General features: G+C 40.9%; 4 protein-coding genes, 1 long non-coding RNA gene and 1 pseudogene across 9 annotated transcripts; 3 read left to right on the forward strand and 3 right to left on the reverse strand.

The window, feature by feature from the left end:
* Positions 1-17,841: 17,841 nt before the first annotated feature.
* PIBF1 (progesterone immunomodulatory binding factor 1) lies at positions 17,842-175,015 on the reverse strand. Of its 2 annotated transcripts, none has more exons than XM_084767879.1 (18): positions 174,866-175,015; positions 173,632-173,905; positions 170,760-170,860; positions 168,173-168,371; positions 162,523-162,642; positions 140,624-140,757; positions 137,199-137,307; positions 136,545-136,726; positions 132,653-132,778; positions 120,439-120,537; positions 88,014-88,179; positions 84,646-84,796; positions 81,964-82,054; positions 72,570-72,672; positions 55,667-55,797; positions 50,349-50,433; positions 27,339-27,512; positions 17,842-18,178 (listed from the first exon to the last, which is right to left on the reverse strand). In XM_084767879.1, the coding sequence occupies exons 2-18, from the start codon at positions 173,881-173,883 to the stop codon at positions 18,128-18,130; spliced, it is 2,274 nt and encodes a 757-aa protein (XP_084624005.1). In that variant the 5' UTR covers positions 173,884-173,905; positions 174,866-175,015; the 3' UTR covers positions 17,842-18,127. The 2 variants fall into 2 exon arrangements, with proteins under 2 accessions (XP_084624005.1, XP_084624004.1); XM_084767878.1 differs by having other exon boundaries at positions 174,818-175,003.
* On the forward strand, positions 18,188-21,801 carry LOC311589446. Its single transcript, XR_014776556.1, has 2 exons — positions 18,188-18,955; positions 19,709-21,801. It is a non-coding gene; the product is annotated as an uncharacterized lncRNA (long non-coding RNA).
* Positions 175,016-175,199: 184 nt separating the features above from the next.
* Positions 175,200-197,501, forward strand: DIS3 (DIS3 homolog, exosome endoribonuclease and 3'-5' exoribonuclease). 3 transcript variants are annotated; one of them, XM_084767875.1, is made up of 21 exons: positions 175,200-175,561; positions 176,147-176,304; positions 178,454-178,647; positions 179,374-179,447; positions 181,062-181,229; positions 182,785-182,949; positions 184,147-184,260; positions 184,457-184,594; positions 185,321-185,467; positions 186,362-186,478; positions 186,873-186,974; positions 188,220-188,284; positions 188,369-188,453; positions 190,233-190,360; positions 191,769-191,855; positions 192,899-193,055; positions 194,817-195,031; positions 195,135-195,303; positions 195,424-195,582; positions 196,459-196,581; positions 197,300-197,501. In XM_084767875.1, exons 1-21 carry the CDS (start codon positions 175,334-175,336, stop codon positions 197,381-197,383), a joined length of 2,877 nt encoding a protein of 958 aa, XP_084624001.1. In that variant the 5' UTR covers positions 175,200-175,333; the 3' UTR covers positions 197,384-197,501. The 3 variants fall into 3 exon arrangements, with proteins under 3 accessions (XP_084624001.1, XP_084624002.1, XP_084624003.1); XM_084767877.1 differs by lacking the exon at positions 175,200-175,561 and adding an exon at positions 175,804-175,871; XM_084767876.1 differs by lacking the exon at positions 195,424-195,582.
* A 4,169-nt stretch (positions 197,502-201,670) lies between these two features.
* On the reverse strand, positions 201,671-227,360 carry BORA (BORA aurora kinase A activator). The gene is made up of 12 exons (XM_084767919.1): positions 227,004-227,360; positions 226,213-226,380; positions 223,484-223,590; positions 219,538-219,583; positions 216,647-216,728; positions 213,109-213,174; positions 212,104-212,160; positions 211,463-211,626; positions 210,694-210,826; positions 207,376-207,956; positions 202,209-202,412; positions 201,671-201,947 (listed from the first exon to the last, which is right to left on the reverse strand). The coding sequence occupies exons 1-12, from the start codon at positions 227,070-227,072 to the stop codon at positions 201,882-201,884; spliced, it is 1,743 nt and encodes a 580-aa protein (XP_084624045.1). The 5' UTR covers positions 227,073-227,360; the 3' UTR covers positions 201,671-201,881.
* A 112-nt stretch (positions 227,361-227,472) lies between these two features.
* On the forward strand, positions 227,473-238,131 carry MZT1 (mitotic spindle organizing protein 1). The gene is made up of 3 exons (XM_084767920.1): positions 227,473-227,671; positions 234,337-234,482; positions 237,245-238,131. The coding sequence occupies exons 1-3, from the start codon at positions 227,602-227,604 to the stop codon at positions 237,263-237,265; spliced, it is 237 nt and encodes a 78-aa protein (XP_084624046.1). The 5' UTR covers positions 227,473-227,601; the 3' UTR covers positions 237,266-238,131.
* Positions 238,132-270,955: 32,824 nt separating this feature from the next.
* On the reverse strand, positions 270,956-271,606 carry LOC311589584 (large ribosomal subunit protein uL22-like; annotated as a pseudogene). Its single transcript has one exon. The product of its transcript is annotated as a large ribosomal subunit protein uL22-like (transcript).
* Between the last annotated feature and the right edge of the window lie 16,752 nt (positions 271,607-288,358).

The following is a 288,358-nucleotide window of genomic DNA, read 5'->3' on the forward strand; positions in this document are numbered from 1 at the left end:
TGTAGACCAGGCCGACCTCTGCCTCTTGAGTGCTGGGATTATAGGTGTGAGCCTCCAAACCTGGCTCATAGTGATTTTCTTTTTCTTTTAAAAAATATTTATTTATTATGTATTCAGTGTTCTGCTGAGTGTATGCCTGAATGCAAGAAGAGGGCACCGGATCTCATTATAGATGGTTGTGAGCCACCATGTGGTTGCTGGGAATTGAACTCAGGACCTTTGAAAGAACTGACAGTGCTCTTAACCTCTGAGTCAACTCTACCGACCCATAGTGGTTTTCTTAACGAAGTACTACTACATAGATCTAGGAAATAAAGCATGCTATGAACCTTCAAATTTTATGAGCTAGATTTGTAACTTTAGCTTCTCAGTAAATATTTTGAATGTTGTATAATGGTTCAAGAGGGTGAACGTAATTAGAAGAAGAAAAATCTATCATAAACAAATATCTGATATAAGAGAAACAGAAATGGAGGCCCAATCTTTTGATTAAAATAAGCATTTACTAAGCTGGGTGGTAGTGGCACACACCTTTAATCCCAGTACTTGGGAAGCAAAGGCAGGAGGGGATCTCTGTGAGTTCAAGGTCAGTCTGGTCTACAAAGTGAGTCCAAGACAGCCAGGGCTGTTACTCAGAGTAACCCTGCCTCGAAAAGCAAATAAACAAACAAACAAGTAATTCTGTTCTAAAATTAATTTACTTTTCTCGTTTTCTTTTTTGAGACAGGGTCTTGCTATGTAGTTCTGTCTGACCTGAAATTCACTATCTAGACCAGGCTGGCCTCAAACTTGTAGTGGTCCTCCTGCCTAGCCTCCTGAGGGCTGGAATTGCGGGTGTGAGCCACCACATTGGCCTTGTAAGACCTAGAGACACCGTGTACACAGTGATGGTTAAAGTGGTGTTTGTACTGCAGATGTACTAATTTACCTTTGTTGCTGTGGATGTAGCTTATTGAAAGTTTTGCCTTGCACACAGGAGAGTCCTGGTTCCCATTCCCACAATGCCTATTACAAATCCCATAAAAACTCAAAAGTAAATCTAAAGGTAAACTAGTATTCATTTGCCATGTGAGACAAAACCAGGGTTTGTTTTGTTTTGCTTTGTATTTGGACAAACATTCTACTAATTTGTATATATTTAAATGACTTAGGTAATACTTATTGTTGTTGTCGTCATCATCATCATCATCATTATTAATTTGGGTTTGGTTTCACTCTACAGTTCATGTTGACCTTGAATATGATCATCATCATCATCATTATTAATTTGGGTTTGGTTTCACTCTACAGTTCATGTTGACCTTGAATATGATCATCATCATCATCATTATTAATTTGGGTTTGGTTTCACTCTACAGTTCATGTTGACCTTGAACTCACTCTATAGCCCAAGCTGGTTTCAAACTCATGACCTTACTGATTCAGCATCTCTGGTACTAGGATTGTGGCCTCTGCCTTGCTTAGCAATATATAATACATTCTTCTCTCTTCTCCTTGCTCTTTTGTTTTTCGTCTTCCTTCCTTCCTTCCTTTTACTTTTTGCTTTTTGAGACAGGGTTTCTCTGTGTGATAGCACTTACTCTCCCAGAACTCTTTTTGTAGACCAGGCTGGCCTTGAACTCACAGAGATCCACCTGCCTCTGCCTCTGTTGGGATTAAAGGTGTGTGCACCACCACCTGGCTTGCAATATATTCTTCTTAGAGAGGGACTCAAGAAGCTGAAAGTCAGGTGAGTTGGAAGTCAGCCTCTGCTAACAGAGTTAAGGTCTGGGTTCGCCTGGGCTAGAACGGACAACTGCAAAATCAAACCAAGAAAGGCATCTGACGAGTGGGCATTAGATCAGCACCTCAGGGGTTGAAGGCAAGAGGGATCTGTTCAAGGTCATCCTTGGCTACAAAGTGAATAAGAGGGCAGCCTGTGACTCATGGGACCCTAGTTCGAAACACAAAGCAAAGCAAACAAAACAAGAACAACAAAAGAATCAGAGAAAGAGTATGCGTAAATGTAAATCATTTACTGGAAGTGGCGTGCACCTGGAACTGCCAGCTTTATACTTGCTGTGACTGACATGGAAAACAAAGCCCCAGGGCATGTGTTTGAGGAAGGTTTTGAACTGGTTTTCTTGTGTTGAGAAGACACGCTAAATGTGGTTAAGCCCTTGGCTGCATAAAAAACAGAAAATGAAGTGAAAGCCAACATTCATATACCCCCGCTTCCTGACTGCGTGTGCAACGTGTCCAGCTGTCCCCTACTCCTGCGTCTGCCTTTGCCGCATGTTTTGTCACACTAATAAAGAAAGTAACTAGTATGTTGTATTAGAGTAGAGACGTGTTAAGTCACCTAAGATCTAAAGGTGACTGGGAGAAAGGAACAAGTAAGATAATGTGGCAGTGATGGGCAGAGCCAAGGCTGAACCTTGTAAAACAAAAAGTGGCATCGGCAAAGTACTTTGTAAAGCTAGATTTTAGGCATCACGTTACATTATATGTCCATCCTATTTTCCCATTGTGTGTGTGTGCTGTGGCAGCCTGAGCACCAAATGGCAGCAAACCGGGCGGAAGTCAGGCTACAGAATTGACAGAAGAGAGAGTGAGGACCTTAAGGAGCAAACAGCGCTGAATGGCTGACCTGAAAGGAGTTTGGGGTTGAAAAGCAGGTTGTCTCCTGGAGTCCAGAAGCTGCGAGCTAGGACAGAGAGGACTGTGCCCAGTAACGCCTGCCCGGCTCCACCTGGATGGCTGGGCGCTGGTCAGTGCAAAAGCTTTCATCTGTCTCTCGACAAAATCCCGGGCTCCCCATATTACGAAAGTAGCAAGGGTCTCTTGAAAGGTGACGGTTGAGCATTCCCAAACACATGCTTTTAGCTTTGATAAGCTTTTTCTGTTAGGTTTAGAAACTGCCTCTACGAACTAAGTGCCCCTCTTCCCTCCAGCTTTCTTTTTCTTTTTGGTTTTTTGAAACAGAGTTTCTCTCTCTGTGTAGCCTTGGCTGTCCTGGACTCACTTTGTAGACCAGGCTGGCCGCGAACTCAACAGCGATCCTCCTACCTCTGCCTCCCAAGTGCTGGGATTAAAGGCATGCACACCATGCCTGGCTCCCTCCAGCTTTCTAAGTGGCCCCCACTTAATATTAGTTTTTTTTGTGTGTGTGGGTTTTCATTAAAATTACTAACCATTGCTTCAAATAGAAACAAGTTTGAGTAAAGTGTCTACTGTCTTAAAATTTTTGTTAATTAGACTCTTGGCCAAACAAACAATGATAGTTAACAACAACAACAAAAAACAAACAAAAAAAGGAGCTGACTAACAACAAAAGGTAAATTTGTGCAGCATTTACTTTACACTGTTGACTTAGAATGGCCCCAAGGCTCTTCCCTTTCTCATTGTTTTGTGGACACATGACCCAATTCTTTCTCCTCAGGAGACTCTCAGGTCTCATCTGGGATTCATCTACCAAAAAAAAAAAAAAAAAAAAAAAAGAGCCGGGCATGATGGTGACCGACTTTAATCCCAGCACTTGGGAGGCAGAGGCAGGCAGATCACTGTGAGTTCAAGGCCAGCCTGGTCTACAAAGTGAGTCCAGGACAGCCAAGGCTACATAGACAAACCCTGTCTGGAAAACCAAACCCAAACAAAAAACAAAACAAACAAACAAACAAAAGGGGGCACCTTCCGCGATAGATCCCCAAACGAAGCAGGTAGACACCAGATGTCACATTAAGGCACAACTTCAAAAGGAGGTTCCAAGAAGCAGCGTTGGCCACAAGCATTGTATATAAGAGAGCACTCACACAAAGGTGACACCACAGTCATTGTTTCCCAACCACTTTGGGCCGAAAATGTTCCTGTTGGAGAGTTAGGCCATTTTATTGAGAATGTAGTTTTTTAAATTTCCCCTATACTCAGCCCTAGTATGTTTGTTTACCAATAAATGTCGGAAAACTTGTTTAAAAAAATTTAATAGAGCCAGACATGATGGCACACACCTTTAATCCCAGCACTCGGGAGGCAGAGGCAGGCGGATCGTTGTGAGTTCGAGGCCAGCCTGGTCTACAAAGTGAGTCCAGGACACAGCTAAGGCTAACACAGAGAGACTCTGTCTCGAAAAACCAAAAAAAAAAAAAAAAAAAAAAAAAAAAAAGAAACATGTATGTGAAAAAGGTCTTATGGATATGAATTTTTTTTTTTGGAGCTTGTCACTGTCCCATCTCTAGCTTCAGCTAGAATGAAACGGTGTGAACCGAAAAGTGTTTGGCTGTATTTAGATAAAATTGCAAGGCTTGGGGCACAGGTCCCCCTACGTACTAGGCGAGTGCTCTGCTACAGATAACAGCCAAGCCCATATCCAGGGTTTGTGATCAAATTTCTTTTCTTTCTTTCTTTTCTTTTTTTTTTTTTTTTTTTTGGTTTTTCGAGATAGGGTCTCTCTGTGTTAGCCTGGAGTCAGTGTCAGTCTCAAGTATAGGCCTGCATGTATAGAATTCTTTTGGTGAGTGTGATGGCCCAGTACCTACTAATTCTGCGCTCAGAAAACAGGAAGTGAGGTCAGAAGTTGGAGGCCAGCCTGGCCTGAATGTAAGACTCTGTTCCCTGCAAAGTACTTTTGCCATGTGTGCTCTTGATCTGTTTATTCCATGTGACAGAGCATGTTTTTTTTTTTTAAGAGTCGGAGCAGAAGCCGAGCTGGTGGCACACGCCTTTAATCCCAGCACTTCGGAGGCAAAGGCAGGCAGGCAGATCTCTGTGAGTTCGAGGCCAGCATGGTCTACAAAGTGGGTCCAGGACAACCAAGGCTACACAGAGAAACCCTATCTCAAAAACAGAATCCAAAGCCGGGCGTGGTGGCTCACGCCTTTAATCCCAGCACTCGGGAGGCAGAGGCAGGCGGATCACTGTGAGTTCGAGGCCAGCCTGGTCTACAAAGTGAGTCTAGGACAGCCAAGGCTACACAGAGAAACCCTGTCTCGAAAAACCAAAAAACCAAAAAACCAAAAAACAAAAAAACAAAAAACAAAAAAAACCAAAATCCAGCACTGGGTAGGCAGAGGCAGGCAAATCTCTTTAAGTTCAAGGGCAGCCTGGTGTACAGAGCAAGGTTTTTCCTTCCTTTCATTCTTTGTTTGTTTGTTTGTTTGTTTGTCTGTTTGCTTGTTGGCTTGTTTTGGAACAGGGTTTCTCTGTGTAGCCTTGGCTGTCCTGAACTCACTTTGTAGACCAGGTTGGCTGAACTCACAAAGATCCACCTGCCTCTGCCTCCCAGAGTGCTACTTTTATACTTTTTTGTTTTTCTGTTTTTTGTTTTTTTGTTTTGGTTTTTTGAGACAGGTTTTCTCGGCGTAGCCCTGGCTGTCCTGGACTCACTGTGTAGACCAGGCTGGCCTCGAACTCACAGTGATCCGCCTGCCTCTGCCTCCCAAGTGCTGGGATTAAAGGCATGCGCCACCACGCCCAGCTTACTTTTATACTTTTAATATATATAGATTATGCTTGAAAAATCTTGGTATTAGTGGATTCCTCACCACCCCCATTTGTTTTTTTTTTTATTGAGATAGACTCTCACTATGTAGCCCAGGCTAGTCCAGAATACAAAATCCATTATCCTCTGATCTCAGTTTCCCAAGTGCTGGAATTATAAGCATGTGCTCCACTATGGCCAAAGCTCCCATTTATATTAGTTTTTGTTTTTGTTTTTCAAGACAGGGTTTCTCTGTGTAGTCATGGCTGTCCTGGACTCCCTTTGTAGACAAGGCTGGCCTCCAACTCACAGAGATCCACCTGCTTCTGCCTCCCAGGTGCTGGGATTAAAGGCGTGCGCCACTACACTTGGCTATATATTAGTTTCTAAAAATGATTTTTTAATTACTTGATGGACTGATTGTGTGTGTGTGTATGTGAGAGAGAGAGAGAGAGAGAGAGAGAGAGAGAGAGAACACACATGAGAGAGAGAGAGAGAGAGAGAGAGAGAGAGAGAGAGAGAGAGAGAGAGAGAGAGAGAACACACACGACTTAGTCCATGAGTGCAGGTTGGAAGGCAACTATTTTAGCTTGCTCTCTATTGCCATAATATACACCATGGGTTGATGAGCAGAGGGTGTATTCAGCTTACATGACCATATCACTGCTCATCACAGAGGGAAGCTAAGAGAGGAACTCAGGCAGGGCAGGTACCTGGAGGCAGGAACTGGAGGAATGCTGCTTACTGGCTTGCTCTCTCCATGACTTGCTCAGCCTGCTTTGTTACAGCACCCACAATCATTTGCCCGCAGGGGGTGGGCCCGCCCTCCTACACTAATCAGTAAGTAAGACAATGCTATTTACAGGCCAATCTGATGGAGAGATTTTCTTTCTTTTTCTTTTTTGGTTTTTAGAGATAGGATTTCTCTGTGTAGCCCTGGGTCTCCTAGAACTCGCTCTGTAGACCAGGCTGGCCTTGAACTCACAGAGATCAGCTGCCTCTGACTCCTGAGTACTGGGATTAAAAGCCTGTGCCACTGCCACCTGGCTGGCATTTCTGTTTCTTTTTTTGTTTGTTGGTTTGTTTTTGTTTTGTTTTGTGTTTTTGAGACAGGGTCTCTCTGTGTAGCCTTGGCTGTCCTGGACTCACTTTGTAGATCAGGCTGGCCTGGAACTTACAGCAATCCACCTGCCTCTGCCTCCCGAGTGCTGGGATTAAAAGTGTGTCACCACGCCCGGCCTGGTACTTCTGTTTCTTGTTCTGCCTGAAGATTGTAAATTACATCTGACTTGAAGATGTGACTTGGTCAGGGGTTTTAAGTTTTATTTTGCAATGGTTCTTTTTTTTTTTTTTTTTTTTTAAGGATTCTTATAGGTGTTGTTTTTGAGTTTACATCCTGTACCTTTAAAAAGCATGCCATTTCTGCCTGTGTGCTTTTTAGTGGTGGTAAGGCTGACTAGAAGTCAGGTGACACAAACTCTCTGCTATCGTTTATCTAATTGCTTTACGGTTCCTACGGTGATAGTCACTGAAATCTCTTACTCGTCAGGTGTTCGTAGATAGTGATTGCCTCAAGTACTTTCTCCTGTTGTAGAAAAGTGTCATTGAGTAAAATAGTTACCTGCACATTTAAAAAATGTGTAATTTAGGCCAGGGTGCCACATGCCTGTAATTCCAAGAACTGGGAGGGAAGGCAGAAGTTCAAGGCCAGCCTCAGCAAAGCCAGCTTGTGTTGCATGAGACTCTGTTGGGGGGTAAAAAAGTTATAATTTAGGGGCTGGGGAGAGACCCAGGGGTGCAGGGGCTGCCTACTTGTGAAAAACCTTGTTCATCCCAAGACCATGACCTCAAACATGTGCCATGTAATGATTTTTTTTCATGTAATGATTTAATACCCACAAAACCATCATCACCAAAAGTAAAATAGTGACCCTGCTTGTCCAAGATGTCCCTTTACTCTTTTGTTTATTTTTTTTGGTTTTTCGAGACAGGCTCTCTCCGCGTAGCCTTGGCTGTCCTGGACTCACTTTGTAGACAGGTTAGCCTTGAATTCACAGCGATCCACCTGCCTCTGCCTCTGCCTCCCGGGTACTGGGATTAAAGGCGTGTGCCACCGCGCCCGGCCTCCTTTACTCTTTTATGTATTTGGAAATGTCCATTCATTGTTTAAAGCAAACAAACAAACACACTGGGATGGGGCTGAGGTGGTTATGAACACTTATGGGTCTTGCAGAGGACCTAGGTTTGGTTTCCAGTATCCACATGGCTGCTCCCAATTTTTGTAATTCCAGTTTCAGGGGACACTACACTTTCTTATGACTCTAATGTAACAGCCATGCATGTGGGACATGTACCTGCATCCAGACACTAATATATACAAATAAATAAATCTTTGAAAAAAAATTTTGTAAGATTAACCCATGGGGTTAATGGGACTTGTGTCCTGAGAGCTGGGGTTAATTAAGGAACTATGGGAAGGGTCAGGAATGACTGCTAGGTTGTGGCTTCATCACAGCTAGAGGTACGTTGTATTGTGTATTGAAAAGGGGAACACAATGGGCTGAAGAGATGGCTCTGAGGTTAAGAGCATGCGTTGCTCTTCTGAGGGTCTGAGCTCAATTTCCAGCAACCACGTGGTGCCTTACAACCATTTACGATGTGATCTGCTGCCCTCTTCTGGCCTGCAGGTGTCCATGCAGGCCACAGGAGCAGGGGCCCCAAGAAGCAGTGTGGATCAGAGACAACTACCTATGCCTACGTGGCACGTGGTCAGTGGGCCACAGGGCAGAAACTATCTATATATTAATTACAGAACAGAAAGAGAAAAGGCTTCTGGAGAGAAAAGTGCTCAAAAGCTCTGCTAGTTTGTGGTCCGGTAGAAGAGGACAGGGAAGCCATGCATGGTAGTGCACACCTGGAATCCAGCGCTCGGGAGGCAGGGGGAAAAGGCCAGCAAACTCTTGTCAATCCTTATCTGTGAAGTGGATTCCCAGGTTAGGCAGGGCCACACAGCTAAAGCCTGTCTGAAAACAAAGAAACAACTGAAGACGCCCCGCACGCACAAAGAGCTTTACATTTCTGGGGTTAAAGCTGAAGACTGTCCAGTGGACTCAAACAAAATCAAAGCCGCCCACCCCCTGAGGACTCCTGGTGGCTTCTTGCCTGGTGGGGTCCAGTGACTTTTAAGCCTCAGGATTCCTTCTCTGAAGCTCGAGTTAGTCATTAAATTAAAACAAAGCACTATTAAAGCCATTTGCTTTTGTACACATTGCTATCCCATCCACTATCGGTAGGAAGTTATAACTCCACTTTTGAGACATAGTCTGGCCTGTCTCAGCAGTCTAAGCTGGACAATAGCACACAGTATTGTCACAATGAAAAGTACCCTGGACATTTCAGACGCAAGGAGCTCTTCATTGTTTTGGTTGTTTTCCTTTGGACACAGGGGCTCCTTGTGCAGCCTGGAGGCCTAGGAATCACCAGCTAAGTCAGGGTGCTAATATGCATTGTTCTTAGACTATAGGCATTCGTCACGACACTTAGCCTCTTGAAAATAAAATTTACAAATTTTAAATGTTTTTGCAAGTCCAGGACCGCCAAGGCTACACAGAGAGATCCTGTCTTGAAAAACCAAAAACCAAAAACCAAACAAAACAAAAATTTAAAATATTTTCAATAAAGCTGGGTGTGGTGGCACACCCTTTAATCCCAGTACTCCAGAGCATAGGAAGGAGGATTGCTGTGAGTTCTGGGCCAGCCTGGTCTACATAAACCAGTCTAGGATATTCAAGACTGTTACACAGAGATATCCCATATTGAGGAGCAAAAACAATACAAAAAAAAAGAAAACAAGAAAACTTTTTTTTCAATAGACAAGGCTCAAGCAACCATCCTGCCTCAGTCTCTCCACACCCCTTCCCCCTCGTATGAGGCAGGGTTTCTTTGTGTAGCCTTGGCTGTTTTGGAATTTGGTCTGTAGACCAGCTCAAGGCTGGCCTAGAACTCAGAAACTCACCAGGCCAGCCTGGTCTAAAAACGTCTAGGACAGCAAAGGCTGCTACACAGAGAAACCCAATCTCGAAATACATAATCTCTAACAATAACTTTTTCTTTCTTTCTTTTTTTTTTTTTTTTTGAGAAAGGATTTCTCTGTATAGCCTTGGCTATGGCTTTGTAGACCAGCCTGGCCTCGAACTTATAGAGATCCCCTTGCCTCTGCCTTCCCGAGTGCTGGGATTACAGGTATGGGGCACTGCGCCCGACAATAACTTTATTTTCTAACAGATAATTTTTATACTACTTCAGTATTTTTCTCTCAGCCAACACAAGTTTTAGAACTGGGTTATTTGGCCTTTTTCTTGTCTCCTCCCAGTTCAAATGCTTGCACCTCTTTTTTTTATTTTATTTTATTTCTTTTGGTTTTTATTTATTTTATTTCATTTTATTTTTGTTTCTTTTCTTTTTTTTTTTTTTTTGAGACAGGGTTTCTCTATGTGTAACCCTTTGCACTCAGGAGGCAGAGGCAGGTAGATATCTGTGAGTTTGAGGCCAGCCTGCTCTACAAAGTGAGTTCAGAACAGCCAAGGCTACACAGAGAAACCCTGTGTCAAAAAAACAAAACAAAACAAAAAAATAAATAATTCTTCACTTTTTTACATCCTGATCGCAGCCCCCTTCTCTCCTCCCAGTCTCTTCTTTCCACACCATTCTCTCCTTCTCCTCAGAAGAAGGTGAAGGCCTCTAATGGGTACCAACCCGGCCAGGCACATTAAGTCACTACAGAACTAGGCGCATCCTCTCCCACTGAGGTCAGACAAGGCAGCTCAGCTACCAGAACGGGATCCAAGGCAGGCTACCGTCAGAGAGGGCCCTGGCCCAGTTGTTGGGGATGCACATGAAGACCAAGCTGCTCATCTGCTACACATATGCTTGCACCTCTTAATGGGCAGCGTCTGCTTGGACCTGCAGTTAGGCTCAACACACTCAAGCCTGACTACAATCTTCTTGTGGTTTGGCCTTCTTGGGGAAAATTGATTTTATCTGCCCACCGTAGCCACTCTGCTTCCGCTTCTAGTGCCGCTTTTCTCCAGTGTATACAGGGAATCCTTGCCCCTCTTATAAGGGGGTCACTGTGTAAGGCAACGCTTGCTCCATCCCCCCTCATCACTTTACAGACTAATCCCAGTCCCTCCTTTCCTCCCAGTCCCAGCCCCCTCATGAGCCTTTTTACCCATCCCTCCTTCTCCTTCTCATAGATGGGGAGGCCCCCAAGGGGTATCAGTCTCAAGTTGTAGCAGGACTAAGCATATCTCACGCACTGAGGCCTGACAAGGCAGTCCAGCTAGGGGAACAGGACCCAAAGCAGGTCACAGAGTCAAAGAGGGCCTCTGCTCCTGCTGCACACGTGCCACATATGTGTAGGGGGTCTAAGTCCAGCTCACGCATGCTCTTTGGTTGTTGGGTCTGTGGTCTCTGTGATCCCCCATGGGCCCAGGCTGGTTGGTTTACTCTGTAGGTCTTCGTGTGGTGTCCTTGACCTCTCTGGCTCCTCCATCTGCCCTCCCACTCTTCCACAAAACTCGCCAAGCTCGGCCTATTGTTTGGCTGTGAGTCTCTGCATCTGTTTCCATCAGCTGCTGGGTGGAGCCTCTCAGAGGACTGCTATGCTGGGCGCCCATCCGCAAGCATAGCTGAGTACCGTTAATAGTGACAGGGGTTGGCTCTCTCCCATGGGGTGGGTCTCAAGTTGAGCCAGTCATTGGTTGGCCCTTCCCTCGATCTCTGCTCCATCTTCATCCCTACACTTCTTGTAGGCAGGACAAATTTTAGGTTGAAGGCTTTATGGGTGGGTTGGTGTTCCACTCCTTCCATTGGAAGTCCCACCTGGCTACAGGAGGTGAACCCTTCTGGGTCCTTAACCCATAGCTGCTAGGCATCTCAGCTAGAGTCACCCCACAGATTCTCAGGAGCTTCCTCTGTCCCAGAGATGCCCCCACCCCCATTTCTGTTCTCCCTGTGGGTTTCCCCCTCCACCCCTGATCCCCACCCCATTACCCTCCCACCCCCTCCCACCCAGTTCGCTCCTTCCATCTACTTTAGATGTCTATTTCATTTCTTCTTCTGGGTAGTCTTTGGGGTTTTAGGTACCTTGACTTTCTTTGCGGTAGAGGTGTTTATGTGATGGAAAGGAGAGACCTGGCATCACCAACAGTGGGTTTTTGTTTTTTGTTTTTGTTTTTTTAAATAAAAGTGAAATGGTTTTCCTAAGCAGTGATTTTTACTTCACTGAGCCACAGTGACAAGGCTTTCACATGAAAGGAAACTGGTTCATGATGGTGTGGTGAGGTGGGAGTGCAGGTCAGTGGCAGAGGGTGTGCTTAGCATCCTTCAGACCATGGCTTCATTGCCAACACGGCAAAAGTCAATAAAATGTCATGGGACTGGGGAGGTGTCCCCAGTGAGTGCTTGCTGTGTAAGCGCACAGCCCTCAGTTCCCTCCTCATGACCCAGGTAAAAGCCATGTGTAAGCAGTACACTCACTTTGTAGACCAGTCTGGCCTCGAACTCACAGCGATCCACCTGCCTCTGCCTCCCGAGTGCTGGGATTAAAGGCGTGTGCCACCATACCCGGCTCTTATTTTTTTGTTTTTTTTTCCCCTGAGACAGAGTTTTGCTGTGTAGCCTTGACTGCCCTGGACTCACTTTGTAGACTAAGCTGTCCTCGAACTCATAGCGATCTGCTTGCCTCTGCCTCCTGAGTGCTGGGATTATTAATAATTATTATTATTTTTGGTTTTTTGAGACAAGATTTCTTTGTGTAGTCTTGGCTGTCCTGGACTCACGTTATAGAGAAGTCTGGCTTCAAATTCACAGAGATCCCCATGTGCAAGCATTCATCCAGATACACATACACAGACACACAGACACACAGACATACACACACCCTCCCTCTCCTGCTGCTCTTGCAAACAGTACCTATATGACACACAACACACACATATACACCTAGTTTACTTTCTGTAGCTGTGTTAAGAACCATAAGGAAAAGTAACTTGGGGAGGAAAGGGTTTATTTCATCTTACAATATTCCAGATCTTGATTTATCACTGAGGGAAGCGAGAGTGGGAACTCCAGGTAGCAGCTTGAAGCAGAAACCCCAGAGGTACCCTGCTTACCGGTTTACTCTTTGGCTTGTTCAGCTTGCTGAGCCACCTAAGCTTTGGGTCTCCCGCATGGGCCAGGCCCTCCCACATCTATCACCAACCCAGACACACACGCCCACAGTCCAGTCCCATGGGAGTGACTCTTCCGCTGAGCTTCCCTCTTCCCAGATGACTTTACTTTATGTCAAGGTGACAATAAATATTAACTGGGGGCCAGAGAGATGGCTCAGTGATCAAGAGCACGGCTGCTCTTCCAGAGGATCAAGGTTTGATTCCTAGCACCCACGTGGCAGCTTAGAACTGTCTGTAACTCTATTTCCAGGGATCTGAACGTCCTAGTTTGGCCTTCCTGGGCACCAAGCATATATGTGGTATACAGACATACAGAAAAAATACCATGTATATAAAATAAATAATTAACAAAACCTTAACTAGCACTGGGTGTGGTGGTGCATGCCTTTAATCCCAGCACTTGGGAGGCAGAGGCAGGTGAATTGCTGTGAATTTGAGGCCAGCCTGGTCTACAAATCAAGTACAAGATGGCCAAGATAATATAGAGAAACCTGTCTTAAACAAAACAAAACACCAAAAAACCAACCAAATAAAAAACCAAACCAAAACAACAACCAAAATACACTTAACTTTGGACATTATTTTTTGGTCACTACATGTTAGTTCTTCTTTTAAGAAACTACCATTTGGGAGGCTGGGTGTGGTGTTGCATACCTTTATTCCCAGTAGTTGGGAGGCAGAGGCAGGTGGATCCCTCTGAGTTTGAGGCCAGCCTGGTCTACAAAGTGAGTCTAGGACAGCTAAGGCTACACAGAGAAACCATGTCTTGAGAACAACAACAACAACAACAACCAAAAAAAAAAAAAAAAAAAAAGGAAAGAAAGAAAGAAAGAAGGAAAGAAAAGAATTACCATTTTGATGCCATTCGGTGATAGCACAGGTCTTTAACTTCAGCACTTGGGAGGCAGAGGCCGGCGGATCGCTGTGAGTTCGAGGCCAGCATAGTCTATAAAGGAAGTCCAAGACAGCAAAGGCTACACAGTGAAACCTTGTCTCAAAAAACAAACAAACAAACAAACCAAACCAAAAAAAAGAAAAAAAAAAAAAAAAAAAAGGACCAAGCTACCAACAACCAAAAAAACAAAAAAAGCTTAGCATTCTGAGAGTGACTAAGAATGAACTCCTTCCAGGCTTTGAGATGCACCTGTTTGCTTTTTGAGATGGGCATCTTGCTATGTTGGCTAGGCACATCCTGAACTAACTAGGTCAAAAACTATCCTTTCTCAGCCTCCTCAGTACCTGAGATTAAAGGCATGTACACCAGTTTGGGGAGTAAGTTTTTCGTGTTTTGAGAAAAGAATAAAGCTAGTTCATATTTGAATAAGCCTTACACAGTTTGTCCTATGAGATGATTGGTGTCTAAGAGTCGGCTCCATCCTCTTAACCTAGATGTGCCCTCGGAAGAGTTATGGCTTCTTTAGTACAGATCCGTTATCACTGTAGTAGTCAATTTTTTTTTTCCTCACATAGGCCAGGCTGGCCTCAGACTCTTAATGTAGCCCAGGGTGGCCTGGACTTCCCTAATGGAGGCCAGGGTGAGTCTGATTGGATCCTCTTGCCTCACCTCCCAGGTAAGTGGCTTACAGACCTGCAGCACACATGGTTTATGCAGTATTGGAAATAGAAGCCAGCCAATCTACATCCCCAGCCCAGCGTTCAAATCTGTGGAACACAATCTGCTGGCTGTCTGTGAATCTGCAGGGAACAAATACACTACTGTGCATGCTTTCACATGTACTCCTCTTTTCCTTCCTTCCTTCCTTCCTGGTTTCTCGAGGCAGGGTTTTTCTGTGTAAAAGCCTTGGCTGTCCTGGCCTTACTTTGTAGACCAGCTGGCCTCGAACCCACAGAGATCTGCCTGCCTCTGCTTCCCAAGTGCTGGGATTAATGGTGTGCGCCACCATGCCCGGCTTGAAGCCTGTCTTTAAAAACAAATAAAAAAGAGTCAAAGCACAAGAAGACCTCCTTCCTATTTTTGTCAGCCCATTGGGAGTGGGAGGCCGAAAAGGAACAAAGTATGGGGAGCAGTGTGCAGCACAGGAGCAGCACAGGTGCAGACTCCCACTCAGCTCAATCCTGATCTAGTTCTTCGTCTTCTGTGGTTTTCCATGTATTAACTTACTTATGTGTTTATTTGTGTGCATACGTGTGAAGGGCAGAGGACAACCCCTAAGGAGTAGGTTCTCTCCTTCTACCATGTGGGTTCCAGGGACGAAACCTAGGCATCAAGACCTGGCAGCAAGCCCCTTACCCACTGACCCATCTCACTGAACCTCAACTACACCTATTGATCTTGGGCCATTAAGTGATTGAATTTTTTTTTCTTTTTAATTGAAAAAACCGAGGTTAGGTATGCCTGGACACAGCCATGTTCTGTGTCATTCTTTCATCATCATAACCATCATCAAGATCATCATCACCATCATTTTTTGTTTGTTTGTTTGTTTTGTTTTTTTGAGACAGGGCATGCACCACCACTGCCTGGTGATTTTTTTTTTTTTTTTTTTTTTTTTTTTTTTTTGGTTTTTTCGAGACAGGGTTTCTCTCTATGTAGCCTTGGCTGTCCTGGACTCGCTTTGTAGACCAGGCTGGCCTCGAACTCACAGCAATCTGCCGGCCTCTGTCTCCTGAGTGCTGGGATTCACTTGCTTATTTTTCATCACCTTGGGTTTTGCTTACCTTTCTTTGCACCACATTTGTGACAGGTGTCCGAGGAAGCATTGGATCCTCGGAACTGGTGTTCTGGATAGTCGTGGCCTGCCATGAGGATGGTGGGAGTCAAACCTGAGTCCCCTGCAAGAACCAGCGCTCTTACCTGCCAGGCCGTCTCTCTAGGCCCTTGCTGCTCTCTTAACCTTCAGGATTAATTCTACACAAAAAAATTCATATTAAGCTCCTTCAAACAAATCAATCCAACATAAAACAAACAAACAAATAAAAAATGAGGCTAGGCTGGGGCTGTAGCTCACCTCTAGCATTCATGGAGTCTTGGGTTCCAGCCTTCCCACCAGGTAAACAGCATTTGGTAGTGAAACCTGTTAGTCCCAGGACTAGGGAGGCAGAGGCAGGAGAATCAGAAGTTCAAGGTCATTTCCAGTCCTCATTCCATGGCATTTAAGATATATGAAATGTTGTTTCAAAGAGGCAAAACCTAAAACCAACCAACCAAGCAACCAAGAGTCTCAACAACAAACCCTTAGTCCAGTGGTTATCAATCTGTGGGTCTTGACTCTTTTGGGGGTGGTCAAAGGACACTTTCACAGGGGTCGCATTTCAGATATCCTGAATTCCAGATATTTACTTTATGATTTATTATAGTTATGAAGTAGCAATAAAAATAATACTATGGTTGGAGGTCACCACAACATGAGGAACTGTATTAAAGGGTCTGCATTAGAAAGGTTGAGAACCACTGCTGTAATTAAACAGGTAGTGTGAGGACTAAGTGATAACACACTAAGGAGCAGACATTACAGATGACAGTTCCTAGCTCGTGGGATGACCTTCAGAATGGTTGGGGCCATTCTCACATTTAGGTAATATGTTGTAGATATTCACCAGGAGGGGAGGAGTTGGGGTCTAGGAGTCACAGATCATGACACTATTCAAGAGGTAGGAAGACATTTTATTTTATTCATTTATTTTTTGGTTTTTCAAGACAGGGTTTCTCTGTGTAGCCTTGGCTGCCCTGGACTCCCTTTGTAGACCAGGCTGGCCTCAAACTCACAGCGATCCACCTGCCTCTGCCTCCCGAGTGCTGGGATTAAAGGTGTGTGCCACCACCACCCGGCTAGGAAGACATTTTAGATCAAGGTTCTTTACTTAAGAAAAAAAAGGAAAGAAAGACAGAAAGAAACAAAGAAAGAAAGAAAGAAAGAAAGAGCGGGGCGTGGTGGCGCACATCTTTAATCCCAGCACTCAGGAGGCAGAGGCAGGCGGATCACTGTGAGTTCGAGGCCAGCCTGGTCTACAAAGTGAGTCCAGGATGGCTAAGGCTGCACAGAGAAACTCTGTCTCGAAAAACAAAACAAAACAAAACAAAACAAAACAAAACAAAACAAAGACAGACAGACAGTAAGAAAGAAAGAAAGAAAGAAAGAAAGAAAGAGAGAGAGAGAAAAAAGGGTGCATAGTTTGGAGTGTGGCTCAGCTGTAGAATGCTTGCCCAGTGTGAATGAAGCTGCGTTTGTTCCTCAACATAAATGGGGTGTGATGGGCACATCTGGAACCCCAAGCAATAAGGAGGAGACAGGAAGGAGGGTCAGAAGCTTCAGGACAGCCTAGGTTTGAGGCCAACCTGGGCTACATGTCTGTGTGTCTGACACATAGGATATTCAAACGGTGCTACCACATGCTAGTTTAGTGTTTATCATTACTAATGTTCTAGGTATCTGATGTGAAATTATATTGTTATCTGACCTTCTAGGACATTAGAAGAATACAAGCATCTTCCAAAGAGAAGCTCTCTTTCCTTTAATCCTTACAAAGTAAAAAAGGAGACTGGATATTAATCACCTGACTATTGTGGTGCTGGACAGACATGCAGAGCTCCATGCAGTATCATCAAGATATACTTCTAATCCCCAAATTAACTTGGTAATAAAGACCAGTCTGTCTTATTTACTTATTTATCATTTGCTTGTTTGTTTGTCTTTAGACAAGGTCTTTGAAGGCCAGGATGGAGTCCTTCCACCTCTACTGAGATTTCAGGAGTGTGTCATCATTCTCAGGTAGATTTTAATTTCTGCTTCCTTCAGTCTTTCTGTCTATAGAACAATCTTTTCTACTCTGTTAACTGGAACACTGACCCTACTTGATAGAATAAAGTGGTCCATTTCTACAGTAAAAAGTAAATTAAGGTCTATACTCTAAAGCCAGAGGGGTAATTCAGTGGAATCCCCAACAGATGAGTGGGGGGGGGGGCACAACTGGGCAGTGGTGCCCCATGCCTTTAATCCCAGCACTCAATGAGGCAGAGGCAGGTGGATTGCTGTGAGTTCGAGGCCAGCCTGGTCTACAAAGGTAGTCCAGGACAGCTAAGGCTACACAGAGAAATCCTGTCTCAAAAACCAACCAACCAACCAACCAACCAACCAACCAGCCAACCAACCACCTCTGTATTTACATATTTATGAAAACTCTACAATCTGGTCAGGATATAGAAGATATTTATTTTACAACAAAATACATAAAACCCGAATATAAAGTATACTACCTTATGCTAATTATACCAAAATTTGTTAATTTAACATTAGTTAAAATAAAAATTAAGTTATATTTGAAAATGTCAAGTACATGATTAAAATACACCTTTCCTCCCCAACAGACACAGCACTTCAGGAGTACATGATGGCCCAGGCCACTTCCATGAAGCACAGCGTGGAGGGATGGGGCTGGCTGGGTGAGGCTCTGGCATTCTCCACTCCAGCACCAAACACTAGGCCTTCATCTTTTGATTCCTGGGCCATTCTTGTGCTTCTTTTTTAGTCTGAAAGAAAAAAAGTGAGTAAATGGGAAAAAAAAATAGTGCTTACAGGAGCAGGTGACGCAGAGAACTACACAGCTCCACCGGGGCATCCTGCACAGGCGAGAGGAACCCCCTCTCCCTCCTTCTCCCCCCCCCTCCTCTCTCTGTTGTTGTTTTAGTTTTTCAAGACAGAGTTTCTTTGTGTTACCGAGTCTGTCCTGGATTCGCTTTGTAGACCAGGCTGACCTGGTACCCACAGCATCCGCTTGCCTCTGCCTCCCCAGGGCTGGGATTAGAAGCATGCACAACCACACTCAGCAACCCACTTCTCTTTAATTCAGGCAACTATGGAGGATCTGTCACAGCGCTGTAGGTTAGGTTTGCATAGTGCTTTGTCAGAGGTGAGCTCGTACTTGCCTGATGTGGGATCCTTTCCTGCTTTTACCCTGGAGTGGTAGGGCACCAGTTGGTTGGTGGCACACGCCATTAATCCCAGCACTCGGGAGGCAGAGGCAGGCGGATTGCTGTGAGTTCAAGGCCAGCCTGGTCTACAAAGCGAGTCCAAGACAGCCAAGACTACACAGAACAAGCTTGTCTCTAAAACAACAACAACAACAAAAACCCCAAAACAAAACCAAGCACACAGACAAACAAACAAGCAAACATGAGACTGGTGAAAAAAAAAGTTTAAAAAATTGTTCAAAGCTGGGCGTGTTAGCACACGCCTTTAATCCCAGCACTTGGGAGGCAGAGGCAGGAAAATGAGGAGCTCAAATGTGGACACAGAATGAGTTCAAGGCCAGCCTGTGCCACACTAGACCACTCCTTCCTCCTGCAGGAAGGGGAACAAGAGCCAGCTATGTAGCTGAGGATGGTTTTGAGAGGCTGTTCATGCCTCCGTCCTAAGGACTAGCATTCCAGCCCAGCCACCAGGCCTGGCTTCCTCCATCCTAGGCAAGGGCTCTAGCTGAGCTCCACCCCCAGCCCCAAGCCTCTACACTAAGTTATTACAGTTGTTTACTTGAATCATCTACTTAATAGGCTGTGCATTCTCTGTGGGAAGGCAGAAAATGATGTTCAATAAAGGGTGCTTTAATGAACAAACATATCTCTACTGCTAACTTTTAATCTAAATGTGATCTATATTAATGAGAGTATTTGGCAGCTGGCCCCTATATTAGCCCAAGTTTTGACATTGGATAAAATTAGATATTGAATTTTTGGATATCCAATTAATATTTCTTAAAATACTTTAGTGTTTAAAGGTGAAAGAGATTATCTTGGAACTTTTTCTGATTAGGATTCAAATCAAGCTCTAAAGATTATATTTTAAAATAATTTCTTGTGTATTGTTGACATTTAATCAGTATTAGGAAGAACTTTAGTTGTGTGTGCCACCACGAGCTTGGCTTTAAATTTATTTCTATGCAATTATTGTCTCCATATCTTGTTTTTATTTGTTTGTTTTTGTTTTTCAAGACGGGGTTAGTGATGCATGCCTTAATTTGGGCAATTGGGCGGTGGAGACAGATGGATCTTGGGGAGTTCCAGACTTTCATGGTCTATATGGAGGTCCAGGCCAGCCAAATCTACAAAGAGAGACCCTTCTTTCTTTCTTTCTTTTTTTTTAAAAAAGATTTACTTATTTATTGTTATGTATACAATACTCTGCCTGCTTATACACCTGTAGGCCAGTTGCTGGGAATTGAACTCAGGACCTCCCGAGGAGGAACAGTCAGTGCGCGTAACCTCTGAGCCACCTCTCCAGACCAACCCTGTCTTTCTTAAAAGGAAACAGCAGCAGCAGCAGCAGCAGCAGCAGCAGCAGCAGCAGCAGCAGCAGCAAGAACAACAATAAAACATCAAGCAAACAGTGACCTTCCAGCTTCCTACATGGCCTTTTAATTCTCCTTTGAATTGGTTGGAATGTCTTATCCTACCTTTCCCAGTCTTTTCCCAAGGGGGCTCGGTCTGGCATCTCCTCAATCTGTTCCTATAGCTGTCAGTTCTCCTCCTCAGTATACTGTGAGTTTCTACTTGAACTAATATAAGATTCTGTATCTCTTCCCTTCCAGTCCAGTGATTCATCTTGCACTGCTATGGGCAAGCTCTGAGAGAAGGAAGGTGACCTTCACGGTGGTCTGTGTTTGCTCTCTGTCTAGTGTATCATGCTAAGGTACAGACACAGTTTCTCATTATTAGACTGTGAGCAGGAACCCTGGGCATAGAATAAGTAAGCCATGAGCATGAACAGATACCTCAAAAGAAAGTGTACAATTCTAAGTGACAGTTTGAATATGAAATGACACCCACAGGCTCACGTGTTGAATATTCCGTTCCCTAGTGGTGGTATTACATGAGGGGTGGTGGAAACTTTGGAAGGTGGGCCTCTCTCGAGGAAGTTTCTGGAGCCTGCTTTTGAATGTTGTATTTGGTCCCCGGCCCCTGCCTTGTGTTCTGGCTCCTAATTGCCATTAGAAGTCCTAGCCATGAGCCACCACTGCCGCAGTGCTCTGTCTTACGGTATGCTGGGAAAGAACAGAACTGGTCACTGAGGAGTTAAGAGTCTCACATCTTCCCTCTGGTCAGGCATCTGTCAGGCCACAGCAACGATAAAAGTGACTACTGTAACAACTCTAAGATGGAGCAAACTTTGTTTTTGAAAGGCGGGGTCTCACTGTGCAGTCCTCATTGGCTTGGAACTCAATGTGTAGAGCAGGTTGCTGAGATTACAAACATGAACCATGCCCAGTTGAAACTGATTTAAAAACATTTTTTTTTTAGAGATATAACATACATGAATCTTGAGGACCAGAAAGATAAGACTGAGTTAGAGAAATCTGTTTGAGCAGAAGCAGGATGACGGTGACAATGGCTGGAGGAGGAAGGAAAGGGGAGGGCATTATTTAATGGGTCTAGAGCTTCAGTTCTACAGGATGGAAAAATAGGATTGCACATAGTCAATGCTACTAAGCTATGCATGTAAAACGGTTAAGATGGCAGAACTTATATATTTTGTATTACAGAAGAAATAAAGGGAAAATGGGTGTTTTTAAACAAAATACCTTGGAAGATGTGGCATGTATGAGCCTGCTATCTCCACACTGGGACAGCACAGACACCAAGGCTGTCTTATACCAAGTTTTAGGCCATCCTCTTCCGGGAGAGGTGGGATTAATACTGGAAAATGTACTGTTTCCTGCTAATTACGTGGACTGCTGTTAAATCAGTCACAAAAAATGTGCTATATATGTTTCTTTCTATTGTATTCTGTACTTAAAAGCAAAGTTGGTTTTCATCAGAATCTATTTTTACTTGGAATACTGCATTTAAAAATTCTCTAAGGAGCCAGGTGTGGTGGCGCACACCTTTAATCCCAGCACTTGGGAGGCAGAGGCAGAGGCAGGCAGATTGCTATGAGTTTGAGGACAGCCTGGTCTACAAAGTGAGTCCAGGATCGTCAAAGGCTACACAGAGAGACCTTGTCTTGAAAATCAATCCAAACAAACAAACTCCCTCTCAGGGCTGGTTGATGGTGGCACATACCTTTAAGGCCAGGGGTCAGTATGCAGAGGCAAGTGGATCTCTGAGTATGAGGCCACCCTAGTCCTACAGAGTAGGATAGCCAATGCTACACAGAGAGATCCTGTCTCAAAAAGAGAAAGAGAAAAAAAGAATCCCTGCCAGTGGTGAGTATGGTGGCTCATGCTTATAATCCCGGCACTAAGAGTGACTCCCAGAGGCCGAGGCAGGAGTTTTGCTAAGAGTTTGAGGCCAGCCTGATCTCCACAGTGAGTTTAAGACTACCCTGACTATAAAATGATACCCTATCTTAAAAGCCCAAACACCACACCACACCACACCAAACCAAGCCAACCAACCAATCAAAAGCCTTCCTCAGCACCGTACAAGTGGAAAGGACAGCGGAAGTCCAGCTCCCAAAGACCCCAGGACTCTTCCTCTCAGGCTCCAATATCAGGAGGTTAGGCCTTCTTAACGCGTGCTCTCCTTCCTGTTTGGTTTTTCTCCACAGACTGTATCATGCTTGTACATTGTATACAGTTTACTACGTGTGCTGCAGGACGGATCTTAATATGTAGCCTAGACTTACTTGCCTTCAACTGGCAACCCCCCTACCTCTGCCTTCTGAGTGGGGGGATTACAGCACATCAGGCCTAGCTCTTTCCCGCAGCTCTGAACTGTAGGCGGACCCAGGGTCTGGTGCATGCTGGGTTAATGCTCTACCACTGAGCTACATCCCTGCCCCTATTAGACACATAAAAACTACATAAATATAATGGGTTAGTGTGCCATGTCTCAATATGTAATTGCATAATGTTCAAATCAGAGTAAATTTCAAATATTTATGGCAAAAATAAGAAACTTCAATCTACTTCTGTGTGTTGATATATAGTTTATCTCCATCTGAAATGTCAGGAGGAGCAGGAGTTTACTAGCCTCCTGACTATAATGTTACTCAGCACAAAGTGAATGAATGGCTGTGGTTTGCATCTGCCATGACATAGACTGCCCAGTTCTATGGACATCTGGGCATGCGCTGATGTGCACGTGTTTCTCCTAGGCAATATGAAAGAACGCACAGAGCAGTAGGGCAAGATCACGGCTGTAACTAAGCCATGTAGCATCATTCTTTACCAGAAAGAACCATGGGCAGCATTTACAGTTCTAAGCAACAGCCCAAGGAGCAAGGCACACAATGACCACACTCATTCTTATCTTAGACCCTAAGTAGCCCTGGTTGGCCTGGAACTTGTGGCAATCCTGCTTCTGCCTTTCAATTGTTGGCATTACAGACACGTGGCATTACACCCTGTTCACACTCAGTTATCACCCACGGACATGTGTGCTGGGCCCTTCTGTGGGTGAGCTCTTTTCTTCTGACAGGCTGTGCTGTGTGACCCAAGCCGGCCTTGAATTTGTCATCAGGCATTCCTGCTGCATTTACTTGTGTAATTGCATTTCTGCCTTTGCTCATATATTAATTATAATTCATGCTACTTTGAGCTACGTTAGGACTGAATATATGATTTCTCACCTACCTCAGTATCTAAGCCTCATTTGTCACTACTGAAATGTGAACAAACGCAAGTGAATAACAGTGGTTTTGGAAGGTCGATTTCTGATTCTCATGAACTGAGTAATTCTTCTTTTTCAGATATTTTAGCTAGTGATGTGCTCTTACTAGTATGCTAGCAAAGCTTTAACTCCTAGATGTTAGATTAGAATGGATCTGAAGCCTTTAATTCATTACCAACTCTTTCTTGATTAGTATGGGGTAATTGGTATAACATGGACAAATGTACAACAGCTTTGCTCACGGTCTGTTTGAATATGGGTCAGAAACTGAATTAGAGACTTTGAAGCTAAGCATGGGACACTTTAAAATAAATATAACAACAAATAAACAAAATGTAATAATGGATATGGCTAAATAGACCATGGATAAAATGGGTACAACAATTCAGATACAATTAGCTATTCTTTATTTTGGTAACTCTACCCTTATATATTTGAACAATAGTATCCCTTTTATCTACTTTCCTAATAGTTATTGACCCTTTAACTCAGACAACGGTGCTGTAACTACAATATACGTTCTTCAGTTATTAACACAATTAATCTTTAAACTAAGGTGACCTCCCCACCCCTGGGTCTCTCTGTGTAGCCCTGAATGTCCTGCAACTCTCTCTTTAGACCAGGCTGGCCTTGAACTCACTGAGATCCACCTGCCTCTGCCTCCCGAGTGCTGGGATTAAAGGCATGTGCCACCACACCCAGCTGAGAGTCCTTATTTTAAATTCGCATCTCACACAAGTTCTCTCAGATGAAGCCAATTTTCATTTATTTATGTATGTAACGATACTGATACATACTTAATGATTACCTTTTATTACTCTGAACACTGCTGTAATTATTATGTGCCCACTTAAGCTAATTATATTTATAATTTTATAGAGAAACAGTACAAATTAATAAAAACTTTAATTGGTAATACAGTATTAAAAGGTCCCAAAGTGAACTACTCCAGATTTTGTAAGGAACTCAGCAAACTGCTGTAGAAACAAACTACCAGACTGTCTGGGAACCTACCAGAAGTAATTCATTAGTTGCAGAGGATTTTGGAAATGATCAACCGATAAGACAAAAACCTTTGTGTCACCCAGAAGAAGCCAGTTAAAACATTAATCTATAACTTGGGATTATAACACACTGAGAAACTTTGTTGAAATGCGAAAGAACAGTGACTGATAACAGCAGACAAAATAAGCCTGCTGGATTACTCCAGGAATCTAGAAAAAGAGCTGGAGATTAAGACTATTAGTGTTCAACCAGCCCAGCTTCTAAGGATGAGAAACGCTGTGTTTAGTGGGCATAATTACTGTTTTCCAAAATGCTAGAGGCTAGGACACAAACACAGATTTCTATGTCTTAACAGGTAGGGCCTAACTTCAATGAGTTGGCAGTTGGTCTGTTGTTTTTTTTCTTCTTCTTCTCTGTTTCTCTGTGTAGCCTTGGCTGTCCTGGACTCCCTTTGTAGACCAGGCTGGCCTTGAACTCACAGAGATCCACCTGCCTCTGCCTCCCAAGTGCTAGGATTAAAGGCGAGCGCCACCACCGGCCCACCAAAACTGTTTGGGATCATTTGCGCCTTACTCCCTCATCCTATGCTCACTCAGACACTTCTTATTTTAAAGGGCTTACTACTAAACTGTATATGGGAGAGGCTACAGGAGTATTTTTGACTTTAGAAATATATATAGTCTTTGTTTTGTTTTTTGAGACAGGGCTTCGCTGTATAATGTAGTCCTTGGCTGGCCTTGAACTCACAGAAATCCACCTGTGCTGGGATTTAAGAGATGTGTCACTACCGCCCAGCAAGAAATAAACATTTAGCTGGGCGGTGGTGGCACATGCCTTTAATCCTAGCACTATGGAGGCAGAGGCAGGTAGATTGCTTTGAGTTTGAGGCCAGCCTGGTCTACAAAGTGAGTCCAGGACAACCAAGGCTGCACAGAGAAACCCTGACTCAGAAAACAAAACAAAACAACAAACAAACAAAAGAATTGTAAACATTTAATCTTTCTTTCTTTCTTTGTTTTTTTTTTGAGATTAAACTCTGTTGTCTAGGCAGGCCTTAAACTCAAGGCTCGCCTCCTGCCTCAACCTCCCAAATGCCGAGATCACAGGCACAGACATCAAGCCTAGCTGAGCTGGGGGTTCCTGGGTGCTGCTCACTCTTCCGATGCTCACTCACTCACTTGCAGAGGGTTTAGTTCCCCACCTGAGTACGTCAAGTAGCTTTAAGAGCTAAGAAGACAACAAAGTAGGAGAGATAAAGAACTGATTTCTTCCCTCTCAGCAAGTGTGTGCTGAAACAGTGGATGTGGAAAGAATGTACAGAAAGGTGTCTTGAGACAAAGGGCCTTGAGTTAGGTCAGAGGGAGGAAGGAACCTATGAGTAAGCACAACTTGGGGAGAAGCAGACGGGCAAGCTCAGCGCCACGGCTGCTCAGACGAGGCTTGCGGCTCTCCTTACTGCAAGGCGTAGGTTTCCTTTGGGTGACACAGACTGTCACTTTAAAATGGGAAGCTGGGAGCTGGAGAGATGGCTCAGCAGTTAAGGGGACCGTCTGCTCTTCCAGAGAACCCCAGGTCAATTCCCTGCACCTCAAAATGGTCTGTAGCTCCAGGTTCAGAGGATCCGACACTCTCACACAGACACACACTCAGGCAAAACCCCAATGCGCATGAAGCAAAAGTAAATTATTAAAAGGAGTAGCTGAAAAGCTTGGGGGTGGCCCGGGCTGCAGTCCCAGCACTCTGCAGGCAGAGGCAGCAATGCGAGTTTGAGGCCAACCTGGGAAAGCCTGTCTGTGAGATCTTTCTAAACATGCAGTGCTGGCATCGTGGCTCAGTAGAATCCTTGCCACGGACAAGCACGAGGGGAAGGTTCAGTCCTTAGCACAGAGGGGAAAAGGAGGTTAGATTACATAATCATAAATGGCTTCTATATCACCGATCTGTGTGTAAAGAGAAGGCTGGTCTCGCAATTTATGTGCTCAAGCTTTTTTTCTTTTTTCTTTCTTTCTTTCTTTTTTTTTTTCCGAGACAGGGTTTTTCTGTGTACCCTTAGCTGTTCTAGACTCACTTATAGACCAGACTGGCCTGGAACTCACAGTGATCCACCTGCCTCTGTCTCCCGAGTGCTGGGAATAAAGGGGTGCGCCACCATGCTCGGCCCTTATTATTTAGTTTTTATGTGTTTTGACTGCATGTGTGTCTCTGTGAGGGTGTTGGATCCCCTAAAAGTGGAGTTACAGACAGTTGTGAGCTGCCACATGGGTGCTGGAAATTGAAGCTGGGTCCTCTGGAAGAGCAGCAAGTGCTTTTGGCAACCAAGCCACCTCTCTAGCCCCGGGTGTTGGTTTTTTTTGTTTTGTTTTGTTTTGTTTTTTTGGTTTTTTGAGACAGGGTTTCTCTGTGTTAGCCTTGGCCGTCCTGGACTCACTTTGTAGACCAGGCTGGCCTCGAACTCACAGTGATCCGCCCGCCTCTGCCTCCCGAGTGCTGGGATTAAAGGTGTGTGCCACCACACCCGGCTGCCCCGGGTGTTTTACATGAGAAACTCAGAATACAACATTTTATAAATAAGGGGGAGCAAATGTTACTTTCCACACTTTTATCCCCTTATAAATTAAAACATTACGGTCTGGGGAGACGGCTCAGTGGGTGAAGTGCTTGCCACACACAGCACAAGGATCTGAGTTTGGATTCCTGGAATCCACTAAAGCTGGACCCAAGTCTAGACTCTCAGCATCCGATGCATGAGACGGGAAGTGGAGACGGATTGATCCCGTGAAGTTGCCGGGCCACGGTGGTGGCACACGGCTTTCATCCCAGCAGAGGCCGGCGGATCTCTGTGAGGTGAGCCAGCCTGGGGCACAGAGTGACTCCAGGACAGCCAGGGCTACACAGAGAAACCCTGTCTTGAAAAACAAAAAAAACAAACAAGCAAAAAAACCAAAATAGAAAATGGATTAATATAGATAAGAATGCTGCCTAATACTATGTAAATTAATTTAAAACAAATATGAATGAGAAGGAATATATTTAGTGAGGACCAGAAACTAAACTTCTAAGTAATTTTAACTGTACTTACAAACAGTGTTGGCTTGGGTATAAATACATTATCTTCATGTTCTCTTGGCATGTTCAATGTCTTTGATGCTTGATTTTCTGTCATGCTTTTTGAATCCGTTTTTGTAAGAAGTAAGTTGTTCTCAGAATGTTGACTGCACATATTAATGATAATCTGTTTCATGGCTGCAAATTCCTGTTGATATATGAAAACAAAAAAATAGCAAATGTAATTTTGTCCAACAGACTAATAATGATTGACACTAAAGCATTTCTTTTCTTTATGTAGGTAAAATATTTGAATAATTATACTACACATATAAGAAAGTTGTGAAAATAAAATATTAACGTACAATGATTATGCACATGACTCTTTGTTGTTGTTTTTGTTTTTGAAGACCGGGTTTCTCTGTGTAGCCCTGGCTGTCTGGGACTTGCTTTGTAGACCAGGCTGGCCTCGAACTCACAGTGATCCGCCTGCCTCTACCTCCCGAGTGCTGGGATTAAAGGCATGCGCCACCATCGCCCGGCTACAACAGACTTTTTATATGCTAGTGGTTGCTAGTTTTTCTGCCTATTGGAGTCACACATGGAGCTTCAAAAAAATACCCCATGAAGCCGGCAGTGGAGGGCACACCTTTAATCCCAGCACTCAGGAGGCAGAAAACAGAGCATAGGATGCTTGTCTGTGACTACTACTCATGGTTTTTATTTTTATTTTTTGGGGGGGGGTGTTTTTTGAGACAGGGTTTCTCTGTGTAACCTTGGCTATCCTGGACTCACAGTGATCCACCTGCCTCTCCCTCCGGAGTGCTAGGATTAAAGGTGTGCACCAGCATGCCTGGCTAGTTAGAGTTTATTTAAACAGTATGTTTAATATAACTTCAGCATGCCTTTGGCTGTAGTATTTCTGTAGCCTTTTACAAATGATAAAAGGAGCTGCCTTGAGTTGCCATTTCTAATTTTTATAGTCCTGGGAATTGAGTCTAGGGACTTGTGCATGCCAGCCCCAAGTACTTCACTACTGAGCTACACCCCATCCTGTCCAGTTGCCTTTCCAAAGCATTTATTTCCTTCTTTATTTAATTTGACACAGTGCTATGCTATGAAGTCATTACTTTGTAGCCCAGGATGGCCTCACACTGAAGACAGTCCCATTGCCTTGGCCTTCATGGTGTTGGGATTTCAAGCATGTGTCACTTGGATTATAGTTTGCCTTTTGAATGAAGAATTAACTATGCTGAACTCTTTCTTTGAAGCATTTACATCCACACTCTCTCCAGCCTATCCTTTTGCTCGGACAACCTTTTGGCTCTTCAGGAGTGGATGCTTGTGACTGTTTACTGAATCCAAATAGCAAGCACAAGTACCCAGAGAGATGGCGTGCTACCTTACTTATCTGTAGAATGGCGCTGGGCACCGCACCAGGTAATTCTTTCCTTCATGCCAACACACAAAACTTAGGGCAACAGAAGGATGCTCTGCTCCTGCTACTGATCTGTTTATAGACATCAGCTCCGTGTCAGAGCAAGTCCCTACAGGCCTCTCTTTTCTGGCTGTCATTAGTTCTATTTAGAACCACCTAGCTGCAGTAGATATTTTAAAACACACTGTGGAGTTTGAGCCATGCTGCCTTCCTAGCCTCCAGGGTGAGGGCAGGAACTGCAGCCCATAGTCCTAGACTCCTTTCTCTTTTGTGCAATGTGATCAATGTCTTGTCCAAAGCACACAAGACTATGCATGGACACATGATTTGGGACTTTGTGAGATTTTGTTTTCAAGATTGTATTATTTAATTTGTGGTAAAATATGTAGCTACTTATTTAATGTTAAGCTTGTTCAGTTGTAACAGATTTCATTTTATTAATTTTTTTTCTTTAACAATGTCTCTGGTAGCCCAGGCTGGCCTCTAATTTTCTTTGTAGCTAAGGATGACTTTGGACTTTTAATCCTCCTGAATCCCTGAATTATAGGCTTGTACCACCGGCTTATGTGGTGAAGGGGACGGAACTCAGGGCTTTGTGTAGCCAGGCAAGGATTTTACCAAATGAGCCACATTCTCAGCCTCATGATAAATTGAGCTCTTATACTTGTGAAAGGGGAAAATTATGTTTTCCTAGCCTATCAAAACCAAACCAAGCCAAACCAAACCAAACCATTTTTTTTGTCTGAAAAATATTCACCAGCCATAAATATTTTAAGATGACAATAAAATAAAATATACATCCAAAATAACCTACCAGATTCTACAAATATATAAATGGTTTCTTGAGCTAGGCGCGGTGGTGCATGCCTGTAATCCCAGCACTTGGGAGGCAGAGGCAGGTGGGACTATTTGAGTTCCTGGTATCTTGAGGGCTTTAGGCCTCAAAATCTTGGAGTCAAGCTTCTTAAACCTTTTCCCACTTGTAACAACTTTTGCCAAGATTTTTTTTTGTTTTTTTGGTTTTTGTAGGCAGGGTTTCTCTGTGTAGCCTTGGCTGTCCTGGACTCCCTTTGTAGACCAAACTTGCCTAGAACTCACAGAGATCCATCTGCCTCTGCCTCCCGAGCGCTGGGATTAAAGGGATGCACCACCATGCCTGGCCCCAAGAAATTTTTTATGTGATCCCTGGGCACATGGTTATAAAAGGTATGTAAGCAAATCAAATATTTGCTAACAATAAGCCAAAGATTTATCAACAAACATTCTTTAGTATACACATCCAACCTTAGCATTTATCAAGGACAAAGGTGACTGCACACCAATGAACCAGATGTGCTTACTCACTTTTACATGGAGTTAAACCAAAAAGAAACACATTAGACCTCAGATGGGGGCAGGGGGGATGTAGCATCTTCAGTGTTTTAGGATGTAGTCTGTATTTCGATGCTAGTAATTACTAGAAATGCTTTTCTAATCTTAAGCTAAAATTCATTGAATATTTTTAAACAATGGCTCTCAAGTCAGAAACTCAAACAGCAATTTAAAAATTCAAACATTTTAACACAATACAATAGAGAGATGCATTGACTGTGCACATGGTGAGGAGTGATGGTAGGAAAATATTCTAAGTCATTTTCCATGTTTATACTCTTCTGTTTTTATAAGGACAGGGGGCTTTGTTTGTTTGTTTTTTGTTTTAGTTTTTTGAGACAGAGTTTCTCTGTGTAACAAGCCCTGGCTGTCCTGGTCTTTGTAGACCAGGCTGGCCTCCAACTCACAGAGATCTGCCTACCTCTGCCTCCTAGGGCTGCCACCAGGCCTGGCTGGACAGAGGGCTTTGTATATGTAGTAAAAACACAGCAGTTCATACCACACAGCAGTCTTGACTCTAGGTCAAGGTGTTTTAGGCAGTTAGCACCATGTGATATAAGAGCATGTGCAGTGCAGTACTGTGTTCTGAGAGCCTGCAATGAAGCTCTAAGAGGCGACATGGGTGAACTCTGACAGTAAAAACCAGGATTCACTGAGTTTGATTTTTGAATTAATTTTCAGATGAATTTTGCCCCATTACCTAATTTTTCATGACCCTGTGATTCAGTTTCATGATATGGCAGTGGTTTTCAACCCACTGGTCAAGTCTCCTTTGTGGGGAACAGTAGCAAAATTACAATTATGAAGTAGCAGCAAAAATAATTTTATGGTTGAGAACCACTGCCATATGGGGTCATGACTCAGTTTAAGCTGGACCCTAAAGGCAGCTGATTTTGTTCCCTTCTGCTTCTGCTGGCGCATACAGAAACAGGTTCAAACAACAGCTCTTCCTTGATGCTGATCAGGAGATTGAAGGGAGATGAATGTCTTTGTTTTATGTAGACTATGATTACCACAATTTGGGAAGCTAAGATCACAGTGCCACTTTCATCTGAGTATAAACAACATTAGCATGGTCTCTGAAATCCAGAAAGAACACTTTAAAAGTGGCGAGATTTGGGAAAATTCCTATTAGGGCCACAGTGCTACTGGGTACACCAGAAACAGATTTCTCAGCTCTTTGATGCTTGATTTATATACTGATTCCTTAATATGTTAATATAAAGATATTAACACACAGCAACACAAATGTGTGTATTACTTACAAACATACATATGTATATTTCAAATAGCAGCTACTGTATAGCCCTGGCTGTCCTGGCACTTGCTATGTAGAATAGGCTGGTCTTGAACTCACAGATACTCATCTGCCAGTGAGCACGCTGATGCCTGTGTAGTGCAGTCAGGATGACAGTCAGGAGTTAGCGCTCTCTACTATGTACAACTCCGGGATCAAAGGCAGGTCTCCAGAGCTTGGCAGCAGGAGTCTTAGCACACTGACTCACTCCACCAGTCCAGTTTGATGATTTCTTGCAAGCATTACTTTTCTATTACCTGTCAGTAAACACTTTATTACCCCTTCACCTTCTTTCTAACCTTTTCAAGTCCTGTTCTATTATTTAGCCAAGGATGGATGGAGTCTCTCTATGTAGGCCAGGCTGGTATGGAACGCTTGAGCCTCCTCTCTCCTCCTCCTCTTCTTCCTCTTCTTCTTCTTCTTCTTCTTCTTCTTTTTTTTTTTTTCCCGAGACAGGGTTTCTCTGTGTAGCCTTGGCTGTCCTGGACTCACTTTGTAGACCAGGCTGGCCTCAAACTCACAGCAATCTGCCTGCCACCACACCCGGCTCTTTTTTTTTTTTTTTTCTGAGACAGGGTTTCTCTGTGTAGCCTTCCCTGCCCTGAACTTGCTTTGTGGACTAAGCTGGCCTCAAACTCACAGAAATCCACCTGCCTCTGTCTCCTTGAGAGCTGGGATTACAGGTATGCACCACTGTGCCCATCTTTCTTTTCTTTCTTTCTTTCTTTCTTTCTTTCTTTTTGTTTTTTTGGGACAGGGTTTCTCTGTGTAGCCTGGGCTGTCCTGGACTCACTTTGTAGACCAGGCTGCCCTCGAATTCACAGTGATCCGCCTGCCTTTGCCTCCCGAGTGCTGGGATTAAAGGTATACACCACCACATGCGGCCCAGTTTACAATTTTGATTTCTAATTAGTGAACAAAGCACAGCTTACATGGTTTCTATCTGATGTTAGGGGATATTTGCCAGGATGACCAGGCTCATCTGAAAATCAGTTTTATCCATATAAAAATACATATATACATATACACCTTAGGGCTATCATGAAGAATGCAGAATTCTACCCAAAGGACAAGTGTCCCTTCAGTCTCCCTAATTCTAGCTCATTCTTCACTGATGATTAATTTACAAAGTCATTTCCAAAAATTAAAAAAAAACCTGTCTTTCTGACATGTAAAGTACATAAAATAATTCTAGTTATAAGAATGAATGAAGGACTAACTATTTGATTATATGAATAGAACTAAGGCTTAACCAAAGACAGCATTGCAAGCTGGGTATGAGAGCAATCCCAACACTCAAGAAGCTGAGGAAGGAGGAGTGAGAAGTCAGGTCCAGCCTGAGCTCCCTTTGGTCTCTGTTGCTGTCTCTGTCCCTGTTGATGACATTTCTAATGATGGTGACTGTTATTGGCCAGTCTCTATGAGAAACTGCTCTCTTGGCTCCCAAAGCACACATCTTGGTCATTACTGTCAAGGATCCGCACAGAGTGGTGGCATGTTAGCACAGCTCAGCTGCAGAGCAGCTGCTTAATAGTATTGCATAGCTGATGCCAATAAATTGCTCAAAGTTGTAAACTCTGCAAAGATGTTGGCAAGGGGACACATAGATAGCATTTCTCGATGAAAATAGCTCTGACAAGTATAATGCAAACTATGTGCTCCACTGGAGTACAAGGAAGTGTTTTTATATATGAGGCAACAACATGTCAGGACCAACAGGCCAGACAATTCTGTATATCTTTGGCCTTAGGTTATACAAGGTAGAAAGCAGCCTGGCTTTAAGTCAAGAACGTGCTTTGTGTACGTTTCATTTAAAGGAATATTTTAAATTATAAATTTTTATTTACTTGGTTTTTTTGTTTTTGTTTTTTTCTCCTCTGGGTAGCCTTGGCTGTCCTGGATTCACATTGTAGACCAGGCTAGCATGGAACTCACAGAGATCCACCTGCCTCTGCACATCTTTAATCCCAGCACTTAGGAAGCAGAGGCAGGTAGATATCTGTGAGTTCAAGACTAGCCTGGTTTACAAAGCGAGCCCAGGACAGCCAGGGCTGTTACACAGAGAAACCATGTCTTGAAAAATTAAAAAGAAGAAGGGAGACCAGCTGGCCATAGTGGTGCATGCTTTTAATTCCGGCACTTGGGAGACAGAAACAAGTGGATCTTTGTGAGTTCAAGGCTGGCCTGGTCTACATTGTGAGTTCCAGGACAGCCAGAGTTACATAGTGAGACCCTGTCTCAAAACCAAACCAAATCATAACCATACTACCAAAGACCAACCAAAGAACCATCCAACCAACAAGGAAACAACAAAATGAAAAGAGAGAGAGAGAGAAAAAAAGGAGCCATAAGACAGCTCAGTGAGAAAAGCCACTTGCTGCTAAGCCTAAGGACCTGGTTTTGATTTCCACGAACCACATGGTAGAAGGAGATAAGCAAGTCCCCAGACTTGCTGTTCTCTGACCTCCAGGTACTGTGTTATGCAGCCACGTCCTCACACAAAGTAAACGCAAAATTAAAAAAAAAAAAGTTAAGAGGGGGCTGGAGCAATGGCTCAAAGGTTAAGATTTTCAGCTGCTCTTCCTTAGGACCCAGGTTCAATTCCCAGCACACACATGGTGGCTCATAACAATCTGTAACTCTAGTCGCAGGGGGCTCCTCTGTGTAGCACGGGCTGTCCTGGACTCGCTTTGTAGACCAGGCTGGCCTGGAACTTGAACTCATAGAGATCCTCCTGCCTCTGCCTCCCAGAGTGCTGGGATCATAGGTATGGACCACTGAGCATAGCTCGGAAGTTTTTAGTACATAGAAGTTTCTTAGCTTACCATGGCTGGACTTAAGAGTTTTCCAACTTAAACAATGGTGTTAAGACTTAGGGTACATTATGTTCTGAGTCCGATGACATGACATAACCTCCTCTTTCTTCTCCCCACTACCTCTCCTTAGCCCGGAATTAGCTGTGGAGGCCACACTGGCAGACTTCACAATTCTCCTCCCACTGCTGCATCCTGAGTGTTGGGGTTCTAGGTAAGCAGCACCATGCCTGGTGACAGGCACCACAGTCTTCAATGACAGTGGGCACTGCCTGTGAGCCCCAACTCTCAGCCATCCACGTAGTAGGGCTATGTGATCTATATTCCTCAGGCCTAATGTGTTTTCACTGATGTGTGTCCATGGTGAGGACTCGCAGTTATTCTGTTTTGCACTTTCAGTACAATATTAAACTAATTACACGAGGGCCAGTGAGATGGCTCAGTGAGCAAAGGTGCTTGTCATGGAACTTTACAGGCTGAGCTCAGTCCTGGGACCCATATGATGGAAGGAAAGAACTAAGGTCCACAAATTGTCCTCTGGCGTCCACATGCATGCCCTGGCGAGTGTGCACTCGAGTGTGCACATGCACGTGCATGCACACACACAGAGCTGACATGAGGTAACAATACTTTAGTACAGAACAGGCTTTATGTTTGATAATTGCACAAGTGTTCTTAGCACTTTTAAGGTGGTTAGGCTGTTATGTTTGGTACATTGTTTCAAATGCATTTTCATTTAGTATACTTTTAAATTATAGTGAACTTACTGGAATCTAACCCCACTGTAAATCTATATTTACAGGTACCAGCATGGTCAATTAAGAAAAAAAAATCTGTCACATTAAAAGAAATTTTATTTTATTTTTTTTAAAGAAAGGTATCTAATTGATGGCTGGGCATGGGGACATACTCCTTAGTCACAGTACATAGGAAATGGGGACAGGAAGATGAGTGGTACAAGGTTATTCCTGGCTCCAGAGCTCAGTGCTGTCTGCCTAGCATGTGCAGGGCCCTGGAGTTCCCACCTTGCCCATGTAGTGCCCCCTCTGCCCCTAGACAGGGCTTCTCTGTGTAGCCCTGGCTGTCCTGGAATTCTCTTTGTAGACCAGGCTGGCCTTGAACTCAGAGATCCGTCTGCCTCTGTCTCCCAAGTGCTGGGATCAGAGGTGTGAGCCACCACACCCCGCTGATTGTGTAGGCTTAATTAAATGCTATTTATTCCAGCTGAGTGGTGGTGGCTCTTGCCTTTAATTCCAGCACTCAAGAGGCAGGTGGATCTTTGTGAGTATGACGCCAACCTGGTCTACACACACACACACACACACACACACACACACACACACACACACACACAGAGAGAGAGAGAGAGAGAGAGAGAGAGAGAGAGAGAGAGAGAGAGAGAGAGATCCAGAACAGCTAGCACTTCACTGAGAAACCCTGTCTTAAAAAACAAACATACACAAACAAGTTATATTCCAGGCTTGGTGTGGTGGCAAACACCTTTAATACCAGCACTCAAGAGGCAGAGGCAGGTGGATCTCTGAATTTAAGATCAGTCTGGTCTACGGATAGCTGGGGCTACAAACAGAGAGACCCCCATGTCAGTAAAGTTATTTCTTTCACATTCTAAGAGCTCAGTAAGAATTTTACATCACAAAAGAGAACAATAGGCAAAATAGCTTTTATATAGCAAAGTGTCAGAAAGTAGTATGCTGCTCCACTGCATCTCAAACTGTGCTTTAACACTCTTCAGCCTTCCAAGTACTGGGTCTCACTTATAGGCCAATCTCAGCACTGGCTGCATGGCACAGTGTAGTGCGTGGAGGTGGAGGGAGGGATTAGCTTTCACTGAGGATTTACAACATGCCAGGCTTCCTGTTGTCTATTATACAAAATTTAATTTCATCTATTATATAAAAGTAAGTGGGCACTAATTGAATGTTTTGTTTTTTTGTTTTTTTGGGACAGGGTCTTTCTGTGTAGCCTTGGCTGTCCTGGAAGTCACTCTGTACACCAGACTGGCCTTGAACCCACAGATATTAGCCTTCCAAGTGCTGGGATTAAAGGCATGCGCCACTATGCCCGGCTGTCTCAGATTTTAAGTTGAGGAGAAGTCTAGTCAAATTCATCTGGTTACTAGGAAGAGAAGACAGCATCCAAATGCAGGTCTTCCTGGGTTCAAAGTGGTGATTATGTATACAATCAAGGCCTTAGATACACAATGTCAGGCTTGCAAGGTAGCTTCATGTTATTTAAACCAGACTCATAGAAAATTAAACTATGTCCTCTATACACCCTGTGTACATGTACTGAGCTATCACACTATATTTCACAAATATGTACAATTATTATGAGTCAGTAAAAAATAAAAAGGATATCACCTCTGACCACATAGCTCAGGCTTGAAAAATAAAGACAAATTAACCATCAATTTAACTGAGCTACAAAAATAAACCCAAATCAAGCACTTCCTCCTTCCTGCCGCCCTTGTCGAATCTCCTAACAAAAGCAAAACAAAGTCAAGCGCAGAAGGCATCTCCAGCCCGGGATGAGCGGCTTCCTTTGAACTGCTTCTTCCCCTTTATGCCCCATCTGTTCTAAACACCGAGCTCAGCCAACTCTCGGAGGGGAGAACAGGCGTGTTTACGCATCTTGTTTTCTTTAGATCATCTAGTAATATGTTTCTGCCTCTGGCTGATCATGTTCTAGCTCCTCCGTATGCTAATGTTTTAAGATGACACAATCATGTATGGTGCTATACTCCGGACACGGCAGAGGCTCAGTGAGAATTCCAGTGTTCAGCTGAGTGACAGCAAACGAGAGGTGACCGGGTTGCTTTTGTCAGGGACGGTGGCAGAGAATGCTAGAATGAGCAAACTGAAGAAGTGTGAACACTGTGAGGTCTGAAGATCATGAAATATAGGCACATTGAAGTATGGAAATACTCAAGTGTCAACACACCAAACTATATAGTAAGAACACATATGGAAGTATGTATACACTAAAGTATGCGCACACCAAAGTATAAATACACTGAACTATGAAGAGCTGGTGTGAACACACCAAAATATGGCCATGCTGTAGAGGTACAGACCCATCAAAGAAGCCTGGGCATGCTGAAGTATGAAAACCCCAGAGTCTGAGCACATGGGAGTGTGACTAGACTGAAGAAGAGACACACCGTTTGTCAGAAGCATGGGCACGCTGCTGCCACAGCTCCTCATGAGATCTGCTGTCATTGCTGACTTTGCTTGGTGTGCCCTCCTTTTGTTGTAGCCTTGGCTGTCCTGCACTCCCTTTGTAGACCAGGCTGGCCTCGAACTCACAGAGATCACTTGCCTCTGCCTCCATGAGTGCTGGGATTAAAGGCGTGCGCCACCATTGAGCGCAGCTGGTCTGTCCTGCTAAACATTATACATTAGTTGCTCTCTACTTTAGCTGTTCTCTAGTGCTTTGGCATAATCTAGCAAGTCTTTGATTTTTTTTTTTTCTCTTTATGGTTCAGCATCACCTTTAGGTTTTAAACCTGATACTCCATTGTGAGCACTGTATTTGGACTCTAGTTTACCTCAGGGTATGTAATCTCTCTGAGATATATTCCAAACATTGCACTCTTGTCTTAATTTTAGCTTCTTGATATGTGAATAATACGATCAATGACCTTATTAAGCTTATATCAAAATATCACCAACATAGTTAATTCTTACCATAACCTAATATCACTGCTAGTATTTTCTCTGGGCCAATGCCTATTGCACGAGACTTGGAGCTTTTTAGGTGTGTTATGTGTGTGTGTGTATATGTATGTGCATGTGTTTGTAAGATACTATTATTCTAAGGGAGTCATAAAAACAGAGCGTTAAAAATAATAGCAAGAGGTCATTTTTTTCCTTTTTTTTTTTTTCGAGACAGGGTTTCTCTGTGTAGCACTGGCTGTCCTGGACTCACTTTGTAGACCAGGCTGGCTTTGAACTCACAGTGATCCACTTGCCTCTGTCTCTCAAGTGCTGGGATTAAAGGTGTACGCCACCATGCCCGGCTGCAATCACTTCTTTTTTTTTTTCTTCTTTTTTAAGATTTATTTTATTATTATGTATACAGTGTTGTCTGCTTGTTTACCTGCAGGCCAGAAGAGGGCACCAGGTTACATTATAGATGGTTGTGAGCCACCATGTGGTTGCTGGGAATTGAACTCAGGACCTTTGGAAGAGCAGGCAGTGCTCTTAACCACTGAGCCATCTCTCCAGCCCCTGCAATCACTTCTTATTAACAAAGATCAGGGCTGGCAAAATGGTCAGTGTGTACAAGTGTTTGCTCTGCAAGCCAAACAACTTTAGTGTAATCTGCATAAGCCATGTGGAAAAGCCTGATGCGTAGTGCGTGTCTGTAAACCCAGCACCCCTATGTCAGGACAGGAGACATAGCCAGAACCACTAGGCAACTAGAGGGCCAGCTGGCCTGCAGTCCACAGCCCAGCAGAAATAAGAGACTTCATCAAGGTGGAAGGCAAAAGTGACTCCCACAAGTCATCGTCTTTTGACTTCCATATATGTCACACACATCCCCTAACCTCCACACAAACCTTAAAAAGGGAAAAGAAAATCCAGATAAGTGTACACATTATTAAAAAAAAATGTTCACTAAACTCTTAAAATACAATAAAGAAAGCACATATTTCCTTTGAAAACAAAAGACACTGAGAAGCTGACAAGTCTCTACAACACATAACAGATATCAAAGTGTGACAGAAAAAGCTAAAAGGGTGTTTACACAGATAAGCATTTTTATGGTGAGTTGTTTTCTTGCTTCATACAAGATAGAGCTTTATGGGCAGGAAACAATGAAGAAATTTAAGACTTTAAAGGTGTTGAAAAGACTCAAGGCAGCGAGACCAGAGCAGAGCTCTATGGTCCTACTTCTAAGGTCCCAAAGAAAGTCAAATGTCTGAACATGCTCCTGCATGTCTGTAACCCAGCACTTTTGAGACTGAGGCAGGAGGATGCTAAGTCTGGAATATAGAGTGACGTCCTGTCTCAAAGAAATTCAAGGAGAGTTAACATTCCACAGAATGGAAAGCAGATTACGTGTTGCTCCTGTGAGGTGGGGATAAGCCACTCACACAGCTCTTCCGAGGCCTAAGTGCAGTGGGTGAGGGCAAAGGGACTACATGGTACCACGGTCAGGCCAGGCTGGATGGCTGGCCAGCAGCCCCAGAGACTGGCCTGTTTGCAGGTGCCCACACTAGGATTACAAGCACGTGCTGCTACAACTGGTTTTCTATTGGGGTGCTAGGGATTGAGCTCTGGGCCTGATGCTGGAGGGGCAGACACTTTATGATGAAGCTACTCCCTAGCCCTTAAATATTAAGTACTGTTTAGAGAACATGCCTATTTTGAAGAAGTAATTTTCCTCAGTCAGGTGTTTATCATGATTTTGTGGTGGTGCCAGGTATTGAACCCAGGCTCTCATGCATGCTAGGCAAGCACTTTGAATTGTGGTAGGAGCTTTAACTAAGTTGCTTAGACTGGCCTGGACCTCACTCTGCAATCCATGCAGTCCTTAGCTTGCGATCCTCTTGGCAATAGTGTTGAGTAGCTGGGGTTACAGAAAGGTTCATCTTTGTTTGAGTCTTAGGAGCAATAAGCAGACAGCATGGAGGGGGTAATTTAAAGCTTGTCTTTTAGCTGTTTCCTTACTCCAGATGTACTTGGTGAGAAGCAATCTGTAACTGTTCCCTATTAGGGTACCTAGTATAATATCTTTGGCTTTAAAACAGTTTAAAAGAGGACTTTATAACAGCTCAGTATATATTTATCCCTTGACTATCCTCATCAATGAATTCACAAACCTTTACACTGAAAATTTTTTTTTATTTTTTATTTTTTGAGAGGGTTTCTTTGTGTAGCCTTGGCTGTCCTGGACTGGCTTTGTAAATCAGGCCAGCCTTGCACTCACAGAGATCTGCTTGCCTCTGCCTCCCAAGTGTTGGGAATAAAGGTGTGTGCCACCATGGCCAGGAAAAAAAAATTAATCTAGGTCTGGGTCTGAGGATGCAACCCAGTAAGGTCTGGGCAGGTAATGCAGTGGCAGTACACGCTGAAGCACTGTTCGGTCTCCCACCCAGACCTAAAAGAGAGAAAAAGAAAGAAAGAAACAAAACAGAATGTATAATAAAACAAGACAAAAAAAAAAAAGCCAAAGTAACCTTATGGGCAAAACATTTTACTGTTTTGTATATGCTTTACCCCTGACTTAATGTTTTTGACCTTGTAAAGAGCACCACCACTGCTGATTAGAAACGTACAAGCCTGAAAGGTAATTATGTTTTCATATAAGGAAATATTAGCTTACCTACTTAGTGGTTTTTTTCCCAGTTATGTTGAGTGTAAAAAGAAACTGAATAGGTATATAAGAAAAAAAATGTAAAAAGGTATTCTCAAGAAACTTTCCAAATAGTTAAGTAAGAACTAAAAAGGGTGACACACATATAGAAATATGCAATTTGTTGGAACCCTTTATGAAGTGGATTGCCTAAGGGGCACTTGGGATGTGAAATGCCCCTGAAATCTTCCGAGAAATCACAAAGAACATATGAGTTAGGCTCCGGGAACATAAACATACCGTCAAGAATGATAATTATACCGTGACTTCACTTTGAAGAAAGCTGCCTAACTGCAGGGTTTGCTTCCTTCTTCGAGGTGACATGCTCTGCCATAAGACGTGGGTTCTCTAGGACAGTGGAAGTCAGCCCAACTCTCAACTGAGGGTGGCTTTGTACATTCTAGGACTCCAGTAAGGAGTGACTGGTTAATTTGGGTTAAATACTAACAGAAGTGACCATGGGCCCCAGAAATGCTACTGTAGGGACTGTAGACGCGTTAGGTCTTAGATGCTGTACAAACGCTTATATTCCGTGGAGGTTTGATAAGCAGAGGCTGCTGCAGCTGCAGTTATCATGTTTTGGGTTTCAGGAGTAGCTGTATGCTAGACAAACTTCCCAACATGACTTTCTATTGGCTATTTTCAGACAATTCTTTGAAACTGTTCTGGGTTATATCAGTTTCTGTACTTTTCTAGTTAAAACGATATCACTAATCAGAAAGAAACAGTTTTGGAAAGGGAGGAAAAACATTTAAAATACCAGTTTCTAAAGCTATTTGATAGCTAGTAGTACGACTACTAATAAAAGATTTAAAAGTGCACAAGAAATTCTAAGATGAAGTCCTAGAAACAAATGCTGATTATTATTATTATTATTATTATTATTATTATTATTATTATTATTATTATTATTTGGTTTTTCGAGACAAGGTCTCTCTGTGTTAGCCTTGGCTGTCCTGGACTCACTTTGTAGACCAGGCTGGCCTCGAACTCACAGCGATCCACCTGCCTCTGCCTCCCGAGTGCTGGGATTACAGGCATGCCAAATGCTGATATTCGTAATTCTAGTGCTTGGGATACCCTGTCAGGAGGACCTGGGCTACCAAATAAAACAGTCTTAAAATATCTAAAATAAGCCAATCAACAGAACCAGTGCTCTAAAGAACTGCCTTGCCCCACTTACAAATGCTACCAGCCCTGTTTCCGTCTAAGTGGTTATCTTTGGGAACTGGGAACTGAGGCATTCAGTCAGGACAGTGCAAATGGGAGAAGCTTAGGTTGTGGGGAAAAAGAAGGGAAAGAGAGGAGCTGAGAAAGGGAAGGGTAAACCTTGGGGCTGTGGCTTCCTGTGGCTGGAGGGTACCCAGCCTGGATGGCAGTGCCCTATGCTTTATACCTGGAGCCCCACTATGGCTCGTTCACAGGCTCTCCTGGTTGGTCTTACATTCTGACTATGTTTCAAATCACATTCTTTCCCCCTGAGAGGTTAAGAGGTATGCAGTGCTTGCTGCTTATCTTTGTATTGGTCCCGAGGCTTTTTAGAGTCCTCCACACTTAGTCTCAGTGCTATGGTCTGCTGAGGTGGGCTGCTCTCAACTGCTGGTGCACTGACAAACCTCTACGTGGCTGTTGCTTCCTCTCGCCCAGCTGCTTACAAAAGTGAGACTCTTCCTTTTTGGTGTTTTGTTGTTGTTGTTTGTTTTTTGTTTTTCAATACAGGGTTTCTCTGTGTAGCCTTGGCTGTCCTAGAACTCCCTTTGTAGACCAGGTTGGCCTCGAAATCACAGCGATCTGCCTGCCTCTGCCTCCCAAGTGCTGGGATTAAAGGAGTGCACCACCACCACTCTTAGTTTTGATTTTTGTTTGTCTGAGATAGGGTCTCAATGTGTAGAAACTGCTATGTAGACTAGGTTGGATCGAATTCATAGTCATCTTCTTCACCACATTATATATGTATATTTCTACTATAATATGAGGTATTATACCCACCCAACTCAATTATAATACAGGGTTTACTTCCAATACCTTGAAAGTGGTACTGCAGCCTATTTAGGATAATCAAGTAATACAAGCTAATTGTTAGTAGATTGTGTGTGTGCCACCACACTCGGCTTAAAGATGTTTTTATTATACTGATGTTCTTTTAAAAAACTTATTTATGGGCAGGGCATGGTGGCGCACGCCTTTAATCCCAGCACTCGGGAGGCAGAGGCGGGCGGATCGTTGTGAGTTTGAGGCCAGCCTGGTCTACAAAGTGAGTCCAGGACAGCCAACGCTAACATGGAGAGCTCCTGTCTCAAAAAACCAAAAAACCAAAAAAACCCTTATTTATTTATTATGTATACAATGTTCTGCCTGCATGTACACCTGTGTACCAGAAGAGGGCACCAGGTCTCAATATAGATGGTTGTGAGCCCCCATGTGGTTGCTGGGAATTGAACCCATGTTCTTTGGAAGAGCAGCCAGTGAGTGCTCTTAACCGCCGAGCCATCTCTGCAGCCGCTGATGCTCTCACTTCCTGCTGTTGGGGACTCCTTCACGGTGCTGTTTCCTGGGACTCTGCCATGCACCTCTTTTGTTCTCATTCTATACCCTCTCATGACTTAATCTACTTCCATGTTAAATAAATTATTCTATGACTTAAATCTTCCCTTTTTATTTTTCTTTTTTAAAGATTTATTTATTTGTTATGTACACAGTGTTTTGTCTGATATGTACACCAGAAGAGGGGGCGAGATCTCATTATAAGGTGGTTGTGAACCATCATGTGGTTGCTGGGAATTGAACTCAGGACCTTTGGAAGAGCAAGCAGTGCTCTTAACCTCTGAGCCATCTCTCCAGCCCTCAGATCTTTCTTTATAAATGAGATCTTTCTTGGGCTTAAGAACTCCTGCTTTAACTTAGATGTGGATATATCCACTTAGGTATTTACCTTTTTTCCTCAAGTTTTTCTTCCTTCTACCACCACAGACCTAGGAACCAGCCAGAAGCTGGGCCATCAGTCTCCTCTCTCCCTCCTCATCAGTTCCTGAATCCAATTGCCAAGCACTGTGATTCTGCTTTTAAGTCAGCCTATTTTTGACTCATGTCACCATCAGCAATCTAGTTCCAGTGAAATACTGGAATAGCTTCTTTTTTGTTGTTGTTGTTTTTGTGTGTGTGTGTTTTTGAGACAGGATTTCTCTGTAGCCCTGGCTGCCCTGGACTTTGTATACCAGGCTGGCCTTGAACTCACAGCGATCCACCTGCCTCTGCCTCCCCAGTGCAGGGATTAACCATGCCTGGCCTTGGAATAGTGGTGTTTTTACCACTGTCCTTACTATAGTTCTAAAGGCTGTGGGAAAGTGGCTTTTAAACCAGTGTCTGAAGCTTGAGATAGTTACAAAATAGACTCTCTCTCTCTCTCTCTCTCTCTCTCTCTCTCTCTCTCTCTCACACACACACACACACACACACACACACACACAGAGAGAGAGAGAGAGAGAGAGAGAGAGAGAGAGAGAGAGAGAGAGAGAGAGAGAGAGAGAGAATTAGAAGCGTGGAGGTGTAGCTTAGCTCAGTGGCAGAGCACTTCCCTAACAAGTGAGCTTAACCCCCACACCACAGCAAACAAACACACAAACACACCTCTAATAGCAAAGAAAGCAGAAATTGGATGTTCAGATGTGATTGTAAATCTGCTTCAGTTAAGGCAGTATGAATGGAAGGAAGTGGGTGAACAGTTAGGTGGCCCCTGATGACACCCAGAGGACAAGCTGCTCCAAGGCCACGATTTCTTTACTCCTTGCTTCCAACCTCCAGGGTCCGAGCCCTGTACTGCTAAGAGTAACAGCATAGAGTCAGTTTGTGTCCTTTTACCTGTTTTTGTTTTGTTTTAGCCTGTTTACGGTTTTCTTTTTTATCTGTTCCATCAGGTATCACTCTTAGGGCAAATGAAGACATTTAAGAGTAAAATAGGTTACAACCTTCTGGAAAGGACACGGCAAAGGTTACTAAGGCGCCAAAGTAACAGCTGGGGGTGGGGGAGAAAGAGAATAACTGGATAAGATAATCAGCTTTATGCTTTTTGACAACAGAGACAAAAGCGAAGCACAGTGAATTAAAGCTTTCATTTTCAGACAGAAAGAAAGAAGGCTACAGCTTCATCTACAGAGGCAAAGCTTTCCTGGAACTAACGCAAGGAATGATTCACATGGAGGGGTTTTGTTTGTTTGTTTTTTGTCTAAACTTGACTTTTTTTTCCCTTAAGGAAAACATGGATTTCCTCTTACTTTTAAGAGCATATAAGCCGCAAGCATGGTAGATTTGCTTCAGTCTCAGCACCGCCAGTTTCATCAGTACCACCAGCACTGGTGGCGGTTACTATTGGACTGCAGGGACGATGGCAGCACAGATTCTACACCGCGGAGTTAGCAGACCCCTTACGTGACCTGTTTTACAACACCGAGAGAGCACATTGGACTTTGTGCTGACCTCATCATAAAAGCTGAGATCTTGACAGTAAATTTTGCTTTGATGGAAGGACTTTTCTGAGCTCCCTTGTCTTTTATTGCATTTTAGTCTCACTGAACACAGGAACAAAACTTCAGAAACACAGAATGAAGAAGAACGGACTGACATCTGATCCCTGTTCACATACATATTTTCCCTAAAGAAGTTGAGACTAAAAATCACCTACCACACTACTCCTAATCTCAGTACATACAAGCTATTGATGAATGTATATATTAGACATTTCTATCACACTTTTGGTATTTGCTGTGCAGGTTCAAACCTAACATATTTAACCCAGGTGAGCTTCACAGTCAGAAAAGACAAGCCATAGCTTTTTATTCCCTCCTTATCTAGATATCTCTTCATGTTTTTCTTATGTCAAAATCAGACTAATCTAGGGGTGGAGTAGTGGTAAAGCATACTTGAGGCACAGTTTGTGATCCACAGTGTGTTGGTGTGTGTGTGTGTTGGTGTGTGTGTGTGTGTTGGTGTGTGTGTGCTCACATACTTTCTATAATGAAGTTGAGACTGAAAAACATCTACCATACCACTTCAATATACATACCAATTTATGAACTGTTTATGAATGCATATTCTAAAGTTTTATTATCATAAGAGAGCAACATACAATTTCACAAGTTGGTTTTTTGTTTGTTTGTTTGTTTGTTGAGACAGGGTTTCTCTGTGTAGCCTTGGCTCCTGCATGCTAGGGCAGCACCGTATCAACCGAGCCACACCCCAGTGCAATAGCCGTACTTCAAAGCAGGTTTGTTTTTGAGGTAACACTAACCTAGAAAATAAAACTTTGTATAGCCAGACTCTGAATGTTTTAGAAATGACAATCTAGAACTTCCCTACTTGGTGCCTTTCTCATTTACTAGCACTTGTCAGCATGTGACTTGGATCTGACTCATGTTACATGAACACTAAGAGCCACAGAGAACTCAGTGGACTGCCACAGAGGTGGGGCTGGGCCCTAACCCAGGCAGTATCTGAGGAACTGGAAAGTGGTTACTTGTCACTTGTTTTCTATATGAACCACTAATTTAAATGTTTGCAATTTAGCTGATTAAAGCCATGATGTACATTAAATGATTTCCTCGGGCCTTGACTAGTATGAAGTAAGCCAATACCTTGGGTGCCCTCAATCAGGCTTTTGTCATGTGACCAAGTGCCTGAGAAAGCAATGGAAGTGAAGATGGAGTATATTGGTTCACAGCTTTTTAGCTCTTACTTGAACACATGAATAGAATAAGGTGGCTTCACGACTGATGTATAAAATGTAGAAATAAAATGGCTTCTACAGTTTTCAAAGTCTAGAATAATCCTTTAGAATTAAATGAGGCCATTCTGAAAAGAAAGTCATGGCTAGCTTTGAGATGGAAGAGAAACCTCTGGTTACGCTCACTTACATATTCAAATTTAAGAACACACACTGAATAACTCAGGCTTCCACACTGAAGAAACAATATTCAAAGGCAGAATTCTAGGATATAAGTCATGGCTGTGTGGATGGAGAAGGCCTAGAACGTCCAAAGCCAGAAGGAAGAATAAGCATCTGCAAAGAAGCGTTGCCTAGCTCTGCCACCTGTTACTGATGGCCTCTTCTACCTCAGGGTTATCTCTAATTGGAGTCCAGAGGCTCAAGATGGAGCTTAGCTGAAAGCTTGCCCAGTTCATGTGGAGTCCCGAGTTTGGTCCCAACAGGATAACAACTGGGCATGGTAGCACATATCCTGGAATCTTAACACTTGGTATGTAGAGGCAGGAGGATCAGGAGTTCAAAGTCTGGCTACACAGTGAGCTTGAGGCTAACTTGGGGTACAGGAGCCTGTATCAAAAAGCAGGAAAAGGAAAGAAAAAATCAGTTCCAGACAACCTTCTTGCTGTTTTTTTGTTTGTTTTTGTTTTTTTTGAGAGTTTCACTACTTAGCCAAGTGTACCTAAAACTTGCCATCTTCCTATCTTAGCACCCAGAGTGCTGCAGCACAGGTCGGGGTTGCCATGGTCACCTCTTCTTTACTCTTTTGTCCATCATCTAGGAGAACTTATTCTGAAAGCCCTTTCTTTTTTCTTTCTTTCTTTGGTTTTTCAAGAAAGGGTTTCTCTGTGTAGCTTTGGCTGTTTTAGACTCGCTTTGTAGATCAGGCTAGCCTCGAACTCACAGCAATATGCCTGCCTCTGCCTCCTGAGTGCTGGGATTAAAGGCATGCACCATCATGCCTGGCCATTTCTTTTTTTCAAATTAGATTTTAATTAATGTGTATGTGTGTGCTCCTGCATGACTGCATAGGCCATAGACATGAAGTTGCCCACAGGGGCCAGAAGATGTCAAAGGTCCCAGAACTGGAATTTTATGCAGTTGAGAGCTGCCCCATGTGGCCAGGAACCAAGCCCACAGGTCCACGCAGCAAGTGCTCTTAAGTGAGCCATCTGTCCAGCCTGTCCCGTCTCTAGTGGAGACAAGCCTCCACCTCCCCAACACTGCTTCAGCATATGCACCTCTGAACCATTTCCAGCCACAGTCCCTAGTTAATCTCTCAACAATATTCTTCCAGTGTGATTTCTTTCCAAACAGTTGACACACTTTTTACATACCAGAAAACAACTTTAGTAATCTCATAAATCAGTGGTTTCTTTTGAAACTTTCCATTTTAGAAAAATAAAATGATAGAAACATTGTAGAAAAGAAGTTATGATTAAGATAGCTCACTGAGCTGGGCATGGTGGCGCATGCCTATGATCCCAGCACTAGGGAGATAGAGGCAGGAGGATCACTGTGAGTTTGAGGCCAGCCTGGTCTACAAAGTGAGTCTAGGACAGCCAAGGCTACACAGAGAAACCCTATCTCAAAAAATAAAAACAAAACAAAACAAAACAAAAACCCAAAAAACAAAACCTCTCTGGCCAGGCATGGTAGCACACACCTGTGATCCCAGCACTCAGGGAAGCAGAGGTAGAGGCAGGAGGATCGCTGTGAGTTTGAGGCCAGCCTGGTCTACAGAGCAAGTCCAGGAGAGCCAAGGCTACACAGAGAAACTCTGTCTCAACCCCCACCCCCAAAAGCACCCCCACTCTAGAAAGGCATGGCAGCAGATGCTTACCCTGAAACCTAGCATTTGTATTCTAGCATGTACCTGAGAGAAAGAGAGGCCCATGTTTTGCACAAATGCATGCAAACAGCTGCTTAGAGTGGTTTTATCTGTAGATGTGATGATATAGTTTAAAATGAAACATGCAAATAAACAACAGATAGTGGGAGAGGATGTGCTTAGTCCTGCTGTGACTTGAGGTACCAGGGTGGGTTGGTACCCTTTGGGGGCCTCCCCTTCTCTGCGAAGGAGAGGGAGGCATGGCGGAGGGGGGCGTGAGTGTGGTACTGAGAAGAAAGGAGAGAGGGGCTGGGATCAGGCTGTAAAGTGGTGAAATAAATTAAAAAAATCACAAAGTAGATACAAAATTAAAAATAACATATTACATTGTAATATTAATATAAGAATAAATTAAAAATTTAAATGTACTATAACATGATCCAAACACTGGGCTGTAGCCACATAATATGGCATTAAAACTCAGTTAAGTAAAAAACGGCCAGGTGCAAAAGGCTACATGTTGTTAATGTAATTTATATGACACTCTATAAATGGTGGAAAACTACAGGTAGAGAAAATAGGTCAGTTGACATTAAGGCACAGAACAAGGGAAAAGAAAGGAAGCCACCTCAAGGGGGTCTAAGAGAGTTTTGGGGGTGGTAAGATTATTTACATACTGACACTGGTAGATGTATTTGCCAATAAAACAGAGAAACTAATGCCCCCAAAGTTGTCATTCTGTAAGTAAGTCATACTGTAAGTATGAATGTGATTCTCCCTTCCTTCCTTCCTTTCTTTTCTTTTCTTTTCTTTTCTTTTCTTTTCTTTTCTTTTTTCTTTTAAGGTCTCATGGACCTCAGGCCAACCTCAAACTTCCTATGTGGCTAAGGATGGCCTTGAATCTCTCACCATCCTGCTCCTCTTGCTTTAGTGCTGGTATTATGGGTGTGCATTTATTTAGTGCTAGGGATGAAACCCAGGCCCTGTGCATGCCTGGTAAGCTAGGCTACCAACTAAGCTATATACCTGGCCCTGTTTGTATTTTCTTTTTTTGGTTTTTCAAGACAGGGTTTCTCTGTGTAATAGCCCTGGCTGTCCTGGACTCGCTTTATAGGCAGAGGTGGCCTTGAACTCACAGAGATCCATTCGCCTCTGGCTCCCAAGTGCTGGGATTACAGGCGTGCACCAGCTCGTTCAGCTCTTGTTTATATTTCTAATAAATCTGATGTAAAACAAAATAACTGACCAGCACAAACTGCACTAGATGGGTTTAAAAAGGAAGGAAAGGTGGAAGGGAGGGAGGGAGGGGGGGAGGAAGGGAGGGAGGGAGGGAGGAAGGGAGGAAGAGAACATGACATTAGGTGAGTAGGGAGGTGGGGAGAGCTCAGAGAAGGATATGAACAGGACCAAAAGACACTGCATGACATATTTTATAATAAAGTTTATAAATTAAAAAATCACTTCTCTCAATTTTGGAGTTTTTCTTTTTAAAAAAATTTATTTCTTTCTTTTCTGGTTTTTTGAGACAGGGTTTCTCTGTGCAATAGCCCTGGGTGTCTTGGACCTCTCTTTGTAGATCAGGCTGGCCTCAAACTCACAGAGATCAGCTTGTCTCTACCTCCTGAGTGTTGAGATTAAAGGTGTGTGCCACTATGCCTGGCTGAAATTTAATGTCTTATGGCAGAAAGAAATAAAGCAGGAAGTGATTAAATAATGTGGAAATCAGAGATTGAGATATAAACAAATAATACTGGTCAACAAGAAAGGCATTACAGTGGGGAATGGTGGTGCATACCTTTAATCCCAGCACTTGGGAGGCAGAGGCAGATGGATCGCTGTGAGTTCGAGGCCAGCTTGGTCCACAAAGCAAGTCTAGGACAACCAAGGCTACACAGAGAAACAGGGAGAGAAACCCTGTCTCAATAAACCAAAATAAGAAAGAAAGAAAGACAAAATAAAGAAAGGCATTCCAGAAAAGAGCTAGCTCTAAAAATGAAGTACATCACAAGTCAAATGTTATCAAAATGAATAGATCACAGTGAGCTACAAACAGAAATCATTGGTGAACACAGGACACCAGGATTCAATCATCTTAACGTAAACATGGATTTGGAAAATGCTCAAAAGGTGACAAACTATTACAAGGTGGGAAAAGTACCTCACGATGACTTAGAAGCTGTTCCAAATCCGATGCCATCTGGTTCTTCGTCTGCAGCAGGGCTGACTTTTCTTTATTTAAGTTGCTGTTAAAAACCCAAGTGTTGAAAAGTGATCATGTTGTGTGAGTTTAGTTAAGATAAAGTAAATACAAAAAAAAAAAATGTAAGCGTGGTGGTTTGAACTGAAGATAAATCAATTTGTAGTCAGTGAAGACAGCAAAGCAGACACTGTACCACTTAGTTGAACGAGTATCAGAGTCTTGGTGCCACAGGAGCTGTGGCCCTGGACTGTCCTGCCTGCTGTGGGCACGCAGTGCTTTAGCCAATGCTTACTCCTGAAGTGTTAAAACAAAGTGTATATACACGGACAAGTACTGAAACACAAGATATTAGAAGTCAAACTGAAATATTTACCTCTAGAACGGTAGTATTTTATAATTTTTTACATAGTAAATTGTGAAGTATACAAATTAAATGGATCAGTCTACTGTAAACTCTGAAAAATTATTTCATCTCCAAATTCCTTCCCCCTCCTTGATACAGGGTTTTTCTGTGTAGCCTGTTCTGTAGAGCAGGCTGGCCTCTAACTCAGAGAGATCTGCCTGCCTCTGCCTCCTGAGCACTGAGTTTAAAGGGGTGCACCACTATGCCTGGCTCCAAATCCTTAGTTTCCTCTTCAATTTCTATGTTTCCACTGTGATCTTTCTCACTGTTAAGATCTGATTTATGACAGAGTCCATATAAGGTTATATTAATATTCTAAGAAATGACTGTGGACTGCTTTCTGCGATTTTACTATTTGATATACAGGAATTAACGGGAAGAATCAAATGAAATATTCTATAAAATGTCATTAGTAAAAAGAAATCTATGTGACCAGTTCTATAAGAATTGAGAAAAGTGGGGCTGGAGAGATGGCTCAGGGGTTAAGAACACTGCCTGTTCTTCCAGAGGACCCGGGTTTAATTCCCAGCCCCACATGGCAGCTCACAACTGTCTGTTAACTCCAAAATCTGACATGCCCCCCCTCCCCAACAGACATACTTGCAGGCAAAACACCAATGAACATAAAAATAAATAAATACATTTAAAAAAAGAATTGAGAAAAACAATAATAAACCAAAGTAGCACAGTTCCTTAAATGTTGAGACAAAATCTGTTAGGGTGAGACTAATAAATGTTTTGTTAACAATTGACATGTAATATGAATAAATTAATAAAAAAGAAATGTTTTATTGAAAGACATCTTTAAGTTATACTTACTGAAAAGTTTTCAATTATCAAAATATTAGAAGACTCCTTTGACCTTAAAGAAATGTAGTGAGCATTTTGGAAGAATTGGTAAGTTCAAGGATTGAAAAAGAAAACCCACTCCTCCCAAGTAAGTCAGCCCCTCAGGAAGCACCGTGGTCTCTGGAAGAGGCCATGCAGCTCTGACTTGCTTGCTGCTGTGCTGCTCGCTCAGCTGTGCTGTGCAAATGCAGTGCTCCGCTGACACTGTAAAAGTGTAAACTACTCATGTATGTCAAAGGGATATGTGAATTACCTAGTGAATGATTACATAAAGCGCTCAACACATAAAACTGTACATTAATGCTATATACTATTACTAACTTAGATGAAAAACAGGCATCAGAGGAAAACAGTAATTAAATGCCAATAAAGGCAAGCAGCTCAGCAGAAAAACAAACTGACATGCAGAGGTAGGCGCCAGAGATCCTACTAAGCCGAGCAGTTGAAAAAAACAAAATGGTGTACAGCACAGAGTGTCATGTTCTGTCAGGCTCGAAGGCCTGGTACACATCAGATGTTTCTGAAATGCTCAAATTCAAAGCTATTATATTTTATCTGAAGATACACACTCCTCAAAATGAATGTAAATTCAGCAAACATAACTAGGTCTTTTAAAGGAGTGTTTACAATTGTATGTAAGTACACACACATACACAATACACACACACACACACACACACACACACACACACACACACACACACACACGACACATGCACGCATACATGCACTTTCCCTTTCTGTCCTAAATAGTATCAAGCCCATTAAATAAAATATAAAGTGCAATGGGAATGGATTATTGAGGTAATTAAAGGATTCTGATTGGATATTTTCTAGAAAGGCTTTGTATATAGTATTTAAGTTTTCAAGACTAAAGCGAGTGTTCCAGAATTAAACAGCAAAACAGCCACACACTATGGAATCCAAGGTGGGAGACAATAGAGTAACTGTGGTGCATCTGAAAGATAGTTTATCACAAGCACTTCAGACCACATTTCTGTGACTGGAAGGTCTGGGGATACACTTGCTATAACATATTTACGTCACAAAGGACACTATCTTAAACGTGGGCATTTCTAAAACTTCACGTGATGATTATTAAATTCACTGTCCTGATATTATGTACTAGAAGTATGGAGAAATGAGAGAGTTTAATACAATAGAAACTCACTTTGAAAAATATAAAGCGTCCACCCTGTGTCAAAAAACCAATGCATACATATATATATATCTTCCATGTGTGACTCATAAAGCTACAAAACAAACCTCCTTATGAGCACATCTATCTTGAATGGTATATTACAGCCATAATTGTTCAATTCACTGTTAATTATTACTTAGAAATTCATGTTTATGGCTCTGTTTCACCTGCTATATGAAAACATATTCTTGATATATTGTACCTTAACTTCCTGGATCAATATACTCTGGCTCAGCCCTGTAAGAGAAGTTGACAATGTAGTCTTTTCTTCTCTAACTACTAGTTAAGAATAAACTGAGGGTTGGGCGTGGTGGCACACACCTTTAATCCCAGCACTCGGGAGGCAGAGACAGGCAATGTAAGTTCAAGGCCAGCCTGGTCTACAAAGTGAGTTCAGGACAGCAAAGGCTACACAAAGAAACCTTGTCTCTAAAAACAAACAAACAACCCAAAATCCCCCAAAAAACCAAAACAAAAGAATAAACTGAAGACTGACAGCTTGCCTCAGATCCAAAGCACAGCTCACATTGTATTTCCAGACTGACTGTCTCTTGTGGGTGGTGGAGAGTTAACATGATCCTTTTAGAAGAGATTACTACTTTAATGACAGGGGAATTCAAAGCAGTTACTACATCATCTTAACATGAGCTTTCCACCATGCTTCTGATGACCTGACTTCAGGACATGCTCACTCTAGCCTTTCTGGGTACTAAGCACACTGTATAAGAAAGAGGTCTGGCAGTGTGGCACAGTGGCAGAACACTTGCCTGAATAAATTGTATAAATATTTAAACTTGTAAGGGTTAAGGATAGTACAATAGTATTGTTTACTTTTCAAAGAAAAGAATGGGTTTGCTCAGTTCTTTTGAGGTTAAGACAAGCTCCCATGTATCCCAGGTTAGCTGCAAACTCCTACACAGCTGAGGATGACCATAAACTCAAACTTCTTATTAATCTGTTGTATGTGTGTGGGTGTGGGTGTGTTATATGGGCCATTGTACTCGCCAATGTGGAAGCCTCAGGAAGACATTGGATTTTTCTCCTCTCTCATTCTGCACGATTCCCTTGAATGGACTCCTACTGATCCGGGAACCAGCATGGCCCAGCGATCCTTTCTGCATCCCAACAGCACGAGTGATTACAGGTGCACGTGGCCACACCTTGCTCTTTTAGTTGTGGTTAAGATAGGTACTGGGATATGAAGCCTTCACATCTGCACAGCAAGTTTCCTTCTCCTCTGAGCCATCTCTCTAGCTCTGTAACTGGCTTCTTAATGTTATCACCACACCTCATCATTCAAACATGTATGGAGGCAGAACTTAGGACGCCACAATTACACTACTTTTATATTTCACAACAGTTTGCAGTTATTTCACCTGGAAGCAAGATATCATATCCCATCCAATATTAGTTCAGAATCTGTTAAAATATATTATGAATTTATGAAGCACAATTTTGGTAATCTGAACGCAGTGGTGCACACCTTCAATCTCAGCATCAGGAAGCAAAGGCAGGTGGTTCTGTGAGCTCAAGAGCAACCTGGTTTAAGTAATGGGTTCTAGGACAGCCAGGGCTGTTACACAGAGAAACCTTGTCTCAAAAAACCTAAAAAAAAAAAAAAAAAAAGCCAGCACTTGGGAGGCAGAGGCAGGTGGATCACTGTGAGTTCAAGGCCAGGCTGGTCTACAAAGTGAGTCCAGGATAGTCAAGGCTACACAGAGAAACCCTGTCTCAAAAAACCACAAACAAGCAAACAAACAAACAGCCTAAAAATGGGTGCCAGCAAGAGGGCTTTGCAAAGCTGGGCAGAGTGGAGCAAACTTGTGATCCCAGCACTTGGGAGGCAGAGGGAGGCAGCAGCTCTCTTTATTTCGAGGCCATCCTAATCTACAGAGCTGTTCCAGGATAGTCAGGGCTACACAGAGAAAGCGCCATGAAAAACCAAAAAATGATAGAAAGAAAGAAAAAAAAATTTAGAGTGGCTAGTAAATGTGGCAAATCTTTTGCATAAAGTATATTTTCCCCCAACATAGAATCAGTTTTAAACAAAGGTGTCAAAAGGAATTTATTTACTGACACTGAAGTAATTCTTGGGTTACTTCATGTAAAGGGTTAGAGGCAGATAAGCCCAGAATGTTCCTAGCAAAGTCAACATAAATCTAAGTAAATGTGTAAACTTGACCTGTTTAAAAAGCCATTTTGACTCTACAAATGGTATCTGTGTACAGTCCTCCCCTCCTGGCTGCCCCACCTCTCAGTGAAGAATCTAGAAGACAAGAACAAGCCGGCTTTTATGGGCAGTGTTTTGCTAGTGAGTACAGAATTATTTCCACACTAAGACTTCTGATCATAAGGTGAAATATGAATACATATTATGACGGTAACATGTGAGTACAGGTGTGTACACGCCACACAGCGTATAAAGGATGGATGTCAAGAGGTGGTCATTGCTTTCCACCTGATTTAAGACAGTTTTTTTCCCCCCTGTTGCTTCGCCTTGATAGCTGGTCTGTTGGTTTCTGGGGTCCTCCTGTCTCCATCCCTGTCTGGCTTTGGAAGCCCTGAGACTACACACATGCACTGCTGAGTCTGGCTTCCTGTGGGTTCTGGCAATCTGCACTCGGGCCCTCATCTGAGCACATAGAGCAGACACTTCTACAAGTGAGCCATCTCCACAGTGCTTTTTTTTCTAAATTTGAATCCCTGTATCATTTAAGATTGTGATCAGAATTAAATTATTTAGAATGTACAATCCAGGCCAATCTACAGCAGCATATTAACAATGTCTTCATTATTCAAACACAAGAGGCGTAGATGGCTTACCTGACATCTTTCTCAAGCTGAGCTGTGCACTTCATCAGTGAGTCGATCTTGGAATCCCTCTGCTGCACAGACTCTATGAGGTATCTGTAGGGTTGCTGAGTCTGATTTAACAGTGAATTGGCTCTGTCAAGCTAAAGAAACACACATTTCACTAAACTGCACAAACCTGACAACGAATGGAAGCCATCTGCAATGCTCTAGCACTATAGCACATTAACTCTTGACACGGCTTTGCTGGCACCTGGACTGCATGAGCCCAGGACTCAGGCCTGTGCACACCACAGCCCAGCGTGCACTGCGCTCTTCTGCACATCAACTATTCTGAAAGGCTAAATAAATCTGCATACATTTGGAGGTTTAAAAATGACCAAGCACCAGGTGGTGGTGGTGGTGGTAGCAGCGGCAGCAGCAGCACACCTTTAATCCCAGCATTCTGGTGGCAGATCCCTGAGTTTCAGGCCAGCCTTGTCTACAGAGTGAGTTCCAGGACAGCCAAAACTATATAGAGAAACCATCTCAAAAAAACCAAAAATAAATACGTAAATATCATAATTCTTACTTTTCATATTCCCTTTAGTTTTTAAAATATTTATTATATCTGAATAATTTTATATAATATTAAATAAATATTAAAAAAAATCATGGTTAAAATACCAAAAAGGCCCTTGAAAGTTTTGTGTGTGTGTGTGTGTGTGTGTGTGTGTGTGTGTGTGTGTGTGTGTGTGCAAGCCCGTGTATGTGCTGGGACTAATGGTGTGTGCCTCTATGCTCAACTTAATTAAACCATTTTTAATTGAAAAAATTCAGTGGCACGAACATTTTCACAATGTTTTACAACCGTTATACTTTTTAATTTCAGTGCTGGGATTGAAGCCAGGCTGACATGCATGTCAGCCGGAAACTCTAACCACTATGTTCTAAACTTGAACTAGCTGGACTACTTGTTTTTCAAGACAAAGGAAAGGTTCTTCTGTGGCCACGGAGTGGGGACTGCAGGCGTCTACCACCACAGCTGCTTATGCTTCCTTTCTAAAGTCCTTTTAAAATCCTTTTAAAATCTACACACTTTAATCCCAGCACTAGGGAGGCAGAGGCAGGCGGCTGTGAGTTCGAGGCCAGCCTGGTCTACAAAGTGAGTCCAGGATGGCCAAGGCTACACAGAGAAACCCTGTCTCGAAAAACAAACAAAAAAAATCTACATACTTCTAAAATTTAAGCTCTATATACAATTTACTTTAGCATTTCAATTTTGTTTGGGGGGGATTCCATTTATTTTACAAAAACAGTAGGAGAAGCTGGGAGTAATGTTCTAAGATTTTAATCCCAATACTCAGGAAGCAGAGGTAGGTGAATCTCTGTGAGTTCAAGGCTAGCTTGCTCTGACATAGAGGGTTCCAGCACAGCCACAGCTACAGAGCCATCTAGTGAGACTCTATCTTGGAAAAACCAACCAACCAACCAACCACATCAAGTGGGCCAGTGAGATGGCTCGGCCAGTGAAGACCGTAGTGAAGACCCTAGGAGAGAAAGGCTTGTGACCTGGGTGCAGTGTCCTGACTCCATGTAAAGGTAGGAAAAGAAACAGTTCTAAACCTGTTCTCTGACCTCCCCATTTGTGTTATAGTATGTTTACCGATGTGTGTACACACACACACACACACACACACACCCCATTAAAAACATTTAAAGCCCAAGAAAACAGCGAATGACTAGCCACTGAGGGGAGAGCGAGCAGTGAGGTGGTGATGGGGCTTTAACTTTGGAAGGTGGAAATACTGAGTAAATCAAGGCAGTAAAATCATGCATAGCGTAAAGAAAAGGCATGAATTTTTGAAAAGAGAAATTCTTGGAAGGGTAACTTTTTCACCCCATCTAGCTGGGATCTTGCTGGGCCTGTCTTTTGTTCTGATATTCATTCTTTAAAATCCACTGTGACGTCACTGGAATCTTCCTCTATTTAGTTACTTTAGAAACATTCAAATATGCAGCCCAACTGAGTTCTGCTAACCTGTATAACCAGTTTCTTTAGTCAATTATATCAAACAATTGCCTTGACTTTGTTTTCATAGAACTGACCCTGGCTGAAAAACCTCAACTGACAAGTCACTTAGTGTTTCAAAGTGCAGCTTTCTCCTGTGCCTGAGAGGCGGACAGGGCAGAGGAGGAGGGAAGGGCCCGCTCGGACAAACTGTGGTAAACTCTGCTCTAGAACGAGCAGTCTAAACCTTATCAATCTAATTTTAATCACATAATGAATACAACGGCTGCTATCCTACACATTTTAGTTATTCTTTCCCACAAGGGCAACTACTTTTATTTGATTTTACAACAGTGAAATGAGCCAAAAGTCTCCCTTGTAAGATAGCACATACACACGCCAGGATTTCCTCACAGTCGTGAAAACAACAGCATTACTGTTTTGAGGACAGATTTCTTTAAAACTGTGTGTAGGATTTTAAATCTCCCAAGTGTTTTTTTGTTTTGTTTTTTTTTAAATCACTCCACCTCACTTCTCTAGGTCTTTGTAGGTGCCACCTGGTGACAGTAGGCAGGCATAACCCACAGCATAACCCAGCCTCTTCTTCCCTACTTGTTTTCATTCTCCAGGGGGAAAGGATGTAACTGGTAATAAAAAGTGGTGATTACTTTGTACTTTTGAGAAAGTTAACTGATTAAAAATTTCCCCATATGGCTTTAAAAGCCTTTTTCTAGTTACAGTAATAAATATTCAAAATGTTTCCTAATCACTTGCTGCCTATTGTTAGTAATCTTTTCCTCATAGGAAGGCCTTAGTAACGGATGACTAAGGCACTATACAGTACATGACTCAGAATTAAACTCATGACACAATAGTTTATAGAATTGCTATTCCTCCTTTGTTTCAAATAATTATACATATGATTCAGAGAAAAATAATACCTGACTAAAATATATTTTGCATTCAAATACTAATTCAGATTATAGTTGGATGACATTCCAAAATTATGTTTTTCTCTGAGGATTTACAAAATATATCTTGTCTTTTCCTTCCTTTCTTCCTTCCTTAATTCTCAGACAGGGTCTCTCTACACAGACCGGCCTGGCCCGGAACTCACTGTGTAGACCAGGCTGGCCTCAAACTCACAAAGAGCTGCCTGCCTCTGCCTCTCACGTGCTGGGATCAAAGGCATGAACCACCACTGGTCCATGTGATTTTTCTTACATATAAATTTTTTTCTGTTGTAGTAAGTGGATTTACATACATGGGATGTATGTAGAGGTGGATTACACTGAACCACTTGTACATCCTTGCTTACTTTCTCTTTTTAAAAAGATTCATTTATTTATTATATAATGTTCGGCCTGTATGCACGCCTGACCCCCAGAAGAGGGCACCAGATCTCATTACAGACGGTTGTGAGCCACCATGTGGGTGCTGGGAATTGAACTCAGGACCTCTGGAAGGGCAATCAGTGCTCTTAACCTCTGAGCCATCTCTTTGGCCCCATTGCTGATTCTTTCAGATCATGCTAGGAATATGAAAAGTCTACCTGGTGTTCAACATTAGGACTCTCAGTCCCTTGGGGAAATGTTACAGAAAAGAGGGATCCTCGTCTTGACCAGACTGAATTAAAATTCGACAAGGCTCTGATTCTGACAAGACACTAGACCTGGAGATTGAACAGCTGCCAGAGTCATGCACTTGCTTCGGCTGCTTCAACCAACTATTTTTGTGGGCAAACCATCTTACACACTGAACTCCCCATTAAAGCCAGAACAGCATCTCCAAGAAGTTTAAGAGTTAGTTGTGAATATGTGTTGCTGGGCGGTCAGCAGGCCTGGAGGGTCTCAGGGACAGGACAGTGTGGTGCTGAGACAACAATTAGGCTGAGCACAGCAGCTGCTCCCCATTTTTTCCCTGACAGTTTCCTGTACTTTAAGAATCAAAAGCAAGCATGCGCTAATTGATCATCAGACATGCTTCTGGTATTGAGTTGTTTTGTTTTGTTTTGTTTGGTTTGGTATTGAGATTTTAAAACTGAGACAGCATCTATGTGTAGCCCAGGTTAACCTTGAACTTTCCATGTTCCTGGCCTACTTCCCAAGTATTGGTCTATAGGCTGGCACTACAAGGCCTGGTCTAGCTCCAAGTCTCACAATGTTGGTATGAAGGAGAAAGTCCGAAGAGGAAGATGGTACAGAATTTGAATACCCAGCATGGAAGAGATTTGCCGGAGTATATAAGACTGCAAAGCACACTCTGTTCAGAGTGTGGCCCTGTATCCTTTTTTCTTCTTTCTTTTTTCTTCCTTCCTTTCTCTCTTTCATTCCTTCCTTCCTTCCTTCTTGTTTCCTGCATCCTTTTCATAAGGACTTTTTTTCCTTAAGATTTATTTATTTATTATGTATACAGTGTTCTGCCTGCATGTACACCTTCAGGTCAGAAGAGAGCACCAGATCTCCTTATAGATGGTTGTGAGCCACCATGTGGTTGCTGGGAATTGAACTTAGGACCTTTGGAAGAGCAAACAGTGCTCTGAGTCATCTCTATTGCCTTATAAGGACTTTTTAAAAATGAAGATTCTTAGGCTTCATTCTGTACCCTTCTGTTCACAATCTCTGAGGGTTGGAATGTGTATATTAAATAAGAACCTTGGATGATTCTTAGGCTCATTAATGTCTGTTTATTTCAGAAAGGGCCTCACGCCATAGCGTGGGCTGGCCTGGAACTCATAACTTAGCCATGCTGGTCTTGAGCTCATAGTGATCTACCTGCCTTAGTTTCCCAAATCCTGAGATTACAAGTTGGGAACACACCTTATTGATATTTTAGAATCACTGTTGAGGTATGAAAATAGAGCAAAGGGCAAACACGCGAGGGCTAACAGCATTTAAGAAGGAGAAGGAGAAGGTGGAGAAGACTCAGTACAGAGAAAGGGTAAAGGTGCTTGAGTCTGCTCCCCAGAGCCCACACAACAGAGGAAAGAACACACGCCTCATAGTCGTCCTTTGAGCACCACACACGTCAGCACACACACCTGCATGCAAATCATACACACACACACACACATACACACACACACACACACACACACACACACACACACACACACACACACGTTTGGTAGAAGATGGACACCAGCTAAGCAGACTAAATAGGCATCTGAGTTACAGAGTCTGAGCTATAATGGCCTTTTTGTAATAACCTCTGAAATATCTATAATGTCATGGCTGTCTCAGGTGAATCAAACTGATTAGAAAGTTATTAGTGATGTTGAGGAAAGGGTATAACTTATGAAGGAAGAAAATATACTACCAATGTAGTTAATGTATTTGAAGGGAGAGTAAAGAGATACCAAAAACCCTCTGGTAAAGTGGTTCAGCAAGGGCTGGAGAGATGGCTCAGAGGTTAAGAGCACTGGCTGCTCTTCCAAAGGTCTTGAGTTCAATTCCCAGCAACCACATGGTGGCTCACAGCCATCTATAAAGATATTGAGTGCTCTCTTCTGGCCTGCAAGTGTACATGTAATAATGTAGGCAAAACACTGTATATCTAAATTAATAAATCTTAAAAAAAAAAAAAGTAGTTCACTGAAAATTATCCCAGATGACGCAGATATAGGAAAGTAAGGGCACATGTGACATAATTGGTTTTTGGAAGCTGATGTTATCTCCAATGTGGACAGTGGGATAGATATGGAAAGTAAAAACAACAGGTAGTAGTCAACAGCAGGAGTTTGCCAGGTTTCCAACCTGCCATAAAAAGAACCAATCTCCTTAAGAGAATTTTAGTACGGTTTCATAAGGCCAAAACACTTCTCTCTCTCTCTTTTCTTCTGTTAAGTCTTTATAGAATACTTCCCAGACTGTAAACTACTACACAAGCTGAAAACACCTGGAGGATGTGTCTGGCAGCAAGACAATAGAGAGTGAGCGCTAGTGAGCATCAGCACTCAGGTGCTTGACAGGGGTCAAGGCTCCGCACAGAAAAACCAGGAGGGGAAAATACAGAGTATTCATGATACTGTGCCTTGTAGAGTCCAGACAAAGCTGCAATGGGAAGGAAAGGCCTGGGGGGGGGGGAGGATTTCGAGACAAAGTCTGTCTGTCTGTCTGTCTGTCTGTCTGTCTGTCTGTCTACCTACCTACCTATCTATCTTGTTTTTTTTTTGAGACAGGGTTTATCTGTCTTTGCTCTCCTGGAACTCACTCTGTAGACCAGGCTGACTATCTCTGCCTCCCAAGTTCTGAGATTAAAGGTGTGCTCCATCACCACCTGGCTAAGAAATTCAGTTTTAAAAAAAGATTTATTTATTCATGTATATTAGTGTTCTAGCTTCCTGTACATCTGTATAACCGAAGAGGGCATCAGCTCCTATTACAGATCATTCTGAGCCACCATATGGTTGCTAGGAATTAAACTTAGGGCCTCTGGAAGAACAACCAGTGTTCTTAACCACTGAGCCATCTCTCCAGCCCCCAAGAAATTCATTTTTTAAATAAGTTTTTTCAAGATAGGGTTTCTCTGTGTAATAGCTTTGGCTGTCCTAGACTCACTTTGTAAACTAGGCTGGCCTCAAACTCACAGAGATCCACCTGCCTTTGCCTTCTGAGAGCTGGGATTAAAGGTGTGCGCCATCATGCCTGGCAGAAATTTATTTTTAAATGGCTCATTTGTATAGCCATTTCAGATTTGGGTGCGAGTATGAGGATAATTTTCATAGTATTTTTCAAATGGCTACTATGGATTTAGGATACCTGGTATTTTTCAAGAATGAACCATAATCAAGATTTCTTTTTTGGCATTGCTGTTGTCTTTGTTTACTTATTTAAAGACAACTGTCTTGCTACATATGTCAGGCAGTCTTTGAACACATGGTTTTCCTGCCTCGGTCTTGAGGGCTATAGGATTGTAGGCATGCACCCCCACACTAGCTTGAAGGCTTCTTGGTTTGAACATTTCACAAGGTTTGAAATAGACTTGCTACTACAGTAATGTGGATGTTTTGTCTTTTATAGCACATTAATCATTCACATGAAAGATAAGTCCATGTGCTGATGTTTATTTTAACTAATTATTACTTTAGGGTAGGGTAAACTAGGCTGGCTTCAAACACATGATATAGCTGAGGATACCCTTGAACTCATCATCCTTTGGCAACGCCCACAAGCACTGGGGTTACAGGTAGATGCCACCGTGTCTAGTCTAAGGGGTATGGGGGATGAAAACTAGGCACTGGTGCATGTGAAGCAAGTACGTTACCCGCTGAGGCCCATGCTCAGGTCTGTTTATCATTATTAAATTAAATGCTACTTTTTATAAAGTTCCACAGCAAAACAGCCTCAAAACACGAGAGACAGAGTGACTGTGGCCAGTGAGGCTGGGTCTGTTGCTGTGTCACAGTTCCTGTGAATTTTGTTTGTCCCAACATCCTCCTTATTTCACAAATTCTTCTTCAAAACGTGCCATGAATCACCAATTTAATAAAGCACGCGTATCTAGTTACACGACATGGCGAATGCCAACTCCACGAGGACGAAGAGCCACATGCAAGACATTCAGACAGAAAAGTAGCTCCCAAGTCCCTTCCTAAGAGGAAAGCGGAAGTTCTGTTCATCTTGTTAAGATGGTCAGTTAGATTTTCTCTCTGGAAAAGTTACTTTCCAGATATACTGGGAGAAAGTAGCAGCCAGGGTTGTCAAAGTCACAGACGACAGAAATTGGCTATGATTGTCTTCCCAGAAAGTGAGTCACCACATCCTGCCCCATCCTCCTCTTTATTTCCTCTCTTCTTCCCTTGTCTCTTGCTTTCCTTCTCTCCCTGCTTCTACCCACTTCATTTTCTTATTTTCTTCGACAGTCTTACCCAGACTGCTTTGCATTTGTGTTTTTCTTGCCTCTACCTTCCTGTTGGCAGCCCTAACCTTTTTTTTTCTACCTGTCTTCTTTAAATTCCATTTATCATCTCTCCCTAAACCCTTTTCTCAATACATTTTACACTATTTATGTTTTTTGTTTTGTTTTGTTTTGTTTTTTTTGAGACAGGGTTTCTCTGTGTTAGCCTTGGCTACCCTGGACTCACTTTGTAGACCAGGCTGACCTCGAACTCACAGCGATCTGCCTGCCTCTGCCTCCCGAGTGCTGGGATTAAAGGCGTGCGCCACCACTGCCTGGCTATGTGCCAGGATTAGAGAGACACAAGCCACATTCCGGGCTCTATCTACTTATAAAAGACAGGACTTTGCGATGTTGCTGTAGGTAGCCTCAGTGAGTCCCTTGCTTCAATGTCATGAGTAGGTGGGACTTCATGTTCACCACTTCAATAAGCTTGACTGTGCTTTTTAGAACAGTTTTTGGTTTTGTTTTGTTTTACATTGACTGCAAAACTGAATACAAAGTAGTTCTCTCTACATTGGTATCGCAATATAGAACTTAGGCTTCATTCTTGTTGTAATACGTGGACTTAGCCAAATGTATTACAATACATATCCACAACTAGTCTTAACACAGAGACCTTGTTCTGGCCTCAAAATTTCACCAAGCATCAGGCTTATGACAGATTCAAATACATTATATGTTATAAATCCTAATTAACACAGGTTATTTTCCCCCTACACAGGGTTTCTTTGTATCGCCTTGGCTGTCCTAGACTCATTTTGTAGACCAGGCTAGCCTCCAACTCACAGCAATCGCCTGCCTCTGCCTCCCAAGTGCTGGGATTAAAGGTGTGTGCCACCACACCTGGATCTAGAACCTCCTTTTTGATTATAATGTAGACTTAAGACCAGAAGCACTGTAGGACTCCGCTAGGATTCCCACAAGATTGGGATTGCTAAAACATCTAGTCTCATGGACTAAACAAATATTAGATCTTTTGGCCTTTTCATCAGAAGATATACACTTTGAAACTACTCAGAACACATCCTATAAACCATGCTAATACACACACACACACACACACACACACACACACAGAAACAGAAAACCTTGACATGCTGGTATAGTGTAAGATGATTGCAATGTCAATAAATCTTGAAGGCATTATAGCAAGTGAAAGACATGAGATACAAATGTGGAAGGTTATATAATTCCATTTATATGGAATGAATATATATGGGAAATCTATGGAGAAAAATAGTACATTAAGTGCACACCAGAGGTTGCAAGAGGTGAGAATGGGGAGTGACTGCTCAGAAAGTATAGGTTTCTTCTAGGGTGATGAAACTGGTCTATAATTAGGTGGTGGCGATGAATATACAACACTGTAAATATGCCAAGGCTCGTCGTCACTGAATTTTAAAGCATTTTAAATGATGAACTTATGCTACCTGAATTTTCCACAAAAACAATAATATTAATAATAGACTGCACTCAGTACTTGGGAGTTGGAGGTGACAGTTCCAGTTTATGAGCTGGAGGTAGGAAATTCAAGTCACCCTTGGCCACAGGAAGTTGAACCTGGGAAGAAATCTATCTCAAAAAGATGTATGTATATGTGGAAAGGATGGAGAGTTGGCTCAGCAGTTTAGAGCACTTGTTTCTCTTATGGAGGACCTGGATTTAATTCCGAGAGTCCACACGGTGGCTCATACCACCTGCAACTCCAATTTCAGGGTATCCAGTTCCATGGTTCACTTACATCCATGTAGACAGATCATTCATTCACAAGAATAAAATAATTAACTCAACATGACATTAAAAGAAAGTACATAAACATAAGGATAGGACCCTAGACTGAACACTAAAGATAACTATTTGAGTAAATATAGTGTTTTTCCTTATACTAATACTTCTTTTCATAGGGTTTTTAACTACTTAACAATAACAGCAATGGGCTGTGTGGTTTACATACATACAAACAAAATATATGACAACACAAGCAACAAGATTAGGAGTGGATATATAATATTACTTAAACCATCTATAATTATTACAAAATTATAAGCAATAATAAAATGAAATGATAAAATATTAACTCAAATGAAACTAAGGAGGAAAGAGGACAAGAGCACACAGAGCAAACAGTATAGACAAAAATAGCAAGATGGCATAACTATATCAATAAATATATTAAATTATAACTACTTATAGTAAGCATACACTTTATTGTGCTGGTTAAAATCAGAAGATTAGAATACATACATTGCTGACACTAATCAAAAGTTAAAATGCTAAAAATGACCTAATAATCAAGAGCATATATATTGTGTTCATGCGTCAGAGCACTTGGTAGTTGAAGACTGTCAGGTACTTAGTCCTCTTCCCTTCTGACCATTCTTTACTCTTTAAACCATGTTGTAGACTGAACCTAGGGATTTGGACATGTTAGGTAATCTGAGCCGCATCACTAGTCTATTTTTCTCATATATATCCAATGCAATCTCAAAATTACAGCAACTGTTTTTTTCCAGGAATTAATAAATCAATTATAAAATTCTCATGGAAGTATAAAGAATAAAGAGTAGCCAAAAAGCCTTGAAAATGAGTAGAGTTGGAGAATCTATGGTGTCTGATTTCAAGATGCTATATAAAGCACAGTAATGACGCCCATGGTGCCCACACAGAGACAAACAGGTATCTAGAGGGGAACAGAGTCTAGACATGGACTCATTTATAAATGATTAACTCATCCTCAACAAGAGCTAGAACATTTGAGTTCTATCAAATCTACTGAAGGCAAAAGAACACTCGGTCAAATGTTCACCAGTTCTTATTTTACACTGTCTCTGTGTGAGCCCACAGATATGCACTGGACCTAAATGGTGCTACTCTCAAGACAGTGTTCTTTGTAATGGTTGTTGGTGATAATGGCGGCTTATGGTCAGTCTTAAGCCGCAGATAAAACTAAGCACAAACAACAGAGCTCTTCAATGAAAATGAAGGCACAACATACTCAAATTATGGGACACAATGAAAGCAACGCTAAGAGGAAAGTTGACTAAGTGTTTTCATAAAATAAATTGGAGAGCTTTCTTTTCTTTAAAAAATTTATTATGTATACAATGTTGTGCCTGTATGTATACCTACATGACAGAGGAGGGTACCAGATCTCATTATAGATGGCTGTGAGCCACCAAGTGGTTGCTGGGAATTGAACTTAGGATCTCTGAAAAAGCAGCCAGTGTTCTTAACCTCTTCCCAGCTCCGAGAGTTTTCATACTCGCAAGTTTATAGCACACCTGAAAACTCTAAAACAAAAAGAAGCAGACACACACAAGAGGAGTAGACAGCAGGAAATAATCAAACTTAGGGCTGAAATCAATAAAGTAGAAACAAAGATTCAATAAAAATAAGAGCTGGTTCTTTGAGAAAATCAACAAGATAGATGAACCTTTAGCCAAACTAACTAAAAGGCAGGAGAGAATGTCCAAATTAACAAAATCAGAAATGAAAAGAGGGACATAACAATAGATACTGAGAAACTCCAAAGAAACAATTAGGCTTTACTTGAAAAACTTGAAAAGAAAAGAAAAGAAAGAAAGAAAAGAAACACCTGTACTCCACAAAATTGATAAATCTAATGAAATGAATGATTTTCTTGATAGATTCCACTTACCAAAGCTAAATCAAGAGCAGGTAAATAATTTAAATAACCTATAACCTGTAAGGGAATAAAGCAACCATTAAAAGTCTCCCAATGCCTGGACAGTGGCGGCGGCGCACACCTTTAATCCCAGCACTCGGGAGGCAGAGGCAGGCGGATCGCTGTGAATTCAAGGTCAGCCTGGTCTACAAAGTGAGTCCAGGACAGCCAAGGCTACACAGAGAAATTCTGTCTCGAAAAACAATTAAAACAAAACAAAACAAAACAGTCTCCCAATGAAAAAAAGCCCTGGGCCAGACAGTTTTAGGGCAGAATTCTACCAAACTTGCAAAGAAGAGCAAATACCAAAACTCCCCAAACTATCCCACAAAAGAGAAACAGAAGGAACATTGCCAAACTCATTCTAGGAGGCCACAATTACCCTGATACCTAAACCACACAAAATCTCAACAAAGAAAGAGAGTTTCAGATCAATTTCCCATATGAACATTGATGCAAAAATACTGAATAAAATATCCATCAACACATCAAAAACATTATCCACCATTATCAAGTAGGCTTCATCTCAGAGGTTGCTCAACATATAAAAACTCATTAATGTAATCCACCATATAAACAAACTGAAAGAAAAAACTACATGATCATCTCATTAAATGCTGAAGAAGGCTTTGACAAAATCCAACACCACTTCATGTTGAGTCTTGGAGAGATCAGGGATACAAGGCGCATACCTAACATAATAAAGGACAATATACAGCAATCCTACAGCCAACACCAATTTAAATGGAGAGATATTTAGTAATTCCACTGAAATCATGGACAAGACAAGACTGCCAACTATTTCTATATCTACTCAATATAGTACTTGAAGTTCTAGATAGAGCAATAAAAAGACTAAAAGAGATCAAGGGGATACAAATTGGGAAAGGAAGACGTCAAATTATTCATAGATGATATGACAGTATATATATATACGATACCCAAAATTCCACCAGAGATCTCCTACAGCTGTTGAACACCTTCAGCAAAGTGGCTGGTTACAAAACTAACTAAAAAAAAAAAAAAAAAAAAAATCACCCTCCTGTCTTCAAATGATAAACTGGCTAAGAAAGAAATTAGGGAAATAACATCTTTCAGAATAGCTAAAAATCATATAAAATATATGTGTGTAACTCTAACCAGGCAAGTGAACAACCTGCATGAGAAGAACTTCAAGTCTTGAAAGAAAGAACTGAAGAAGACATCAGGGAAATGGAAAGATCTTCCATGCTCACCAGGTGTGGTGGTGCACGCCTTTAATCCCAGCACTCAGGAGGCAGTGGCAGGTGGATCACTGTGAGTTTGAAGTTAGCCTGGTCTATAAAGAGTCTAGGTCAGCCAAGGCTACACAGAGAAACCCTGTCTCAAAAAAGAAAAAACAAATAAAAAAGATCTCCGATGCTCATGAATCAGTAGGATTAACATAGTAAAAATGGCCATCTTACCAAAAACAACCTACAGATTCAATGTAATTCCCATCAAAATTCTTTCACAACTCTACAGACCTTGAAAGAACAATGCTCAACTTCATATGAAACAACAAAAAACCAAAACACAGGGTAGCTAAAGCAATCCTGTATAATGTCAGAGGAGGTATCATTATCCCTGATTTTAAGCTGACCTATCAAGCAATTCTAAAAAACAAACAAACAAAAACCAAAAAACTACATGGTGCTGGCATAGAAACAGACAGGTTGATCAATAAAATAGAATTAAAGGCCCAGACATAAACCTACACACCTACAGACACTTTATTTTTGACAAAGAAGCCAAAACTATACAATGGAAAAAAGATAGCATCTTCAACAAATGGTGCTGGTCTAATTGGATGACTGCTTTTAGAAAAATGCAAATACATCCATGTCTATCACCATGCACAAAACTCAAGTCCAAGTGGATCAAAGACATCAACATAAAACCAGATACAGTAAATCTAATAGAAGAGAAAGTGGGGAACAGCCTTGAACGCATTTGTACAGGAAACAATCAACAATTGATAAAGTTGATCTTATGAAACTGAAAAGCTTCTGTAAGGCAAAGGACACTGTCAATAGGACAAAATGGCAGCCTACAGATTGGGAAAGATCTTCCCCATCCCTATATCCAACGGAGGGCTAGTATCCAAAATATATAAAGAACTCATGAAATTAGACACCAACAAACCAAATAGTCAAATTGAAAAATGGGGTACAGAGCTAAATAGAGAAATCTCAAGAGAGGAGTATCAAATGGCTAAGAAGCATTTAAAGAAAGGTTCAACTCCATTAGTTATCAGAATATGCAAATCAAAACAATTCTGAGATTCTTGCACCCCTCAGGATGGCTAAGATAAAAAACTCAAGTGACAGTACATGTTGGTGAGGATGTGAAGAAAGGGGAAGATGCCTCCATTGCTGGTGGGAGTGCCAAATTGCACAACCACTGTGGAAACCAATTTGGTTGTTTCTCAGAAAACTGGGGATAGTTCTATTTCATGACAGAGCTATACCACTCCTAGGCATATGCCCAAAGATGCTCTACTGTACCACAAGGACATTTGCTCAAGTATGTTCATAGCAGCTTTATTTGTAATAGCCAGAAACTGGAAGCAACCTAGGTGTCTCTCAATTGAAGAATGGATAGAGCAACTGTGGTACATTTAAAAAATGGAATACTATTAAGCTATTAAAAACAAGGACATCATGAAATTTGCAGGCAAATGGCTAGAACTAGAAAATATCATCCTGAGGGAGATAACTCCGATCCATAAAGGCAAACATGGTATGTATTCACTTATAAGTGGATATTAGCCATAAAGTACAGAATAACCATGATACAATCTACAGACCCAAAGAAGCTAAGTAGGACCCAATGAAGGATGGTCAAATCTCACTCAGACGGGGAAATAAAATAGACATTGGAGGTGTATGGATGGAGAGAACTGGGTGGAAGAGGGGGCGGGGAGAGGAACAGAAGGGATCAAGTACGGTGAGGACTGAGGGAGAGAGAATTGGGAGACAGAACTGAAACTGGTGGCAGCAGAGGCAGCCCTGGAATGAGATAGAAACCTAGGACAAGGGGAACTCCTAGGAATCTATGAGGGTGACCTTAGCTGAGACTCCTAGCAACAGGGAATATGGACCTTTAAATGGCCACCTCCTGGAACTGGGGAAGACTTCCAATAAAGGGATGCGGATACCAACCAATCCATAAAATCTTCAATCCAAAATTTGTTCTAAGTACCAGATGTACAGCGGTAAAGATGGAGCAGAAATTGAGGGAGTGGGAAACCAATGACTGGCTCACCTTGAGACCCACGCCATGAGAGGCAGTCAACCCTTGACACTAATGATAGTCTGCTATACTTGCAGACAGGAGCCTAGCATAACTGTCCTCTGAGAGGCTTCATCCAGGAACTGATGGAAACAGATGCAGAGACCCACAGTCAGACATTAGGTGAGCTTTGGAAATCTTGTGGAAGAGGAGGATGAAGGATTTAAGGAGCCAGAGACATCAAGGATACAAGAAAACCTACAGAAATAACTGACCTGGTCCTACATAGGGGCTCACAAAGATTGAACCACCACCGAAGAGCATGGGGTGGACCCAGGTGCCCTACACATATATATAACACTTGTGCAGCTTGGTTTTCATGTGGACCCCCTAATAACTGGAGCAGGGGCTGTCTCTGTTGCCTGCCTTTGGATTTCTTTCTCCTAACTGGGCTATTGTGCCTAGCCCAAAGCAGAGAAAATGCACCTCCTCCTACTGTATCTTGATATCCCAAAGCAAGCTGATACACATGTGAGGCCTCTCCTTTAAGGAGAAAGGGAGGAGCAGGTGGGGATGCGGGAGAAGGAGAGGCTGGGAAGAGAGTAGGGAAAGCTGGACTGGGATGTGAGGTAAATAAAAAGTTAATGGAAAAACAAACAACAAACGAAGAAAAAACCAATGTTAGGTTTATTAAGATCCTGAGGTGATAAATGATCACATGGACATAGTGTCTTCCAGACATAACAGGACTGATGCACATATCACTCAGACTGGCACATGCCCAAGACCCGCACTGGTTCACGCCATATGGAGTTCCAACACTGAGAGGGAAAAGTGAACATGGAGTCTGTCCTGGCTAGGTTTTTTGCTTGTTTTGTTTTGGTCAATTTGACATAAGCTAGAGTCATCTGAGAAGGGGGAAAGACAATTAAGAAAATGCCTCCATAAGATCAGGCTGTAACAAGTCTTTAGAACATTTTCTTAACTAATGATTAATGGACTCAGTCGAGTCTGCTGTGGTGGAACCAATGTGGGTAGTGGTCCTGAGTTCTTTAAGAAAGAAGATTGTGAAAGCCATGGGGAGCAAGCAAATAACATTCCTCCATGACATCTGCAGTCCGCATCTGCTCCTGCCACCAGGTTCGTACCCTGTTTGAGCTCCTGATTTGACTACCTTAGATGATGAATAGCAATGAAGAAGTGTAAGCCTAATTTTCCTCCCCAAGTGGCTTTTGTCATGGTGTTCCATCACTGCCAAAAAGTATCACTAAGAGAGGCTTCCAGCACTGAGGAAGAAACTATTTGCAACTAATACAAGTGGTAAAAAGAAAACAGGTCCTCTCTAGTGGGGTCTCAAGGAGTATACCAACCACACGCAGGCAGGCCTCAAGCCAGGAGTAGTTGGCCAACACAGAGCAAACTCAATGGTATTTTTGTAGACCGTTTGTTTCATTGTGATTTCTTTTTTGCATTTTTGTCTTTTTTTTTCAATAGTAAATAATAAAAAAACAAAACAAAACAAAAAAGCAGCACTTGGGAGGCAGAGGCAAATAGATCGTTGTGAGTTTGAGGCCAGCCTGGTCTACAAAATGAGTCCAGGACAGCCGAGGCTACACAGAGAAACCGTGTCTCGAAAAAAACCAAAAGGGAAAAAAAAAAAAAAAAAAAAAAAAAAAAGAAAGAAAAGAAAGGAAGAAAACTAAAAAAGGGCTAGGTATCTTTTAAAAAAATTTAAACAGAAACTGCTTAAAAATGAGTTGTCAGTGAGAAACTTTTTTTTTTTTTTTTGGTCAGTGAGAAACTTAATGTCAACAAAATTTGCCAAACTTGATTTGCCAGTTGATATTCTCAGAAGCTGAAGTTGTGTGTGTAGCAGCCTCATTTACACTTCCTCATTCTGGGCATTCGGTTCTGCTTTGCCATCCACTCTAAGCTGCTTCCTAGTCTCAACATTGAGTGAATTTCAGAAGCTTGAAATCATTCTGCAACCAGCTTATTTTCAGATTGCTCAGCAAGCAACTCCAGGCGCTAACAAAGAACGCAGACAGTAAGCCCCATGCTCCCCGCCTGCTGGTCCATTTACTCACCTCCTGTGAAAGCTGTCTTACTTGGTCCTTTTGATGGTCCAGATCTTTTAATATTAATGAATTTTGTTTTTCTAACTGAAGAACTCTTCTTGCCAAGTGGACACTAGGTAAATAAAATGAAAAGCATTCATGCATACAAAAACAATACTACCTATACGCTCAATAGATTCTTGTGTGCTAGACAATGGACTCATCCCTTCCTAGGAACACATATTAACAGAAGATCTGACAATACAAAGCAAAACACATTGGAAGAACAGTACTTCACCAACCCAGAACTCTGAAAGTAACAAGCCTAACACTTCCATAGGATAGCTGCTATACACCAATTGCTGTAATCACCGTTTGTAGCCCTTCCTGTCAAGTAGAGTTACATTATGTTACTAGTGTGACAGAAAAAGATAGCCATTTACAGCTTTCTCATTTTAACAAGTTTCCGAATTACAAATCAGCCAGGAAATTAGTTGAATACTATGCACTATAAACTTATGTTTTAGAAAGTGTTTACACAGGGCAATATTAAGAATTTTACAATACAAACCCATAAATAAACAGGTTTCCTATTACAAGTGGAGGTGGAAGAGATGTGTAAAATGTGAAGAAGCAAGAGGACCCCCCTTCCTTCCGATGCTGCACGGCCTGTCTCCTGGCAGGGTCTTAGTCTGGGTCCTCAGTCTGGCGTCAATTCATGATCCCCTTCCTACAGCCCAAGTGTTAGAATTATAGGCATATTCTACCATGTCCTGCAGTCCACCACAGTCCATATTTAAGAAATATTGTTTTAAGGAAAAAAAGTGCTTCATCTATTTAAGTAATTCCAATGACTCAAAGAAAACATACAGTTCTTTAAGGAAGTACTAGTAATGCTGAAAAGTCATGTTGTTCTCAAGTACTCTGTATTTTCATGTTCTATATTAGTTTACCTATCAATTTAACCTATGAATGCAGAACTCATGGAATACAAATGTATAGAAATTTTTACAATTATAAGATAGTCTTCTTCTTCCTTTTTAAAAAATTTACACCAAATAACCCTACAGAACAGAGTGAGCCCTGTTGTACATATATTTCCTGACCAAAGACAAAGGAGCTCATGTAAGGTTCTGAGAGCACAGACACAGCACATTTATGGGTAGGAAGAACTTCTCATCCAAGTAAAAAAAATGCAAGTTCTGATAACTATTTACAGAGTGATCAGTATGTCTATATCTAATATTATTTGATCTGGCACGGCATTTGCAATCATCTGAAGTTAAAGATGAAAAAATAATAAGTGGTCCTCATTTTTCGACAATCATTCTTTTAAAAAAAAACATTATGTACTAAATATATATAAAACTATGCACCTAACACAATAAACAGCAACTTAAAGTGAGTTAGACTTGTCCAACTCTCATGACCACATGATGTGAGATCATTTTTATTTCCCTGTAACAGTCACCTTCTGTCTTTTCCACTCTCTAGTAAATGCTTCTTGACTCTCAACTCCATTTTAGGGAACGTCTAAACTACTTTCTTCTTTATGAGTTTTAAAGGAATATATAGGTTACATTTTATTTATTTTTACTGTAAAAACCAGACTTTATGTATGGCAATGCAATTTATATATTAATATTATAATGGAATTTCACATAGTTTTATACAGAAAAAATATAAATTCAGGTTACAAAACCTCTCTTGGGGGGGGCAACAAAAAAACATCAGGTTTATTGAGTCAATATAACAAATATATAGTTTTGAATCCTTCCTTTTTTCCTTCCTTCCTTCCTTCCTTCCTTCCTTCCTTCCTTCCTTCCTTCCTCTCTTTCTTTCTTTTTCTTTTCCTTTTTGCTTTTTTGAGGCAGGGGTTCTCGTATAGCTTTGGCTATCCTGGAACTTTCTCCGTAGATCAGGTTGGCCTCAAACTCAGAAATCTGCCTGCCGTTGCCTCCCAAGAGCTGGGATTAAAGGTGTGTGCCACCAAAACTGGCTCCAATGAAATAACCTGACATTAGTTTTGGATTAATCTGTGGGCTTAAATATTGCTTTTAAGTGTATTTGTAAATTCCGTATTTCAGATCACTAGGTCCATTTTTGTTTTAATTATTAATCATACTTTCATCTTTTTTACCTTTTTGGGTTTTTGGTATGTCTCTTTGTTTTTTGTTGTTTTGTTTTTTAGTTTATCAAGACAGGGTTTCTTTGTGTAGCCATGGCTGTCCTGGACTCACTTTGTAGATGAGGCTGCCCTCAAACTCACAGAGATCCACCTGTCCCTGCTTCCTACAATGCTGGGATTACAGGCATGTGCCACAGTGCTTGGCTTAGGGTCTTTTGTTTGTTTGTTTGTTTTTTAGTTTTTCAAGACAGGGTTTCTCTGTGTAGCCTTGGCTGTCCTGGAATCACTTTGTAGATGAGGCTAGCTTTGAACTCACAGAGATCCATCTGTCTCTGCTTGCTAGAGTGCTGGGATTACAGGCATGTACCACAGTGCCTGGCTTAGGGTCTTCTGTTTGTTTGTTTGTTTGAGACAGGGTTTCTCTGTGTGGCCTTGGCTGTCCTACATTCATTTTGGAGACTAGGATGGCCTTGAACTCACAACGATCCACCTGCCTCTACCTCGCAGTCCTGGAATTAAAGGCGTGCACCACCACGCCAGGCCTCTTAGAGTCTTTTTAAAATAACAATTTCTCAACAAATGTATGCTGAAGGTATTGACAGTATCTTATAAAATGATTATAGAACAATGAACACACTCAAATTCAATTATAAAGAAGTACAGATGAGAGGAAATTTTATGCAAATAAAATTTTGTGTTTTTTATTAAGAGATTAGAGATGCTAGAAATAATGAGATGCAACAGCCACCCGTTTAACAACATAATGAAGATGATAGCGACTTGGTGATAGCAAGTGATGTACATTACACTGCTCATTTGTTTGGGTAATTTGATTTTAGCATAAGGCTCTTATGCAGATATGGTGACAAAGTGACAAATACCATATGACATAAACACTGAGTCAAGAAATTCTATGCCAGTGTTTTAGTGTTAACACAGGGGTAGTATCCTAACAAGAATGTCCTTGGTTTTAATTAAGGCATTTTGAGAGAGAAAATCAACTCAAAGCTGTAGTTCCAGAGGATCCCACACCTCAGAGGGTCCCACACCTCAGAGGGTCCCACACCTCAGAGGATCTCACATCTCAGAGGGTCCCACACCTCAGAGGATCTCACATCTCAGAGGGTCCCACACCTCAGAGGATCTCACATCTCAGAGGATCCCACACCTCAGAGGATCCCACACCTCAGGGTCCCACACCTCAGAGGATCCCACACCTCAGAGGGTCCCACACCTCAGAGGGTCCCACACCTCAGAGGATCTCACATCTCAGAGGGTCCCACACCTCAGAGGATCTCACATCTCAGAGGGTCCCACACCTCAGAGGATCTCACACCTCAGAGGATCTCACATCTCAGAGGATCCCACACCTCAGGGTCCCACACCTCAGAGGATCCCACACCTCAGAGGGTCCCACACCTCAGAGGGACCCGCACCTCAGAGGATCCCACACCTCAGAGGATCTCACACCTCAGAGGGTCCCACACCTCAGAGGATCCCACACCTCAGAGGGTCCCACACCTCAGAGGATCCCACACCTCAGAGGGTCCCACACCTCAGAGGGTCCCACACCTCAGAGGATCCCACACCTCAGAGGGACCCGCACCTCAGAGGATCCCACACCTCAGAGGATCCCACACCTCAGAGGGACCCGCACCTCAGAGGATCCCGCACCTCAGAGGGACCCGCACCTCAGAGGATCCCACACCTCAGAGGATCCCACACCTCAGAGGGACCCGCACCTCAGAGGATCCCACACCTCAGAGGGTCCCACACCTCAGAGGGTCCCACACCTCAGAGGATCCCACACCTCAGAGGATCCCACACCTCAGAGGGTCCCACACCTCAGAGGGTCCCACACCTCAGAGGATCTCACACCTCAGAGGGTCCCACACCTCAGAGGGTCCCACACCTCTGTGGAGCATCACAGGCACCAGGCACACATGTAAAGCATATACATCTGTGTAGACCAAAGTGTGATTATACATTTTATGTGTATAAATACATAAAGTAAAAATAAAAAAAAAACAAAAATAATTTTACAAATTAAAAATGTTCTAAAAATGTGTCCAGGCACCCGGATCAGCCCAAACAAAGGGACACAGTTAAGACCTCGGGGCGTCCTGGGATGAGCAATGCACACAACAACAACATCTTGTTTGCCATTTCCAAGTAGTTGCTACTCAAACAAAAACACTGCCTTAGATTTTCAAGTTTTGTCATGTCAAAGAATTAACTGTATCTTAATCTACTTCAATTATTTAAGCCCTTTAGGGCTTTCCACAATTGTGTACCAAAAAGAGTTTTAAGATGCTTTGGTGATTATTTATGATTGTATGAAACCTCAAAGTGCGAGTTACTTTATTGTATCCTTACATGTTGATCAGAAACTTTAGTTCTATTTCAAATGAAAAACACAATGCTACTGCTACTACCTCACAGGAAACTGGCATTGGAGTGCCTCCGGAAATGGACAAAAGAGAAGAAGGAGGAAGAGGAGGAGGAAGAGAAGAAGAAGAAGAAAGGAAGGAAAGAAGGAAGAAAAAAGAAAAGAAGCCGGGTGGTGGCAGCGCATGCCTTTAATTCCAGCATTTGGGAGGCAGAGATGTAGGCAGATTGCTGTGAGTTTGAGGCCAACCAGGTTTACAAAGCGAGTCCAGGACAGCCAAAGCTACACAGAGAAAGCCTGTCTTGAAAAACCAAAACCAAAACCAAAAAAAAAAAAAAAAAAAAAAAAAAAGGAATGTCCACGTTTCATGTACTTTTAAAAGGCTTCATTAAAAATTTAAAACAAAAATATTTTAACTGAATTATTTCAATTGATGTCTAGGGAGAAGTTTTGGAAACCAAGCTTTTCTAACCGTGCAGTTGACGTAAGAACATAACTGATATAGACACCAACATTTACTGGGCACTTAATTCATGCCAAGCACTGTAGCGATCTTCATATACATTTTTTCAATTTATTTTTTAAAATATTCTTTTGGTAGCAAGAGGAAATTATTTTTTTTCATGGCCTTTGTCACTTATTGACAAACTTATTCACAAACAGAAAGCCTAAAAATCAAAGTTAGGAAGCTACTGAAAATTATGTCAAGCCCAGTTTTAAAGTTCCCACACACTGTACTAGGTTTCAGCATGGCGCGTCACACGGGAACGCCACGATTCCTTGTGCTCACGCTCATCTCTCCTGCTGCCTTGCTCATGCCCTCTGTCTGTTACCCGGTCCATTCCAACTGTTGCTCTACTCCCCCTGTTAGTACATTTTGAAGAATACTCATAGATAGGAAATATTTATAATGGAATGTTAAGGAAAAAAAACTACTAAAATTGCATGATGTCCAAAAAGTGAAAGGAAACTAATTTGTCGGTATAAGTTTCTGATTGGTTATTTTGAAAAATGGAAATACTATCAATTTACCCAATTTTAAAAATAAAATAAATATTTCCATCCAATTAACTATTAACATAAAATATCTAATATTGGCTGTTGAATATATAAAGTTTCAAACCAAATTATGTATGGCGATATATAGCAGTAAAGAAATAAGTTCTTTGAATTTTTAATATACTTTTTTGTAAGCTGCTATATAATGACAACTTTATTATGAAAGCACTGCATTTACTGCTGTGAGTCATTTTATATAACTCACTTTAAGTTTGCATTGCGTTAATTTCAAATACCAAAGATTAATAAGTTCAGACTCTAAAAGTTATGCTGTTCTTTCTTGTCTTTAGTAAATAAATTACAAGAGGGCATAAGGCAATTGCTTTCAGTACAAATAGCCCTTAAGAAACCAAACATTGATTTTGCAATCTTCAAAAGTGCATCAGATCCTAAAGTGGGTTAGGTGCCATTACTCAAGCTGTGCACACAGTAGGTACTCAATAAAAGCTGTCGCATGACGAGGTGTAGGGCTGCATGCATGCCCTCTTTGCATGTCTAGGCTTACACTCTCTTCCCTCGGCTTCGATGACCTGAGAAGCACTTCCTCAAAATAGCCTCAGCTCACCATGAGAAGAATGCCTGGACCAGCTGGCAGGGGTATTAATAGCATACCCATTAGGCACTTGTTCAGGGCTCAGTGATAGAATCTTCAGAAATATTTGGACAGTTAAGATTGTTAGGACTATGAATCACCTGTGGTTCTTTAAATCTTTGGGCATAAAAAACACAACCAAATAAACAACAACAAAAAACCCCCAAACCAATCAATTAAACAAAACTAACCAAACAGCAAAAACTTAACTTCTAGTTTTGTGAACGTCTTTAAAAAGTAACCCTCAATCACATTTGATTTCAAAGCTCAACATTTTGGGCTACAGAAAGGAAGTTTATAACAGCAAAATTATTTTTCCTCTTATACAAGATAGTCTACAGGATTCAGATGTTACAATACGAGATCCAGGATTTTCCATTAGACTTCAATTTTGAGTATTTTACCAACCATTTTTCTATTAATAGAGAAGTCTCTTATTTGTGAAACTAGCCATATTTCTGCTCTTTTCTAGGGAACAACAGGCTAAAAGAATCAGATATATTTAAAAACTGCAAAATATGCCTGGTGGTGGTGGTGCACGCCTTTAATCCCAAGACTTGGGAGGCAGAGACAGGTGGATCTCTGTGAATTCCAGGCCAGCCTGGTCTACAAAGTGAGTCCAGGGTAGCCAAGGCTATACAGAGAAACCCTGTCTTGGAAAAAAAAAATCAAAAACTCAAAAATGAAAAACCAAGAAAACAAACAAACAAAAATAGAAAAATATCCTGAATCTGTCACATCAGCCTTAGAGAGCACCAGGAAGAAATAGGACAGCACCCACTTTTTCAAATACTAGATAATTTAGAAGCACTTGAACCTCATCTCTACTAAACAGAATTAATCATTCCAGCTACAAATGGATACTTTGTAGTCACCTATCTGTGATCAGACATTTTCAAATATTTAGTCAATAAACAATATAAGCTCTGAAGCATTTTTCACTCCTTTTCAAGTACTATTCCATACTACTTTAGGGAATCATAAAGGTAAATTAGTCTCTAGGCTGTTGCATCCCAGCAGTTCAAACTGTCTACAAAGGAACAAAAGATGGCTCAGTGGTTAAGAGCATAAGCTACTCTGCAAAGGCCTAACTTTTGTTCCCAGTGCCCATGACGTAATTCCAGCTCCTTGAGATCTGATGCTCCCTTCCAGACTTACAGGTACACAGAGGAACACACAGAGACCCTCTTTCCTGCTCTGCAGGCACCTCAGCTCACATGTGCACAGACAGGAGCATCAGTATGCACGTGGGTATGCACATACACATATACTTACAAAATAAAAATCTCAGTCAGGAAGCAGTGGTGCAGAACTTTATTCCCAGCACTGGGGAGGCAGCGGCAGCGGCTGGCAGATCTCTGAGTTCAAGGCCAGTCTGGTCTACAGAGTGTGTAGGCAGGGCCACACAGAGAAGCCCTGTCTGGAACAAACAAACAAAGAAAACAAGAACAATGACAACAATAAAATCTTTTTTTAAAAAAATCATTGAAAATGTCTACTTAAGTATCAAAACATGGAGTTTTCATTTTGTATGTTTCTGCATTTCTAAATTGACTCCCATAAACAGTGTCAGTTTTGAAACCTTGAGCATTCAGATAAAGATAAAAAATTACTAGGTGTTCTCCACTGAGTATGAAAGACAGAGAATAAGATGTGGTTGCTGATCATGAAGAACTTTTGTTTTTGTTTATTTTCTTTTGCTTTTCTTTTCTTTTCTTTTTTCTTTTTTTTTTCTTTCCCTGAGACAGGGTTTCTTTGTGTAGCCCTGGATGTCCTGGACTCACTTTGTAGACCAGGCTGGCCTCAAACTCACTCACAGTGATCTGCCTGCCTCTGCCTCCCCAGTGCCACCACACCTGGCTATGAACTTCTATCTAGGTAAAGAAATTAGATGGGAAATGAAACATTTTACTGTGATGTAGATAAAAATAGATGTTTATTGTTATTTTGAGAAGAGAGGCAAGTAAGGATGCTGATGTGGGCCACATTTCAGAAGGGTTTGCAAGTGTGGCAGAATCACTCTGGAGGTGGTAGCAGGAGGAAGCAGTCAGATTTTTTTTTAAGGCAGGATGAATCTAGGGAGCAAGGGCCAGCAACACCGATCAGTGCGGGCTCCCGTTGGTGGAGGGGAAATGCCTTTCATGAGAACCGCAGTCCGTGCTTAGTCCACCCTCTCACCAATTCTTAGTCTGCACAGAGCCCTGTCTGTCAAGGCTCTTCTTTTCTCCTTCTCTCTCCTTCCATTCTCTTCCTCCTCCCTCCCCTGTCTTTCCACCCCCTTTTCTTCTTTCCCCATTTCTCTTTCTTCTTTCTGTGTAGACCACAGGATGGCCTAGAGTTCACTACAAGCTAAGGTAGGACTCAGGACTCAATTTTAAGATCATCCAGCCTGCCGCTGGGGAAGAAGTGTGAGCCATCACCTTGGCTAGATTCTGTTACTTAGATATTAAGTAGCAACTTCACAGCATCTACAAACACCTGGGAGACAAGCCTTAGCAAGCCAGGAAGAGAGCAGCTAGATTAGATTAACTGAGGGGGGAGGACCCAGCCTAACTGTGGGTGGCACGGTTCCAGGAATAGGCATCCTAAACGGACTACAAAAGAGAAATGGAGCCATCAACACCGTTCATCACCCTCTGCATCCTTTCTGTGGATGTGATGTGACCTTATGCTCCCTCTGCACCGACTTCTTGGTGCTGTGACGGCTTAAGCTGTGAGCCAAGAGAAACCCTTCCTTCCTCTAGTTATTTTTGTCAAGTGTTTTGTCACAGCAACAAGGCAAGTAACTAGAAAGTCTGAATAGTTCTAACTGCATTTATATGCTTTCTCTATATTTCTTTAATATATACATTATATACAATAATATATATTACAAGTTAAAATATACATCAAGAAATATAAGTTTAAAAAATAAAGAATATAAAAATTGAAAGTAGAAAAATTAATTAGTCCTAACCTGAAAATTACTGCCACAAAGTGTCTGCACTTATCTGAAATTAATGTAAAAATAAAATGGCTTTTAAAAAGTTACTGCATCTAATACCATGAGAGTTCTAATGAACACATCTCCTAACCTTTAAATTCACTTAAATATACATGAAGTTTATGGTTATTACCATGTCCTACTTTGTGAGCAATTTAATATTTATGAATACGAAGAACAAGTAACTTCATCATTCAACTCAGCACATTATCAAAATGCACTGTGTAATTACACTTAGCTTGAGTAGATAAGATAAATCGATATTGATTTTACCTTTGCTTCAGTCGCCTTTTAGCTGTTGTGGGAACATTAGCACCATAGCCATAGGAATAAAGAATCCTTTCAGCCTCATCTTCATTTTCAACTGAAAAATAATAAAATATGTGATGTGAAATAACTTTTCCTTAAAAAGCATAGCAGAAGTGAAAATAAAAGATCATGATAAGGAATTAAGAATCATAAGAATATTCAGAAGGACTAAAGCATAATCTGAGAGAGGTAAAACATACTAAAATGTAGTCTTGCTTGGATTTCCTGGTTTATTTTTAGAAGATGTTAAGGATTGCATCACCTGATAGGCTATATTTTCTTATAGAGCACAATAACTCAGGTATGTTATTCTGAAGGATTCAAAGGCTTTTTTGTTTGTTTGCTTGTTTGGTTTGGTTTTTTGAGATGGGGTTTCTCTGTGTATCCTTGGCTGTCCTGGACTCTTTGTAGACCAGGTGGGCATCAAACTCAGAGATCCACCTGCCTCTGCCTCCCCAGTGCTGGGATTACAGGTGTGCGCCACCACACCCGGCTGGTTTCAAAGGCTTTTAACATCAATTATATATTACAATATATATATAATTGTTTTTGAGAGAAATTCTCATGTAGTCAAGGCTTCCCTAACGTTATTCTGTCAAGGATGAGCCTGAGCTACTGAGTCTGCTGCCTCCACTTCCTGAGTAGTGGGCTGCAGAAATGTCCAACCATGATGGTTTACACGGGACTGAGGACTCAATCCAAAGCTTCCTGAATGCTACGCCGGCAATCTATCATCTGAGCTAATCTCTAATCCCAGAAAGATATGCTTGGCATTAATTTTGTAACTACAAAACAATTTCAGAGACATGATAGGCAGAGACCTGCCTATAAGGCATTGAAGTACTGGAGCGAGAACAGAGGCTCTGCTACTAAGATGGCTGGGAGGAGCTGGGCACTGAGGCAGGAACTCTAGGAAGAGCAAGGGAGGAGTCAATGCGGACAAAAGGAGCTTCTCAATGATCAGATAAAAACTGAAACTTAAAAAAAAAAAAGATTTATTTATTACATATACAGTGTTCTGCCTGCATGTACACCTGCATACCAGAAGAGGGCACCAGACCTCATTATAGAAGATTGTGAGCCACCATGTGGTTGCTGGGAATTGAACTCAGGACCTCTGGAAGAGCAACCAGTACTCTTAACCACTGAGCCATCTCTCCAGCCCAAAACTGAAACTTATTACATACCAAGAGTGAATTTTAGGGAGGAATATAAATACTGCAGGTAAAGCTAGTGGACAGTCTGCGGGAGGGGCTCTCTCCCTCTGTCATGTAGATGTGAATCTGTCTTTATGTCACTATTGTATACTAGCCAGACACTGTAACTTTATAATAAATATTATACAAGCAATGTCACTCCTGCAATTTTGTCCCTCTCACTTCTTTCAAATTTACCTTTGCTTCTTCTTTTACAGTCTTCCACCCCTCCCTCCAGACAGGGTTTTTCTGTGTAGACTTGGCCTGGACTCACTTTGTAGACCAGGCTGGCCTCAAACTTACAGAGATCCCCCTGCCTCTGCCTCCCACAGTGCTGGGATCACAGATGTATGCTATGCTTCGATAGCCTTTTCTTTTCTTTTCTTTTTTTTTTTGACATGACTCTAAAGAAAATTATTTTTACATTAACTTTTCCAGTTGAGGGCTTCTACTGTGTGTGTGTGTGTGTGTGTGTGTTTGTGTGTGTGTGTGTGTGTGTGTGTGTGTGTGTGTGTGTGTGTGTGCAGTGACTTTATGTTTTTTAGTTGTAGTCATTTCATCTGAAAATGAAAAGGCTGTCTTTCCCTTTCTGGTATCCAGCCCCAACCTGTTCACTCCACACAGCATCAAGGCAGTGTGACATCAACGCTGTATGACATCAAGGCAGTGTGATGGGAGGGCAAGGTGAGGGCAAACGGCAAACACATGGAAGATTGTAACACAGAACACTACTGAATTTCAACATTTGTGTAGCATCTCCTCTTTTAGTTATTTCTCACCTCCAAGGCTTAATTAACACATGATCTCTTCTATATTTACAAAGTCCTGTGTGTCCCTACTTCCAGTGTCTTGCCCATGTCACAGTTAACACGCTTGTCTCTCTTACTAGACCAGATTACAAATTCTTGTGAGCAAAGAATTTTTGTTGTTTTAGGAGAGGGCCACACTATGTAGGTAGCTGAAGCTGAATTAGAACTGACGGTCTTCCTGCCTCAGTTTCCCAAGTGTGGGATTATAAGAGTGTGTCACTATGCCCACCATCTGCCTTTGGTATTGCTGCTGTTGTGGTTCTCACTGCTGCGCTAGGTAGGGACTGAACCCCAAGTTTGCTCAGTGTAGACTTTTCGCTGTTCCACAGTGCTATGCATCTAGTCTTGAGGCAAAGTTTTGTATTCCTAGTTCCCAACAAATAGAAACATTTACAATTTATAGACTGAGTGAATTAAGCACATATAATCTATCAAATTTAATATATTTGTTTTTTGAGTCTAGCTATTGAAAATTTACATCGAGTAATACTGAAAACAGAGAATATCCCTTTTAAAATGATCACTATGTTTATTTTAAATAAATATATACCAAGATATTTTTTGAAATGACGCCAGATTTCCTCTGTAGCCAACAGGTCAAGCAGGGTGGGAGGCGGGGTGCCGAGGGCCCACAGACTTACTTTCTGCTGTTTGCATTATTATTTCGTCAAGCTCTTTTTCCAGTTTCTCGTAAATGTCTAATCTTGCCTGATGCTCTGAGTTCTGTGCTTCGAGTTCAGTAATGCGTTTTTCAGATGAAGTTTGGAGACTATAAAATTCTTTAGTTAAAACCTAACAGTAGAAGAAAAGAATGACAAAAGTTGAAAGAATTAAGAATTGTTCCGGTTCACAGCTAACAGAAAAAGATGATGCCTTTTCTCTTTTGAACTATTCAAATGTTAAGAAAAGGTAGCTCATCTGAGAGGCCAAATGAGGAAACAACACATATTTATTTCTAAGGTAAATAATTCTGCTGTTTTTAATGGAAACTTGTGAAATGGTTTGTCAGTCATTAGATATGCTGAATAAAAATGAATTTGGAAGAAGGTTAACATTCGCTTTTTGGAGTTCAAATGGAGGTAGCAGTGTGAAACTCACAGGGCAGTCAGCACAAAACTGTACATAAACCAGACGAGGAGTTCTCCATTGGCCCAGTACAGCTACTGCACCTGCCCTGTCCATGCTTTTAGCATTTCTGGTCTCCTAACAGGCTCGTGTCCAATTCAGAAAGCAAATGTAAGCCCTGCATGGGGAAATAGCAGAAATGCCTTTACAAAGAAAGGGTTTTTTAGCCAGGTGCAGTGGCACATGCCTTTAATCTCTGTCTCCAGGGAGGCAGAAGCAGGCGGATCACTGTGAGTTCAGGGCTAGCCTGGTCTACAAAGTGAATCCACAAAAGCCAAGGCTACACAGAGAAACTTTGTCTCAAAAAATAAAGACAAAAACAAAAAATAAAAGAAACAAAACCAAAAAAGCCAATAAAATAAATAAAATAAAAGAATTTCTTTAAAATTCCTTTAAAGCTGGGCGTGGTGGAGCATGCCTTTAATCCCAGCACTTGGGAGGCAGAGATAGGCAGATCACTGTGAGTTTGAGGCCAGCCTGGTCTAGGACAGCCAAGGGTACACAGAAAAACCCTGTCTCGAAAAACCAAAAAAAAAAAAAAAAAGCCCTTAAAAAGGCTTAACAGAGAGATGCCAATACTTTGGTAACTGTTACAGAAGCACATGTACAACATGGAGTCCACTTACCAGCTTTGTTATTTTAAAAGCTCACATGGACTGTGAGACAGCCTGGCAGGTAAAGGTACTTGCTGCATTAAGTCTGGTGGCCTGAGTTCAGTTCCTTGTAATCCACGTAAAGGCGGGCGGGAATCAACTGCACTAAGTTGCCTTCTCACCTTCATATGTGTACAGTGGCGAAAATGCCACACACCATTCATATATACAATAGTACTAAATTAATAAAACCTCTAACATGTTTACTTTATGGTGTTGGGGACTGAAGCTAGGATCTTGTAAATGCTCAGCAATAGCTTTGCGACTGAACTACATCCCAGGCGAATAATAACATTTGAAAAGGAGTTAGTGTATACAGTTGTATGAGGGGCTCTACCATCTACTATGAAAAAGTTTATTTTATATATTATGGACTCTTAAAATATCAATTGATATTTTATCATACACAACTGTTTTTAATGTGACCATAGTGGTATTTTATAGCATTAAGTTCTTCACTATCATAAATAACATTTCACTTAGCATCTGTGAATGAAATATTTTATATGCTTAAAATATATCCTAACAGGGGCTAGAGAGATGGCTTAGTAGTTAACTGATCCAACACTTTCACACAGACATACATGCAAGCAAAACACCAATGCACTAAAACAAATGAAAAATAAATAAAATACATCCTAACAAATATACATTGCCAAATTGTTTTTCAAAAACAATATACTTATCTGGAATGTATAGATCTTTTAATGTAGTATTGAAATGACAGATCAACTAATGGCTAAAAAAAGTATTTTTATTATATATATGTGTGTATATATATGTATATGTACATACAAAACCCATACATTTTCTAAATTACAAACAAAACTTATAATGTAATTGATTTATATTATATTGGGAAATGCTTTAATATCTGATTACTTTTCAATTAAAAAAGGATTTCATTTTTAAAAAATTGTTTAGATTTTATTTTTATGCACATGGGTGTTTTGCTTGACTGTAGGTCTATGCTAGTAGAACCCAGCAGAGGGCATTGGGTCCCCTGGAACTGAAAATATCAATGGCTGTGAGTCACTGTGTGGTTCTAGGAATAGAACTTGGGTCTTCTGGAGGAGGAGCCAGTACCATTACCTACTGAGCCATATCTTCAGCCCTCCAGGAAAGGCTTTTAATTGACTAATTTTCAGTTTCATTATCTTTCATTTTTGTATTGATGTAAAATTATGTTTTCATAACTAAGTATATTCATATGCAGAAAAGCAAACTAGAAACATAAAATGCTTAAGTTCAGCTGATGATCAAATATATATTTTAATATGTAATAAATGGATCTCATTTCTTCAGAAAAATCTATAAAAATTTTGGCTATTCTCTACGTATTCTGCTGTTTGTACCACAGGAATACTTTGTTGGGTTAAAAAATACGAGCTGGGCGTGGTGGTGCACACCTTTAATCCCAGCTCTCAGGAGGACAGACAGGTGGGTAGCTGTGAGTTTGAGGCCAGCCTGGTCTACAAAGCGAGTTCAGGACAGCCAAGGCTACACAGAGAAACCCTGTCTTGAAACAAAACAAAACAAAACAAGCTGAAAATTAGGTCCATGAGATGCCTCTGCTTCCAAAATTCCATAATGTGGAAGGAAAGAACAGACTACGACTCCCAAATGCCTTCTGCCATGCACACAAACACGCACACACATGCACACAAGCATGCACACACATGCACACAAGCATGCACACAAGTAAACAAATGTAAACTTTAAATGCTAAAATATTAGAAACAGTTTTCATGGTGAAAACTGGAAAACACGAAGTCCTAACTATCGCCTTCCAGAAAGAGGCTGTTTTGTCTGTTACACATCATTACAGCTGTACTTGACAGCAGCTTCCGTTTTCTTACATAGGTATTCTCAGTAACTGTACGCTTTTTGTTGTTAATATGAATGACACCTTTTCGAATTTTTTAAAAACAATTTTAGTCATTTTTGGTGCACATATTTCTGCCATTCATGTATCTTTTGTTTTTGTTGTTGAAGCAGGGCCGTTTTACACAGCAATGGCTGGCTGTATGTGCCTTGAGGCATGTGATCCTCCTGTCTTAGCCTCCAGAGTTCTGGGATTCCAGATGTGATCTACCGTTCCTGGTTTTATTTCCTTATTTTCTTGTGAGGACAAGGTTGGGTTCTCTAGGAGAAATGAGGTTCTATGTAAACATCATACTTAGGAAGTTTACACTCCATGCTTATGTCAAGGGAGAATAGCATAAAGGTACCTCCATTTTCTTCTGATATTTTTCGCATTCCAACTGGCACTGTGTAAGATTTCTTGCCGTTTCCTCTTGCAGCAGTTGCATGCGCTCACTTTCAAAGGCCTTCAGCTTGCTCTGATGGAGAAACTCAGACACTTTGCTTTCTGTACTAAGCTGCAGTTCTCTGTACCTGAAAAAAGCAGAATGGTGCTGGGCCTCTGAAGTAGCACAAACCTCAATTCTATTTTCTACCCCATAATACTATGAGCACAGGATTAAATAATTTATACTTATTCATAAGAGCTTTTATAATTTAGCTAGGCATACGTATGGAAACACATACTAAAATATCATATTACAAGAAAGTGAGCATCAGTATGAATCTAGTAAAATATTATGTTATTAAAATTCTTTTATTCGAATATTGAACTAGTAACTGTAAGAGATAATGAGGTTACATTAGACAAAAGATTGTACTTTTTCTCTTATAATTTTCTGAGGAAGATAGGAAAAGAAACATGAAAAGAGTGCTAAGTGATAAGGTAATCTCCAGGTTCAACGGGAACACACAGAAAAGCAAGCAACTGGTCAGTCTCTCCTTTCTCCCCTCCCCGCCCCCCCCCATCCCCCACCCCATCTCTTTCTGTCTCTGTCTCTCTGTACAACTGAAGAACATGGCCTTAGAGTACATGCTAAAGGCCACTTGACTCTTGGCACACTTATCTTTGCTAGGAGCGTCTTACATGCAGGATAGAGAAGTTCTAGGCAGTGCATATCATATACTCTGTAATAGCAAGGTTTTAAGAAAAAGGAAGCTTTTATGCAGTTTTGGATAGTCCTTAACAATATGTATTTTAAAAGTTCTCACAATTTTATTAAAAATACAGTTTTAGGGGTTGGAGGGATACTTCATAAGGTAAGGTACTTGCTGCAATGGATTCGCCTGCTGTGAATATCTCAAATAAATGAATTCTTATTATTAGTGGTGTTTGATATTTTAAAGGTGCCTTTGTAGTGTAGCACGAATCAATAATTCAGTTTGTCACTGAAATGAAAATGTCTCTTTGCAAATTCACATGCATAAAACACATGCAATCATCTGGCCTGATGTCACACCCCTGTAAGCCCATACCGGGGAGGTGGGAGCATGAGGCTAGGGAACTTGAGCTCACCCTGATCTACATACAAAGTTCAAGGCCAACCTAGGACACACGAGACTGTCTCCAAGAAATCAAACCCACACCAACCAAGCCCAAGCAAACCAAGCTGCAGGGCATGGCGAAGCTACACAACTGAAGCAGATCTGGATGAGTGTCGGGTCTGTGATACTCACCTGTGAGGTGACTTCTTTTGGAAGGTTAAGCTGAAAACTTTGCCTGTTATGGGTTTAGAACATTAGGTTTTGATACCAGTGAGAGCTTCCAACAGGCAGTAGGGGTAGCTCTTAGCACTACTGGCATCTCAGAGTTCATTTCAGCACTCATGTTCTTGCACTGTGTTCAAACCCAACACAGTAGGCACCATTTGGACACTCAGACTAACGGTAGCTTAATAAAGGCTAAGCAAGTACCCGACAGAAAATGAAAAACGCCTCTCAGAAATCTGAGTCTACTTTAGTAACGGAGCTTCTCTGAGTCCAAATGATAATCCTCAAGACCAATTGCTTTTCATGTTGTTTAATCAGGGAAAGAATTTGCCTTCAGTCATTACGTCTTTGTAATAGTCTTGATGATTTTAATTTGCTAAATTGAACTGTGAAACGCTGAATAAACACAATAGTTACACAAGCAGGTCTAACAGTGAGGAACTGATGACGCCAAGAGCTCATCCTGTAGTTTCAGGTAACTCCCACTTAACTTGTTTTGCTCACATAACCTGTTGCATTCTTCTCTGTTGACTCAGAGCTCTCAATCTTATCCTCTTAATTTGCACACTTACTTGGACCAACTCAGTACTGTCCACATATCAACAACTTCATGGTTGGTGTTCTACTTCAGCAGAGTAACCTTAAGAGGTCAAATTTCCTGTAAGTGCAATCAGAGTCTCTACCTGTCCCCCAGCCATCTTGTCCTGGGCCTGGAATCTGGCTGTATTTGCCTTTATGATGCATGCATAACTGGCTCTTTGGTTTTAATAAGAGATACCTATATATTACATACTACTTTAAAACAAGAAGAGAAAGTTCTAGAATAAACTGTTTAAAGAAGTAAGTCACTGTGGCAGAGCTAGAAGAACAAAGAAAAAGAAGAAGTGGAGATCTGCTATTATGCAGGAAGTTACAAGGAAGTTAAACCTCAAGAAATCTCTCAAGGTGGGGCCAGGGGAAGAGCCCAGTCAGTGGTGTTTGCCTTGCAAAGCATGAGGACCAAAGTCCCATTCCTAGAAGCCATGTAAAAAAAAGCAGGCTTGGGTGGCCTGCGCCCTGCATTCCCAGCACAGGCAGATCTCTGAGGCTTGCTGGCTAGACAACCTAGCATGCTAGGTGAAAATCCTGTGTCAACAACACAAACAACAAACCCCATAGATGGCACCAGAAGAACAACACTTGAATTTACCCTTTAACCTCTATATAAGTGTGCACGCCAGCACACACCCACCCAGCACAAGTTCAGGAAAAAAAAAAAGATCCAGCAATAAGGCCCTAAGGCTAAGGAACATTTTGTTAGACCTTTCCCCCTGTCTCTCTCTCTCTCTCTCTCTCTCTCTCTCTCTCTCTCTCTCTCTCTCCCTCCCTTCCTCCCTCCCTCCCCCTCCATCTGCCTCTCACCTATCCAGCAATTTGAGGTAGGATCTTTTCTAGGTTAGGGGTTAGGGTGGCCCTGGAACTCACTTTGTAGCACACACTCGACCTTGCACTTCCAACCCTGCTGCTTCTACCGCTCCAGCGCGGGGGTTGCAGGAGTGTGCCACTGTACCAAGGGTTGTATATTTCTTCTCCTTCCACCTCCGCAACCTTTCCTTCTCTCTTCCTTCCCTCCTCCCTCTTTTCCTTCTGTGTTGGCAACTGAATACAGACTCAAGTGCTCTGCTACTGAGCCTCCTTCTTCCCATTATAAATCTTTTACTTAATTTTAGTTCTTCATTCAAATGACAAATAACAGAAATGGCTTGCTTTTCAAATTTGTCTACACAATGTTCACAGCTTCCACTATATGAAAACTGGACATGTATTTGGAATACAACTACCTACTCTCATTTTCTAGACAAGCAGTGTTTAGCAAAATACCCCAAATGTCCTGTATTTAGTGGTGATGTTCATGCAACCACTAGTAGCTGGATCTCTGAGTTCGAGGCCAGCCTAGCCTACACAGTTCGTTCCAAGACAGCCAGGGCTACACAGAGAAACCCTGTCTCAAAAACAAACCAAAACTGCCCCCAAACAAAAACAAAATAAAACACCCAACCAATAAAATAAAAAGCCACTTTGGTATATTGTATAACTTTATTCCTTAAATTGCTATATCAACTGTGGCTCCCTCATATCTTCTCAAATATTTTCATTACCTATAAAATATTTGCTCTGTATATTTTGTGAACTAAACCTTCAAATAATGCTTGCTAGCTTTCCCTTTGATGTAATTTGCAAAAATATTTTTTTAAAGATTTATTTATTGCATATGAGTGCTTTATCTGAAGAACAGGGCATCAGATAACATTGTAGATGGTTGTGAGCCACCATGTGGTTGCTGGGAATTGAACTTAGGACCTCTGGAAGAGCAGGCGGTGCCCTTAACTACTGAACCATCTCTCCAGCCCTTGCAAAAATATTTTAATGTGCTGAAGATATCACTTAGTGGAGGACTGCCAAGTGTTCATTCAATTCTCAGGACACACACACACACACACACACACACACACACACACACACACACACACACACACACTAGGGTGAAACAAAACTTCCCATATTAAGTCCTTTTGTCAATGTTGTTTTCATCTGTGTCCTGATTTTCTACTCTAATAACTCCTCTCCCATTAGACGTTTAATTCCCCATCAGTTTCTTGCTTAATCCTCCTCATCAGTCTCAGTTTATTTGCCTAACATTATAATGAGCTTTCTTCTGAGTCATGTTTAAATTTCTGAAAGCAAAATACATGTTTTAAGAAATCAGGCTGGCCAGGTGGTAGTGGTGGTGGTGGCGGCAGCAGCAGCGGCGGTGCACGCCTTTAATCTCAGCACTTAGGAGGCAGAGAGGCAAGTTCCAGGACAGCTAGCCAGACTACACAGAGAAACCCTGTCTTGAAAAACAAAAACAACAAAAAACCAAAACCAAAAATAAATAAATAAATAAATAAATAAATAAATAAATAAATAAATCAGGTTGCTCCAAGGACCCTTTTGAGCAATACCAACACAGTTTAAAGTTTATGGGCCATTAATGTTCTAACTTTGATAGAGAATATTTGTACCTGTTTCCTCATGCTCTCAAATACCAGCCCAGGAGGTTGCTGTAACTCACAGGAGATTAAGTTATGAGAAAGATGTACACATCCTATAGAGATGAAAGTGACTGTTATCTTGGAGGGGAAAGGGAAAAAAGTCTTACCTCACATGGTTTGACATAGAAGTAATTTTACAAGAGGCAACTCAAATTTTGATAAGGCAAATTTAAAGAATTTCTGTTTCCTTTCTTTCTTTCTTTCTTTTTTTTTTGTTATTGTTTTGTTTTGTTTTGTTTTTCCAGACAGGGTTTCTCTGTATCACCCTGGCTGTCCTGGACTCACTTTGTAGACCAAGCTGGCCTCAATTTCACAGTCATCCACCTGCCTCTGCCTCCTGAGTGCTGGGATTACAGGCGTACACTACCACACCCAGCTTTAAAATAATTTCTGTATAAATTTGATATTAAAATAGTTGCTTGCTTCATTTATAACAATTTACATATTATTTGACAAGAAAGATTTTCTGTTGTTCAGATTACACACTAATGAGGCATGTTTTATATATAATGTATGTTAAGCACATGCTGTACTGTGAGCTGCACCCTCAGTTCTTAACAGTACAGCAGCCTCAAGTGGGACATGTTTGTGCTCCAATTAAGAGAAGAACTAATATGAGGACTACACGTGTGAATGTTTTCAATGTCAAAACGTAAGAGTAACTATTATGTATTAGAAACCAGTGATGGCGGTACACACCTGTAATTGCAGCACTGGGTCACTCTCAAGTACATAGTTCTTGGCCAGCCTGATAGAGAATATTTGTACCTGTTTCCTCATGCTCTCAAATACTAGCCCAGGAGGTTGCTATAACTCACAGGAGTTCAAGGCCAGCCTGAGCTATCAGAAATAACATCTCAAAAAACTCCGCAGCCAAAACCAAAGGACTGCTGTTTATTAGAGATTCACTTTGTCTTGATGTTAAAATAGAAAATGTTATGTGAAATTGTGCTTTTGTCCATACATACCTAGAAACGAAACTGAAAGAATTTTAATGAAAATTAGGGGAGCAATCACAGGAGCTTAAGTGTTTACACATAAGCTTACAAAGCCCTGGCCAGAGGTCTTTCCTTCTGCACTGTGGAATTTTCCACACTGAAAAGCAACCAGGTAAGGAAAAATGTAGAAAACTCTCATCTATGTGGCAACAATGATTACTATAGGGCACGAGAAAGAACTTAAAAGGCAGTTGGATATTTGTGCAAAGTTTCTATCATTCAGATTCCTTCAGCCAGTTAGCTTCTCAGCTGTAATACTACATCTGTCAGTTTTGGCTCACAAGCTAATTCTTAAATGAATGTGAGAGATTTTTTTTTGGCTGGGTTAAAAACGCTGAGTATGTTTAACAACTGTACCATGGATTTATGAGAATTTCAAGCATGCGTTCGGAATAATTCAATGCATCTATCATATCATGATCAAATAAAATTTTAAGGTCATTAATAAAATAAACACTATATAGTAATACTTGGCAACTTTGCTTAGGCAAAAAGTAGCTTTTCCAGGTATGTGGAGATAAAAGTACTTAACTGAAAGAAATACAAGAAAGGAATGCTGTTTTAAAATAAACCAGAGCATGCGGGACAGGGTTTCTCTTGTAGTCCCGGCCTCGCTTTGTAGACCAGGCTGTGCTCGAACTCACAGAGATCCATCTGCCTGCTTCTGCCTCCCAGAGTGCTGGGATTAAAAGCATGTGCCACCAGGCGCAGCCTCAGAGTAAGACATTTTATAGCAGTGTTTGAATGGTGCTGCTTTCTGTTTTGTCTTTCTGGGAAACATTAAAAATTCAGCTTGAACTATTCTTTGAGCCAAGAGTATTTATTGTATTTGTGCTACACAGCACTCAAAACTTCATCCCTGCTCCTTTCACTGTGTGTGTACTGGGCTATATAAAGGAAGAGAATGATGTACCGCATCTGTCTGAAAACATCATTAGAAGAAGCACCTTCTGTTTGGTGTGGCAGCACATGCCTGTATCCCAGCTACGCCAGCTACCCAGGAGGCAGGAGGACTACAGGCCTAAAGTCAGCATGGACAACTAAGTGAGACGCAGATTTGATCAAAACAAAACACAGGAGGTGGGAGTATAGCTTGGTGCTTGCCTGCTGACCATATATAAAGCTGTGTCTTATGTTCAGTCCTTAGTACTCCCCCATCAAAAGAAGAAAGAAAACAGAAGCACTTGTAGAAGCTGCTTTTATGACAAATAGCGTGAAGCACTAACAGCAGCAGGCTGGAGGGAAATCACGGAGTACAAGGTACTGTAAAATGTAAGCGGGAGTAAGGAACTCACTGATGTAGTGGTTTCTGGAGAAAAGACACGTCCCTGTAAATCTTAACTTGGAAGAAACAGCCCAGAGTTGCAGGAGAACTTTTTAAATTCCTCAATGGGGATTTAGAAATGAGAGTTCTGGGTTTTCAAACCTCTTAGGTTTGGTAACCTGGATCATTCACAGGATTTCTTTCAAGAATGACTCCGGGAGTTTGGTTTTATCTAGCCTCGCTTGAGAAGATCACCTCAACTGTCTGTAGAATTAATTAATTAATTAATTCATTCATTCTTCCTTCCTTCCTTCCTCTCTTTCTTTCTTCTTTTCTTTCCTTCATTGGGGGGGGGGCGGGTTCCAAGACAGGGTTTCTCTGTGTAGCCTTGGCTGTCCTGGACTTGCTTTGTAGACCAGGCTGGCCTCGAACTTAAAGCGATCGCCTGCCTCTATGTTGGGAATAAAGGCATGCGCCACCTCTCCCTGCTTATGTGTAAAATTTCTAAAAATTCAAAATGTAATGGTTTTGTCTTAGACCAAATAAAAATCACAAGGGACAAACAACAACAATAAGCTATTCAAGTTTAAGTGAGTAAGTGAGCTAAGTAAGCAAAATGGTTACAGTGGTGTCTTGTACAGTTAACATATTTGTTTCTTGAGCATTGACTTTTTGTCTAGGTCATATTTGGATTCCTAGCATCTAGTATATTAGTGTGCATACTTGAAATCCATAAGGAATTCTTCACTGAAACACAAGTTATATTCACCAACAATTTCAGGTGTTATAAAGTTTAAGTTGCTAAATAGAGTAACAGCAGGCTACACAAGCAAATCTCAGAAGCCGATGTGACGAAGGGCAGTCGTACAGTAGGACAAGGCTAGTGAGTTAGGATGATTTCCAGGGTTCGGTGTCAGCTAAGATTAAAGACAAATTATAGGGAAAGAAGAAAAGAGAAACAGAAAATGATTACAGGTTAGGTATCACTGAGCTATAAGATTAGAGTTTCTAAAATGTACAGTTTGGATACTGATAACGGTGGTAGAGAGAGACATGACAACATTCTAGAAACATTTAAAAAACAAATGAAAAAGAAAGAACAAACAATGCAGTACAATAGAATCTAAGTTCTATTATGAGTTGAAATTCTTACAAAATTTACAACCTTAGTGAGTCACTGGCCTACTCACAAGAACATAAACTCTATCAGGAGGACACACAAAACAATAAAAACGAGAGTTAGGATGAAGAAAGACAATGATGAGAAGAGGTCAAGCACGCTGCCAGGCCACACTCATGATCTCTTCATTCCTCATATTAGAATTAATGGAGTAAGCAAATACTTCTTAGTTAGTCTGTAAAGTTTACCCTGGGACTTCCAAACAAGAACACAGTAGACGCACTATGCCCGATAGGCATTCAGTGAACATATACCATGCTATACCACATTTTTTTTCTATCTCTTTGCCAAATGAAGATAGATTATAACATTCTAGAAAATATTTATGCACATAGTATCTATTTAGTCATCTATTTATGGTGCAGGCACTTGATATAAAAAGGAAGTCCCTAATATAATCATATGAACTAAAATATGGAATTAAAAGTAAACATAACCTATATTTCATATTTGAAAAAAATAACTTTGCAACTTTGGGCATCTCTTTCTCTCATTTTTAAAAAAAACTATGTAGCCAAGGACAAACTTGAATTTCTGATCCTTATGCCACCACTTCCGAAGTGCTAGCAGTACAGACCTGCACCACATTTGCCTCTGCAGGCTTTTCCTGTTTTCATACCATGATGGCTTTCTTTTGCTCTTTAGGATGAGGAACGTTGGTGTACTCTGTACTTTCCTTACACTTGCTACTATAATCATAACTGAAGTTACACAGGGTAACCAGACACACAGGCAACATGTACAAACCATAGAGCCAATCTCCAGCAACACTAAGTGTGAACAGAGACGGGCAGTATGGAGATAACAATATTAAGGTATGTTAAAAATTGCTTTTATTTACCTGAGGTAATTGTCATCTCGGATGCTTACTACCTCCATCTGCTAACCTAGGCCTAGTCCTGGAAGCTTAGAGCCTCCATACACTCTAATCTAGGCCTAGAATGTTTTCAGCTTCTGAGACTTACTGCTGAATAAACTCACCATTTCTAGTTCTTTCTGAACTCTAGCTGGCTGGTTCAACTCACCTGTTCTGGCTCAAACTCTTTTCCAAGCTGACTGATTCAATTTGACTTCTCTTAGCTTCTGACTTTGTACTCTGCTTGGCCTCAAACTAACCGTAGCAATCTGTTCCAATCTTCTGGCTCCTTCTCATTCTCTGGCTCATCTGTCTTCACCTGTGTCTAGCTTGTTCTCTCTACAACCTGTCTCTGTAAAACCATCCTGGTAAAATTGCCTCCTCTCTCTCTCTCCCTCTGCACTGCTCTCCTAAGTCTTCCTTTTCCTGTCTCTTCTGGTGAGAGTTGGGCATATCCTATGCTGACTCATTCTGTCAAAATTTTCTCTGCTTTGTCACTTTGTCTGCCTCTCAATTAGATGCCATTTCAAACTTGGGTGCTTCCTTCTACAAACTAACTTTACCTTCACTGTTTGAGATTAAAGGTGTGTACTAAGGCTTGTCTATATTCCATCCAGAGGGATTAAAGGTGTGTACTAAGGCTTGTCTATATTCCATCCAGAGGGATTAAAGGTGTGTGCTAAGGGCGTGTCTATATTCCATCCAAAGGGATTAAAGGTGTGTGCTAAGGTCATATTTGTATCTAGTGAGAGTGGCCTTGTTGCTGGATTAAAATCCCTCTACAAAGGCACATTACTGAAAGGCCAAGAAAGAAAACAAAAACAGCTCAGGAATAGTTGGGCAATACAAAGTGAACTCCAACCTGGCAGTGGTGCTTGCCTTTGATCCCAGAACTTGGGAGGCAGAGGCAGGTGGATCTCTGTGAGTTTGAAGCCAGCTTGGTCTATAAAGCAAGTCCAGGACAGCCAAGGCTATAGAGAAGCCCTGTCTCAAAAAACCAAAACAAACTAACAAAAACAAACAAACAAACCAAACTGAACTCTATTTTTGTGCTTTTTTTTTTTTTAAAGATAGAAAGAACATGAAATTGGGTAGGTAGGACTGGGGGGAGATCTAGCAGTTGGGGGGAGGGAAGGAATATGATCACGATATATTGTAAAAAAAAAAAAAAGTTTAAAGTAAAAGAACCAAGCACACAAAGGCTCTCCTTAGGGGTCAGGAGTTGAAGGCTCACGTCACTAGAGTATGGTGGTAGGAAAGACAAAAGAAAAGAGTTATTTCCCTTCTTGTGAAAGAAGACACCTGGATGCTTTTCCAGCATTCAGTCTTTGATAAGAGGAAGAAAGGACCTTCCCTGAAATTACCTTCAAAGCTAGGCAGTGGTGGTGCAAGCTTTTAATGCCAGCACTTGGGAGGCAGAGGCAGGCGAATCTCTGAGTTCAAGGACAGCCTGGTCTACAAAGTGAGTCCAGATAGCTAAAGCTACACAGAGAGACCCTGTCTTGAAAAACTAAAAAAAGAAAAAAAAAAAAAAAAGAAAGAAAGAAAGAAAAAAGGAAAAAGGAAAAAGAAAGAAAGAAAGAACAAACCTTTAAAAAGGTATGTCACATATGGTGATTGAAAGAAAATGGACCCCATAGGTTCACAGGGAGTGGCATCATTAGGGGGCGTGGCCTTGTTGAAGGGAGTGGTCACAGGGGGCAGGCTCTGAGGTCTCAGCTGCTTATGGCAGTATCCTTAAGCTACATGCTGTAGATCTCTCAGCTCCTTCTCCAGCACCATGTCTGCCTGCATTCCACCATGTTTCTCTCCATGAGAAACTTCATAAGAGTTTCCAAACTTTATAAGAGTTGCTGTGGTCATGGTGTCTTTTCACAGCATTATAAACCCTAATTAAGGCATCACCTCATCTCCCACCCCCCACAGGGTTTCTCTGTGTACCACTAGCTGTCCTGGACTTGCTTCGTAGACCAGGCTGGCCTCGAACTCACAGATCTTCCTGCCTCTGCCTCCCAAGTCCTAGGATAGAAGGAGTGCGCCTGCCAAGATATCACCTCTTACTGATGTCCTTTTGGTCTCTTCCACGGACTATTCACCCATTATTTTGAAAGGAACAGTATAGGTTAGGGAAGACACAACTGATTGCTAAGAAGACTTGTCATGTAAATTCTGAATGTTGACATTGCTCACTTAAACGAAGGCATTAGCAAAAATGGAAATGACACTAACCAAAAGGTCAGCCCTGAAGACATACATAGAAGTAACATTATACAAGCTGAGCAGCTTGTATTTATGTATTCAGGAATATTTATATATATAGCAATTAATGAGAAAGAGGTCATGAATTTGAAAGAGAGCAAGGAGGGGTACATGGGAGGGTTTGGAGGAAGAAAAGGGAAGTGGAAAGAATGTAATTATATTATAATCTCCCCAAATAAAAACAATTAAAAATTAAAAAGTGGAAGGGATGACATGTAATAGGCAACTGATACTTATTTCTGGGTAAGCCTAGCAACCACCCTGAAAATGAGTTTTGAAGATTATTTTAACAAGAAACTAAAGCAGTTAAATCTTAGAGTTCACAACACACTAGGAAAAAATAGAAAAATCTGAATGGCTCTTGTTGAGTAAATATGAAAATTCAGTCACAAAACCAGCTAGAGTCTGAAACAGAGAAAAATAAAGGCAGCAAAGGTAGCTCATTTTAAGAAAGCATTAGACAATTCAAAACTCCTTATGCCATCTTTCAGGCTGATGAGACTGAAGTATTGCTTCACATCTTAAATATTTATGTTACTATATTAAGCAAGAACTCTATAGCTGAACTGTATGAATCTACTTTACTTCCTGTATGACAATCTATCCATGTAAAATGAGAATAATGAGACCAATAATACTGCTAGGCTATGGGGAAGATTAAGTGAGTTAATATTAGCAAAATCTGTAAAAGTATGCGAGAAAGGGTGACAAAAATCCAACATCGAATTTGCCAATATCTTTTATGACATAGAATCTCTCATGAGAAAGCCAAAAGGCAGCTTTATATATTTTTCTGGCCACATAATTCCAAGTTTGGTCAACATATTTCACTTAATATTTTTCCTTAGGAACACTCTAGGAGGCAGAGGCAGGGGGATCTCTGAGTTCAAGGCCAGCCTGGTCTACAGAGTCCTTTGACAGCCTGGTCTACACAGAGAAACCCCGTCTAACATTTCAAGTGTAAGTCCTGGGGAAGGGGGAAGATGTACTCATGCTTGGACTTTTTAGCTAGACGTTACTAAGCTAGAAACACAGACCAAACTCTCCTGCTGAATGTGATCCTTACACATTAGAATCTTTTTCTTGGGACAGGGATAGTGAGGGCAAGGTGCAAAGACTTGTACTATCACCCCCACTTGTACGATCCGTCCTCTCATTCGTATTCCTATGTCATCATTTTGGTTGGTACCAGTCACCTGGTTTGCAGGCATTTTGAGTTACCCTGAATATATATATCCCCAGCTACCACTGCCAAGGTAATTCACTCAACCGAGATTGTCACCAAGTCAGCTGCTCACTGCTCACTGAAGAACAGACTCATTATCCTGATATTCCAGGACCAACACAAATCAAACTGTCACATGCTTATCTCCTACTTACTTTTATACTCTCAATTAGTTTAATGATTAACCTTTTCTTTCCTTGACAATTATTTACTTTTATCCCTCTATACTTAAGTTTATTATGTTTTTGAAATGCTCTTCTACACTTTCAAAATTCACATTTCAAACCCTTGTTTCTTTTCTCTTTCTTTCTTTCTTTCTTTTCTTTCTTTCTTTTCTTTTCTTTTCTTTCTTTCTTTCCAAGACAGGATTTCTCTGTGTAGCCCTGGCTGTCCTGGACTCCTCAGGCTGGACTGAACTCACAGAAATCTGTCTGGCTCTGCCTTCCTGAGTGCTGGCATTAAATGTGCACACCCTTGTTTCTTACACCAACTCCTCTATACAGCAGGGATCATATAGAGGTGGAAGGAGAAGATGGAGAGTAGTAGGTAAAAGGAGTTAATTTAAAATATGTTGATACATAAGTGTGAAGATACCATGCTGAAACCTATTACTCTGTACGCTACCCTAAAACAATTAATTGATGTAACAAGAATAAATTAATAAAGGAGAAAAAAAACAATTAATTGAAAACCACACATGGACACTTACAGCATACTACTGGCCTCTTATGATAGAAAATGTTTTAGGCCAGAGAGATGACTCAGTGAGCAAAATGCACAAGCATGGTGTTCTGGGTTTGAGGCCCACAGCCCATTAAAACTAGCTGAAATAGCGTGTCTGTAATCCCAGAATTCACAAGGTAGAGATGGGGGATCCCTGTGGCTTGCTGGAAAGTCAGTCTAGCTGCATTTGTGGGCTCCAGGCTCAGTGAGAGACTCGGTCTCAAAAATTAAGATGGGGAACTATTAAAAAAAGATGCCTAATGTTGACCTCTGGCTACACACACATAAACACACACACTCAGTAACATTTTGATTTAAATAATTAATATGTATGTATATTATATTTCATTGCTTTGATAACATATGTGGCTTTTCAGTCTCTATACTGTATTGTTCATGAAGGTTCAAGGATATCACAGGGAAAGTCTAGAGAGCAATTTGAGTTATTTATTGTTTTTTTCATCATCAATACTCCAACCAAGAGAAAGCTGGGCATTACACAAGATATTTTCCTCTGCATTCTCCTCTGAAATCACTGGGAGAGTTATGCTGCTTTTTTGACTTTGGGTGTACTCAGCAAGGTGTAGAGTTCCAAACGTTGGTTTTCATTTTTTTTTTTAAGTTTACTGAAAACTTTTATTGTAATCAAAAGTGACATAACGGGGCTGTAATGAGTTCAGCAAATCATTCTGCTGATATTTTTGAACGGATACCAGCATTTGCCAGTTGGTTCTCATTTAAAGCAGACAATGCAAGCAGTGCTAAACACCTGGGACTGACAGGGAAGCGGCTTTAGGTTCATCACACATTGGTGGATAAAGGAGGCAGGGAACACAAGAATCAAGCTACAAAGACTCATTTCTCAGGGGAAGAATCAGTCACCGATTACTTTTCATTGTGTCTTGGTATATACAGTTAAAGAGCGCTGAGCTGTGGCTCTGTGGTACGGTGCATGTTTAGCATATATAAAACCATAAGTTCCAACCCCCCTCCACCAAAACCAAACAGAAATAAAAGTGCTCACAAAATAGTGAAAAACAACAACAAAAACAAGTTTAGCTACATGAAATTCTACTTGATGTACAATTACATGGAAACATACTTAAACATACTTTCGACTTTTGTGGTGTATGTATGTGCTGTATGTACATCTGTATGTCCAAGAGTACTTGTTTGCCTGTCCATGTGCATGGGGAAGCCACAGGATAACTTCAGCTATCTTTCTTTGTTGCTCTCTGCCTGATTTCTTGAGACAAGGTCTCTCACATAACCCAGAGCTACTCATTTAAGCTAAACCGCTGGCCTCTGAGCTCTTAGGACATGCCTGTCTCTGCCCTGCAAGCCTTGGGCTTACAAGCATACAGCATCATGTCTGCCTTTTTATGTAGGTGGTGGGGCTCTGAACTCAGGTCTTCATGTTTGCACAGCAAATGCTTTACTCAATAAGCTATCTCTCCATTCCAAAATTTATTAGACTTTAACATTACTATATTTACTGGGCATGGTGGCGCACACCTTTAATCCCAGCACTTCAGGGGGCAGAGGCAGGCAGATCGCTGTGAGTTCAAAGCCAGCCTGGTCTACAAAGCGAGTCCAGGACAGTCAAGCCTACACAGAAAAACGCTATCTCAAAAACAAAACACAAAACAAAACAAAACAAAAGGAAAAAAAAAAGAAAGAGAGAAAGAAGTCACTCTTTAGCCCTACCATGGTATAAGATACAAGCTATAATTAAGTGTTGGTAAATAAAAACTGCCATATTAATGCAGAAAGGCAATAAAGATTGTCTTAGTCAGGGTTACTATGGTAGTGATGAAACATCGTGACTAAAAGCAACTTGGGGAGGAAAAGGCTTACTTTGTATTAGACTTCCACATCACTGCTTATCATCAAAGGAAGTTAGGACAGGAAGGAACCTGGAGGCAGGAGCTGATGCAGAGGCTATGGAGGTATGCCCCTTACTAGCTTGCTCCTCTTGGTTTGCTCAGCATGCTTTCTTCTAGAATCTTGGACCAACTCCCACAATGGACTGGGCCTTCCCGAATCAGACATTAATTAAGAACATGTCCTAATGGCTGGCCTGCAGCTGAATCTTATGGAGGCCCTTTCTCAGTTGAGGTTGCCTCCTCTCTGATGACTCTAGCTATGTCAAGTTGACATAAGCTAGCCAGCACAAGGGCTGACACATTCTTGTCTGTATCTACTTGGTGTGGTGTGAATGAAAATGGCCCTCACAGGCTCACTGGGAACAGTACTATTAGGAAGAAGTGTGTCACTGGGGGTGGGCTTTGGGGTTTCAGAAGGTCAAGCCATGTCCAGTTACTTGCTCTCTCTTCCTGCTGCCTGCTGCTATGGATGTAGAATACTCAACTACTTCTTCAATATCTATTCATAGCAGTAAAACCCTAAAACACTTAATATTTTATGTGGACTCTAGTGAATAAAGAGGCATTACGTATTTAATTGGACTCTAAGGAACACAGAAATTAACAAAATGGAAAACTGGCTGACATACTGTTTTCTTTCTAAAGTATTCATTTCATAGCTTCAATTTTCAGATATTAAAGATTGGTGGGGTTTTTTTTGGTTGTTGTTGAAAATCTACTTTATGGTTTATAAGAGTTATTTCTTTAGGTTCAAGAAATTCTGTATTTATATAATATAGAAATCAGTGAACTTTACAACATGCATTTCTCATTTAATATCCGTTTACTTGTAAATCAAGTACACAATTTAACTAATGGCAAAAAAAGGCAAATAAGAAAGAACATGTTTTTTGGCACTATTACACAGAACATTGCATTCTTGCAAGTGACAGGCTACTTACTATAGCTTGATTTTCCTGTAAGCTCCTTCTATAGGTTTTACATTTGTAAAGTGAAATCCAAATCTCATGAAAATTTTAATAAACGTGAATTTAAAACAAACTAATTATGGTGGCTTGAATAGGTATGGCCTCATAGACTCATGTATTTGAATGCACGGTCATTAGGAAGTGCCACTATTAGGAGGTGTGGCCTTGTTGGAGGAAGTGTGTCACTGTGGGGGAGGCAAGCTTTAGAGCTCTGATACTCAAGCTACACTCAGTGTAGCACACAGTCCCATTATGCTGTCCACAGATCCAGATGTAGAACTCTCAGCTCCTCCAGCACCATGTCTGCCTGCACGCTGCCGTGCTTCCTGCCATGATAATAATGCACTAAACCTCTGAAACTGTAAGCCAGCCCCAAGTAAATATTTTCTTTTCTAAGAGTTCCTGTGGTTATGGTGTCTCTTTACAGTAATAAAACCTTAACTAAGATGTAGATATATATGTTTTAAATGGGAAAATGCATGAAACATACAATAGTTTGAATTGCTAACAGCTAGACACAAGAAATTCCTTGAGAAAGCTTTGTAATAGGAAGTTGCCTACCCACCTGCATGAAGCAGCCTGACTAGAGCTAGGCAGAGGGCGCTCTATTTCTCTTTTATCTAGTGGTCTGCGCTGTGAAGAGACACATGACCATGGCAGCTCTTAAGAAGGAAACCATCTACCTGGGACCGGCTCACCGTCTCAGCGGCTTAGTACGTTACCAGCATGGTGGGGAGCATGGTGGCACTCCGGCACACATGGAGCTGGAGAAGGTGGTCTAGAGTTCTACATTGGATCCACAGGCAGCAGGAGGAGACAGTGAGCCACTGGGCCCGAGTTGAGCAGCTGAACTCCCAAAACCCACCCTCTGTGACACACTTCCTCCAACAAGGCCACACTTCCTAATCGCAGTCAAGTAATGCCACTCCCAAATGATCAAACACTCAAATACGTGAGTCTATGGGGACCACTCTTATTCAGACCACCATGACTTTTAGGCTACTAAAAATAACACCTACATATCTTATTTCAAAATCAACTAACTGGATGATGATGATAGATATTATTGAAAACTTCAAATTTCATAATAAATTCAATTCAATTCTGTATTAATTAATCTTTGAGACAGTGTCTCCATGTTGCTCAATCTGACCTGGAACAGACTATGTAGCCTAGCAGTTGGACCTAATTCATTGTCCTTTTCAGCCTTCTGAATGTGGGGATTACAGACATGTGCAACCATGGTACTATTAGGAGGTATGGCCTTGTTGGAGTAGTGTGGCTTTGCTGGAGGAAATGTGTCACCAGGGTCTTTGAACTCTTAGAAGCTCAAGCCAAGCTAATCTGGATGTAGAACTCTCAGCTCCTTCTTTGATACCATGACAAAAATGGACTAGTCATCTGAAACTGTAAGCTAGCCCCAATTAAATGTTTTCTTTTATAGGAGTAACCATGGTCATGGTGCCTCTTCACAGCAATAAAACAGTAACCAAGATGGAATGTTTTCACATGCAGTAATGATTTTTATAAAAGGAAATGATCACATAATTGGCACATACCGTGAAAATACATATGCTTCCCATAAACATTTATTAAAATAAAGGAGAATGAAATGTATGTGGAAAAACAAATTAGTCAAAATCTCATTTAATAAGATAGCTAATAGAGCAAATTTCTCCTTATAACTGTTTCATAGAAAATAGCAAAAAAAAAAAAAAAAAAAAAAGAAAAGAAAATAGCAATTAAATAGTCTAAATTATGTTAATGAACTGAGCGTTGTGGCAAACGCACTTGTAATGTCGTTACTTAGGAGGCAGAAGACTTTTAGTTCCAGATTAGCCTGGACTACACAGAGCTCAAGGCTAGCCTGAGATAGAGTAACAATATTCTGTCTCAAAATGTCAAAAGCTGGGAGTGTTGTTCAGTGGAAGAAGGTTTTCTGAGCATGCCCAGGGCCCTGGGTCCTACCCTTTGCATTGAAAATCAATGAAGCCAATATAGCTTGCCTCAAAACTTATTTTACTATTGTGTCTGTTTAAAAGGTCTAGCTCTGTTTTATTAACTCTTGATGTTACAGTCATGAGGTTTATACTGAATGCATTAAACGTCAGGGAAGGTCAGGCTGGGAACGTAGCTAGTCATGACTAGCACACACAAAGCCCTACCAGACGGCCCATGCTCATCATCCTAGCACGTGGGAGATGGACACAAGAGGACTGAAGTGCAAGTTCATCCTCAGTTTTACAGCAATTTCAGGGCCAGTTTAGGATACATGAAATACCCTCAAAAAACGACACAAAAAGTAAAATGAAAGGTGACTTTTTAATTCATAGGAAATATAGGGCATAAATCACACAAACTAGAGTCAAGTCTCTAAGGTGGCATTTTGTCCAAAAGTTAATAAAAAATTTGTTAAATATGTTATTAAAGCTCAGAAGATAATTTATAGAAATACAGAATTTTAATAACTAATAAAAGAAGCTGATAAAAAATTCTGGTGATTTTAAAAATAAAATGTTACTCCAACTAATGGACTCATCTAAATATAACTCACGTAGCTTAAAAGGTTCATGTGTGAATTAAACAGCAGCTTCTCAAAGGAGCCATCTAGGTCCCAGCTCCCAGCGTGTACATACTGCCTTATAAGGAAATGAGATTTTTGTCAAGGTTATTCAGTATGTAAAGCTGAGGAGGCTGACTTATGCTACCTGAGCAGGCAACACATGCCATCACATGTATCTTATCAGAAGCACAGGAAGGCAAGAGTAGAGATAGGAATGAAGAGGTGGCCACAAGCCAATGGGTCCAAGAACCATCTTGAGTCCCCAGAAGTGGGGAGCAGTAAGAAGATTCCCTAGAGCAAACTGGCACGAAGTTTGGTTTTGAATTTTGTTGTTTTCAGTAAATGTATTTGAGATTATAAACTTATTGATTGGCACTGTATGACATCATTAATATTTACAATTCACATACTGTTTCAGAATCATAACATAATATTGTGGCAGGTAGGACAATTGAACTAGAAACAAAAAGGTATTTCTTTAAACTAGGAGCAGTGGTACAAAACTGTAATCCTGTCAGGTATGGTGGTGCATGACTTTGATTCTAGCACTCAGGAGGCAGAGTGCAGACTGATGTGAGTTCGAGGCCAGTCTGGTTTACTAAGCAAGTCTGGAATAGCCAAGGCTACAACAGAGAAACCCTGTCTCGAAAAACAAACAAACAAACAAAAAACCCCAACCAACCAACCAACTAACCAAAAACCTGTAATCCTCAAACCTGGGAGGTTGAGGGAGAATGATCAGGAATTCAAGGGTAGCCCTGGCTACAAGCAAGTCTGAGGCCAGCCTGTGCTACATGAAACACTGTCTCAAACAAAACCAAACAACAAAAGAAGCAAATATCAGCTATCTTAATCCTAGCTCTGCTTCTGGAACTGCAACTTGGGAGAGTTACGTTACCTCTTTAATGTCTTCCATCATTTGTGAACTGGTAGGATACATTCTTTTTTTCCATTTATTTAAAATAAGTGTCCTTTCTCACCTAATATACCCTGATTATAGTTTCCCCTCCCTCGACTCCCTACTGCCTCCACCTCCCCTCCCATCCAGATCTACCCTCTGTCTGTTATTAGAAACCACACTTCTAAGGGATAGTAAATAATAATATAATTATTACCTATTGTTAATATAAAAGGGATAATAAATAATAAAATATATTATGAAAAACAAAAACTAACACACTGGAATAGGACTAAACAAGTAACAGTAAGAAAAGAGGCCAAGAAAAGGCACAAGCCACAGACAGAGACAGAGACAGAGACCCACTTGTTCGCATACCCTGGAATCCCATACATGCACTAAATGGGAAACTATAATATATACGCAGAGGACCTGGTGCAGAGCCATGGAGACCCTGTGCATGCTGCCTCAGTGTTTGTGAGTACATATAAGTTTTGATCTATTGTCAATGATACATTTTTTTCCAATTCTAAACTCTTCTGAGCTTTAAAGTGTTAAAAATAGTAAGAGTGGAATAGTCACAATGACAAAAAGCCTATTATTAAAAAGATAGGTCAGCCAAATGAAGTTAAGTTAGAAGGCTCATATGGTTCCAATAACTGGTTATTATAAAATACACTCTGAGTTAGAAATCCAAAAGTAAGTCTTCTCTTCTTTCCTCCCTTCCTTCCTTTCTCTTATTTGTGAGGCAGGGTCTCACTGTGTAGACCACACTTGGTGTACATTCACAGAGATCTGCCAGGCTCTGCTCTGGAGTAGTGGGCTCGGTCAGAGCTTTTACACTCATGTAGCTCTCTGCCCAGAAATGCCAGGCTCTGTGTCTTGCAATGTTGCCCTCACTGTCAGTACTACAAAACACTAACCCCTGGAGAGCATTTAAACAGTGCGAGGCATAGGGAAGAGTTCAACAAATCCTACTTAAGGTAAGTTGAGATTTCTTCTTTCAGTAGACACAACTACAGCCCTTTTCAGATAATGCTTAGCATTGGTGTGTATGAAATGTAAAGGTGGTATTTTTTTTCCTTCTCCGAAACACACAGTTCCAATCAATCCTGCTTCCTTTTTTTTCTGAAAGAGCTCTTCATGATGGCTGCAAAACTTGAGTATAATTTAGAAGCAGTCTCTAAAATTGGAAATAATGTTCATCGAAATATGCCTGCCAAGCTTAAAAATGTATTAGGAGTTAAACTGAAACATGTTGAAAATGACTCATTGTGGACCAGAATATACACTGTAGGAAACAAGAGCTCATTTACAAGTAGGAGAGATACACTCACACTTCGTCTGTGCTAATTCTCTGGACTTTCCTTCCAGTAAATAACATATTTTAAAATAATCATGGAAAATATCTTACTTTTAACTTTAGTTTTTATGAGTTGATTTAGTTAGCTGGCATTTCAGTTTTTTTTTTTTACAGTGTTTTGAGAGTGGTATATTTATCAAATGCAAATCTGAAATTCCCCCAGAGCAATGGAGCAGTAGCTTACAAGGCGAGCTATGAAAGTGCAGGTTTGTCCTCTGCTTTAGTTCACACTCATGATGAACGCCCATGAGTGCAGATCTTAGAAACAGCCTTAAAATGTGTACCCAGCACTGTGCACGGTGGCTTTAGTTTTCAGGCACAATGTTGCTGCTGAGAGGTGTTCAGAGGAGCGTGTGCCTGGCCTCCTCTGTTCCTCTCCATGCATTCACCCTGACCCAGCGCCTTCTCCACTGTGAGTCACACAGCATTGCTGAGGAGTTTGGCTGGATGTGGGCAAAACATGCTACAAGATGAAGGCCCTGCAACCTAGGCTGCACAACCAACACCTTCTTCTTAAGCTAATGGGTGAGAACACACACCTACATCAACATTTACAATCATAAGTTCCATGCGCTGTTAAGCTCTGTTCAGTAAATAAATACAGCACCACTCCAGGCCGTTTCAGTTTTCTGAGTTATTTTTCCTCGCTTTGTCAATTTGTATTGAGCAGAATTGTAAAACAGTTTGTGAAAGTATCTGTTTAGTACCCACATAATCTAGATAATTCCTTTTCCCCAAACCGTTTTCATGGTATTTGTCTGTCTGTTTTGAGAGTGGTCTTGCTACGCTGACCACACAGTAGGGTAGTTGTGAGCTCACCACCCCAGTGTCTCAGTTCTATGGAGCCTTCTGAGGGTCAGGTGTGTGCACCATGTCCAGCTTCAAGTCTTGGTTTTCAAGTGTGACCATCTTCTCTGGAACCAACTGAGATAGCCTGGCACATCCATGCAACCCAAGCTAGGATGCTGAACATTCTGTTTCTTGGATATCAGGCAGACAGGAACCCAGTTTCCTGCCTACCTTTGGCAGGCTGGGGCTCTAATCTGCAAATCTTTCCATGGTAGGCAGCTGCTCTACCACTGAGTACGTTCTCAGGCCTCACATACTGCCCTGAGCATATTTTTACTGCATATATATTAATACTAAAAAGGGATCCCAATGCCCAGAATAATTATTTTAAAACAAATATTATGAATCAATTTTAGAACAACTTTGGGTCCTGCATTATATTTGCCTTTTAAACTAACTCATGTTGACAACTGAAGAAGTGGGGTTATCAGGATTCCAGGCTTATGCTAAAATGTCTTTGTTACTTGTATTATAAAGAAAGCACCACTGAAAAACTTACATTGAAAAATTACACATGTGGCTATGTAAGTTTTTGTTTGTAGTTTAATTTCCCATTCAGAATCCCTTCTGCAGCTAAGTCTCAGAAGCTATTAGTTGAACTAATAAAAATAATATTCTAAAAAAAAAACTAACTCATTATTAATGATCTCATGTCCGTTATGGACATGGAAAGAATTGTTTCTCACTCAAGCTGTACCTGCTTCTCACAGATACCTAGTGAGTGTGTCACATTTATAATTGTTAGAAAAGTTATGTTCACTCTTTCTAGATTTTAAAAAATGTCTTGTTGGATGCTTTATTAGCTGCCATTTGTTATAAGATCTGGGCTTGCTTTCCCCCATTCTCTTTTGGTTACCTGTAAAATATGTAGGGTGTAGTCTATCACTGCAGAGCAGCCAAGGGGGCAGGACTTAAAGAAGCACTAGTCATAGTCCATCCATGGTCAAGAGACCCAGGTTGGGTGGAACATGCCTCTCTTCATAGCTACTTGAGAGGCTGAGGCAGGAGGATCACCTGGGTCCAGAAGTTCCAGGCTGCAGTGTGCTACAAAGATCAGCTGTCAATATAGTGACCTCCCACGAGCAGGGAACCATCAGACTGCCAAAGAAAGATTGAACCAGGCCAGGCTGGAAACAGAGCTCATCATAGTCAACAGCAGAGGTCAATGAGTTAACACTCCTGCTCGCCTTCAGCTCAGTTTCTCCATTCTTAAACAGTTCAGGATCCCTCCCTCATGTAGGGAATTTTGCCACCAACAGAGGGGATGTTTTTTCCCTCCAATTAATCTTCTGCAGCCATGCTCACAGGAAACCTGATTAGACAGGTCTTCATTGAGATTCTCTTAAGTGATTCTAGACTGTATCAAGCTGATAAATTAGACTAACCACCACACTCTATGATATACTTAAAACATAACTATTTAATATATAATATTACATATAAATACCATTTCTTCTTGCCATCAAGTCCCTAAGTTTAGCTACAATTTATATTTTGTCTTTATATTAAATTAATATGCTGCTATTATATATTATCCTTAAGTAATATTGGTAGTTAGAGTTTTATACTAATTTTATACTGAGTGTTCACAGCCTGTTCTTTTATGCCTTGACATTTTGATTTATGAGTTCGACAATATTTCTCTGGTTGGTGAAGTTACGATGTCAAGCCGGGTTTTCAGGTAATTGGCTTCCTCAGTCCTCACTAAGTGGCCCCGTCTCACCACTCAGAGCATAAGGCTCTCTGAATTACAGTCTGTTTTACATCTTCTCAAATTTTTGTGTTTACATACTCCCTATTTGTATATTTTCTGATTTGCACCATAGTAACGTTGTTCTGGAGACAAAGACCCTTTCAGTTTGTTAAGCCCAAAGTCCTAGTGCCTAGAAACAGTGCTTGGCTCAAAGCAGATGCTTAATAAACAGTGCTAAGAATAAATAAAGAGTACAGTACTACAGTGGAAAACCCACGTGACCAGACTGGCTTCCTCAGTAAAGGGCTTACGCAGCCTGGGGACCTCAGTACATTAACATTCATGCTGGAGATACAGAATTGCTGCTTCCTCTCCTCTCCTCAGCACCCAGAGTCCCCGCCTTCTCATTTCAGAAGTGTCTTCTTTGGCAACATGTTAAATGTATCTTCCCAATTTTATTTTATTCTTGTTTTTTTCCCTTTTGTACCCTGACTTTCTGAACACGGAATATACGCTGTTTAATTCTACTTTTAAACTTACACAATCATCCTTCTATGTCATGTAGCTTAACATTATAAGGTTTTTTTCCCTATCTTGTTCTATTGTCTTTTTATTGGTTTCACAAATCTTGTGATTTCTTAAAATTTTCTTAGATGTGAATATATTATAATCTAATTTTTTGGTTCCTTGAATATATCTTTTATAGCTTTTAAATCATTATGTTATTTCCTGTCATTAAAAAAGATTACTGGGTGTGGTGGCACACACCTTTAATCCCAGCATTTGGGAGGCAGAAGCTGTCGGATCACTGAGTTTGAGGCCAGCCTGGTCTACAAAGCAAGTTCCAGGACAGCCAGGGCTACACAGAGAAACCCTGTCTTGAAAAGACAACAAAACAAACAAACAACCCAAAATCTCAGTCTCTAGATCCAATTCTCAAATACTAACAATCAAAGAAGCTTGTCTTTTAGACTTGTCTTTCGCTGACACATCTGTCACCAGTCACTGACCTCTTAATGAAGGCAAGTTTAACCAGGTGTACACTAATACTCAAATGGCATGAGTTAATGACACAGGGCACAGAGAGAAAATCTCTGCCATTCTAGAAATTTCCACTAGACTGCTAATTTACAAGATAATGGTGGAGTTCCTTTAAAAATAAGTTATTGAGCCAGGTGTGGTGGCGCACGCCTTTAATGCCAGCACTTGGGAGGCAGAGGCAGGTGGATCGATGTGAGTTCGAGGCCAGCCTGGTCTACAAAGCAAGTCCAGGACAGCCAAGGTTAACACAGAGAGACCCTGTCTCGAAAAAAAACAAAAAAAACAAAACAAAAAAAAAAGTTATTGAGCTGGGCATGGTGGCGCATGCCTTTAATGCCGGCACTCAGGAGGCAGAGGCAGGTGGAATGCTGTGAGTCTGGTCTACACAGCGAGTCCAGGACAACCAAGGCTAACACAGAGAGACCCTGTCTTGAAAAACCAAAAAAAAAAAAAAAAAAGTCACTGATGTGTGTACACGTCTGTGTAAGCCATACGTGTGTGTGCCATGAGAGGCCAGCTGGAGTAGCTAGAGTTACAGGCAACCGTGAGCTGCCTACTATGGGTACTGGGAACCAAACTCAGGGTGCCTGGAAGAACAGCAAGTACTTGTACTACTGAGCATTCCCCCCTCCCCCCTATTCAATGGGCACTTTAATTTTTTTTCCTAGTGCTGGTGAGATGGCTGAGTGGATAAAGAGAATTACCGCCGTATCTGGTGCCCTGGGTTTGTTGTTTAGAGCCCATATGGTAGAAGGAAAAAAAAAAAAAAGAATTCCTGCAGTTATCTTCTGATCTCCACATGTACACTGTGACAGTGTGTGTATTTCTGTGTGCACACATGCAGGCAACAGACACAAAGAAATGTAAAATTTCCATAATTTTTTTTCTTCTGAGCTAAGCATGATGGCATGCACTCAGAATTCCAGCCCTGAGGAAGTGGAGACAGAGGAGGAGGAGCAGTTCAAGCTTACCCTTGGCTGTGTATCCACTTCCAGGTCAGCTTAGCTACAGTGGCCTACTATAGGCCCAGTGCTATGGAGGTCGGTACAGGAGGGTCCCTGCTGCCCACTAGCCTTGGTCTAATGCATCAGTGAACTCCAGTGAGAGACCAAGCCTGTCTCAAGAATCAGGTAGAGAAGCAACAGAGGCGGCCACCTGACACCAACCTTTCGTCTCTATGTGTACGTACACAAATCCGTAATCCCAGCACTCTGGAGGCTGAGGGGAAGTGACATGGGTTTCAAGTCAGCCTGAGATAAACCGTATACCTCTCCCTCCTCATCCTGATACTGGTGATAATGAGCCTGACAAACGTCTTTGAAATGTGTGACATCGTCCTGAAGCTTTCCTTACGTTTCTGACATTGCTAACTCCCTGAAGCTTTCCTTAGTTTCTGACGTTGCTAAGTGTCTCCCTTTGCTGCTCTGGTCCACATAGTATAGATGGGAAAAGATATCACAGGATCCCTTACCAAGCTCCTGCTTCTAGGAGGCCGAGGGAATGGAGAGCTTAGGGGATAACAAGATTCCTGTGCAAGCTAAGAGCCTGAGTTTGGAGACTCAGCACCTGTGTAGGAGCCAGGCGCGGTGGTGCACTTAGAACCCCAGCACCGGCTGGGTGGGGAAGACAGGTAAACCCTCGGGGTTTGCTAGCCAGCCAGTCTAGCTGAAATGGCCACCTAGGATTCAGGGAGAGCCCTGTCTCAAAACCTTAGCTGCTAAAGATAACTGATGCCTACCTATGGTTTCCACACGAGCAAACTGCATACATACGTGCTGTGTTCACACATGAATATACCACACAAACATAACAGTTATTCCCCTGGTGGTTACTGAGAATGCTAAGAGCAAGTCTCAAGATTGGCTACGGGAAAGACTTATGGTGCTTATTTTATTGAAAGTAGGTCTGCTAAGATATGAAAGTGGAAAAAAGAACTACCCTTATTATACATTGTGCATTGTGAACAATGGATATGAATGATGTAACGCACCTGATTCAAATTACAGACCAGCTGACACTCAAGCAAGAAGAAGACCTTGAACTACTAGTGCCCTCCTAAGTTTATACACCAGTCAAGCTTTTCCAGAAACTCCTATTTCCACCTCAGTTTCTTGACTGTTAGGATTACAGGAATGTAACCACACTTGGCTTTAAATCTTGACCCACTGCTGGGATTGACGCAGATTCTCCTGGAGATCCTAGCTAATATTTCAAAAGAAGAAGTAAGATAGTGTGTTAACACATAATGAATGGTGGTGGCTGGACAGATGGCTCAGTGGTTGGGAGCACACAGTGCTCTTGCAGAGGATTGGAGTTTGAGTCCTAGTACCCACATCAGACAGCTCACAACCACCTGGATCCCCAACTCCAAAGGACCTGACATCTCTAGCCTCCATAGGCAATGACACATATCCACACACATACACAAGACTAAAAATAATAAAATCTTTTTTAAAAGACTTAATAAATGGTGGCCTTAAAAAGATTTTCTTATCTAAATATCCAACATCTGCTTACTAATCTGCTTTAGAATGTTCTTGGGGGTTGCACTTAAGTTTATGGGGTACATCTTCAGGATTAATTCCTCAACATTTTAGATACAAGGACTTTTGTCCAGATTTCTGGCACTTGTTCTGATACAAATGTTTGAGCGAGATAAGCAAAATCTTATCTCTGGTCAGGCGCAGGGTTTCCAAAATGTGCATGCGAGGAAAGGAGCATGGGGAGAATCTGGAGAACTGAAAGGAATGCAAACTCTGACCCTTCCTTCGGAGGTCTTCACTCAGTAGGACTGGTAGGTGATAGGAGAAATGCCTTCTGAAACACTAAAAGACAACCTAAACATAAAAAGCCTCCAAGAATCAGATGGTGGTGGCATACACCTTTAATCTCAGGAGTCAGAGGCAAATAGATCTCTGAGTTCGAGGTCAACCTGGTCTACAAAGTGAGTTCCAGGATGGCCAATGCTACATAAAGAAACTCTGTCTTCAAAAAATCAACAAAACCAACAAACCAACAATAAAAAAGCCCCCTCCCCCGGGAAACAGTGGTGCTAATGAGTGTTGTAATCTCAGCCCATGGAAGGTAGAGGTAGCAGGATTTGGTTTCAAGGTTAGCCTGTTCCATCAGACCCTGTCTCAAAATGACAAACCCAAACCCAAAACCCATTTTCATAAAACAAACAACAACACTCCCAACAACAAAACAAAACAAACCTCCAGGTAACGGAGCTTCATCTATATTTGGAAAGAGTCAGGAAGAATTAACAATCTTGGGCACTCTTTTCAGATCCAAACTGCATTCGTGTACAAGGGGGTTAAGTCATAATCAATATGGAAAACTTTTGAGAATTAAAACTGATAGATATAACTGGGCGTGGTGGCACAAGCCTTTAATCCCAGCAGAGGCAGGTGGATTGCTGTGAGTTTATGAGGCCAGGCTGGTCTACAAAGTGAGTCTAGGACAGCCAAGAGAAACCTTGTCTCGAAACAACAACAACAACAACAACAACAAAACAAACAACAAAAGGCAGAAACAGTGTAAAGAGATAATTGGTTTAGCAAAAGGAAAACAGACGCTGGACTGACATAGTACTATTTGGGATTAAGGGGTGGGAAACAATTAGATATATTTAAAAATTAGAATTTACATGGCACGGTTGTTATGCTTAGGTGTCAGAGATGTTCTTTCTTTCGTTGATCATAGTATCCCTTTGCCTCCACAATATTTGTTATTACACAATTTAACTCGGAGTAATTATCAAAATTTACAATTACCATCAGGCAATTATATAATTGTTTGTTTTTGTATCCTTAAACTAGCTCTTAGCAGTGCACTTACCAACATACCCCTAAGTACACAATACTGTAACATGACTCCTGGGTCATGGCATTAGGTATCAATAAAGATTTGTTGGCTGAATCAGTGATACAGAGAGTAAGCATGGGAAACAGCAGTTGCAAATTACCAGTTGTGTTCTTCAGGTGCCTGGGCGAATGCTGATGTCAGAATGCAAAACTATGAGAGGAAGAACAGGTTTAAGAAGAAGATTAACTGAGTGGGACGGGATGGAGCAATCAGGAGGATAATGGTTATAAAATACAACAGAAAACAACAAGCACAGGCAGGCTGGTTCCGGGTGATGGCAGCGGCACTGATGAAGACTTTGGAGATATCACAGGCACAAAGAGAAAGGACTGCTCCTCTCCAGGACTCCGAAGGAACTGACTTAAAGGTTATGGTAGAGTGATTTATAGAAATAGTCAGCAGTAGTAGAAAGTATTTGTATTCAGAGGGTTGAGCACGAGAAGATACTTCATAAAAATACTGTATTTAAAAGTTCCAGATAAGCAAGCATCCAGATAAAAATGCTTTCTGGGCAGCTAAATCAGAGTTATAAGACACAGGTACCACTGAGTTTTAACCATTGTTGGTTGTATCTTACAGCATTAAAGCTGAGTAGCAGTGCCCAATAGAAGACTATCAATAACATCAAATGAAAAGGAACTAAATGCCATGAAAACAAAATGGGGAAGGTAAAGAATCAAGTTCAACAAGAATGTGAGATTACAGCAGGCCAAGGAGGCAGTAAAGAGCTGCAAGCTTCTGGGCTGGAGCCCGTACCATCCACACAGCAATGTGAGGCCAGTGAGTGACTTAGCAGGGAAGGGCACGGAGCCTGATGCCCGGAACACACGTGGAGAAAGGAAAGAGTCAATTCCAGAAGCTATCTTCTGAGCTCTGTGTGATTAAAAATTTCTTTTAAAGGTACTATGAAAGAATGTTACTGAACTGACAGAAACATGTAAAAAGCATTGCTCTAAGCTCATTGGTATCAAATGTTCTTGAATTAAAATGTATTTTGCAGTTCTAGAAGAACATTCCTTTTCTAAGAAATACACTCTGAAAAGGTAAACACTTATAATGTAGCCTCTTCTAAAATCACTCAGAAATAAACCCCAGGAGCACATGAATGTGTGTTTACAGGCATGTTTCAGGGATGGAGAGGAATATTCAGAGGAAGAGAGAGATGAAATGCAGGAAAATCTGTACAATTTATACAACTTTTGTGAAAAGCTGAAATTATCAGCAATATTTTAAAACTAAAAAAATACGTGTCAAAATGAGATGGCAGGGCACAAGCCTCATGCATTCACACATTTTTCTGAGATTGGGCTCAAGCAGCCCAGCTGGTTTCGTACCTGATAGCTGAGGATGACCCTGAACATCTTCCTGTTTCCACTTTCCTTAGAGCTAGGGTTACAGGCATTCTCCTACCACATGTGGGGCTTCAAATTGAACCCAGGGCTTCTTGTGTCCTGGACTTGCTTTGTAGACCAGGCTGGCTTCAAACTCACAGATAAACTCCTGCCTCTGCCTCCCAAGTGCTGGGATTAAAGTCCTGTGCCACCATGTCTAGTTTAGGCAAGTATACTATATCCTTAGCCCATAGACCTGATTTTAAAACTTGAACAAGGATGGCAATAGGTGGGCTACCAGGGAAATCTCAAGGTGCCCTAACCCTAAAAAGAGGACTACGGGCAGCTAAGGAATACTGAGAGTGGGGGACTCATCCCCAGAGATTAATCTCCCAATTAGTTACTCAACATGACGTGGTTAGCTTTAAACAGCATATATACACGAGACACTAGATAGACGAGCAGGTGGTATTTATGCGTTTACATATAGATGTAACAACAGCAAAGAAATGAAGCTATGCATTTGAGAGGAAGCAAGAGGGGGTTGGGATATGGGAGGAAGCAGGTAATAATAATGTAATTGTATTTTAACTTTAAAATTTTAAGAACTCAAAAAAAATGACAAAAATCATCATTAATTGTTGGGAATTCCAACACCCTGTTATTATCAAGGGCTATCCTAATCTGGTAGTCAGTTCTTATTAAAACAAGATGGGTTCATGAAAGGATGAAAGTTAATTTTTTGTTTTGTTTTGTTTTGTTTTGTTTTTGAGAAAGGGTTTCTCTGTATCACCCTGGCTGTCCTGAACTCACTTTGTAGACCAGACTGGCCTCGAACTGCAATCTGCCGGTCTCTGCCTCCCAAATGCAGAACCTTAAATAATACCACCAGAATAAGTGAGTAAGTCAGTCCTTTTCCATGGCAAGTTAAGTCCAGTGTATCCTTCTTATAAGCAATTATCACTGATAACATACAGATTAAAAAAAGGATGGGGATTTCATGTATGAATATTAAGAGAAGTATTTAATAAAAAATACAGTACATTTAAGATTTTAAAACAGGGCAGGTCTCACCCCAAAGCCACGCATTTCAAGTCTCAGTCGTCACACACTCATTCTGCCCCAATGCCTGGCCAGCTTGTCCCAACATCTGATTGACGGAGCATCTTCTCATCGAGTAGAGCCACACCAGGAAGTGCTCCTTTACTCTTTGTTAATAGCACTTGGCCAGTGGTCTGCAACCTGGGCTTCAGGTTCGGTGGGAATTAAAGCCAGCCTTCATATGTGAGTCAAGTATCTGTGCACAGTTTGATTTAGCACTAAAAGGTATCTTTGGATTCTCCTAGTTTGGGTCATTTTCTTCTGAAGGCTTTCTCTATTAGTCTCAGGTGCCAAGATGGCAAGTTCTGAAGGAGGGACCATCACAGAGCACCTTCTCCATCTGATACTGTTATCTCCAGACTGGAGGCCCCACAGCCATTTTCACAGTTGTGTTTAAGCCCATAACTCAAGCCTAACAGCTTCTTTTTCTGGACCCAAGTCCATGTTTAAAAAGGAACACACACACACACACACACACACACACACACACACACACACACACACACACACACTCACTGCTCTATTCCTATTAAAATTCACTCAGCTTATCAAATAGTCAACAAATCAAAAGATCTACTTGGTTCCACTTCTGTAGCTCTACCATTCTTTCTCTGCGGTCTATCAAAAATTTCAGTGTCAATTTTGTTTGTTTGGTTTTTTGTATCTTTGTTTTCCCTAGGGCTGTGGATCCAACTCAGGGCCTTTCAAATACTCTGCAACGCTCTTCCACTAAATTATATCCTTGGCCAAAATTTTAGTTGTATATATTGTTTAAATTTCAAATTAGAAGCCAGGCATGATGGCAAGTGCCTAGAGTCTCAGCTACTTAGGAGGCTGAGACAGGAAGATTTAAGTCTAGGACTTTGAGGCCAGTCTGGGTAATATGAGACCTGAACCTTAAAAAAGATAACTGCAAATTAATATCTAGTGCTTTATTTATCAATACATAGAAATGCTGTCACTATGTGAAAGACATACGTAAACTTTCTATACTATTTGAGCAACAATTCTGTCTAAAATTATTTTAATAAAGGGAAAAAAACCATTCCTTACTCTATACGTAATCAAACTATTTAAAACTTAGAGTAACTCAAACAAGTAATGATCTTTTAACTTCAAGCTTATCATTGATTTACTTTTATTTTAAGTATGCGCACCTGAGCTGGTAACTGAAGACAAAGCATTTTCTCCTGTCCCTACCAAAACAACACTGGAACATACAGATTTTGACAGATGATTTGGCGAGTGTACAATGGTACAACTCCTTTGGAATAAGTTTCACAGAGGTTTTTTTCCACTCATAGGCACATACCTAAGAGAAAAACATGCAGGCACACATTCACATACACATATACAAAACACACACATACACATGTACAAAACATGAATGAGAATGTTCACAGCAGCTTTACTTTGGTAGCTGCAACTGAGAACCCAAATTTTAATCAACAGAATATATTAACAAACTGGCACATGCAGACACAGAAATAAGGAATGATCGATAGCAGAAAGGGTAGAACACAAATGCTGAGTCAAGGAAAGTAGATCCAAGAAAGTGAATAATGTATGATTCCACTGATGTTTAGTCTAAGAACAAAGCTGATGTCAGTGATAGAAATCAGAAGGCTGCTGTCTCTTGAAGGGAAGTAGATAAGATAAACTGAAAGGGTATAGGGAACTCTCTGGAATGACTTAATTAAGAAAACTGTAAAATACAAATCACAGTTCCATTAAACACCCCCCCAAACACACACACACGCACGCGCTGGTTTTTTGAGATAGGTGGCAGCCCAGGCTGGCCTCCAGCTCCTAGTCATCCTCCTGCTTCAGTGCTGGAATTATAGGCCATCTTCTACTCTAGCTGGCTTTAAAAGTTTTTTTCTAAAAGGAAAACACAATAGAAACAATCACTGAGGGATTTTAGCATTTCCATTTCCTTCTTACTTGTCCAGGAGCTGCTCGTGCTTTTCTAGAGCTTCTTTTTCCGCTGTCACTGCTCGGTTCTTCTCAGCGAGAGCATTATCTCTGGCTTCACGGAGATTTCTAAAATTCAAACATGCAACCCAGTTATTTTACATGCATGAACATCTATCTTTCAAAGATTCACAAAGTTGCTTACAACGCTTAGATGTCTATCTTAAGGACTGACTAGAGACGGGTGACGCCGAGTGTACGGCGCATGAAGCTGCCTGGCTTAGAGAGTATTCTGATAGTACGCAGCAATAAAGGTGCAAACACAGTGTTTCTAAACAGAGCTGAGTTAGATGTTAGAATTTAATTACTTTTAGTTATTCATGGGGAATGGCAGTTGGGATCATAATTGCTCCCACAGTTACAATGCTTTCTTCATAGTTTTTTCCTCATGGGTAGAAGGGTAGGGTAACAGTGAGTATAAACCTCTATCTGTATCCAGTGGTACAGTGACTCGGTAATAGTCAGTAACACGGGGCCCTAATCACAAGAAGGAGAAAACAGTACTTGATTATCCTATGTGTGAAGGAATAACTTTAAAGTACAACTAAAGGTCATTTGCTGGAGGCAAGGATCTCAGCACAGGGTGGAGTACACTTCCAGGAATTCCCTGTGCTTCAACAAGTTCCTTATCAGGAAAGGGTCTGGCCTGTAATCTTCCCTGAGGGCTATGTGACTATGATGCTCCTTACAAGATCTGGGGTTACCAGATCAGGTGGTGTGAAACCCTAGCCATTGTGATTCCATCTTGTGGCTAGACTTCATCTTAGGCCTTAAGGTCACCCCAGTTACTGTAAAAATCACAAACCGTTCAAGGAAAAGAACCACCCTAGGTCTGAGCCAATCAGGGGACAGCAGGAAAACACCTGATGTTTTAACATCCCCAGATGTTAAGCATTTTGTGATCAGGCTTGACCAATCCCCTAGCGCCAACCCAACCTTGCTACATGTCAAGCAATCCCGTAACTGCCAAACTGGAAAACTCCGTCTTTGTCAGGTCTCTCCTACTGATCTACTGCTTAGGTCAGGTTCGAGGGCCTGAGCCCTCAGGCTTGAGTTTAAATAAAGACCCTTTGCTTTTGCATATGGCTTTGGACCCCTGGTGGTCTTTGGGAATCTAGTGATCTGGGCACAACAGTGGAGTGAGAACCCTCACTAAGGAAAGGGAGCCCACCTTCATAGACAGAGCTATCCAGAGAAGTCAGACTTCAACCTTATCCAGCAGAGTCCCACAATTCAGAACATGGCTGTTCTGATGAGAAATTACATCCCAAGACCTTCTAGGTCTATGTGATCTGGTTGGCAAGAGATCACATCCAAGCATCTAGGTCTGGGTGATCCGGATGGAATACAAACATGCCTTTAATCCAGGAGACAGAGGCAAATAGATCTGAGTTCAAGGCCAGCCTAGGATAGAGCAAGTGTCAGGTAAAGAAAAGCTTCAGGTGTTGTGGTACATGTCTTTAATCCCAAACGTAAAGTTAGTTTGTAGAAGGAAGCATTCATGTTTGAAAGGGATGTCTAATTGAGTGGCAGAAAAGGTGATGAATCAGAGATCTGAGAGAATAGGATATGCCCAAGTCTCACAAGAAGAGAGAGGAAAGGGAAGCTACTTAAGAGGCAGTTTTTCAGAGAGAGTGGAGGCAGTTTTACCAGGACAGTAATAGCAAGATGGATTACAGAGAGGAACTCAGATGAAGATTGAACAAGCCAAAAGATGAGAAGAAGCCAGAAGATTAGAGCAGATTGCTGAGTTAGTTTGAGGCCTAGCAGAACAATTCTGGGCCGAGAGAAGGCAGACTGAGTAAGTCGGCTGGGAGAAGAGTTTGAGCCACAACAGCTGAGCTGAGCCAGCCAACCCAGAGCTCAGAGAGAACAAGTAAGGGTGAGCTTATTAAGCAGTGAGTCTCAGAGGCTGAAAACACTCAGGGCCTAGATTAGCGTGAGCAGAGTCTAGGAGCTTCTAGGACTAGGCCTAGGTTAGCAGAAGGAGGCATTAGCCTCCCAGATAACAAATGAGCCAGGAGAATAAAAGTTACATACATCCACTTATGATGACAGCAGAAACCAAAGCTGTTGAAAAGGTTACTTTAGTGGCAGCTAAGGAGAGAACTCCAATGGGGGAAGGTAGCAACAGTGAGTACATAGGAGAGACTACAGCCAGACACGAGCCTCTTACACCCAAGTCTCTTTATGTTTTAATACATATGAAACTTGGGGGGCAAAAAAACTGAACTTTGTTCAGTTAGTCACTTAACTCAAAAAATTCTACTTCTTTAGCCGGGCGTGATGGCGCACACCTTTAATCCCACTACTTGGGAGGCAGAGACAGGCAGATCCCTGTGAGTTCGAGGCCAGCCTGGTCTACAAAGCGAGTTCAGGACAGTCAAGGCTACACAGAGAAACCCTGTCTTGAAGTATAGGGAGTGTGTATAACTGGCCTTGCGACACACAGTTCGAAAAGGGTCATAGAGTTTATATGCATAGAGTTTATATATACTCTGAAACCCATGATTTTAACATCACATCACAGCACTTCTCATAAAGAGCAGGCCGGGATACTAGAATTTAGTTTCTTTATTATTCATACAACTATCAGTAGTAAGCCATGAAAACTCACATTCTTTGAATACATCAGTATGATACACAGTGGATAAAAACACCCAGTGATCACCCTTGCTATACCCATACGCAATGCTGCCTTTTTGCACAGTGATGAGTAGCTATTTACAGTCTTAATCATGTCAACCACTAGAGAGAGATTCATGAGCCAAATTTACAAGCCACAAATAAAACAGTTGTAAAAGTCGATGTAAAGGTCACTCTTGTCAAAAAACAATAACAATAATTTTGTATGCTATTTTCTAAGTAGAATTTCTTTCTTAAGTAGCTTAAAAATTATTTTCTGGTACCATCATAATTGAAACGACCTTAAAAACTATTGTATTATTAAGCCAAATAAAACCTGGAAAATAAATTTTAGAGAACACAATTTTCTAAGTATCTTAAACATTTATATATTTTTATTCTAAGATGACCTACATATTTTCACCAGTAAATCACAGTTAGTTTCAATTCTCCTTTCTAAAAATGGGCTCAATATTTTAAATGTGATTTAAGTAGCGGAATTCCAAGTGGGTCACACTGGCAGTGCCAGAATATGAATGCTAAGTCGGTAGATGGAGAAGCCTCATTCCCTAATTATACTCTCTTTCTAGTAAGAATGAGCATCAGAAGTAAAGCTAAGTCACAGAGAGTCAAGTAAGAAGAGCTATCATGAGAGAGTAATAGTACAGACTGACACAGCCAGCCAGCATCATCCAGCTAATGGGGGTATGATAAGGCATAAACAAAATTCCAAGGCCACAGGAAGAAGAGTTGTTCTTAACATGTAAGTTATTGACATGAGGGAACTAAGTGGACATTTTTCTAAAAAGTGGCACACGTATAAGAAATATTAAAGGACACTCACCTAAGAAAATTCCAAAAGAGAAGACCAAAGGAAGGAGAAAGCTCTAGAAGCCTGGGCTTTTATCATTAGTGTTATCCCCTAGGCACCTGCAGGTAAGATTTCCTTATAAACTTGTTCCCTTGTTTGGCTGCCATATCTTCCATAACAACTGATGTACTGGATATTTTTAAAATATTATCAGTTGACATCCTTCAAGTAAAGTGTAAGAGAAATAAACTGAATATAGGATCCCATTGACAACAGTATTGACAGTAAATATACAGTGTTTACCTTATATCAGGGTTGTTCTAGGAACTACATATATAGTATTTGTTGTAGTTGAATATGAAATGTCCCGGTAGACACGTGTATTAGCTAATTAGCTAGCTTCACTACTTGGGAAGGTTGTGGAATCTTTAGGAGGTAGAGGCTTGCCGTATGAAGTATGTCACTGGAGGTAGATCTTGAGATTTATTTTCAAGCTGGCCCCACTTCCTGTTCACTCTCTGCTTCCTGAATGCAGACACTCTGTGACTGCAGGCCTCTTACTCTTGCTGCCATCCTGTGGTCGTTTGAATAGGAACGGACACTGTGGACTCATATCTATGAATACTTGAGCCCCAGTTGGTGGAACTGTTTGGGAGGATTAGGCGGTATGGCCTTGTTGGAGGAGCTGTGCACTGGGGCAGGTTTATAAAGTTCAAATGACCCAAATATTCCCAGTTAGCTCTCTCTGCCTCCTATTTTCAGATCAAGACGTAAGTTCTCAGCTACTACTTCAGTGCCATGTGTGCTGCAATGCTCCCTGCCATGGTGGTCATCAACTCAAGCCCCCTGAAACTGTAGGCCAGAAAACAGTCTCCCTTAAATTCCTTCTTGTCAGATATTTTGTCAAAAGAATGAATGAGAAAAGTAACAAAAACAGTAACTTGTTACAACTCTATCAATCATAAGTTGTATCCTTTCCATCTTACAAATCTGTTTCAAGACTGAAATGCAAAGGCTCAGTCCAAGGTCACATCTTAAGGCACACTGCAGAGTCTGAGTGGAAATCTATTCTTTATCCAGATTCTCTGCTCTGAAGCATGCCAGTTGTTGCCGTTCTCAGGACTCCTTTATTTCCCAGACACTTCCTCCCTGGGATATTCTGACATTATGAGATTTGTATTGCATGACTACATCATGGCACAAACAGATGTCAATCGGAATTAGCCTGAGAAGAACTGTAAACACAGTGTACACGCTCTTTTAAAATTAGACTGGATTGACAAAACACCAGATGCACTGCATCCCCAAATACAGATAAAACAGTAACTTCCATATAATGAATGAATAATCCATCTCCAAATGTTAAATGTATTAGAGGATGTAGTAAATGCAATTAAGAACAAATAGCATGGATTCAAATGTTCCTCAAAAGAGAAAGTTGAAAAACTGACAGAGGCAATCTTTAGTATATATAAGCTAACAGGGTTGAGATACAAACTGAAGATAACAACATGTAATTGGAGTAACATTGAAATATGTCAGGAGTTGTCCAAGTGGCTAATATAACAAAGCTTTTGAAATATAAAAGTCCATAGTCCTTCCCTACCTTCAGGAACTTGGTGACTGAACATCTTCTACTGGCTCCACCCCACCAACCCCAACTCAAGCATACCTAAATCCAAGGATGCTAAAATTGTGAATATAAAATGGCATGTTTTTCCTTAAGAGAATGACGTCTCATTTCCTCTAGGAGGGGTTGTGTAGGTTTCTGTTTGCTCTCTTGGTCGACAGATGCTTCTTTTCTTTTCTTTTTAAAAAAGATTTGTTTATTTATTTATTATGTATACAGTGCTCTGCCTGCATGTACATCTGCAGACCAGAGGAGGGCATTATAGATGGTTGAGAGCCACCACGTGGTTGCTGGGAATTGAACTCAGGACCTCTGGAAGAGCAGTCAGTGCTCTTAACCGCTGAGCCATCTCTCCAGCCCCAGATGCTTATTTTCATCGGGAGTTGGTTATAAGTTATTATTGGTCTCATGCAGAGAGAAAACTAGGTTGTACCTCTTTTCCTTTATTTTTCTTTTGTAGGTAAGGTGATAGGAGCTGAAAAGAAAGGGGGATATAGAAATATAGAGGGAGGATAGAACAAAAGGTAGATTACTGAATCTACTCCTCAACTCAAGGCCTTAATTGTTACTCACAAATAAGGTTATTTTTAATTCATTGGTATTGAATTTTGTATATTGATGCAAGTCATGGTCACGTCACATACTAGTCTAATTTTATCACAAGAATATATATCCTAGGTCTAATAGATAGATATAATTCTATAGATATATAAGGTAAAATAGTTAAATAAGGTCTTGAAAAGTCTCAGAGACCTACAGAACATGGTATTTAAAGATATTTTTATTATTCTAAAGATTCTTTGACAACAAGACAAGTTAACTTCTGGCAACACCCAGCCTGCCTCAAAGAATATGAGCATCAAAGAACCTCCTTATGGAGTTGGCTTCAAATGTGGCAAACCAGCCACTGGGCAAAATGTCCTTGTTTCTGCCATAGACAGAATTCTGCTTAAAAATGGGCAAGTTTAGATGCAGGCAGAGTCAATGGCCAAACTCTGCCAAGACAGGGTAAGCAAATCCGCAGTAGTTCCTGCCTCACAAATAAGTCTGTCAGATATTGGGCTGGAAGGCTGAAGATGATGCTCCAACGTTACAGAGAGTGTTGGGTGACTGTTCAGGCAGTAAACTGTCTCAGTCATTTTTTCATTTTGGAAGCTGCTAACCCACACTCCGGATTCACTCAGGTATTTAAATTTTATTCCTTCTCAAGTCTCTGATGGGGTTGAAGACCAGATAGTTTAGTCTTACAATTAAGCTTAGTTGGTTAGGGGTTAAGATGTTTTTATATCAAGGTAGATGTTTTAAGTTAATAGAGATGAGATATGATAGATATTAATCTTCATTCAGAAATTTAGATCCAACAAGATAGGAAAGATGTTTACTTCAAGTTTGCCAAATACAAATGGCCAAATCACTATGAATGTAACATTTATATAATTCCTGATTGTCTCGTGGTTCTTCCTACTGTATGTAGTTCATTTTATTCATGTGTAATAATATAAATGTATATGTTAAAAAGAAACAAACAAACAAAAAAACCAAACAAAAAATAGCCTGGGTGGTTTTTTTTTTTTTTTTTTGCATATGATTTACAACAGGCATCCCCTGCATATTTTAGATTACTCAAAAGGCCCAATACAATGTAACTCCACATAAGTTGTACTGAATAGCTTAAGAAATACTGACAAGGAAAAGTCACTATACCGTTCATACAAACTGTTTAAGCAGTCTGTTTAAAAGTATTTTTGATCTGCGGTTGGTTGAATGAGTAGATAGAGAACCCACAGAGAAGGAGGCTGGAAATTAATTAACTTTAAAAACCATTGTCTGCAAAATACGTTTATACAGCTAAGATTTCATCACCAATCTGTTTTTTCATGATTCTTTCATGTTGTTGTCTATTCACTTCTGTTAGGTAAGATATAATTTTCCTATCTCTTTCTGATAGTGTTGGAAGGCACATTGAAAGGAAGAATGGAGAGAGGGGAAAATAAAAAAAATGAAAAATAAAAGGGTGGGCATCTCAGGACAACTAACAGAGTAACTAGAGTACACGCACTCTCATATATACATGCATGCTTATCTTGGCCTACTTTTTCATAGCAAAAGAGGGTATTGCAGTAATTAGAACAGAGAAGTTGCTTGGATAAATAGGAGATAAAGAGAAGTCATATCCTTAATGATAATCTCATAAAAGTCTTAAGTTCTTAATAACTTATCTATATAACACAGGTCTAATATCGTAACAAAATGGGCACATGTACTGTAATGTCATTTGTGCAGTAGACAGTTTAATACATGTAATTATATCCACAAGTTCTTCACAACTTAAGCATAAAAACCTCGACACAAAATGTGAAAATAGACTACAGAATAGAACAAATATATTTTCTCATTTCTAGAAGATAAAATTCCTAGTATCAATAGGTGAAATCTAACTTTATGTTGTTGTAAAAAATGTTAGAAAAGCTAGAAATCTTTAGCCTAGGACAGCCCTATAACTTGCAGTCTTCCTGCCTCAGCCTCCTGAATTCTGGTATTAGAGGAATATGCTAATGTGCCTAAAAAGAATTCTTATTTAATAAATTTTCTTCAGAAAAGTTATGTATTTCAGAAGAAGAAACATTTTGAGATCACTGTCTACTGGAAATGTTATAATTTCCTATTCTATTGTAATTAGTTCTATGGTTTGAACGTCTGTCTCTTCCAAAAGTCATGTTCAAATGCAATTACAGCTGTAACAGTAATAGTACGTGGAGCTCAGGTGAGCAGGCCCCGAGGGAGCAGCCTTTCTGAGTGGCACTGATGCAGTTGCAATGAGTAAGTCTGCCTGCCTCTGGGTCTCTCATGTGCTCTCTGCTCTTCTGTCATGTGGGGACCGAGGAAACAGGCCCCTGCCAGATGCCAGCACATTGATATTGAACTGCCCAGCTTCCAGAGTAGTGAGATAATGAGCTCCCACTCATTACATATTACCCGGCCTCAGGTATTCCTTTATAGTAGCACATATAGGCTAAGGCAGCCAGTGCTCACACGGACTTTTTGATTTTCTAGCTGTGAAGATGAACTCAAAGTAAGTAACTATCCAATCTACATCAAAGTTAACATACACACAAGAGAAGTCCATAGGCATGAGAAATTTACAAAACAAGAACCTCAGTTAAGAGTCATCAAGATGCTGAGGTCTAAACACTGGTCAGGAGTCACTATCAAGGTGAAACTGACTAGATGTGGCAGATGATCACCCGAGTAACTTTTGTATCGGTATCTAGGCTCAGTCCTGACCAGTCCATTACAAACCTCTTCATCCTGCTTTCCCTGCCTCCCCAACTGTGCACAGGACTAGGTACAAAGAATGTACATGTAAATGCTTGCCCAGCTGAGCGCACCCACAGTCTCTGTGGGACAGCCTGCACACCTCAAAGCCAGTATTAATGACATGAAGAACTACCCAGAGGAGTACGGGGCAATAACAAGAGAGCTGCGACAAAACCCATCCACAGCTACCTCACCACACACAAGTCACCTGCGAAATCCCTTACGTTCAGAATCTATCTCAAAAGACCAAAAAATAAAAAATGAGAGAGAGAGAGAGAGAGAGAGAGAGAGAGAGAGAGAGAGAGAGAGAGAGAGAATATATGACTCATAAATATTTTCAGGGCCACCCACTTTTAAATGCAGACTAGAACCTCTGTAACGAGCCTCAAGTTCATCTACTGGGGCAGATTAAATACATCCAACCAATCCCCGTAAGTAAATCCAGAGTCAAGGTTTAACACTGTTTAATACCACTAATAATCTATGGAGATTTCACCATTGTCACCGAGGCTTCTTGAGCACTTTTGGGAGGTAGCACATTATGATCAAGATAGCACTGACATGGGAAAGAAATAAAATCGCCAAAGCAATGCAGCCCTAATGGCTACACTGAAAAGCATTCCCGTCTCCTTTGTACGACTGCACCCTCCCTTTCAAACAACTGTGCGGCTGCTGATTTCCAGATTCTGTGCAACAGGAAGAGCTGAATGAATGCTTCTAAGACACTCTGACCTGTTTTCCAACAGTTTCTTTTCTGTGCTTATGAAAACATCTTACATTCAAGGTGGCTTTGTGTTCTGGAAAAATTCAATCACCTGAGTTTATCTTACCTTTTATTATCTCTCAGAAGTCTTAAGGAACAAGTACATTAGCAATTGTGTGTAGACTCTCAAAATCTTATAATAATAGACTTTAATGTAATAATTTCATGTTACCAGTACAATAATCATTTTACTTAAGTTGTCCATAAATAAAATGATTTTTATTACTCACAGTCAAAAGGTATAAAAATAACCATTTATATCTATATTATATATTTTATAGCTTAGGCTGCCCTTTTCATGTGCACTACCCACTTTAGACTTCAGGGGCCACAAACATTACTGTTAGCTCACTTTTACAGAAGAGGGAACTAAACTCGGGGATACAAAGCAGCTTCTTCACCCCACTAGCAAGTGCTCTAGGTGCTGGAGACAGGGTTTGAGTCTCTTTTTTCAAAATCTCTTAGGATATACTCTCACTCATGCAGTACTGTCTTTTCTTTCTAAGAGAGGGCTTGGGCTGTCTCTTGCGTGCTGGCATGCACCTTGATTTGGAACAAGGTCTTATTTCTAACCATGTAAGAGAGGCTGTAGCCTTTCACACAGACCTACTAAGCAAATTATTTATATAATAATCCTTGCCACTGGACTGTTTCTCTTTCTGTCTCTCAGCTGCCAGGTGTTTCTCTACTTTTAGCTGCCTACTCTCTTCTAAAAATGCTCATTAGGGAAAGGTAAAGTAACTAAATATGCAAGTGTAAATAGTGCTACATTTGAACTCACAATGCAACAGCACACTGATAAAGTATAAAAGACAACATCATGCATCTAACTGCAAAGCCAGGTTAACTTACCTAGATTAAAAACAAAACTAATATATAAACATTTTCTGAATTTTGTTTTTCATAAGGAATAATAAAACCTTTCTTTACTCATACTAAGTTTTAAGATAAAAAAAATCCCCAAAAAACAAAACAAAACAAACAAAAAACCCCAAAACACCAAAACCAACAACAACAAAAACAAACCAAAACATACTATTTATTTTGCAATGTGAAGGACTGAAGGGGACAGAATATACTACATTTTAGATCTGCCATAAAGGAGATTCTATCACATAAACACAGGGACAGATTACTGTGATGTGAAAAACAATAAAAGCAAGCTGTCCAACTGGCTAGGTAAGTGCTGGCACAGCACTGGCTGCAGTTTGGTGCCATCTGGTGGCAACTGTCCCTTACAGTGTTAATTATCTATAGGTCAATCTAAAACCTTGTGGCTGAATAAAAGCACCTGGGTCCAATCCTGTCGACTTTCTGGTTAGATGGATGATGATTAGCTTTAACTGTCGACCCAACAGAGCCTAGAATCACCTGGGAAGAGTCTCCATGAGATGTGGTCTAGATCAGGTTGCCCAGTGTGGGGATTGTCTTGATTGCATTAATTGATGTGGGAGACCCAGGCAGAATGTGGGAGGTACCAGTTCTTGGTTTGGGGCCCTGCAGAAAGCAAGCTAAGCACTAAAAGCACACATGTACTTTCTTATGCTCTTAACTACGGATGTGAGTAGTTGCTTATAGTCCTTGCTTTGACTTCTCAACATGATCAACTTGTAAGCTAAAATAAACCCTTCCTCCCCTAAGTAGCTTTCTGTCAGGATATTCTCTTGCAGCAGCATAAATGGAGCTTGGACCGATGGCATCCATTTTGTTGTGAACCTGGGTTCAGAACAAGCCTGGAGATAGCAAAGCTGCTTCCGGCTTTCCTGCTTTGGGAAATGACTGTTGGCCATTTTCCTACGCAACTTTGCCAACTTACCAATACTATTTAGGAGAGGGAGTTAATTCATCTAAACTTATGCTATGCTAGGATGTATTTTATTTTATTATTTTTTCAAGCGTATTTTATTAATTTATTCATATTACATCTCAATTGTTATCCCATCCCTTGTATCCTCCCATTCCTCCCTCCCTCCCACTTTTCCCCTTACTCCCCTTCCCTATGACTGTGACTGAGGGGGACCTCCTCCCCCTGTATTTACTCATAGGGTATCAAGTCTCTTCTTGGTAGCCTGCTATCCTTCCTCTGAGTGCCACCAGGTCTCCCCATCCAGGGGACATGGTCAAATATGAGGCACCAGAGTTCGTGTGAAAGTCAGACCCCACTCTCCACTCAACTGTGGAGAACGTAGGATGTATTTTAAATGATTCTCTTTGTTCTTGTTTTTAGATGGACAACTGAAAAATCAGGAAATTATCACAATAACTCCACAAAAAAGCATATGTATAACCACCACCCATGAAGCTGTTCAACATGGAATCTGACATTGTTGGCTTTCTCTGGGGCCATCTCCTGAACATTGTGCCAGTAAGGGTGAGTGATACTTGGGGTGGGAAAGTGTTTGCCTTTGAAGCGTAAGAACATTATCGACAGGTGATAAGGGAAGGAGAGGAGGAAAGCAGGGAATGGAGGATGGAGGGAGACTGAGAACAGAAGGAAGGACATCTTTAAAAGCCACAGTAATTTCAAAGTTAATAAATGAAAACAATCGCCAGTGAAATAAGTAGGATTTATGTAATCTTCGAATGCTCCCAATTACTTAGAGGAACCTAGCATATAACCATTCAAAAGTAACTGTGTGAATAAAAATATTCTTCAACGTTATCTAACATAGCATCTTTTAGGACAAGTGCTTAAATAAAATATATATAATATTGCATATTACTATTCCAGTTTTTACAAGTATCTAAGAGAAATGGTTGGCAAAACTTTTGTTGTCTTAGTACGCTCTAATTTTTCTCTTATTCTTGCCTTCAGTCTGAACTGAGACAACAGGAAACAGTCACACTATCACAGCAGGAAGACCTAAAGTATGATAAACGCTGCTGTAATTAGCTATCAAAGAATTTAGAATTTTAACATCCCCATTTATAACTATGAAGAAAAACATCTCAGAAATAACATTTAATTTCAACAGAATTCTTATAATCTCCAAAGAAAACGATCAAATAAACTTGCTCTATCTCTCTCTCTTTGTACCTGTTTTCTCTTTCATACATTTCCCTAGAGGCACTGCGAAGCTGGTCAATTTCCAGATTAGTTTTCAGTTTGATTTGTTCCAGTTCATCATGTAGTTTATTTTCATATTCTGTTTTATAATGGTCTCTGCAAAGATAAAAGGAATAGTCATGGTTTTCTCTCATGAAAAAAAAAAAGGCTATTGTTCTCCAGATAAGAGTTCAATATAGTGTATGAAGTATGCTTTTACATTATGTTTAGAAAACTTAGCTGTCTTAGAATTCCTAAAAACACTGTTCCAAACTAGTACCAGGCTCTTAAGACAACTCACCACTGTTACATGGCCTCTATTAACTACTGTGATAGATGCTAGCAACTTTTTAGGATGCTCACCTTCAATGCATTTTTAATGCACAGGGCTGAGGCCTGAAGATTGATGTACACACATGTTGCATGTTGAGATATAAAGAATAAACATATAATACCAAGACTGCTCTGACTATATAAACTATTTCCTTCTCAGCAAGCAAACAACTATACAATGATTTTTTTAAAAAGGTACAGTCAAAGTACATAGAGTATTAGTAGTGAACACAGAAAAAAACTAATAAATATAAACAGGCTAGGGCTGGAGATATTGCTCAGTGGTTAAGAGAACTTGCTTCTCTTCTAGAGGTCCTGAGTTCAATTCCCAGCAACCACATCGTGGCTCACAGCCACCTATTTTATATGATCCAATGCCCTCTTCTAGTATGCATGATGACAGCGTAAACACACATAAAACAAATAAATTAAAAAATAAAAATAGACAGGCTAGGGAAAGTCAGAAATGTTGAGCTGTTATAGGCAAAATTTTTAATTTAAAAGTTTTTTCCTTTATTTTTATCTTACTATATGGATGTCTGTGAGAACCCTGTGCATGCAGTACCCATAAAGGCCAGAAGGTGGTGGTAGTGTCCCTGAGAGTGGACTCAGATAGTGACAGCTCCACGTGGGCTCTGGAAATGGAATTCAGGTTCTCTGGAAGAACAGCCAGCTCTCTCAGCTGCTGAGCCATCTGGTTCTCCAGCACCAAGATTTAATTTTTCAGCTTCTCGCATGCTGTAAGTAGCCTACGAACCGTGAGGGCTGTCAGTATTGTATACACATATTCAGAAGGAGGGAAGGTAGACTTGAGAAGCAGGCAGTCTAAGCCCTGTGACTTGAAGCCATGCAGTAAGTGCCTTCTCAATCGTTCCTGTTTCACAGGCAGAAAAATACTGGATATGCTTAGATGTTCTTCAAAATGGACTCCTACAGAGATATATAGACTTTCAAAAACTGCTAGTAAAAAAATCTTTAAAGAAATTTTTTTCAAACTTTAAAAATGTTTATGTGTATTGGTATTTTGCTTGCAGGTGTCTCTGTGTGAAGGTGTCAGATCATGGTAGACAGTTGTGAGTGGCCATGCAGGTACTGGGAGCTGAACTCAGGACCCCTGGAAGAGAAGTCAGTGCTCTTAGCCGCTGAGCCATCTCTCTAGCCCCTAGTAAGAAACCTTAGTCACAGAGTCATGAACTTTTTTTCTTTGAAGTTCTTAGAACTAAACTTAGAACTCTGTTGTATTAAAAAGAACTCAACTACTGAACTATGAATCCCCACTCAGCAACAGGATATTAAAAAGATGTTTAATATATGTGAAATAAGTTCTGGATTGTCAATGTGACTCACAGGTGATGGAGCTTTCGTGCCTTCTGCACAAGGCCAACAGCCCAAGCTTGAGCCCTAGAACTCATCATGGAAGGAGACTACTGACTCCTCAGAGTTGTCCTCTGAATTCTACATGAGGACCCCAAGCCCAACAACACTGTACACACACACACACACACACATACACACACAGTAATGAATAAGCAAAACAAAGCAAAACAAACCAAACAAACTAAAAACAAAAATAGAACAACAAAAAGCTCAACCAGCCAACCAGAAAAACTAAAAGAAAATCACACACGTGCACATACCCTACCTAAAAGGAACAGACTTGTCTTTTCAACAAATAGCTCAGGAAATCTGGATTTTTCACACGTAGAGTTAAAGTAGGCTTTTACCTAATGGCACAGAAATTAATTGAAGATGGATAAAGATTTGAATGTAAGACACAGAGCCTTGAAACTACTACAGGAAAATATGAGGAAAACACTTCACAATACAGACATAGGCCACGATTTTCTGAAAAGAGTTCCAACAACCCAAAAAATAAAAAGAACTGACAAACAGGATAATGCAATAAAAAAAGATTCTACAGAGCAAAGGAAATAATTAACTGTGAAAAGAAAGTCAACAGAGTAGGTGATGAGCTTGTCAGGTATACAGCTAACAGGGAATTGATATCCAGAATCTATTAAAAAAAATCATACAAACTAAACAAACATTCAACCAATAATTCAAGTTTTCAAAAGAAGAAGGAGCCAATAAATACGTTGATACTCAACATCCCTGGACATCAGGAAAATGTAAATTAAAGCTGTATCAAGTTTCTACCTATTTGTAGTCAGAAGAGCTATCATGAAAAATAGACAAAAATACTAGCACGAATTTGAGGTGGGTAAGGTAGACAAAGAACACTTAGACAGGTATGGTAGAGTAAAGTAATGCAGCCATGTGAAGATCAGTATAGCTTTCCCTCAACAAACTGAAAAGAAAGCCGCTATATGACCCAGCTACCACCCTGGACTCTTAAGACAGCACACTGTATAGATAGCTGCAGTATTCACAGTGACCAACATACAGACTTAGCATAAATATCAATCAACAGGCAAATAAATACAGAAAATGAGATAGATCAGTGAGATAACTCAGCAGGTAACGGTGCTTGCTGTGCAAGGCTGATGATGTGCATCCTCAGGTCTCACGGGAGAAGAGAACCAACTCCTGAAAGTTGTCCTGAGATCTCCACACATGCCCTGTGACACAAGCATGCTACCCATCCCATACATCATACACGCAATAATAGAATAAAGTGCCATATTTATATATGTGCACATATATTTTATTCTTTAAAAATAAGAGAATGAGGGACTAGAGAGATGGCTCAGGGGTGAAGAGCACTGGTTGCTCTTCCAGAGCAACTCAACTCCTAACAACCACATGGCGGCTTAGAACCATCTATAGTGGGATCTGATGCCCTCGTCTGTTGTGCAGACACACAGAAATATATATAAGTAAGTGAAACAACAAACAAACAAAAAAAGAAAAACAATAAGAATATGATTTTCAGTAAATTATATAAAATTGGAGATAATCATGTTAACTGAAAAAAGCCAGATCCAAAATAAATAAATAAATAAAATCTTTTCATGTTTTCTCTCACATGTAGAATCTATGTTAAGAAAGTTTAGTATACAAGGTATGAAAGCGAAAGTGGGGCTATTGGGAAGAGAGACATGGAGCAATGAGTTAGTATGAACACAGCGTATGATATACACATAGGAAAAATACTATTTTTTAAATTAATATTTTTATAAGAAATATATGCTAATAATTTTAAAAAACTAAATTAGAAAAATAAAGGCCAGGTGTGGTGGTGTATGCCTTTAATCCCAGCAGAGGCAGGCAGATCGCTGTGAGTTCAAGGCCACCCTGGTTCACAAAGGGAGTCCAGGGCAGCCAAGGCTACACAGAGAACCCTGTCTCAAAAAACAAAAAAAAACAAAAACAAACAAACAAAAAAAAAAAAAAAAAAAAAGAAAGAAAGAAAGAAAAGAAAAAGAAGCCCTTGTTGTTACTGGAAAACCACAATATCTCTGACAAGTCAACTAGAAAGGAAACAAAATGAAAAGGATTCACTCGATATGGACCTTAAACCACTCAGGGTCCCACCCACCCACAAAGAGCTCATTTCCATCTAGGACAAGGAAAGCAACCAGAGTCTTACCTGGATGATACGTATTTCTCATACATCTCTTCTCTAGCTCTTTTGGTCTCTTCCAGCTGAACTTGCAGCCTTTCCAGGCGATCCTCTTCATGGGCACAGCGCACGCTGAGCTCCATATTTTGGCGATTGAGGTACTCTTTGTCTTTCTGCAGTAGGGTGACTGTCTGCTGCAAGGTGGTCACCTATGGAAAATCAGAGCCATGCCCAGGGTGAGCTGTTACTTTTCAAGGTTGACTCTATTCCCTTCTTTCACTGTGTGTATCATATAGAAATGTTACCTTTGGGGGGGGTGGTAGTGGTTTGAAACAGAATTTCTCTGTGTAGCCCTAGCTGTTCTGGAACTTGCTCTGTACACCAGGCTGGCCTGGAACTGCTTCCCTGTGCCACCACAGTCCAGCTGGAAATCTCCCATTTAAAAAGTGATAATTCTTAGCCTTGGCAATTGTTAATGCAAAAATGCCTCCTAAGTTCTCCTCTCTGTTCTCTCTCTCTCTCTCTCCCTCTCTCTCTCTCTCTCTCTCCCCCCCCCCCCCCCCCCCGCCTCATAACTACATAAAAAAAAGGAGAAAGATAAGATTTCTGCCATAATTTTAGCCTGGGCTATTTGTCCATTAATATGTAATAAACCATGAGTGGATTGACTTGGGAGCTCACCTCCTTTGACAATTCATTTCTTTCTTTAGCCTGAGTTATGTGAGAGGCTTCAAGTATTTCATGTTTTCTTCTAACATTGAGTACTTCTTGTTCAAGAGCATCACGTTCACTATGGAAATAAGATCAAATACTCATGTAAATACAGAAACCTTTCCACAACTGAAGGGTTGAGTGGCAGAAGCTGAGCAGGTAGGGCTGTGGGGATTTTGTGTATCCACTTTTGAAATTTAGAAGGTTCAAGACCTTGTTCAGGTAAGGTACCTAAATACATAAATTCCACTAACCAGTAAATTACACAATACTTTCTAAGGTACAACTTCATTTATCCCACTATCTTTCAGTATTAAGTCTTACTTAGCCTACACTGGTCAGGAGCTCACAGCAAGCCTGCTGCCTTGGTTTTCCCATGCTGTAATTACATGAACCATCTCACAGAGCTTCAACCTTACCTTAAAGCCAAAGCTTTTAAACAGTTAAATAAAAGAACTGGAACATAGACTCAGGCTTTATTAGGGTCAAAACCCTGTTATAATGTATAACTGAAATTACACAGCAATACACCGGCAGGCATTTGGGGTATTATTTCATTCACATATTGCTTATGATTAGCCCAGATATTTTAAATTTCTTATTTCAGACTAGCCTTCTACGACAACAGTGAAATGAAGAACTGGGCCAACACCTTCAACAGGCATCTTTAAAACTGAGCATAGAGATGCATTTGATCCTAACCCTCCCTAGTTAGAAGTAGGCCTGGGAACTTTACTTTAGTGACTTGTGGATTGCCACAGGAGTAAATTTCTTTCCACCAGATTTTAAATATGGCACTTAGACAATATAAACATCCTACTCCCTAACGTATTTTATCTGAGGTTGCAGATTCCATGGACAATTCTGAATCATATATTACCAATGAGGCTACAAAGCAGCCATTCTGACGTATACATGTGTCCATTAGTTGACACTGTACTGCTCATATCTTCTTTCCCCATTTAGTGCTAGCATAGCCTCATAGATTCTTTTTTTTTTAAAGAGTTATTTATTTATTATTATGTATATAGTGCTCTGTCTGCATGAAGACAGAAGAGAGCATCAGATCACATCATAGATGGTGGTTGCGGGGAATTGAACTCAGGACGTCTGGAAGAGCAGACAGTGCTCTTAACTGCTGAGCCACCTCTCCAGCCCCTGCCTCGTAGATTCTTATTCTATCAATGGGTTATAGCTATAAATTGCCAACATTTACTTTTATAGTCGGTTATAAGTAGAAATAGACTATATCATATTTACTTGGTTGGAGGTTCTTCAGTTGACGATTGTGGTGTTGACCTTAACTAAAAGTATCACCATGGTTCGTCCAGTGTGTTAGGTTCATCTATCTTCCCTCTCTGTGGCCCTTGCCAAGAAACAATGGCTGATCTAGCAATGATCACAGCTCAAATACTAATTTTGAAGTAGGATTTCCTGTTACTAGAAATCAGAACTCTTTAGAGAAATTACAAAATGAAACTGGGAACATTATGCCAGAAGTGGTAGAGTCACAAAAATGACTCAAATATAAGTTGATGGTTTTAGTTGCCACATACAATCTTTTTTTTTCCCCCCAAGACAGGGTTTCTCTGTGTAGCCTTAGATGTCCTGTACTCACTTTGTAGACCAGGCTGGACCCAAACTCTCAATGATCTGCCTGCCTCTGCCTCCTGAGTGCTGGGATTACAGGTGTGTGCCACTGCAACTGGCTCCACATAGAATCTTAATGTAGAAATAAATCTGTTACTCAGAAGCATTTGAACTCTAGAGATGACATCATATCTCTATACAGATTAGCTTTATACATCTGTGAGAATTGATCAAGGAGATGTCCCCAGGTTGCTGCCTATTTCCATGACTTGTCCTTTTCCTTTTATTCTTTGCTGGTGACAGAAGCCAGGGTCACAGTGCTCTACCAGTGAGGTACGTACAGTCCCAGGCTTGGTTTTCTGGACCAGGATCTTTGCTGTAGCCCGTGCTGTACTCAAGAACTCACCATCTTCCTACCTCTGCCTCCCAAACTCTGGGATTACAGGCCTGCTGCCACCATCCATGGCTTGTCCATATTTTTTAAAAAATGTATTCATAAGCCAAAAGGTTCATTTGGAACCCTCCTCTCCTTTTTTTACTGTCCTATTTTTATCAGATAGAATTGCTTATACATTTTAATCAAGGTTATGTTTTTCTTTCTAGTTGTTTATTATAAAAATGTAACAACTGATACTATAACGAAAGCCCATTATTCTGTCACTGAACCATGATAATTATCAGCTGCGCCTCATCTGGCTTCGCTGACCTATGAGTGAGTCAGGGAGCTCTGCACTATTCTGATCGTCATACCTTTTAATTGATCATTTCTGTAGATTTAGGGAGGAAAACATGACATCAGAATATCAATGAAATTATCATTTTACCATCTCACACTACTTCATTTTAAAATGCTTCTTGGGGACTAGCTGGGGGAAGGAGGACCAGTGGGAGTGGAGGGGGACAACCGGGGTGGTAAGGGGTGAATATGATCAATATATATATATGAAAATATCATAATGAAACCTATTATTACATATTATTAATATATGCTAATAAAACTTAATTAAAAAGTAAAATGTTTCTTTTGAAATTCAGCTTTACTCAGGAGAACTAAGTATAGCTCTTACAGATTTCAAGGTCAAATTATTACCCTACTAGACATCACGATAAATACTAATACATACCACATACCAGTCAAGGTGGGAACAGAAGTCCCAATGTGCTTGCTAAATCTCTGTAAATTCACATAGAGTGTTATGATTTCATTGACTGACTACTACGCTTCAGGAATTCTCGCTGAAGCAGCTATAACAAGTCCACCCTATCTGCAAAAACAGCACATTTACACAACTCAAAATATTCACCATGTTCCTTTGGTTAATCTCATATGACAAAACTTAGGTTTAAAAGAGATTTGCCACGGGATATATCAGGGAAGCTCATTAAATACAGAACAGTGGAGAAGTCCTTTCCAGCTAAGGAAGATTTCCCTGCTGGTATTCGGCAGCAACATACTTCGCAATGTTCTAACAGAGTGTTGTTTTCAACAATGAAAGCCTTTCATTAGAAGAACAGCTGAAAACCACCTGAGAAAACTTAAACACTGAAACTGACATTATATGAAATTCATCAAATAACACTTAGCAAATATTCACATAAGGAAGCTCACAGGGTTCTTATTTTCTTCTGCATTTTTGAAAGGGTGGCAGCAACTTCTCATAAGCTACAAAGCACCAATCTCCACCCAGCTGTCTGCTGTTACACATGAAGGAGGAGCTGGAGAAACAGCTGTGTGGCGGTACAGACCCAGCTGACCGTGCCGATCTCTGAAAGGGAAAACTGCCATGGCCACCTGAGCAATTCACCTCCTGACTTTGTCGTAGTTCTCTTGCCGGTAGTCACCTTGCTGAATCAACTGTTTCGTGTCTGCTAACTCCAAGGCCAAACGTTGACACCGAATCTGAAGTTCAGAGTTGTTTCTTCGATCTTCCTCATATGTCTGAAAGTCAAAGGAGGAATTACATATATCAAAGTGAACACAGCAGATCATAGCTTGTACTGAATTTTTCGGCTAAGCTATGAAATGTCCTTATAACTAAACTAAAATATGTCCAAATTGTGGATAATAGTAACTCAAATACAGGTCATCTTGAATTCACAAGATTATTTACAAATTAGGTCCAAAAATATTAAATTATTTCTATGGTCACTGATTTGGGCTGGATACTGTATATACACGATGAGTAAGATAGTTTCTTCCCTCTTGAAAACAACAGCAGCAGCAGCAACAACAACAACAACAACAACAACCCCACTGAAAGAGCGGGCTCCAAATTCTATCCAAGAGCTGTGTGGAAGACAACACTGTGGGGAAGACGAGATGCTTTGCTTGGTCGAGCATCATGGCCTCCTACACTGGCTTTCTCTCTGGAAATGGAATGTTACTGAGCTCATTATAGGATTGAGCTGAGGATGCTGTTACTTCCTAGGGGGTCATCCTGTACATCATTAATACCCATGTCCCAAAAGAAGACTCAGTTCTGCCAGAAACTTTCTCCTCTAAACACTGTTCATCAAATAACTGTCTTAGGAGAGAGCAGTTCTGTGACTAGGGATGTAGGTTCCAAGATTTAGGTTTTAGAAGTGAGTAACTTACAATTTGTCTAAATCTCAGTGTTTATCTCACAGAATTCTTGTAAAAATTATTTCAAATATTACATGTAAAAGTGCTTACAAAGTGCACAACACATAATGAATGCTCATTAACTAAAAATTAATATGTCTATAATAGTTCCTCTTTGCTTTGACTTCTTGAAGGATCACAGACAAATCTGTAGTACAATAACTGTGCAAAGATTATGCTACAATTCAGAGAAGTATTGTTTCCACACAAGGAATACAAACATTTAAAGATGGACAAAACGTAACACACCCAGGGAACCCAAAGGGTTAGCAGATGTGTGAGTTGGAAGCAACAGGAACGGTCACTCTATGGCAGTGGCCCTAACCTTCTTAATGCCGAGACCTCATCTTATGGTGACCCCAACCATAAAATTTATTTTCATTGCTATTTTACAATAGTAATTTTGCTACTGTAATGAATCATCATGCAAATAGCTGTGTTTTCTGATAGTCTTAGGCAACTCCTGTGAAAGGGTTGTTGGACCTCTAAAGGGGTTGTGATCCACAGGTTGAGAACCGCTGCTCTAAGGAGATGAAGCAGTAAGCAGTGTAGACTTTCTGAAGGGGGAAAAAACCCAAAACACCAAAATTCTGTAAGAATTCAAGGGTAGGGACAAAAGAAAGAGAACTAGAGGCTGAAACAAACGTATCTAAGTACTTATATCCTTGTTTTGTGATTTTTTTTTTTTTTAGTTTTGAGACATGTCCATTATGGAGTCCTGATTGGATGGAAACATGCTATGTAGACCAGACTAGCCTCTACTTCCCTACTGCTGCGAATAAAATTATATACCATTTATTATTGTTGTTACTACTACTATTATTTTAAGACAGGGTGTCGGTATATTCCGTTACTGGATTTGAACTCACTATTTAGATAAGGGTGAACCTCAATCTTAGAGGCTCCTGAACCCACCTGTAGAGTCTTAGAGTACAGGCATGTACCATGATGCCCAGTTTATATGGTGCTGGGAATTGAACCCAGGCTTCTTGCATAGAAGGCAAGTATTTGACCAACTGATCTATGTCCCCATTTTGTGGTATTTTATGTACATCAGGATAGTCTTTTGTTGTTATTGTTTGTAGTGGGTGCACAGATGTATTAAAAAACATTTGCTGCAGCACACAGTCTAGTTCTTATCCTGATATTTCATGCTGTTATATTACCCACTTGGTTCCTGTCCTGGATAGTTTTTATGTCAATTTGACACAAGCTAGAGTCATCTGCGAGAAGGGAACCTCAACTGAGAAAATTCCTCTGTAAGATTGGGTTATAGGCAAGCCTGTAGGACAGTTTCTTAATTAGTGTTTGATGTGGGGGGAGGCAGTCTACTGTGGGTTTGGACGTCCTTGGGCTGGTGGTCCTGGGTTCTCTATATAAAAAAAAATCAGACTATTCAGCTATGAAAAACAAGAAAATCAGCCAGGCGTGGTGGCGCACGCCTTTAATCCCAGCACTCGGGAGGCAGAGGCAGGTGGATCCCTGTGAGTTTGATGCCAGCCTGGTCTACAAAGAGAGTTCAGGACAGCCAAGGCTACACAGAGAAACCGTGTCTTGAAAAAAAAAAAAAAAAACAAAAACAAAAAACCAAACCAAACCAAACAACAACAACAACAACAAAAACCCAAACAAGGAAATCATGAAAATTTCAGGCAAATGAGTAGAACTAGAGAAGATCATCCTGAGGGACCCAGAAAGACACACATAGTATATACTCACTCATAAGTATTTTTAGCCATATAGTACAGGGTAAACATACCACAATTAAAAAATCCAAAGAAGTAACAAGGAGGACCCAAGGGAGGATGCTTAAATCTCTCTCAGAAGGGGAAACAGAATAGACAGCTGTAGAGGATGAAGAGAGGGGACAAGGTAGGAGAGGGACCATAGAGAGATATGTGGGTGGAGATCAGAACTGGGGAGAGCGGGGCAGGAACATAGAAGACCTGGAGAGAAAAGAAACTGTGGGGAGGGGTATCTCTGTGACAGGCTGGAGACCGAAGTCAGGGTAGGCTTCTGGGAGGATTTGGGGGTGACTCGAGCTGAGATTTCTAGTAGCAGGGTCACATAGACTGAAGAGGCCACCCTCTAACTAGACAGGACTCCTAGTGGTAGTGGTGGGATGCCATCCTACTCACAAAAAACTTTAAGCCCAAATTTACCCTGCCTACAAGATGTGCAGGGATAAAGATAGGGCAGAGACTGAGGGAATGTCCAACCAGAGATCCACCCCATGGGAGAGAACGAATCTCTGACACTATTAACAATATTCTCCTATGCATGCAGAAAGAGCCTAACATAGTTGTCCTCTGAGAAGCTACACCCAGCAGCGGATCCAAACGGATGTGGAGACTCATAGCCAAACACTTGGTGAAGCATAGGGAGTCTTGTAGTAAAGTGGAGGGATGGATAAAAGGACCTGGAGATGACAGGAGCTCTAAAGAAGACTAACAGAGCCAACTAACCAGTGCACTGAGGAGCTTATGGAGCCTGAAGCACCAACCAAGGACCATAAATAGCCTGGACCCAGGCCCCCTACACAGATATAGCAGATGGGCAGCACAGGCTTCATGTTGGGCCTCTAGCAAGGGGACTGGGGGCTGTCTCGGACAGGGACTTGGTTGCCTGCTTTTTGATCACTTCCCCCTATCAGGGCTGTCTTGCCAGGCCACAGGAGAAGAGGATGTGCTTAGTCCTGATGGGACCTGATGAGCTGGGGTGGGTGGGTAGAGGGGACTCCCCTTTTCTGAAGTATAGAGGAGGGGTATGGGGAAGAGAGAAGGAGGATGGGACCAGGAAGAGAGGAGGGAGGGGGTTTCAATTCGGATTTAAAGTGAATAAACAAATTAATTAAAAAATAAAGTAGGCAAAAAATTAAAAAAAAAATCAGGGTGAGCAAGCCATGAGAAGCAAGCCAGAACACAGCGCTCCTCTGGATCAGCTCCTGCCTCTGCGTTCCTACTGCTTGAGTACCTGTCCTGACTTCCTTTGATGATGAAGAGGGATGTGGAAACATCACTCTGCTGGATAAGGCTGAAGTCTCTGGATAGCCATGTTTGTAGTTGGTCTATGAAGGTGGACTCCTTTTTGTCAGTGGGGTTCTCACTCCACCTGATCTGGTAACCCCAGATCTTCTAAGGAGCATCACATAGCCCATGAGGAAAATTACAGGCTGACCCTATCCTGGTAAGGAACTTGTTCAAGCACAGGAATTCCTGCAAGTGCTCTACCCTGTGCATAAACACCTAGATAGTAACATCTGAATGTGACTCTGAACTATGTGAGGATGACAGGTGAACTGTTCACCTGTCAGGGAGAACAGTTTGCACAAGTGTGTATAGACACATTATGATTTTTCTTTCAGTATAAATGCCACATGTGCAAATATAGGCAGAAGTTCAGTGTACTTTATATCAAGAAATTTCTTTAAAGTCAAAAATTTCTTTCAAGTAAAAAACAGCCCCTTAGATCTATGCAGAAGAGGAGGTACAAAGCTTTGTAAGAGCCAGAGGTGCTGGGTGATTCTAATGTGTCTTCCTGACACAGCAGGACTAATGCACACAGAACTCAGCAGTTACAGCAGCATGCACAAGGTCTGCAGGGTTCAAGCCAGAGGGGGGTCCCCACGCAGAGAGGAGGAAGTGCATACGGGCTCTCACCCCTAATGGAGATGCTATCTGCAATTAATGCAGACTGGAAAAAGAAATGACAGTTTTATTCCAGTGGAGCCCCACTAGGTCTATTAACCACACTTCAGGGCAGGTTCCACATGCAGAAGTAGTTGGCCAACAAAAATGAACTCAATGGTATTTTTGTAGAATTCTGTTTTGTTTGGGCATTTTTTTTTGGTATTCTTGTTTTTCTTGTTTATTTCAAGCTCCATTTTTGTGGGTTGTGTGTTTCTTTCCTCCTCCTTTTTTTTTTTTTGGTGTGTGTTTTTTTGTTTATGGTTTTTGAGACAGGGTTTCTCTGTGTAGCCTTGGCTGCCTCGGAATCACTTTATAGACTAGGCTGGCCTCCAACTCAGAGATTCACCTGCCTCTGCCACCACTGTGGCTATTCACATTCCCTTTTTTGTTGTCCACTGTTGCATATGCCAGGCTAGTAGTTGGCTGTGTGTGTGTGTGTGTGTGTGTGTGTGTGTGTGTGTGTGTGTGTGTGTATCTTGGAGAGAAGGTATGAAGGAAATTGCTATTTCTTGATCTGTTGTTAAATGGGTGAGGTTTGCTTCAGGAAAAACTGAGCTGCACCACTTCAATTTCTTCATGTATCACAAGCTTTAAAAAGGGGGCTCCAATGAGGGGAAATATTAACTGGGCAGAAGTTAGATGTGTAAGGAGTAGACAGATTTTGGTTTTTTATTTTTATTTTATTTTTTTTTTAGTTTTAGTTTTTCAAGACAGTCTCTCTGTGTAGCCTTGGCTGTCCTGGACTCACTCTGTAGACCAGGCTGGCCTTGAACTCACACGATCCACCTGCCTCTGCCTCCCAAGTGCTGGGATTAAAGGCGTGCGCCACCATCGCCTGGCTGAGGGAGATATTTTTAAGGGGCTATGCTCATGAAACATTTCTGTTTCCTTTATATATTTCCCTACTTTTTATTTGACCCAAGAAACTGAAAAAAACCAAACAACTCTTGCCCTGCAGTGTTTTTCCTAAGTTATCAACTACAGCATTTTTTCATTATACTATGATGCACCCTCACCTCCCATTTGTCTAGATTCCAAACAAACAGCAGCATTTCACAGATGAAAAATACAGTGGAGATAATCTACTACAGAATGACTTTCAAGATAAGGCCATGACGGCTATTGTACATTCATGTTCATTGCTGCACTATTACAACAGTCAGGAATGGAATCATTTAGATGTCCATCAACAAATGAACAGATAGAGAAAATGTGGTACATACATATACACAATGGGATTTCATAAAATGGCAAAGAACAATGAAATTGTGACATTTTCAGGAAGATGGATATACAATTATAAATTATATTAATTGAAGTGACTTATATTAGAAAGACAAATGTTACAAGTTTTTATAATATGTAGAATATAGAATTGAAAAATACAGAGTGTGTACTTATGTGTGTGTGTGTGTGTGTCTGTATTTATATATGTGAGTGTGTGTGTGTGTATTTATATGTGTGTGTGGTGCCTGTATTTATATGTGTGGGGGTGTCACAAAACTAGGAAAAGGATCATCACAGGGAAGGAAGAGATCTCAGAGAAGGTGGGAAGCAGAGTAACGGAATAAGTGAGAAGAACGCAGAAGCCAGTATTAACTCAGTGAGCAAAGGAACCAGCTGAAGGACAGGAGGGGCCATGGTGACAGGGAACCAAAGAGAACAAAGTATGACACACTTGTATAAAAATGTCATGATGGGCCGGGTAGTGTTGACGCACACCTTTAATGCCAGCACTCGGGAGGCAGAGGCAGGTGGATTGCTGTGAGTTCGAGGCCAGCCTGGTCTACAAAAGGAAGTCCAGGACAGTCAAGGCTACACAGAGAAACCTGTCTCAAAAAAAAAAAAAGTTACGATGAATCACATGAACATACGGTTAAAAAATGAGAGCTGGGCATGGCAGCACACACCTGTGATCCCAGCACTCAGGGAGGCAGAGACAGGTAGATCTCTGTGTGTTCAAGGCCAGCCTGGTCTACAGAGTCTAGGACCTGTCTCCAAAACCCAAAAACCAAAAGTTAAAAATGACACAAAACAAGGAAATAGAAGCCGAGCAGGGCTGAATGGTTTGCATACGATTCCAGGCCTCAAGTCTAGGATCTTAAAATCACAGAGTTTTTAGTAGTAACTATACAGCTACTGAAAACATGTTAATTTTACTTATTGCTCAAATCCAACCTTAATTACATATTTTATGGGTATAAATCAAAGTTGCTTTTGAACTCTCCCCTATAACAATCACTACAATTATTTCTTGAATACATATTTTTAAAAATCATTTGACTGTTTACTATGGTTGTACACAACCACAATCCCAGTCCTTGGGAAGGGTATGGCAGGATTAAGCTCATGGACAGGCTAGACTATATAGACAGACCCTGCTTCAAAAGCAAACGTAAGTGAAAGAAAATCGTTTGGTGACATCAAGTCTAAATGTTTCTATGAGAAGTAAAAAGCGCTCAATGATGAAGTGAAACAAACCCAATTTAAACAGCAGCTGTGTGACCAAATGGCAATTAGCCTGGATAGAATGAATTTCTAAGCATCTGGGCAAATTTGCAGTCTCTCACATCATGCAAATTGAGACGAAGTGGTAACCTATGTGTCAAAATAAATGGCTAACAAATGAAGTACTCTCCTGACTGTAGCCGGATAGAGCTACTGAGGAGCCTGGGAAGATGACGTCATCAAAATTACCTTGCGCTCAGTGAATCCAATTATATTGGATTCCAGTTGTATTGGAAAGACATTTATTGAATGACAAAATGTGTTTTAACTGTTTTAGGAAACCGGGAATTTCATTCCTCAGAATTCCTACAAGTTTCACATGGTTTGGATACTTTAATCCAAACAACTAATTCATGAGAAAACAAGGAGCCTAATTCTCCTTTGATTGCTATAGACTGCCCTTTTCCCAAGGGTCTGCCCCGCTGTAGAGTCGGGTTTTTTTGTTTTTTGTTTTTTGTTTTTTTCTTCAAGACAGCCTTGGCTGTCCTGGACTTGCTTTGTGGACTGGGCTGGCTTCGAACTCACAGAGATCCTCTGCCTCCCAACTGTTGGGATTACTGGCATGTGTCATGGAGCTTGGATACAGAGTCTATTCTTTGTCCTTGTTAGGACATTATTAGGAAATATATTATTAACTTAAAGTTGAAGACATTTTAAAAGTAAAAAGTAATTTAGATGAAAGAAAGATACTCTCATCAGGTATGGCCACTGGACTCTGATAAGAGCTCAGATCTGTGACTGCTTTAGGTCAATTTTTCCTGACTTAACGCTGGCCCTGCAAAATGTGTACAGGAACCGATCAACGGCTTGTTCATTTTCGGGTAATTTCTAGTTCATAGGTCTGGAATAATCTGCATGGTAAAACATGCTGATATCGTGAATGAAATATTTTATATCCAGGTTACATAAAGTTAAAACAAACCTGAAATACACTTGAGGCCAAGTTAATGTATTATCTTTAAAATATCATGTGTCAAGCAAAGAACCTGAGTGTATCAATGCAACAAAAGCATGGCTTTGCTGGAACTTTTTGCAGTAAATGAGAACACGGCAGGTGACATCATCAGGGCATGGTCTCATCTCTGTTTTACTAATGAATTGTCATAGTTTATATAATCAACATTTCATTTAATGTCTTTAAACATACACAAACATGGATGACATTAATAAATAAATATACACATACATGAGAGTTATCCTGTACGTGGAGTTTATCCTTCCTCCAGATCCTCATCCTTAGGTCAAGGAACACATGTCTCTCTGTGTTGATAATATACTCATACATGCTTACAGACTCACAAAAGCTGAAGTGTTTTTTTTTCCCTAGAGCATGCAGGTTTTTGTTTTTAAAGAGGTAAACCATACATGTGGAAATCCTGATATTCCAGTTTATTCACGTTTGTGGTTGCATATGCTTATGCAACCATTTCCTTACTATTGTGTTGATGGCTTTTACTCTGTTTCAGGGCTCTTCCTCCTTCATGTTGTACAATAATGCTACAGTATACCATCTAGACCCATAATGCTACAAACTAATACTTTATGGCACACAGCGACAACAGCGGAGTCCCTTTGTTGAAGGATGCTTGTCTTCAGCTTTATTCAGTGTTTCTGGCTATCTGTCCAATAGTCTGCATCAGTTCACACTCTGGGCAGAATTAAGTTTATGTTTTTAACTAAATTCATAAACTTACTAGATCTTGTCTTTTTGCAGTCTTGGTTCTCATTGTTACTTTAGTGGTATTTAGCTTTATTTCTCAAATGTTAGTGTGCTAGTTACTTTTTCAGTTTGACACACTGCAGTCATCTGGGAAGACGTGGGACCTACCCTGAGGAACTGCCCCATCAGACAGGGCCTTAGGAAAGTCTACTGGGGGATTTCTCAGTTAATGCTCAGGTTGGGAGGGCACAGCTCATCGTGGGCAGTGCTACCACTGGGCAGATTGTCTAGGTTGTATTAGAAAGCAAACTGAGAAACCCATATGGAGCTAGCCAGTAAACAGTGCTCCTCTGTGGTCTTTGCCTCAGTTCCCATCCTGAGTTCTCTATGAAGTGTAAGCCTGTAACAGTAACTCTGATGTCATTGTCTTGGAGGCTTACTGCCTCTGTCTGCTAACCTAGGCCTAGAATGTTTTCAGCCTCTGAGTCTCAGCGTTGAAAAGCCCACCCTTTCTACTTTTTTCTGAACTCCTGCTGGCTGTTTTAACTCAGCTGTTGTGGTTCAAACTCCACTCCTAGCGTACAGAGTCAACTGGTTTCTCTAACTGAACTGCTCTGCTTGGCCTCAAAGTAACTCTAGCAAGCTGCTCTAATCTTCTGGCTCCTTCTCATTCTCTGGCTCCTTCTGTCCTCATCTGTGTCTAGCTTGTTCTGGCTTCTACCTCTCTCTGTAAAACTGCCCCCTCCCTCATTCTCTGTGCTGTTCCCTTAAGGAGCTTCCATTTCCTCGCTCTTCTCTTTTTTTAAAAAATTAATTATTTATTTTTATTCTATGTGCATTGATTGTATGTCTGTGGGTGCCAGATTTTGGAGTTACAGACAGTTGTGAGCTGCCATGTGGGTGCTGGGAACTGAACTCGGGTCCTCTGGAAGAACAGTCAGTGCGCCCAACCACTGAGGCATCTCTCCAGCCCTTCTCTCTCTTCTCAAAAGTTGGGTATATTCTGTTCTGTCAAGTCTTTCTCTGAGACATCACTTTGTCTACCACTCAATTAGACATCACTCTCAAACATGGGTGATTTTTGTAGTAATTTCCCCCTTCTTTTCATGTGTCTGTGTGGTACGCATGCATGAGTGTGCCCCCATTTGAATGTGTGTGGGTACACGGTTGGATGTGAGTGTGTGTATGCACACTGGTAAGGAGGCAGCAGGCTGATGTTGGGAATTAAATCCAGAACTAGTGGGCAGAGAGACCCTAGTCAATTTTTGGGGAAATCTGTCTTAAGCTTCAGAGGCTGCCATACCCCCCGGCATTTACCTAGGTTCTGGGGATTAGGACTCTGGTTCTCTTGCTTGCACAACAAAGGCTGGAAGAGTTGAGCCATGTTCCCAGCACAGATTTTATAGCATTATCCATTGAGTCCATTAGCTTTCTTGCCAGAGATGCACATGGGGAAAGTACTGCATTCAAATAGAAGGGCGGGGGGTGGCTCATCAAATACAAAATGTGAATGCTACCATCAGTCACTACAGATGCTGGCACATTCACATAGCCCTTCTCCTTCAACCTGAGAATACATTACTCTCTATGTTTGGAATATACTTAACTACTCATATACAGTATCATTATTTTGATACGGTGTAATTCAGGCTGGAGAGATGGCTCAGCCTTTCACAGCACTTACTGCTCTTGCAGAGGGCGCTGGTTTTGTTTCCAGCACCATCATGGTGGCTTACTATAACTCCAGTAATATAACTGCCAGATGATCTGATGCCTCTGCTGACCTCCACAGGCACCTGCCGATATGTGGTGCACACACACTCAGGCATACACACATACATATAAAATAAACACATAATGGTAAAATTAATTTCTGAAGATTTTACTTTGAATTTTTGTTCTGATACTGCAATTCTGTTTAATTCACACGCTACACTTTAATTAATTCTGTTTAATTCATGAACTACACTTCACTTTCAGTTTCAAGTCTGTTAACACACACACACACACACACACACACACACACACACACACACACACACCTTAATTTCCAATACTTTATTTCTATTAATTTCTTTATTTTGTGGTTTGTTTGTTTTTTTTTTTTTTTTTAGCTTTTTCCCTTCATACACTAGGTGTCCCTGGCTTGAGCTTCTAAAGTGCTGGCTTGCAGGCATGTTGCAACCATGCCTGGCTTACTTCCTTTTTCAGATGAGGAATGCATATCTTTATTTTTATCTTTTTGTGTAGTAATAAAGTGATTTTTAAGGCCAAAGATTTTTCTCTGGTACAGTGTTAAATATGCTTTGAGAACTTGACATAAAATAATCGTGTTTTCAATTTAAAAAAAAAATTTTCTTTGAACCAAAAGATGTATTTAATTGTCAAGAATGTTTAATTCTCTTCCTGCTTTTTCTGTTTTATTGTTATAATAAAAATAGAAACTAAAAAACTTGGACCTAAAGTGTATTTATATCCTGTGTGATGAAGGATGAACACAGTAGTCTTGCAAACTTTCCATTGATGTTTAAAAATAGCATATTCTCTGATTAGAGCCTGTTAGGCTTTCTTTATAGTAGCTATATAAAAACATTGGTAGACTTAGTTCTTCCAGCCCCATTTATTTTACCCATCTCATCCGTACCAGTTCTCACAGAAACAAAATAAAACTTCCCAAGCTTATTGTGTTTTACTAAGCTCTCATATTTTACTTTATAAACATTATGCCATTCTCTATGCAAAAGTTTTTGTCTATAACATCATGTTTTGTCATAACACATTTTGTTATTCTGTTGTACGGTTTTAATTTTAAATTTCATTTTATCTCATATCAATCTTACCTTGCTGACAACTTTTTCCATAATTCTTAATCCTTTTTCAGTTTTTGCATTAGCAAATTCATTTGTGGTTGGTACGTTTAGGCTTTTTAGACAGACTTTTATCATGCAGTCCATGGCTAGTCTCAGACTCACCATATTCCTTCATCAGTCTGGACACGGACCTCACATCCATCCACAACACTGAACATAAATATCTACTAATTACTGAAACAATTAAATAAATTATATAATAAAATAAAAACAATCAAAAAGGGCTAGTGAGGTAGCTCAGTGGGTAAAGCAATTTGCTGCTAAGCCTTACCACAGGAGATCCATTTGACCTATATATGTACGCACACTCGCACATACATGCACACACTATAAATAATGCAGTAAGTATTTTTAGTGTTCAAAAATATGCCTTCAGATTCTGGGTTAAGAAAAACTTTGTGTAAGAGAAAGTAGAACTTGTAATTGGGTAGACATGCAGAGCTTGAATAAGAAGTTACCAAAGAAATGTTACAAAAGTGAAGGTTACCACTAACCACATTCAAAGACTGACTAACCAGATGGGCTCACAGTTGATTTCTATAGAGATAGCTGAGACCAGCAAAACAAAGTGGTCACAGTACATTCAGACTTAGTGCAAGGCATCTGTTCGGTCTCTCTGGAGGGTGTTTACTCTTACAATGTGATGCTCATCCTCTTGGCCACTGGGTTGAAAATTCCATCTCAACATCAAACAAACTACTCACAGTCTGCCCCCGAAATTAAAATCCAAAATCAGTAAAGGTTTACTTACGATTGTAAATGCAGGAGCAAGTGTAAAAAAAAGAAAAGGGCTTATTAATATTTAAAAGCTAGTTTCCTCACAGAGCATGTATGAAACAATGAGCTGATGACAAACTGAAAGCTGACATGGGGCTAGCTTCCCCATGGACATTTTCCTGTGTAGGAATGTCAGCCATTCCATTATAGGTAAAATTTCAGCAGGTTTTGGAAAACACAATAGGTTTTAAAGGCATAGGTAAGAAATGAGATTTAGTAATAATGAACTGTAAAGCACTGCTCCAATCTCAATCTCGTGTGTTAAATAGGAAAATATTTAAAACATGTTACTTTTTATATCAAATACAAAAGTAAAAAATATAAAATAAAACACTGAAATTTGACTGTAAATTGCAAAGATATTCTTTAACATCAACTAAATGAGCAAACAAAACTTCTTCTTTTTTCAAATGATTCATGTTCAGGGTCATACCTGCCACACTAGAATGTTGAGTTTTATTGAAAATGAGGTCCTTAGTTGTATCTCAGACTAAAATCCAGAATCTGTCATGAATTGAACATTTAAGCAGTTATTTAATATGAAGAGGTAAATACATTACTGTTTACTAATGAATATGTTTAATACTCTAGGGTAGCTTCTCAAGTATGCATTGTATAAAGGAATTTTAATCTATAAACTGAACAGAATAAAAAGTATTGGAGAAAAGTTTATGATCCCTGAACACAAAACTTAAACAAGTATGTGTCATAAAGGAAAACTTCACTTTGATTAAAAATTAAATTAGCTATCTTATTCATCTGTAGATACCAATGCAGGGTTTTTCTCAAGAAATGTAACCTAGGTTCTAAGCAAGGACTTCCTAGTTACAAAACTCTCCTAAGAGGTATTGCACCATATCCGCATGAAACTCAAAGCCTTAGTAGTTAAGGCTGCATAGGGCCTTACCTAGTACAGTTCACACTGCTTCTTTTGGGATGAAAGAAGTGTGTAGAATTCCCTCTACAATAGCAGAACAGCTACAGCTGCACAGCAGATGCCCTGCTGGACAAAGGATTTTCCCTGCATGCATGGGTTCAAAGACACAGCGACCCTGTAAAGAGCCAGGTGGTGGTGGCGCAAACCTTTAATCCCAGCACTTGGGAGGCAGAGGAAGGTGGATCTCTCTGAGTTTGAGGCCAGACTGGTCTACAGAGTGAGTTCAAGGACAGCCAAGGCTACACAGAGAAACTCTGGGGCGGTGAGGGATGGAGCGGGGAAGGGGACGAGCTGACTGTGAATGTACCTTTAACCCCAGTGAAGACAGGCGGAAGCTAGCCTAGGGCTTGCTGGCTGCTAATCTAGCTCCAGGTTCAAAGACCGTGCCTTGAAGACATAGGCAGGGAATGGTAGAGTAGGACTCCCAACATTCCCTTCTGACATGTGTTCATACAACATACACATACACACGCGCGCACACACACACACACACACAGGAAATTTATAATAGAAGTATCCTATAAATACTTATAAGTATCATAGGCAAGTTTATGAGAACACAGTACAACTTAGAGTAGGCTATACTACGTAGAAACCTTAGACTTGAAGTAAAAAGTGAACCATGTTTTGCCCTGTAGCATCTACATAGTCTCAATAATTACATGTCTAGAAACAAAAAATTTCTAGGAATCATTTAAAATTGGCATTTTAGTTAGTTATTTCTTTTTTAGGGATCAAGAACTATATTCTATTACATATCTAGACTTTTTTTCACCTTCTACCTGCCAAGATTGAGCTGATTATTTGAATGGGAGGGGTAAAATTAACTGGAATTGTATGGCTTTAGTATCTCTCAGTGTTTTTTGTAGGCATGATATGAAATTAGAAGAATCATCCATCTGAAGATCATATATTATGGAAGAAAAAAATATTGTTCTTCCCTCTCTCTCTCTCTCTTTCTCTCTCTCTCTCTCCTCCAGGTCCATTTTATTATGGCCTTCTTTTTCTTTGTTTAGCAAGAGAATAATTAGAATATATCAGTAGCAATGTATACAGGCCTTGAGTCACATTCTGAGATGGTTATGATGCATCATCTTTGAAAGGCATCATGATGCCATGATGTCTTACCTTGGGCAGATGCCAGGCAGAGAGCAGGAAAGAACCATCACAGTTCATCATCACCATGGGGCAAGAGCACCATTTCATAGGTAGAAAACAATTTCTGGCTTGTTTTTGTTTTTATTTATTTATTTATTTTTAAATTTAATTAATTTATTCAGATTACATCTCAATTGTTATCCCATCCTTGTATCGTTCCTCCCTCCCGCTTTCACTCTATTCTCCTTCCCTATATCTGTGACTGAGGGGGATCTCCTCTCCCACTATATGGTCATAGGCTATCAAGTCTCATCTTGGCAGCCTGCTTATCCTTTCTCTGAGTGCCATCAGGCCTCCCCACCACGGGGAAGTGGTCAAATATAGGGCACCAGAGTTCGTGTGAAAGTCAGGCCCCACCTTTCAGTCAACTGTGGAGAATTACCTATCCATTGGCTAGATCTGAGTAAGGGTTCGACATTTACTGCATGTATTGTCTTTGGTTGGTGCCATAGTTTGAGCAGGACCCCTGGGCGCAGATCCACTCATCATGATGTTCTTCTTGTAGGTTTCTAGGACCCTCTGGATCCTTCTATTTCCCCATTCTCCCATGCTTCTCTCACCTAGAGTCCCAATAGGATGTCCTCAGATCTATCCCAATCTCCTGGTAAGTGAAGATTTTCATGGGACATGCCTCTTGGGCTAGTATCCAATTATAAGTGAGTATATACCATGTGAGTCTTTCTGCTTCTGGGTTAACTCACTCAGTATGATCATTTCTAGTTCCATCCATTTGTCGTGAAATTTTGGGATTTCCTTGTTTTTAATAGCTGAGTAGTATTCCATAGTGTAAATGTACCACAGTTTCTTTATCCATTCTTCTACTGAGGGACACTTAGGCTATTTCCATGTTCTGGCTATTATGAATAAGGCTGCTATGAACATGGCTTATTTCTCATAGCTACAGAATTACCGAATTTTGCTGGGTGCTGGCACACACTTATAATTCCAGCATTCAGGGAGACAGAGGCAGATGGATTTCTGTAGTTCAAGGCCAGCCCAGTCTACAAGTGACAAGAGAGCCCAGGACAAAAAAAGGCTATGCAGAGAAACCCTGTCTTGGGAAAAAGAAAAGAAAAGAAACGAAACAAACTACTGAAAAAGGCAAGTCAATGCAGTACAGGTTCAAAACCAAGATTTTCCAAATTACCAAGTTTTTTGTTTTTTGTTTTTTGATTCAAGATAAATGGGTATATACTGCCACCATGTGGTTAAAACAAGCACTAAGATAAGTTTGGCTTTGTCATGTTGAACAGTTCTAAAACAAAAACAAGAGTTTAATTTCTTAATTAACAGTCTCAAAATTCAGAGACATAGCTAATATTTGTGAGTCTCTTTCAGTAAATTACTACCACGTGTTTGTTATTGTCGCCTGCTGCCTTTGCTTCTAAGTTTCCCTGTGCTTACTAGTTGCTAGAAGAATTCGTATTTGATTGTATTTATACTGAACTCATTCTCTTTTTTCAATTTAACTAATTTTTCTTAGCTCTGGGTGTCCATTAACAATCCCAATCTTTACATGTTTTTTGCTGAGCTCAGCTTCCTAATTATCTCATTTCCGTTTCCATGACTGAACTTTTACTGCTTTATTAGGAATTAATAACGAGTAATTGTAAGGAGTCCAAATTACTAAAACAACTGCAATATTCTAAAACTTCATGTTTTCTTCAAATTCTGGTCATGTTTTTAAAAAACTTTGCTTCTAGTATTTTCTTTCATATGTAATAGTAAAAAAAAAAAAGTTATTCATTCATATCAGTAAAGGCCAAATGAGAAAAATAGTTTGCGATAAAACTAAGACTCTTTCTAGGGTACAGAAACCTTATAGACAAAATAATTCTCACACATGGAGTGCATTTCTGTATTGAGTGTAAATAAACACTACCATTCTCCTCAAGGGAATGGCCAAACAAGCTCTTCTCTGCCTAGTCCTACTGCAGACTCAAGAGTGAGGCCCAGGAGAAAGATGGAGGCCAGGCAAGTGCCAGAGTGAATACATAGAGGAGGAGACCAGCACCTGGGTGGGCTTCCCGGGTCTGCTGGTTGGTTTTCAGTGTCATGCTGGACACATGGAGATGGAGAGCAAAGTCAGTCTCTCTACCTTGCGTAGTCAGAGGATGATATAGCTGCAGTAATGGGAGGAGGTACTCCAGAGACAGCTGAAGAAGAGAAACTGAATTCTCTGGGCAATCTCTGCCTAGGCTGTTGGCCTCCAGACCAATACATATATGAGGGCAACTCTCTATAGACCATACACTGATATTTACTGTAAAATCCTTTTAAGTTATTGTTATTGTTAGGATCATGAATGTACTCAAAAACAAACAAACAAACAAAAGCAAAAAACAAAACCCCAAGTATCAGGAGGTACACGTATTGGTGGAGGTAATGGAAACGGTTAAGGGCCTCTCATGGGAGGACTTCAGGAGGATGTACCTTCTCATCAGGGACTGCGGGATCTGGCTTTCCTCCCTCTCGCTTTCATGAGCTGAGCTGTCTCACTCTGCTATGCATTCCCAAGCATGGTGTGTAGTCTTAAACCAGGTCCCTAAACAACAAGGTCAGTCAACCATGGCTGAACCCCCCAAAACTAGGGCAAAATAAACCATTTCTCTTTACAACTTGATTATATAAAGTATTTATTGTAGCAATGAAAGTCAGGTAATAGTATCTATGCTTTGAAATTTCTATAAGTAGGTGGAATCTACAATCCCTAGAGCTGGTAGCAAATTTCGCACAGGCTAATTTACATGTAAACTGACAATGTACATAAAAAAGGAGAACCTACAAGTCATAAACTGAAATTCTGGATCGCCTTGTCTCAATACTTAGGTTATTAATGCTAGGACAAATCTTGGCAGAGTAAACTTGAAACCGTAATTCATTCTTCCTCATCAAGGCAATAATTAAACAATTTAATATTAAATAACATTAGACCTAACAGTTAACTCTAGAGAATAGTTATATTTTCATTGAGATCCTTTTCTTTCCTATATTTTGGTTCTTATCCTTCAACTGTTAAGGAGAAAAGCAATTCCCACAGAAATCAAGATAATAATTCTTGAAAGTCTGCCAAATATCGTCAAGACATTGTCAACCCAGATGTCCACTGTAGTTGAATACAGAAATGTGGCATGTGCATATAATTTAAGAATCTTCAAAAAGAAGGAAATCATTAGCTAGGAATGGTGGTGCATGCTTTTAATCCCAGCACTTGGGAGGCAGGGGCAGATGGAGCTCTGTGAGTTCAAGGCCAGCCTGGTCAAAAAGTGAGTCTAGGATAGCCAAGGCTACAAAGAGAAACCCTGTCTTTAACAAAAAAAAAAAAGAAAAGAAAAGAAAAAGGAAATAATATTAAAACATGTATGAATCTGAGTATATACTAAGTGAAATAAATATTAATGCTGTATGATTTCATTCATATAAAGTATCTAAAGTAGTCAAAACCATAGAAAGAGTAGGAGGTGGTGATGGGGGCAGGAGGAGGAAGGCAGACAAGTGGCTAAAAGGTTAGGAGCTGCAGTGTTTCAGGACAGTTACTCTGGAGATACGACTGAACACTTCAAAGTTGGTAGCATGGCTAAGTCAATGTGAAAGCATCTTTACTACAATTTTTAGAAAGTATTAATTTTAGTATAAAAACCTGGAGGTTTATCGTTGGCTTTTTGAAAAATTCATATATTTAAATCTGTATTTTTAATCCACACATGCAAGTACTTATCGCGTAAGTGAAATACCATCTTAACATTCATTTGAAAAGCTGGTGGCATGTCTCAGAGGCTTGCACCTGCCTACTAGTCACTGATTCCAAGTCTCACACTTCACATATGTTCAGATAAGGCATGCTTCATTAGTTTACAGTTCCTGGGGCCTACAGAGTCAAAAATTTATTAGCCTTCTCAAGTCAGCCCTACTCTCACTGAGCCACTAGCAATTATATTTGTAATAAGGTTCAAGTTTGCCATTGACATAGGCCATGTAGTTACTGCACTTCTCAAAATTCATGTTTTATCAAACTTTCAGATTATGGTCATTTATAAGACCTACATCATTCCCTTTAAAACACCTGACATAAGTGTGTGCAAACTGAACATTAAAATATTTACTAAATTAATGCACAAAAAGATCATTCAAATAATGTAATGTGAATAATGTGGGTTATATCTTACTAAAAGCTTGGTAAATTTATTATGGTTGTGGCCATTAATAGCACAGCCTGTCCCAAGATTTAACAGAGCAATGTACCTTACTGTTGAATGGAGAATATTTCCTTTTCCTGACACTTGCCTAATTCAGAAAAGTTAGTACCAGTGAGCCCCTGGTTCATTGTTGCTCATTACAAAATAAGACAGTTATTCTCCTGCTGTATAGCAATTTGGAGTATGGTACTTAAGCTGAAGGAAACCTTTCAAGAAAAGTAGAAAAGCAATAAGACTTGTACCCTCTGTCTAGGAGCAGGCCCTAAAAATCCTAAGTTCTCTCACTGACCCCACTGGCAGCACGCAGCAGAATCTAGGGAAGTCACTCTTCCTTTGAAGATGCTCAAGTCAGGGTGTATGACCCTATATCTAAATAGAAGAAATGTCAGGAAGAGAGGCCCAGAATCTGAAACATCAGGCCCGGCTGGGTGTCTGCCCCAGGCTTACTGCCATTGGCTCACAGCCACGGTCCTCTAATTCTTACACAGGACTGTCCACACACACACACACACACACACACACACACACACACACACACACACACACACACACACAAGGCTTTCATTTCTGGAGGTTTCTGTGATCCACTGAGCTGATGTTGAACAAGCCTGCTATGCTCTTCTTTGTTAGTTTGTCTTTTCATCATAGAGCCCTTGTAACACATGGCGAAAAGCTTGTTTTCTCTCCTAAGTCACCTAGGAACTATATTGTGTCTCAAAACAGTAAAAAAAAAAAAAAAGGAACATTTGCTTTTGTGGTGGCCAAGACCAATACTCCTCTATGTTTTATCTCATGTGCAAATATTAACTTCTAACTTTTATATATATGCGCTTACATGGAAGGAAGTGACTGTGTATAGAGGCAGGGAGAGCAGAAAGGGGCCCTTGGGGGAGTGGTGTAGCAGAATGGATGTGGTACAAAAGGAGAAGGGGAATTAAAGTTCAAGAATTAGAAAGATTTAAGGGGGAGTGAGGTAGGGAGATGGAAGAGAAGTGAGGGGGCAGCCAACAAAACCTAATGATACAAGAAAATGCCATAAGGAAATCAAATACTTGCTACAGCCCTCAAAAAGTAAAACCATAGAATGCCTTTGATTGGTACCCTGTGTGGATGAATAAAGCTGCACCCGGAAGCCACAGGTTACTAAACAAAAACCCTAGTGCTGCCTTCCAATGAGTTGCCGGCCACAGATTCCCAAAATAATCCAGGTAGTTGCCACTGCTGTTGCCATCCTCCAGAGCATGATGGTACGGCCTTACTGCTGAAAATGCTGCCTGCTTATGCAGCAGGACAGAGATCAGGCTCAGACTGGGCCAGATTCTTCCTTTCTGGCCACCGTACCAAAAGTATGGCACTGAAAGTACATATTAAATATAATGACGTACTCCTAGATCATCACCTGCCTTAAATAGGATATTACATAAATAATTTGTCTGAAGCTTTGTAAAGATGTTTTACTTTCAAATAGAAATGTTTGTGAGTCAATGGAAGAAAACGGCAACCTAGTATTTTTCTTCACTTGGAAGTGTTGAATGACTTGATCAAGATCACAGAATAAACAAAGATGTTCATATCCGACGCTTTAACTCTAGGATACTAGAATTTAAACCCTACGTGGGGAGGTATCATCTCTCATTGTTGTTCACACTGAAACAGCATTCTGCACATTAATGACATGCTGGGAACGTCTCAGGTGGAAATATTAACACATGCACAGAGGAGTTAATTGCATTTGATGCAGAATGACTGAGACACTGAGAGAAGCTCACTTTCATACCATGGACAAAGCTAACCTATAATAAACAATTGCTATCCAATCTGCCTATAAATGATAACCTTGTTTTCCTCTAATGTGAAGAAGTCTTTGGAGAAAACAGCTATGTCCCCTCCCCCACCTTCTTTTTAGTTGCTAGAGAGTACAATGAATCGATCCACTTTATTTAGCTGACTGTAAGTACAGGATGGTATGCTGGGATTTTTGGTCAATGTTATAAATCACACTAATGATCAATGTACCCTCCTGTAAATGAAGGGTTGTAAGCATGCAGCTTTATAGTTCACCAACCAGATTAGGATACTTTAAAAATGCATGGGTGTTGCAGGATCTTTGATGCCATTGTGAACCCCAGGACAGTGAACTGTAAAAACTTGTCTTTTGTTTGGTGGGGCTGAGCCCTAACATACACCTTTATTCTAAGACATTTCTGTTTATTGTAAGCAAATGATCATAGTGTGGTTCAGCCAGCCCTAGCACACACCTTTAATCTAAGCGCTTTCTATACAAAGGATTTATTAACAGTTAACCCTAGGTCAAGAGAGGAAGCAAGAAGCCAAATGACAGGGATTAAGTAGACAGTAGGGGCTTTGAGAAAGGGGTATTTAATACAGCTCGGAAAAGAAAAATGCTCTTGAGCTCTTTGGCTTTTTGGCTTGGGGCTCTTGGCTTTATTCTCCTGGGCTGTTGGCTGAGCTAGCAAGTTTTCGGCCTCGGGCTTTTGGGTTTTAGCTTTTGGCCTTTTCCTTCTGGACATGAGCTGAGTGTTTTCTCTCCCTCTCGGAGCTAGCAAGTTTTTACCCTAGCATTTGGCTCCTAAGTCTTCATTGGTAAAATTGAATGATGTAGGATCTTTCTTTCTTTCTTTCTTTCTTTCTTTCTTTCTTTTTTAAGGACAGGGTTTCTTTGTGTTAGCCTTGGCTGTCCTGGACTCGCTCTGTAGACCAAGCTGGCCTTGAACTCACAACAATCCACCTGCTGAGATTAAAGGTGTGCGCCACCATGCCTGGCTGGGATTTACTTTCTTTAAAACAACACGTGGGGACTAATAATACTTACATGTCGGCAATAAAGAGGACCATCTTGCCAAAGCAGAACTTACGAGTCAATAGTAAAGGAAGTCAGACCTGTTCTTTTCCTCTTATTTGCACCTGTAAATGAGCCCTCACGTATCCTAGCCTACAGCTTACAATGTTTAAGCCAGAGAAATTATACACTCTTGTGTCTACTGTTATCACTCAAGAACATTCAGATATGGCTCATTCTGTGATCTCAAAAGCATTTGATTATGAAAACGTGTTACAATAACAAATCTTATCTTATGCGTTATAGGTTAAACCATATTTATCTTGCTAACTTTTAAGATGAAGACTCCAGTTGGCCCCTGCTTATACCTCACTAAGAGCTGCAGCAGTCAGCACTCTAGCCTCATTTTCTATCCTTACAAACGCTGAGACGCTCATTATGGAAAAGTTGCAATGTCTTTTCAAGAGAAATAGAAATCATACGAACCTCTGTCAGCTGCTTCAGTTGGCCTTTGTTTGTACTTAATTCTTCATATAGTTCATTCCTTTTCACTTGTAGTTCATAGATTTCCTTTCTTAATGGATTTACTAGCTCATAGAACCGAATCTTTAAAAAAAAAAAAGAAAAAAGTAAAATAAGCACTTCTGAATCCATATTACAAGTAAGCACAGCCACTTTGCACTGCAGCAGGTTGCCCTGAACCGGTCTCACTTTCTGTCATTTACTTAACTGCCGTTCAACTCTGGTAAAATACTAACTGGAAAATCATGGAAATCTTTCAGGTAATTTTATTAAGTTATATTGCTTTAATTGTTGCTAATGTCTTATATAACCTTCACCGTAGATACACATACATAGAAAAACAAGAATCCGCTGCCAAGCCTTCACTCCCACCCACCACTGGCTGACCTGGAATGTATTCTCCACAGACTCATCAGTCAAAAAGATCAAATTTAAGTAACAAAGCCAACTGAACTCTTTAGTCTTCATCCCTGTTTGTTTTCTCCAAAACATTTGTAGGACACCCCACAAGCTGTTTGTTAGGTTCTACGCCAAGGTAAGCTCTACAATGGAGGGATTTTCATTTGGTTTATACACTGCTCTGCCAACCTAAATATAAAGCTGATGCAGTGATAAATTTTACTCTTTGCTCTTATCCCAGGCTCTTGGCAACACTCCACCATGCGGCTGTCCCTGCATTGTTGGGGGTCCTGAGGATGAACCATGATCATACGAGAGGTACCTCTTCTATCACTATTTCCACTCAATCTAGACCTTTCTTCCCTCTCTTCATTTTCCTGACATAACCCAGTAAAGCATTCCAACCAACAAGGTTCTAAGAACCTAAGAAGCAATTGGGAGCAGTGGCACATGTCTATAACTAGCACTTGGGGAGGCATAGGCAGGTGAATCTCTGTGAGTTTGAGGATAGCCTGGTCTACAAAGTGAGTCAGGACAGGTAAGGCTACACAGAGAAGCCTTGTCCCAAAAACAAAAACAAAAAAATCTGTATCTATACCTATATCTATCTATCTTCTAAGAAGCCACCAATTAGTCAAGAGAGAGCAATTAGGGACTATTTATTACACGGGCATATAATCTAAAAGTCCTTACTGTATGGCTGCATTACACAAACACCCTGTCTAGCAAGATCAAGTGTTAAGGTTGGTTCTTAAGGCAGGGAAATCTACCTCAGTTAGTTAGTTAAAATAATATTTCATGCAAAAGTGGAAAAGAATACTAAGAAACCAGAAAGCAAAAATGTGAATACTTTATATCTATTATGAATGAAGCTTCAATGACAGCATTTACAATGTTTCCTTTAGACCATATATGTTGGGCACAAAAATTATAACTGACCCATTTAAATGAAAAGCTGGACAGAAAGCTAACATGTTATTTTCTTTCAAGTTACTGATCCAGAAATCTTGATCCACAGAGAGCCAAGCACAACTACCACTCTAGAAGACACATCACACAGATTCAGTGAGCATTGTGTTAAGCATCTAAGTCTTACACCCTCCCAGCAATCTTTACACAGAGACACAGTTTTGCTCTTTTGTAAATGAGGAAAGAGGGAAGGGTCCCAGGGTAAAATTACACCTAACATGAAAGTGTGACAGCTGTCAACGTGTGCACTGGGGACTCCTGGTAAAACCACACCTAACATGAAAGAGTGACAGATGTCAACGTGTGTACTGGGGACTCCTGGTAAAACCACACCTAACATGAAAGAGTGTCGGCTGTCAGTGTGTGCGCTGGAGACTCCTGGCTCTTGCCCTCTTCTGTCCTCAAGTCTTTTAGGTAATTCACAAAATGAAAAGTATTCTCTTCATAATATTAAAAATTATTTTGTTTGATTCAATTCTCATTCTCTCACTCTCTCCATGATATATCATGATGACACTGTGCCTTTTAAAGCAAATAGATATTTAGCTAATTTTATATTTTCATTTCTTTTTGCTTTTAGATGAAGTCTTGCTTCACTGTCCAGGCTGGCCACTGTGAGCCCTAGAGATCCTCCTGCCTAAGCCCTCTAAGTGGCTGGGACTTCAGACAAGCACTGCTAGAGCCCTAACACCCAGCCTTCCTTAAGGTTTCATTTAAAATACTGCCAAGTATTAACAGACATGCTCATCCAAACAAACGAACTTTAGGCTAGAAGGGGTGCTGATACCAAACTGACTTGTAGGAGTTTGTTTAAGAACACCACATTCTGAACTAATCTGCCCTACCCTTCCCCCTTAATAATCGTAAATACTCCATTCTCTCCCACTATGCTTAATTAATCCCAGACAATACTAATCTGGTTCATCCTCATAGCTTTCCCTTTGGAGGATATCATAAATCACCATAAAATAACTTTCTGTGGATTCTGGAGTCACTGAAATTTTGGTCTTAAAGGTACTTTCTATTTTCAAAAAAATATTATCAATTGGGTATTTTAAAAGCAATATCCTTGGGGTAAGATGGGTCTCAACTTGCCTCCAGATGACCCAGAGAAGGAGGGTCAGAGTAAGATAAATGACGCTACTCCAGAGAGAACAATTTAGAAATCTACAAAGGATGCTGGGCGTGGTGGCCACACCTTTAATCCCAGCACTCAGGAAGCAGAGACAGGCGTATCGCTGTGAGCTCAAGGCCAGCCTGTTCTACAAAGGGAGTCCAGGACAGGCAAGGCTACGCAGAGGAAACCATGTCTTGAAAAACAAACAAATAAAATCCACAAAGGAAATAAAGGGACACCTGAAAGGAACAGAGAAATAGATGGAGCACAGACGTCTAAGAAGTGAGCTGAGGGGCTAGGGAGGTGGCAGTTCATCAGGGGGAAGACTCTTGAGTTCAATTCGCAGAGGCACAGAGCAAAGCCAGGTGTGGTGGCACGTGTTTATCATCTCAGTACTGTGAAGGTGGCCCAAGCAGATCCCTGGGGTCACTATCCTAATTAATTGGCAAACTCCAGGCCAGAGACTGTGTCTCAAAATAGATAAATGAATAAGTAAAAAACAAGGTTATGCTCACATAATAATCAAGGCAGCTGTGACCTCCACTGCACGCACACCCATATGCACACACACCAGCACACATATACAACACACACAAACTGAATACAGCTTCACTGGAACAGGAGAGGGCGAGTGACCAAAAGTGGCTTCCAAACACATATACCAAATAAATGCCAACAGTCCTACCCTCGAGAGAAGCCTAAAGCCCTCAAGAACCTCAAATCAGGTTAAGGGGTTTAGTGGTGTCGCGTCCTCCCGCCGGCAGGAACGACGCAGACACCAGGATCCTTCTCAATTATACTTTATTGGGAGCATCCTTTGAAGCTGAAGCGAAAGACCCCGAATGCCTGCGAGCACGCCGCTTAAATACTGTCTGGACGTGGCGTGTCAATGTCTCATTGGTTATATTCTGATGCCTCATTAGCCTGCCTCATTAGCATGCCCCATTAGCATGCCCGCAGCCAAGAGGCTGTGTTGGAGTGCTTCATTTGCATACCCCTGTTCGGGAGGGGTGCATTGAGAGGGCTTATGTCTGCGCATGTGTGGGAGCTGTAACAGTTGCCGTCTCAGGTTGCCACCATTATCGGGTGTGGCTGCGCCTTACATAGTGGGAAACCCATTCCTGTAGCAGTGGGTCAGCTGTGGAGGGACATGTCATTGCTGTCTCTCCGTAGTGGGTGGCAAGCAACAGTCATCTTGAGTCAGGACCTACTTGAGACAGTAGAGTGAACTTGCCCCAGGGGGCCCAAGAACTTGAAAAACAACTGGCCACAGAGTCTTTTTAGTCTTCCGCAAAACTAGGGCAAGGAAAAGGCCAAGAGCATAGGCAGCAGTGGACAGCAGGGAGAGTGGAAGCTGACCACGGGCAAGTATAGGTGTTGGAAGCTTGGTTCAGGTAGAAAAGTGTACAGAGAAATACAGTCTTGCCCTCTTGTGGCTAGGACCTAGCTCAGCTAACAGTCCAAGAGCTGACAGCCCTGGGCCTGATGTCAGCAGATGCATCAGTCAACACTGATGTCCCATTCACTATTAGAGCCCGAGAATTCTGACTTTCCAGTAGTGTGGCTGATACCCACAGCTGTATGCCTCCAGGGTCAAACTCTGGAGGTCAGTCAAGTCCAAAGACAGGTTCTCTACCTACACAGACCTGCTGTGGATGCTTCCAGACTACCAACACCCTTGGGAGACATGTTCAACTACAACAAGGGCCACACTGGAGGATACAATCTGGGGTGTCTAGGGAGAGTGAGAGAAATTGCCTTCCAAACAACTAAAAGCTAAGTACGGCCAGCAGAGGCCAATAGCACACGAAGAAAATCTACTAAAGGAAAAAGACACCAGGCTTGTGTCCAATACAGTGTCCTGAACAGCATAAGCCACAAGAAAGCCGAGGTTCCACATGAGCAACTGTGTCTCTATGGATGCAAATAGCGGTCTCCAACTTCTGAGGGCCTAAAAAGAAGCCACTCCAACACTTCATATTTTTTTGTTTTTGAGATAGGGTTTCTCTGTGTAGCCCTAGGTGTCCTGCTCTGTAGACCAGGCTAGCCTCAAACCCAGAGATCCTCCTCCCTCTGCCTCCTGAGTGCTGGAATTAAAGGCATGTGCCACTGCTTCCTGGCAGTCTTTTTCTTTTTAATGTTTTACTCTTGTGATGCTCCCACCCCCCCCACCCCCCGCCTTTTCATGAACCTTTTAGATTTTTTTTTTTTACTTTACAGTATTAAAAATTGTTTTTGTTATTCTACAAATATACAACTAATTTTGTTTACGGATACTTTCATTAGGGTCATATTTTTTCATTAGGGGTTTCCCCTATGTTTTCTCCATATCTCCCTTCCTTTTCATTCTACATTGACATGCTTGCTTAAAATACTTGCATCTTTCCGTTTCTCTCCCCTTCTTATGCCTGTCTAATTTTGTTTTTAACTTCTTCATAACTGAGAAATCTTTCTTCTGCCCTCTTACTCGTTTCTCTTGCCTCATACTAGTCCTTTACTTTTTCCTTTCCTTTATTTAGGCTTGTTTATCCTCCATGCATCTCCTTCTCCTACCTCCTTTCTTTATCAGCCAGACTCGGAAAGACAAACACTATGTTTTCTCTCCTATGTGGAACCTAATTTAAAATTAAGTTTTTGTAACTATGAACCTAGGAAGGGGGCCGTGAGAGGGAAGACTCGTTCAGTGGAGTGGGAATAGAGAAGAAAGCTGATTACGTGGGAAAGGCAGGCAGAAGATGGAATACTTACAGGGAAGGAAGGGAGCAGCTGGAGGGGACAGGAGGCCCAGGGGCACACTCGGGGAGAGGATGAGGACAACAGCACACAGTGTCACACATGCATCAAAACGGAACTCATTCCTTAGTATGCTAACGTAAACCACACAAAACAAATATGTAAAGAATGCCTCTGTATAAATGCCAATTTCAGTCTGAGAATGGCTGGAGTGTTGCTTTTTATTCTTCATTGTTTTTGATTTTTTTTGAGACAGGAACTCCCACAGTACAAGATGGCTGCGCCTCCACTAGCCTCAGGAGCTCATCCTCCTGTCTCCACATCCTGAGGACTGAGATGCCACTGTGGCCACTACCTCCAGCTTTGGATTTAGCACAGATGATGCAAGACACTTACAGACACATATTCAGGAATAGAGAGCTGATCTTCAGGAAACGATTTGAGCTTCACATACTGCTCTTCTGTCAGCTCCAAGTCTCGAAGGTTCCGACGAACATCTCCGGCTTTCTCTCTTAGCTGATGATTTGTCTCTTCTAGTTGCTTTTGTCTCAACAAGATGGTTTCCATTTCTTGTTTCATTAGTTCTTGATATTTTCTACATTGAGAGCATTTATGGAAAGCTTTAAAATCACTGGGACTTCTCTTAGAGTTCCATATAGGATTCTTGACTGTCATTATTGATCTATGTAACTAGTTAAACATGAAGTACCAAATCCATACGGATTATTAAATGATTAATCTCAAATTATTATAGAACCAACATTTTTAAGTAATAACTTTACAAATTCAAATCACAAAATTATACATTTAATTTGCTAAAGCAGTGGTTCTCGAAGTGTGGGTCATGACCCCTTTGGGGGATTGAACGATTCTTTCACAAAAGTTGCCTAAGACCATTAGAAAACACAAATATTCACATTATAATTTATAACAGCAGCAAAATTACAGTTATGAAGTAGCAATGAAAACAATTTTATGGCTGGGCATGGTGGCGCATGCCTTTAATCCCAGCACTCGGGAGGCAGAGGCAAGCAAGCAGAGCTTTGTGAGTTCAAGGCCAGCCTAGTCTACAAAAGCAAGTCCAGGACAGCCAAGGCTACACAGAGAAACCCTGTCTTCAAAAAACAAAAACAAAAAAAAGGAAAAATTTTATAGTTGGGGTCACCACAACATGAGGAACTGTATTAAAGTGTCACAGCATTAGGAAGGTTGAAAACTACTGTACTAAAGATTTAAAGCCTTACATATATTGGCTTTGGACCCTAGCTATGAACTTTCATTTCTCTTTTAATACAGTAACACTGAAGAACCCTGTAAGGTATTCATTCAGCAAGTGCAGCCAATTACTGACCCATCCTGGAAGTGTGGAGCCCAGAAGCTGATGCCTGAATGCCCTCAGGTGCTTCTTCACCGAACTTTTAAAATGGGAGCATACACTGTACCTAGAGGTTGCCACTGTGGCTAGACTAGCTGGCCAGTGAGCTCCTGGGATCTGCTTGCCTCCACCCTTGTTGTGCTGGGGTTTCAGGAAAATACCACCACTCTCAGCTTTCACTGAGAATTCAAACTCAAGGCCCCAGTGAGCGTTTTACCTCCTAGCTACTTCCCTAGCTTAGACAGGAGACCTCAAAAGACACCAACAGAAATCTGAGATCATACTATTTGTGGATCTGTTTTTGCTTTGTCTTTAAGTCTTTCTTGCCTCCATTGACTTGCTATTTGTTTGTTTGTTTAGTTTATTTTCACACAAGTAGCTCTGGCTGCCTGGAACTTACTCTGTAGAACAGATGTGGCTCACAGAGTTCTGCCTGCCTCTTTGTCCCAGGTGCTGGGATTAAAGGTATAAGCTACTAGACAGGTTTTTTTTTTTTTTTTTTTTTTTGGTCACTCACCCTTATTGAGTGATTCCTATGAATTTATTATAGAAACAATGCATATTTTTCTACTAAAATTTCATTGTTTATATCACTTTAAATTACATAAGTATGCTGGAGGGTGGTGGCAGCGGCAGTGGTGCACACTTTTAATCCCAGCAAACAGGAGGCAGAGGTAGGCCAATTTCTATGAGTTCCAGGCTAGCCTGGTCTACAGAGCTAGATCTTGAATAACCATGGTGAGACACACACACACACACACACACACACACACACACACACACACACACATCTCAGAAAAACAAAAAATTCCCTAAGTATAATTGGCATAGGTACATTTGAGAGTAAAGAATGAACTTTTATTTTGTTTCTTTGCCTGTTTGTTTAAGATAAGGGCTTCAACTAGCCAGGGTTAGCCTCCGTCTCATTATGTAGCCAAGGATGCCCCTTAAGTCTTGATCATCCTGCCATCACCGCCCAAGTGCTGGCATCACAGGTGTCACTACACTAGGCTTAATCAATTCTTGGTAAGTACATACCTACTCGACACAGGAATAGTAATTGTATACTAAACCAGCAAAATCCAAAAGCTGTGACAGAGCAGAATGTTTTGGGGTTTTTTCGGTTGTTGTTGTTTTTGTTTTTGTTTTTTTTTTCAGTTTCTTTCAAGACAGGGTTTCTCAGTGTAGCCTTGGCTGTCCTGGACTCCCTTTGTCGACCAGGTTAGTCCTGAACTCACAACGATCCACCTACTTCTGCCTCTCAAGTGCTGGGATTAAAGGCGTGCACCACCACACCTGGCCCAGAATGTTTTATAGAGTGAATAAAGAAAAGCTCATCTGCATACCATGTTGTGATCAATTTAGAAAGCTCCTTTTGTAATTTATGGGTTGCTTACACAGGCCAACTTTATTGAATTACTGCTAAATTTTAGCTGTGCATTTTGTATACTGCTAGAAAGCAACCTGCCTTTTGGTGGTCTGGATATGAAGATAAGCATACGTAATTTAAATTTCTCTATTAGAGCCTATAGCAAAATGCATAAACAAGAATAAAATTACTTTTAGTTGATAAATAGATGTTATGCTTTTGTGAAAAACATGTCTTACTTGGCATCTTTCTGTTGAATAGTCAACTGATTTTCTAATCTCAGAGTTAGCAGCTGCTTCTGGTGAAGGGCGTCATTAAGTTTTTCCTCCAACTCTTCAATCTGAACAGAGAGAATGTAAGTTAAGTTCCAAGTTCAGCTTTCAGTTAACATAACAACAACAACAACAACAATGACAACAACCAAACCAAACACTTAAAACAAAGAGAATTAAGGGTCTACAGAGATTCTCGGCTGAATCTACTGTCTTACAGGTGTTTTTGCCAGGCTATCATTAGGAAGAGCTTCGCCTTAGCTCACAGCAACCTTGCTCTGCTGGGCACTCCATGGAAGCACTTTGCTCACGCTGACCAGTCCCTAGCTAACCTGAGTACTGCACATCTTCCACTGAGTGCCACATGGGTGATATCAGAAACACCCAAACCAACATGAGTAACCGCTAACTTCACTAATCCCCCAGTTTCTGAATCAAAAAGCAAATGGCTCTCTTGACATGCTGGCCTAAACTATTGTGAGTTTCCTCACCAACTTCCTTTCCTGACAGTTCACGAGCTTCCACATCTTTTATCTTAGCTTCAAAATGTGCTTAGAAACAGCCGGGTGTGGTGGTGCACGCCTTTAATCCCAGCACTTGGGAGGCAGAGGCAGATGGATTTCTGAGTTCGAGGCCAGCCTGGTCTACAAAGTGAGTTCAGGACAGCCAGGGCTGTTACTCAGAGAAACCCTGTGTGGAAAAACCAAAAAAATAAAAGTGCTTATAAAATAAACCACTTTCAAGTTACTGTCTTTGTGAACACTTCTTACTGTAGCAGGTCACATTTGTAAAGATTTCTGCCAATCGCTTCCTTTGTGACTAAATGAAAAAGACAGGTGGCTCCAGCCAAATAACTCTGACAGCTCCTCCACATGCCGTGCTTCCTGGAAAGCCCGACGTATTTGGTCCTGTCTTAGTCTACTCATTCCATTTCTCTTCCTTTCAACCCAGGACATTCCTGTTTCTCCTTTTAAAAAGTAGATGAGTTTAACCACACTTAGCACATTTAAGAAAATCCTTCTTGCGTCAAGTTCCCCGTCTCCTGGATCATTTTTACCATTAAGCAAAACCATCCAGTTTCCTCTACACAAAACAACAACAACAACACTGCCTCGGTCAGACCGCAGTACTCCTGTCCTGACCTTGGATAGCTCACGTTCAGCAACTGCAAAACAAATTCCTGCAGTTTTTGTCTCAGCGGCTCAGACAGAGTCGAGAACCTGCTCTATTGGCTCTGCCAGCTATTGACTCACTAGTGCAGAGTGCTGTTTCCTTACTTCATTAAAACCTTGAGGTTTTGGACACCTTCTTTCTTTAGAGAGGCATCATTAAAAAAATTGTCCCAGCTTCCTCATGGTAGAGCACTTGTCTAGCAGGCTGAAAGCCCTGGCTCTGAGCCCGAGCATGGCAAAAATATATAATAAAAATGCAAATCAGTATTTTATGATTTATTTAATTTTTTATGTGTTTGAATGTTTTGCCTACATGTTTGTATACGTATCATATTTGGGTCCAGTGCCTTCAGTGGCCAGAAAACAGCATTAGATTCCCAGAAACTGTGGGTTCTGGGACTTGAACCTAGGTCATCTGTAAGAGTACTGAGTGCTGTTAACTACTTTGCCATCTCTCCAAGACCCTCCTTTTTACTATTAATCTCTCTCTCTCTCTCTCTCTCTCTCTCTCTCTCTCTCTCTCTCTCCATGTGCACGGGTGCCATCCATGTCAACTTTAAAGAGTTAATTTTCTCTTTTCACTATACATTGCACGGATGGAACTAATGTCTCCAGGCTTACATGGTTAAGCATTTGACCCACCACACTGTACCACTGTCACAAAATAAATATATTATTTTTTAGTAGAAGGACACTACAGTATCTTAGTATACATAGCCTAGAACTAAAATAGAAGATCAAGTCAACAAGAAAAGGATAAGGGAAACAAAAGACATACTGCTGGGCAGAGGTGCTTACACAGAAGCCCTAAGATGAAAAGTTAGAAAGTTCACCGTTAGAAATGTTTCTTAGGAATGGAAGTTGTAATACCAAAGAAACATTTTTTTTAAAGATTTATTTATTATTATGTATACAGTGTTCTGCCTGCATGTACACTGCAGGCCAGAAGAGGGCATCAGATCTCATTATAGGTGGTTGTGAGCCATCATGTGGTTGCTGGGAATTGAACTCAGGACCTCTGGAAGAGCAGACAGTGCTCTTAACCTCTGAGCCATCTCTCCAGCCCAAGAAACATTTTCTTAGGGCTAGTTTAATTTCTACCAGGTATTCCACTAAATAACCACACCAGGTGAAAATACAAGAACTAGGTATCCTTGCTAATGGATGACACATTTGCTAAAGACAAGGGTCACCGAAGTCTGACTTCTGTGAAACAGTAACTTTCAGGCACACAGTAACTGTGTAGGAAGCTGTCAAGGAAATCAGACTTCTAAGAAAATATATATTACACTAATACCGCATTTTAAAATTTTAAAATTTGAGCCTTCAAAAGTACATCCATACTCACATTTAAAGCACCCCATTTTTATTATGCAAAGTATAAAGAGCAGTACTGGAAGAGGAAAGTGAGGTGTATCATTTTTGTGCCAATGACACAGACCCTTTTTTTTTTAAAGTCAGGGTCTCTTTACATAGTGCTGGCTGTCCTGGACCTCACTATGTAACTCAGGCTGGCCTAGAACTCACAGAATCCACCTGCCTCTCCTTCCCAGGGCTGGGATTAAAAAATTGTGCCACCACACTGGGCCTATTTGCCAACTTCTTATTTATCTCCAGTTTAAAGTCAGTAAGGCATATAAACTAACAAAAGTTGCATCTGATCTTACCTTTGTAAGATAATCCATTTTCAAATTGTCGATCATCATATTTTTTTGGGATAGCTCGATTTTCAGCAACTGAATATTATGAAGCATTTCCTTTGTTTCAATTAGCTGCCTGGTGACCTTGACCTTACCCTCCCGCTCTTCTGACGAGGAAACATCATCTGTATGAACGGTCGTTTCTAAACTAATATCTTCAGATTCCAGTGAGCTAGAGATGTTTACTTTTTTTAATTCCTTGGGAATTTTTCGAGACATTTTACTACTCTGAATCAGTCTTCTGTAGAGTGAAAAGAAAGAAACGTTAAACCCAAAAGCTATTACTACAGGGCACATGGTGCATTAATGAGACACCAAAGAGTGCCTACATCATTAGGCATCGGAAGGTCCCAAATCTAAGCCTGATCATTAGCGTGAATTACTGCTCAAATCAAACAGACTGAGTAGGTCCCATCATGAACTCAGCCCTTTGGCCAATATATGCATCTTGGGGCAAAACCAAAAGGAAATAAAGTCGTGGAAAAGAGAAAGGATAAATCCCTATAATAGCAAGTATCCAAACTGAAGGAGAAAAAAGACTTCTGGTTTTGTCAGTATAGGATCCCACAGAAGTAGTATTTAAATCTGGAAGGATCTGGGCACCCAGAGGGGGGGGAAAAAGGTTTGCACGTCTGTGGTGGACATATAAAACAAAAGCGTAGGGGACATCAAGACTATGGGCTTACACGTCCGATTTATTTTACAGGCAAAGCATCACTGCAAGTGTTGAAAACAGGCTCTCAGTGAGACAAAAGACATTTTAAAATAACTTGAAAAGACTAAAGAGGTTAGACGAGGGAAAACTCGAATATTCCTAAGTAGCACATTTTAGTAACTCTCTTGTTTAAATACTACACGAGTTAGTAAAAATCAGTCACTGAATTAGATACTTCAGTTTTTCTAAAAGGAGCGGCGAGGAAGGAGGGGAGCATGCTGGTTGGTGGTGGGAAGTGGAAGATCAACAGGAAGTACAATCTCTTTTAAAGGGAAGGGATGAAGAAGGGTAAAACCAAAATCGAATCCTCGCGTGGATTACAAAGGACCAGGGGCGGGGTCCTTGCTCTTTGGCTACAAAACTTATAAATTCTAAACTTAATGCATTTAGCGAGTTTGCACCGCGCGTGAAAGAAAGGGAAACAGATTCCTGGACTACCTCTCAAGCGTCAGTAACTCCGAATACAAGGCTAAAAATCAGCTTCACCTCGGACACTTGGGAGAGCCGTCTTCAGTCAGCAGCTCAGGCTGCAACCCCTGAACAAGTAAATCGGGGCCACAGGACCGTTAGGAGCGGTCACCAAGACAACCACCCGCCTTGCCCCTGGGGAAAGTCCGTCGGAAGAAGCTGTGGCTCGCAAGTGCCCACGCCCTCCCTTTCCCGGAAGCCAGTCCGAAGCGGTGCATGCTGGGCATTGAAGTCCAGAGAAAATCCCCGCCCAGCAGTGGGTGGAAACCGCCCGCTCTGGACCAGTTGTCAGGAAGCTAACATTCATCAGTCAAGCTTGGTGTTTTCTCGCGACACGAGCGTCTGTATTAAGAGCTGGCGGGAAGAGGCGGAAATGCGAGGGGAAGCTTGCTGAGGCGCCGGGGTTCCTTTAGCCGACGGGTTTCCGTCCGAATTGTGGGGCGGACGCGATTCCTCCCTGGTCGGGATTCTACGCCGCGAGACAAGATGCTCAAGTCCAAAACGTTCTTAAAAAAGACCCGCGCGGGCGGCGTGGTGAAGATCGTGCGCGAGCACTACCTGCGGGACGACATCGGCTGCGGGGCGCCGGCTTGCTCGGCCTGCGGCGGGGCGCAGGCGGGCCCGGCCCTGGAGCCGCAGCCCCGCGACCGGGAGAGCAGCCTCTGCCCGTGGCCGCACTACCTCCTGCCTGACACCAACGTTCTGCTGCACCAGGTGCGTGGGCCGGCGGGCCGCGTGGTGACGAGGGGGCGTGGCAGATAGGGACGCCTAGGACCTGGAGGCGGGTTCTGGGATGGAGAGACTAGTACTCGGGCCATCTTACTTTCCAGTTACCCAGGCCAAGGTACTTTTCCCTAAGGGTTGCATTATGTACTTATATATGTATCTTTTCGGTTCTCGGAGTCGTATTTTCGGACACGTTAATTTTCTAACTCCTGGTGTCTCTTCTACTTTAGATTATAAGTGCCTGGAAGCCGGGAACCTGGGCTTATGTGGCTTCTAGATTGCGACCCCCAGGCAGCTTGTAAGTGCCTACGAACAAAAACTGTGTGGGCCAGCATAATTTATTTATTAATAGCTTTGACACTGCAAATTTAGTGGTCCGTTTATGGGTGCTTGTTTCAAGCCTACGGGGCCCAATGACTGTTGTCACCTTTTCTACCAGCAAAGTTACACTTTGGCCTGAAAGAGAATCAGTGTTTTAAACTGTGACAGGAATTTAGGCTTGACAGATAACTTATAAGTGAACATGGGGGGAAAATGAACTTTTTTGCTCTTCTTTCTTTTGTTTTTTTAAAGATTGACGTTCTCGAGGACCCTGCCATCAGGAATGTAATTGTGCTACAGACAGTCCTGCAAGAAGTGAGGAACCGGAGTGCCCCCATATATAAGCGAATCAGGGATGTGACTCATAACCTGGAGAAGCATTTCTACACCTTCACTAACGAGCACCATAAGTAAGTCTCACAAAACCATAGGGTTACTTAAGTTGGAAATAAAGTGCCAGGGAGTAATTTATCAAAGCCAGTCTGCAGTGTCGTGTGCTGTTTGGTTGTTGGCTAGCTGGGTGGAAGACAGTGCTAAGTAAGGCTCAACTGAGGTCACTGAAGTCATTGTGTTAGTGAGGTCACATCTTAAACTGGCGTCTACTGGCTGTGATAGTACTTTTATATCTGAGAAATACTCCCTTTAAGTTGTGTGTATTGAGTTGAATAATAGAGGCTTTGGAGATGAGAAACATGTAGGCTCCTGCAATGTTATGTGAATAACAATGTTAGAAATGTGTGAGTTTGTGAAAAAGAGTTTTAAAATACAGATTCACGATTAATGAGTTCAAAGTATTGAAATTGAATTTTTAAAAAAGATTTATTATTTATTATGTATGCAGTGTTTTGTACCGGAAGAGGACACCAGATCTCATTATAGATGGTTGTGAGCCATCATGTGGTTGCTGGGAATTGAACTCAGGACCTTTGGAAGAGCAGACAATGCTCTTAACGGCTGAGCCATCTCTCCAGCCCCTGAAATTTGAATTTCTAAGAACAGTTCTTTGTTACGAAGTTCATAACCTTTGAACACAATGTGTGCTCTCAGAATGTATGGGATTGCCTAGTATAATAAGTAATTTACAACAGGCATCTTGGATATTTAAAGTCCATTTCTCAGCTTTGACATTAGTAAGATGTTGAACTGGGTAGTATTTTGTTGTGTGAAATTGTTTTATACATTGTAGGTGCTTAGCAGCATCTCTGGCTTGTGCCAAGTGTGTGCAAATAGCATTCATCAGTTAGTCCCAAGTTTAGTAATCCAAAATGTTTCTAGACCTTGTCTAGTGTACCCCATTCTTACATCTTGGAAGGAAGTTCTGCTCATGTACACACACTCAGTGAGAGTGAGTGTGTGTGTGTGTAAAAGTGCCAGTGGGCTGCTGATTCATTGCGTTTTCTTAAACTCCAGAAAAGATATCTCTTGTTTTTAGGACCAAAAGAATGAGATTGTATGGTTCATCAGATTCCTATATGGTTCATCAGATTCCTGATGTGGGCTTAGGAGTTTTCTTGAGCTCAAGGGTTTTGAATGGGTCTTAGCAGCATTGGAGTAATTGGAAGACTTGTAGGGCACTAAGCAAATCTCAGTTCAGTTCCTCATGTTAAAACCAAATTCAAATTTTCTGACCGTATCTTTCACTGATAAGCTTAGGTGTGTCAGCTTTGTAACCAGAGGGATCCCTGTGCAGCAGACTAGTTATGACTGTGACCAACACATTTGTAGATGCACAGAATTATGTTGCAGGTGAAAAGACTGGGCACCCTGCGAACATTATTAGGTACAGTTAGTGGGAGGGAATAAAGTACTACTAAAAATATGGCTTTGAATGAAACACACACGTAAAGAAGTGTGTTAGTGCACTTTTATATTAGGAGTATAGCCTTGCCTGTTCTACATTGCCTTCACTGCGTGTATTTAGTGTTTACCATGGGTAATTTACATGATTATCTATTGAATAGTCATTGGATCACACGATCATACGTGTTCTAGTCAGTCACATTGTAGAGTTTAGTGTTACTCCATGGTTTGTTCAGTCAAGTTTTATTATCCGGTCTCCAAATTCTGTTAATCCTTTCCACCTAATAAACTATTATTTAACACCCAGTTTAAAGTATAAATTCTGGTCTTAACATTTTCTTTATGTCAAATGAAACTTTCTGAGACTGTATCTTTCCATTAATAACATATTTCTTCTCAAGAAGTTTGTTGTCCTAAAAACTTTAAAAGAATCCCGTGGACTGTGAGCATATAAATCCAAGTTAAATATGTATAAGCACTGATGTTTCACTTTAGTGGCTGTCAAACTTTGTTTTTTTTTTTTTAAAGACAGGATTTCTCTGTGTAGCCATGGTTGTCCTAGACTTGCTTTGTAGACCAGGCTGCCCTTGAGCTTACATTGATCTGCCTGCCTCTGCTTCCCAGGATTACAGGCATGCGCCACCATGCCCGGCCTGGCTGTCGAAAATTTATGTCCGAGAAGATTTTACACATCTTTGTTTCTACCGATTAACTTATTTCATGTTTTTCCTCTTTTTCTGTTTCTTTTTAAACATCTAGAGAAACCTACATAGAACAAGAACAGGGAGAAAATGCTAATGACAGAAACGATCGAGCCATTCGAGTAGCAGCAAAATGGTACAATGAACATTTGAAGAAAATGTCAGCAGAAAATCAGCTACAAGTTATCCTTATAACAAATGACAAGAAAAACAAAGAAAAAGCTGTGCAAGAAGGGATACCAGCTTTCACATGTAGGTCTGAATATTAGCACATCCATGCATGGCTCCAACTGTATACAGACACTAGCATCAGGCCAAATGTTCACGTGACTTATAACTTCACTGTCCTGTCTAATTTGATGTGATTTTTTTTATATTTGAAACAAATGTTTTTTAAATTTTTAATATGTGCCAGGCGTGCTGGCGCACGCCTATAATCCCAACACTCAGGAGGCAGAGACAAGTGGATCTCTGTGGGTTCAAGGCCAGCCTGGTCTACAAAGTGAGTCCAGGACAGCCAAGGCTACACAGAGAAACCCTGTCTCGAAAAACCAAGAAAAAAAAATTTTTTTAAAAAAAAATATGTGTGAATCTTTGACTTGCATGTATGTACATGTCGGAAGCAGGCATTGAAACCTGGGAGCTGGAATGAGCGTGGTTGCAAGTGGAATGTGGGTGCTGGACACGGCAGCCAGGCCCTCTGCAAGAGCAGCAGGTGTTCTTAACTGCCGAGGCATCTGTCTTTTTACACTTTAAATTTCTCAGTAGATAGTTTTGCCTCATTATTTGTAGTTGACCCTGTAAAAATTCATGTGTGCTGGACCCATTGCTTCTTTCTGGTCATTATCACATCAACAGAATGGTTTTTGTTACATTTATAAAAGATAGCAAATGTGCTGTCAAAACAAGATATCCATGTTCTCTCATGCCAAGATAAAATTAGGCACGTGAATTTAAAAGCATTAACTTACTTTTCAGGTGAAGAATATGTAAAGAGCCTAACTGCTAACCCTGAGCTTATAGATCGTCTTGCTTGCTTGTCTGAAGAAACGGTATGTTTCAGTATGTTCTGTTTTGAAAAAAGTGAAAATAATAAATAGCCCTCTTGGGATCTCAGGCTTATAGTTACCAGATTTAAAAATTAGAACATGCTAAATTAGGAACAGAGTTAGATAAACAAGATAATTGTGATTGGCTAATTGAAATGTGGTTGCTAAATAAATAGGTTTTCTAAAATAGGACATGACATAGTACTCATTTGTTGAATGAAAAAAAAAATCCCAAAACAAATGAATTCATGGGTCATTTGTGAATAATTTAGTAGTGTGATAAATAGTGGCCAACCATGCATCCAGCATGAAGCCTAAAAGAGGCGGGATAGGAGACATCAGGACATACAGACTGTTACAGGAGGTCACTATAATGGGAAGCTAGAATTCGTTCTGCTGGTAAGTGATGTTTCCAGTGTTTAATAACAGCTAGTGTAAAGCATGAAGAGAGCCAATAGGGTTGAGCTCTCTACGTTAAATGTCAGGCTAAAGGAAGTGAAGGGTATATAAAAGTGTGCTGGGCAGCAGAGGGCAATGTTCAGAGAGGTCATCTATTTGTAAGATTATAATGGCAATGTATCAGGCTCAGAGGCAAGCACAGAGTTACTATAATAGCCAGTTTGAGAAAAACAAGAGGAGAAATTAAACTCTGATTTTTACATTTATGTACACACACACATTTAGCAATAACTACACAATTATTAGAGAGCTGAGTGAAATATAATTGGAAGCATTCATAAAGTTCTTGGCTTGCTGCTTAACACGTAGCTATGGTAAATGTAAATGATGACTACTGAGGTGTTTTTAATTTGTTAAATTTTTATCATAACTCACAAATAAAAAATATGCAGTGATGTTAGCCAGCCCCAAGGCCTCAGTGGACTTCTGTACCGTTAGCAGCCATTCTGGAGCTGTGCTGCTTCATGTGCTTTGCTTTGGCTTGGTTTTGGTTTTGAGACGGGGGTTCTCTGTGTAGCCCTGGCTGTGCTGGAATCCACTCTGTAGACCAGGCTGGCCTCGAACCCCCTGCCTCCCAAGTACTGGGATGAAAGTAATGTGTCAGCCCCGCCCTCATCAAATAGACTTTTAAGCACTTACCTATCACTATCAAAAACCAAGAAAACATGACTCAAGCGTTTCTTACCTGGCTACAATGATAGCTGTTACAGAATTAGCTATAGCCAATAGGGCATGATAGGTGGATCCGTTCTGTTTCATTAACTGTTTTTTCTCCTATCTTGTTTGACTTTAACTCCTTTACTAAACTAAAAGAATGCTAGAAGATAAATGGTGGACTGGCCTTTGAGTACTCTAGTAACTAGTTATTGGTTGCATGTAGCTGCTTAAATGTAATTTAGATGTAAAAATCCATTTTCTCAGCTGTATTACATATATATCAAGTATTCAAGAGAATTCGTGCTTAGTGGCTACCATGTTGAACATCATTAACGGTATACCACTGTTATGACAGCAGGTTGTTTTAGTTAACAGTGGTCTGGAAAAGGTACTGCTCTATTTCTTTAAACTCAGGTGTGTATTTTATATGTAGATTTTTAACTTGTATGATCCTCAAAAACAGTACATTAAATAAACAGACTTGATTTGCTTATTTCATAGAATGAAATAGAAAGTGGAAAAATAATATTTTCAGAGCACCTTCCCTTAAGCAAGCTCCAACAAGGCATAAAATCTGGTTCATTCCTTCAAGGAACATTCAGAGCCAGCAGGGAAAATTACTTAGAAGCTACAGTATGGATTTACGGAGACAAAGAAGATGAAAAAGAGGTGTGTAAATGCTTTTAAAATTTTTTTAAATTTAATTTTTGTGTATGCGCATGTACGTGCCTGTTCATATGTGTGACGGTTAAAAAACAGCCTCTGGAGGAATTGGCTTTCTCCTTCCAAAGAGTAGTGGGTTCCAGGTAGTGCACCTGTGGCAAGCCTAAGATTTCCTGCTAAGCCATCTGCTGGCCCCTCTGTAAATTCTTTATATGCTAAATTACTTTGCACACATTAAAATTTTGTATGAGAACTTAAATTTGCCTCATATTTTATTTTATTTTGTTTTTGCCTCACAGAACCATTTTGTTTTTTTCAAGACAGGGTTTTCCTGTGTAGCCCTGGTTGTCCTGGACTTCTCTCTGTAGACCAGGCTAGCCTCAAACTCAGACCTGCCTCTGGGTCCCTAGTGCTGGTATAAAGATATGCACCAACACCACCCAGTGTTCGTTTTTTATAGTTCATGTATGTATGTATGTATGTATGTATGTACGTACGTACGTATGTACATGTGTGTGTGGAAGCCAGAGGACAGCTTGAGGTGATAGCCCTAGGCTTTTCTTTTGACTTAAGCTCACCAGTGGCCAGTCAGCTGTAGAGGTCCTTCTGTTGCCATCTGCTTAGGGCTGGATGGCAGGCATGGACCACTGTTCCCAGGACTGTATGTGGGCAGTGGGCTTGAATTCAAACTTGCATGCTTGCAAGCCAGAGCTTAATGACTAGAACCATTTTTCCAGCTTACAAAAAATCACTAGTACAATAAATCACTTTTATGATACTGATTATTTAAAAATTTTCTACTAACTCACTTTTTAAGAGAACCATCAAATACTGTAAAATGAGATATCTATGTTTTATGTGTCTACTTTTAATAAGTACTGGTTGCAGAACAAAAAGAGCTTCACAAGCACATGATAGCAGGTAGGAACTAGATTTTAAGAATGTTCGCTACTCATCAAGTTTTCACTAGGAGCATTTCATGTAGTCTTACCCAATCTATGAAATGTGTGTATTCATTTTTACCAATCAAGATATTGAGATATAAATAGTTTGATTTTCTGAACTGTTTTACTGCCATTCTTTATAATGGAATCATAAAAAAAAAAACCATATTTCCTGAAGTGTTCTTTTTTTCATTAAAGTTTAAGAATTAATATTATGTAATGAAGAATAGTACCTTTATTTTTTTATTTTATTGTTAAAATGATGTGTGTGTGTATGTTTGTGTGTGTGTGTGTGTGTGTGTGTGTGTGTGTGTGTGTGTGTCCACATGATATGAATGTTTGAGTTGTGGGTGAACTTGCCAAAGTCTGATGGCCAAATCAAGGGCAACTTTGAGAAGTCAGAGCTCTCATTCCACCGCGGGCTCTGTGGTCCAGATGCAGATCAACTTGACTTTGCTTAGCACACACTTTTACCCAATCAGTGTGATTCACCATTATTTTAAAATAGGAATAGAGAAAGAGATATATAGGAGTTGGAATATTGTCCTCTATTAGATAACATTTTCATTGTTCCTATTAAATATATTTGAACATATGCTATTTGTCGGTTTGCATAGATACTTGTACAAGGACTTAAACATCTAAACAGAGCCATTCATGAAGACATTGTGGCTGTGGAACTTCTGCCCAAGAGTCAGTGGGTGGCACCATCTTCTGTGGTTTTACATGACGAAGGTCAAAATGAAGATGATGTGGAGAAAGACGAAGAGAGAGAACTCATGGTATGAGAGAAAGCAAGTCGTGGTTTTTCCTGCATTGTTGTATAATGTACTGTGCCATTGTTTTCATATTTATTGAATGAAACAATACTTGGGAATTTTTAAAACTTTTATTCATTTTTATATGTATTGGTATTTTACTTGCATGTATGTCTGTGCAACCTGTGTGTGCGTTGCCTTCAGAAGTCAGAAAAGAATGTCAGATCCCCTGGAACAGCAATTACTCAGTTGTGAGCAGCCCCTACTCTAAGCTACTGAGCCATCTCTCCCAAGTTCTGTACTTTGTTATATGCATAGTGGATATCTTTTCTAAGTATACAAACGTGTCCTTTTAATGAAAGTTTACTCAAGTGAGTTTAAGTAAAATTCTTTGATTATGAAAGGGGAAGTCTGTTGCATTTCATATATGATCTGAATTAATAAAACTTTTTTGCAGTGTTAAAATTTTCTTAGAAGATGTTTTTCTGGATTTTTGCGTTTGGACATGCTTACTTATCCTATTTTTACTAATGTATTTATTAGGGAGAATGAGTTATTTCTTCTATGTTATTAGGTCTTCTAGAAATGACCAATTCCCGTTTTCTGAGGATGTCACAATGTAGCAGGTGCAGCTCTTCTTTCATTAGTTACATTCAACTTTTTGAAGTCTTACTGTAGCATTCATACAGAATCCTATGCTCTGTGGTTGTTAGAGGTGTAATATTATAGGGTCTATGTTTAGTGGCTTACATGATTTGACTTTTAGGATAAGATACAACTGTTAAAGATGCATTTACTTGGTAATGGATTAGCCCCAACATGACATGTTCACCATAATAACTATAGTTACTAATTAGGGACTACTTACAGCTAACTAGCCTAAACTGATAATAGATCTTAGTCTCATAATTCCTAGACTTAGTGTGTTTTTGTCAGTAAATCCTTACATTAAATTGGAAAACTGAGTTTTGACACATTTATTCAGGTAAGTGCGTCTTGACTTAGCATTTATGGAGGGCTTCGTTATCATAGAACAACAGTTAGCATTGTTCAGTTGGTGTCCCCATGTCTAGAACTCTGAGGCATAAAAGTTCTGAATTCCATGTCATTATTTGCTACCTGAATGTAGTAGTGTCCATGTATATATTCTAATTTTGAAGAAAAATTACTTCATTTTACATAGAAGAAAAATAACTGGAGATTTTTGTTTTTATATTTCAGCTTAAGACTGCCGTAAGTGAAAAAATGTTAAGGCCAACTGGTAGAGTTGTAGGAATAATAAAAAGGAATTGGAGACCATATTGTGGCATGCTTTCCAAGTCTGATATTAAAGAGGTAGGTAAAGCCCTTGTAACCACTGTTGAAGAATCATCACTGACTAGAACTCAGAGCTCTCCATTTGCCCCATTTCCAGGTTTGGTGTGTAAACAGTCATTTTCCCTGGATTCAGGGATAACTCTGTGGGGGAGGGCTTATGCATCATGTGCTAGGACCAGTGACTCATCCCAGGACTGTAATTTTTTTTCTCTAGTCAAGAAGACATCTCTTTACACCTGCTGATAAGAGAATTCCACGAATTCGGATAGAGACCAGACAGGCCTCTGCTCTAGAGGGACGGAGAATCATTGTCGCTGTGGATGGTTGGCCCAGAAATTCTAGATATCCAAATGTAAGCTTAAAATATTGTTTCTCTTCATGTGTTTAATTAAAAAGTTGTAACTAATGTTGTATTTTAATGAAAATATAATATTTTTATCTATACACATATTTCATTAGTACCTAGTAAGTAGGGTAGATGAATTTCATCTAGTTCCAGGATAAGTTATATGACTGCTTTTACTCAAATTGTCAAACAACCTTTACCAGTAAGCTTTATGGAAAAAGCATTTGGGCCAAATAAATGTTAATCAAAATTTGAAGCTATTGCATTTAAGTACATTTTACATTGAAGGGTAAAGGAACTAAAACGTAAGCATTGTGGTCTAAGAACCAGGACCTCAAAGGCTGTTGAAAGTCTTGTCATTTTCACCATTAGTTTACTGAAGGGTTTTTCCTTGTTTGTTTGTTTGCTTGTTTTTATGTGTATGGGCATTTTACCTGCAGGTATCTCTGTGTGCACAGTATATGCCTGGTGCCCAAGGAGGCCAGCAGGGGCTATCAGCCCTGAAACTGCACGTTACAGATAGTTGTGAGCCGTGTGTGATTGAACCTGGGTCCTCTGCAAGAGCGACTGTGTTCTTAACCACTGAACCACCTCCCCAGCCCCAAAGGGTTGCTTTTAGTATGTTAGAGAAAATTGAGCAGAGGTGGTACACAAAATGGTGGAAGATGTAGTGTAATAGAATATAAATTAGTTGCGAAGTACACCATTTCTGATAATACCTTTTGATTTCAGGGACACTTTGTAAAAAATTTAGGCGATGTTGGAGAGAAAGAGACGGAGACAGAGGTTTTGCTGCTTGAGCACGATGTTCCTCATCAGCCTTTCTCCCAGGCTGTCCTCAGCTTCCTGCCAAAGATGCCCTGGAGCATTACTGAGAAGGTTAGCTGAGAATCACTCATAGTGACGTTATGGGTTCTGTTGTCCTTTCCTAGGGAGCTTCTGTTTCTCTGTTGTTGGTGTTGATGACAGCAGGCTAGCCCAGCATCTGCCCTGCAGTAAACCCTCAGCCCTACTTTTCATTTTGGTTCCTCTTTTCAGTTGGGTCTCACTAAGTTGCCCAGGTTGGCCTGCTCTTTCTCCTCCCTCAGCCTCCCACTGAGTATCTGGGATTACAGGACTGAGTAGTCACCAGACCAGGATGTAACTTAATTTCCATGTTTTTAACTATGTAAAAATCACAGCTCCTTCACATTAAGCATTATTAGGTGTTTATTGCCCTAAAGGCGGTGGATGGAGAATTCTCTAAAGGGTGAATGGAGCCTAAACATGTGGAGGCCTAAAGTGTTACCCAGCAGCCATCAGACAGTTCATACTCTTGAGCGTTTAGTATAGTACATGAGTAAAGTGTACAATCACAAGGACAAGCCACACATGGCAAAACATGTTTTTCTAAAGAGGCATCTGAGCAATAACCATAGCCAGGTGTGATGAATAGTGCTGCAGCTGGGAGGGTGTCAAAGTGAATTCCAAGAACGAAGTCACAAGACTCTTGTCTTATTTTCTTGGAGTTTTCTCATCAGCATTCAGAATTCTCACACAACTCCTTTTTTGAACCATGTTCTTACAGTTAGGTCTTCCACAAATCATGTGCTTTTTTAACTGAAAGGGCACCTTCCAGGCTGTAGAGGTAGTAGAATCTGTCAAGTTTCTCCATAACATGGAAAGAGCTAACTTATTTTTATGGACATACTTATTTCCTAAAAGAGCTGTGCTGCTACTTTATTATTTGTGTTTTGTTCTGCTTTGTTTTGTTTCTAATATGGTGTTTTCTAGGACATGAAAAACCGAGAAGACCTGAGACACCTGTGTGTTTGCAGTGTAGACCCTCCAGGATGTACCGACATAGATGATGCCCTGCATTGTAGAGAACTCAGCAACGGGAATTTGGAGGTATCTTTATTGTCTCAACACTTTTAGCTAAATGTGATTCAGTTCGAGGGTTCATTGCTTTTGGTCCTGGACAGAATATAAAAGTATAGCTGAAAACACTAATAGTTATGTGTGAAAGGTTTGATTTAGAAGTTGTGACTGAGTCCGTTTTCACTGTAGCCACATCTCTTCTGATCGAAATTTCAGGTTACCAAGAAGAGACTTGATACCCTATGAGCATACACAGGGGGAGGTAATCCCCCTCAGGAACAGTCATAGGAGAGGGGAATAAGGGGAAAATGGGAGGGAGGGAAGAATGGGAGGATACAAGGGATGGGATAACCATTGAGATGTAACAAGAATAAATTAATAAAAAAATGCAGATTGACATTTTTTTCATTTTAATCTTTTTAAGGTTGGTGTTCATATTGCTGATGTTAGCCACTTTATCAGGCCGGGAAATGCGTTGGATCAAGAATCAGCCAGAAGAGGAACAACTGTTTATCTCTGTGAAAAAGTAAATGTGTTAAACTTAAAATCTTGTACTGATCATGGCATTTCGCATTGCCTTGGGTTTGATGGGCATAGGGTCTTGATGTATAGGCACGGCTGGCCTCAAACTTCATTCTCCTACCTCATCTTGTTAAGGCTGAGCCAGGAACTTTTGGCTTTGGTAGCAATCACAGTTTGAAGTAAATGTGTGATATATTTAGCTAAAAGAACTGCATGAGTGAAGGTGTCCTAAGTCACAGAGCATATTGCGTTTTTTGGCCTGGGGTAGTGTGATAGAGTACCTGTCACACAAGCATGAGGGCCTGAGGTCAGCTCCCTTCAGCCAAATAAAAACTGTAGCACATGTGTAACCCTAGCATTGGCGACTCCTGAAGATCACTGCAGCATCAAGGTTCAGTCAGAGACCTGTCTCAAAAAATACAGTGGAATCTGATCAAGGAAGATGCCTAATGTCACCTCTAGCCTCTACATCCTGAACGTGTATATTTGCTACTCTCAAATGAAAAACAAAAATTGTGGTTTGCTGTGTTTTGCTATACAGTGTTCCAAATAACATTTACATGTAGTTGATAGGTAATTGGGGTGGGAGGTGGGAGGCAGGCAACTGCGGAGGTGGCACAGAAGTTAAAAGCACAGATAACTTAGGATCAATTCCTACCATCATCATGATGGTTTACAACGGTCTGTACCAGCATTTCCCGGGCCCTCCTTAGGCACCAGGCATGCTCATGTTACACAGACGTATATGCAACCAAAACGTTTATACACGTAAAATTTTAAAAGATCCTTTAAAGTATGATAAACCTTTCATAAACCTATATAGACTAGGAGATGCGATGGGAAAAGGGATGCTAATTAATCTTTTAGAAATTCATGTTCAAAGTATACCATAAGTCTTTTCCTCAAAAGTTTTTTTTTTCCTCTTATTTTTAAGTCTATTTAGTTTTGGTTTAGAAGTGGGAAAAGTTCTTAGCTCTTAAGGGTCTGTAAGTTAGCCAGTACCAGAAATTCGGATTTTGAGAGGGCAGGTAGGAAGACTGAAGTCTCAGTCCACTGGCATGAATGTCACCCTTCCTGCCTTCTGTAACAATTTTGTGTCTTTTCCTTCAGACTTTGTCATATTCTTAATTCTCTAGTCAAAAAGACCAAAATAGACCACTTTTCCTGCTCACCTGATACTATTTGTAGCTAGAAATTACGATGTCTGAGTGTCCCTGAGTAACCCGAGATCTGCTGTCATCTCTTCCAGAGGATTGACATGGTTCCAGAGCTGCTTAGCTCTAACTTATGCTCCTTAAGATCCAACGTTGACAGGTATTTCTGCATTGTTTTTATGACTGTCTTATTGACTCTATTAATTGATTCCCATAAACAAATACCATCTTTTTTTCCCTGAAGGTTGGCATTTTCCTGTATTTGGGAAATGAATCATAATGCTGAAATCTTAAAAACAAGATTTACCAAAAGTGTCATTAATTCAAAGGTTAGTATTATGATTCATTTCTGACATTTCAAATTTTTGGTGCTTTGAATAATTACTTAGATATTTTTGAAAAAGTTGAGTTCTATAATATTAAATTTTCCCAGTGCTATAGCAATCCCTAGTTTGTTCCAGAATTTAAATTTTAATTATTGATGCTATCCAGAAATTTTGTAGTAATTGTCCTGTATTTAGGAACTTCAGATTCTCTATAACCTCAACTAAAGGGCTTTATGCTGTAATTCAGTAACCCTAGTAATTGAGGTTGTTCCTACTAAAAAATATTAGCATTTGAAAAATTAGCATCATGGACACCATAAATCATAGTTAGATTCCAGTAGAACTAACCTGAAATTATATTCAAACAGGACGGAGGCAGTTTTTTTTATTTTTGTACCTTCCCATATTCTTACAGTCCTCATTTTGTGCTAAACAGTTCTCCAAAGTTTGCCCTTTTTCTTGTAATGATGTTTTCAGAAAGTTGTCTGTTTTTTTTCTTCAAAGCTAGTACTACTCAGTTCTGATACTACAAAGTACTATTAGCCAGCACATAGGGATATGGGAATTATTTTGGCCTTTAGATATTCATATTTTTTTAAGTGCATTGAGGTTATAGTCCTCTGAGACATTTTTGTTTGTTTTTCAAGACAGGGTTTCTCTGTGTGTAGCCAGACTCAGAGATCTGCCTGCCTCCTCTTCATGCCCCAGTGCTGGGATTAAAGGCATGCAACACCACCCAGCTGACATAGTTTGTTTTTTAAAAATTATGTAAATTAAAATGAAAAATTAGTGGACATATAAGACATTTTTCTAGAAAGGGAATTCTTAGCCCTTCATAGATAAAGGTCTTCCTAGAAACATGATTTAATCTGTATTATCCACAAACCCTTATGCAGTGTGTGAATTTAATTATAAAGCTACTTCGATATTTTAATATGAAAAAAGAGTAGTGTTCCATCTGGACAGAAATAGGAGCAGAAGCAGCTATTTCCGTATTTGGATTATCTGTTTCTAGAGGTTGCTTTCAGTTCTTATCATTTTCACCCCAACATTTTAGGGTCTGCTTTGTTGGTTAGTTGTGTCCCATGAAATACATCTGGACTCTTCTTACTTGCCAGGGAGTAGAGAAGAAATAACCCTTTGCAACGGGTTTCAAAGAATAGTCAGAGCCTGCTTTGTATTTAATTCTAGTATTACCTAAAAATACACTAGTTTAAATGAACAAGTAAACTGCCATTTTCCTTGATTTTAATGGAAATGTGCTTGTTATATAATGAATGGCTGAGTTAAAAGCAAACTAGAAATCGGAGGTGTAAAGTTAAGAGTTGCTGTAGATTTCTCTTATGACTTATTTTAGGCTTCCTGACAGCATGGCTGGCTATCTTATATAGTGGGAGTGAGATAAACAGAAGACTGAGTATATAAAATGTTTCTTGCGCAAACCTGAGGACCCCAGTTAGGATTCCCAGAAGTCACTTACAGCTGGATTTTGTGTTTACATGTCTGTAATCCCAGCGTGCTCCTATGGGGATGTATGAGGCGGAAACACAGGAATAACCACGGAAAGCTCATGGACCATGTCCTGGCTTTTCAAGCAGTGTATGACAGAGACCTTGTCTTGAATGAGGAAGAGTGAGAGCTGGTACCTCTGACCACCACGCGTTCCCGGTGGGCTGTGTGGCCAGTGCTAACACATGCATCTACACACACATGTATGGTTCAAATAGTAAATATGTGTTTATCATCTATAAGAATTATATTAACCCAAGGTTTCTTTCTTAGGCTTCTCTTACATACGCTGAAGCACAGATGAGAATTGATTCAACAGCCATGAAGGATGATATTACCAGGAGTCTCCGTGGACTAAATAAACTAGCTAAAATTCTTAAAAAAGGAAGGATTGAAAAGGGGTATGTTCTAAACAGATCTACTAAGACATGCCCTAATTGATCAGTTTTGATGTTGCGATCACATTTGGCTTCTTTAGAGTATTTTGTTAGAACAGTGATTAATTAGCTGGTAGGCTACACTTAACAGAGTCTTGTCATGGCATTTGTCTAACCATAACAGGCATACGAGAAGGACTGTCACCTTGTTGGAAAAAAGGCAGTTAAAAGTAGCTTCAGTCTTGAAAGCCTGCTGTAATTGGCAGCCAAGTACCAGATCCTTTCAGGGATGGCTCCTTGGTTCTCAGTGCATCTTCATAGTGCCACAAGCTGTTCTGAAAAACAAAGTTTTTGTTGGTAATGCAAATGCTACCTCTGGACTAGTCATACAGAGTGCCTAATGTAAGTTCCTGAATATTAGCACGTGAGCATCCTTACTCCTACCAGCCACAAAATAATGCTCAGCAACCATGTGTGGCCAGTGACTACCATATTTGAATAATTAAATACAAAATTTAAAAGTCTTTACAGACTAGGTATTTGCATGAAAACAGTTATCAAATTAGAGCAAAGCTGCTGTTCAAGCTTGTCATTTAAGGTTAAGGTTTAAAAATGTGTGTGTGTGTGTGTGTGTGTGTGTGTGTGTTTGTACATATACACACAGACACACAGATTTAACTTCTCCATGATTGTCGAACCTTATTAAAATATTTCCAGGCCATGCTTAGTGGCACATGCCTTTAATCCCTGTATTTGGGAAGCAGAGGCAAATGGATCTCTGATTTCTATTCCAGGGCAGCTTGGTCTAAATAAGCAGTCCAAGTCTACCCGAGGCTAAAAATAAGTCTGTCTCAAAAAACTGGAAAACAAAACAAAAAACCCAACAACCAAAGCCCAGACTTTCAGGTTGATTTGGAACTTGATAAAAGTAGCATTACATCTGAAAAAAAACCTTGATTTCTGTGTGTGACCTCGTGAAAGCTTTACAAAGGAGAAGTAATCAACTCATTAAGAACCACACATAACCCTTAGCATAGTGAATTCGCAGACCTGTAGCAGTCTAATGTGAAGAGCTGTCGCTCCTTCTGATGTTTCAGTGGTAGTAATATTATCAGTCTCCACTTGGTTGCCTATGCATCTTCTCTCATTAATCTATTAAGAGCTGGTCTTGTCCTCTCCATCACTGCCCATTACAATACATTGCTTTCCATGAAAATGAAATACTGATGGTTTGCCTGTACTTTTAGCTGCTTTTTTAAAAGGTACTTGCAAATTTATATAGTTTAGTAAAAAGCCTTTATATGAAAATAGAATAGGAAACTTAGTAGGTGGTCATAAAGCCGTCATAAGAAAAACTCTTATGTACTTACACACTCATTAGTATTTCCCCTGCCCTTGGCTCATCTGACCAGCTTCGCTTGTTTTTCCTCAGGGCTTTGACTCTATCTTCTCCAGAAGTCCGATTCCACATGGACAGTGAAACTCATGACCCAATAGATCTGCAGACCAAGGAGCTGAGGTATGTGGTTTTTTACAAATTGATACTAAATATTGATTTTAAATGTAACATCTGGTGTAGATACTAATCACCAGGGCATGTGTACCCATGACAGTTGTTATGGTTAGTATATCTATGAAACTTCTTGGCTTGTGAACTAATTTAGCTGTTCTCATATAAAATTGGGAGAGGATAGTAGAAAGAGTACAATTAGAAAAGATTCGACCACAGACAGAATTCTGCCTAAAACAGGGCAAGCTTGGATGCAGGCAGAGTCGATGGCCACACTCGGCCAAGACAGGGTAAGCAAGTCCTCAATAGTTCCTGCCTCACAAATATGTCTGTCAGATATATGGGCCCAAAAGGCTAACGATGATGCTCCAGCGTTTAGAGAGTTTTGGGTGACTGTTCAGGCAGCAGACTGTCTCTGTCATTTTCACATTGTGGAAGCTGCTAAACTGTACTTTGTGTCTACTTGGGTAATCAATTTTATTCCTTTTCAAGTCTCTGATGGGGTTGAAGACCAGATAGTTTAGTTTTACAATTAAGCTTAGTTGTTTAGGGGTTAAGATGTTTTTAGGTCTAGATAGATGTTTTAAGTTGATAAATATGAGATATGATAGATATGGATTTACATTCAGAATTTTAGACTCACCAAGATAGGAAAGATGTTTTCTTCAATGTTGCAAAATACAAATAGCCAAAACACTATGAATGTAACATTTATATAATTCCTGATTGTCTTGTGGTTCTTCTTGCTATAGGTAGTTTATTGCATATATGTGTAATAATATAAATGTATATGTAAAAAAGGAAAAACAATTAAAAAGAAAGAAAAGAATCAAACATTGAGATTTACCCAGGAGAGACTCAGTTAATAGACTGTTAGTATAGAAGCTGAGACATGAAAGAACCATAGGTATTAAAAAATACGTGTCTGCTGCATGGGAATGCTTTTGCATAAGAAATGTTTTCATTATCACTAGAAAATTTTACTTGTGACTAAATTTGATGATAGCTGTCTTAGCTTCACTTTCCTTACTGAATGTTTTTCTGACTGACAGAGAAACAAATTCCATGGTGGAAGAATTTATGTTACTTGCAAATATTTCTGTGGCAAAAAAAATTCATGAAGAATTTTCTGAACATGCTCTGCTCCGAAAACATCCAGCTCCACCTCCCTCCAATTATGAAATTCTTGTTAAGGCAGCTAAGTCCAAGGTAAAGATTAATGACTGAAAAGTAACATCTATTTTTATTGTAATCTATTATACTGAAAAAATTAGTACTCAGGTTTTCATAAAATTTCACTTGGTGTAAAACATATCAGTAGTTCTTTTTATATTAAAAAATGTGGTTTGGGGTATGGACATTCCTTCTTACATACACATAGACACCAGCTACATCTTAAACTCCTGTATGTCTAAGAAGGAGTGCCCAGTCCTGAAGCTAAGTGATTTAAACTAAGTTATTTATAATATCCTAGACATGGTATGCTTTCACCTCCTTTTTATAAATGGTGTCCGAGCTAGCTTTTTGTCAACTTGAAGTCACCTGAGAGTAAGGAACAGTTGAGAAAATGCCTCCATAAGATTGGCCTGTTGCCAAGCCATTGCACATTTTCTTGACTAATGATTTGTCTCAGCCCCTTGTGCATGGTGATACTCCTAGGCAGGTGTAAGAAATCCGGCTGAGCGAGCTATGGATAGGAGCCAGTAAACAGTGCTCTTCCATGGCTTCTGCTAAGTCCCTGCTCTCAGGTTCCTGTCTCCAGCTCCTGACTTGACTTCTCTGCATGAGAAGGACATGGAACTGTAGGCAGAAATAAACCCTTTCCTTCCCAAGTTTCTTTTTTTTTTGGTCATGGTATTTTTTCACAGTTATAGAAACTCCAAGACGAATGGCTCCTATGAATAGTTTTGAGAAATTTACAAATAATTTGTTTCCTCTTTAGTTCAATCAGTTCCACTATCTGCATCATGTCCATACAAACAAAGGCTATTTATAACATACATGGAAAGGGGGACATTTTTGTCAGCCTCTTAACTTCCTTTGTCTGGGTACTGGACATATCTCTCCTCCTCCTCTCTTTACTTTTATATATTTAGGTTTGGCGTGGCGCTATCTTACTTTGGTTTTCCTTGGATCTTGTGCTGCCCCTTCTTCCTATTGCAAGCATGGAAGGAATAGCATTGCCTCTCTTGACATTACTCAGATAGTACGATATGAGTTTGTGATTTTATAGTACACTTAGGCCGTCTTTATCTGTCAAGGCTGGCTCAGTCTCCCAGCCTCGAGGTTACTGTATGTCGGGGGATTTTCTGTGGTTGACTTATTTCTTACCCAGGCCTGGGGAAAGGCAGGAGGACTCGGTGTTCTTTGTAGAGCACCGCAGCTGAGTTTGATGCAGCGGAATATTGTTGGTATTTGCTTTTACTTCTACTTCCAGTTGAAGGAAAATACCTGCTGACATACTGAAAAGTACCCAATTCTGCTTTATTTTCCTTACCATGTCAGATTGACAAGCATAAACTGGACTCTGAGGAAGAAATGGCATCATGTTCTTCTTTCCGTTGCAACTCTTCCAAAGTCTTGATATTTCAGGACTTTCAAATACATTCAGAGTGTCTCAAGCTTTAATGCTGCACAGAACAATCATTTTTTTATTTTAAAATTATTTTCAGTGTCCATCCTTAATGGATACAATGTATGAACTCATACCGTCTGTACATAAACACTCTATGTTTATTTGATCTGTTTATAATTTAAACATAGGATGCTAATTCTGGCTGCATGCCTTTAATCCCAGTGCTTGGGAGACAGAGGCAGGCAATCTCTGGGTTCCAGGCCATCCAGGGCTACACAGTGTGACTGTCTCCAAGAGACAGAGAGGGATACGGGGAGGAAGAGGAGAGAGGGAGGAGGGTGGATTCTGCTAGTTTTGAAATGTTTCATTGGTGCTTCTCTCCCTTTTATTGACAGAATTTGGAAATTAAGACTGATACAGCCAAGTCCTTGGCTGACTCTCTGGACCAGGCTGAATCCCCTGATTTCCCATACCTGAACACTCTACTAAGGATACTGGCCACTCGCTGTATGATGCAAGCTGTCTACTTCTGTTCTGGAATGGATAATGACTTTCATCACTATGGCTTAGCCTCCCCGATATACACACATTTCACTTCTCCCATCAGAAGGTATTGTGTTATCCACACAAAAGTAGATGGAAAATAGTTAATTTTTAATTGAGAAAACTGAAAACTAGTTTGCCATCATTCTTATTTCACTTTCTGTATGTAGATATGCAGACATAATTGTTCATCGGCTGTTGGCTGTGGCTATTGGGGCTGATTGTACTTACCCAGAGTTGACAGACAAGCACAAGCTTTCAGATATATGTAAAAATCTCAATTTCCGGCATAAAATGGCTCAGTATGCTCAACGTGCATCAGTAGCTTTTCATACCCAGGTACTTGCCTTTTGTCTGTAGTGCTAGGAGTGTGAAATTTTGTTCATTTGGTATTGATTTTCAGAATTATTTTTGTAAATTTCAAAATAAGACATCTAACAAGTTTATGTTATTTTATAGTTGTTTTTCAAAAGCAAAGGAATAGTAAGCGAAGAAGCCTATATTCTCTTTGTAAGGAAAAATGCAATTGTGGTGTTAATTCCAAAGTATGGCTTAGAAGGTACAGTGTTTTTTGAAGAAAAAGATAAACCAAAGCCACGGCTTACTTATGATGATGAGGTAAGGTAATGCTGATCCTTGTTATCCTGGGAAGGAAGGCATGTTTTATTTGAAAGTTGGCAAACTGTAGCTCAACCAAACTTTGGTACCACTCCCAGATATTATCTTCTTATTTCTTCCTTCATGCAACCGACATTCTTCCTTTTATATAGAACACAGAGTTAAACAGATAAAGGAATGACTGTATCACTTAGGGGCAGATTTTTTTAGCTTTCTTATATTTTAATCTCACACATCCTCTACTTCACTAATTAGAGTTACATTTCTTAAGAAAGTATTTAAGGGCTGGAGAGATATCTCAGTGGTTAAGAGCACTGACTGTTCTTCCGGAGCTCCTGAGTTCAATTCCCAGCAACCACATGGTGGCTCACAACCATCCATAATGAGATCTGGTGCCCTCTTCTGGCCTGCCTGTGTATATGCAGGCAGAATACTATATACGTAATAATAAATCTTTTTTTAAAAAGTATTTACACGGTACATACATGTACACTGTGTTCCTTTACTACAAACAGCTAAATCTCTAAGATAAGTGCATGCATACTGGGATGAAGTATGCACATAAATAGAGACTATATTTAAGCCGATTAGGTTAATGTGTTTTTTTTTAATTGAGTATGTAGGTGCTTATATTGTTTTTTATTCTTTGAAAATTTTATACCTAAATCCTGATATGTACACATCCTGATCTTATCCGCCCTCTTCCCCTCTCTAACTCTCCAGAGCCAGCTTCCTCTCCCTCCCAACTTCATGTCCTTCTTAACTGGGAAGTAGTTAAAATTGAAGCTTTTAAAATAACTATGAAGGTAAACTAGAAGCAGAACTGAGAGTCAAGTTTAAAAAAATAATCTCACTAAAATGTTTTCTTTTTTCAAGATACCATCACTCAGAATAGAAGGTACAGTGTTCCATGTGTTTGACAAAGTTAAAGTGAAAATCACATTAGATTCATCAAATCTTCAACATCAGAAAATCCGCATGGCCCTTGTAGAACCACAGGTGAGATCAAATTTAATGTATATTTTGTGAGAGTGATCTAGTCCTTAAGTTACGTTCAGATCTTAGGTACTCCAAGTCTTTGCATAGTAATCCGACTTTCCAGTTCACCTAGATAGACCATTGGATGCAGGAATCAAGATTCTAGAGGTCTCCAGTGCCAAAATCTAAGACTACTCAGTTTCCTTGCTTACTCCTTTACTCTAGTTTTATAATATACACGTTACGTGTAGTTGCTTCAACTAAGATGCTGGGTTTTGGTTGGTTTGTATAGCCCTGACTATTCTGGAACCTCCTATGTAGGCCAGGCTAAGATCATGGGTTTTAAACCTTTTGGCTTTTGATGGTTGTTGTCTACTGCATAAACTCACCAGGGTAAAAAGACACGAGGAGCAGCGGTTAGATTACAAACGCACTGCCCAAATGGAAGCTTCTGTGTCGTTGTGCAGTGTAGAATCTGCAGTGATCTTCCTGTCTATTGTAAGTGCTGAGATTGCAGGTGTGCACCGCCATACCCTGGGAACAGCTGTTCACTTGAGACCACTGGCATACTTGTGAACTTACTTTGTGTGTAATTGTGTATGTTGCTGCCTTCTCACTCCATCTCAACTGGAAAATCTGTATAAATTTGAAAGTGATATCAGTAAAGGGGAAAGTGAGACAAAATCTACTTCTTATCTGATGCTTCATCACTTTATTTTTCTTGTTTGCACTGTTTTAGATACCAGGAATAAACAGTCCTCCTGATGTTTCAGACATGGATCTTAATGGACCGGAGGAAAAGAAGAGGAAACTTGAGAAATAGCTACATTAAACAGAACTTAAAAGACTGGTTACCTTAGACAACAGCAACAAAATTGAAAGCACACTTACAAGCTCATGTGTGTGATAGCTTTTAAATACATTTCAATAATTTTAAGAAATTTGCATTTTTATTGAGTTGCTGACTGAATCTTTTATACTGTGCTTCTGCAACAACAATTATGCAGAAACATTCATTTGAATATCCATCACTTCCATGGTGACAATAGCAACTTCAGGGATCTGTGGTGATCGTTTAAATGGAGCATTCATCTGCTCATTGAAGAGCAGATTAATTTTATATACGTACTTTAATATAGAAAAACCTGTCAATTGCTGAGGAAAATAACATTTTAGAAGCAAAGAACAAGCCTTTCTAAATCTTGAGCTGTCAGTGTTTGGCATTTAATCTTTTTGCCATTTTAATTTGCCAACTTACAATACTGTGTTCATATATTTTGAAAAGCCTCCTGCACTTTCCTAGTGGTCCTCAAACAGCTGTGAATGTTTCAAGATTATGGGAAAACAAAAGCTGGGGTATCCCGACCTGAGTGGGAACATTGTGATTTTTGTTGTTAACAGGTGGTAAATTTGAATATATTTATCCCTAATCTTTGTTGCCCCTGTTTCTCCCAAAGAAGGCCTTGCAGCCCAGAGAAAATAGGTCTGCTTCCTTACAAAACAGATAATGGCTTGTGAATTTTAATATATCCAATTATTCAGGAGGGATTGTAGTAAAGACATATGAAAAGAAACAAATGGGGGCTAGAGAGATGGCTCAGAGGAAAAGAGCACTGACTGCTCTTCCAGAGGACCCTGGTTCAATTCCCAGCACCCACATGGCAGCTCATACCTGTCTGTAACTTCATGACCTGACACCTTCATGCAGACATTCATATAGGCAAAACACCTATGCACATAAAAAAATGAACAAATATTGAAAAAAAAAAAAAGAAACAAATGAAGTCTCATTTGGTGGGCCAGGCTGACTACTTGTCTTGCAAATTTCAGACTAATGGTTACATTGGTATACTTAGGAATATTTTAACATTAAACTTTGCTGCCTCGGTTTCCACAACTTCTATAGAGTAGGAATGGGCTGGCAAATTCCCAGGTATATGTGGCTATAGCTACAGGATTTACAAACACACAGGCATGCAGTATTGGTGATATTCCCAGTAACTTTTTACTGTGGAAAACAACTGTGCATTAAGGTAGAACATGATAGATCTGCAAAAAGATAGTCTTTAGTGTTTGGTCCAAATAAAATGGATCAATTACAGTAGAGTAGAAGGCAGCAAACCTTGTTCATAAAGGCCACAGCATTTCAGACTGTTGGACTAACTGGAGCACAAGTCTTCTCTAATTGTAATTTATAAGCAGCCAGACAACAGTATGTAAACAAGTATATTTATGTTCTTGGGGTGTGTGTGTGTGGGGATCATTTATCCAAGGAAACAAGCTTCAATTTTATGTATAACAGATAGTCCTCTTGAGCTTTGGCTGCCAACCACTGAAGTTTTTTTGCTATTAAGTTGGGCATGTAGCTCAGCGATATAATTATTGCTTAGTATATGCAAGGTGTTGGATTTGATCTACTGTAAAACTCAAGACAACTGTTTGCCAGGTGCTAGAAAGATGACTCAGCATATACAAGCAAGCACTGGCTACTATTCCAGAGGACCTGGGTTTGATTCTCAGCACCAACATAATGGCTCTTAATCTATAATCCCAGCTCCAGGGGATCCAATACCACTTCTGCCTCCTGCACTTGACAGTACACAGAAATATATGAATACGGGAAAGAGTAAAATGTTAAAAACCGTTTGCCATAGTTTACATGATGTAGGTTCTGGGGATCATTTCACGCATTTCCAGCAGGTCCTTTACCCATGGGAGAAGCATTTCCCCAGCCCTCATGTCTGTTAGGAGTCTAGTTATCCAGAGTGGTTTTAATGAGAAGTACAGGCATTAATCTCCATTGAGCAAATTATGACCAAAATCCTGTTTCCCAAAGTCTCTTCAGCTTTAAAATGTTTTTATTAGGGCCAGTCATGAAGCTAAGCAGATTACACAGAACACGGTCAGCCTCCCAGTGTCCAGGCTGTGCATCTCCAGATTGGAAGTATGAAAATACTTGGGTTAAAAAAAAAATGCATCTGTGCTGAATGTGTTTACACATTTTTTATAAGTATTACTTCATTCTAGTTGTTATAGTAGATATAAGTAATTTAAGAGGATTTGAACTTTATATGCAAAGACTAAGCCATTTAATGAGGGACATTAACATCCACTGTTTTTTGTTTTTTAAATCCATGGACAGTTTTAGAACTAGTTCCCCTTGGAATTGAGGGTGACTGGCTTGCACATGAAACTCAAAGCAGGCAGGTGAGAAAACACCTTTGGTTCTCACATTCTAGAGGCTGAAAGAAGACTGAAAGTTCAATGCCAGCTTAGGCTAATTTGTGAGAATGTTTCCAAACCAACTCAAAGAGCCCTTTAGGACTGCTATTCCTGCTTAACAGGTGAAGCCCAGAGCAAGGAGCGAGATGAGTTATTTCAGTCTAGGTTGTAGGAAGCTGGAAGGAGGCGGCACCCAGGGAGCAGACAGGGGCCCTGCTTAGTCAAGGGAGCTTCTCCAGGTCTCCTTAACAAATTTCCTCATGCTGTAGGTGGCCAAAGCTCTGAGTGTGTCCTCTGCCTTCCCTTCACCCCACAACTAGGGCCCCTCACCCCAACCCTCCAGGCCGGCCATGCCTTTCCTTGATGTGCAAAAAAAAGCTGGGCATTAGCCTAGATCCTTACTTACCACTTACCTCACATACCAAAGTGTTGAACAGCCCCTTCAAGATTGCTGCTTTGATGCTATGATTTTGAAAAAGAATGGGTAGAAAAATGTGCACATGGAATTGGCACTACCTAGGCTAAAAAAAAAAAAAGAGTGCAAGGTTGAATTTGAAGATTTTGAAGAGTGTTTTTCTTCAGTACAAAACAAAGTGAGTGAGTGACACGGAGCGAGCAAAGCTAATCAAGGAGAGGACATAGACTCCTCCACCTCAGCCTGAGCAGAGTAGCTGGAGGCGGCTTTTCATGCTGTTTTCCACCGGAAAGAATATTTAATCAACGGGTCTTCATCAAGTATGTAAAAATGAAGGATTACTCAATCCTAAAAATAACAACAACAACAAAAAAAAAACTGGAAGGTAAGCTGGGTGTGGTGACACACACTTGTAATCCCAAGAGGCAGGTGGTCTCTGAGATCAAGACCAGCCTGGTCTACAAAGCCAGTCCAGGACAGTCAAAGCTACACAGAGAAACCCTGTCTTGGAAAACCAAAAACAGCAAAAATCAAAACAAAAACCCTGGAAGGTAGCCAGGGAGGCTGTTCTTCTTAGATTCCAAATTCATATTTAATAAACTGGTAATACAGATAAACTTATACTGTCCAGCCAACTTCTAGTGTGTTACAGCAGGTAAGATAGAAGCACTGTGTGTGTGTGTGTGTGTGTGTGTGTGTGTGTGTGTGTGTGTGTGTGTACATGCGTGCGTGCATGCAGATTAAAGTTAGCAGTAAGCATAGCATACTAAAGATGGAGTACCGTACCAAATAAGGATGAAAATGACATAAGTAAATCTTCATTTTCTAGAACTAATGAGGCATTTTAAATATCTCAGTTTTTACGAGATAAAATACAAAAACAGTCTTTGATGCTTTCAAACACATTATATCCATCTCTAATTCAGATTTTTAAAATGTTATTTGACTTATTTTTCTCAGTTGTTTCTTCATAGTTCTAAGCCCTCCACTGTCTCCCAATGATTATGATTCTCCCAAGTTCTGCTCATCTCTCTAGCCAAGCTCAGAGGGAGGCCCTGCCCTAGGAATGGTGGTGCATGTTACTGGGGCATCCTGTACTCACCCCATAGATGGCAACATACAGGATGGGGCAAGTAGCACAGTTCTAGCATTTATATTTAGAATATTAACTACAGCAGTTATGCCAAGAACCAAGTAATTTCCCCAGGAACTGACATTTTTAAGGACTCCATTTTACATCTTTCTACCTTCTGAAAGTTTTATATCACAAGATTTCTTTCATACAGTTTTCATGTAAAAATATAGAAACTCACTTTTAACATTTCACCTATGTTCCAAGAACTGCTAAATTCAGGACTATAATTCAAAGTCTTAACAAGTGGTTTCATTGACCCTGTAGGACAGGAGAAACCCATTAGCTCTTTCTTTTTTCTTTCTTTCTTTTTTTTTTTTTGTTAAAAAAACCAGTCAGAGCAAATATAAAAATATTTATTGATTTTAAAAAATAAGACTTTTAACAACTTGGAGCTTTTGCTTCTGTGACGGACTTCCTTTGCAGACTGATTTTCACATTAAGGAGGGAGCTCTGCATATTACTTGAAGCAGTTAACCCCAGTCAGCAGCACGTTAGATCGCATGCAGGAAACACGAGGGCTCCTGTGTGGCCGCCTTTGCTCTTGGTGCCCTATGGGCTGCCGCACTGAGATGGACTCGCAGGTTTCATCCAACACCTCTGCACTGTGTGGTTTTGCTGTGGAAAAAAATGTCATTTTTCAGTTTAGGGCCGTTAAAAGGCAGTTTGGGGTAGAACTAGTTCTCCCTCTCATACTCTCCTTCTCTCCCACAGGAGAGTGAGAAACTTTGGAGTGTCTGCTTTTAAAAATCATCTACTTAATAACAGGTCAAGATGGAAGCACAAACACAGAACTATACAGAACAGTGAGAAGATAGGTTCAAAGGTCATTTAGTAAATATTACAGTCTGTATTCTTAACAAACTCTGTTTTCCATACCTTTATGGCACAAACTTGAGATTTTATTTCCACTTCAAAGGACTGTGTGGCATTTTCTTTGCAGTAGCTTTCTGTCCCAACAATATCGGTGATACTGCCTCCACTTTCTGTCCCAACAACATCGGTGACACTGCCTCCACTTTCTGTCCCAACAACATCGGTGACGCTGCCTCCACAAGTCTGGGTGCTGTAGCCACTGTCCATCTGGTAGGAACGAAAACCACAAAACATCTAAACATGAAACTGCAAGCTCAGTACATTTTTCTAGTTTACATGAGGTGTAAGAAATGTAAAGGCTTAGTGTGCATATAGTATACCTCACTACATCTGAACAGAGATCACAGTGAATATCTCAGTGTGCAGTCATGCACATTGCACAGTTCCTCCTCACAGGAAGTTCATAAGGTATATTTCAGGGGAAGGAAAATTCCCTTAGCATCAGTAGACAAGTCACCAAATGGGTTTCTGCTCTTCTGTGACTGTAAAGACTGTAATCAATTTCCCCTTCCTGCTTGTTTCCCTAGCTTATCTCTAAAAATGGATGCCTTGAACAGTTTCTAAATACTGTTGCGGTATTCAAAAATAAAGTTAGCCTGCATAGTGCTTATGCCTGGTTGTTCATAGTGGTGCACTGCAAGAAAACTTGTTAAAATTTAAAACATACTCTCTTGCCTCAAAGGAGAGAAGGATTTGTGTTTTAAAGTAGGTATATATCCCTCTCTTATCCTGAAAGAACCTATGCCTGTTTTTCCTACCTAACATATACCTGTTAAAAGATTTACCTTACAAATCAGTCTCAGTAAGCCAGGCATGGTGGTGCAAGCCTTTAATTCCAGCACTTGGGAGGCAGAGGCAGGTGGATCTCTGTGAGTTCAAGGCCAGCCTGATCTACAAAGTGAGTCTAGGATACCCAAGGCTACACAGAGGAATCCTGTCGAGAAAAAACAAAAACAAAAAACAAAAAAAAACCAAATTAGGCACAGAAAAAGTTCAATAGTAAGACTATAGCAAATACAGCATATTTGCTTTTGTAGCACAGTCTAACCCTGCTTCAAATTCACAATTTTGTCTCAGGTTCCAGAGTGTTAGGTTTATAGGCATATGCCACTATGCCTAATTTATAAAAATTATGGAGCATAGTCTCGAAATATTTTACTGTTCCACTTTTCCACTTCAAGGAGGAATTCTCTGGCTCCCCTTTGACATATGGAAATGGCCAAGATTACAACTTCAGTGCTTATTAGTTAATATTGTTTTTTTAAGGCTCTTTAAATACAAGTAATGTGTTGGCTAGTGGCCAGACTGATAACTGAGACAGCTGCTATGTGAGTGAGGGTTAGATAGACACTGTGAGACCATTAGTCAAAGGGTGTTGACATCCTGGTGAGGGACGGTTCAAGACATCATAGTCAGAACAGCATGCATTTGAAGCAAATTGTTTACTTTTTAAATTTAAACAATTTGGGGCCACAAGCATCTAAAACCACAGAAAGCAGAACTGCGGTTGAGGGGGATCTACTGTACTGTAAAAACACGTACTGAATGAAAATGCCCAGTCCTATGTGGCACTGTAATGCCATTTTTATTTTGTCTCCTAAATACTTGTTACTTTATAAGTGAGGAAGCTAAGGCTCAGAAAGGCTAACGCGGTGTCGTACAGTAATGAGATGAGGATGGTCAGAGGCTCACAAGGCAAGGGACTGTGAAGAGAATTAGGAGCAGAGGGAAGTCTGTCCTTCTTTGCTCCCCTCACAAACGTCTAGAGCTTATAGAGCCATTCTATTACTCAGGCTAACAAGAAAAGCAGCTCTAAATTTCATGTCTGCATACCTATTTGTTGGCTACTGGCAGTCACATTTCATTAAAGCAAAACCCTTGTGAAAAGTAATGTAAAATTTAACATTCCTCCCAAGGGAAACCCCTAGTTCTGATACATTCAATAGATATTTAATCAAAAGTGTAAATATCAGATTACTTACAAAGAGTCTGCCAATTACTCTTCCTTCTAATGGTCACCACTACCAAATAACTGGCTCGTAACTCAGTTCTAATACAAAACTCGAGATCTCAAGGCAAAAGTGACCCAATAGTCCAGGAGACAGCAAGGCACACAGGGCGCCTGTCCTATGTTATAGGTGGTGGCTGACCTCGCTGTCTTCCTGTCCACTGCTACCAACTTCAGAGCCGATGATGTGCCACCCAGACAACACAAACCACCTTCCACTCCCTGCTAGTATTGAGGGAGCAATAGCAGCAGCACTTTGAAGTGAAGGATGAAACGCCAAAACCAAGCAACTAAAACCGCAAACAGGAATTCTCTACTCATCAGTGTGATGTGAAGTGGATTCTAGAGCTAGCTCCGCAGTTGGGAGCACTTGCTGCTCTTCCAGAGAACCTGGGTTTGATTTCCTAGCATCCACATGACAGTTCACAGCCACCTGAAAATTCAGAACCACTGTGTGCCAGGAAAACATCCCACAAACCAGGAAGGGGGAGAAGCAATCATTTGTAGAAGGTTAAGCATTAAAAGGTTCAGCTTTCTTAACCATCAATAGCTGAAAAATAGTCAATGATGTAATGCCATCTTAAGTTCTAAAGGATATTCATGTCTAAGCTCAAAACAGCATCACATCATCAGGCATATGAGGTGGATGTAAACATGTTTTTGTTTTGATCCCAAGTGTGGGATGTGAAACAGACTTATGTAAAGGTGTGTGGCGTTTTTCCGCTAGAAACAGACTTGTGGAAGAATAGGTGATATTTGTCCACTAGAAAAGGAATTGTATCTTGCAAAGGGGCATGATCTTTGACAAGTGATAAACATTCCAGTATGGACTCTGAGATATATATATATATATATATATATATATATATCAGCCCAAAACAAGAGGTCTTTTTGGTCTTGGCTGTTCATCACTCCACTTCAAGACGCTCCTAGAGAGAACCACTTCAGCGAATGCTTCAAGGTTCTGGGTTCTGGCTCCTGCTCCCAGTTCCAGTAGCTGCAGTTGCAGTTACCTTTGCTGAATTGCTGGTTTGCTGTTTAACTGGTCTGCTGGCATCCTGCCTACTACTCTAATGGAATCGCTTGCTCCAAGGAGCTGAGTCTAAAAAGGTCTACTTCTCCTGTTCCCATTAACCTCTTTTCTCTCCTCTCCAGGGTAGGTAGGTGGGAAGGGAGGTATAAGCATTAAAGAACCTCAAATAAAGTAAGTTTGAAAAAGTTCAAAGCCTACAGGCATACACTTCTCTAAAACCACACTCCTTAGAAAGCCACCAGAAAATGTTCCAGTGAGAATGACAAGTACCCAGAAAAGGACACAGAAAACAGGTGGGGCTAAGAGAAGTCACAGGATAAGGACAGAATCACTGGGACAACAGCCATGTACCATGGATAGAGCTCAATGAACTAAGTCAAAGGGCTGTGTGGAAGGGAGCAGTTAGGTCTGAATGCTTGAAAGAACTCTGTGGGGGGCTGGAGAGGTGGCTTAGAGGTTAAGAGCACTGTCTGCTCTTCCAAAGGTCCTGAGTTCAATTCCCAGCAACCACATGGTGGCTCACAACCATCTATAATGAGATCTGGTGTCCTCCTCTGGTGTGCAGGCATACATGCAGGTAGAACATTGTATACATAATAAATAAATAAATCTTTGAGAAAAAAAAGAACTCTGTGGTAGGAAATGTATACAAACACATTAAAAGATCTCTGTAAAAGAAAAGCAGGATACCACGCAGAGGGTAACCTGAGAGGTACATTTTAGTGCAGTCTAAGGAGGGAATGCACGACAGGCCTGGAAAGGACGAGATGTGTCCATGCAGACACTAGGTGACGGTTCAGTGACCACAGTTACAGGATATGAGCTCCCAACAGGTAACTCTAGGTGATACAAAGGTAAGTTTCAACAAAAACACTTTGTAATTGCTCTGTAAATACCTTTCCGACAGAGGAGTTGGAAACAAAGTGAGAAAAAGTTAACAGTACCCCTAAAGGAAAGCTTGATGGTGTGTTTAGGATGATGAATTAAGAAGCTAGAATATATAAAAGAAGGTGTAATGTTTTCCCAAACTAAGCGTGCAGAAGTCAGGATAGGCACTACAGACGTAAAAATCAGCAAATATTTCTGAAAAAATACCATGATGAAACCAATTATTTGGGTTTTTTTTTTGTTTGTTTAGTTGGTTGTGTTTTTTGTTGTTGTTTAGTTTTCCCAAGATAAGGTTTCTCTGTGTAGCCTTGAAGGTCCTGGACTTGCTTGTAAAACAATCTAGCCTTGAACTCACAGAGATCCACCTGCCTCTGCCCCCTGAGTGCTGGGATTAAAAGCATGCACCACCACTGCCTGGCTGAAACCAATTATTTGCATAGTAATTAAAAAGGTTGCATTACTTATTCAGTTATTTAAGGTACTTTCTGTTCTCAACATCAACATGCTGCCGAGACTGACAGTGAGGAAGCATTGCTGAGCACTAGCACGGGACGGTTAACTGGAACGAGGACTCCAGATGCAAAGCTGCTAAGGCAATGCTGTCCCTGCTGGCCACGGGCGCTGTGAACTCGGGGATACACTCAGCCCAGCTCCTGGGAAGCTGGAAACGCATGGTTCCATGAAAAAGTGTTTACTATGTTTTCAAGAATATAAAAAGTTACACATAAAAGTGCTCTAAGTTTTCTTTCCTAAATCACATTAAGGAAAGACAAAACTATTAACATTTTTGAGTACAAATGCTATGCTGGACACTGCACTGTCCTGGCAACAGATTCCCAGAAGACGAGTAAGCCATGACAGGTTGTCTGAAGAGCAACCTGCAGAAAAAGCAGCCTGGGTTCTTTCCTGCTCATCATCCACTGTTACAAGTAGACAGTAGTTAACAGGAATATGAAATGTGAATAATTAGTCTTCCTGGTTTCACTTGGGAATTTCGTTTGGGGGTAGTCTTTTTTTAAGACTATGGGGCCCTAGCTGGCTTGGAACTTGCTGGCCTCCCAAGTACTAGGCTTAAAGGTGTGCAATTTCATGGTGCGCAGTACTGTTAATTTTTAAAATAGCAAATGCTCCAGTTCTCACATTTAGCTCTCACACTGTAACACCTCACATTTAGCCTATTATCTTTCTCATTCTGTAATGCCCACCCAGAGCCAAGACTACAGAATAGTAAAGAGCCTTACCTGGATCGTACTGCTTTCACAGGGCAGAACGCTGCTTTCGGCAAGAGGCGACATGCACATGTGAGAGTTTTCAATTCCACTCACAAAATCAGCCATGGGTGAATTCCCATTATCCACCGGCTCCTTTATCCACGTGCTCTCATCTACTGTGTCTATAGGGTCGACCATATCCACAGTGTCATTGTCCCTCTCACTTTCAACCTCCTCCAACAGCGCTAGTTCCTTCTCAGAAGTACTAGACTGACTCTGCGTAACAGACATGGCAGTGACTAGTAAAGGCTCGCCACATGCCAAAGTCTCACAGTTCAACTGCTGAAGGACTGCTGCTGCAGCGTTTGTGCCTGGCGGAGAGACACCTGTGGAGAGAACATCTTCCTCATCTTCACCGTGAGTCTCAAGGGTAAAGGGTATCTGAATCAGGGAGGACAGAAACTGAGGACCTCCTCTGAGTTTCCGAGGAGACCAGTTTTTAATTGGTGAGCAGCCATCGATGTACGGACTCCTGATGCTTGGATTGGTGATCCCGGTGGAGCTTGCTCCAGCCGAAGCTTCAGGAGAGTGGAATGTGAACTTCCTGTGTTCTGAAGGAGCGGAGGCAGAGTCATGTCACAGAAACACACACACACAAAAACGGAAGCCATGATTAAAGAGCAGTCACATTTCATGCTAAATAGGTGGACGCCTGCAACAGCTGTGTTTACTGAAGGGAAGTTTTAGTGTCAGAAACAACAGCAAAGGCCAGTGTCCCTCAATAAACTCAAGCTCGAAGATTGTTTTCGTGGCTCTTTGAAAATTTTAACTAAAATGTTTAATTTCTTATTAATTATTTCTTCCCAAGTATACTGCATTATACCAAAGTTGTTCATACACAAAGAAGATCCCTAACAGGTTGGCTTTAGGACACTATTTCCAAAATAACTATATTTGGAAAGTGTGTAAAAATTGTGTCATTTTTCTATAAAAAACTTGTAATCATACTCAAAGGCAAACAAAAACTTGAAAATAGTATTTGTAATAATAAAGTATCTAACAATAATCAAACGATAAAAATTCTTTAGCCTAATATTGTTCACAATAAAAAATTCAGTTGATATAAGTATGTAAAATTCATCAAAAGCATTAAAAATATGGACACAGGAAACACACAGCTCAGTAGAGAGCACTTGCTAGTGTGTGTAAGACCTGAATTCAGTCCCTAGTACAGAAAGGGAAACAAAGCCTTCAAAATATTTGCCCCGGGGCTGGAGAGATGGCTCAGCAGTTAAGAGCACTCACTGACTGCTCTTCCAAAGGACCCGGGGTTCAGTTCCCAGCACCCACATGGCAGCTCACAACAGTCTGTAACTCCAAGATCTGACACCCTCACACAGACATACATGCAGGCAAAGCAATGCACATACAATATAAAAAAAGAAAAAAATATTTGCGCCTTCTGATGAAATTTTACTTTTGGGAAATTAATCCAAGGGCTTCCTGAGCTAGGGCCATGAAAAACAAAACAAAAATTAGACAGAATGATACATGTATGTTCAAAGCATGCTTTTGAGGTACCAATAAATGATTTGAGTAACCTGCGAAAATACTCATAATAAATGCTTCTTGAAAAAATAAAGAACCATGCATAATTAATGTACAAATGTGTTTATGTACATATTCATATCCATATTTATACCCATATATACAAAAAGCAAAAGGCTTTAATTTTTAAATTTTTTACTATGAATTGGCTCCCTAAAAACTTTTCAAAAATCAGCAAATATTTTTCTCAAAGCATATATAGATGTCTGAACATATTTATTTTGCAGGATTTGAATATCCTGGATTTGACTGTCAAAATATGTTCCTGATAGTAGGAAGGCATAAAACACCAACACATCTCCAAAAGTGCCATCTCTCTGGTAGAGTGAAGTAAATACTGCTTACCAAAATTACCAAATTAGAATTTTCCTGAGAACTCTAGATTGGAGGTAAATTTCCCCTCCAGCTTTCTCTGTAGTGCTAGGGATTGAACATAGACACTACATAGCATAGACAAGTATTCTGCACTGAAATAGGTCATCAGCCTCTTTTTAAAATATTTTTATTTGATAATGATGTTTATGAAGACTGGTTCTGTGTGTGTGAGGAGCCTGACATTCTATTTTATTTTATATACCATTCTTGCTTTTTAAGTTTTTGACATTATACTTACATAATTCCCCCTTCCCTTTCCTTTTTATAAACAGTCCTGTGCAGCCACTGCCTCTGCTTCATTCAAATTCATGGCTTCCTTTTTTTGTTTTGTTTTATTTTGTTTTTTTGTTGTTGTTTTGGGTTTTTTTTTCTCAAGACATGATTTCTCTGTGTAGCCTTGGCTGTCCTGGAACTCACTCTGTAGACCAGGCTGGTCTCGAACTCACAGAGATCTGCCTGCCTCTGCCTCCTTGGGTGCTGGGATTAAAGGCGTGAACCACCAATGCCCAGCTCATGGCTTCTTTTTTTTTTTTGTTACCTTCATGTGTGTTCCTAAGTACAACCAGCTCAGTCTGTATGTTACTTACACACACACACACACACACACACACACACACACACACACACACACGTTTTTAGGGCTCACCACACTAGTCTATTGGTGTTGTCCTTGTTCAGGTCATGTTTAGGTAGCCATAAGAGTGACACTTCATGGGTGTAGCTTCTGACATTTCTAGGAGACACAATCTCACAACACTGCATACTCCCTGTTCCTGAGGCTACCCACTTTTCTTTTTCTTTTTTTGAGACAAGGTCTTTGTCTTAAGCCGCTGTTCTATTGCTGTGGAGAGACACCATGGCCACAGCAACTCTTGTAGAACACATTTAATTAGGGCTTGCTTACAGTATCAGAAAGTTAGTCTGTTATCACTATGGTGGCACACATGGTGTGGGATCAGCAGGCCCAGGAAGAAGAACTGGGCCTGCCATAGGCTTTTGAACCTCCACCAAGACCATAATTCCTAATCCTTCTGATGCTTTCAAAGAATTCTACTCCCTGGTGACCAAACGTTCAACTACACGAGCCTATAGGGGCCATTCGTATTCAAACCACGGCAGCCTTCCTAGGTAGCTCAGGCTAGCCATGGATCTACGAATCTCCAGGGTGGTCCTTCTGCCTCTGACCCCCAAGTTCTGGGACTTCTAGCACAAGCTACCACATTTGACTTACACTACTCCTTTTGTTTAAAAAAAGGTTCTACTAGTTACTACCCAAGAGTTCATTTATAACTGATAAAAGAGCGCTTTCAACAACATAGTGTTGACAGTTCAAATTTTAACTGTGTGCATTATTCTGAGACATACCTGAGAGTGGGGTCTTTCCTACTTGAAGTGCAATTGGTGAGAAAGTGGGTGAAGAAATAGCTGATGGGCTATTTATGCTCCCCAAACTGTACTTTTTTGCACTGTTCTGAATGGGGCTAGAAGAAAACTGTCCCTGTGATTTTAAAAAGTAAAATAAATAAATAAGAAAAAATCAAGTCAGCAATCAGTGAGTATTTTAAATTTCCTTGTCATGGTTATATTGCATGTTCTTTGTAATCTTTGCAACATACTTATAAACTAGGAATTCTCAAGAACCAACAATAAAAGATATCTTGCAACAAAGATAAGTAAGACTGCTAGAAAAATCAAAGTAAAATGTCAAAATGTAATTAATTGGGTTTAAACAAATCACTCATTATATTTAATAACAATTAGCTACCTATGGAAATATCTCTAAACTAATTTATTTACTCCATCAATGCTAGTCCAGTTGTTACACTGGTAATATTTTGATAATTCAGGAAGTAACTCAGCCTGCAATTCTTTGAGACAGTGATTAATTTGCACACACTGTCTACTTCTAAACATAAAACTGAAATCCAACTGGAATCACTCCTAAGAACTGAGAAAATACTCAGGAAGTGTAACACCCAAGGGCGCTATTTCCGGATGTGGTCTGAGTGTCTCTACCCATGCCTATCTACAGCATACTAAGCATCCACTTGTTAGTGCGCATCTTACAGCACATGGCGTCTACATAGGCTCCTATGCTGTAATGGAGATAGAGAGATGCTATTGGATAAAGCACCTCAAGAGATTCTCCCACACTGCGAGGAGGACTTTCGGGAGAAGCTGAAGGCAAGGAGTCAGAGATGCTTCCGTTCACATCTAAGAAAAGCTTTCTTCTGAGGGATGAAGAACTGAGGTTCCCAGGAGACTGCTCCACAAAGCTATCCGCTCTAAAGTAGTCTCCTGCATTTAACAATAACAAAAGAAAGCTGGTCATCGTAGCACCCGATTTGTAAAACAGTCGTAAAACATGTCTGAGCTTTTTTCAATACATGTACATGTAATGCTTAAAATGATATACTTTATTTTTAAAGTGTTTATTTATTTGTGGCTGTTGTTATTTTGAGTCAGGGCCTTACTATGGAACACAGGCTGGCCTCGATCCTGTGGCAATCTTCCTGCCTCAGCCTGCTGACGGCCAGGAGTGTGCCACCATGCCTGACTCGTTTTTATTATTATTCCAGCGCCACTAAAATGTTTATCCTTTGCTTCCCACAGTAAAGTTCACTATGATAAAAATACTACTAATTCAGGCTGCATTCAAGAAACAGAAAAATTTAAGACAGTTTGCTGTTTAATTACAACATTGCCATTCACAAAAAGCCAACAAAATGAAAACCTAACTTAAGTTACAAAAGGCTCAAGTCATTTGGTATTTACCTAATACAGCTTCCAGATTAAAATCCACAGGAAGAGACAGCAGAGTCTGGCAGGCAGCTGAAAATAAGCAGAGAGAAGGAAGCATGCACGCATGAAAGTATGCCCAGGCCCGTGGCATGCGATTGGCGTGTGCTTGCCAACCAGCCATCTCCCCACACACTCCAGGAAACAGAACCAGTGTGCTGATGTGTTGTTCCATTCCATGCCAACCAGTGTGCTGGTGTGTTGTTCCATTCCATGCCATGTTCCTCTGCGTTATTTCCTACACGTTCCTGGCAGGAACTTGGTAATGGTAGAAGTTAGCCACTGGCTGTGAGACTGGATGCTAGAATTGAACAAGATTTCCAGCAGACACTAGGGGATTTCTCACATTAACAAATTTTTGTGTTTTCTGTAACTCTTTCCCAAACCAGAAATCAATTTACAATTCACACCCTTCAGACAGGAAAGTAACACACGATTGCTATTTCTAAACCATGTCTGGCTAAAATCTGTTCTAACACACTGCTTTTTTTTTTTTTTTTTTAGGATTTATTTATTACAGATACAGTGTTCTGCTTGCATGTACACTTGCACACCAGAAGAGGGCATCAGATCTTATCACAGATGGTTGTGAGCCACCATGTGGCGGCTGGGAATTGAACTCAGGACCTCTGGAAGCAGACAGTGCTCTTAACCTCTGATCCATCTCTCCAGCCACACACCAGCTTTTAAAAGTCACTTCTCTGGGCATACAGCTCTTTCCCAAAACAATGTCTTAATTTCAAAGTAACAACACTATCTGAACTCCATCTAAGTCAAATGTGGCTTAGCATGCAACGTGCTCCTTGTGCATGCTCACCGTTGCACTTCTCGTGCAACGTGCTCCTTGTGCATGCTCACCGTTGCACTTCTCGTGCAACGTGCTCCTTGTGCATGCTCACCGTTGCACTTCTCGTGCAACGTGCTCCTTGTGCATGCTCACCGTTGCACTTCTCGTGCAACGTGCTCCTTGTGCATACTCACCGTTGCACTTCTCGGAGGGAAGCGTCAGCTTCTGCCCAACAGGAGAGTCGCTATTGCTATTAAGGCCTGTAAAATATTTTAAGTAGAAAACCATATTTTTACATTTAGTTATTTCAGGGTTCTATCTTTCAAAGTAAAACTACACATGGCAGGCTTCCAGGTTTTAAGGATAAATATCTAAATTTATAATTTTGGTATGTTTCTATTGGATTATTTAACAAGGAAAAATAAAATTAAAAGATTACCATACCAAATAAGTTATCACGTAATTATTAGGTTTTATTGACAAATAATTATATGTGGTTTTGGTATAATGCGATGTTTTAATATGTACATATATTGTTGAATGAGTAAATACGGCCAATAAACCTCAAATAGATTCTGTCGTTTAATTTTCCCAAAATGAGTTTAGATAAACTGAATTAAAATACTAGATTTTTTTTTTTACAAAAAAATTCTGAAATGTGATGAATAAAACTGTCCTCAGTGTTTTCAAGAGCCAACAACACATATTGCAGTGCATGGTGGCACATGCCTCTAATACTAGCACTTGGGAGCCAGAGGCAGGAAGATCTCTGTGAGTTCAAGAACAGCCTGGTCTACTTAGAGAGTTCCAGGACAGACAGGGTTACGGAGACCTGATCTTAAAAAAAAGTTAATGTTTTTAAGTCTTCTATTTTATAGCTTTACAATCACAAGATTGCTGGCTGTGGTGGCACACATCTTCAGTCCCAATACTTGGGAGGCAGAGGCAGGAGGATCTCTGTGAGTTTGAGGCCAACCGTGTCTATAAAGTGAGTCCAGGAGAGCCAAGGCTACACAGAGAAACCCCGTCTTGAAAACTGGAAACAAAACAAAAAACCCAACACCGCCAATCACAAGGTCTAGTAGAGAATCAGTGAGTTGAGCAGTCCTAAGTGAGAGAAGGTGCAGAAGGCCACAGACTGACTGGAGGCTACTTCTGCCAGAAGCCTACAATGAGTTTAAAATGAAGTCCAAATGCCTTAATGGCTTATAAACCCTCCAAACTTGTGTTCCTCTTCCCAGCACTGTTGTCATGTTTTAGTTCTGTTCTTACAGTGGGGAGCAACAACTGAGGGAAGCAGCTTACAGGAGCAAAGATATATCCCAGTGCACATTTCATCACAGCAGGACACAGCAAGAGTGGAGGGAGAGGGGAGGGGCAAGGGGCTGCCAAGTATTTGCCCGCAGTGACCAACTTCCTCTCAGGCCCCACCCACCTCCTAAAGTTTCCAGAATCTCCCAAAATACCCAGGAGACCACTGCGTGCGACAGTGTCTTCCCATTCTTCTGGACTAAAACTGAAGGAGGTAACAACACAGACTAGTCCTGTCACACATGCTACACAGACAACGGCCTCTCGTTTTCAGAGCTAGAATGTCTCCCAGTGTCCAACATGTACTGGCTTTATCCTCAGCTTAGTGCTGTTTGGAAATGTACTCACTCTAAGGTGTGGGGCTCCACTAAAGGTCTTAGCAGCCAACAGGGTAGACCCTTGAGAGGACAGAGGGACCACAGTCTCCCTCTTTCCTCTCTTCCATACCTGGCCACAGTTAGAACAGGGTCCCTGTATCATGCACTCCTACCATGATGCACTGTGCTGCTACAGGGCCCAAAGCAAAAAGGTCCAATCAACTGAGGCCTGAAACCCCCCAAACCGAGCCAATTACCTAGCATGCACAGGGCCTAGGATTGGTCCCCATGGCGATCCCTAGGTATGGTGGCCTATCAACTGTAACCCCAGATTCAACAGGTAGAGGCAGGAAGGGCAAAAGCTCAAGCCTTGAACATGAGATTTCATTTCAAGAAAAAAGAAAAAGGAGGGAAGGAAGAAAGAAAAAGGAAGAAAGGATGGAGGGAAGGAAGGAAAGAAAAAAGGATGGAGGGAAGGAAAAGAGAAGGAAGGAATGAAAGAATGAAAAAGGAAACAGGGAAAGGAAGAAAGGAAGGAAGGGACAGAGGGAAGGAAGAAATAGCATTCTTTAAAAAAAAAAAAGAAAAGAAAGAAAGAAACAGCATCCTATAATGGGTTGTAAGCAAATCTGCTACAGAGGGAAACTTCAGCTTTCTTATCCTGGGCATGACACAAATCCACTCTCAGTGGACGGACACACTCTTTCTGCCTTTCAAAGGTGATGAAAACATCTTCAAACAAACATACACCTATGCACAAACACATATGAATGCAACTTTACAAAAGATACTTTGGAACAAAATCCTTTTGTATAACTTCTTGCACACATGCAGGAATATGACACTCCTGCGAGCTTGTGTGATAGTGTCACTTTAAGCAGTGCAGCTTTGTAGAGTGTCTGTGGACAATGCTGTACTCTGCTACAAGCTGGGCCACATTTATAAAGACTGCTTTTCTGCATTTTGCTGATACTGCATCACTTTAGCAAAAAAGTTTCTTAGAATATAAGTTATACTAAAAAATAAGATTATATAAAGTCTATTCATCTGTAAAAAATCTAATATTAAAAAAATGTCATCAATGAACAAAGTTTGTGAGGACAATTCTCTAGTTTAATCCTTTTATTTTCCAAAGAGAAAACCAGAATCAAGCAGAAGCACTCAAATCTTCCTGAAATGATAGTCTCTCAGCTGCTAGGGCCAATGGCTGCCCCCACCTTAGCTGTCAGGAATCAATGACAGCAGTTAGCACTGCCCTTGTAGAGAAAGGCTCATCCCATGCATCCACAGCTGAGGAGCGGTTCCCTTATAGGAAGACCACACTCACACTACAGACACTGCTCAAAGTACAAAGGACCACGAGAGCCAATGTAAGACACGCACTGCCTGCTGGGAGAATGAACTGGAAGGATGCCTGGCTTGCCTTTTAAGCTCTCTATAAACGTCTACAGATTCCCAGCTGCACCAGGCTGCCCAACAGAGAGTTAGTCATCACTCTTCCTCTGTCTTTGTAAGACATAGGCAAATCATCACACACCCAGCAGAAGTAAGGTCTTTATTTAAAATACTAACCTTCAAAAGTCACTGACAGGCCCGGCGTGGTGGCGCACGCCTTTAATCCCAGCATTTGGGAAGCAGAGGCAGGCAGATTGCTATGAGTTCGAGGCCAGCCTGGTCTACAGAGTGAAATCCAGGACGGCCAAGGCTACACAGAGAAACCCTGCCTTGAAAAAACCAAACCAAACAAACAAACAAAAAAAGTCCCTGACAATGGCATTCATGATTCATCTGTGTTTAAAACCAACTATCTACACTTATGAAGCCTCTGCAGGCATCCTTAGAATTAGTACTCACAATGGTCACGAGAAATAAAGCTTTCTGGAGAGAATAGCAAAAATCAACAAAAGAAAACCCAAACATATTTCAATTAAGTTTTGACCTTTAACTGAAAAGGAGGTAGTCTTATCAGTTAGAAACTTAATTTTAAGCAGACTCCTAACCAAAGCCCATAATGGATACTGTGCTATGTTTCCCTGGTTGCGGAGATATGTGCTGAATACTCACATTTCCTTGCAGTCCCTGGGTTTCGCATGCTTGTACTCACATTTGCTGGGATGAAGCTCCGAAGGCTGTTTCCCATCATGATCGGTCCAGGGAGAGGGTACAATGACATCTTTAGTAAAAAACTAAGAAAAGCCAAGTTGTACAATTAGGCTTAAACTCCCCAAATGGGAAAAAACACCTTCATGATTTTCAAATAGCCATCAAGTGTGTTATATACTAACTTAGTAATTTTAAAGTGTTAATATTCAACATAACTGACTAAAGTTAAGGGAGAAGAAATATAAAGTACACATAGAGAGAAGTTTTAATACTTTAAATCAACCACTTAAATTTAAAACTTATAAATTAAGGTTATTATTCATAGGTAAATTACTTGTCGTTTCTCCTCAAATTTGATCTGGGGCTGGTGACAAGTAAGATTAGGAGGAAATGAATAAATGGAGATAAAGGTAGACATATAAGTAAATAGTGTGCTGGACTCAGCCTGTGCTGGCTCTCAAGATCTGATTACCAAAATTTCAGTAATAAAACTATATAAATTTATCATTAAGTAAATTACACTGAGTAATTCAAAATGTATTACTTATACATTATTTTACATACATATCAGTATCAATATTCTTGAGGTTAACTGCACCTTGGGCATACACATGGTGGAATTTGTCCCACTAGAGTGTGCAGCTGCATGTTTTCCCTTTCAGTGATGATCATATTAGTAGCTGGAAACTGGCTATAATTGGAGTGTTTACACTATGGGTAGCAGCAGTCACTGAAACCATAGTAGGTTTATATAGAGAAAGCCAATTGGCACACATGTAACTCTGTGTCACTAGCCATTCTACTCAAATGAACAAAAAAACACATTTATATGATCTATCATCTATCTACCTATCAATCTATCTATCCATCATCGATCCATCCATCCTTCTATTCAAGCATCATCCATCTTTTATTTGTCTATCTATGTCTATCTATCTGTAGGTCTATCTATAGCTGTCTTTTGTTCCTAATGCAGTACTTTTCCCTTTATTTTCAGGGTAAAATATTTTCTTTTTACTCTGTTACAGACAGGACAAAGAGTTAATTTCCTTAACTAAAGCAGATGAGTCTGTAAGGAAAATATGTGAAATAAAAGAGAATGGAAAAGAGATAACACTATAGAAAAGTTGCAGAGGAACTGTTTTGGACCCATCAACTTATGAAGTTTCATAGACACTTACACTCAACAGGACTAGAACCCAAATATGAAGGCATTAAGAATAAAGAGTATAACACAGACATTCAAAAGCTTGGGAATCACCAGCACTGCACAGAGGAAAAGATCAAGCAGCACACCATCAACAAAGGGCATAGGTGGCTTGGCCTATTAGGAGGGCAAAACCCACTGAGACTGAAAGTCCACAAGGCCTCCGGCTTCCCAGAGCACTGCAGGTACAGAAAACACATGAACAGATCACAACACCGTGCTATGAAGACAGTGAACAGAGCTTAACAGCTATCAACAAGATATTATTTATGCATATAAAAATCGTATGAGTGATTATTTTTTAAAATGTAAGAAAGATCAAGAAAAAAAAAATAAAAGCAAGAAGCAAAACCAAATGAGAATGAACCTATGTGTCTAACACACTTAAAGGATGTATACTATTGTATAGGTAAAAATCAGTCCCAAAGACACAAGAAATGCTGCAGCAGTTCCCGTCAGAGACTGCCAGAGCTTCTGTTCTCTTTACATCTGCCAGGTATGCTTTTGATGGGTATATATAAAATATATTCAGCTTATGACATACTAAATTCTGACTTTCACTGATTTTATTCCCTGACGATTTACCTGCTGAGCTCTCCTTGAAACAAGTTCCAGGGTTCTAAGAAGGGAAAATATTTTCCAAGATGTTGGAAAATTATAAAAGACCTCCGACATTTAGGTGGGGATGAGTTAAGCAGCTGAACAGTAGGAATTTAACATGAGAGATAACAAGGGAAACAAGGTTTGTCAGGAGTGAGTGTTATTCTTCAAATAAGGCTGTAATCTCAAGTACAAGGGACAGGATGCCCATGTATAAAACAATCAAAGAGGGGCCAGTCACCCGACTCCACAACAGGCCATTAATACAAATCTTTTGGGGTACAGAAGAACCAAGTATAGCCGAGAAATAGAAAAATGTAGTAGAGACTAGAGGGAAAAGAAAAGCTCAAAAAGCGCTGCTATGACTATGCCTTTCTGAAGAAAGAACTAGCTAATCTTTATATTAGTATAGGAGAAGGAATTTAGGAAGAAAAAAATCCAAAAGTAAAAACCATGGCTTCATTGTTTTTACTAAAAAACCTTATCCTTGTGTTTTGCAGTAAGCCATTTTATGAAATATATTCTAAATTATAAAAAATCCTTAAGTAAGCTGGGCGTGGTGGCGCACGCCTTTAATCCCAGCACTCAGGAGGCAGACAGGTGGATCTCTGTGAGTTCAAGGCCAGCCTGGTCTACAAAGTAAGTTCAGGAAAACAAACACTCCTTAAGTATTAACAACAAAAGCAAACTTATTGTGTATGCCCCACTAGCATGTGGAGGAATAAAAATACTCAGCTTCCTTTACATCAACTCCAACTTGAATCAGAACTCATGCTAATCGCTATTCTGAAAGCCCAAGGAAGCCAAACTGTGCTAGGCCCTGAGAACAAAATAAACAGAGAACAACACTGGCCAAATCCAGATTAGTCTATGCAGAGGAGCACTAAGCCAATGACTGCGATAGCAAAGGAAAACTAGGAGAAATATGAGACAGCTGAGAACTAAGGGTCTTGTAAAGAGCTCAGAACAGTGCATGAACAGGCGGAGGGGAGCTTTAACGGTAAGGAGTGCAAGTCTTCCTAAAGGAGGGGCACACATGCAGAATTCATTGTTGGCTGGCTTAATGATCATAAGTGTTAAGTTACCTCTTCAATGGCTTTTTGTCTTTTGTCTTCCACATCTTTATCTATTCTATATAGAGATAGAGAAGAAAAATAACCAGGCCATTACTTCAGCTTATTGAACATTAAAAATAATAACCTTTCAAAGAAACAATCTCCCTCACTGAATACTGACAAATGTTAAACTCATTGCAAAAGGAAAGCATTTACCGTTTAGTTAATGGCAGTATTCTGAAAGTCACCATTAGTTATCAGGCTCCCTTTCCTCTCAGTCTAAGTCTGAATGGAAGGAAACGTGCTTTTAAAAGGCTTACACTGATATATCCAACTTACAACAACAATTAAATAACGTGCTTTAAGCAACAGGAATAAAGTATTTAATTTAATAGAATTGTCCAATTTCTTTTTTTTTTCGATTATAGCAATTTCATTATAGTAATAATTTTAGGATAAACTTTTATTCTGAAGGAAATTAACAACCTGAATAGACAAGCAAAAATACTAACTGTGATATGTGGTAACAATATAAAATTTTGTCCAAATTAATACTTTTTGGTTCTAATGCAATACAGAATTACAACACAAATTCTCTGCTATAAAATTCAATACAAAATGTTGGGTCCCATGCACAAGGCATCACTTGCCAAGGACGTGGCAATTAGCCTTGTAAGACCACTTCTTTATCTTGTTCCAGAAAAGAATGGTTGCAATCCATCCATAAATTGGTAAACAAAATTTAAAGACCAATTTCAAATTATTTTCCTTAGTGACTGTTCATGTATATAGTTGTTCCTGCTTTAAAGGAAAGAAGGAACAAAGGGGGGGGGTGGAGTTTGTATGAGGGTGTATGAGTTCAGAAATTTAAGTTAAATGAAGTTTTCAAGTAAGGGAATTGTGAGAGAATGAACTATGATGGTGATCCACATGTCCTAACCAGTGTGATGAGCCCTGGCCCAAACAGTTGCCTTCACTGTCATGGCCAGGTCATAACCGCATCCGAATGATTGTATGCGCTCCCTTGACAGTAAGATCCAATTCAGCTTCATCCCGTTCCAAATCCTGCAATTTCAGGAGCTCGAGGCGGAAATACTCAGCTAACTACTGGAATCAGTCGACTGCTGGAATCGAAACTCTACAGTGACAGCTAGGGCAAAGCAGCGTGTGTAGCATCCTGCTGCACACCATGTGTGCACACAGGTGCCCTGAACACTGATGTGTTTACTCTAATACACTTGGGTGTGCTATGCAAAATGAGGAAGGAAGGCCTGCTGACCCTGGCAGTTAAGAAGAGGTATCAGAGGCCATTGCTTGTTCCCAACCATGAGTCAATGCACTCTGCGGCGAGTATTTTCACTTTCTTTGGTAGAAGCCTTATACGCACTCAATGAATTACACCAGAAAACTAACATAAGATATACCCCTACTGTTCTCTTATATAAAAATCCATCCACTTAAACGCACCAAGATGCTCTTTCTAAACTCACACACCCTTTAGTTTTGGAAAATATATTACAACTGTGGCCTAGCTCTCCAGGGCAGGAATACTGGACAGTGCCTCACAGAGCTTAGGAAGTATACTGACGATGATATAAAAATTGTCTATAATTTAATATGTTGAAGAGATAAGACAAAAATGTATACAGCTTGTGGAGGACAAAAACGTTACCCATAAACTCATTTGAATTATTTGTTTTGAATCTTCCCTATAGAAAGTATTACTTAAAATTTTAAATCCTATATGCTTTATCTTCAGCATATTCCCTTCGTATAGGAACTCAGGAGCCAGGCACAGTGGCACACACCTGCAATCCCAGCACTCAGAGAGGCAGAGGCAAACAGATCTCTGTGAGTTCGAGGCCAACCTCATCTACAAAACGAGTCCAGGACAGCCAAGGCTACACAGAGAAACCCTGCCTGAAAAACAAAAAGAGAGAGAAATGGGGGGTGGGGGGGAGGGAGGGAGGGAGGGAGAGAGAAGAAAAAGAAAAAGAAAAAATAATTCAGGTGGGTGGTGGGTATTAATTATGAGTGAATACTCATCTGAATACCAAGCAGAGAGAAATGAGTAGGAAGCCAGGCAAGTGTCTGGAAGAACAGCTCAACAGATGCATCTTTCTGTGAATGACTTCTAAAGTCAAAAGGGGGAGATCCGATTGCTTTGGACTAACAACGCGCCTATTTTATGACAGATAAGCAAACACTGGACAAGCCATGTATTTGATTATTTTTAGAATATTAAAAAAAAAAAAGACAGTATGCCTTCCTCAGCCATCGTCAGAGAAGCTTCCTCCTGCAGTAGGTGGGAACCAATCCAGAGACCCACAGCCAGACATACAGCATTAGAGACCTCACAACACTCAGCCCTAACTGGGATGTCTGCACAAAATTCCTCCCCTTAGGGCTGAGGGAACCCTGCAGAAGAGGAAGCAGATAGAGTCTAAGAGCAGCGGCGACGGAGGTCACCAAGAACACAAGGTCCTCTACATCAACATGAGCAAAGCACATATGAACTCACAGCCTGAGGCAGCATGCGCAGGGCCTGCGTGGGTCGGCACCAGGCCCTGTGTGTATAGACTATGGCTTCCGGTTTAGAACGAGTAGGGCTCAGAGTCTTGTGCCTCTTGTGCTCGCTTCCTTCTGTTTGTTTTGTCCAACCCCAATGCACAGGTTTTGTTTCACCTTATTACACTTTATTCTTATCCCGTAGAGGCCTGATTGTTTTCAATTAAGAGTGGAGAGGGAGTGGGATCCAGATGAGAGAGGAGGTGGGGAGCAACAGGAAGGAGTAGAGAGAGGGGAAACCCTAACCAGGATATATTATGTGAGGAAAAAAATCTATTTGCAATAAAAAGAAAACATCATACTATAAAACAAGGGTTCTTTAAGCTATAAATAATGCTGCCTAGCAATCTGCTAATTAAAAACCCAGCTCTGGGCACTCTGGAGGCAGAGGCAAGCGGAACTCTTTGAGTTCGAGGCCAGCCTGGTCTACAAAAGTGAGTCCAGGACAGCCAGGGCTAGACAGAGAAACCCTGTCTTGAAAAAACTAAAATAAACAAGCAAACCCCTAACTCTGGTCTACTACCCATGTCTACTACTAGCATGGTTTACTAGCATGTCGTCACTATACTGAGCATCACTGAACAGCCACACTAGAGTTTGAAAAATACAGAACACACCAACAAAGAAGTGTAGACCACACAGGTGACATGCAGAGTTAAAGGAAATACAATTTATGGGCCCACAAGATGGCTCAGCAGGTAAAAGCACTTGTAACGGACATCTCACTACCGAAATCAGACTCCAAGGTGGAACCAGAAGACTAGCTCTCAAAAGCTACCCTCTGACCTCCACACCCACTCCATGGCATGTGCACTCACACTCACAGATATTATAATAAATAACTGTTTAAAAAAGAATTGAGATTCCTTGAGGAACTGAACTTAGCGCTGAATGATGCCTTGAAAGCCCTCTGTTGTCAATAAGTGCTGCTGCATCCAGTGTGTGAGGAGACTTGAGACCTCCCCAGAAGGCAGCAACTGAACAGACTCTTGTTTTATTCTTAGATACCAACCAAACACATCAGAAAACACAAGCATGGAGAAAGGTACAAGCGTTAATGTGCCACACCATCCCACCAAGTGCTAGGGAGACAATTGTTGAGTCCGGTGTAGATGTGTCTGTGTGTTGGACAATAATAATAATAATAATAATAATAATAATAATAATAATAATAATAATAATAATAATAATAATAATAACAACAACAACAACAATAATTTCTATACAGATCGGAACTCTAAGTTAAGGTAGCTTTTTTAGATAATTTTTTAAAACTCACTTAGAAAGGAAAAAAAGTATTAATTTTCTTCTTGATATATTTACATATATAAAGAATCAGTTTTTACAAGGTCCTAAGTCTCTTTACTTAACAGTCTGTTATACTTGAGTACAACATAGGAAAACTTACCGAGAGCGACTTAAGTAGGAAGCCTGCCGATGAATCTCCTCTGGATCTATTTCCACGGGATTTATTACAGCCAGCTGATCGATAGACCACCTGAATTCCCTTGGGGTCTTAAAGTAAACACATATATAAAATCTAACTAAAATAGTTCATCAAAATGCTACACAATGTTACCTTCAAAACTGTAGGTGGCTATAACATAAACTCTTTCAAAGCCTAGATTTTCAAATCTGAGTTTAATTACTCTAAATTAAGTGGCAAATGGCAACCAAATCACAGTAAGTCAACCTGCTATACATTACCTCTTAAAATATCAAAATCTTTTGAATAATTAAAAAAGATGCCACAATATTCTAAAAACCAGAGTAACAAAGGTACTCTGCCAGTTAGCACTCATGAGGGAGAAACCACGCCCAAGAGAAAACCAAAGCTTCATTTACCAAAGGTTGAAAGCCTTTGTCACTGACAATGAACTACAGTTCAAGTCCTGGCTACATGTAGTTCCAACAGCTCATGAAATAACTGATTCTCCAAGTATTTACGAAAGCCATCCAGGGCTTCTCCCGTATGTAGCGACTCATCGAATCCCAGACCTTCCTCAGATCAAAAGCTGTAATTACAAATATATTTTTGGGGGGAGAGGGCAAGATGCCTTATTTTCTGGCTTTCAAGTTTAATCACAATTTAATTGATGCTGGAAGTGGTGGCCCGCGACATTAGTCCCAGCACTTGGGAGGCAGAGGCAGAGGCAGGTGGATCTCTATGAGGTGGAGGTAAGCCTGGTCTATAGAGTGAGTTCCAGGGCAGCCAGTGCCACAAAGAAACCTTGTCAGCTGGACGTGGTGGTGCACTGCCTGTAATCCTAGCACTCTGGGAGGCAGTGTCAGGTGTGAGTTCAAGGACAACCTGATCTACAAAGTGAATCCAGGACAGTTAAGGCTACACAGAGAAACCCATCTCCAAAAACCAAAAAGAAAAAGAAACATTGTCTGGAAAAAACCAACCAACCAACCAATGAAACCAAACCCCTTTACCCCCCCCCCCAAAAAAACCCCAACTTAATTGAAATCATTATTTTATTATTGTGTATATATGTCCATGTCCATACGGTAACGCGCGCGCGCGCGTGTGTGTGTGTGTGTGTGTGTGTGCGTGTGCGCACTAGAAAGCTGGGGGTCAATTTCAGGAATTAACACTGTTTTGGGGGGAATGGATTTGCCATTGGCATTGATATATCAAGTTAATAATCTAGACTGGCCAGGCAGTGAGCCCCAAGAATCTGCCTATATGCACCTCCCCTGCACTAGGACAAATATTCCTCACTGGTGGCATTTTCACATGGACTCTAGGGGTCTAACGTATGTCCTTTATTACTTCACAGAGATCAGCAGGTCCTTGCCTCCCTGGCGCTGGGGTTAAAGGTGTGCGACACCACTGCCTGGCTCATTGTTTAGTTTTAATTATGACTAAAAGATAGCTGAATTTTGTGAGGCCAAATTAATGAAATGACTCCATAGAAACTATACGTGGCTCATGCATGACTTCTCACTTTCTGAACTGATATAAGATGGAGCAGAAACTGCCACTTGGTGTCTTAGTGAGGGTCACTATTGCTATGATGAGATACCATGACCTAAAGCAACATGGGGAGGAAGGGCTGTTTGGTTTACAGTTCCTTATCACTGTGCATGATCAAAGAAGTCAGGACAGGTACTCAGCCAGGGCAGGAACCTGGAAGCGGAAGCTGATGCAGAGGCCATGGAGGGGCGCTGCTTACTGGCTTGCTGCCCATGACCTGCTCAGCCTGTTTTCTTACAGACCTCAGGACCACCAGCCCAGGGATTGGCACCACCCACAGTGGACTGGGCCCTCCCATATTAATTAGGAAAATGCCCAAGAGATTTGGCTACAGCCCAGTATTATGGAGGCATATTCTCAAGTGAGGCTCCCCTCTCTCAGCTGAGTCTCTCTCACACTCAAGCTTGTGTCAAACTGGCATGAAAATAGCTGGCCCACCTTGTCTTACATTTTCTAGGTAAGTGCGGTTAACAAGCCAGAAGAACTTAGCTCGTACAGCAGCTGTAAAAATAGCTAAAGTGAGGAAGGCATCTCTGAATTCCCAAAGAGCACACTTCCTTCTGATAAATACTAATAAATAAAGTATTATGATTAACAAATATTAACGGTAGCACATATTTCCCAATTTCAAACTTGCTCATTTTGTTGAGTTTATTCCAATAGCACAGGAGTCGGCTCCCTTTTATATTAACCACAAGCTTTAATAGGATTGAATGCTTTTAAATGGTTGCAGGGAACAAAAAAACAACAAAGGTATCAATACTTCATAACAGAAAAGTAATACGAAATTCACATTTCAATGTCCACAATTCCTTATTAGAACATGGCCATATCTGTCTCCACATTGTCCTTAGCTGCTTTGTTCTGAGCTGAGGTACACATGGGTAGCTCAATTATGGCCAGGTGCCTTGCAAAGCCTAACTGGTTCTTGAGTAAAAGTTAGTTGCTTCCGTGTAGGTGTGGGACGTTCCTGGAGAGTTTGTACAAGTGACTCTAACTTCTCCACTTTGGAAGAGCACTCAGATCATGTCTGCTGAAAGAACATTTAGGAAGACTAGGTGACGCATCTTCTTCTGTAAGATATTTACATTGAAAATTAATTGCAGTTACTTCCATTTAAAATCACTTGTAAACACTGGACAAGAAAAACTTACTGGTAGTTTTGTGGATTTAAAGACAGAAGGGCTGGCCAGGGTTTGTTCATGGAGATTAGAGTAATCACTAGGACTCTCAAAGGGGTTTAAGACAGGAATCCTTCCTGGTGTTTCCGGTGTTATTTGCATTTTTAGTTCGCTGACATCTCCCATATCCCAGGAAGCAAACTAAAAAGAAACCAGAAGTACACATATTAAAGTTCTTGAGCATCATAGATATTAATCCTGACAAGATGTACTCAACAGTTCCACAATGTGTTCACTCCAAACCTAATCCTCCTGGGGTTCGTTTAAATAGTTTACAAGACAGTAGCCTGGTCGTTTCTCTGATGATCCTGAAACTAACCTTGGAAGCTGGAGAAGTAAGGCACTAGTTTTATCATTTTTTCAGGGGAAGGAACTCATTCAGGGAAGTTAAGCGGCATAAAGAAAGCACTCAACCAGTCAGGAGTGAATTTGGGCCCAATTTGAAACAAGTGTATTACGCTAAGCACAAGCACCTATCCAACCAAACGACTTCTACTTGTAGTTTTCCAAGACGAAAACAGTATGAACACCCTCCGGATACTCCAGTAATTCCATACAGAACTGCAGCTACGACTACTGACTGGCACGTTAGTCCCCATTAGAGAGCAGGGTGATTGACAGGGTCCAAGTGGGAACTTAAAACTACTTTTCCGGAAGACAACTCCGCTCCCCTCCAGGATACAAAGCCACGCTGCATTCCTTCCAAAGAGGATTACAGCCAGGGGAAAAAAGAAGGAAAAAAAAAAAAAGAAGAAGGAATTTACCTCTGCAAGATCAAAGTTGAGCGGGCTCCCTTGGTCACAGACAGCAGAGACGTCACTTCCAGCGACCATTCGGTTTCCAGGCGCCCCTTCACCCCTAAGAAGCACGCAGGCACGCCCGGAGCCAGGAAACCACCGCTCTCCAACTCCGGACAGCAGCCAAGGCCACCAAGGACGCACTTACACCCACGGAGAACGTGGAACTTTTAGCATCTCCTGCTGATGCCCACCAGGTGCCGACTCTTTAACTCCCTCCGCGCTGTCTCCGGCCAACCAGGGCACGGGGCGGGGACAGGCGGCCGGCCAATCGCGTCTCACCGCCGTCCGCGAACCACCCAATAGCGTCGAGGCGGCTGGGTGAATTCGAACGCTAACTCCTCGCTCTAAGTTCCGCGCTGGGGAACGTGGCTCCAAATTCAAATCGACGCCGTCCCGCGTCGGCGCCGTGCGTGAGGGGGCGGGGCGTGGGCGGGGTTTGCCCGGCGTGGGCGGGGCTCGGGCGGCAGGAGCTCGGTCGCGCGGTGCGACTGCGGGGCGGAGAGGTAGGCTCTCCGGTTCCGGGTCAGGCTCTCTCCCACCGGCCGAGGGGCTTCTCCTCTCCATGGCGAGCGGCGGCGGGGCGGGCGCGGCGGCCTCGGCCAACCTGAACGCGGTGAGGGAGACCATGGACGGTGAGTGCGCGTCGCGCTCCGTTTACCCGGCCTGCGCTGTCCCGGCACGGAGCCCCAGCTGGAGGCGTCGTGGAGGGCCCAGCGGTCCCTGCGTCTTCCCCAGCGCCGTCCTGCGAGGGTGTGGGGAAGGGACCCGCGGCGACCGCGAAGCTGGCGGCCCTCCTGGAGCGTCGGCCTTCCGCTGCGGCGGAGTTTGGCGCGCGCGCCGCGTTCTTGGCCGTGCGTCGGCTGTTTGCGCGCCCAGCCCGGGGTCCACGCGACTTGCCCCGGTCCCCGGTGCATCCTTTTGTGGCGCCTGACAAGCTCGTGACCGAAGGCCGGGGCGAGAGGGGTCGTGGAGCCTCGGGCGCCTCTCCGTCTCTGGGCCCCGGCATTTCAGAAAGGAGCTGTTTTGTTTTCGAGCCGCAAACCTTCCCGCCTACACCTCCCAGGTCTTAGGCTGGGTACTATGGGTGGCCTGTCCTGTGGGCGTGTCCGCGCCCGTTGGCAAATGGGTAGAGCGCACCCACGTGTACAAAAAATTTAAGTCTTGGAGTTGCCTTCTTTCTGCTATGGTTCTACAGCATCGTCCCTCTCGGAGCCAACACTTGGCTCTATTAGACTAGTTATGAGCTGGGTGGGGTGGCACACGCCTTTAATCCCAGCACCCAGGAAGCAGAGGCAGGAAACAGCTCAAGGCCAGCCTGGTCTGCAAAGCGAGTCCAGGACAGCCAGGGCTACACAGAGAAACCCTCTCTTGAAAAACAAACAGACAGACAAAAACCGTAATTTTCCTTGTGAAAATAAAGCTATAGTGCCGAGGGATATTGTGGGTATTTTAAATAAGACAACCAGGTAAAATGTGTATCGAAAGTGATCAGTTTGTTTATTTGCGTTAGCTGTCATCCGGTTTGCAAGCATCTTTCTGTGTCTACTTTTTACTCATTTCCATCTACAAGTGGTGCTATATGTCTGTATTGGCAGTGGCATTCATGGTTTCCAGGGGGTTTTCCCTCAGCATCTCTCTTTAAAGATAACCCTATGGAGTTATTACCCTACTAACTTGTGTTTGCTTCGCTTTAGCCCACCTTCTTGTCTCTCTCCTTCTGATAGATTCTTGGAATGTCTTACACTGGTCGCCGCTTTCGTTTTTTTAAAGAATGAAACTTAGCTTTACATTTATTTTTTCCACTTAACCGGTGTTTATTATATGACTCCTTTTCTGAAAATTCTTTTCTAAATACTGTACCCAGCCTAATTTTTCATCATAGGTGTTACACGACATATTTTGTAAAATGAATTTACGTATACAAGGAGTTTTTGTGTATATAAATGACCGTCTTGCTTTGGGTGCCATTGTGGGCATGAGGTGTGTAGCCTAGGGTGACCACAAATTCCTGATCCTCTTCTTTCTGCCTCTGGAAGTGCCCATGGAGTGCTGGGTCTACTAGTGCACACCCCTCGCACCGGTGTGTATTTTGATAGTATCTGAAGATAAGGCCTACTTCCAGCTAGTTTTCTGGAAAACCCATTGGTGGGACTGCCGTGAGAACTAAGGTTTTTATTGGTTGCATCACCATCTGTTCAGAGAGAATATGATGTAAAATTAAAAGTACAGAATATAAGAACATGTAAAAGTGAAGACCAGAGAAGCTTGTTTTTGTCTTTAATGAAGGGAGAATATTGTGAAGTGTTATTGCATTTAAATCAATGCATGAGCGCCAACAGGAGATTTTCAAACATTTGGATCCTATTGCTCCCCTTGATAGTAGCTTTTCTTCGGCTCTGCTGTATTTCTCCTTATCCTCTGACTCCTCTCTGTGTTTCCTGACAGCAGTTTAAGCTTTTGCTGTCAGCGGTTTGCCAGGGTAGTGGGACCTACTTGTAAAGTTTGCATTTCAGTTGTCAATGGAGTAAACTTTTTAAAAGCTAGATAAAGAGGGGGGGAGGGGAGGGGGGAGTATGCTTCCTGATTGGTTTGCCCGCGCTGTGGGAGGACCCCGAGAGTTTTCCCAGCTCTGACAGTGTAGAGCTGTGGGAATAACACACTCTACCTACACATCCTTACACACTCAACAGTCACTTCCAGCATTTCCACCTTTTAACCACTTCCTCCTCCTCTTTGAGTGTAACTCCTCAAATTCTGATTTTACTACTAGTAATTGTATTTTCGGTAAGTTTTCTTTTCCTGGTGCCTAGTGCCTTAGTTGAAACTTTATATATCAGGTAATAAGCCATTGGACTAGTCGGTGAAACTAACCATCATCCATCCAGCTGCTCATTTGACAAGGAAACTGATTTTCATATGCCTCCTAGTGGGCCTTAAAATTAATCCGTAATTTGATATTTGAAAACATGGCTATTTTTTCATGCTATTCTGTTTACCAATCTTACCAAAATAACAGCAGTATAGATTGATTCCATATCATAAGCAACCCTTTCACTTCCAACCCATTTTTTTTTCCTTTTGTTTTTTAAGACAGGTTTCTCTGTGTATCCCTGGCTGTCCTGGACTCACTCCATAGACAAGGCTCCCTCTTGCCTCCCACGTGCCAGGGTTACAGGTGTGCGCCACTATTACCTGGCTCCAACCCATATTTTAAAACTCTGAAATTCAAACTCCCATTTTATATCTACTTGCTGGATTTGCATGTCTCCTCCTCTGTTTTTTACTTATTTGCCCCCTTCATAGCATTGCCTGGACACTGACTACTGATATCAGCGAACTTAACAAGTTCCCTCCAGTCTAGGCACCTTCATACAACCTTCTATAAAGCTTTGTCCAGAGAGGGTGAGGCCAGGATGTGAGGAGTGTCAAAGAGCTTGTGAGCAAGAGGAGTTTCCCAAAGAAGTGAGTCTTCACCCAAGAGTCACAGAGTGCCTTAGGTAGGTGGAAAAGGAGAAAGTCGTAAATAGGTAATAGCTAAGCTTTTAGAAAGTCATATTATGTGTTAGGCACCATTCTAAGTGTATCTTTAATCCTTACCCTAACCCTGAAAACCCTGCAGTTTATAGAATGGTAAAGTAAAAGCAGTGTGAGATTTATTCTAGTAACAAAACCAGAATTTCACCTCAGGTCGTCCAGTCCTAGAGAGCTCACCCCTGGCCATTCTCCTTTCCTGCTTGCTCCCCTCAGAAGTTAGAGCAATCTCTGATAAACAAGAACATGGGGAAATAGAGCCTAAAGTTTGTTTGTTTGTTTGTTTTCTAGACAAGGTTTCTTTCTGTACCCTTGGCTATCCTGGACTCACTTTGTAGACCAGGCTGGCCTTGAACTCAAAGCTATCTTCCTGCCTCTGCCTCCCAAGTGCTGGGACTAAAGGCATGTGCCACCACACCCGGCCAGCCTAAATTATAAAGGCAGGAGCAACAGACAAAAATAGGAAGTCACTACACATAAGCATTCAGATATAAAACAAGAACAAATGATTTTCTAGGGAATTAAAGTCTTAAAGCAAGTCACTGAAAGCAGCAGGTAACATGAGTAACAGGCTCATATCACTGAAGAACAAAATATTAATAAATCGAACCCTTAAAAAATAAGAATGAGTACTTCTGGCCAAGATGGAGTGACATACTGTGCATATACTCCTACTTGGACAAAACCGAAGCCTGTGAAACAGAAAGATTTGCAAGTCATCCAAAGAATGTGATTCTTCAAGACAGCGTGAAGCTGTCACCGCAACTCAGTGCCTTTGCAGGCCTCATTGCTGCACAGACACACCAGGTGCACTCTAGCAGACAGTTGGCTTGAGCTGAGGAGCTTGAAAGATAGGGGAGAACAATGCAGGAAGAGTTAACGCAGACTTAAAAAAAAAAACCCTGAATTTGATTGTTTGTATATTCCTGAATTTCTCCCGAGACTTGATACCCTATGAGCATATACAGGGGGAGGAGGTCCCCCTCAGGAACAGTCATAGGGGAGGGGAGTAAGGGGAAAATGGGAGGGAGAGAGGAATGGGAGGATACAAGGGATGGGATAGCCATTGAGATGTAATAAGAATAAATTAATTAAAAAATTTAAAAAGAAGAAAGAAAAGATGAGCAGCTCTAACTGTGGTACAGATTTCATACCGGCATTCGATCTTCATTTTCATGTACCAGTCTACTCGACAAACACTTGTGTAAAATCCTGTCATTTTCAATAAAGGAGTGATCTATAATTTTAAAAAAACAACAAAAACTTGAGAGAGCTTCAGAGAGAATACTGGAGACCAGTAGCATAGTGCAAAGAGCATTAGTTAATTAACATATTCACCACTCAGAAAAAAAACGAGGTTGGGGGTTAGGTGGGACAGGACAATGATGATCACACACAAAACACACACATACCCAGCACAAAACACCCGCAATAGCAGAGGAGTACACCACCATGCTCCCACAGGGCGGTGCCATCCAGCCAGCATAGAAAACACAATTTGTGAAACGGTTGATAGAGTATTTGGAAGGAATGGTATTACTTTAGTAGCATGATCAGCTGTTCACTTCGGTGCTTTGTTTCTGGCTGACTGACTTGAAGATTAAGACCTGAAAGAATTAATTTCCAGCTATTTATAGTAAGCTTGTAACTACTGGGTATATAAATAGGAAAATATGAGGTATGAACAGAAAAATTTAAACCATTGACAGAAATTGTGGCAACTGGCTTATTTCTAGGAAAAGGATCTTTTCTTCTACCTACACTACAGGAATTTATGGAAGGGAGAAATCAACTCTCAACTGCTGAATGAGAATAATGATAAATAAATAAATAAATAAATAAATAAATAAATAAATAAAAGAGAAAAATGATATATTCATTGTATATGAGAAATAATGTCCTAAGCACCATGAAAGGGAAAAGTATTCAACAGATAATGTGTTATCTATCAGCTGACTTGAGTTCTAAGTGCATTGTGGGAAACAACCACCATTTAACAAAGTTAATGGAACTGGTGTGTGTGTCCCATGAGGAAAGGGATTCCTGGAAAAGTGCTTATGTGATGTAGGTCCTCAGTGCTGCTGCTTTTCATGTCACCAACAGATATTCAAGTGAACTAACAAGCAGTGCTGAAGAAAATGAGGTACAAGCCACATGTGGTGTTCTTATAGGCAGAACATTCATGCACATAAAATATAAAAAAGTTTGAAGATAGAGTTTAAGTATACAGGCTTTTATTAATAAAGCCAACAGATGGAATTATTCTGTCAAATTATTATGAAAAGTTCTAAAGCTTTAAATGCCTATGTTGCTGAGTAGTTCATTTAGAATTTGTCTTGAAATAAATTATAGATAACAGTTACCACAGTATAATGTTAGTGGGGGAAGTATTAAGAGCAGCTTAACTCTTAAAACAGCGCAGAGGTTAAGAAGGTGGTGTTTCCATGAAAAGGCTTGCTCTGCAACTATTTTTAAGTTTCTAAAGCAGACCCTAGGCTGGAAAGAGGGTTCACTAGGTAAGGATGCTGTGCCAGCACTCCTGATGACCTGAGTTTGAGCTCCAGGGCCCATGTGGTGGAAGGAGACAGCTAATTGCGTAAGTCGTCCTCAGACCTCTGCTGTGCCCTGTGGCCTGTGGGAACCCACATATACACACGTCAGTCAGTCACTGATGTAAAAAACAAGCAGAGAGAACTTGAGAAGCAGATACTGCTTTCCGAACCCTGAGGTGTTGATTCCTCAGTAGAGGAGTGCCCTGCTCAGCCATGATCAGAGATGGGAGCAAATACAGAAACACACAGCCAGACTTTATGGAGAGTTAAATACCTTGGAGCACTCACCCCTAAATAGGATATCTCCAAATCTCTCCTCTCAGAGCTCAGGGAACCCTGCTGAGGGCCCAAGGGGATGGAGGACACCAAGAAAACAAGGCCCTAGCGCATATGAACTCACAGACTGAAGCAGAGCGCACAGGCCTACATGGATCTGCACCTGGCCCTCTGTGTATTATTTGTTATTTTGTTTATTTGCTTTTGGTTTTTCAAGACAGGGTTTCTCTGTCTAACCTTGGCTGTCCTGGGCTCTAGACCTGGCTGGCCTGGAACTCACAGTGATCCACCTGTCTCTGCCTCCCTAGTGCTGGGATTAAAGGTTTTGTTTTAAGTGACATTTCTAAGTGTGCAAATGAGTAGGTCTCTGGTTCTTGTGCCGTCTCTTGTGCTATTTTCCTTCTGTTTGTTTTGTCCAACTCTTATGTGTTTTACTTTATCATATTTTATTTTATTATTATCCCTTAGAAACCTGTTTGCTTTATAGTGAGAATGGAAAGACAGTGGGGTCCCAATGGGAGGGGGAGTGGGGAGGAACTGGAAGCAGGAGAGGGAGACGAAACCATAACTAGGATAGAGAAAATAATCGATTAAAATGTGAATCAAATCAGTTGAATTTCAAGTTATAGATAGCACAGCAGAGTGCTTTTCCCCAAGTTCTTTAACTCTTGGTTCATGTTTTGCTTTTCAGATTATAACTTGATGAACATTGTTGCTCTCTTTCTGTCCTCCCAACATGCCCGTGCATACACCCTTCCTGTTCTCCTTCAAACTCATGGTCTCTAGGGTTTTACTAATTGTTATTGCATGCCTATGTATATACATAAATATGCCTAAACAAAACTGGTTCAGTTTGTTAAAAAATGAACAGAAGGGCTACGTGCATTTTTATTTTTAAGTGTTAATACTTTTTAAAACTTGTGTCTATATCTTTTCAGTTCTGCTTGAGATTTCAAGGATTTTGAATACCGGTTTAGACATGGAAACACTGTCTATTTGTGTACGGCTTTGTGAACAAGGAATCAACCCAGAAGCCTTATCATCTGTTATTAAGGAGCTTCGCAAGGGTACTGAAGCACTGAAGGTTAGATTTGTATGTTAGTTTGTTATAAATACAATTATGGTGTCTAGAAATAACTAACAAGCTATGTGAAAGATCCTAGCTAAACCAGATTCAGCTAACTTCTGATGCCATCACGAGAAAGTCTTGAGACCAGAAGGTAAACGTTCATACCTCAAAAATTATTGATAAACTATGTTATCTTTTCTTAAGACTCTCTCACTACTTTCAGGGTTTTCTGTGTTGAGTAGAATTGTGCCTTCTGCCAAGTAGTAAGTCCAAGTCCTGATCCCTGGTGTCAGTGAATCTAACTATATTTGAAATATTGTCTTCATATACCTGACAGATTGCAATGAGTTCGTGCTGAATTAGGGCAGCTTCTAGTCCAGCAGCTAGTGTCATTGTTAGATAAGGGAGGTGGGAACACCAATAAATAGAAACACCACCATGTGACAACAGCAGGAGAGAAGGCTGCATGGTGGTAAGGTACCCTGTTATCCGTGAATATGGAAACTGTAAGTCACTACAGTGAAAGCTGTCCACCAGCAGTGGCTTCGCCTTCCTTATTTCTGAGAAAATGGAACTATATGAAATATGTAAGTTGCTTATTTTTCAGATCGTTGTTTCTTCCAAAGGAACCCAGTTTTTTTAAATTTTATTCTTTTAATCTCTGATGTTTAAACCTAACACAAAGGTAAATAAAATATGCTTACAGAGCAAATATTGGTTATAAATACAAAAAGGGCTAGGAAGTCTTTGTCATACAAGCATGCAAACATGAATTTGATCCCCAGCATCCAAGAGGAAGCTGGGTTTAGGAATGCGTGTCTGTATTCCTAGAGCTGGGATTCCCTGGGGTTTGCTGGCCAGTTAGTATAGACAAATCAATAAACTCCTGTGGGGGAATTTTAATCCAGCAACATGGCTGCTCTGATCATAGCCAAAGACCTTCTAGGTCTGTGTGATCTGGCTTAAATGCAGTCGCCCTTGGCACACACCTTTAATCCCAAACAACAAAGGTAACGTTAGTTTGTGGAAGGGAGCACTCATGTTTGAAAGTGATACCTAATTGAGAGGTAGACAAAGTTACAAATCAGAGAAAGATTTGACAGAATAGGATATGCCAAGTTCTCAAAAGAAGAGAGAGGAAAGAGAGGTGACTTAAGAGAGCAGCACAGAGGGAGAGCAGAGGGGGCGGGTTTACCTGGAAAGTAAGAGTAGGTGATTAAGCTCAAGCTGTGCTGGCATGGCTTCCCCCACTCGCACAGTGACGAGTACTGCCACTGCTGTTACCAGCCTGCTGCTAAGGAAACGGAGGCCCACAGTAACAGTCCAGCTAGCTGCTTGACTGGAGTTTTAATTTGCACCATCTGACAAAGAATACGCGAGCCAGCTTTTTAAATGTGTTCTTTTTTTTGAGATAGTCTCATTTTTGTATTGCTGGGTGGCCTCAAATTCATGGAGATCAGCCTGCCTCTGCCTCCAGAGTGCCACAACACCTGACAATAATTTTTAAACTATGATCTAACGCTCTTATGTGTTAAGTCCAGAGGAGAAAAAAGCTCATTCAAACTCTATTTGTGAGCTGATCATTCTAAGGAAAAGAAGCTCAGTTCTCTTGTCTGTAAAAGAAAAATTTAGTTCTCATATTATATTATGTATAATTTTCCAATTATGTATACAGATTTCACTATCTTCTTGAAATAGCTACAAGATATTTTTAGCTAGGAAATAGAAGTACATTAAAAATCTAGCATGTGTTTCCAAGAATACATTCATCATTTTCATACTGGCATTAAGAAATTGTATTACATTTGTTTTGTCCCTGGTTTTTTGAAGCAGGGTTTCCTCTCTTGGAGCTCAGGGTCAGCACCAGCTCTTTGGCTCAGCTCCTAAGTGCTTGGATGACTTGAAATACATATCAGATAGGCACACCTGGGAGGTGACGTCACCCAATCTTGGAAAGAAGAAATAGGGCAGATTCTCCCTCATTTGCAGATGTAGCCAATACTATGTGCATGTGTGAGCAGCTGTAGGCTATCTATACCATTTAGAAAGGAGATCAGGAAAGGGAAGTGCTAGGTGATGAGGAAGGACAAGGAATGGAGGGAAGAGGACACAGTCACGAAAGATGTAAAGCTCTTTTTCTACTTTTAACTGTTGTGCTGTTTCAAACGCCCCCCCCCACTCCCTGGGGTGTGTGTGTGTGTGTGTGTGTGTGTACATACACACAACACCATAAATGAAGTTCCATGGCTTGAGAAAGGATATTCTGTTTCGTTAAGATATATGGAGTTTGGGACTGAGAATCTAAGTGTGCTGTCTTTATTTCTAAGTTCATTACAATACAGTTATTTTTGCTTTTAAGTAAATAAATGCCTTTTAGCAAAAATTTAAAAAATAGAAGAGAGATTAAGAATATCTTCCCTGTTTCCCTATTGCTGGTGTCCTTTATTTGTAGCTTAATAGATCTTTCTCATTTTTATTTCTGTCTTTGCACTACAATAAACAAACTAATGAAGACCTTGGGAAACAAGAGTGTTAGCTCTTAAAGAAGTAGTACATTTTACACGCTCTCTACTTTATCAATAACTTCTGTTTGTTATCCAGCAGTAAGTTTAGACGATAATCTTGATAATACAACAAAAATAAAAGTCATTTTATTTTTCTAATAAAAATAATTTAGTTGTGTTGTGGAATAGATAGCTGTTTATTAAGTTTAGTGTAGTATTGACAGATTTACCTCCCTGACTTCTTAAATAATGGATCTTGCTCTCTTGTTTTAGGCTGCTGAAAATACAAGCTGACTTCCGAGGAAGTCCCAGTGAGATATGTCAAGCTCAGCAAGAAAATATGACGATTACATTGTAGTCAATATGTACAAGTATTACAAGTATAATTTGCAGAAAAATTGTATGTGTCATTATTTTTACCATTAAAGCTTTACCTCATCAAATGATGCTTCAAAAATAATGATAGTATTGATTCTGTTCCTGTTACAGAATCTCAGTGGAATATTTTCACAAGCTTAGTATGGATTTTAATCTTAATTTTTTTGTTTCTTAAATTTTATTTTTATTTTTTTAATTTTAGACAATCAGAAGTGGTTTTTAAAAGATTTAGGAATTAAGTAGCTACCCTCTCTGCTGCTCTTAAACTGATCTCATCTGTTGATCAGTACTTGCGGCTGTCAGAAGGCCGAGACAGAAGAGTTGTGACTCGCAGGCCAGCTTGGGCTACAAAGTGGGACCTGATCTCAACAGATAAAATCTTGGCTTGTAGCTGTATTGACTTTTTAAATGCATGACATTTTTACTAGGTAAACTGAAAGGTCTATTATAGGCAACTCTCCCAGGTTGGGAGACAGTAAGAACTTGTATCATTTGATTGGTGACATGCATATATTGCATGTTATTTATAAAATCAAAAAGTACGTTCTTAAACTTCACAAGTTGTATGTACTCCTAGGCCATAGAGTTGATACTTTTATTTATAATTTTATAGATTAAGTTATATTGAGGAAGGATTGTACTTATAGAGAACTTCTTTATTGTGTCACATTTTTAAATGTAAACATTTTTATTAGTGCATAATTAATATTTAATAAACCAGTGATACAATGGCAGTATCGTGCATGTTGTCAGTGATAAAAATAAAATAATTAATGATGTTATTGGTGTGTCCTTTACTATATGCTTTTGTGAGTTCAGTTCTGTTTCTGAAGGTAGTCTATTAAGAAATTTACTATGTGTGAAAAATTTATGATACGTTATATAATTTACATTATATATTTATATCTTAAATTAAGCCTTGAGTAAGAGAGGAATTCTTTTTGCCTGATAGTGAGAGAAGATAATTATATTAGCATTGGCTTGGCTTTAAAACTAAATCAGCTATTCAAGTAAATGTATTTTTTTTTCTGTATCTATATGTGGAAATCATTATAAAATTTATTTGCATGTTCAAATATATGTTCCAGTAACTGAAACAAAAATGTTTCAAACAGTTAATTAAGAACTCAGTTCCAGCCAGGCGTCCTGGCGCACACCTTTAATCCCTGCACTAGTGGAGGCTGAGGCAGGCAGATAATATTGTCAACATCTCAGACTGAACAACAAGCTAATTAGTGACTACTCCCCATTCCTTCCTCTAACCCCAGCCAAACATTTTTCTGAATTCTGTCCATTGTCCATTAACTTAATTAACTAGGCATCTCCTATAAATTGAGTCACATAATACCTGCCCATTGTTGTATCTTATTTCGTACAACATCATGGCTCCAAGGATCATTCATGTCATAGTACATCAGATTTTAAGTCTCAGTATCCATTGTAATTAGTGTCTATGCTGTGGTTTTCTTGTTCACTCACTGGCCACTGGGGCTGTTGTGAATAATCCTGTGAACACTGGTATGCAAGTATCTGCTCAGACTCGGATTTTAGCACTCTGAGGCACATACTGCACAAACAGAAGGATGGGTTAAAGTAAGGAGAGACTGGAGAGGATGGTACAAAAGCAACATCGGCCTACGAGCACAACTCAGGATAGATCCCAGAGCCAGTAGAAAAAGACATAGATTGTAGTTGAGAGTTACAGGGAAGGTTTCTAAACCTAGGAAACCAAATGGAAATCCAATTTACTTAAAAGAATTTTTTTTTTTAAGGAATGACTTGGCATATGTATTAAGCTTTATCTTCGCTGACCCTCCAAAGACCCTCAACTGTGCTTGTTTTTCATTGCACAGCTTTTATGGCCATTTCCAAGTATAGAGTTTAGTGATAACTCCCATCTGCCTCTATCTGGCAAAGCGATACAAGTGCAGGGATTTTTCTTGATTTTGCTCATTGATGTAGCTCTCATGTTTTACGTAGTGCCTAAAATACAGTAAGTACTCAGTAAATACAGTTCAGACTGGATAGATAAATTAGACATTTAAAACTGAATCCACCATATGGTTGAAAGGTATAGAGAAATTGCTGCCGGCTAGGCATAAGCCTTGGTGTTACAGCACATCTAATGGTTTAATTCTTAGCTTCCAGTAACTACAAGAGCTAGTGTCTTCAGCCTGTGGTGGATAACAGTGCTCTCACTGAGTAATCCTCTCACAGGTGAAGAGGAGCGGGGGGTGGGGGAAGGAAAGGACACTGAAATTAGATGCCCAAGGCATAGTCAAAGGCCTGGAAGGACACAGTCACGTGTGTGCTTACCTCTCTGAGGCTGGAAACCTGCTGTTGATGATGGTGGCCACATGCATCTCTGCAGCATCTCAGAGGATCCACACTACTGCCTTCTAGGATAACAAAGAAAAGCCACATCTCATGATGCAAGCCTATGGGGTGGCAAGTGTCAGCCTCCCTGAGCAACTTAGCAAGACCCTGTCTCAAATTTAAAAAGAAAAGGGACATTGAGTATTTCCATGTCAGGCCATAGGTTCCTTCACCAGTACTGCCCAACTTTTTAAAAGAAGGGGGGCGGGGAAGGAAAAGAGGGAAGACAGTCTAAAACATTGTTTTCCAGAAGTGTTAGCGATGAGTTCACCTCTGATAACAAACACAAACTGAAATTCCCTGTTGAGCTTGTACATACTACTAGAATATTTAAAGTGTTAACTTCAAAAATGTGCAACTCAGCCTCAAGTGGCAGCACCAGTCTGGTAAACGACAATGTCACTTAGAAGTGAGCAGCAGATTGAGGCACCTCGTGACCGGAAGTGTATAAATGCTGGTGTTGGAACAGTTCACCTTGGCACATGTAATCACCAGAAGCCTTTACGGAGGGGGTTCTAGTCATTGCACTTTAAAGAAATCCTATTGGGAAACTTGGACCTGTGAAATAGTTGGGAGGCATGCCTTTCTACTACCAGCAAATAGCCCTGTTTTATTGTCGGAGTGATGACTGAACACTTAAGTTCGCTGAACATTATACGTTGGGATCTGCAAGTAATGTAAACAGATAAAAACATCTGACTTACTACCCACTCAGACTAGTTTTATATGGCATCCACTTGAGTGCCATACCACTCAGCAAGAAACAGCTGCCTGATGGCTCTGGAATGGGCGTTCTCAGATTTCTTTCACAAAAGATGTAATTTACCTCCAGGAAAAATAAGGGCAGTAGTGGTAACTTGTTCGTGCGGAGATCTTAGGGCATTTTGAAAGGTAGAGATCCACAATTCAGATCCCTAGCACTCATGAAAAATGTTGAGCACACATGCACACACACACACACACACACACACACACACACACACACACACTTCTATGGGCAGAACTGGGCATGGGAGCTTGCTGGCTAGCCAGTTTAGCCTTAAAGGCAATGCCCAGGTTCAGTGAGAATAAGTCTGATAAAGTACAATAGAGGATGGCATGTGGCTCCAAATACATGTGCACAGACAGGTGCATCCAAATACTACATGTGAGCTCACATGCGCAAAAACATGAGCAATACAAGACTAAGTTGCTCTTCAATGCTACCAAAAGGATGAGAAGAGGATTTCTCACAGGTTAACTTCATTATGATTTTGTTTATTTGTTTAATTTTACATTTTTAACATTTAGGTTTGGTATTAGGGACACAGGAACTCTCTGGCTATTCTTTCCAAATCTGTAGGGTGAAGGTAACATACATCTCGCAGTGTCATGACAATTGGAGATGATAAGAGTGTTAAATCCATAATGGGAAATTCTAGGTTTTGTGTGAACTAGTGTAGCAATTCAGTTTCAGGAGTGACTTAGTGATTTAGTGACATATCCTGTGCACAGTTTCCTCCATGCAGTCAGACCTGTTTTCAGGAACTCCAATTTTATAGGATCTTTTACACAAAATACAATGTATTTAAATGTAAGCCTATTCTCTATGTACAGTGAAGACCAAGACACCATACTAATAAAAATGGGAGATTAATATGTAGCAAAATTTTAGTGTCAAGACTTGCTTAGCTAATTAGAGAAAGGGACCCATGAGGATGAGAATGTGTTGAGAGGGGGGAAAAAATAAGGATTATGAATAAAATGTAAGTTTCTTTTCCACATAAAAAGAGCCCATTGTTCGCAGTTGCCTCTGATGGACGTCAGTGATCTTTGTTCTTGCTGAACCTGGAGAACCATCATGTAAAAGAGTAGCAAACAGCTGCTAAAGGAACAGCTGCTAGACTTCTTGGAAGCCTAGTGATAGAGCAGAGTAGCCGGGGAGAGAGCGCTCTGTAAGGTTTCATTTAAGCACTTTGAATAAACATCACCTCTGCTTTCATCGGCTTTACCTAAATAGAAACAGGAAGAGTTTTGCCAATCAAGACAAAGTTCAGAAAACAAGAGGTAGAAGGGAGAGACTTTGGCACACATACAAAAGCGCTTTAACGTCCCCCAGAGGACTCAAGACTGAGCTTCCTTTTGTTCTGAACTTCTTGCACCAGGACCTCAGGCCCATTCTCTTAGGAAAAGCTGCTGTGGACCTGGTCAGCCAAGGTAACAGCCACTAGCATGACGTAAGTGCAAAATAGTTGATGTGATGTTATGGCCTATCACCTGTCAATTTGATCAGTTCAGAAAGGTTTGAGAATATATGTGGAATTTTTAGAGTTAACATGAATACACAGGTAGCCGAAGATGAGAGAATATAGAGCAGGCGATGCTGTCTCATCTGCAATTTTTCAAGTCATGTCTTCTCTCACTCTCAGTTTTTCGGTCAAGCTTTCTTGTTTTACCAATATGGATCACACTCAACAGTCCATACTGAGATGTTTTCCATCAGACACTTCTCACTAGGGAAAAGGCATCAGATGACATAACTCAGCAAGCTAGGCCGCACAAGATGATAGAAGATGCTGGTGAGTGAGCGGAGGGTCTCTTGACGCACCTTGTACCATTCAACTGCTGGACCCAGCGCTCTCCTAAGTCATCCAGTCAGCAACTGCACAACAGCCTGGCTCAGGAGCCATCAATAACACGGACTAGATAGAGCACTATTTTTGGTTTTGGCTGCATTGCCTTGTTTTTCCCACTTTAGATGGAAGGAAGCCATGTCCCTTTCTGTTTAGCCCGTTTCATGGAGCTCTTACACCACTGTCCATTCCTCACAGGCTAGGCAGGTAGACAAATACCCTGTGCATGAAATAAGGTAGGTGGGAACAACATACTATTAGCAAGATGCTTCCAGGAAATCAACTGGAGTGGCCTTTTCCTATATTATTTTAATGCATCTAATTTAGTAGAGTGCTTAAATTATCAAGTCCCACCACCAGTACAGAGATGATTTTTTATAACTATTGCCATTCAGAAAAATTACTGTTTTATTTCTGTAAGATTGGAAGCATGTTTATAAGCTATAATAAAGCAAATGTGACTGTATATAGCTTTCATAGACTAAAGAAAGAAAATTTTGAGCCGGGCATGGTGGAGGACATTTGTAATCCCAACAGGTGGAGGTAAGAAGGTTAGATGTTCATGGTTGTCTTTGGCTTCATAACAAGTTCAAGACCAGCCTAGATGCAGGCGACAGCTCTAATATGTAGAGCAATGTGAACAGACTTCTGAAAAACTAGCCCTTGTCTCTTGAAGTTGACATACCCTCAAGGAACAATTTATTCTTGATCCTCAAAGTTGTGGCACATATTATATGCATAGTATATATTAATAATATCAAGTATGGTTAGCAATAATAAATAAGGCAATGATGTTCCCATGACATATTCCTGCTGCTGTTACTGACACTGATTTCTCTATCCCACAATCCGGTGTCAATCTGGGCATGACATTGTGATGTTTATTCTAAATATCTCCTGTCTCAATTTTGTATAAAGATGGCCATCAATTGCTTGGTTCTGCCAAAACCACTGACCAGCCAATACTGAGCTATAGAGAGAATACGGTGAGACATCTGGGTCCAGCGAGGGGAGGAGAAAGAGAGAAGTAGGGATTGAGCCAGGAGGAGACATTCAGGAAGCATTAGGAAAAGAGAACTGGAGCCAGGCTTAGAGCTAAAGGTACAGAAAATTATAGATCACGTTGGACAAAAGACAAAGATGTCAGAGATAAAAGCACAAGAGGGGTATGAAATATGGACACAGACCTTAAAAGAGTTTAAGATATTAATAAATAAAAATAAGAAAAGTACTCAGAGAAAGAAGATAAAAATAAAGCCAACCAAAGGTTGTTAGAAAATATACCTTAGCTTATCCAGTTACTATACAACAAAAGCCAACAGCCACAAAATTACAAGGAAGATGAATGACACCCTGTGAATATGCTAGATATGAGAACATTTTAGGAAAGTGTCACTAATTTTGGAATCATTTACCATTCATTAAACAAATATTGACTTCTTGGGTACTCAAAAATATGATAATCCCTCAAGACTGGAAAGATATGACAAAGGCAATATTAGAACTCGGGCCACATTTTCAATGGCTTTCTTGGTGAGAAGAAGCTAAGCAGATTGCACAGAAAGGTAGAGCAAAAGGTATTAATATTTCTAAAGGGCCAACTGGTAGGTGAAGGTCAACAGGCTGAGGTAGAGCAGCAAGTCATATGTAATGAAGAAACCTTGGCATTATGTTGCATGGCAGCCTTAGATGCCTGGAACAAGATTGAAGAAACAGGAAAAGTACTTTACCAGGTTATACGAGGTCCAAAAGAAACATCCACTGCCTTTTTACAAAGATTAAGTTTAGCTATAGATAGAAGAATATCATACCCAGTAGCTAGGAAGGCAGTAATCAAATCTTTGGCTTTTGAAAATGCTAACACTGAATGCAAAGAGATCATCAGACCTTTGAGGGCAAGGTCATCAACTTTAACTGAATGGATTAGAAATAATGGATGATAAAAAAAAAAAAAAGAAAGAAATATTGATGATATTAGATATCTCTCTCCTGAGATGACTTCAGTAGGAGAAGCTACCACTAAGTGTTTTGAAGATATCCAAATGTCTTAATTGTGGTTAACAAGGTCATTTTAAAAAGAATTGAAGAATAAAACCAAATTAATTCCAAAAAGGAACCGTTGTCTTCTGGAGTATGCAAAAGATGTGGCAAAAGCCAGCATTGGGCTGATGAATGTAAATCATTGGCAGACAAATGGGTTGACCCTTATCAAAAATTGCCCAGAGGGGTTTCTCACAGCCCCCAATACCAAACAGCAGAAATACTCTTCCACAAAACATTTAAATATCACTGCTCAGAAAACAGACATTTAAAATATCAAAGTTAGAAAAACTTCTATAGATAAAAGAAAAAAAACCCAGAAGAGGCCAAGAAACTAATATTTTGTCAAATTTCTATCTATGATCAGAGGCTAAAACTAAAAGTATTTATAAGTAATAGTGAAATTGAAGGAATAGTTGATATAGGAGCAGATGTAACAATAATTTCACTGAAATCTTTGCCTCCATATTGGCCTCTTCAGAGGGTAGATATCCAATTTCAAGGAGCTTGACCTTTATCTCAAATAAAACGAAGCAGCAGATGGCTTAAGTGTACATGTTCAGAAGGTCAAATAGGAAAATTAAGTCCATACATGGCTGATATGGCCATAAACTTATGGGGAAGATATCTATTACAATTATGGAAAACACAAACTAATATCTCTCCAACTTCAGAGGCAAACCATAAAATAGAGATTTTCCTCATTAAAAAAAAAAAATTAAGAATGTTATCTAAGACACATTGTCTAGGCTGTCCATAAACAAAATACAACAGAGGCTGACTCTTCAACTTTATGGGGTGAGCCACTGCTGATAATATACCTACAGCCTTAGCACTAAAGGTGGTTGACTGGCAAACCTATTTGGATTGAGCAATGGTCTAAGAGTAAAGAAAAACTAGGCAATAACACAGTTAGTCCAAGAGCAGCTAGAGGTTCAATATATAGAAAATTCCCTAGCCCTCAGAATTCTTTATTTGTCATTAAAAAGAAATCTGACAAATGGAGGGTGTTTTGCATCTGATCCGGAAAAACATATTGTTAGCTGATACTTACTGTTTTTATTTTAGAAATTTGCTCCTTTATGCTGCTGTAATTCCCTAGCTTTCTAATTACATGGAGCTGGAAAACATTGAAGGAGTCCCTCCTGAAAAGTTTACATGGTGGACACAAGATAATTTTATTCTCTGCATCTCCCATTAAGTAATTACAAACTTCAAGAGGGCAGAACTGATATCTAGCCTAGTGACTGCCACATGGTAGGTGCTCAGCATGTGAGTGTAAGTACATTAAACATTCTTCTTCCCTCTTTTCTCAATACGAGGACATCCCATAAGTCATAGTCTATATGTTCAGGAGGAAATGAACATTCTGTTTGGCTTATACTTCCATGTCACTGTTCATCATCAAAGGAAGCCAGGGCAAGAAAGCAAACAGAGCAGAAACCTGGAGGCAGGAGGTGATACAGAGGCCACAGAAGGGTGCTGCTTACTGGCTTGCTCCCTATGGCTTGCTCACTCTGCTTTCTTAAGCACAGTTTTCATATCCTGTGAAATACTAATAATCCAATTTTACAGATAAGCTATGACTCAGAGAGATGAATCATGGATTGAATACAGGCACAAGTTCTTTATTTTGTAATATCTTTTGTTAGAAAAAGATCACCTCCAGCCTGTAAACTGAACTGTTGGACTGTCATCTTTGATCCTCTTCTGAGGAATGCCCGCCACTGGTGGAACTTGTTTTGGGGAAGTCATTTTAAAGTCTGTGTAGCGGTTAAACAGTCTCCCACCACGGCACAGGGCAAGTCTGTTTTCTGAGCAGGCTGGTAAGGATGATGTCTCCATGACAAAAGTGGGCAGGTTTCCTAGCAGCTTCTGTCTTGGGGTTTCTGTTGGTGCCATGAAACACCAGGACCAAAAAGGAAGTTGGGGAGAAAAGGGTTCTGTTTGGCTTACACTTCCACGTCACTGTTCATCATCACAGGAAGCCAGGGTAAGAAAGCAAACAGCGCAGAAACCTGGAGGCAGGAGGTGATAAAGGCCACAGAGGGATGCTGCTTACTGGCTTGCTCCCTCTGCTTACTAACTCTGCTTTCTTAAGAGAACCCAGGACCACCAGGCCAGGGATAGCACCACCCACAATAGGCTGGGCCCTCCTTTATGAATTATTAATTAAGTAAATGTCCTGAGGCCTGGCTACAGGACAATCTTGAGGCATTTTCGTAATTGAGGTTCCCTCCTCTCAGATGACTTTAGCATGTGTCAAGTTGACCTAAAACTATCCAGCCAGCCTCCCTTAGAGAACTGGCGTTTCCCTAGCTGAAGAGTCCTGAGCTATTGTATAACTCGTAACAATGTGCAAGTGCTCAGGGCCGACTTTAACCATTTCTATTGGGCGGGCTGTAATGGCATGCCTTGTCTCTGATGCAGGAGTCTCAGTTCCCCTCAATCTAACAAGATGTGGCTGGTTTGTGTGTCAGCCTCCAAGGAGGGGAACCATGTTCACAGTTCCTGAAAAGACCCTCTTGCCTTTGAGAAGTGTTTCTTTACTGTTGCACCTTATGGTTGTATGTCTAAGACCTTCGGCAGAAAACACAGCTCCAAGAGTAATGTAAGCATTTTAAGTATTTGTATTGCTTCATGCTTGATTATATTCCCTCAGGAGATAGGAAATAATTTGTGTTTCTTTATAAACATTGAACACTTTCCCCTCCTGGAAATAGAAAGTGGCTCTAATTTCATTAATTCGACAAAAAATGTACTCAATGTCTATTAAGTGTAAAAATATTTATGTAATTACTTTATTAAATGGTATATATGCTTCTTAAGCATGGACATAATATTTAACACTTATTTTTTTATCCTTTATAATTGTTTTTTTAGGTGAGTCAACAAATACTTATTTACCTCTGCCATATGCAGATGGTTTGTTAATTGCTGAGGACACAAATGAATATGAGGGATTCCCCACTCAGAAAGAGCTCATGAAGAGAGATTCGTGCAGTCTGAGGAAGGAGGCTAGGAACAGAAGGAAGGGTTGACCACTTAGAAAGATGGAGAGTGGCCATTGTCGGGGACCTCACTGCACAGACTTTTAAATTTTAAAATATTTTCAGCATTATATAACACACAGTAAACGTGTAAAAAGGTGATTAGGGCAGACTAATAATTCAAATTAGCAAGCTGCTCAGATATCAGCTATGGATCTGCTATGCATATGAAAAGTATGCATATGCTTCAAGATAGCTACCTAAGACTTACTTCTCTATGTTTTTTGTATTAGATAATTCAATAATTGTTATTGAGCTCTGATTCTATGTATTTAAAAATATATGTTCAACAAGTGTGTTTAAGCAAAAGAAAGTATTCTTGTCAGCACATGGCATAGCGTCACACCACAGGCAAAGAATATATCTAGTCTCAGGACTGGGAGATACATGTCTCAGTTGGTAAAGAACTTGCAGTGCAAAATATGAGGGCTAGAGTTTGCCACTAACTCTGGAAAGCTCTGAACTTGGAGGTGGTGAGGCTGTTAGGAGAACTCTTAGGGATCCCTGGCCACATGAAATGACTCTAGCTAGAACCTGGTCTAGCTGAATTGGTGAGCTCCAGGTTCAGCGAGTGACCCAGTCTCAAAAAAAAAAAAAAAGGTGGATGACCACGTCCCCTGGATGGGAGGCCTGGGGGCACTCAGGGGAAGGATAGCAGGCTACCAAGAAGAGACTTGATATGCTATGAGTATCTACAGGGGGAGGAGGTCCCCCTCAGGAACAGTCATAGAGGAGGGGAGTAAGGGGAAAATGGGAGGGAGGGAGGAATGGGAGGATACAAAGGATGGGATAACAATTGAGATGTAATATGTATAAATTAATAAAATATATTATAAAAAAGTGGACATCTATAAAGGAAGACATTCAACATTGACCTCTAACCCCTGCATGCTATATATACACCTGTATGCATACACATTTTTAAGTAAAAATATATCCAGTCCATGTTTCTATCCTTATGGTAATCACAGTCAGGCAAGACAGATATGTTGAAATATTTCAAAATGGCCAAAAAAAAAAAAAAAAAAAAAAAAAAAAAAAAAAAAAAAAAGAAAGAAAGAAAAAGAAAAAGAAAAAAGAAAAAGAAAAAGAAAAAAAAAAAGAATCCCAAGTAAGAAACAGAAATCATGCCACTAGCTAGAGAATTTCAGTTGAGCTGGCATTCAGAGAATATCCAGAGTCTGAGAGATGTACAGTAGAAAGAAGGTTTCTTTGGTGCCCTTCAAAAATATCAAACATTTGCTGGGGAAATTTTAGTACAAAGAAAAGGAGAAAGGGAACAGAAAGAAAAGGAAAAGAACCAGAAGGGAAGGGAAGGGAAAGGAAAGGAAGATAATGACATAGTTGACATAGTTTTTTGCTGCTTATAAGATAAATGAGAGAGCCTCTAATTTAAATAAAGTATTCTCTGTCTGTCTGTCTCTGTCCCTCTCTGTCTCTGTCTGTCTCTCTGTCTCTGTCTGTCTCTGTCTGTCTGTCTGTCTGTCTGTCTGTCTGTCTGTCTGTCTCTCTCTCTCTCACACACACACACACACACACACACACACATTGTCAGAAGACAATTTATGGGAGCCCCTTCATCTTGGGTCCCAGAGACAACACTCAGGCTGGCAAGCTTGAGTAGCAAGCATATTTACATGCTAATCCATACCACAAGGTCAAGATTCTATAATTGCACCACCACCATCATCGTTTGAGGCAGGATCTCACTATGTAGCTCTGGCTAGCCTAGAATTAGTCATATAGACCAAGCTGGCCTTCTAAGCACTAGGATTTAATTTTGAAACAGTAGGTCTAGCTGGGCAGTAATGGCGCACACCTTTAATCCCAGCACTCTGGAGCAGAGGCAGGAGGCTCTCTGTGAGTTCAAGGCCAGCCTGGTCTACAGAGCAAGTCCTAGGACAGCCATAGCTACACAGATAAACCCTGTCTTGGAAAAAAAAATAAACAAACCAACAGCAAGTCTAACAAAGAACGAAATGAGGAGGGTCTTGAATGGTAACTCAGCAGCAGGAAAGCTGTGATGAACGATGCAATCAGACCTGGGGGAAGGAGGAGGATTCATGGCAGCTGAGGGAAGGACAGACCAAAGGGGAAAGATAGGGTCAGGGAAGCCCTGGAGAGACGGCTCAGTGGTTAAGCATGCCCTCTGCTCTTCCAGAGGTCTTAAGGGGCTGGAGAGATGGCTCAGAAGTTAAGAGCACTGTCTGCTTTTCCAAAGGTCATGAGCTCAACCATCTACAATGAGATCTTGTGTCCTGTTCTGGTGTGCAGGCGCACAGGGAGGCAGAACACTGTATAAGTAATAAATAATAAATAAATAAATAAATAAATAAATCTTTAAAAAAAGATAGGGTCAGAGAGAGGAAGGTGGAGCTAAATGATCCTCCAGGGGTAAAGATGGACAAAGACTAAAGAGATGAAGATGAAACAGGAGAACAAAGACGTGAGATGCAACTGGAAAAGAATCAACAGTATCCCGTGGCTGACATGATGCTTGTGAAGATGACTCCAAACCTCCTGTCCTGGAGAGAGAAATCAATGCTAATAACAGCAAACACTCCCAACTTAATCTCTGCAAGTCTTTTGAGAAAGCAATACAATCTTTTTCATCACATTCTGGCAAACAAACCAAGAACAACGGTAAGAGCTGATATTACCTTTGGGGTCTCTTCATGATCCACAACTTGAAGGGAGGAATCCCTCTCTTGACATTGGCTTTTTGTATAATAATCTATGGCTTCTGGGCGGAGTTTATTTCTTTTTACCTTATTTATTTAGTAAATGATTTATTGATTATACATGTGTGCATGTGTGTGTGCATGTGAGCATGTGCTTGCATGCACACTCACTTGCAGTAGCATGAGTGTAAAAGTCAGAGGACAACTGGCAGGAGTTAGTTTTTCTTTCTACCATGAGGGTCCTAGGAATTCTGGTCCTCAGGCTTGGCAGCAAGCACCTCTAATGCTCTGAACCTTCTTGCCAGGCCATGACATTACTTTAGAACACATATGCACACGTGCACAAACATCTGCGTCCTTAGGTTGCAATGTTCAATATATGCTTTCTTATGAGTTACAAGGGCTTTCTTTCCATTTCCCTTCCCTTTTATCTCCCCTCCTTTCCTCTCCCCTCCCCTCCTCTCCCCTCCCCTCCCCTCCCCTCCCTTCCCTTTCCACCCCTTCTAGTTGTATGGCTTTACATCTCAGCTTCCTAGAGGGAGGCAAACCTTCTATAACTGAGCTATAGCCCAAATGTGGACTTTATGTTTTTATTTGTGGTCCAGGGTCTCTAAGTTGCCCAGGCTGTTTTACATTTGCTCTGTGACCTAGGCAGACCTTGAACTTGCATTCTTCATGCCTGTTTCCTGAACTTAGAATTACTGCCCAGCACCACTGGATTTGTCTGTGCCCCAGTTGTAATGTCTGGAAGCCACTGTCTGGAATCCCTCAAGTCACCTCCCTCTGAAACCCTCCTGCCTCTTTACCTGTTCAGAGTATCCAACAGGATGGATGAGACCCAGGACTCTGGTTATTTTGACAACGAAGGATAGCCAATTATTTAAAACAATAGGTGTGAATATCTCATGTGGAGTCAAGAGCCTGCACATTTTTCTTTAAGTCATCCCTTTTGCAATTCAGGGGAGGTGCAGGTTTACCCATGCTCTACTCAGAGAACAGGTCTGGGAGACCGCACACTGTTCTGCTTTCTTGCCATTTCAAACAAGTCTTTCTGGAACACAATAGAATTTTAAAATGTAGATTATGCACCCTCTTAGATTTCACTTTCCACTAGATGGCAGAAGAAGCTCTTGTAATCGAGACGACTTTGCCCTCTAATCAACTCTGCAGACTTTTTTTTTTTTTAAAATAAAGGAAGGTGTATTTCATTTCAGTTTGAACAGTAGAATATGATTATAAGACAACTGATTATTCTATAACCAACTTAATCACATTAAGCTTAAAATTAAAAAGAAAAACTTTAAATTAGTCAGTGTTTATTTAAGCATGTGTATGTCCACACATCTCAATTGAGATGTAGGTGAAGGAAGAACTTTGCCTTTAGACAAAGTGTCATGTTCTGTTTTAATGTAGACCTTCAAATAAAAGGTAGTAACTAAATGGACTTGTGAATAAATTTTGAGATGTTTTTACATTGTAATGCATAGAATTGAGTACACAATTGAAATAATCTTCATTGTAATATATAAGTATACTGGCAACAATGTTAATAATATAGGCAACAATAGCATGACTTTAAAAGAGCAATGATAAGACTGACTATAAAGTCACAATGAGCTGGGTTTTTTTTTACTTTAAAAAGTGGAATAAGAACTATGTGTGATGGGCAAATGCAATATGAGATTTAAATATGAGAATTAAATGCAGCATGCAGGTTTTTCTTACTGTGTTAATAATACTAATTTTAAATTCTGCATTTTGAATCATTGTAACCTATCAATAATCATTTTAAAGAAACTTTTTATAATTAGAACACTTAACTAAATCCTTGAGTGACATAGAAAGTTTACCCACACTGTGGTTCACAAACGGCCAAAGATAAATTTTATTGTGTGGACTTGCAAAGATTAAAATGGTTGAAAGTGAGTCATACCAAAGAGAGATAGGGAGTATCAACATAACTCGATGACAGACCATCAGGTTATCAAATAAAAACTACTTCACAGTTCCTGCTTTATTTCATTTTAAAGTTTTATTTAATTATTGTTATGTAGGTGTGTATGCATGAGATCTCTCTCTCTCTCTCTCTCTCTCTCTCTCTCTCTCTCTCTCTCTCTCTCTGTGTGTGTGTGTGTGTGAGTGTGTGTGTGTGTATGAGTATGCAAGAGGCAGTCAGAGGATGTTCTAGTTTGGTTTTGGTTACTGGGATAAACATTGTGACCAATGCCAATTTCAAGTCGGAGGTAAGGGTTTATTTTGGCTTACAGGTTAGGCGGTCAAGGGAGCCAATTCCTCCTCAAGGCAGGAATCAAGAGGCAAGAAGTGCAACAGAGACCATGGACAATGCTTCTTCCTGGCTTGTTTACTCTGGCTTCCTCAGCTACCTTTTTTCTCTACCTCTAGCATACTTGGCTAGGGATAGCACCACCCACAGTGGATGGGGTGCTCCTATGTCAGTTGAAACAAGAAGATGCCCCATAGGTTTTCCCACAGGCCAGTCAGATGGAGGCCTTTCTTCAGATGAGGATCCCCCTTGCCAGGTCACTCTAGTTTGCATCAAGGTGACACAAACAAGAACAGAGGAAAGCTTGTGGCACTGGCTCTCTTCTTCCACCTTTCTTTATGTCCAGGAGATTGAAGTTGGGTAACTAGGCTGGGCAGCAAGAGCCTTAACCAGAGGAACCTTCTCACTGGACCCAGAGCATTGTTTTTGTATTTGTTACTGTTTATCTCAGAACCAACTTTCAAAAGTTCAAAGGTGTGCTGCTGACAGAAGAAGAGAAAAGAAAAGAGAAGCCAAGGAAGAAAATGGGAGGTGAGAAAATAGAGTCCAGCCAGTCACTTGCACCATCCAAGACACTTTGGGTATTTGCTCCAACTCAGGCAACAGTAGCGGGAGGGGGGATGTGGTTCTCTTGCAAATTGAGAGTGTGTGAGGGAGGCAATATTGGGCTGAGCAATTGGGAAAAGGTAGACATGTTGATAACACTGTGTGATGTTGCCCACGAGATGTTGTTACCTCAGTGTCATCCCTCCCAGCCTTGGCTGGCCATGTTATGTTCAACATAACAAGCAAAACTCTAGACCATGTTAGTAATTCTCAGTCTTCAGGAGCTTAGGAAGGGCCTACTGGTGCTACGACAGGGAAGGAGGCCAGTGACATCTGTAGTGACCTCCAGTGGCTTGCTGTTTGTGTGAAGCAAGGGAGTTGTACCCACTCTCGTCGCCCCTAGCTTAGAAAGCTTTCTTTATGCTATGTAGGTTTGGCAAAGCCATTTTATCTTGTTCAGAATCAAGGTGAGTCAATTTTCAGAGAGTAATCCAGTCACACGCTATAGTAAATCAGTTTCCAGGACAATGGGATTTCTGAGTAAATTCTCCTCTCTGGTATATTGGCAGCAGACTAGTTTTTCTATCTGTTTCTTCATACAGGAAACTGTAGGTTTAAGAAGGCAAAATAAAAGCGAAGCCTTCAGGGACCATTACATCGGATGTGGTGGAACGTTCCCTTGTAGAGTCACATTTTAGAAAGAGCTCCTAAGCCTGTTGCCTGTGAAACGTGGTGCTCCGGTTAGTCACTTTACATGTTTGGGCTCCAGTTTTTTGAGATCTCTTGTCATGAAGAGATAAAGGTCTCCACGGCGCCCCCGCCCCCCCAAGGCATAGCAACCCTATCACATCTGGCTTGTCCCATCTTCTCTCTCCTTTTCTACTTTCTTTCAGCACACGCCACCCCTGAGTTACATACTCTAGCACTGCCGCCAGCTCACCTCAGCTCTCCTCCTGAACTTTAATAAAAGACCTAGGCCTCTGGGGCTTTCTGCATAAGCTTTCTGGAGTCCTGCCTTCCCAGCAGCAGCGCTGCCGGTGTCTTTATACATCTACAGCTTGAATGAGTTCCTCGGGGCGCTATGAATGGGTGGCTCTCCTCTGTTGATCCAGCTCTGATACTCTGTTGTCATCTGGATGAATGGCTTCCGGCTTCCGGCTTCCTACTTAAGCCTAGGAAGAAAGTGTAGCTGGGTATCAGAGCTCACAAGCCTGTGGATCTCCACTCAGCACACCTCTAATGGGCTCAGCTCGATGACAGCTGTGACGAATACCATGGCAATTTCCCAGATAAGATTGTATCCGAATCAAGGCTACATTTCCTTCAGAGTCGCAGGGGCCATTATTATTCTTTGGAGAGGAATTCTGAGGAGGAAATAGCTGATTTAAATGCCTGCTGTCACTCGCCAAAGAAATTGTTACAAAATACTGCCAGAATGACGTGGAAAACTGCCCGCTGGTTTGGATTCCAGTTTTTTTTGTGTTCTCTCTCTCGTTCATCATCGCGGGTTTCCCCCCTTTAGCTAGCCAGGTACATGAACACTTGTGCATCTTAGGCGCTAAGCAGGGCGGCTCTCGATTTGGATTGCTTTGCTGGTGCAGCCTGCTGTGTTTCCCCAGCCGTTTCTTGTGTCCTTTTAAACTCTCCCGTGGCATTCCAAGAATGGCTGTACGATACCGAAATACCAGCACAGTTAGCCTGTGTAATCAATTCTACTTATTCAACAAGTACTTGCTGAGTGTCTCCTACTTTTCTCAACATAAGATAACACAACATGCTGCTGGCCGGCTTTATGTCAACGTGAGGCACACTATAGTCATCTGAACCTCCATAAAACATGGCCTCAGGCAAGCCTGTAAAGCCGTTTCTTAATGGGATGGCTCAGTTCACCATAGGTGGGGCCATCCGTGGGCTGATGGTCCTGGGATCTATAAGAAAAAAGCCGAGCAAACCATGAGGAACAAGCCAGTGAGCAGCATCAACTCCTGCCTCCAGGTTCCTGTCCTGTTTGAGTTTCTGCTCTAATTGCTTTTGGCGATGAACTGTTGTATGAAAGTTTAGTGAAATACCTGCCCCCATTACTTTTGGTCTGGGTGTTTTATTACACCCTATCTGTAAGACACCCAATATGGTAGTGTCCTAGAGCTAGTTCTTTGGAATGAAGCTACCTGAATTTTAACCCCAGATGCAGCAGGATGACTGATGAGTTATGTGACCTTGTTGGGCGACCTGTTTTGTGACTTTGGGCAAATTAACTTTCATATCCGTGTAAGGGGTCCAGTAGCAGTATGGCCTACCTCACAGGGACAAAACAAGTTGGTGTTGAACAATAGTTCATAGTAAGTATGTGTTAAAACACTCATTACAATTGCAAGGAAGACAGCATTGTTTTAAGGAATTTACATCTAAGATACAAGAAAACGCACCAACAGGAACAATATTAGACAAGACCGAATACCCCAAGGTGACCCATAGAAACATAAGCGAGCAAATAAAAACCTTAGTCAAAGTAAATAAGTGACTGACAAATTGAGCAATGTAAAATCTTCAAGTTTGTGAGCACATACAAAAATCACACTTACCACTTGTGTGTTTGACAGAATGTTGATACCCTACCTGTAGGACATTGGTGAGATTTGTATCTGTGAAAAAGAGGAGAGACTTTTAGAGTCTCGGAGGAATTGACATGTTTGAATTAACTTTGATGAAAAATTCCTCAAACTGTTCTCAGAATAAGAAAGGCTCGTGGGACAGCTGTGTGCTGGGAGGCATAGTGAACAGAAAGGCTTCGGATGCTGTAAGGTCAAGAGGAAGCTACCTTTCAACTTCCAGGTGAGTGCAAAGGAAGAGGAAATGTACTGGGGTCAGTAAGAAGTTGGCCATGAAGCTTTGAGCCTGTCTACATTGTCAAAAAAAGGGATTAACAAGTCAAGACAAACTGGAGTAGAAACAAATTTGGAAGGAAGTTCCTGAACTCATGTGCTTCTGATGTATAAGTGGGAACTGGGAAGGTTAACAGGGGTAGGAATTTAGCATGTGCTTTTTTTTTATTTTAGGGAACACAAGCATCCGGTCCTTGGAACCAACTTACACCAAGAAATCAAATTTTTGCTTTTGTTTTTTGTTTTTTGTTTTTCAAGACAAGGTTTCTCTGTGTAGCTCTGATTGTCCTGGACTTAATTTTTAGACCAGGCTGTCCCTGAACTCATAGAGATCTGCCTGCCTCTGCCTCTTGAGTGCTGGGATTAAAGGCGTGCACCAATTTTTGTTCTGAAAAGATATTTCTAGGTTTTCTAGGCTGACCTCAACATTACAACCCACCTGCCTCTGCCCCCGAGCGCTGGGATGACAGGCGTGCACCACGATGCCCAGCAGGATTCAGTCTCCTTTTCTCTCCCGTCCTACCCTGCGTTCTCTTCCTCTTCATTTCCTTTCTCTTCCTCTCTGGTTTTGAGGATGGAAGCCAGAACCTTGGGCATGCTAGGCAAGCATTCTCCCCAGTGGAGCTGCGCCTACAAGCTCAAGAAATCCTTCACCCAAGCAAAGAGCGTGTGAATTTGCAGAGACTGGGGGATATTGATTTGCTTCTTATGTTTTCTCTTTTCAGATTGTCTTGACGTGATCGCAACCTGCTTGTTCTCCATACATGTATCTAAGGGGGGGATAATGCTTGCCTAGGACCAGTAGTCTGCAGACTGAATAGAAATCATGCGCACATAGGCCTGGTGTCTTTGGATGGCCACTCCTCCTTATTCCCATTGCAGTTTTTCATGGCTGACAAATCTCTGGAGACCTGCCTTTCCCAGTGTTTCCCTAACCAGAAGACATGCATTGTGGCCCCAAACCCAGTGCGATCAGTAGTCATTTCGTGATATATTGACTTTTCTCATAACTGAGAAATATATGATATACATGATGTTACTTTAGAAATATGGACTTTTCCTTTTGCAACTAAATATTCTAAAGATATGATTCTAAGGGTTTTGTTGTTGTTATCTGTTTTCAGTATGTAGTTGAATGGGCTATAATAGGTAAAATAATTTACAAAGATACTAGGTCATAATTGCATACATGCAATGTCTATGGAGAATCTAATGGGATTTTTAAAATCCCATTAGAATGGTGCAGAGATCTTTATTAAAATTTAATAAGATATTCTCACTTTGAGATTGTTAATAGATTGCTTTTGCATATACAGATCTCCCTGTGTTCAAGTCAACATGCTGTGTTCTTCCAGTTGTCAAAGCTCCTTTACTTGACCATATGAACACTGCTTTTGCCAGCTGTGGTTGCTGATTTTATGGGTCAACTTGACTGAGCCATTGGCTGCCTAGAGTAACTACTGTCCCGACTGTGTCTTATTTACAAATAAATGTTTTAAAGGGTGGACATCACTTGACTAGGTTGGACTAGCATCTAAATACTTTACCAAACAGAAGTCTAGGTATTGCTTTAAAGTATTGTTTTAAAACGAGACGCCTCTAGATAAAGCAGATTATCCTGTATGTGAATGGGCCTCATCCAATCAGCTAAGGCCTTAAGAGAAAAGATCGCATGCTACACAGCAGTGAAGTAAAGAATTTGCTTTTGGGACAGTCATCAAAGTAAGTCTTCAGCACCAACTCCTTCCTCTTTCTCTCCCTCTCTGCTCTCACCTGTTTTTCTAAAGGATCTTGTGTGGTAAAATAAATTAGAATATCACTGTAGACCTGAGGGAAGCCGAGAGTTAAGATATTCTAATAAATCTAGCTGGTTAATTTAATACACCAAAAATCTCCAAAAAAAAATAAATAAATAAAAATAAAAGCTGGCTACCCTCACGCTTGCTGTAATTTGATTCTATATTTTATCAAGTGAACCAGAAATAGAGACTCAGCAATAAGAGTTGCTTCGAGCGAGGTTCCAAAACATCATTTACATTAAGACTGACAACTCTAGTTTACCATCTTTAATGATCTTGTAGACTTTAAGTGTTACAGTATCAGTTGGTGCCAATGTTACAAATACTGTATTTTTTTTCATACAATTGCCTTATAATGATTGGTTAATTAAACTCTGAAAGCTCTGGTGCTAAGAAAAGGGAGCCCATGGCTCACTGACTTCTGGAATTGAATTAGGCTTTCACAGTGACCTCATATTGTTTCAAGGAAGAAAGCAAGAAGAATGACATTTGAAATCATGGGAGGAGCAGGAACAGGTATGAGTTAATTGCTTGCCTTGGATTTTTGCCAAAAGACAGATGTTAATAACTTTTTCCATAAAAAGTGCCAAGAATGTTCTTTCATGAAATCCACTATTGTGAATTTTGACTCTCTGTTCCATCGGAAAGGGACGTTGCCATGAAATAGAATCCACTTGTGTTTGAGCATATGTTCAGTGCTAACCCACAGACTCCTGAGCTGGTTTGCAGATCCTTGCAAGCAGTGGGCATGCAGGCAGAAGTATTTTCTAGTCTTTCAAGTGAAAGATGAGAACACATGTAAAACAGCTACTCTGGCATTTCTTTATGGAAACCAATTTCCCAGGAGTAGCCCGTGTATTAGTTCTCTAACTTTTCCTTGCTGGTGGAGAAAAAGTGGGCCATGGCTGAGCAGGAGAAAGGGATGGGGAGGAGGCTGGTGCCTCTGGTCATGTACATGATCTCCTTTCCCACAAGCCTCTGAGGGCCAGGCTTCACTCTGGATTGTTTTGGCTTTCCTTTGCTTGGCCTCTGAGAGCAGCTAAGACTATAATCTTTAGATTTTGGAGCTATTCTATTTCCCACCATGTCATAGCCAGGCACCATTAAGAACTAAGCACCCCTAGCTGGGGTTATAGCACACACCTTTAATCCCAGCACTTGGGAGGAAGAGGCAGGTGTAGTTCTGAGGCTGAGGTCAGCCTAGTACAAAGCGAGTTCCAGGACAGACAGGATTACATGGAGAAACCCTGTCTCAAAAAACCCAAACCAAAACAAAAATTAAATACCTCTCTGTTCTGACACTTGATAAACATGAGTTTGAATTCTACCGCTTCAGTATTCCACTATGCCACAATAATATTCACAATAATGATACACTATAATGCTTTGGTCAACTTGGGTTGCTATAATAAAATGCCAGTGACTGGGCAGTTTAAAGCACAGAAATGTATTTCTCTTAATACTGAAGGCTGGGAAGCATAATTTCAAGGCAGAGGCCAATTATATTCCTGTTGGGGCCTTCTAGGTTAGCAGGTGGATGCTTTCTGTCTGTATACACAGAGGGTCATGGACAAGCATCTCTTGTATCTCTATTTGTAGGTTCACAAATGCCATTAATAAGGGCCCCCGCACTCATGGCCTACCTACCTCTCAAAGGCATCATCACCATCACATTGAGGATTAAAGTATCAGCATATAAACTTGGGGTAGCACAAACTTTGGACCCATAGCAACAACATACCCTCAAGTTTGCCTCATGGCAAAAATATTAATGATGCTTTTTTGTTCACAGGCTGCCCGTTGGTAGCTGTAATAAGACTTTTGGTTTCTTAAAAAACCCAGTTATGTTACATAAAAATGTTTTTTGTTTTAATACCAGGTGTGGGATATGGTGCTGCTTCAGGTTGTCCACAGCAACAGACTATTTGCCTCGAGTGTGCTCTGGCATGGGTGTGATTCTGCCAGCTGAAGATAGTTTAATTCTGGGGACCCTAGAGAGGGTACAAAAAGACCAGAGCCCAAAGAGAGAAGGTGGAGCTAATCCTCCTTCTGGTTCCTGCTGCTGCTGTTGCTGCTGCTGCTGCTGCTGGTGGTGGTGGTGCTGCTGCTGCTGCTGGTGGTGGTGGTGGTGGTTTGTCAAGTGGCTGAGAGAAAAGAGATGATAAGACATTGGAGATAGCCCGATGAGATCCTTTTCTTCACCAGCAAGGATTGGACTTGGCCCGAGGGACTCAATGCCCCCCTTTCTAACTCTAACCTCTGTCTCTCCTGGCTGATGTTGGGGCATTGGAAGGGACTGGGGTGGAGAAAGGTGGTAGATATAAGAGCCCAAATAAGGTAGTATAAGAAACAAAAACAAAAAACACACCAGCAGGTAGTAGCTTGTCTTGGCTAGGGTCCAGATTCTAAGCTATAGGTTTACTTTATGTTTAGTCTGTATCTTGATGCTCCTGGGCTCGGTGATTTCCATGCTTGGCCCAGTGGGTTTTATTATGTGGCTCAAGCTGGAGGGTGGGGTGTTCACTTGAAATATGTTCTTCCCAAGACAGTTCACCAGAATGTTAGAAACAAGGCAAACCGATGGTGGCACATGTTTAAAGTTCCTATCATGGCAGCTGTGAACATTCTGTAGATCCTTCGGCTAAGTTTAGTACCAAGAAGCTGGGGAAGTCTGTTTGTGTACAGTGGGAAAGGAAGGGAGGCTTTGCTGAATGGCCATCTACATGACTTGGCTACACAACCATGAATGCACATGTACTCATCTTGTCTTATATAATTGGACTCTGTCTGAAAAAGGGGGCAGAGCATGGCACATAGGAGGGGTAGCTTATGTTATTAAGCAGTCAGTTCATAATTATGGCCCTACGTGTTGTTAGGAGTTGTCAGATATTGGCGCCTACTGTGATGCTATGTTGTGGTTTATATGCACATCGTGCTGTAAAACAGTGAACAAATTTAGCCAAAGCCAACATCTTGTTTATTAGGCCATTTGGCAAACAAGATAAAACTACATACTTGAAGACAAATGCACAACACAGGAAAAGGCGGTAATTAAAGCAAGAATGTGCATCCTAACAAATATGTGTAAGTAAGCAGCCATTGGCAGCATCTGTAACATGTGGAAATACTATAGTTTAACTAACGTTTTTAAATTTCCAGAGATTTACCCATTTTAACAGAAGGTCTTTAACATGCATGTCTTTAGGAAGAAAATACTAACGACAAGTTGAGAGTAAGAAGAAGTTACTATATCGCCGTAGGGCCGACTCTTACTTCTGGTAGACTGAGTCCGATCACAAGCCCTGTGGCATCCTTGATTACGACTCAGCTTCGTCAGGATGCCTGCACAATAGTCTGGGCTCACTCCACTTAGGCAGATTTGATTGCCCTGTGTAGATACCGCCTTCGTCTTGACATTTAATCTCCCCATTCTCCAATATTACTTCCTTCCATCTGATAAAAAAGCAAGTTTAAAAGCTCAGAATTCCTTAGTTCTATTGAGCTAGAAAATCGTCTCTTTTAGTGGCATTTAACTGCTGAGCTCTGATTTCCATAAATGGAATATAGTGGAATTTGCTTATCTCTAATCTGAGACCAGCTCCTTCCATAAATACGCTAGATGACCCGAAGCTATTTTTAACGACAGTACCAACGATAACAAGGGAGGACAGCTTCTCTGCCATTTCACGCACACGTTTCCACAGACGGGTCTCACAGATGGCTTGCTTAGCAGGAGAGGAAGAGGACTTAACCCAGCGATCCCAGCTTCCTCTCTGCTAGAAGCTCTTTCCTTCCTTAGTCCCAGTTCACACCTGCGCAGAACGGCAGGAAAGGACAGCTCTGCCCTCAGTCAATGTGAGCTTCAATTGAGCGTCTGCAGGTCCAGCTTTCGTTTCTGTATTGTGATCTGCTAGAACAGAGCGCTAGAGCTTTGCTGCTATTTATTTCACCCGGACATTTATTTCTCTTAGATATTTATTTCTCGTAGACATTTATTTCTCCCAGTTCTAGAGGCTGGAAGCCTGGGATCGGAATGATTGGCGGCAGCATTGAGTTCTGGCAAGGTTCCTTTCTGGGTTGCTCACAGCCGACTTACTCTGCGCTTCCTCACATAGCAGGGGTGAGAAAGCTCACGGTCATTTGCAAGGACATTTGGTCTGTTTACGAGGGTTCACTCTCAAGATTTAATCACGTCCCAAAGCCCCCAGCTCCCAGCGCCATTACATTGGGGTTAGGGATTCAATAAAAAAAAAATTAGGGGGTGCGGCACAAGCATTCAGTCTATAGCCTCTACTTAGTCCTCTGCTTCTGTGACTTAAAGACAGAACACAGACGTGGACATTACTTTAGCTCTTTTCCCAGTTAGAGATTTTTCGTGCAAACACTCTAATTTCCTGATTCTGTCAATTTGTTCAAGTAAGTGGAAACTCAAGATTCTCTTTATAGACTGGACCAGAACTGGCTTTTAGAAGGCGTTTTTCCTCCCTGACTATTTTCACATTGGCTCCTTTATTCCAAAAGGACAAGGGATTAGGCTACAAGCCAGTTGTAAGTCAAAGTTTGCTTTGACTTACAAACTTTGGAAGAGGGGAAGAAATTAGTGGGGATCGTTGTTTCACTAGCCTTCTTTCATTTGTTGACTTAAGCAGTTTTAATTGAGTGCTGTTGTGCTGTGTATACGATGGTGAGTGGATGTTCTGTTTATTCTTGATGGGAGTTTACAAAACAACGAAGGCTAACAAGTCACTCCAAATCAGCGCCAAACTGCCACAATGGAGGCAGCATACTCCTCGTTCTATTCCATAGGGACCTGGAAAGTTCTATGGAGCCAAGGACTTCCAAATAAGACTTGGAAAGCCTATTGCTGTAGAAACAGCCTAAGTGTCCCTCAGTAGAAGAATGGATAAAGACTTTGTGGTACATTTACACTATGGAATATTACTCAGCTATTAAAAACAAGGAATTTCCGAAATTTGTGGCCAAATGGATTGAACTAGAAATGATCATAATGAGTGAGTTAACCTAGAAGCAGAAAGAGTCAAATGGCTTATACTCACTTATATCTGGACACTAGCCCAAGGGGCATGTCCCATGAAAGTCTTCACTTACCAGGAGAGTGGGACGGAGGGGAGGACATCCTGTTGGGACTTCAGGCAAGAGAAGTATGGGAGAATGGGGAAATAGAAGAACAACATTATGATGGGTGGATCTGGGCCCAGGGTCCTGCTCAAACTATGACACCAGCCAAAGAATATACATGCAGTAAACATCGAACTGCTACCCAGATCTAGCCAGTGGTCAGGACATTCTTCACAGTTGAGCGGAGAGTGGGGACTTTCTTTCTTTCTTTCTTTCTTTCTTTCTTTCTTTCTTCTTTCTTTCTTTTAAGATTTATTTCTTTATTATGGATACAGATCTTGTTATAGATGGTTGTGAGCCAACATGTGGCTGCTGGGAATTGAACTCATGACCTTTGGAAGAGCAGTCAGTGCTCTTAACCTCTGAGCCATCTCTCCAGCCCAGGGACTGACTTTCACACAAACCCTGGTGCCCCAAATTTGACCGCGTCCCTGGATGGGGAGGCCTGGTAGCACTCAGTGGAAGGATAGCAGGCTACCAAGAAGAGACTTGATACCCTATGAGCATATACAGGAGGAGGAGGCCCCCCTTAGTCACAGTCATAGGGGAGAGGAGTAGGGGAAAAGTGGGAGGGAGGGAGGAATGGGAGGATACAAGGGATGGGATAACTATTGAGATGTAAAATGAATGAATTAATAAAAAAAATTTAAAAAAGACTTGGAGAGCAATTTGGTTATATTCATGTAGCATGATTATTTTGATGCTAACTAGTCACTTTTGACTGAATTTGAGCCTCATCCCATGGGAGGGAATACATACCAGGTACTACCCTGGTCAAAAGCCTATAGACAGGTGAGTGCATAGGCCCAAGGAGAGAACATATTACCATCACTTTCCTAAGTGAACATATTGTCCAGCTGCCTTCTAAAAGTGAGTGTTTATACCTACAAGCTGTGAGCTCTCAGCCTGGGGCAGTGAAGCCCCTTTGTGCAGAGGGTTACTATTACAAGAGACTCACATGTGGTCACAGCGTTGAGAGTAAGTGAGTGTTGAGTGCTCAGCCTTAAGGAGACATCTATATAACTAATAGCTGCCCTGGAAGGCTCAGCGAGCATCGCAGAAGGGAGGGCAGAAAGAATTAAAGAAACAGAGGATAGGGAAACACTGTCATTCAATATTATGCTGCTGATGTAGCCATGAACACACAGCCACTGTGGATACCTGCACTAGACTGGGCCCTCCATCTTCCCATGGCAGGACAGGGAGTGTTGACGAGGCCCCAACTCTTCTTGAGGTGCTAATGACTGATAATGGTTCCTGGAGGAGAGGTTGCCATTTTCTCTAGTGGTGTGGCCACTGGGTGGGAAGAGGAAGGAGAAATGTTAGAGGGTAGTGGGAGGTAAACATGGTCATAATTGATTATATATGACACTGTCTAAAATAAAGAATAAACGGTGCAAAAGAAACAGGTCAAGGAAAGCAGAATGTGCAAAGACTCAGAATCTTGTTCCTCTCTACTTTCCATTGTATTCCCTCCTCAAAGTCCTAAAAGAAACAGGGAAGGTAAGTGCCCAGGACACATAGATAAACCAGAGCTCAGAAGGAGCTAGAGAAGGTGAGCTTATTTAGCAGTAGTCTCAGAGGCTGAAACCATTCTAGGCCTAGATTAGATTGTATGGAGGCTGGGAGCTTCCAGGACTAGGTTAGCCCATGGAAGCAGTAACCTCAGTTATCTCAGGCAAATAAATTCCCTTATCACAAGTCACCTTGAGGAGTTTGTGCTCATTGCCAGTCTCTTTATCAAGGCCATTATGGGCTACTTGGAAGGATAGTATCTTAGAGCGTTGGTTATGCAATCAGGTACTGGGTGGTATTTATGTGTTGGAGGTTGGTCTGTTGTATTTTGATTCTAATTACTGCTTGCTGTCTCTGTGCCTCACCTGTACCTTGCCTAAGGGCCTAACCTATTTGACCAATAAAAGATCATCACACCTGGGCAGGGCAAACGGGATAGGCATAGCTAAGGTTCCAGGGCTGGGGAAGACAGAGAGAATCTTGGGAGGAGGAGAGAGAGACTGGAGGAGAGGAGAGAAGAAGGTTGCGCCATCATGGGTTAGGCGGAGGAGGAGCACATGGCTGGCGTGGATGGAGACTTGGCCCAGATGAAGAACATTAGCAAGTATTTGGGATTATGGAGAGTAGGTAGCTTGGTAGAGATTATTAGAAGTAGATGGCAGGGGATTGGGGCAGGTATCACATATTTGCCCCACTATGGGAAAGTAGTTTAGTGGATTAATATCTGCCATGCCCCAGGTTAACTAAGACTATTTTAAAATATAACAGGTATCTGTGTCTTGATTGATTGCTAACAGGTTAGAAAATACTGCCATAATAATAATTATAGGTCTAATAATAAGCATTATTAGGCCTTACTGCTAATTTAACCGCAACACGTATGTGAAAGAATAGTTTGTTTGTTTTTTTTTGAGATAGGGTTTCTCTGTGTAGCCTTGGCTATCCTGAACTTGGTTTGTAGACCAGGCTGGCCTCAAACTCACAGAGATCTGCCTGCTTCAGCCTTCCAGAGTGCTGGGATTAAAGGTGTGCAACACCATGTTGGCTAAGAATAGTATCTTGATAAAGTAGTATATTAATTAAAAACAAGGCAAAAAGAATAAGTTTCAGTAGATACAGCCAAAATGACATTTTAAATATTTCTAAATTCTCAGATGAAATATTTGTCTTTGTGTGTTTTTATATCCCACATAATAACCACTAATAATGTTGTAACTTTCTCATTGAAATTAAAATGATTAAAAAGTTTCTTCGGAATTGATTTATGCATATTCATCATTCATTTACTTCCTAGATGTTCATTTATCTCAATTTGTCCCAGAGTTATGCAAACAGCTTACTAAACACATTAGCATTATGCTTAGGAATTATGCCAAGTATTTGCATCAAATACATTCCAATTTTTTAAATCCTGTGTAAGCATGTAAGATGGACACATGAACATGAAGTGATACAAACACTTTGACAGACAATATGGTAGTTCCTTACCAAAATGCACACAGAATACAATCCAGCCATCTCCTTTAAATCAATCCAGCAAAGACTGATTTCAACTTAGGTCACACTCTTCTGACAGATGGGTTCAGATCATTGAATCATCAAATGAGATGTAAAAAACCCATTACAGATTTTTAGATTTGGGATGTTCCTAATGACTTCTGTTTTAAATTTTTATGTTTTATTTTTACATTAAAATTAGAAACAAAAAAACCCTACTCCGTTTACCTCTAAAAATGATTTTGAGACAAAGTCTTAGGAAATCCAGACTGATCTCAAACTCACAATGTGACCAAGGATGAGTTTGAACTACTGATTCCCCTGCCTTCTCATCCGCCGATACTGGACTTACAAGTGCGTGCCCTTATGTCCCAGTCTGTGCAGGGTTGATGGTCGAACCCTGAGCTTCATGCATGTTAGGCAAGCATGCTACCAACTGAGCTACTACACCCCTAGCTGTACCATTCAGCCATCTGCTGTACCGTTTGTTGATACTGATTATGCAGTGTTGTGCAATTTTTACTATAACTCCCAAACTATCATCCCAACACACTTTCCATAGCCAAAAATAAGTGCCCAGCGTTTCCTCCTGCTAGTTCCTGATAACTTCTAATCTGTGTTTTGCCTCTTTGAATTTGCCTATTTGTACGTATTTCGTGTAAGTGGAGCCGCATGACATTTGTTACGTTGTGTCTGGTTTATTTCCTTAGCATAAGATTTTTCAAGATCCACTTGTTCGTTTCTTTTTATGCTTAAGTGACAATCTGCTTAGGCATTTTTCACTCCAAAGTTGATTACCAGCCAGCCAATCAGCTGAGAGACGGAGATGTGCATTGTGCTGTAGACTACAGAAGACTGGTAGGGAAGAGAAGGCAGAGCACGGTGCTTTCTGTGTGCTCATCAGCTTCACTAGGGGAGAGGAGAGGAAGCCTTGAAAGGGGTGGGCGAGCACCTGATCTCCTAGGATTTAAGAAAATGAATTTTGGCCATCGGTATGCAAATCTCTCTTGAAGCATGTTGTTAAGCCTGAATTTGTCTGCTGGACATAGCTTTCTGGAATACCCGACTAATATGAAGGAGGCTCTGGCTTCCTTCCGCCACTAGTGATATCTCTTGTAACAGCAGTGCTAGTGACAACACCAAACAGACAATGTTTAGATGTTGTCCTTGCAAACACTCACATTTTCCTTCACATATCACCCATTTAGTGGTTCTGAAGAAACAGTAGAGTCAGAGATGGGTCCGGTGGCTGTCTCTGCATGTACACCCACAGGCCAGAAAAGGGCATCACATCACATTACAGATGGTTGTGAACCACCATGTGGTTGCTGGGAATTGAACTCAGGACCTTTGGAAGAGCAGGTGGTGCTCTTAACCACTGAGCCATCTCTCTAGCCCCACTTTAACTTAACTTTTTCAATGGAAGAACTTTCCAGGCAGGAATGATTTGAATATTTCTACCCAAGAGAGAAATACTTACTAAAAAAATTCTTAACAAAAATGACAAAATAAAGGAAATAAAGGCTTAAAGGGTAAGATTTATACTGCTATATTTGCAAGCTGTCATTAACATTACTTTTGGCCCTTGTATACTGTGAACACTATATGTTTCCTTTATTTATTTATTTTGAACACTCCCCCCCCCCCCCCTTGCTGTGTAGCCCTAATCGGCCTGGAACTTGCTATGTAAACTAGACTGGCCTTGAACTCACACAGATCTTTTCGCCTTTGCTGGCATGCAAGGTATGTGGCCCCACACCTACCTTCTAAGAATGTTATTTTCTGCATTGTTATTAGAGCTTCGATTTTAAGGAAATGTGGTCATAGTTGTGATTTATTTGGTTCTGTGAGGCTAATTTACTTCCCTGCCTGCTGCTTTCAGTACAACTGTGGTGAAATTTGGCAAAATATTGCCTCTTTAATGAAGCCACATTTGGAGATATAGGTACACTGAAGAGAACGTGGTGTTTGTTTAGAGAATCTGGCCGTTGCTTCTCACACTGCTGATTTGTCAGGTTGCTTCCATTCTTTTTCTTCGCTGTAGGAAGTTACGACTTTGGCATCTACTAATTAGATTTACAGCACAGCCGTGAATTCCTCTCCTTTACAAAGCTTCAGGTGGTCATGGGGGAAAGTCCAGAAATTAAACAAAACAAAAATTAAGACAGTATGGAGAATCGATAGTCCCATCCTCCGAGATACCTCTGGCTAACATTTGACATCGTTCTTAAATGTCTACATAGAGACACGTGTGCACATGTGTACACAGACATACATACACCAATAGTCTTTTTTTTAATAAAAAGGGAAAAAAAACCTTATTGATTTTCCACGTAGCTTTTTCTCCAAAAACATATGATTGTCTACAACTAAATTGCTTCTATAACAGTGCAAATGTTTACTTTTCTTTAAAGATTGCCCATGTAGGTGTTCATAGTAAAAACCCAAATAATATTGAAATCTGGATGACAAAACGTAAATTTCAGTATATTCTCCCTAACCACACTCCTGTTCTCTGGAGACAACTGGTAATATTTTACCAAAAAATGTCGCATCTGAATGTCTAATCAAGACTTAACATTCAGCAGGAGAAGGCCTGGGGGACAGAAAATTAGTTATTCACCAGCAGCAACTAAATGACCCGGAAGTGCGGCATTCCATGAGGTCCTGACAGTTACAGGAGACACAGAAGCCTGCTTTGTGTGGAAGGACACTGAAGCCGCCTGCCCATACCCTGGTCCTCAGAGGCAGCCGTTGTCACTGCAGTGGCAGTTTCTGCAGGCTCTTCTATACACAAATAATATGTCCTCGGAGCCGTAATTCTGGCCATGATCTCCGCACTGTCTTGTAACCCGCTTCTCCCACAACCCCCACTGGATAATAAGCTTTTCGTACTTGTGCTTTTAAACTCTTAATTATTATATATTAGTTCTCACTTTATTTAAATTATGACTTTTCTTTCACCAAGGAACATAATTTACTCTTTTTTCCTATATTATAAATTAACTGCAATGGCCATCTGACTATACTTCTAAAAATTCTTTGGATGAATTATTAAAATTAGGACTGGTAAGTCAAAGAGATGTTATATATTTAAAGCCAGGTGCCTATATGTATTTTTTCTCAGATTTGTTTAATTCATATTCATTAATATATATTATAAATATTTCTACAGATTATAGTTTATTTTCTAAATTTGTCAGAAATATCTTTACTAAGCAAAAGCTGTAAGTACATGTACAATCATTCAAGCATTCTCTCTTTTTCTCTCTCCCCCTTTGTAGCTCTATCTCCCTCCCTCCTTCCCTCCCTCTCTCCCTCCCTCTCTCCCTCCCTCTCTCTCTCTCCTTCCTTTCCTCCCTCCCTTCTTCCTTCTCTCTCTCCTCCCATTCCTTTTCTTCTGTGCCTTCTAGATTTCTTCTTGAAAGCATTTTTTTTCTTAAAAAAGAAAAAACTTTATTTATCATGTATACACAGTGTTTTGCCTGCATGTACATCAGAAGAGGGCCCCAGATCTTATTGTAGATGGTTGTGAGCCATCATGCAGTTGCTGGGAATTGAACGCAGGACCTTTGGAAGTGCAGTCAGTGCTCTTAAACTCTGAGTCATCTCTCCAACCCCCGAAAGCATTTCTTTATAACTTGAAATTTTAATCACTGGCTGTAGAACCTTTCTGATTCAATATTTAGCAATTTTCTTTCCCATTACTAAAAAGAGAAAAATTTGCTAGGAAACTGACCAGGTTACTGGTCTTTGCCTGAAGTTTTCTGGTTTTATTTTGTTAAACTTCTGAACTTATGCTCTTGAATTCCTTTGTACTTTCATAGATCTTTTTGGATTTCCATAAATTCTTTAGCTGAACATTCATTTAAGTTGTTCTTTTTTATTTTCCTTCCTTGGATGTCATGGATACTCCCATATGGCTTTGTTTTCAAAGCTTCATCTTTAGAGTACCTCATGAGTTCTGACACATACAACCCTTGTTCGTTATTTTTATTAGTGAATATTAATTGTACAGAATAATGGGCTTCATGATGACATTTTCATGCGAGCATATGACACACTTGGAGCATAACCAACCTCCTACCACCCTTGTGCCTCTCTGTCCATGCCCTGCTCAGAGAGTCCCCTTTCTACTCCCACGCCGTGCCTCCTTTTATTCCCCCAGGTTTTATGCATGAGAGAAAGCACATTTGTTTTTTTTAGAGTCTCGTTTCTTTGTGTTTTAACACAATGGTCTCCACGTAAATTCGTTTTTCTAAATCTTGTCGTGGTTTTGTTTCTTATGGACGAGTAGTATTTCACTGCGTCCATATACAACATTCTTTATCCGTGCATTTCTGGACAGGCATCTAATGGGGCGCAGGTATGGAGGTACTTCCTTTGTGTGCTGACTGGTTTCTTTGGCTATAACTGAGGCATGGAATAGTTGTGTCATACAGAAGCTGTATTTTGAGGGCGGCTTTCTTTCCACCTGCATTTATTTTATTTTATTACTTTATTTTTGAGTGGTAGAGTAGAGTGAATGCCTACAGCTGTGTGAACTTATCTGTGGGAGTTCATGTCTATTCATGTATGTGTGAAGGACAGAGGTCAAGGTCAGTGTCTTTCTCATCCTCTTCATCTTTCATATTTTTGTATATTCAGAGCTGTTTATACTTCCACATTAGCTAATCTTTTTCTGTGAATAAGGTTATTGGTATTTTGATGGGAATTAAATTGAATTAATAGGTTAATTTTAGAAATGTGACTTTTTTAAAACAATATTTAATTTTCTTAATTCATTATGGTAATGGTCTCCCTGTTTTTTTTGTTTTCGTTTTGTTTTTGTTTTTTTTAGTTTCATCTTCTATTTATTTTGTTAATATTTTATAATTTTTATCATAGAGATCTTTCACCTCTGTGGTTAGTTTGTTCTTATGTATTTTGTCTTACTTTTGAGACAACTGGGACTGGCTTGATGTCTTAAATTACTCTTTAGTAACTTCATTAATAGTGAAATGCTTCTAATTTTCTGTGTTGTTGGCTTTGCACCTTGCCTCTTTGCTGAACTTATTATATCTTAAAGCCCTCTGGTGGAGTCTCCAGGGCTTTTCTCTGTATAGATGGTATTTCCTGTGAACAGCATTCCTTTACCCCTCTTGCCTGATCTCTCTGCTAGGACTAAAACACTTTTCAGGCCCTTCTACATCTGCTGTCTTCTGATTACTACCCCTCCCCCCACCCCTTTTAAGCCTTTATCTGCATTTATTTTATGCCGAACGTATTCCCGTGCCATCAATTTTTGTTTGTTCAGTTTCTTCTGGGATACCTTTCTCTTCTGTGCCGCCCCCTCTTCAGCTTTGGAACAATCTGCTCCTTTTTAGTGAGCATCATCATCTCGATGTGGCAGAGGGAGCTCATGTCCGGGTTAATCCGGCCATGGGCTGTGTAAATTCGTCAGCGTATTTTAGGCGCTCTGTTCACTTGAGCATGTTCAATGACTACAGAAGCTACATCTAATCCCTTAAATTCAGCATTACTCGCCGCATATTTCAGCATGTGCAGCAAGAGTTCAGCACTCTTTTTTGGCCACCGACCCTGAATCCAGCCCCCCTGTTTGGCCTGGACGCACCTACCAGCTACCAGCTCCACCATTATACCGCCGGAACCGGCACACATTGCTTCTTTAATAAAGTAACGCCTTTCAGATACTTGGTGGTTTTTCAGATATGTATAGTCTTGATGGCCTGGGTAGTTTCCCAGGTGTTCTTAACGTGAACACGAAGATTTGTACCTCTTGATTTGCATGATTTTGTAGGGTTTTCTGGGTCAAGTGAATAGCAAACCATCTTCGTAGGTCACGTCTGGCCGCTTACAGGAAGCAGAAGCGGAAGTGCGAGGGCTACTGCTGATTACTATCTTTTACTGCAGTTTTCTTATATATATATATTACAAAATATATATTTCTTTGTATATAATTATATATAACTTGTAGTTTTCTTTATTATATATATGTTATATTTAAATATAATCTATTTAAAATAATTTTTTCCTCACACAATATATACTGATTGTGGTTTTCCATTCCTCGACTTCTCCCACTTCCTCTCCACTTCTCCTCCCATCAGGATCCAACTCCTTTCTGTCTCTCAATAGAAAAACAAAAGGCTTCCAAGGGATAATAATAAGATGAAATAAAATAGGATGGGATAGGGAAAAAAAAAGCTAACACATCCAGACTACAACCACACAGACAAACAGAAGGAAAAACAGTGAGAAAAAGGCACAAGAAACAGATATAGACTCAGAGACCCATATGTTTGCACCCACATGTTTGCACACTCCCATAAAAACACAAAACTGGAGTGCATAGTATATATGCAAAGGGCAGGTAGGGTAAAATGAGAGAAAAAAATATAATGAAAAGAAAATAAGAAATAAGATAAAATTTAAAAGGTCAAAAGGCCCTGACATGGCATTATGAGGCATGAACCAAGGAACATGGAAAGCTGCTGTGGAGCTAGTTCGTTTTCTGTTGTCTGCCTATGGGCAGGGCGTGCAGGCTGCTCTCAACAGTAGTTTGTTTCCCCAGGGGTACTCTCCTGTAGAAAATGAAATTCTCATTTGCAGGTGGTTATCAATTGGACATGGCTTTTGCTTAGGGATGAGAACATGTGTCAATTTCTTTCAGTTCTAGGACTTCTCTGGTGCCAGCCCACGCAGGCCCTGTGCGTGCTGCCTCAGTCTGCAAGTTCATATGAACTTTGCTCATGTTGATTGAGGGGGTCTTGTTTCCTTGTTGATTGAGAGAGTCTTGTTTCCTTGTTGACTGAGAGGGTCTTGTTTCCTTGGTGCCCTCCGTCCCCTCTTGTTCTTAGACTCTTTTGCTTTCTCTTATGCAGGGTTCCCTGAGCCCTGAGAGAGGGATTTGATGGAGACATCCCATTTATGGCTGAATGTTCTGCATATTGTCTGGCTATGGGCTTCTGTATTCTTTTTTCCCATTTGCCGCAGGAGGAAATTTCTTTGATGATGGCCACGCAAGGCACTAACATATGACTATAGCACAATGTCATTAGAAGTCATTTTCTTTCTTTCTTTTTCTTTTCTTTTGTTTTTAGAACAGTAGTGTTTGGTTTTACCCTAGATCTCTGTACTAGGTTACTCTGTCTTTGGTTACTGGTCACCAAGCAGTGTTAGGTATGGGTTCCAACTTGTGGAGTGGGCCTTAAGTCAAATTAGATATTGGGTGGTTACTCCCACAAGCTTTGTGCCACCATTGCACTAGCAAATCTTGCAGCCTGGACACCATTGTAGATCACATAGTCTGTGGCTGGTTTGGTGCTTATATTTCTCTTTTGGTAGCTGCAGACTACCTCCTAGTACCGAAATCACTAGCACATAGGGGTGAAGGCTCTGTGTAGGCACCAGCTTGACATCTCCATGTTCAATGAATTGTGTAGGTGTTGCCTTCAGCAATGGTGTGTTCTGATCAGTTTGTCATGAGCAAGCTATAGTTTTGGAAACAGCCCCGGGTTGATTGGGGATTCCCCTGGGACCATTTGACCAACAACTGAATAAATGTAGCCCAGTGCTGGGACTGGAAGCTTCATTTGGTGATGAGGATCTTCAGATGGGGATCCTATCTCCCCAGCTATTTAGTGACTTCATTTAGATCTTCGTATATGTATATATTTTACAAAGTTTCTGTTATACTGAGGAAGTATTCCCTATTACCTTCATGTGGTCACTCATTTTTAGCTGTTTCTCCCTGTATTCCCACCACGGTCCCCCTCTTCCCTCTCCATTCCCAATTGATCTGCACATTTCAGTCCCTACCCCCACCCACAACTATCTATTCTATATCCGTTTCCTAGGGAAATCTGTCTGTCCCCTGACTCAGTCTTTTACTCTATACCTAACCTCTGTGATTCTACCAAGTTTGTAATTTGGTTATCATTGACTTAATAGCTAATATCCGCAGATAAGTGAATATATACCATATTTGTCCTTCTGAGTCTGGGCTACCATGCTCAGGATGATTTTTTTTTTCTAGTTCTACCCATTTATCTGTAACTTTCATGATTCCATTTTTTAAAATGGATGAGTCATGTTCCATTGTCTAAATGCACCATATTTCTTTATCCTTTTTTCTTTTGAAAGACATCTAGATTGTTTCCAATTCCTGGCTATTATGAATAGGGCAGCAATGAACATGGTTAAGCAACTGTCTCTGTTAGGATGAAATGTCCTTTGGGTATATGCTCAGGAGTGCTATCGTAGTTAGGGTTACCATTGCTGTGATGAAACACCATGAACCAAAGTAACACATGGAACTCACAGTTCCATGTAACAGTTCATTATCAAAAGCAATGAGGGCAGGAACTCAGGAAGGGCAGACACCTGGACGCAGGAGCTGATGCAGTGGCGATGAAGGAGTGTTGCTTACTGGCTTGCTCCTCAGGCCTCGCTCAGCCTGCTTTCTTATAGAACCCAGGACCATGAGCCCAGGAGTGGCACCACCCCTAATTGGCTCGGCCTCAAAATCATCAATGAAGAAACTGTCCTACAATATTGCCTCCAGCCTTGTCTTATAGAGGAATTATTAATTGCTTCTCTCCTCTCTAATGACTTTAGCTTGTGTAAAGATGACATAAAGGTAGCCAGAAAAAAGTGGTATAAATGGATCTTGAGGTAGATCAATTTCTGCCTTCCTGAGGAACCACCATACTGATTTCCATAGTGGCTGTACACGGTTGCACTACCACCAGTAATGGATGAGTATTCCTTTTACTCCACATCCTCACCAGCACGAGCTGTCATTTGTTTCATTCCTCTTAGCCATTCTGATGGGTGTTAGATGGAATCTCAAAGTAATTTTGATTTGCACCTCCCTGATGACTAAGGATGTTGAGCATTTCTGTGTTTCTTAGCCATTTGAGAATTCTCTGTACCTCATTTTTAGGTGGGGTCTTTGTTTTCTTGATATCTAGTTTTTTTTTGGAGGGGGTCTTTATATACTTTGGATATCATCCCTCTATCAGATGTGGAGTTGGTGAAAACCTTTTCCCATTCTGTAGGCTGCCACTTTTTCCAAATGACAGTGTCCTTTTCCTTATAGAAACTTTTCAGTTTCAAGAGGTCCCATTTACTAATTATTGATCTTAGTGCTTGTGCTATCAGTGTTCCATTCAGAAATTTGTCTCCTGTGCCCAATACATTTAAGGCTGTTCCGCACTTTCTCTACTGTCATGTTCAGTGTATCTGATTTTATTTTGAGGTCTTTGATCCATGTGAAGTTGAGTTTTGTGTAGGGTGATAAGTAAAGACTTATTTGGGTTATTTTACATGAAGCTGTCCAGTGTGATCTGAAGGAGATATAAACCTATCTTTTTTATGATTCTAAAAATGGGATTGGAATGGTGAGAGAGAACAGGTGAGGTTAATCCACTAGAAGACCAACCACCTCATGCGGGAGCTTGATTATTGCCAGCTGAAAAGATCCCATGAACAGACTCTGGGAGGAGATATATAAATGAGCTGAAAACTGGAGGCGGGGCTTTTGGAGACTTGGGATAGTTTTGGCTGTTCATTGCTCCACTTTGAGACACTCCTAGAGAGACTCACTCGAGGGAAGGCTTCGGGTCCCCCTGCTCCTGCTGAGGTTCCAGGTTCTGGTTACTCCAGGTTCCAGCAGAAGAAACCCTGCTAATTACGCCAGGAGAATTGTTCCTTGGAACTGATATTCTTACAGGTTTGTTATTGTGTTCTTTAATTCTCTTTTCCTATGGTTTTGGTTAACCAGGTTATAAGTGATATACACTCGGTTAATAAGTTGTAATAAAAAATAGTGATTAAGGAAATTGAGCCTACAGTGATCGGCACCTTTTGTTGAAGATGTTGTCTTTTCTGAGTATGTGTTTAAGGCTTCTTTATTTAAAAAAATCAGTTTTTCATAGATGTGTGATTTATGTCTGGGCCTTTGATTTCATTCTATTGATTGATGTGTCTGTTTTGTGCCAATACTGTGCTTTTTAAAAATTATTGTTATGCCAATACCATATGGTTTATATTACTATAGCCTTATAGTGCAACTTGAGATCAGGAATAGTGACTAACCCTCTACCAGTTCTTTGTTTTCAGGATTGTTTTAGCTATCCTATTTTATTTGTTTTTGTTTTTACATATGAAATTGACAATCGTCTTTTCAAGTTCTATTAAGAATTATGTTGGTATTTTGATGAAGAATGCATTGAATCTGTAGACTGTTTGTGATAAGATGGCCACTTTTACTGTTAATCCTACCAATCCATGAGCATGGGAGGCCTTTCCATCTTTTGATATCTTCCTCAATTTCTTTCTTAAAGACTTAAAGTTTGTTTTTGTTTTGTTTTGAGACAGGGTTTCTCAGTGTTAGCCTTGACTGTCCTGGACTCGCTTTGTAGACCAAGCTGGCCTCGAACTCATAATGATCCTCCTGAGTCTGCCTCCTGAATGCTGGAATTAATGGTGTGCACCACCACACCTGGCCAATCTTATGTTTTCTTGAATGTAGCTAAACTCCTTAGGTTGGAGTTTTCTTTCTCAAATTTTCTGTAGAGTAGGATTTGTGGATATTGTTTAAATTTGGTTTTGTCTTGGAATATCTTGTTTTCTCCATCTCTGGATATTGAGAGTTTCCTGGGTATAGTAGTCTAGGTTGACATCTGTGCCTCTTAGAGCCTCTAAGACATCTGTCCATTCCCTCCTAGATTTTAGAGTCCCTGTTGAGAAGTCAGATGTAATTCTGATAGGTCTTCTTTTGTAAGTTACTTGGTCTTTCCCCCTTGAAGCTTTTAATATTTTTCTTTGTTCTGCAGATTTAGCATTTTGAGTATTATGTAGCAGGAAGATTTTCTTTCCTGGTCCAATCTAATTGGTGTTTTTTTATGCTTCATGTATCTTTATAGGCAGCTCTTTTTTTCTCTTTTAGGTTGGGGAAATTTCTTCTATGATTCTGTTGAAAATATTTTGGTCCTTAGAGCTGGGACTCTTCACCTTCTTCTATTCTTATTATATTTATGTTAGGTCTTTTCATAGCGTCCCAGATTTCCTGGATGCTTTGCATCAGGAATTTTTTAGATTTAACATTTTCTGTGACTGATTTATCAATTTCTTCTATCATTCTCTCTTCTATTTCTTGAATTTTGTTGGAGATGCTTGGGTCTGTTGTTCTTGTTCTCTTCCCTAGGTTTTCCATCTCCAAGAGTCCCTCATTTTGTGTTTTCTTTATTGCTTCTACTTCCATTTTTAGGTCTTCAACAGTTTCACTCATTTCCTACACCTGTTTAATTGTATTGTCCTGTATTTTTTAAGTGCTTTATCCACTATCTGATTGTATTTTTCTGTATTTTTTTTTTAGAGAGATTTATTCATTTCTTCTTTAGAAACTTGTATCATCTTCTTAAGATTGGATTTAAGGTCATTGTCTTATTCTTCAGCTGTGTTAAGATATCCTGGGTTTGTAGTATGAAATCTGTGTTCTGGTGGTGCTATTTTGCCCTGGCTCTTGTTTGTGTTGTTAGGCTGGCCTCTAGCCATCTGGTTGTCTCTAGTATTGGCAGGCCTCCAGTACTGCAGGCAGAGTTGTGGGCCAGAAAACGGAGTGCCAGGGAGCAGGTGTGGTTTACCTCTGTTGGGTGTGTTTTAGGGGGATCAACTGGCAGGGTGGTGGGGGGTGAGTCTTACTTAGTGGTCCCTGATGGCTATAGGCCTCTGGGAATACAGGTAGGGCTGTGGTCTGGGAGACGGAGTGTATTGGAAATGGTGTACAGTTCCAGGCTGCTGGGCTTGCTCAGGGAAACCTCACAGGTAGGGAGCTGGGGCCTAGAGATCTCCTTTGTCTGACCCAGGTGGTAGTAGGCCTCTGGGGATGGAGGCTGAGCTGTGGCCTGAGAATGGGGTGCACAGGGAACCTGTAGCTCTTATTTCTTATGTTACTAAAATTGTACATCCATTTCTTGGTTGGGGTTTTTATTATAAGAAGTGTAGAAATTGAAAGGATACCTTGGATAAACAGGCTCATTAACATTCTGTATAATTGGCATCAAGAATACATACTGTGAAGACACAGCTCATAAAAGAAACTGAAGAAATTTGCATAATGTAGGTTGAAGAATATTTTATGTTCTGTTTACCTATTTCTAGATGAGAACGCTTCACATCAGTAACTCACAGTCCATTCTTCCCTATTTCTGTTTGAACAGAACCCTGATTGCTCTCATTTGTTTAGCTTATGCTCCATATATTACATGTAGGGTATCTTGGATACTGACTAAAAACAACAACAACAAAAGAACTAAGTAACTTTGTAAAGAACATATGTTACTATGGTCGTTCACAGAGTGGTACCTGCGTGTGTGCATAAGTGTGCATGTGCACATGTCTTTGGAGGCCAGACGACAACTTTGGGTATTAGAGAGCAGAGAACTATTCTTCAGACACTGGACAAGTATCTTTTTTTTTTTTTTTGACAAGGTCTCCTACTTGAGGAGGAAGTGAGAAAACTCAACAAATAATCTAATGTGGCTGTCCCATGAGCCCCAGGGGTCCTCTCTCTTCCTCCCCACTATGGAGATTACAATGGTGTTGATGCACACTGAAGTTGTTACTTGATTAGGTCCTCTTGCTTGCAAGGCAGTAACTTTAATTACAAAACCATCTGTTGTGTTACACCATTCCTGCGAAGATATGAACAAATGTCTACTCCTCCAAGATTGGGAACTGAGGACAGACCAAAGTCAGGATACTACCAAAGTCCAACTTAGTGGACCAGTGAGCTTTCTTGGAGTGAGGCATTATAGAACAGAGCTGTACCAGCATGGGTGATGACTCTTTGGCTGGAAACCTAGAGCTTTCTACACAATTTACAGGAAGCTTGGCTGTATCTCCTTCACTTAGCCCAGTTTGTTTGAGCTTCTTTCAGGCAACTTGGCTAGTCTGAGAGTGTCTCTCAGAAATCTTCACTGTTTAGATATGTTTGTAGAGTGAGGAGCCTAGTACATCCTGGTGCATCTGGTCCCTTTCAGAAGCTTTTCTTCCTGAGTTTTAACGTGTTGTTGTTGTTGTTGCTTTTCCAAATTGGAATATTTTGTCTCAATTTAGAACCTTCTGGGTTTTAAAGAGATCCCCCCACCAAAAAAAGTGTGTGTTTATTTTTAAACAGGAAATTGAGAAAGTGCTATATTCTCAAGCCCTCACAGAGGAAAAGGAATATTATTTTAAGAAAATGGGCTGACCTTTTTTCATTTTAAAAACAGTGTTTTATTCTTTAGCCCTGACTAACCTGGAATTCACTATGTAGAACAGGCTGTTCTTGAACTTGCCTTGCTTCTCTTCCCTCTGTGTGATGAACCTGGAGTGATAAACACTACATGCTTGGCCTTTTGTTTCTATTTTTTCTGTGATCTTTTCTTCCTTTCTCTTTCTTTTCTTCTCTTCTTCTTCTTCTTCTTCTTCTTCTTCTTCTTCTTCTTCTTCTTCTTCTTTTTCAATAAGGTCTAGGCATAGGCTGGTCTTGAACTTGTGTGTTAACTGAAATGATTGGCTTTGAACTCTTAATCTTTCTGTCTGCACTTCCTGTGTTTTGGGATTATAGACATGGGCCATCATACCCAGCAAAAGCATTTTGTAATAAAAAAAAATATAGTGGTTGTCACTGAGCACTGAATCTCATTGGAAGTTAATTCTCTTTCATGATAAAGTAAAACGTAAAACTAAATTATGAAGCTGTGTTATTAAAAATTAGCATTTATTTCAAAGTATGCATTATTTATAACTCTAAAAATCCTACCAGTCAAAGCTGAAGTTAAAAATAGAAATTGGTGAATTTTCAGGGAACAATGGCCGTTGAAAGCTTACCTTCCATTGCTGCCATGCTAGAGCAAAGCCTGAAAAGCCTTCCTGAACAGTTGGCTTGGGGCTGTAAGAAAGAAAACAACTAGCTGTCTAGCAGGGCCATGGAACTGAGCTATGCAGATTTCGTAATGGAAATAGCACTACAGCTCAATTTGCTTTTTCTGGATATTTTCCCAGTTTTATTTTGTTTGAGAGGAAGTAACATTTTTCCTAATACTAACAAAACCACTTTTTTTTTTTTACTAGCAAAGATAACAATAAATACATGTTGGAGCAGTTTATTGCTTTAAAGATCTTATGGATGGGAAACATATGGACCCTCATAAAGACCACTTTGTATCCCTTGATGCATTTGGGTATATTTTAGGTAACTTTTCTACTTTCAGTAAACTTGAGAGAATTCAAATATCAACAATATTCTAATTTATAAAAATAATTTAAATTTTGTCCAACCACATTAAGGTTTTTTTTTTCCTTCAACTTAAGCAAAACAAAAACTTAGTGTTTTATATTCAAGTAAAAATTATACTTGTCAGTTATGGAAATATCTTACTTTCTTTGGAAGTTTACTTTAAATATCCCATTTGGAAATAATTAGAGAAAAATTAAAATTAAACCAATTTTAAAAGCCCTATCAGGTAAACAGACATTAGAGCAAAAGCCTTCTAGCTACCTTTGCATTCAGTCAAGGCTCTACATTAAAGTAAGAATATAATTTGGAAAAGAAAGTGGGATACTGTGTTTGGTAGGTAGAAGAAATGACACCGAAAAGTTTCAAGCTGAAGAAAAATGGAAGTTGCTCCTAACTATTGCTTTTCTTTCTGAATGCTGTAAACAGCAGGTTAGGTGGCCCTCTGTGTTTTTCTGTCTCTTTCTCTCTCCCTTCCTCTGATCTTCGAAGTGTGTCAGTCTTTCATTTTGCCATTCAACAGCCTGACATTCGAAAGCTTTGTTCAGACAGTTTAATTTAATCACTGCCACTGGTTCAACAAGATGATAAAATCCCTTGTGCTGTAACAACATCCAACATCCAGCTCTGTTATCTGATCCCGTTTGAAGCTTCTCTCATGAATGCATGCTGATAGCACAAGAACTCCAAACATGTCATAAACAATATATTAATGTCCCAGCTGGAATTCCATTAGAATAAGAAGTAGATGAAGTTTAGGGCATTCAAGTGGGCCAAGGTAATAAAATGTAATTTGGACTAATCTTCTCAAAGAACGCACTGTGTTTGAAGCTGACAGTCTCCGATCACATGCAAAAGCAACGGCCTGTTGACTGCGTTGCAGACTTTTGAATCATCGTCTTTGTGCTGGACGCACTTTCCAGGTGTCTCAGCTTGAAGACAATCTGCCCCATTGTTTGAATGGAACGACATCTAAACTATAAATAATAAAACAAGCAGCGAGTACTTCAACGAACATTACTCATCTAGATCGGAATTTGTGGAAATCTGAGACAGAAGTTTAAAGGCAAAACACAGTCGCGCACTTGTTATTTGAAGGGTCCATTCTGATGATAATATCTTGAAGTTTTACTAGTTTAAAACAAATGAAAATTCCCACAAATATTATAGGAATAGAAGTTTGCTCAATATATAAAATGTAAAACTAGTTGGGGGAAGACGCAATTGTACTTTTGTAATTTAGTATCTTTGAAGTATTTATGCTATTCGGCATTCAGAAACTGCTTTGCCCTGTGAATGAGTTGTAGACAACGATTGACTTAAATGCTCACTGAAGAAAATACTGAGGAATCAAAACTGCAGCAGATGATCACTACCTGATAAATGACACCATGATACTGTCACAGGACTTACAGTGTCCTGGCACTGTTTGGGGAATCTTGATTATTTGAAGTCTTTAAATATGAACCGAATTCTTTTAACTAAAGAGGACACAAAGAAAGGCTAAGTGATTTGCTCAAAGTCCTGTTGGTAGAAGTGGATTTGAATGCAGGCGATTGGGTCTTTGTCCTAAGCAGTTCCATTTTCTATCCTGCTCAGGAAGGACCCGGGTTGGTGATGATAGAAGGGATCTCACTTCGGTGAGCACCGAAAATTGGGGATTGTGGTCTAGCCTTTTGTGAGAGTGATCTGATGTGGACACAACCACATCTATTTCATATGTAAGTCTTACTCATGGCTTGAAGCTTGCTGACATTCATTCAGAGAGCATGGAGAAGCCTCTTCACGCCTCCTCTGACCTTCAGCACTGATTGTTCCAGTAATAACCAACATTTGGTGTTTGCAGTTAACGCAGTTCCCTTTCTTCCTCCCTTCCATAAGCCTTTCCTTCACCAAAGAAAAGAGTAAAATTGTATGATGTAACAATCACTTCATGTAGGGATATGGCAATGGAAAGAACACAATGTCTAGCCTCTTAAAGCTTACATGTTGATGGCAAAAGGCGACTAGCTATGAACATCACTGGTGAATAATTCAGAGTGTGTTAGAAGGTGATGTGAGAAGGCAAGGCAAGAGAACTGAGGATGCAGAGTGACTATGTTTGGAAAAAAAGGTAAGATGAAGTTTCATCTGGAGTGTTTGGGGGAATAGGTGGCCCTTGAGTATGACCGAAAGACAATGAAGGATTTTACTGTATAGATTATTTGGAGAAAACTTTTAAGGAGAGAGAGCAAAGATGCAGATGTGAGGGTATGCCTGTCTAGTTCTAAGCATAGCATGGAGGCTAGCATGGCTTAAGAGTGTTGAGCAGGACAAAGGCTCCTTAACAGTGTAGAAGGGAGGGACAAAGCCTTTGTGCCTTGAAGGTTTTGGGATTTGCCTGTAATTGAGGTGAGGAGGTGGGGGCTAGCCTGATCAGATTTACCTCTTAATTTACAGCTGGATGACTCAATAAGAATGGCTCACAGAGCTGGGCTTGTTGGCACATGTCTGTAATCCCAGAGGCAGAGGCTGGAGGATATCTATGAGTTTGAGGCCAGCCCGGTCTACAAAAGTGAGTCCAGGACAGCCAAGGCTACACAGAGAAACCCTGTCTCAAAAATCCAAAAACGAACAAACAAAACAAAACAAAAAAAACTCCAACCAACAACCACCAAGAAAAATAACTTAAACTAGAAGCAACCAAGAGATATGTTTGTGTGTGTGTGTGTGTGTGTGTGTGTGTGTGTGTGTGTGTGTGTGTGTGTTTGTGTGTGTGTCTTGGGTGAGACAAGAAAGGAGCTTAAAGCCAGTGCTACTAAAAAGATGCCAGGCTGTGGTTGACTTGGAAGGAAGAGACAATGATGTTGCCTGAGGGGAACACAGAGGTTTGAGAGAAAGTTAAGAATCAAGAACAACCCCAATGAACTGTAGTTGCTATGTGCCGACTAGGGAACTCTGCTGATGGCGTGGGCTTTGGAGAAGAAGAAGGTGGCCACTCTGGACTTGTCAAACATTTTGAAATGTTTTCTCAAAAGTTTACTTGGTAAGCTCTTTAGGCAGTTTCCCTTCCCTTCCCTTCCCTTCCCTTCCCTTCCCTTCCCTTCCCTTCGCTTCCCTCCCCTCCCCTCCCCTCCCCTCCCCTTCCCTTCCCTTCCCTTCCCTCCCCTTCCCCTCCTCTCTCCTTCTCCTCCCCTCCCCTCCCCTTCCTTCCCTTCCCTTCTCATGTCTTCAACCTCCTTCCCCCTCCATCTTCTTTCTCTTGCTCTCTCTCTCTTCATTTGAGATGATGGTCTTGCCATATATGTAGCTTAGGCTGGCCTCGAACTCACTATGTAAGCCAGTCTGGCCTCTGATCTTCCTGTGGGAGTCTCCTGGGCACTGAGATTGCAAGCCTGTGCCAGCATACTAGACCCGTTTCTTAGGTAAGATCAACTGCTGAGCATCACTTCCTGTCCTGTGTACTGTCTTTCTTAACCTAACAGAGTTCTAATGCGAATGTCTGTTACAGTCTGTTTCATCACTGTACCTGCAGACCTGCCCTGCCTTTCTCCTGTTTTAAATCTATGCATAGCGATGGGGACTAGTCCTGGACTGTCATAGAGGACTCTGTAGTGTTTATTGAATGAATAAGGCATCGGTCACCATGAGTACAATTAGTCATCTGCAAATCTGCGAGGGTCAGAATATTGCACAGAAAGCCAGAGCTTTTAGTGGGTAGAGCTCTGTTGCCTCACAGTTCCAGAGGTTTTCTCAATGGGCGTTTGCTTGGTCCCATAGCTGTGCAGTTGAGTTGAAGACTAACATTCTAGCAGGAAGTGTGTGGCAGAGAATGCTGCTTACCACACAAAGCCTGAGTAGCAGGAGGTGTAGAGCGGGAGAGTCCAGGGACAAGATACACTTCTCAAAATCGCTCTCAGTGATGTACTACCTCCAGCAAGGCTTCACTTGTTTCTAGGCCCCAGGAATAAAGTCATCAATGACCTCACACCCGGTCACTCAGTAGCACCACCTGTTGAGAGCCAAGCTTTCATTCCATAATCTTTCTGGGACAGGGCACCTCATGTGCAAGCCATAAAAACCTTATTTTTAAAAACATAGTTTTATTATTAGCCCAAGGGGCATGTCCCACGAAAGCCTTCACTTACCAGGAAACTGAGACAGAGGGGAGGACATTCTAGTGGGACTCTAGATGAGAGAATCATGGGAGAATGGCAAAGTAGAAGGATCCAGAGGGTCCTAGAAGCCTACAAGTAGAACATTATGATAGGCAGATTTGGGCCCAGGGGTCCCGCTCAAACTAAGGCACCAGCCAAGGACAATACAGGCGGTAAATCTTAAACCCCTACCCAGATCTAGCCAATGGACAGAACACTCTCCACAGTAGAGTGGAGAGTGGGATATTACTTTCTCACATACTCTGGTGCCTCACCTTTGACCATGTCCCCTGGAGGGGGAGACCTGGTGGCACTCAGAGGAAGGACAGCAGGTTACCAAGAAGAGACTTGATACCCTATGAACATATACAGGGGGAGGTAATCCCCCTCAGGAACAGTCATAGGGGAGGGGAATAAGGGGAAAATGGGAGGGAGGGAAGAATGGGAGGATACAAGGAATGGGATAACCATTGAGATGTAACAAGAATAAATTAATAAAGGAGAAAAAATAAAAACATAGTTTTAATGGAGTGTCATTGACATAACAGCAAACAATGTTTATTTGATGTAACCGCTTAAAAACGTTGTGGCCTTGGAAGTCACCACGGCTGAGTACATTAGTCATGCGCAGATATTTTCCTGTTCTCTTTCTGAATCTCACCTTTTTTTTTTTCCCTCTCTGACACTCAACCTGTACCCATCTTGTTCCACCAAGCTACTGCTGATCTGTCACTGAAGATTAGGCTGCATTTTCTACAGTTACATAACTAGGATCAAGTAGCCTGTTTTCTTTCTCATCTGTCTTTTATTATATATAATTACTTTGGAGCTTATTTGTGTTCTGCTTATTAGAAGTATATTGTTTTGTTGTTAGTGTCTTGGGTGTCCTCTTGTTTGGATTGGCCAAATCAATTGCTGATGGGTGTTTGAGTTACTTTGAGTTTTGGGCTCTATAAGTAAAGCTACTGCAAACTCTCATGTGCAAGGTTTTTGGTAGACATAAGCTTTTGCTTTTTATTTTTATTTATTTATTTATTTATTTATTTGGCTTGATATCAAGAAATGCAATGGCTGAGCCAGGCATGGTGGCTTGTGCCTTTTGTCTCAGTGTTTGGGAGGCAGAAGCAGGTGGATCTCTGTGAGTTTGAGGCCAGCCTGGGCTACATAGTGAGTCTAGGACAGCCAGAGCTACATAGTGAGGCCGTGTCTCAAGAAAGACAAAACAAAACAAAAAAGAAGAAGAAAAGAAGGAAGGAAGGAAGGAAGGAAGGAAGGAATGCATGCAATGGCTGAATTATATGGCAGGCATCTAACTTGTTAAGAAACTGTTTTCTGAAGTGGTTAGGCCATTTTCCACATGCACCACCTGTGTCAGAAAGCCCCATTTGCCCCTCATGCTTGCTGACAGTTGGTATGGCTACTTACTAGTTTCCTTGTTATTCATTTGGCTCCCCGAGACAGGGCTTCAGGTGGCTCTGGCTACCCTTGAACTGAGTCTCCTAGCTTCATCTCCCAAATGCTGGGGATGCATACACCCATCATGCCTCGCCCTGGTGCACACATGGCGGTACCTCCTTGTGGTTTTAGCTTGTGTTTCTGTCATGATGCCTTTTCGTGTTTTTATTTGTAATGAATGCGTGTTTTTTGAAGATTCTGTTTAAGTCTAGTTAAAAAGCAAACGCCTTCTTATTGTTCTAGAAGTTCTTACCTCTTTAGTCACAGCCCTTCATCAAACAAGCATTTTCCTTAGGTGTACGGTTTGTCTTTTCTGTCACTTAGCAGTGCTTTTCAAAGAATGAATGAACTTAATTTCAATGAAGTCAAACATTGCATTTTTCTTTTATTGTCTATGTCAAGTCTGACTTGAAGTCACAAAGATTTTTTTTTTTTGAGACAGGGTCTCACTGAGTATCTCTGGCTGTCCTGGAATTCACTATGTAGACCAGGATGACCTTGAACTCATAGAAATCCACTTGCCTCTGCTTTCTGAAAGCTGGCATTAAAGTTGTGCACGGCTAACATCACAAAGGCCTTTTTTAAAAACTTATAGTCTTTTAAGGGTGTTATAAAACATCTGGCTTTTGTATTTATGTCTGCTTACTAATAAGGGTAACTAACAAGCTTAGTTACTTTCTGAAAATCCTCAATAAAACAAGATGAGTCTGGACCTTGGTTTTCTTTCTTTCTTTCTTTTTTTTTTCTTTGCTTTTAATTCTTATTGTGACACATGCAAACAATAAGGACAATACAGGCCATAAACGTAAACTTCAAACCCCTACCCAAATCTAGCCAATGGACAGGACATTCTCCACAATTGAGTGGAGAGTGGGGTCTGACTTTTACACGTACTCTGGTGCCTCATATTTGACCATGTCCCCTGAATGGGGAGACCTGGTGGCACTCAGAGGAAGGATAGCAGGCTACCAAGAAGAGACTTGATACCCTATGAGCATATACAGGGGAGGAGGTCCTCCTCAGTCACAGTCATAGGAGAGGGGAGTAAGGGGGAAATGGGAGGGAGGGAGGAATGGGAGGATACAAGGGTGGGGATAACCATTGAGATGTAATATGAATAAATTAATAAAAAAAAAAAGCTCTTGAAAACTGACCTCCCACTACTCTGCTTCAAGATTTCAGCTCTGTACAGGTCATTACCAAATCCCCACAGTGGTCACATTGTGTTTTCCCAGAATTCTTATAGCTCAGGGAATGCCAGCATTCTACATACTGGAGTTTAGGCAGATCCCCTACACTAAGGTCTTTACAGTGGCCTGCATGGGTGTTTAGCACTGTGAAAGAATTAGGGTAAGAGGAAACGTAGAGTTTGAATGAAGAATGGGGCGTAGGGGAAGCACCCATGACAATCAGGTTCAGCTTTCTTTAGAGTCGTCAATGTGTTTCTTTCTATAAAACAACTACTGTAAATAGCACCGAAATGAATAAGGCTTAAGTTCTCTCTCTCTTTAAAAACAATTTATTTATTTATATATACAATATTCTATCTGCAAGTACACCTGCAGGTCAGAAGAAGATGCAAGATCTCATAATAGATGGTGTGAGCTACCATGTGGTTGCTGGGAATTGAACTCAGGACCTCTGGAAGAGCAGCCGGTGATCTTAACTTCTGAGCCATTTCTCCAGTCCAAGGTTTAAGTTCTTCATTCATTGTCTTATCATAAAGAATAATCAGAAAAATTGGACTAGAAGGAACATGGTTCTTATTTGCTATGTATTTTTTGTGGAATCTAAACTTCGCATACCTACCTTACTGCTTGGTCATTTTTTCCTCATTATTAATAACATCCCCCTGAGTATAGGAAAGCAGGGTTAGTGTTAACTCATTTCGGTAGTTTTGAGTACATAGAATTAGTTGTGTTATCCATAAAGTCATTATAATGGTAATGTCTTGCACATTTGTAGTTTCCTTGGACTTTATTTGCAACCCCACTACTCTATTATATCTCAGGGAACAAGACAGGGCACTAATTCACGTGGCTTCGGCTCTCTGGAGTTCAGGACATAACTCAACAACTATAAAAACACTTTTCTGGAAAGAGTCCTAAGAGATTGATTGTTTCACTTTCTCTACTAAGAAAGTGACCAAGAAAAAAAAATCAATCACAATCTTTTTACAAATATGCCCACTATGCACCAAGTGGCTGCTTCCTCTTTTAACAAAATTTATCCATCCATTAGAGTCATAACTAGTGAACAAAAATGAATTGTCATTTGCGTTATTTTATTAGTGTCATATGAAATTATGGCATGTTATTGACTTCTTCAAGAATATTTTACTTGAGAAGGCACAGTTTAACATGCACAAATCAAGATCAATATTGAATATGCATTAGTTCTTTAAAAAATGCTGCTAGGCAAATTTTCTCTACAAATCCCCTGTGGGTATTTATTGTTGTATAAAGAAATTATCATTGTGCCCAAAGATAGTTTAGTTGAGCCTTAGTTACAAGCAATGGGCTGCTGCTTGTATTGCTGACCTGCATTTTAGACATGTTTACTAACCATTTCATTCACTTGTTCACTTTTTGCCAAAAGACGTCTGAACATTTTCAAGTAGTTTTGCTGACTTGATCTATTTTAGTATCATCGTTTTCTTGCCCTTGTGGGTCTCTGTTAACTGGGGAATTCTTCAGTTATTACTTTTTAC

Source organism: Acomys minous, assembly GCF_964271855.1.
Source record: "Acomys minous genome assembly, chromosome: 18".
Taxonomy (NCBI): domain Eukaryota; kingdom Metazoa; phylum Chordata; class Mammalia; order Rodentia; family Muridae; genus Acomys; species Acomys minous.

Bases quoted from the DNA above. Each gene is read 5' to 3' on its own strand.
- PIBF1 (XM_084767879.1), bottom strand. From the start codon at position 173,883: ATGTCTCGAAAAATTCCCAAGGAATTAAAAAAAGTAAACATCTCTAGC. The intron at 82,055-84,645 runs GTAAGTCTGTGG...ATTATTTTTCAG, and splicing joins AATAATGCAAACAGCAGAAA to TTGAAAATGAAGATGAGGCT. The intron at 50,434-55,666 runs GTAAGCCATCTA...GGTTTTTAACAG, and splicing joins CAGCTTGAGAAAGATGTCAG to CAACTTAAATAAAGAAAAGT.
- DIS3 (XM_084767875.1), top strand. From the start codon at position 175,334: ATGCTCAAGTCCAAAACGTTCTTAAAAAAGACCCGCGCGGGCGGCGTG. The intron at 184,595-185,320 runs GTAAGCTTAAAA...TTTTGATTTCAG, and splicing joins GAAATTCTAGATATCCAAAT to GGACACTTTGTAAAAAATTT. The intron at 195,304-195,423 runs GTACTTGCCTTT...GTTATTTTATAG, and splicing joins CAGTAGCTTTTCATACCCAG to TTGTTTTTCAAAAGCAAAGG.
- BORA (XM_084767919.1), bottom strand. From the start codon at position 227,072: ATGGTCGCTGGAAGTGACGTCTCTGCTGTCTGTGACCAAGGGAGCCCG. The intron at 226,381-227,003 runs GTAAATTCCTTC...GTTTCTTTTTAG, and splicing joins TCAACTTTGATCTTGCAGAG to TTTGCTTCCTGGGATATGGG. The intron at 223,591-226,212 runs GTAAGTTTTTCT...GTTTACTTTAAG, and splicing joins TTAAATCCACAAAACTACCA to ACCCCAAGGGAATTCAGGTG.
- MZT1 (XM_084767920.1), top strand. From the start codon at position 227,602: ATGGCGAGCGGCGGCGGGGCGGGCGCGGCGGCCTCGGCCAACCTGAAC. The intron at 227,672-234,336 runs GTGAGTGCGCGT...ATATCTTTTCAG, and splicing joins GGTGAGGGAGACCATGGACG to TTCTGCTTGAGATTTCAAGG. The intron at 234,483-237,244 runs GTTAGATTTGTA...CTCTTGTTTTAG, and splicing joins AGGGTACTGAAGCACTGAAG to GCTGCTGAAAATACAAGCTG.